Source organism: Stigmatopora argus, chromosome 1 (genome assembly GCF_051989625.1).
Source record: "Stigmatopora argus isolate UIUO_Sarg chromosome 1, RoL_Sarg_1.0, whole genome shotgun sequence".
In the NCBI taxonomy this organism is placed as follows: Eukaryota; Metazoa; Chordata; class Actinopteri; order Syngnathiformes; family Syngnathidae; genus Stigmatopora; species Stigmatopora argus.
In genome coordinates, this window is record NC_135387.1 from 15,345,940 (window position 1) to 15,634,297 (window position 288,358).

General features: G+C 39.1%; 15 protein-coding genes and 1 long non-coding RNA gene across 30 annotated transcripts; 10 read left to right on the forward strand and 6 right to left on the reverse strand.

The window, feature by feature from the left end:
- The first annotated feature begins 613 nt into the window (after window positions 1-613).
- On the forward strand, window positions 614-134,710 carry klhdc8b (kelch domain containing 8B). 7 transcript variants are annotated; one of them, XR_013300444.1, is made up of 10 exons: window positions 614-760; window positions 13,643-14,093; window positions 14,567-15,000; window positions 35,911-36,075; window positions 37,787-38,011; window positions 48,667-48,768; window positions 51,654-52,735; window positions 111,767-112,649; window positions 112,724-112,808; window positions 132,529-134,710. XR_013300444.1 is itself a non-coding variant. In XM_077601776.1 (7 exons), exons 3-7 carry the CDS (start codon window positions 14,610-14,612, stop codon window positions 51,848-51,850), a joined length of 1,080 nt encoding a protein of 359 aa, XP_077457902.1. In that variant the 5' UTR covers window positions 614-760; window positions 13,643-14,093; window positions 14,567-14,609; the 3' UTR covers window positions 51,851-53,035. The 7 variants fall into 7 exon arrangements, 1 of the variants encoding a protein (XP_077457902.1); XR_013300443.1 differs by lacking the exon at window positions 132,529-134,710 and having other exon boundaries at window positions 112,724-113,971; XR_013300445.1 differs by lacking the exons at window positions 111,767-112,649; window positions 112,724-112,808 and having other exon boundaries at window positions 132,529-134,709.
- Window positions 68,612-70,613, reverse strand: LOC144075032 (serine/threonine-protein kinase SBK1). The gene is made up of 3 exons (XM_077601811.1): window positions 70,436-70,613; window positions 70,035-70,237; window positions 68,612-69,909 (listed from the first exon to the last, which is right to left on the reverse strand). The coding sequence occupies exons 1-3, from the start codon at window positions 70,596-70,598 to the stop codon at window positions 69,298-69,300; spliced, it is 978 nt and encodes a 325-aa protein (XP_077457937.1). The 5' UTR covers window positions 70,599-70,613; the 3' UTR covers window positions 68,612-69,297.
- A 2,429-nt stretch (window positions 134,711-137,139) lies between the features above and the next one.
- pim1 (Pim-1 proto-oncogene, serine/threonine kinase) lies at window positions 137,140-141,124 on the forward strand. The gene is made up of 6 exons (XM_077601824.1): window positions 137,140-137,545; window positions 137,736-137,836; window positions 138,396-138,446; window positions 138,541-138,907; window positions 139,526-139,702; window positions 139,792-141,124. The coding sequence occupies exons 1-6, from the start codon at window positions 137,473-137,475 to the stop codon at window positions 140,004-140,006; spliced, it is 984 nt and encodes a 327-aa protein (XP_077457950.1). The 5' UTR covers window positions 137,140-137,472; the 3' UTR covers window positions 140,007-141,124.
- A 434-nt stretch (window positions 141,125-141,558) lies between these two features.
- On the reverse strand, window positions 141,559-145,042 carry LOC144075043 (uncharacterized). Of its 2 annotated transcripts, none has more exons than XR_013300461.1 (2): window positions 144,615-145,042; window positions 141,559-142,241 (listed from the first exon to the last, which is right to left on the reverse strand). It is a non-coding gene; the product is annotated as an uncharacterized LOC144075043 (long non-coding RNA). The 2 variants fall into 2 exon arrangements; XR_013300456.1 differs by having other exon boundaries at window positions 141,559-142,326.
- Window positions 145,043-155,627: 10,585 nt separating this feature from the next.
- On the reverse strand, window positions 155,628-162,239 carry gss (glutathione synthetase). Its single transcript, XM_077602166.1, has 13 exons — window positions 162,014-162,239; window positions 161,601-161,733; window positions 160,589-160,734; window positions 160,327-160,402; window positions 159,003-159,142; window positions 158,453-158,569; window positions 158,166-158,246; window positions 157,956-158,033; window positions 157,819-157,888; window positions 157,248-157,442; window positions 156,712-156,793; window positions 156,156-156,345; window positions 155,628-156,080 (listed from the first exon to the last, which is right to left on the reverse strand). The coding sequence occupies exons 2-13, from the start codon at window positions 161,730-161,732 to the stop codon at window positions 155,957-155,959; spliced, it is 1,431 nt and encodes a 476-aa protein (XP_077458292.1). The 5' UTR covers window position 161,733; window positions 162,014-162,239; the 3' UTR covers window positions 155,628-155,956.
- Window positions 162,240-162,261: 22 nt separating this feature from the next.
- On the forward strand, window positions 162,262-165,642 carry LOC144075275 (U8 snoRNA-decapping enzyme). Its single transcript, XM_077602157.1, has 5 exons — window positions 162,262-163,266; window positions 164,064-164,195; window positions 164,367-164,407; window positions 164,658-164,895; window positions 164,997-165,642. The coding sequence occupies exons 2-5, from the start codon at window positions 164,064-164,066 to the stop codon at window positions 165,240-165,242; spliced, it is 657 nt and encodes a 218-aa protein (XP_077458283.1). The 5' UTR covers window positions 162,262-163,266; the 3' UTR covers window positions 165,243-165,642.
- A 1,071-nt stretch (window positions 165,643-166,713) lies between these two features.
- On the forward strand, window positions 166,714-190,430 carry arhgap4b (Rho GTPase activating protein 4b). Of its 2 annotated transcripts, none has more exons than XM_077601843.1 (24): window positions 166,714-166,879; window positions 173,903-174,212; window positions 176,032-176,203; window positions 176,483-176,645; window positions 177,419-177,481; window positions 177,599-177,772; window positions 178,314-178,442; window positions 178,926-179,147; window positions 179,218-179,319; window positions 179,593-179,778; window positions 179,862-179,946; window positions 180,436-180,463; window positions 180,713-180,809; window positions 182,473-182,533; window positions 182,769-182,846; window positions 183,756-183,884; window positions 184,012-184,117; window positions 184,842-185,069; window positions 186,008-186,063; window positions 186,236-186,407; window positions 187,145-187,246; window positions 187,480-187,587; window positions 187,885-187,987; window positions 188,504-190,430. In XM_077601843.1, exons 2-24 carry the CDS (start codon window positions 174,143-174,145, stop codon window positions 188,726-188,728), a joined length of 2,859 nt encoding a protein of 952 aa, XP_077457969.1. In that variant the 5' UTR covers window positions 166,714-166,879; window positions 173,903-174,142; the 3' UTR covers window positions 188,729-190,430. The 2 variants fall into 2 exon arrangements, with proteins under 2 accessions (XP_077457969.1, XP_077457970.1); XM_077601844.1 differs by lacking the exon at window positions 180,713-180,809 and adding an exon at window positions 181,165-181,192.
- A 411-nt stretch (window positions 190,431-190,841) lies between these two features.
- On the forward strand, window positions 190,842-192,977 carry cav4b (caveolin 4b). The gene is made up of 4 exons (XM_077594935.1): window positions 190,842-191,042; window positions 191,513-191,718; window positions 192,219-192,403; window positions 192,794-192,977. The coding sequence occupies exons 2-4, from the start codon at window positions 191,521-191,523 to the stop codon at window positions 192,975-192,977; spliced, it is 567 nt and encodes a 188-aa protein (XP_077451061.1). The 5' UTR covers window positions 190,842-191,042; window positions 191,513-191,520.
- Window positions 192,978-193,245: 268 nt separating this feature from the next.
- On the forward strand, window positions 193,246-198,076 carry fam50a (family with sequence similarity 50 member A). The gene is made up of 13 exons (XM_077601856.1): window positions 193,246-193,542; window positions 193,857-193,941; window positions 194,049-194,148; window positions 194,240-194,409; window positions 195,068-195,144; window positions 195,674-195,740; window positions 195,842-195,903; window positions 195,997-196,073; window positions 196,284-196,338; window positions 196,528-196,576; window positions 197,018-197,088; window positions 197,157-197,267; window positions 197,889-198,076. The coding sequence occupies exons 1-13, from the start codon at window positions 193,432-193,434 to the stop codon at window positions 197,895-197,897; spliced, it is 1,044 nt and encodes a 347-aa protein (XP_077457982.1). The 5' UTR covers window positions 193,246-193,431; the 3' UTR covers window positions 197,898-198,076.
- A 42-nt stretch (window positions 198,077-198,118) lies between these two features.
- LOC144075077 (interleukin-17 receptor D) lies at window positions 198,119-204,837 on the forward strand. 2 transcript variants are annotated; one of them, XM_077601847.1, is made up of 13 exons: window positions 198,189-198,402; window positions 198,884-198,968; window positions 199,472-199,630; window positions 200,309-200,427; window positions 200,855-200,978; window positions 201,252-201,290; window positions 201,480-201,625; window positions 202,220-202,294; window positions 202,364-202,424; window positions 202,587-202,618; window positions 202,703-202,721; window positions 202,826-202,998; window positions 203,809-204,837. In XM_077601847.1, exons 1-13 carry the CDS (start codon window positions 198,292-198,294, stop codon window positions 204,322-204,324), a joined length of 1,659 nt encoding a protein of 552 aa, XP_077457973.1. In that variant the 5' UTR covers window positions 198,189-198,291; the 3' UTR covers window positions 204,325-204,837. The 2 variants fall into 2 exon arrangements, with proteins under 2 accessions (XP_077457971.1, XP_077457973.1); XM_077601845.1 differs by having other exon boundaries at window positions 198,119-198,402; window positions 202,587-202,721.
- Window positions 204,838-205,284: 447 nt separating this feature from the next.
- Window positions 205,285-211,948, forward strand: sars1 (seryl-tRNA synthetase 1). 2 transcript variants are annotated; one of them, XM_077601874.1, is made up of 11 exons: window positions 205,285-205,902; window positions 207,158-207,228; window positions 207,316-207,396; window positions 207,694-207,852; window positions 208,204-208,347; window positions 208,427-208,582; window positions 209,199-209,420; window positions 209,498-209,627; window positions 210,120-210,277; window positions 210,604-210,733; window positions 211,215-211,948. In XM_077601874.1, the coding sequence occupies exons 2-11, from the start codon at window positions 207,223-207,225 to the stop codon at window positions 211,355-211,357; spliced, it is 1,329 nt and encodes a 442-aa protein (XP_077458000.1). In that variant the 5' UTR covers window positions 205,285-205,902; window positions 207,158-207,222; the 3' UTR covers window positions 211,358-211,948. The 2 variants fall into 2 exon arrangements, with proteins under 2 accessions (XP_077458000.1, XP_077457990.1); XM_077601864.1 differs by lacking the exon at window positions 205,285-205,902 and adding an exon at window positions 206,088-206,299.
- Window positions 211,949-212,088: 140 nt separating this feature from the next.
- On the forward strand, window positions 212,089-214,027 carry LOC144086005 (PTB domain-containing engulfment adapter protein 1). Its single transcript, XM_077615740.1, has 7 exons — window positions 212,089-212,237; window positions 212,345-212,416; window positions 213,038-213,136; window positions 213,211-213,348; window positions 213,428-213,532; window positions 213,644-213,745; window positions 213,919-214,027. Exons 1-6 carry the CDS (start codon window positions 212,193-212,195, stop codon window positions 213,710-213,712), a joined length of 528 nt encoding a protein of 175 aa, XP_077471866.1. The 5' UTR covers window positions 212,089-212,192; the 3' UTR covers window positions 213,713-213,745; window positions 213,919-214,027.
- Window positions 214,028-215,858: 1,831 nt separating this feature from the next.
- Window positions 215,859-255,853, forward strand: LOC144075212 (tensin-2-like). Of its 4 annotated transcripts, XM_077602055.1 has the most exons (28): window positions 215,859-216,419; window positions 231,343-231,448; window positions 231,640-231,677; window positions 241,406-241,444; window positions 241,892-241,933; window positions 242,625-242,674; window positions 242,958-243,141; window positions 243,376-243,426; window positions 243,518-243,640; window positions 244,438-244,502; window positions 245,316-245,399; window positions 245,606-245,718; window positions 246,254-246,314; window positions 247,037-247,112; window positions 247,626-247,755; window positions 248,035-248,100; window positions 248,460-248,576; window positions 248,823-250,349; window positions 250,445-250,610; window positions 250,795-251,942; window positions 252,083-252,214; window positions 252,478-252,573; window positions 252,661-252,738; window positions 252,806-252,883; window positions 252,959-253,127; window positions 253,337-253,405; window positions 253,629-253,658; window positions 254,534-255,853. In XM_077602055.1, exons 1-28 carry the CDS (start codon window positions 216,291-216,293, stop codon window positions 254,670-254,672), a joined length of 5,106 nt encoding a protein of 1,701 aa, XP_077458181.1. In that variant the 5' UTR covers window positions 215,859-216,290; the 3' UTR covers window positions 254,673-255,853. The 4 variants fall into 4 exon arrangements, with proteins under 4 accessions (XP_077458181.1, XP_077458168.1, XP_077458175.1 ...); XM_077602042.1 differs by having other exon boundaries at window positions 252,806-253,127; XM_077602061.1 differs by lacking the exon at window positions 215,859-216,419 and adding an exon at window positions 223,778-224,077 and having other exon boundaries at window positions 252,806-253,127.
- A 409-nt stretch (window positions 255,854-256,262) lies between these two features.
- tmem106c (transmembrane protein 106C) lies at window positions 256,263-264,534 on the reverse strand. Of its 2 annotated transcripts, none has more exons than XM_077602107.1 (8): window positions 264,401-264,534; window positions 260,059-260,321; window positions 258,912-258,975; window positions 258,666-258,825; window positions 258,113-258,253; window positions 257,968-258,017; window positions 257,318-257,371; window positions 256,263-257,148 (listed from the first exon to the last, which is right to left on the reverse strand). In XM_077602107.1, the coding sequence occupies exons 2-8, from the start codon at window positions 260,285-260,287 to the stop codon at window positions 257,019-257,021; spliced, it is 828 nt and encodes a 275-aa protein (XP_077458233.1). In that variant the 5' UTR covers window positions 260,288-260,321; window positions 264,401-264,534; the 3' UTR covers window positions 256,263-257,018. The 2 variants fall into 2 exon arrangements, with proteins under 2 accessions (XP_077458233.1, XP_077458226.1); XM_077602100.1 differs by lacking the exon at window positions 264,401-264,534 and adding an exon at window positions 260,541-260,738.
- Window positions 264,535-273,043: 8,509 nt separating this feature from the next.
- LOC144075236 (keratin, type I cytoskeletal 18-like) lies at window positions 273,044-275,343 on the reverse strand. Its single transcript, XM_077602087.1, has 7 exons — window positions 274,915-275,343; window positions 274,430-274,512; window positions 274,188-274,344; window positions 273,866-274,030; window positions 273,665-273,790; window positions 273,355-273,578; window positions 273,044-273,243 (listed from the first exon to the last, which is right to left on the reverse strand). The coding sequence occupies exons 1-7, from the start codon at window positions 275,287-275,289 to the stop codon at window positions 273,120-273,122; spliced, it is 1,254 nt and encodes a 417-aa protein (XP_077458213.1). The 5' UTR covers window positions 275,290-275,343; the 3' UTR covers window positions 273,044-273,119.
- Window positions 275,344-276,372: 1,029 nt separating this feature from the next.
- Window positions 276,373-281,194, reverse strand: krt18a.1 (keratin 18a, tandem duplicate 1). Its single transcript, XM_077602074.1, has 7 exons — window positions 280,703-281,194; window positions 278,788-278,870; window positions 278,316-278,472; window positions 277,682-277,846; window positions 277,476-277,601; window positions 277,044-277,264; window positions 276,373-276,963 (listed from the first exon to the last, which is right to left on the reverse strand). Exons 1-7 carry the CDS (start codon window positions 281,108-281,110, stop codon window positions 276,849-276,851), a joined length of 1,275 nt encoding a protein of 424 aa, XP_077458200.1. The 5' UTR covers window positions 281,111-281,194; the 3' UTR covers window positions 276,373-276,848.
- Between the last annotated feature and the right edge of the window lie 7,164 nt (window positions 281,195-288,358).

Below are 288,358 nucleotides of genomic sequence, written 5' to 3' on the forward strand. Positions count from 1 at the left end.
TTTAGCTGATAAACTGAGTTTTGTTACTTGGATTAATGCCCAATATGTGTTTATTTAGCAGAGAACAAAAAAACATTACCAGACTTCTACAACAATCTGTAATTAAATGTTTTTTTTACTACCCTGGGTTTTGGATTCTAGCAGGTTTTGGTACATAATTGTATAAAATTACAGTTTCTTTTCTTATATAACATTTACAACGATTTAATGCTAATGCTGTTTCATTATGCTGCTGTTGTTGGCACAAAAGTAGTCCAATTTGTTTTGTTTTAAATCTTTTTTTTGCATGGAGGTAATGATGTGCCCGTGTAATAATGCCTGTAAGGTCTACTTTGTCCGCATGAGGGCAGCAGCGTCACTCACTATGTTCCTCATTTCTCAGGTGACTTACCTGGTTTTATTGGAGCTTAAAGAAATAGAAGTGAAGTCTATCTTCCCAAATTGGGGATTTTATGTTCACACGTGTTTCACGGTGATAAGATTGCTTCTTGGGGATGGCGGATGCTGCAGTCCGCGCAATGACGCGCCTCAGAGGGGATGCGAGATAGAGAGAGAGAGAAAGCAAGAAAGCGAGAAAGCGAGAGAGGCTGAGAGAGAGAGAAGTGGGGAGGGTATCGGAGGGTACCTGCCACCTTTTGAAGCAAGCTAGAAACTGTTGGATGTCGGCGCTTTACATGAGGCAAAAATGGTCAGATGGATTGGGATCTCGTTGCAAATCATTTCGAGGCACCATCGCTGCATCTCTGCCCTGATTGAAAAGGTACTCTCTCTTTATACAACTTTATTTGTCCTTGTTTATCATAGGAAACGTTATGTTTTGACGGGGACTATAGTTCGCACATGTAGAGGCAAACGAGTGTTTGTGATGCGTCCAAATTTAGCCGTGGTGCGTACTTTCCTACCCGAAGAGCTTTTTTTTTAAAATATTTTGAGTTATTTCAACATAACTTTCTCTAGGAATTTGTGTAGGTGCTTATTTTTCCCCGATCCATTATAATTTGTTATGGAGAATATGGTGAAAGGTGGTGGAATTTTCAACTTCACTTCCTTCAATTAGTACCTCCATCTCAAATGCATTGTGGACACTTTTATTTTATTTTTTTGCACAATTCCTTTCTTCCCCCATGAAATATTCTCAGTTTGCAAAAGAGGCTTTGATTAGCTTACTTACAAAAGAATCATCCAATATTTATTTTAAGAAGTGAAAATGACATCTGCTGACCACAAGTGTTAAATTTTGCTTTATGAAGTTCCCTCTTATGGTTTAATCTGAACCTATAATGTATATATTATGCAGAGGTTAATTTGGGCCAGATCCTGACAAACACGATCCAGTACTTTGTTATTTTTTTTCCCCCTTACTGTGTTGCCGGACTTATTTGTGATATTCCACCACTTTATTGGCCAACTCTGTTGTAATCGATAAGTCGAGTTGGCCACAGTTGTGGAATATCACCATGCAACACAAATTGTTATTGGCTGTGACCACTGGGCTTGATGCTATTGTATTATGGCACATTATATTCAGTAAATCTGTAAACATATGCCTTTTTAAGTGATTGGAAACGATGAGGGTATGACGAGTGGTATGGATACATTACATCAGTAAATAAAAGGATACAATTTTTGGTTAAGTTTTCAATTGATTGACATTGTCGCCCTTTGATTGACTAGTGAGCAGTTGAAGGTGTGGTTTCCCTTTTGCCTGAACTCAGCTGGGATAAGCACAAGAGGTTAAATTCTGACTATGATCAGTGAGTGGTATACAAAATTGATTAGTGAGTCATCAGCTGTCTTTAGTTAACATTTTAATTTCCCTAATGACTGAAAGTGACCAGAAAAAAACTATTTGCACTACCTACAGTATTTTTCCAGTGTCTCAAAATTTCAGATCCAAGGCCGACAAATTCCTCTTGTAGAAATGTTCATGATATCTGATCTGTTTTTTTTAAACACATAGAAGCAAAGTTATTACATTATTATTGTGTTATCTCCACATCACCCTGTCACCATGGTTACATATTGAAACCTTTTATTTATTTTTTTAAAGAAGCGTCGGGTAATAGTAAAGGATTTAGGAGCCTATAGTGCTTATTGTTTGTTGCTCCATGATGGAACAGATTTCAGGATTAGTGTAAAGCTTGGAGGGCAAATAATTGCATCTGTTAGTTATTTCTTTTTTCCTTTCTCATTTTTAACTAGACAAGAGAGCACCCACCACCTGCTGCTCTTTTCCATATCTGGATCCCTAGTTGAAAGAAATCTTCAATCTCACACAATAACGTGCTTGTCAGAATTTACAGTATGACCCCCTCCCCTCTTTTTCCACTGAGTCCTAACACATGGGTTGATTACCGGAATGAGGATCACAGCAAACATGTGACGTCTGGGCCTGTCTTGTCGGCTTCCAGGCAGGATTGTGTTGTGTGTTGGTGGCCCTCATTGTGCCAGTGAAATGCCACCTTTAATCAGGGATCACTGTGGGAGGATGTAGCCAGAAGGACACTGACTTATAAGATGACATTGAGTTATGCGTGACTTAGGTCAGAAGTGTCAAACTTGTTTTCATCGCAGATCTTATCATATTGCCACCCTTAAGGGTGCTGTTAATTATGTATAACTGATAGAAATGCCATGGTATGCCAAAAAGAGTGCCTTTGGAAATAGCAAGTTAGCAGAAGGCAAAAACAAACTCATGTAAATACGCAGAAATTTGATGATGTTTTCAAGTCCTACTTTCGCCTTTGGGTGTATTTGTGTGTGTGTGTGTGTGTGTGTGGGGGGGGGGGGGGGGGGGCATTAGTAAAGTATTTGCAATTCCTTTTAATCTAGATAAAGATCCTTCGAGAGTATTATTTTTCATATTGGAATTCAGTCTTCCCTCACCATTTCGCGGTTCGGCCTTCACTGTAGGTGCCAGCCTGCAAAACGTTCACAGCCGTTTTTTATATATTCTTCTGCAAAGTAGGTATATATATATATATATATATATATATATATATATATATATATATATATATATATATATATATATATATATATATATACTTTGCAGAAATTCACTTAATATGGATGGAATGGATTACCCACGAAAATCGAGGGAATACTGTATTGAAATTGATGTGACACGTTCATTTTTGGATAAAACGTGTCTCTCAACCATAAGATTAAGTGAACTAAGCTTAAGAACTAGGGATGTGGTTAGAGTGCACAGCAGTAAAACTTTATCGCTTATTGAAAATGTGGGAGCACAAATCATATTTTAATTATTGCCCAAATTTGATTATCATCATTGTGTGCATAGGTTTTCAATAGAAGTAAAGGAAAAAATATCCCAGGCTCCATAAAACAAGCCCTGGATCTGATAAGTTTGACACCTGGAATTCAGGGAGTCACACTATATGTATTGTGGATTACAAGTCCATGGATTGCCAGTTTTGCCGTGTCTACTGCTTAATCTGTCTTGATTTGTGTCTGAATGATGGATTGACTCAATGGGATTAACACACTATTGAAAAATGAAGAGGACATTTGTATTAGTGTCTAAAAATGTGATTCTTTCAGTCATTTTACATACCGTGCACGCACATGGATACACAAGCCTGCATTGCAGACATGAACCTCGTTGGATGAATGTGTAATGGAGCCAATTTTCCCATCAGATGATTAAGTAGGATGCTTGCAGAGGATAGTGTGGATGTTCCAAGCTGTCAACATTGACTTTTACATCAGTGTGAGCTGTCTGAACAAGGAAAGCATATGCAATGGAGCTAACATGGTATTATATTCTATTATGATCTCAGTTGTATCTGATGCAGGAGAATCAGTTTTCATAGATGCAACTATTTTATATAGTACTTTTCCTTATTAGGAGCGTGGATGTGTTGATGCCTATACACTAGTTCACTTTGGGCGAGAGGCTTGGTACACATTGGACTGGTTCCTAGACAATTGCTGTGCACATAGTTAAAAAAAAGAAGAAGAAGTCATGACACAAAATTCAACCTTTTGGATTTTCTTTTTTGCTAGACAACAAATAAGTTTATACTCCCAGTCCCCTGTTACCAAATTTGCACCGGCTTCTAGAATACAACAGTAGGGTACAGTAGAATATTATACAGTTTCATGATGTTGACATATTTGTACTGTATAATGTGCAGTTATTTTCCATCTCCAAATACAATAAAATGTTGTTTCATTGCGCCTTACAAATAGATATGTGCCACCAATAGCAACACAGACACTTAAAATATATATTTTCAACAATGTACTTCACAAGTAACCTTTCACAGCGCCAAAATTGTGATGTTGGTATACCTTGTCATAAGTATACCTTTTTCTTTGTCGCTGCCAAGATCAATAACTTGAATTGTTCACTTTGTTGCTCTAACGTTGCAATTTTTACTTCAATGGGAGGATTCTAAGATTCACACAATAACCTGCCTCTTTACATATTCTAAAACACAGAAGTATTCACGGAAAATAGGTTGCGACATATTTGCTTCATTAAAATCAGGTTTTCACGAGTGGCTCGAAATTCAAACCTCTACATTCAGACACAATATGTATAGATAGCAAATCACTTTTATCCTAACTTTCAACCAGACTGTTAGAATTATTATGGAATATTCTATATGTGTTGTAAGCATTTTTTAATAAGTAGTAAGGCTATAAAGGCTATATTATTCCAACACAGACAATAGAAAGTGATGCGTAACGGCATGTAAGACTCACTCACACGAGACTTTGAATAATTAGAATGTGAACAACATTAAGGCAGCAGTGGCAAGCAATGTCCACTGATTCGACTCCAGCTTTCAGGTGATCCAAAGTAAAAAGCCGAGGAAAATGGGAATCATTGGTGCCGAGTTTCTGCTCCCCAATTTTCCCCATGAGGACTGGAAAAAAATGTTAACCACAAGCAGTACATGTGGGACATACAAGAGCAGCTGGGTCCCGTACTCGCGTGCAAAATGCTTCCATAGTCTCATTACAAATCATTGCCAACATTTAATTTCAATTATTGCAGCCCTGGGTGGCACAACCCATTATTAGGTCAAGGGGGCAATTACTTTTCCACATCACAGCCAAGTACGTTAGGATTTTTTTTCCACTTTGAATCTTCTTTCAGGAAATGTCTTTTAGTGTTTTTGAATTGTCTTTGTGAGACACTAAAATTGTCTAATGTGTCTGCGTGCTAATCTCTGGCCCTTGAGAATGTAGATTGAAACATATTGCAGGAATTGAAATGTGTATTTTAAAAGCTTCAATTTTCCATGTGTAACAAAGAATTTATTGCTGCCACAAACTGCTGAAATTCAAAGTGTAAAAAATTGCAGTTGGAATTAAGCAAAAATAGAAATTCCTTCGTCAGGTGAATTTCAGTTTTTGCACCACTTTTATTTTGCAAATGGCTAGCAATTTAGAGCTGGGGAATATTTTAGGAAAGAATAAACAGCTTGGAATGCAGAACCAACTACGCAGCTCTACTGCAAATGGCTCTTGGATTATTTTTGCAAGATTGCTTCCTCATATGTGCCTCTGCGTGTGAGAGGTTGGCTGTGTGACACCTGCTTCTTGGAATTGTGGGGTTTATCACGACTTTGCCAGAGGCACAGTGATACATCAGTTCATGGTAACCGTGTGCTCTTTGAAGGCTTCGTGAGAGCACTGTTGCCACAAAATACACAATTTCAGATTAGGGCAAAATGACACGCACGATTTATAGAGCTGCCAAAAACATTACTGACAGTGTTGACTTTCTGCATGTAAAATAAAGTCATAAGGTTGCTGTAGGTGGCATTCTATCAGATTACTTGATTCTCTACCTTGCCTCCTAACTTTAGGAGAGAGGAAGATGTCATTCCAAACAGCACGATGACAATTATGTTCCCAGTTCAGTTTATTTCGATATCTGCAGTGAAGACAACGCTTCGTGGCATTATGAAAGATTTGCCATTTTTCGTAATCAGTACTTGCCTGTTCTATTATAAAATAACCCTGCATGTGTTTTCCTTCATTTAACAACACAGATAGACACACAATTGATTTTGAAAAAGTGAAAAAAGTAGGATCATTCCGTGGCTCAAATCGAATGCTGCCAGTTGCCTCGTAACCGTCACATGCTGAGACTGTGGAAGGAAAGGGAGAATGCAGTTTGGACTAGCTTAGATGATCTTTGTCAAATGGGCAGTGGATCTGCTGAACGTCATCATAAATGTTAGGCTTTGGCGAGTGCAATCCTAAACTTAGAAAAATCCCAGAGCACACACTCTGGACCAGGAGTGCCAAAATTAAATAAATAAATCCACCAATGAATAATTAGATGTGACGTGTTAACATTACAATCGTTTAGTGATTTTTGCACATATTTAGTTCAATATTTATTTATTTCTATGTAGGCATTTGGGGGAAATGGTTTGCACGCAATGTGTTTCATAAACTGTCGCGCAATGTCTCGAGCGGATGTTATTTTACGCTTCCTAGTCAAATGGATTGGGTCATTTCTATACAAGTACCTAAGTCCTTTTTCCACTGTGTCCTGTTTAAAATTCTCTGAAGAGTTTGGTTAATTACCTAATTCCTATTTGTCATTTTTCAAATAACAATTTGTACTAACTGCCATTTTGACCCAGGTTGCCTCATACCCCCGAGACCTTGTTTGTTTATTTCTCTTTCATCATCTATGCTCCCAAGTGTTGTTTCCTCTTTTTAATTTGATTTTGGCTTCTATCTATTTAAGCAACATCATTGCACAGAAGCAGCTGAGGTCGAATGTAGCTGAAAATCCCCACATGACCTTTTTTTTTTTTAGCTCATAGATGCAGTGATAGGTAGGATAAGGTGAGATGTGACACGGGCTGAGCGCCGGCAAGAATAAGGAGTATCAAAAATGAGGTGAAGCATAAACTGGAGTACAATATGTTTTCATTTCATTTCTATCATGAATCATGACCACAATTTATTGTAGAAATCTTATGAAACAAGTAGAGGAGTATAGTACTTTTTTTACAGTTCACATAAATAGAGAGTGGATATTCTCCCAGGTCCTGCGTGGGTTGTCTCCGGGTACTCTGGTAGGCTGATTGACCACTCCAAATTGTCCATAGGCATGAGTGTGAGCGCGAATGGTTGTCCGCCTCCATGTGTGCCCTCCGATTGGCTGGCAACCAATTCAGGGTGTCCCTGCCTCCTGCCCATAGTTGGCCATAATATTAAGAAAAGTTTTCTGTAAAATATACGGTTTTGTTGTGGTTGTCATTGACTGAAGATACACTGACTCCTTCATCTTGCTGAAAAGGTTGACCACTGGGTCCGAGCTTCCCTGATCAGTTTTCTATATTTAATGCTTAGTCAACCATTCTTTTCTGAGTCAAGTGTGGCACTTTAAGCCACATGGCCCGAGTAACTTATTCAGGAGTTGCGATACTTTCACAATTCATCTTGTGATCTTGAGTACCCATATTTTCTTCATGACTTCAAACCTTTAATGCTTCAATGTGACCTACTTCAATGCTTTCTCTTATTGTTAAGCATCTTTTCATTGTTTTCTTTATTTCACAGTTGCACTGTTTGAGAACTGTGAGCTCTCCTCTTTCTTTTTGTCTTTCTCTCTCCATTCCCGCAGCATTGATAGACAAGTGAAAGAGCAAATGTGGCCAGTGGCTAAGTAGGCCATGTGTGTGACCCTGAATCTGCTTTGGCTTAAAACTGATTTGTGGTATTACTATATCAACAGATGGAGGCAGGACACTGCAGTTTGCCATGTACAGTGCATCTGTGTAAATGCTTGCTTCGACAAGCGCGTGCTCTAGATGTGAAGCGGCATCTGCCCACACGCATTCTCTTTAGCCCTGAGTAATAAATCCAGCACTGTTGATCTGATTGTAGCATTTACCTTATATATAGTCATATCCATTGATTTGATCAGCGAGGCCAACCACGCAAAAATATTTTTAAAAAATATTTACTGTATTTCTGTAAAAGCACGTGACGGACACATGCGGAGTGTTTTAAATCATGAAAGTAATGCTGAATATTTTTATTTTTTCCTTCACCAAATCATGAGAAATTTCTCAAATGCACAAGTCTTTCACAAATGATGATTTTTTTTCTTTTAATGTATTTATTACATCCATTTAGGAGAGGGGTCGCAAACCTGTGGCTTAGGAGTCAATTGCGGTCCGCGGGACAATCTATGACTTCCAATTTTAGTATTTGTCTTGCTCCCACATATTTAGTGGGGCAGTTAAAAAGAAAGTATAACTAACTTTTAATAACATTGATGAATTGATGAAGGATCAATTTTAGAAAAAAAGTTGACGCAATAATAAATAGTAAAGATTCAAAATTAAATACGGTTGCGAGGGTGCTTTAGCCTATCCCGGTCAACTTTGAGCAGTGGGCGCGGACACCCTGAATTGCTTGCAAGCCAAAACCATGATTATTAAAAAATGGCTGCCATTTTTCGTGATAAATCTCATCTCGGATATTTAAGTTTGCAGTTTGCATTTTCTGGTGGTATCCAACCATTTAAAAAGAAAATGTGTAAATTTGTTAAAGACCAAATTTTATATTGTTAAAGATGATAATATTCCTTTTAGGCTTTTTTTTTCAGATTTACTTCTGCAAATAGTCTTCATACAAAGGAAATGTATTAATGCCAGTAGGGGAGGTTACTCTGTTATTTTGATATATGGTTTGGCAGCCTTGATGGCAATGAATGATACACGTGGTCATCAGATTCCACACACTGCCGCCTGGTTTTAGGTCAGGATGTTGATGCATGATGGGTACATGATGGATGATGTAATAGTTGTTGCCATCTTATTTCTCTTTTTGGATTGGACATTTTTTACAGCGCCTCACTGATTGAAAGAAAATTCAGATGAATTCATTTTGAATAGAGTCAAGCTCTCTGTCTAGTTGATAACGTCCATCAGTGGTTACAGGGACAAGCAGGATGCAAAAGATTACGAAGATTAAATGCTACGCAGTGGTTTGAATTGAGCAGTCGTGGGTTTCTGAAAATATTAGAGAAGCATGACTTGGTGAGTTGGTGTCAGTGACGACAGTGGGGCCGTCTCCGTGGCGACAGGTGTAGTGGAGAAACTGATTAGATGCTCAATCTTGGGGGTGCTGTGTTGCTTCTTTGTGGTGCCAATGGGAAATGTTATCCGAATAGAAAACATTTCATCTACCTTAGTATGACCACGTGAAAAAACTAAGAGATGTCATAATATTTTGCAGATGTGCACCTGGTGAAAAGCAACAACAACAATTAACTGGACCTGTACATTTCACACACGTTCATTTTTTTTGTTTTCATACAGTAAGTCTTTCCCTTGGGTATTTATTTCCTGTAGTGAACAATTATTCGAATTCCCCAAACTACTTCTGTGGGTGATCAGAGCGCAATGCATTCAAACATTTACAGCGAAGTGTAGCCTTTGTCTACAAACTGGTTGTATGCTCTTATATACACACATTTTACCTTTATTCTATTACCCTCAGGATTTGTGTGAATTTTTAATTTTTGTGGTTGTGTTTTTAGATAGTAGACTATGAAAAGCATTACCATCTGCATGGCGAGTCTTTTGTCCTTTCTTCTGTTTTAGTGTTCTACATCAAAGTTATGCTGCCTGCAGGGAGCTAACTTCCTTGCCATTTTCTAATTCGATCAAGTAGCCAATAACAATAGGTTGTTGCTTTTATACTTTTAATATTATTGTTTAGACCAGTTTGACTAATGAGGCATATGCTACCGAGCAATAACAAAGTTTTACCTTTGACAATGCGACTAGATCAGCAGTGCCATTGAAAAATAATGAAGAAATTCAATTATCAGTGGTCAACAAACATTATGTACTTCTGCGTGCCTTTATTTCAGGCTTCTTCTCATGCTTTCGTTTAATTTCCCCAATTTTACTACTTAGCTGAAACTGTTTTTTTCCAGCTTTGAAGCCTGTTACTGTAAATATACCATAATACAGTGAACTTGTGGAACCTGCGATTCACAGTCCAGTGTTGCTTATACACATATGTAAAAGTATTATTTTGTAAAATTTGATGTGTGTGGCTTATAGCCAGTAGTGTGTCAGGACTCCACAAGTTTCAGTAAGTAAAAATAATAATACTACATAAGTCCATGTAAAATCTGACCACTTGCGATAAATCCAGTGGACATCTATACAAAAGTTCGTATAGGAGAATATAAGTAGGAGCGTATTTTACAGCGTGCCTTGCCAAGGGCCACGACAAATCAATGTGACATTTACTAGTGGCTTATTCGTTATGGTGCACTAGTTTTATTAGAATGTATGTATGTACCAGGAGTTTATAAAGGGCATTGTTTTTTCAAGGTAGGGTAAGTCAGGGTTTTACTTATATCTCTTGACTGAGAGTGATAACGGAGAAGTAAACTGTTACAATTATACTTGATGTATGACTGGCTTTATTTTTACTCTCACTTTTCACTTTACAAGGTGGCAAATTATTATTTCAATACTTAAGTTTGGTTGTAAAATTAGCCATGCATCTTTCCCCTTTTATTTTATTGGTTCCCTTGGCATCAGTCAACCTTTGGCAGAAAGTTGGAAAATGTTCAGTCATAAAGCAGACGGCATATGTCTTGCATCCTTCTCTACCATTTGTGCCCACCATCGGGCTCACCCTGACAGCAATGAAGACTGAGTTGGCAAGATTCCTTCCTCTGCCTTCAAATACCTTCTAGGATTATATGACAGCATTTGTAGCCGGTGGTATGCAGCCGCTTGCAGCCGTCCTTTACAGCTTCATTCATGGCCATATCTGAAATATAGGAAACAAATCTCCCAGAGCTCAGAAGAGTGATCATGCTCAGATATGTCAGATTTTATAATGCACATAAACCAAGCCAACCCTCCCCTAACCCACATACTGAACGTGATGAAAAGACCCGATAAATAAGTGTCTTGGTATGAAATTAGTGTCAGTGGTGATCCTGTTATAATAGGAAGGGACTGACAAAAATTGTGCTTTGGCAGACACTAACAGTGAGACATTTTCTCCACGTGACCACATCATTTTGGTGCTCCTGTTCTCCGCAGAGATTTTGTGTCATGTGATACTAACACTAACAAAAACAAATCCTTTTGGGATTACTAATTTAAAAAAATCATTTGACTTCATTTGTTCATAAGTAATGATCAGAGATGTTTGGTATCAATGCCTCTGTCATAGGCTGTACATTATAATCAGATTTAATTAATGATATGCCTGTTGTTGCGAGCTTTCCAGTTGGTCGAATGTCGCTGCACTTAAAGCTAGTGTGTAATTTTCTATTTTAATCCTTGTACTGTTTTGGGGAGAAAAAACAGTGTCTATAGTCATTGAAATATAGGCGCTTCATGCTGCTAAGTGTGAAGTAGTAAAATAATCAATTTCCAATCTTTCTTTCATTCTTTCACTTCCTGTTGTGCAGCTATTCAGCTGAAAGCTTACATGCTTGCTGTTAAATTTAGACCCGGAAAAGTTCATGAACAACTTAAAATAGCTCAAACTCCTTCCTAACACTCTAAGCTTCCTTTTGTGTATATCCCGGGGTTTCTTGCTTCCGATTCCCAAAGACCGCTTTCATATAATCCTAATGATCCTTGCGAATACCTGCGCAGAAGCCTGAGAAGAGACTAAAAGTAGGGGGAGAAAGCACTCTTAAAGTTCACTTTGACAGTTGCATTACAGTGGTACCTCGTCATACGACCGTTCGTCATACGAAATGCTCGTCTTACGGGGGAAATTTCGATCGAATAATTCGCCCGTGATGCGGTCAAAATTTCATGATGCGACCAAGCCAGGTCGCCATGGCATTTTTTTGTTTTTGCATCTCTTTCGTGTAAAAAATATGTCTACGAGCACTGGTGGGCGGACTTTGCATTTCCACACCCGTTTTCCCCCCACTTGGTCTACATTTACATACCAGGTAAACAATACGTATTACAATGGATCGGCAAAGTTTTGCTAAGAAAAGGCGACCTTTGACAATGGACATGAAACGCGAAATAATTGAAAAACATGAGCGTGGGGTACGTGTTGGCCAGCTTCCGCTGAAAGTGACGTTGGAACAGCAGCCCCTGCTGCACATGATGAACTCGTGGATGATATCATGTCGCTTGGAAATTCCTTGGGGCTGGAGGTTGATGAGGCAGATGTGAATGACCTAATCGCCGAGGACCACGAAGAACTCATGACACAGGATTTAATCGACCTACAGGAGCGTGAATATTTGTTGCCGGAACTTAGTAGCGAGGAGGCGGTGGAAGAGGTGGCTACAAAAGATATCAAAAACATGCTCGCGAAGTGGCAAGAGGTTTCGGATTTTATTGAAAAGACTCACCCTGACAAACTGGCAAGTGGTCGCGCATCATCGTATTATGATGACATTTGTATTCGACATTATCGAAATATTTTGAAGGGTAGACAAAAACAAACAACGCTTGATGCGTTTGTTTTGAAGACTTCGGCGGAGCGGCCAGGTGGTGTCAACCCGTAGAACTAAGTAAGGTAAAAAAGATTACAACTAATTTAGAATTTAGTTTTGTTTGAAGTTACATTAAAGGTTGAGTGTCTGTTTTTTTAGTTATCCAAGTTAATTTAAATTTGTTTGTTCGTTTAAGAGTGCAATGTTGCCGTGGAGAAAGTCACCCCGAACAGTCCCCCCCCCCCGCCTCCGTGTGTGTTGTTCTCTCCCCTCCGCGAAATGTGTCTAATTTTACTCTTATTAAACACATTATTACTATCGAACCACTCGTTATTTATTACTTTGTTAATAGATGGTGAATTATAAGAAATAAAACATGTTTTCCAATCCAATATCCTGTTTTTGGTGTTTTCTTCAGATAGTTGGAACGAATTAATTTGTTTCCCATTCATTTCAATGGGAAACGTTCGTTCGAGTTACGAGAACCTCGTCATACGAGCTCAGTTCCGGAACGGATTAAGCTCGTATCTCGAGGTACCACTGTATTTGACTTTTTTCTACCAAATTAATTTAATAAGGTGTCATAGGGCCCTTGAAAACAAAGCTTTGTTACAGTGAATATGTTGTATACACTTAGGGATTGCTGTACACAAATATACTATGTTATGTTTACAAAAATAGATGAATCTATGATTATAATAGTCATAATTTAACAGGAAAAAAAGTCATACACCACATATATCGTAGTTGTATCACATTTTGGACTGTTGGATTTTTCTTGGCCAGATTCATTCATTTTCCGAACCACTTATCCTCACAAGGGTGTTCTGGGGGACCCTGAATTGATGGCCAGCAATCGCAAATGCTGAAGTATATTTTCCAGTGGGGAAACGTGCTACTGAATCTGGTTTGAAACACCACCACCAAATATTGTAAATATCCAAATATCCCAAGTGAAAAAAAGATATTAGCAAACCAACAATGGTTATTGTCGTTGCCTTAGCAACCACATTCACAGGGGTATAATCACCAGTGTAGCATGTCTAGAGGTAATTTGAATTTAGAATTTGGGATTCATTTTCAAAAACGCCTACCATTCTTTGTATTCACATTTGGCTTCACTTGAGATTAGACAATATTTTGTATTGTGACTCAAAACCATTTTTTTTTCCTGTGCTCTTGCAGGTTCGGCCGCACTGAGGGCACCTTCTCCAAAGCTCTTGTGAGCCTGTGCTCGTATGACTCACCGAATATTCCTCCAGGATATTGAGATTGTTCCCTAATTGCGGCAGAAAAAAAACTTTTTGGGATGCCAAGAGAGCTCATTTATTTGATCTTGTGAAGGTTTTATTTTAGAAATTGGATCATTCACCCTCCTTGTCCCCCCCTTTTTAAGATTCATTGTTACTTGAGGTTTTTATGGCGTTAGGTGGAAGACATCAAGACAGCCTTCGTTCTATGGAAAGCATACAAGTCCAAATACCATTCTAGCAGGACAAAGTGAGGGAAGGACACAGACATAGAAGTTTGGGAAAACTAACACGTGAAGAAGGACAGATGACTGATATTTTCCGACAAACAGACGAATGAATAATAATCCATTTATATAAGGGGAGTCGTGACATCTGGAAAAGGGGTGAGTTTCACACCAAATATATAGTTTTTTTTAGCTCCTCAACTCCATCCTTTTCATCCTTCTGTCTTATACTGCTTTTCTGGAACACAATTGTGCATTTTCCTATTACTGTCTGCCAAACTAAAATTGTTTTCCCTCAATTATACTATAGTATTGATATTAGGTATTTTTATTTGTGTTTTAGTCATTCCCAACTACAGTTGTAGTTTCATGTTACATTCTTAAAAAGTGTAATCCAATTCTGTAGTTATTCAAAAGGATACTAGTCAAATTCAAAGCACATTTAGGGGGAAATTCAAAAAACATGCATGACATGTTTATAGAAAACTCAGCATGGTCCTTAGGTGTGAGTATTAGTGTTATTTCCCTGCCATCGGCTGGCCTATGGTCCCACACCCGCAACCCTTGTTTCCTGTTGTGCTTCCATCTTCTTATCATCATCTTTTAACTCTCTCTTGACCCTTCTTCTCCAGCTGGAAGTGTGATGGTGTCTGCCCTCCCCGCAGTCCTGGAGACATGCCTGTGCAGGAGATGGCGGTGAGTCCTGTCAAGTCCCTGTACTGGGAGCAGTTCCCACCCATGTCCCAGTGTCGAGTATACTGCACCCCCATCTACCACGAAGGCCTGCTTTACGTGCTGGGGGGCTGCAGTGAGACCGGTATGCCCCTGGACAGCGTGGAGGTCTTGGATGTAGAGAGCCAGACATGGAGCCAACTGCCACCTCTGCCCACGGCGAGAGCGGGCGCTGCGGCCCTGGCGGTGGAGGGGCAGGTCATGGTACTTGGAGGCATGAATCAGCAACAGACCCCATTGGCTTCAGTTGAAGTGTATCACCCAGACGAAGGCAAGTGGGAGCCGAAGGCCAGTCTGGGGCAGCCATCCATGGGCATCACCACTGCGCAGAAAGGTACAGTGGCTGGTACATTGTGGAGTGAATCAATATTAGGGTGAATAGTTTTCCATTACAATGATCATTATTTGGAGTAAAGGAAAAATGTAGTCTTGAGACTGATGGCGTTGCACGGTGTATGACTGGTTAGCACAGCTTTCTCATGTTTCTGAGATCGAGGTTCAAACCGGGGTTCCTATGTGGAGTGTGCGTTTCAGTTGGTAAAATGATGGGATAGATGGATGCAGACTTGGCATGACTAAATGAAAGAAAAAGAAACAGACTACAGACTAAAAGACTTCACTTTGAAGTTTTGGACTTGTTTTGTGAGGAGGCAAGATGCACTATTGATGGACTCAGAGTTCCTGGAGTGGAGCCTGCTCGCCCGTAATTACACCTGAGTGGTGGTGAGATCAATGCCCACTCACGCAAGTCAAGAGGGTGCTGCTTAACCAAGGTGCAGGCACAATCCAAATTACATGGGATCCATCCAACATTTCTCATTATGAATACATTTGCCATATTGAATGTAAGACAAGTAAAAAGAGGACATTAGAATGCGTGGATGCGCCCACGTGTATTGGTTTTTGCAGCAACACCATGTCAAATTGCAAGTGCCACAGTCAGTAACAGAAGAATTAATGTGAAGTTTCAGTTCTTTGTGTGTTTGTGTCTCTTGGTGTATGCATGACAGTTGAGTGGGAGGAAGGAAAGAAGAAGCTGTTCAGATACTGTCAGAAGGTAGTACATTTTGAATCTGGACATTTTAATTGGAGTACAACTAATAGTATTTCTAATCCCTCATTAAGTCTTTTGAGGTAAAGAAAATAATAAATTTAAATACTAAAAGGCTACATTTTAACAAATGGAGGGATCATTATGGTACTTTTCATTACTGTGGAAGATGTTTGACCAGAAAGACTTGAGAAGTAGCAGGAAGTTAGTGGAGATCTTTGGATTACAAATAAAGATGTGGTGTTTACATGGTGTTTACACTGATGATCTAACACACGCCCACTCTTGGAATAGTAGAGCCTCCAGTGATTACATTCTCCTACTGGCCCTGCCAAGCTGTAAGCAAGTTTATGTTTGTATGAAGGGATTGTGTTGGTGGGATCTGTTGCCATTCATCTGGTGTTTTGCAAAATAAACGTGAAGATGATATTCAGGGAAAATGAATAACAAGCCTGTTCAACTATGCCTAACCAGTCCGGTCTCAGCAGTAGTATATTAGCTGCAGTGTTTATTGTTTAATTTCCTTTGCTGCATGCAATTTTCTAGATATACACGTATAATAAAATACAAGTTAGATGAGATGCAAATGTGCTTGACTATTGCAGTGGGTGTCTATTCGGTATCCCTGCTAATTATCACCTTCGCAGAAGTTAGAAAATCATAACGGCAAGGCAGTTCACATATTTGCTCATGCTGTTCTAATCTTGCTAAGAATGAGGTTGCCTTTTCACATTGTGTTACATTTCAACATGAGCGCTTCTAAATTGTAGGGGGAGATTTGCAGTCACAAAATGAAGCTTGAACGCAGACAGTCGCACAGCAGGGGGAAGGTAAAAAGAGCTATGCGACAGACTAATACGTCGATCAAGACCACCATACACACTCAAAGCACACTATAGCTTAACATTTTGCCTTCTTCTTTTGTGATGTTTCCACGATCTTTTCATGTCGGTGCCATACTCCAAACAGTTTTTTTAAGCACCCACAGGGAGATGTAAGATTTAAAAGTTTGGGCTCAAACTTCTGTATGCCACTGTATATTCTATACGACTCAGTTTATGTGATGTGGTCTATCTTAAACCTTTTTGGCACGTTCCTTCATCCTGCTATGTTTGCGACTATCTTGAATTTTCAGATGATCAGACGAGTGTGGATGTTGCTTGGCAACGATTGTGTCAGTCTGAGATTTTTATGCTTTATCCGAATTCCTGTAATTTGCATTTATTGCTGCTTTCTAGCAATCACAGGGGATGTCTGTTAATTTGGATTTAATGAAAGTTTATTGTGCACTATATGTGGATTTTCTGATAGCACGTACACAGAGACATGGAATACATTAAAAAATGACACAAACAGTATGCAATTTGATTACTTGAATCTCAGTTATGTAGACATGCAAGAAGACACTTTTCTTAATTGCTGCTCCAAACTGGCTTCAAAAATACTGTTTTGCCTTTGTGTTATGTAGTTCTCAGTCACTTGCTTTTTAGAGGTCTATGTAATATATTTATATTGAAGAGTTTTTACATGATGATCAATTTTCTAGTGTTCCTCTAAATTTAATTTAAGATCCTGGTCAATCACCAATTTCTACCAATTTTTAAACTGTCTTTTCCATCGAAAATAATGCAAATATGACATTCTTCACAGGCTCAGACTGTTATTGTCATAGATTTGATTTTGTTGCGGCATGTTCCCTGTAAAACTGTCACTACAATCGCATTACTTGGTATAATATTAAACTCATCTTATATGGCCCTTTACCGTAAATGGCTGTGGACGATTTGATTTTGGGAAAAAGAAAATCAACTCAAATGTGCCTATGGATTTACATGCGACAGAGAATCTATCATAACTTTTCCCCTTAACACGCCTAGCAGAACTCTATGACACCAGATTGGCCATCTTAATCCTCGAGGCTAGTTCATCCCAATGATGTGTGCTCTTACTGTATTGTCAACCCCCCATTAGGAGGATGTGTCTTTCCAATTTGGGACAGGGGATGGGTTTGTGTTTGTAGTGGAACTGGTTGAAATCATAATTATCTTGACAGACTGTGGCCTGCCTGTTAGAAATTTATGGAACCGGACACAGAGGGTTTCGTTCTGCCTGACTTTTGCGGTTTAAGGAGTCTGTAGTCTCTGACAAGTGGTATTACTGATGTAGGCTTCTCATCCTATGTTGAGTCACTCTTCATGTTTTAGCATTCTTTATCTGTATTTATTATAGCATTTTCTGTTTTGCCTGCCTGCAATTTAAACACCACCTTGTCACTATTTTGACATTAGGTGTCAAAAAGCTTAAACCTTGAGAGTAGAGAATGGGGAAAAAAGAGCAGAATTGGTAAGTATACCAGTTCAAACTACGCAATAATCCAAATACCCCACTATATTACTATCACTATATTCTGCCATGCACTTACCAGCATGTAGCCTCATCAGTGCCTCTGTAGTATGTTGATCTGGTGTGGTTATTTGGCTTTTTCCTCGTTTACACAGAGAAGATCACAAATAATCTCAGTGCCTCTTAAAAAGAAATCAGTGTGTTAAAATATTGTTTGGAGTTACTCTTATTACTACACTATTGATCTTGTTTTAATGAAGTTAAAGCCAACAGTAAAAGGCTAACAACCAGGCATCGACCAGGGTTACATAAAATATAATTGTTAAGGTTCGTGTGCGGTCAATTTCTTAACTGATTTCACTTTCTTACTGGTATTATCCTTCATGACTTCTTGTCATTTATGGCTGCCTCTGGCTGCCACTTTATCTTTTTCTCCACTACCATAATAATAGTCCAGAAGTGAGATTATAGAGTATCAGTGCTGTCCGGATGGCACGGCCTGAATATAGAAAGAGAAACCATTATCTCTTGGGGCAGGTTGACAGGAAGGATGTTCATTAAAGTGCACAATGATGAATACAATAAAATGTAATTAATTTCATCCAACCTCATTTAAAGTCTATTAACTACTTTGAGTCAGGACAATAAAGGGTACCACATTTGAACCTGTATCTACCTTTCATAGTCTCTTTCCTTTGGCTGTGCTTTACCTAAGTAAATGGGAGCAAAAACTATTCTCAAATTGGTCTCTCATCATGTTCATGCGTGGAATATAACTCAATATAATTTAGAAATTTAGGTTCTCTCGCTGCTGCTGTCACTCTCATCCCAGTTGTGCTTGTCCTGTAGACTTGGTTACACATATATTATTGTGTACTTAAAGCTGCTTCCAAAGTCACCTCATCCCAAGAGCACCAAGATATGTACCTAAAATACCTCAAAAACGCACAAACATTGAGGTTAAGAAACTGTATTTGTATCCTGCTTTCTTAGAATTTTTGTATTTCCATTTAATTTGCTCACTATGGCTCTGCTAAAGGGAGAAAAGCATTCACAAAAAGTCAAATATCTGGGTTCTACCTGTGTTGCACCACATGAAAATGTCTCAGTTCTACTGTCGACTGGACTGAAATTGGCACAAGCAATATGTGGTTGGATTGGGAACCATACTTTGCCAGGCACTGCAAGGGTGGAAAGGCTTACAGCTGTTGGACAACAGCAGGAGACATGACAGACAACAGATGGCTAGAAGTTAAGATTGCTGATTTTATGTTTTTTTTGCCTTCTTTACCTTTCATGGAAAGGAATTTATGTAGGCAATGCAAATGCTTTATTGTTTTTTTTTAGCGGTTAGGCTATAAAAAACAGCATTTTTTGTTATTCTATGCATATTGATATGCAGATGAAATGGGTCCAATTTATTCACCGTCTAAGTCCTTCACAAACATAATATTTTATATAGATAAAGCACTTAGTTTTACTGGAGTTGCGATGTGCATCTTCCTGCTTTTCTGAGAACTGAACATGCATTAAGATCACACATATATTTTACTAATTGCTGCATTATGCAAACCTAGGAGTGGAAGGTTTACCGCTATCTGACATTATTTTTCTGCCATACTTAGAATCTTTGCTCAATTCAATATAAGTTTGATTTTTTTTTTCGAGGAGGGGGAAATTTGACTGAAGGAGCGAAAAAAAAATCCATGTCGGAGCCAGTGGTCCTGGAATGAGACCTTTACATCCAGACTATACTTTTTATAATTTGCTTCTGAAGTTTCACCGTCCTCTCATATTTAGATGGTCCACACTCTTTCTTACATTCTTTCTCGCGTTGCATTCACCCACTATGATTTATGTCTCAATATTATCTCATCCCTGTATTATTCACCCGGGGACTAAATCTTTTTATTTCCCTGGGGCAATAACTGCAATGTCAGTGTGTGAATGCAATAGTGCATTCAGATGGACCAATACTTGAAGTCTGTCTGCTGTGGATCATCTTTAACTTCATTATATTATCAAATCAGAAAGTGCGATAGAACAGAAGGTTGCACCCTCTGCTGATGGGGTTCAGTGTTACAGTACAGCCTCACCTTGGATTTTGGGCCTTTGCGGGCCTTCTGGGAGACCTGTTCTGGGTCGGCCTCGCGGCCCCCTCTTAGTAGGACATGCCCGGAACACCTCACCAGGTAGGCGTCCAGGAGACATCCTAATCAGATGCCCGAAGCACCTCATCTGGCTTCTCTCGATAAGGAGGGAAGCAAGTCGATTCTAAGCCCCTCCTGGATGCTTTCGGGATCTTGTTCTTTGAGTTTCGACATTTCCCATAGTAGTAGTAGTTCAACTCATCATGAGTTTTGGTTTGCGCTGTCGTTTTTTCTGTCTGTTCCTCTTGAATGTTTTGGTCCATTTTTCTTTACTCCACACAGTTGTTTCCATGAAGATGTTCTGTGGAACATCCCAGGCACTGTTTTGCATACTTCAAACCTGCAGCAATGTTTTTGTCATTGTTGCTGTTTTTTTTCTTCCCAGCAGCAGGCTCCTTTATGATGTCCTTGAAAGACATCCATTTTTGTTTGTTTTTTGACTTATTGTATATTGTTGACATTATTTCCTAAAAGTCTTAAGGTCTCTATAATTATTCTTCACTGCATTAAGCCTTCTGCACTCTACTATACCAGACATTTTTACTGGCCAGCCACATCATAGCTAATGTAGTGTCTGTGCTGACCTTCTTTTTTCCTTCTTAGCTTGGATTAACCAGCACCAATTGTTTTGGCTTTTAGATGTGTTGCATTCCAGCTACAGACAAGTGAAGTAGTCTCAATGCTAGGAAATCCAAGAGCTTTTTCGTTCAAGGCTTAGCAAGACATTTAATGCTACTTCAGAACAGAATTCAAAGAGAAGTTACTTTCCGTTATTTATAGCAACCAACACTTCGATTCTGTTCACATCGACTGGACACTGATTAGCTCTTAGAGAATTCTTTAGCCTGGAGTTGAATATTTCATAGACTTTTTCTTACAGCTGTATACCTGTAGAGAGATTATACTGAGACAGCACCCAAATAGAAAAAAACCTCTTGTAGCATAGTCTGAACTGTGGTTTGATCACAGTACCATTTTATTGCAAGGGCGATGCATTTAAAACTGGTGCCATGGTGCCATATCGCATATATTAATGTATAAATACCTCATGTCATCAAGTGTAAAGTGGCAAATCATCCAATGTCCTTAATATGGACCAAAAAATATAGTCATATACAAATAACAATATTTTAGCTTTTTGTTAATCTACCTCTGTCAATGAAGAAGATAGTAAGACTCAAAATGAAATGCTCTTCCGTGAGAATAAATTGAACCTATGTGTCCACATGTTGTGACATTTTTGTTAAATGTACGTGCTTTGGCCCAATAAAAGTTGAGAACCACTGTGTCATACTGCCACAAACTTAAAAGGTTGACTGCAGGAGAATTCATGTTTATCGAACTAGTCGGGTGAAAGAAAATCAGAAATCGTTACCACCCACAGTAGCAAACATGTTTAACTGGGCTAAGGAGATCAATATAGCTGCCAAAATTTTCACAAATGAATGATAAGAGTCAATCACGTACAGTATATAATTTTGTCTCCATGCATTAAACTCGGAGAAGCTAATAAAATGAATAATGAAGGAGCCCCAGTGGATCAGTGTGTTTGAACGATTAAACGCTCTTCTAGCTGCTACTTTCTTGCTGCAGTGAGGTCATGCATATGCATGATAGCGCTGCACATGCTTCTGTATGTGCAGAAACAAGAACAGTATATGCAGCAAAAAAAAAACATCTGGAATATTGCCTGCTCGTGTATGACATTTTCTTATCCTTAACTGCCATAGGCCATGTCATAGCGACACTATATTCCTCTGTTTATTGCAAACTGTGCTTAAGTTCAGTCACATAACATTTAGAAAATATGCATAGAATAAAACAGAATCACGGATGTCTTCCTTATGTTGCACATGCTACATATTTAATTGGCGGATCCTAGTAGAGCAACATGGGATGCAATTAAACAGCATAAGAGATTCAAATCTTGTCGAGTCTTTAAATATAAATAAATTGCTGTGGAAAAACACGAAGCCTGAGGTGTGTAGACAGATGGTAGGCATGAAATAAGACATGCATAAAGATTCTAAATGTGTGGTTAATCATCAATGTTATTTTTTTTAGATTTGCCCCAGATGAAATTTATCGGTGTTGGTTCTTCCCTGGAATTGAAATGATTAATAGAAATGATAATCCTATTAGGATAATGAGTTTTATGTCGTTCTAGGAATGGTAAAGGCTCTCTACAGTCTTTTTGATGTTTTGTTTCTAAATATATGAACTATGTTCGAATGTCCGAGGTGGGTACGACCTTCACCTGTGGAGTTTATAGCCCTCATTGTAATCTGTCTTTCACCCGTACTCAGGTTGGAGACATAGTGTTCACTACAATCCAGCACAGGACTGAATAATTACAATTTAATCAGATTGGCAGTATTATTGGAAATTGATGTTCTCTTGATTTTTTTCCTAAAGATAAATCAAGTGATAGAAACAGTGTTTACTTTTGTTTTTTGGTATTGTTAGCATGTCATTTTGCAAGAATTCTACGTATACTTAAATAAAATGATTGATTGTAAAAGCACCATATTTTCATCCTCCATAAAAAACATTTATTACAATTGAATATGCGTGAGTTACATCTCATAACCCCATGGCCTTTAATGTCTAACATCAGTATGGGTTTTGTAAGATGTATAGAAAAAGGCTGAGTCCTTAAGTCATCCCTTATGATCATTGTAAAGGAGACATGAGCAAAAAGCTGTCTACAAAACTAGAAAATGTCACGAGGAGCGTCCATTTAAATCTGACACTTTCATCCACGACACATTTGACTCACTATTCATAGGACACAATGTTGCAGTGGGCCATATTCTGCTGCAACAGCTTCTGAATTCAAATGTCCCTCGGAGTTTTCATCCGGAAAGTCACCTGACACTCCCTGCAGTGTGTCTCCATGTTTGTGTATATGTGAGAGTAAGAGAGAGAGATAGCAAGAGAGATGACAGTGGTGCTATCTTCCTTAGGGAGTTGTATTGAGGTTTTTACCTCTTTCTGACACATTGGAGGAGGTGAGAATCACAGCGACTTAGGGCGATGAATTGTGTAAAGAGATGAGCGCGGTAACAAAAGCAGTGTGTGGCAGCAGGGGGTGGCTGCATGCAGCATAAGGGAGGGGGTAAATGATGTGGACAGATAGTCAGTCGCATTGTATAATATTTAGCTGCATTGTGCCATTTTATCTCTCTCCACACTTTCACAACGCCCATGTAATTACATTGGTTGTATATTTTAAAATAGTGTTTAACACAGTACTGTCTTCATCATCGATTCATTTGGTTTATTAAGAGCTTTGAAAGTAGCATTGCATTCTGCTGTTAAAAAAACCCCAAAATAATAGACAGTGACTCATGAAATCGCTAAGAAAAAAAATGCCCATGGATCAAAGTTTACATTTTTCATGCTGATGTCAAGATGCTCTGCTAGTTCTGACCCGCTAAAGCAGCTCACGTTTAAGATTTAGTAAGTGACTCATAGCAGTAGCGCAGTGTAGGTTGTCGGCTCCTCGGGCGAGGCATGGATTATTTGCTCTTTCCAACTGGTAGACCTTCAGAATACCCCATATAAATCCTTTTGGGCAGCTAAAGTGCTTGCTTGTGCAATTTGTCCTAAGTTTTTTCTCCCAATGTACATCGCATTCTTTTTTTCTATTGGGTACACTTTGTTGGCAGGACATTGGATGAACGATCTGGGATTTGAGTCTGACCACTGGCTGTTCTGTTTTAGGTTTTATTTACCCCCATGCCTGTGTGGCCTTTCTCAAAGTGTTTGGGGTTCCTCTGTCATTCCAAAATCTTAGGTTTTAGTTTCATTCATGCCTGTCCAGTATCCAAAATCATGTGAATTGTATGAATGATATATATATCCTTTGCGACAGATGGTGACCATTTCAGGGCGTACCAGTGAGCTCGAAAATATCTACAGTTGGTGTAGGCTATGGCTAAAGAAAACTTTGCAGACTCAGAAATGTTATTGATTGTATCGGATCACTGGTTAAGGTCATTATTGTCCCTGGTGCCAATATTAAAACAATACAAAAACTCTACACAGGACTGTAGCTACCATCCAGACATCTTTTAAAAATCTCATAGGCCACCTTTGACATTTGTTGGTGCACTTCCGCACGACCAAACATCAAGTTTCGGTACAGTGGCCTGAAGTGTAAAAATCCAAATACTGGGCTGTTGAAGTCTTTGCAGGATCTGTGATGGAGTAGACCATGAGAAAAATCCCCTCTTGGGCAATGATTTGTTGTCATTGCCCATTGCGTATGGATATTAGTCCCTCAAAAACCCTTCACAACTCGTGAATGTGATTGGTTGGAAAGTTTCTCTTTCATCAGCATATCATCCCGTGTCTCATGTGTTTCTTTGTCAAGTACAAGTATTTCAGGCTTCTTTCTTCTCATCTTTTCCCTTACCTCTACACATGTCATATTTGATCACACAGCTCACTGCTTTACCTTTTGGCTGCTCTGCTGCGGCCACTGAGAACTCAACGGACCTCCACTCAACCCATAAAAATCCCCTAGACACCAATAAAATGGCTGAGGGTTTCCCTGATGACCCCTTCCCTTTTTTGCACATTGTTTGACAAAGCTTGTCTATGTAGTCATGCGCCACTAACACTTGTAGCTCTGTTGTCTTTCGCCTTCTATTATCTCATTCCGACATAATGTACTCCACACAAGGTTTTGCATTGTAATTCTGTTAAACACAAGCTCACTTTGTTTGAGCACTTGGTATCATTACAGCGTTTGTTTAGGACCGCAGGAGCTTAGCGTATGAAGATAAACAGCTGCGATGTTCTGGCTGCCTCACTTAAGGATGCATGGTTAATTTCACACATTCAGTTGGCAGAGGGAAATGAAATTCCACAGTACTAAGTAGCCAGGATGCATAACCAAAACATAATTTTGGCACAGAATTAACACAGTTCAAGTCTTGAATGCTTAAAGGAAAGTTCACCTCAAATAATGTTTTTCAAAGAAAGTAATGTGCATGATAATGAAAGATGTTAGTTTTTGCAGAACATGCAGTATTATTCTGTAAGTCACGATTAGCATATGACCTGCTTTAATTTTGGTATAATGTGCTTTTTCAATTGATGAGATATACTACTTTGAAAGTCAAGCCTTCAATTGCACAGATTTGAGTCCACTAGCGTTGCAATGTAACATCATTGCCTTATTATTCAAGTACCTGCCCACTCATCTCAGGAGAGCTAAGTGACCGAGTGAGTGAGTGAGCGAGTGACAAATTGCTCATGTGTCATGTAAAAAAACCCTTTGCATTACCTGTCAAACTCGGACTAGTTGAAAAAGAAATGACTTTCTTTTCATTATGGAGAAATTACTAAGCATTTAAGAACCAAAATTGGTCAGTTTTTCCAAGTACAAGTACATTTTATGGTGGGTGACTTGCAAATATGAATTTGCATACACTTCTGAAGTGTATTGAATTGTGAATTGTTATTTGTTGCTCCAGTTGTTTGGAGCCACGACTGATGTGGAAAAAAAATGAAAAGGACATAGTTGACATAAAGAAAGATGTATTATTTGGTGAGGGTCGCAATTACTGGGTTTTTCGCGTGTATGTGGATGTGAGACAGTAACAACCACCTCTGTGTGTCTGAATCGGTTGATGCCCCTTTATTTCCCACCTCCTCATCCTTCCATCTCCCCAGACCAGAGTTGAGCTTTATAACAAAGTTCCATTCCCTAGTGCTTGTGCAATAATGAGCCCTCCTCTATGCAGGGATATAGATAGAAAGACACATGTGGCTTACAGAAATAATGAAAGCTCCAAACTGTGGTCCCTGGTGACTCCACCACTCAAATGCCTACGTCTCTCCTGAATGGAAGTCAGAAATGGACATGAAAACATAACTTACTGTGGCTGTGTGATCACATAATTACTGAATTTTGTCTTTAGCTACCCATTTTGCTTTAATATCACCTGTTCAACGCAGGCATAAATTATTCACTAAACCTCAGTGTGACATTGCAAGATCACCGGTTTGCATTTATTATAAATGGCGTTATTAGGAAGGAAATGTAGGCTAGCATATACTGTAATATATAATGTCATACCATTCCCTCCCCACCATCTTTACCTTTTCTTGTTTGCTAGATATCGTCAGCATGGGAATGATAAATTCACGAGGGCGTGTAGGGTAATGATAGCATACCATTCTATTCATTTTGAAATGAGATGCTACACAAAAGATAAAAAACTCAAGCCATGAGAATCAAATGCATCCTGCAACATGTGGCCAAGTAGGCAAAAACAGCCTGTTCATAATTTGTGATGTAGCTCAGATGTGCTAAGGAAGAATGGAACTCATTGACAGTGACATTGCTTTTTTTCCCCCCAAATCCCAACCGCGCATTAGATTCACTTTAAAAAAAGATTTACGTACACAGATAGTGGAGCACTTGATGGCAGCTGAGCTCTGCTACAGCTTGATTCATTATTGATTGCATCCTATTCTTAGACTTGTGCTGCAACATTGGTCGAGCTTTATGTCTAAATAGGTAACCTACAGGTGACAAGTCTAAAAGATGATGGATTTCGCCAATTTTCTTTACTACGGAGAGTGGGAACGTTTTTTTGGGGTGATTGTTTCTTTAAATTGATTATATGCGACCCATTTATGAAGAAACTGATACTATTACAACTACCTTATTAGTTGCAAAAGCAATTATGGGCATATTTATGTCTGAATTTCAGCATTTAACATCATTGTTGTTTTCTTGAGCTTGCGGGTGATTTGCGGGTTCAACTATATCATTTTCTTTCTTATATTTTCATTTTAATAGCATTACTGTTACTTGTTTCAAACTGGAGCCTTTAAACACTACACAAGATGCATGATAAAATTTAAATGTGCAAATCTGATTTACAAAAAAAAATACAAATGTGTGGCAGTTTTGTTGAGTAAAGAAATTATTTTTTAGTCCCACTCAACAGGTGGCTGAACACATTGATTTGGGAATTGCTTACAAATTATTTATTCAGACAGTGATATGCACATTTACAAGATCTCCCCCATCTTATCCAGTTCTTTACAGTTCGCATGTCATTTGGGGCCTTCTGCTTAATTAGTGCCATAGTGGATGCAGAATAAGTGACAGCAGACATAATAATTTAACAATCTCCTGCAGCTACCAATATATTTTCAATGTTAATCTCAAACTAAGTTAAAACTGTGTTCTTCCGTTTTAACACTTGCTATTGGGCTTTAACAGAGTTTAAAGCATCATGGGCAATTTGCAGTATCGGTTTACAGGCCAACAGATTGATTATATCCCAGTGGTTTCAGAGTTTATGATGGGTTGTGAGGGCATCATGGGTAAGTTGGGTTGGGAGGACTTGAAGAATAGGGAGGCAGATCCCAGGGGCAAAGGGGCACCAAGGCTCAGGTAGTGATGGTATTTGTTTCAGTGCTGTTTGCTATCCCAGTGTCCCTCAAGTCCCTTTTGAAATTCAGTTATTCCGCTTAAAGGTCCCCAGGTCAAGAGATAGTGCATGATTGTTGCTGTCAGGATAAAAGAGAAGGTAGTCACCTTTTTATTTATCGTTTTCATGAAAGACATTTCGTCAAAACAACACGCATTTACTGTTTGTTATTGTTATTCCATCTACGCTATCACCTAATATTGCCTGTGTCTTGTTCCAATTGTAACTCTAACATAAACATAACAACCCCATTTTTGCATGAATAAAAGAAACCGAAAGCTAGAGTCCTTATAAACATCTTATCCTAATGGCCCATTGTCAAGCTGTCCATCTCTGTCATGGAGAACTATTTATTTATTGTCCAATTTGAACTGCACCAGTTAGGGCATAGCAGCAAATGTGAAATGGATTTTATTTCATTTATCGTCTGCCATGGATTTTGTAATTTAGTGCATACATTGTCACTTTCACATCAATATGTGACGTGATTTTGTCATAATGGCTAAACCAACAACAACAGACCGGCATTTCTGCATACTCCAGAATGAATTAAGATGTGAAGCAATCGAACTGAAGTATCTCATTAAATGATTATAGATATTTGCCTTGTCAGCCCATTGAATCTGCATACATTAAAAGCTTGGATCTCTGTAGCCTCATTTTAGCCACTGTCTCCTTGATGTTTATTCAACCGAGGCCATTTTTCTCCCCGTCATCCAAAATCCCAGTGGCAGCTTTTTCCTCAATGATTTAATGCGGACAACTCTCCAATAGTTCCCCTCGAAAGCTGAATTCATGGTCCAAGGGCTCTATCATGTAGGGAGTTTGGTGGATAAAATATGTCACACTAATTGATTTTTATGTGAATAAGAGAAAGTTCCTGTTTAGATTCTGCTTAATTTGTGATTGTTCAGAGTCTTGAGCCTTTATAAATGCAAATACGTGAGCCTACTGTTCTTTAAAAAAAGAATGGGGAGTTGGGGGAACACTTTCAGAGCCTTTGGGTTTTGTGAGATGATACACTATCCTTGTTAAAATACTTGAAGAAAATGCGCACAAATCTGAGACACAATATTGTTGTTTAACCACATGGTAAATTGTTACTGGGGGCACCAAATATGATGGGAAAACATTCCCCTCCCTATAACATATCTGTCAAAGGCTCCAATAATGTCAGCAAACAGTATGTGTCCCAGTCAATGGCAATTTGCATGTTGTAATGTATTCTTCGGGCTGATGTAGCATTGTTACTTTTCTCGGCAAACCGGTAGGGTTGATCGGTAAATAATAATTTCTTTTCTGCACATTGCACTTATTATTAATAATAATGAATACATATTTTTGTTGCAATACAAGCGTTTGACTTTCTTTCCATCCGATGGTTTCAAATATTTTGATTAAGCATGCAAGAAAACAGAACTGCTGTGATTCTGAATGTGAATCTTATCACAAATATTTTTAATATAATGTGTTGGATATCGTGGGCAGAATGGTGACGTGAGTGGTTAGCGTGTCCGTCGCCTTCACAGCTCTCGGGTCCTGGGTTCAAATCCAGGTCATGTCCATCTGTGAGGAGTTTGCATCTTCTCCCCGGGCTTGCGTGGGTTTCCTCTGGGTACTCTGGTTTCCTCCCACATTCCAAAAAAACATGCATGGAAGGCTGATTGGATACTCTAAATTACCCCTAGGTGTGAGTGTGCATGGTTGTCCGTCTCCTTGTGCCCTGCGATCGGCTGGCCACCGATTCAGGGTGTCCCCCGTCCCTGGCCCGGAGTCAGCCTACTCCAGCACCCCCCACAATCCTAATGAGAATAAAAGCAGGTTCAGAAAATGAGATGAGATGTGTTGGATATCTTTCTCCATCCAATTCATTATCTTTTTCATTCCATTAATGCCCTGTCATCAGATGCTGTCATTCCTGCACAATATAACATGTCAGACAAATGAAATGACTGGTCTTTCTTCAAGGGTAGGGAAAAAAGCGGGTCTGTGCATTTGTTTTTGTGTGTATTGCTGTCAAAACTGTTGAAGTTTACAAGATACACTTCATGCGACAAATTCCAGGCAGGTCTGCACAGCATCAAAGCTGTTGTCGCCGTACCTCATCATCATCAACATCATCCCACTCTCATTTTGCATTGTCAAGAAACCTGTTATTGTGTTACTTAGACCACAGGCAGATTTAATTATCCTTTGATTATACAGAGCTCATGAATTAAAACAGCAGATAAAAAACCTGTCGCATATTCAACCAGTTATTTCACCATCCTGTCAGACTCGATTTAGCAGCTTTGGTTTGAAATTAGTCATGTGTCAAATTGGCAATGACATGAAAATGAATTTGAACATATTCACTAATGCCACTGAAACAGTCTGTTGATGCTGTAGCCACGGTTACAACTCATGAAAAATGTTTAGACTTTTTGAGTATTGCATTTGTAAGTAGTATATGTACCTCTGTGTGTACTGTACTGTCAAATGTAATTATTTTCCGGTCATTATGGTCCAGACCAACAATACCTTGAATTTAGTTGTTCTTAGTACTAGTTATTGTTCATTGTTTTAAAACACAATGTTCATTTACATTTTCCCTGCAATGTTACTGTGCTGAAATGCTCTTTACTGGTTGTTAGAATATTAAAAACATGGTTAAATGTTAGCACTGAATTACATGGCAATACCTGATAATACAATGTAAAAACAGAAGCTAAGTCAAGTGTAGACTCACAAGATTTTTGATGTTACCGCTAATTCAAACAGTTCCTTCTGAAACTATCAATTTGTTTGTTAAGATTAGTTCGGATTGTATCAAACCACCAAGTGTAATATTCTCCCTCAACAAGTCTTTAAAAATAGCCCACATATAAGCAATTACATATCTGTTTGCCTTTTCAAATTCAAAACATTGTGTTTGCTTTTATTTTTTAGTCATATGCTTGGCGGTGTGCGAATGTCGTCAAATTTGTGAGAGACATGCTCAGTGTGTGAGTTGAGAACCCTGTGGAGCACTAATTAAAGACTCCCTCAAAGAGACATCGAAATAGGAAAATATTTTAAAATGAGTTCCCGTCAGACCCATTGTATTGATTTGAATTCTATCTTCCAATATATAGAGGGTGTCGAGCTGCCTATTATATCTGGAATGTAGTTTAACAGGAAAGGAGCCTAATAGCAAAAGTGTTGCCTTCCAAACTAATTTGGGGATTCTTGTTAGCAAAAATAAATCTCATTTCGCAGAGCAGCAAGCCCTCGACATGCCACTTCCACAATAAATGCTTTGTTGGTGGAGAGAAAACTATGTATACAGTAGATAGGCAGATAGATAGAGTGTGGTTAGCATGTCCCCCTCACAGTTCTAAGATCGAGCGTTAAATCGCAGATTCAGACCTTCCGTGTGGCCTTTGCATGTTCTCCCCGGTATTTTAATTTCTCTCCACATTCCAAAAAAACATGGAGGGTAGGCTGGTTGAACACTCTAAATTGCATCTAGGTATGAGTTTGAGCGTGAATGGTTGTACATCTCCTTGTGCCCTGCGATTGGCTGGCCACCAATTCAGGGTTTCCCCTGGCCGGCCTGCTGCCCGTAGTTAGCTGGGATAGTCTCTAGACTAGAGCCCCCTGCTTCCTTTGTGAAGATAAGCGGTACAGGAAACAGGAAATGAATGAAGGTAGATAGATAAGGATGTTTTGGACACATTGTAATGTCTGTTCAATGATGCATCAAGATGCTAATGCGAAATTGTGTGTGTTAAAGCTGTGGACAATTAGTGGAAAAACAAAGTGTTGTGAAAGAAGGCTCCTGTTATAAGAACCCACTTTTGAGTTTGTGTTTGTTTTCACCTGTCCAGCCTAATTTGTGAAGTCCTCCTCATGCTTCAAGTTCGGCTTATTGCAAAAGTGCTGTTTTTTTAGATGTGTGCTGTGCCATCAAGATACTTTGAGACAAAATGGCCTTTGTGAGTCTGTAGGTTTCAAACAAGCACTGTCTTTTGAAATTTAATACAAATTTATGCACTTTTGAACCACTGTATGGGTGGATCATTAAAAACCTTCAACAATTAAGATCACATACTGCAAAACCACTTGGCACCCTCTCATTTTCCAAGCACAAAAAGAGCAGCCTTTAAATGATATAGGAAGTGTATTGTAGGCCAATTGTGAGAGTATTATTCTTAAGAAGAGAATAATTGATCAGCATGTCATGAATTTGTAATGCAAAGTTTGAAATGGTACTTGGGACTGGCAATGCTTGTAGGATATTTCAAGGATGTCAAACTCAGTTCGGGGTGCATGTTACCCACCCGTAAGATTTAGTTCAAATATAAATTGAATCTATCTTGGTGCAGTCAATTATTTTTTAGTTTTTAATTATTTGTATTTAGAAAAAATAATTTGCATTGCACTGGGCTTTAAAATTAAATTCCAACATGGGAATTATTTTGCAAATGCAAACCATTTTAAATCTATTATAACATGATTATATACATGAACACAACAACCCCCTCCCCATAAAAAAATAAAAGAAAAATAACTGCATTCAAAATGGTTGCAATACTAACTAAAATGAATAACAATTCATCATCTGGCTGGTCAAGTTTTAACTCCCTATATAGCAGCTATTCTCAATTTCTCTCTTTTCTTGCAAAACACCGCTGCAATAATGAGAGGCCATACAATTGAAGACTTTAGTTTTTCTTTTTTTTCTTTACTCCTTAAGATAAACGTTAGATGAAATAAGAAATAAAACCCGCTAAAAGGAGGTTGTGAAAAGGACAAACGGGGGCGTCCATTAGGAAAATAGTGGGAAAAGTGCATCAAAGTGGAGATATAAATAACCTAAAGGGGATGATCCAGAGTGTGACAGGAAGACGTAGACACGAGTGGGATGCCACTAATAAAAAATGCTGAGGGATCATCAAAGTATTTGATTGAAATTTCTCGTCTACTGCTATAAAGGAGAGGAAACATCATACAAAGAAAGAAAGCCGCACATTTACACTTTGCTGTGACTCACTGGTCTGCCTCTCGGTGATAACGGATTTGGTCGCCAGGCGCCCTGCTGTCAAACCGCCACACCATAATAAGTCTGTAGGTTACGCTGTTGTTGCCATGGTGACTCCCTTGGTGATATGCAAAGAATAGAACCTTCATTCTTTAATTAGAGGAGAATGCACGATTAGACCAAGGATGGGCCAAAACATGAGCATTTTGCACATACGTGCACATAGAAAACTTGTGGATGATTCTTCAAAAGTTTGGTCTTCCGATTTTATTAGTGTACCTATAAAAATATTTTAGAACTGCTAAGGTCAGACCACAAAAGCTTTATATATATATATATATATATATATATATATATATATATATATATATGAGTTCTTTCATGAATTTTAATAAGGTACTGAACATGTTCTACATTCGGAAGGTTAATGACGTCCTGAGGGACCAATGTATATGGTTCCCCTATTATCTGTGTGTGGTTTTTGGGAAGTTTTATGCATTCTTGGTTAAGTGCTTATTACATGGAATGTTTTGAATTTTGTTCCCGTGTTTGGGCTTTAGCTGCAGGTCTTTCTGGCTGGTGAGCACAAAATATAGTATGTGTTCTGAATAACAAATAACATATGTATTCTTTTAAGGTAAGTCTTACATTCCTGTAAGATGTATTCATCTTAGTCAGCTAATGGAAATGCAGAAATCATACAAATAGATGTACAGTACTCTGTGGGTTAGACTTTTTTATGCCTATTATAGCTCATCACCTTAAGTGCGTCTCTTTGCAATTATGTTCCTCTCAGGCCACTCAACTCCCTCGCGAGAGATTAACAAGCAAAAGCTTTTCTGAGTTGAGGAAAGGCATTTTCTTCAATTCCCATCCAACTCCCAGTCTGAAGACATTAGAACGAATGTGCTGTTCATCTATTATTATGGAAAATACAGTAGGCTAGGGTATTTTCACTAGTAAATGAAAACGTTTGCAGTGATTACATATTGAGCGACATATTTATTAGTGCTGAATTCTTCACAGTTTGAGCAACAGCTTGCTGGCCGAACCATCCGTCTGCATGACTGAGCAATCTTCCTCGCTGTCCCACAGTGGCTCACTTTTTCACATTTCAACACTCACAACTCCCTGAGTGCTAATGGGCTGCTAATCTGCAACACGATTTAGGATTCACTCCCCTCCTTATTTTCCATCCACTTCTTCGATTTTCTGACCTTGCATTTCCTTAACAGGCTTGCAAGATTGCAGCATTGAGTTAGCCCTATTTTTATATCCTTTTTCATTACTGACACTGCAGTACTGGAGATGTTTTCTTATTTTCCTTATTATCTACAATAGAGTATCATGATTAGTGCATGATATAATTTGATTAACAAAGTTTTTAAAATGATAACTGTTGGAGTAATCCTTATTATAAATGTGTTTGCAATGCTTATTTAGGAATATAAAGCCTTATAATATACATGCTTACTATATTAATCAATATATTTGCTTATTAGGAATAGTAATGCTCATCCTAAATGTGTAACTATATATATATATATATATATATATATATATATATATATATATATATATATATATATATTGTTGATCGCTTTTATGTTAGAGTTAGAATTAATGTGTTTTCAACGAAGACAAACGCTTACTCCAAGGTCACTCTCCAGGACAGCTAGAGACTTAACAATTCACTGAGTCCTTGCTCCGAGGACTGATTACTGGAAGATACGCCTCAACCCTTTCCCCAGATACAAGTTCCAGGATCTACAAGGACTCTTAAACTACTTTGTTTACCTTATAATGAAAATATTATGCAATTCCTCACGCCATTGTTTGGGTGCCTTGTTCAACTTTTATGCTCACTTCGGCAATTCTCGCACTGTTGTTTTTCTAGATTACATAAACATGTTTTTCGAGTGTCGCGATTAAATACAATGATTCAGTTACTGCAATTCAGAATGCCTTGTGGACTGAGACGACGTCACAAGGCAACTCCTTGCAAGTTGTAAGCAGATATGTTGAAAGATGTTTTTCCTTTTTTAATTAAATATTACTAATAATGATTTAAAAGGTTTGAATCATTATTCCAACAATAACAGAGTGGATGGAGGAGAGTGACGGGTGACTTGATACCAATGTTGGGATTAGTTACTCTGAAAACTAATATTACACAATATTCTCAGAAATTGTAATGCCTTACATTAATTTATTACTGGCTCAAGAAAGTAATTGGTTACATCACTTTTTGTTTAGTTTTTTATCTCTAAGTTTCCAAGATCAATCAATCATTTTATATATTTTAAATGCGGTCAACCATTTTATACATTTTAACTGCGGTCAACCTAACCTTCCGCTATTTACTTTATTACGTTATTACGTCTGCAAGGATTGAAAAAAAATGCTGCATGCCCATTTTGAAGAATATGCACATATAGTAGTACTTGTTTCTAACTGCAGGGAGTAAAAAAGGTACCAGAGAAAAATACTTAGTTAATTAGATATACTTGAAATACCTTGGAAAACCGTGACCGGACGTTTGATCGCCGGACGTTTGGTCGCCTGGACCCAAACGTCCGCCGACCAAACGTCCGCCGACCAAACGTCCGGCGACCACACGTCCGGCGACCAAACGTCCGATTACCAAACAAGGTAAAACAACATGGTCTACGCATCAATCAAAGCCAACAATGGTCCTGAGCAGTTTCACTGAGCGGACGTGTGAGTGTATTAGAGTTTGTATGTACATGAGTTGTCCCCTTAGGAAGGGATGTCAGTCAGGGTCTTAACAAGTTCTCCAACAAAACACAATAAAAGTACGGGAAATTTGGAGCTTTTCTTTAGCCTAATAATTAATAGGGCATTAAGTATGACAAAATAATAATTCGCAGTTTGTATTTAGGGAATGTGAGCAACAATTTTAAATGGTAATTATCAATAACCTTCCGGGTGACCAAACGTCCGGCGACCAAACGTCCGGCGACCAAACGTCCAAGTACCTTGTAAAATACGAGAGCATCATGAACTTTCTAATTTCCCACACATTACAATTTTAATGATTCAGTGAATATTTGTCAGGTTCTGCTATCAGCTTTCTAGGCTTGCATACTATGCATACACTGTATATGAGAAAAACGTGGGAGTCAGGTCTTGCATTTTTCCGTGATGCACCACTTTCTCACTCTGAACGTTTCTTTGTTATTTTTTTAAACTACCCACATTGTCCATTTTACTGCAGATGGCAAGGTCTACGCAATGGGAGGCATGGGGGCGGACATCAAACCCCAGGCCCTGGTGAGAGTATATGAGCCAGAAAAAGACCAATGGCAGCCGTTGACCTCCATGCCTACACCGCGGTACGGAGCCACGCCCATCGTAAAAGGAAACAAAATCTACATTATGGGTAGGAAATTCTGTTTTGTTGATGAGTTGAAACTAAATTAAACATGCATGTGTTTATTATTTGAACCCACTCTTCAAATATCATTTAATTACGATCACACTTATTACTATTAATACTATTAATTACTATGGTTTCAATAATGGGAACAAGGCCAACAAGAAGACACTGCCCACCAACAATCACCTAGGAAACTAGACAGAAAAAGGGCAACAGCTTGTTTTTTTCTCTTCTCCGTCACAACCCACTGCTGTCGCCCATAAGTGAAAATGGAAACGCAGATCTAAGCTATATAGTGAGAGTTTCGCCTCAGGGATCAATCTACTATATATTCTCAATTCTTTGTTTGTGAGTTTTTGAGCACTGTTCTTCGAAGGATTTTCTCCATTAATCCCTATTTACATTTGTAGAATAGAAGGAGCAATTTAATCTCATGCATTGGTGTAAGTGGGTGTGGAGATTGATGGAACTGCGCTTATGTCAGCAATCACGCTTAAAATTGTCTACTGCCATGACAGACCTCTGAAGAGCTGAGCGAGCAGCCCCTGACACAGCGCAGCAATCTGAACGCTCTAGTGGAACAGCTTTGTCAGGATAGAATTTTTCAACCAAAACGATTTAGTGGAGTGGGAGAAAGATGATACAAAGGCCTTTTTTATTCACGTACAATATATCTCATCTCATCTCATTTTCTGAACCGCTTTATCCTCATTAGGGTCGCGGGGGTGCTGGAGCCTATCCCAGCTGACTCCGGGCCAGAGGCGGGGGCCACCCTGAATCGGTGGCCAGCCGATCGCAGGGCACGAGGAGATGGACAACCATGCACACTCACACCAAGGGGTAATTTAGAGGGTCCAATCAGCCTATCATGCATGTTTTTGGAATGTGGGAGGAAACCGGAGTACCTGGAGGAAACCCACGCAGGCCGGGCCTCCCCGTACAATATATAGTATCAAATCTGATGGGACTATTTCCAGTGCACTTGTAATTTTATGCTTTTACACCTTTGACTGTAATCCATCCGACTCACTTCAAAACTGTCTCATTATTTGAAATCTGTGTAGTATTTGGCACAGAAGATTAAGGACAGGAAATTCAATACCTTTGCATTTAAGGGAATAAATGATCAAATCTCCTTTCAAAAGTGCAGAGATGTGAGATAATCTATTCATAAAAGAACATAGTTTGCTTTGCTGTCTGTTTGTGTTGTCAAAAACAATCCCAAATACCTTTAGCCAATTTTTTTTCACATTTTCTCCCTCTTTGTAGGACTTCAGACATTGGCAACTATACCGGTACTTGCCTTTTCTGTATTATTGCTGTTTTTGCAATAATGAGTTTGGTTTTTGATGAACTAAATATGATTTTAGTAATAAATAATAAATATACAAATGATAAAATAAAAGCAATAAATACAACCTGTTGTCAGGCTGATACAAATGTTACCTCCATCAACCAGAATAAGATTGACAAATCACCCCCCAAAAAGTAAACACACCATTCTATTTAGATTAGATTAGATAACTTTATTCATCCCATACTCGGAAAATTCAATGAATAGGTTATAAATAAGTAAGGAAATAAATAATAAATAAAATAAATAAATACATAAATTGATCCTAAATCTTGACTCATCTCATTGCCCAGCAGGCTTTTGAACCATGTGTTTACGTATTGAAGGGAGCTAAATGTATTCATTCCTTGAGATTCCCAGGTGGTCGTCAAGGAAAGATGCCGGTGACGGCGCTGGAGGCATTCGACTTGGAAACCAAGAGTTGGACACGCTACCCCTGCATTCCCAGCCGGAGGGCTTTTTCCTGCTGCGCAGCTAATGAGCGGAGCCTCTTCAGCCTGGGGGGCCTCCAGCAACCGGGCCCGCACAACTTCTACTCCAGACCTCACTTTGTCAGCACCATGGAGGAGTACGATCTGGATCAAGGTAAATAGAGCACCTGCTCCTTCTTGTTAGAAAGAAGTAGAACAGATTTGCTTTCTGCTAGCTTTTCTTTGGTACCCCTGCAGGATAATACCTCTTTTTCCATTGTGTCATATCTCCCTCTGTAATTTTGACTTGTAATGATCACTTTGACTTCTTAACGCAAGAATTAAGCCACGCTAGCAGAGGTTTATCGTTCTTTACGAAGAGGCGATTTACTGCTGAAGACTGAATTAAAATCCAGGACCATTTCGCTGTGGTGACCTCTGAGGGGATAAGCCCAAATGTCAGTCACAGTTAGAAAACAGCCACATGATTTTTCTGCTCCTAATGACAAGCTGGTCAAACTACCTTAAAACTGTAGTGAAATTCAAATAATGGATCATTTGCAGTCATCAACAAAAGTTATTTAAAATTAGAGCGAGACAAATGAGTATTAGAGGGAATTTGTCTTTGCTTTTTAATGTAAGCTTTTTCTTCAATAATGATCATAGAATAGACAAACAAATGTGTGTGTAAAACTGGAAAGTCTTCAGCTTTGCTGCTTAGTGCAGTATGATTTGACAGCAATGAGAAATGAAAGGATTCAGTGTGAGAGTAGCACTGAATGATTGGTTTATTGGCACACTTAGCCAATCCAGGCTTACATATTATCTATAAATTGTCTATGCTCAGTGACTTTCTATGACTGAAAATTAGTCCTCTTGAACATTTTAGAAATGCAAATCAAAAATATCATCACCGAATTGTCGGCTTGACTTTTTCACATTTATATCAGTGTGAAGTAAAATGAAAAAAAGTCATGTCAAAAAAATGTACACACATAATATTGATCAGCTCAGCTTTATTGCTCATCATTTTCTATTCGTTTAGCCTCAGTGGGGCTATGACTATGCAAGCCAGCATTATGATTTCCATGGATTGGTCCCTAATCAGTCACTGAGGGACAGATATGAACAACTGCCGCACAAACTTTATTACCAATGCACAATTTAGAGTACTGAGTTCACTTGCTTACTTTTTTAAAAATGTCTGGAGCAAAGATATGATACATAACATCATAGCATAGCCCATTATACCTGGTCTCCCAATGCACTAAAAACAGAATAATTCAGCCACAGAAAACAGGATCACTAAGTGCTTTAGTAGTTTAAAAGTATGTTATATTTGAAGTCCATGTTTTAGAACATGTTATTTGTATTTTAATCCTAAATCAAAGAGTCAGAATTTACTAGTCTCTTGAAAAAGGCTGTTTCATATTGCTTTGGTATTTGTAATTAGGGATTGTACTATTTGTTGTGGTTCCGCTTATAATTCTACTGTTGTGAAGGGCAGATTTCTTGATGTTGGAGTAATATTCTTTTTGATATTGATAACAGGCTTTATTGAGTTTTGTTGGCAAATATTTTTAAAAATGCTCAAAATGTTATTTATTCCTGATAGTGGTCTACTTTAGAAACATGAGTAAAATGTTACATGCTGCGTTTCCCAGGGTGTTTTGTTTTCCACCAAACTTTTTTTATGATTACAAAATTTTCAGTGACGCATTAATGCCAAAGGAATCGTGACCAGTTCGCATATTTACATAATAAGAATGTGATCTGCCCAATGCTCATAATCCTTTCCAAATGAAGGCGGATTATGCATTTTTGAGTCAGAGTGCATCAAAGATGATGATAAAAAAATAAGTCCTTTTCAACATTTTATTTTAAAACTTTACTTGAGCATTTATGTCCTTTAACCGCCCTTTTGTATTACAAGAGAACAGCAGAATTGCAAAGTGTCTTCAAAGGAGATTCTTAAGTGATTGAGTTCCTTTCAGGGCCTCTGCACCTGCATCACTTTAGTATCTATTTGAGTGCCTGATGATGAGGTCGTTGGATTAGAGATTAGAATATTTATATGTGCCACCTCGTGGTGTAGAGGTTCACTCGCCTGATTTTGGTGCGGGCAGGCGTGGGCTCGATTCCCGCTGGTGGCCGTATGATTGGCAATGTGGATAGTCGTTTGTCTCTCTGTGTGCCCTACGACTCGCGACCAGTCTAGGGTGTAGTCTGCCTTTCGACTGAAGACAGCTGGGTTAGGCTCCAGCAACGCCCGCAACCCTTTCGAGGATGGGCGGTATGGAGGATGAATGAATGAATGAAAGAATATGTATGTGTACGACAAGCATTGAGGGACAACAAAATGTTTACACATAATAATAATATGTATATGTAAGTATTACTAAAAATAATAAATAACAAAACTTCCCCCAATTCCATCCATAAAACACTTTAATTAAACAAAAAACTATGATGTGAGCACATGAGCACATGAACAGATGAGGAGAAATGTTTGTGAATCTATTTTCCATAACATATCATCAAATATCCAGAGCACCTGGAAAAATCTTCATTTGAAAACAATATAATTCTCTAGAGTTTATCGCATATTATTGACTGCACAAGACTTTAGGAAACTATGTTTTTAGAGGGTTTGAGATAAATGTCATCCTAATGGAAATGTATAAATATAATATTAATGGGGAAGTGTTTTCATATTATTACTAATTGCTGGGTTTGAAAGGTTGCGGCAAGGTTTCATCATCAGTATTGTGGACACTGGAGACTCTCACTCTCAAGCAGCCACTTTTTGAGAGAATCCTCTTAGTTGTAATGCACACTGCTGAATTTTGGAAATTGGAGCTTAGCAAGGCGCCTCCTTTTATTGTAGAATTATTGCATTATATCATACCGGAATACACATATTTCCAACTACACTTTGTGTTGAACTCTTAGTTAGTGTTTTGGGAATATTCATTTCCAACGTGTCAGCGTTATAGTAAAATGTGTTTACTCACATGCTATCACAACTTCATCTGCCTTATGGTGGTTGCTCTCATTGGCTTTATCAATTTGTTATTTAATTCTTTTTCAGGTTGGATGTGCGCAACTAAAAATGAAAATGGCCTTTCATATTAGTCTGACTGAAGGGCCTTCTCAGTTAATCTTTGGCAGTAATTTTATCTCAAAGCAGTAGGAATAAATACAAAACTCTCTGTTTACATGTATTGGTTGAGCCATATGAACAGGGTATAAGTTCAACGATGATATTCTTTTCAAGTCAGGCATAGGAAAAGATTATATATATACTACCGTATCCTCCAATTCTGTATACCACAGGTGAAGCAAGGCTTTTTGTTGGGCTAATGAAGCCTTGTGGTTTGCAAAGAAACAAATCATTATATTAATTCACCGTGTGACAAGCAAACCACATTGGTGTATTCTTTCAGTTTTGCAGCAAACGGAAGAAAAAACACACACAAAAAACATTGTCTGCTCCATTGTCTGTGAATGTGCTTTTCATCTCTTAAAAAAATGGCCATTTATGTATCTTGTTCCACCCTTACACAAGCGTTTCTTACCCCACGATGTTATACAATTTGAAATACAAGGCTCACAATAATGATTTTCTCACAATATGGCGATACAGGAATTATGAATAAATTGAAATCATTCTACAATATTCTACAGTACAAGTATTAAACCGAAAAACAAGCTCTTTTCATCATTCCGCTGGGAATTTCAATTAGTTTATCACTACCCTCCTGTTGCGAGCAACCTGTTAGTTCCTTTCCTTTTAAACAGTGACACCATTTTAAAATGATATGTATATTGATTCTTGGCGAGAGCATTTCAATAACCATTTGGGAAACCATTTCGATGTATTTTCGCATCCCCAGTCTTCGGTTGCCAAAATAAACGCTTTTTCTCAAGGAATCAATACAGCATCAGGATGTGAGATCAAAGTGTCAGCAAAATGTAAGGAACTTGTAACCCCTGATAACAGCGCCCAAAATGACAGCACTTTCCAAGAGAACAATGCTTTTTCATTACTCAACCAGGGATCGTCTGTTCATTAGAGCAGCTGCAGTTCAGAGGCAAACTAAAGGTCAAAAAAGGAGGTTTCGTAGCAAAAGGTCCCTACTTTGATGCCTCGGATTATGGGGGACGTGAGTCAGCGCTCACAATTAAAAGTGCTCTGCAATAAGGCAGCAAAAAATTAAATTGTAGGCCTTTAGATTAGCATTGGCCCGGGTATTCCAATAACAAATGAAATAGAAACGGGCAGAAGGAATTAAAAAATAAGATAATTTAAATTAAAAAGTACCTTACATTAAAATTAGTTTAAAAAAAAGAAAGACTTTCTAGGTTAGTACAGTGAGCATTATGTGCCGCAGTTGAAGCATGATGATGATAAAATCGGTTATGTACCTCTTCCGTTTCTTCTCGCTGAGCAGATTCATTTTAGCACAGTCTGAAATGTAATCAATGTTATTTGCATTTAAATGTTATCGCCAATGGAGTTCAGTGCAACCAGCAGGCTTTATACTAGATACTCGAGTCTTTATACTGGTAGAAACTTCTTTATTCATCTATTTTACTCGATAACAAACTAACATGTTTTTCATGTTATTACTAGTTTATTAGTATTATTATCGTTTTATGGGGTGGGTGGCTCAGTGGTAGAGTAGTTGTGGAACAATAACTAAAATGTTGTAGGCTTGATTCCCCCACTGGTAAAGTCAATTAGTGGAAAAACACTCAGACATCATGTCATTATGTGTATTTTTTTGGAACGTTCTTGATTGGCGTTGTGTTTTTCTAACTTAAAATAGCTGCATTCTCTCCCAAAATAAAAAAAAAATCTCTGTCACATCAATAAAAATGTAAGCCTTACCCGGAAATATTTAATTATCATTTTATTTTTTTACCGTTTGAAACTGTTCAAATAATAATCAGAAATCTAAACTGCTAAACTGTTTTGTTTTATTGACAAGAATAACATGGACACATGCACACAAACCATTTGATTGGTTCTGTATGGTTTGAATAAGTTGTCTTTTACCTGAGGTCTCCCACCTTCTGCTAATTAATAGGCTGCCACTAGAACCAATCCATTTACAGCTCGCAGATGTCTTTCAATTCCTTTTATTGGTTTAAAAAGCTTCCATTTGAATTTGAGTGGCCTTGCCGTTTTTTTACAGAGGATTGTAATCCATCTTATTGAGTTGATTTTCTCACCAAAACTTTTGTAAACAACTGTGCCTTTGTTGAAATCCTATCACTCCAGAACAAGAAGAGAATGATAAGTAAGGACAGGCTTTACATGGTGTTGCACAAACCTATGAATAGGGACTGATAGTGATGATGAGGAAGGATGTTTTTGTGCTTGTGTGTGCGCTTTTGCGTATCTATACTATGTCACCAGGGTGATGGCAGTTGACGTATTTCCTTTGAGAGGATGCTAGAAAAAGACATAAATGTGGAAATAGAAAAATATGAGATGACTGTGGAGTACCACAAGCGTTATAGCAGGGAATTTATAGTTTCCAATATTTCTTTAAATCAAATCCTATACAAAGGAAAGCAAAATGAGCATTACTCAAAAGGATTGAAAGTTTTGCTTGTCTCTGTATAATGATGATACATATATATGAAGATAGCCTGAAACCTCCAATTGTAATTTTTGACATCTTTAAAACTATGACAGATTATTACACATCTTGGAGTTTGACATGAAAACTTCAACACCATTCTTGAACATTGTTAACAAAGCAAAATAAACGTTCTCAAGATGCAATAATTTGTCAATGTCATACCCCCCTAAAATCACCCAGTCAGCACCTTTATTTGGCTTTCATAAACGGATCGCAAAGACAGAGAGCCCGGCGTCAAGCTGCAAATTACATTCAAATATTCCCATGTAAGTCTGTAAGACATACTAATCGTACTGTGCCTTTGTTGAATGCAAATAGAATCCTGACCTTGAATAATTGGCTCTTTTCCATAAGTGTCAAAGAGGGGCACAGAGGTATAAATCACCTGTTTTAATACATCACAATCAACAGACCCTATTTATTGAAAACAACAAGAGGACGCATACTGAATCTCGACTGTCAAATGTCACATGAAAGAAAATGTTTAACAACAAAGTCTCTGCAGGTACGTATGCCAAGACTTTAGCACAAGGGCAATATTTGATGGGGGTTTGGAATTGGTGCACTCCTAGAAGCCCAGTAGTATTCCTTGTACATCCAAGAAGAATTGAACAAAACTACTGCAATGCTCAAAGAGTCTAAAAGTGGCTTTAAGATGCCAAACCAACAACATTTTTGCAATATTGGGCTTTTTCCCCCCTATCTTTATTTCAAAGCTATCCAAGGAAAAGCAACATTTATCTGTACTGTTTTTAAATTCACTAGAAAATGACTGGTATCACCCTGTAATCATCAAATATGTTCCTGCTTATTATATCTTTCACACCCTCCCTCCCAAACCTAAAGAAATACAAGTATTTCTAAGTCAGAGAGATAGAAATTTAGGGGTACATACTGGAAGGGGTGGTAACGCCCCTTAGCTGCATGACATCAATTCTGTTTGCTCTCTGGATTGACACTTTGCGCTCTCCCTTGGATGTCTTGTTTTTGTAAACACATTTCAGTTTTTTCTCGAGTGTCCGTCCCCCTACTGTGGCAGCACAGCGGGATAGAAGTTGGCATGTCTGCCTCGCAGTGGGATTCAGATTTCTATAAGTAAATCTCGATGTCGAACGTCTTGATGTTTTGTCCTAAACTCCAAGAGTTGAATTTGTCCTAAGATGTGAAATGTTGTTGTTGGTCTGACGTTAATTGGAACATAGAATCCAATACATTTCTATTTTTATGTCATTTTATTAAAAACTTGGTTGCAGCAGCTAAGTATCTCTTTCTTCATTTAACAATAAATGGCAAATTAGCTTTACCGCTCAGCTACCACTTGCCCTGCAGTCCATGTAAAGGATGCAGTGCAATCATTCTTCATTTATAAATCACTCCTGCATAGCCTGTGCCCTATGACAAATGAACAATGAACCAGATGTCGACTGAAAGAGTAATGCAAGCCAATTAGAGCAATAACGGGTTCTGAGTTCTTTTTTTTCAGATTGTTGTTCTTTAGTAAGTAATAGTGGACTCCTGATTAAATTAATCAAAAACTAGCTGCGAGTGTTGGTTCAGCCATGTTTATTTCCCCCGAAGAGAAATAACAGAAGAAATTCTCCAAAGAATTATTTGAGAAAAGGCAATGTTTTGAATGAGATTTTCCACTGCAAAATCTTTAGTATTTGAAGACTGTTAACTAAAATAAATTTTAAAAAAGGAAATTTACATGACATGTATACTGGCATTTCCAAATGGTTATTGAGGGATTTTACCACATTAACCAACCAAAAATGAATGAAAATAGGTATATACTACGGTAAAAGCAAATAATGATGATTCTATCTGTTCACAAATTGACTGTAAAATCTTGGTCTGTCGACTTTAATTTGTGTATTTTTACGGAATAAATTGTCATTCATTGAACATCTGGGGCCAATAATATCGTTTGACATTGTGGTTCAGGATCACTGGGATGTACCCACAAACACAAACCAATATAAGGCTAACGTTGCAACTTTTGAGGGCATGAATTATAGTTTTTTTGCGGTAGGCCCATGTGTTTGAATGGGGACTAGCTGAGAGACTGAGCCATTACATCAAAAAGAATACCATTCATTTGTCATTCAACTTAATGTGTTTTCCAGTTCAGTTATGATATGGTCATGACAGGAGGGCAGATTAATGGCAAGTTGTTCTTGTGAGGCTACCCTCAAGACAAATGTGTTGGGTTGTAAATGCAAGACTGAGTGGAACCATTAGTTGACCGGTGAACTGCTGTTCATGCGCCCCACTGTTCTTGAACATGTCCCACAGCCCCGCTGGCTATGATTGAGCTGCTGCAATCGCTATGTCAAGGATCGTGTGCTGTCTTTAGACAAATGCTCTCCTCAATGTGGTGCAGACCTTGCATTCAGCCACTTTGGTTAAAATACAAAGTGGCTGCCATCCAGGAATACTTCAAACATTCACTTAGTATTCAGATTTGTGGATTGATCACTAGTTGATCGATAGCAGAGATATATTATTTATGCCCGCATTGCAGCAGATGCCTCAAACTGTACATGAAAAAGAATGTGTGCATCCGAGTTACGCTCTGTTTTGAAGCCGAAATATATTTTTTTAAATATATGTATTTACTTGTAAGTGTCCCTGCCTACTGCCCATATGTAGCTGGGGTAGGCTTCAGCACCCCCGCGACCCTTGTGAGGATAAGTGGTATGGAAAATCTCATCTCATTTTCTGAACCGCTTTATCCTTACTAGGGTCGCGCGGGGTGCTGGAATCTATCCCAGCTGACTTCAGGCCAGAGGCGGGGGACACCCTGAATTGGTGGCCAGCTAATCGCAGGGCACAAGGAGACAAACAACCATTCACGCTCACACTCATACCTAGGGGCAATTTGGAATGTCCAATCAGCCTACCATGCATGTCTTTGGAATGTGGGAGGAAACCGGAGTACCTGGCGAAAACCCACGCAGGCCCGGGGAGAACATGCAAACTCCACACAGGTGGACCGACCTGGATTTGAACCTGGGTCCCCCACTGTGAGGCTGACGCGCTAACCACTCCGCCACTGGTATGCAAAACAAATGAATAATTTAATTATACTATCATGAAACGGCTTTGGGATCCTTCTGAAAGAGCTGGATGAAGTGGCTAGAGAGTGGGAATTCTGGAATTCCCTGCTGAAGTTGCTGCGTCAGAAAACAAATGAATGAATGAATGAATGAAAGAGGAAGTAAACTGGATTCTCAGAACATCAGGTCACATTTCTAGAAGTGCAGCCCTCTGAGAAGACTTGTGGGGCTTTGACCAACTGCAATTTGCACATTGCTCAATCAGGTGTCTTTATCCCGCATTTCCACATTTTTCTTGTTGTGACGTTTGGAAAATCTCTGTATGTACACCTTTGCTGTGGTATCCGAGTATTTAGCTTCTGCTGATCGGTGTATCCTTCTGTTCCGATGACATATGTCTTTTTGAGTGAGCGTCTTATTGAGCCTGGTGAAGTCTGCAGAGTGCTGCTGTCTGGAATGGCAAAATAGGAGAAGCAGTAGGATTGATTCAGAGCTTTAAATAAATGTGGTCTGCTCCTGCTGGGTCTTCCAGACACCTATCTGCCTCCCCACACACATCACATTTATTTTAAGAGCTGAGCGGATATGTGTGCATGTTATATTTGTTGCCATATATGCTTATTTTCAATTTGGATTGAGTCTTGGCTGTGGTGTGGCAATCAATAAATATGTTGTTCTTATCTTGGTAGAATGTTATTAGCACTAGTAGTAACTTACCAACGTTTTCTTAGCTAGTGCCTTGTGCTTATTTGGATGTATGTTAACTACCAAATAGCGTAGACGTTTTTAGATCTTGAACTATTCTGAAAATACACTTTGCTATGACTATTGTGTCATTGTGAACTGACACAATAATATTGTTTTCATGCCAAACATACCATTTGATATTTTGGCCAAAGTTCCGACTTTCACAAGTTTGTTCACGTCAGAAAACACAACGAAACATCGGTTTGGTAAAAATGCACACAGTTTATTAGTCGATTGAAGGATAAAGCCCTACAAAAAGCAATCCTACTTTTCATGGTTACTGTATTTCTCTTGAGTTCATCTTTAAATGGCATGGCACTCAGTAGAAATTGTTGTAAGCTTAAATACCCCCCTCAAAACATTACTGCAGCCTCCTCGACTCCTATATTGTGTTATCTGATTTAGCTATTAGTTATGGCAGAATTGTTTTTTCTTTTTTTTGTAATAAGCCAGCAAACTGCTTGAGGCGTCGCCCTTCCTCTGTCTGCAATTCTTCAGCAACATCCAGTTATCAGTTAACATTATCAGACAGACCTTCCTGTTCAGCAATTATCTTGGGTAGAGAGATAGACTACATTTTGGATAGCACTCTAAATGTAAACAGAGAATGATCAGTTATTTACGTGCATAGAACTTGAATGGAAGAAAAGCTCCTCATCCTGCTAAAATATTTCTCTCTGGTCTTTTTCTTTCTAATGCAGTAAAACTAATAAATTTGTGTTGTGTTCAAAACTGTTGAGCATTTCATGCAAAGTCACTATCCCTAGCCTGTAAACAAAGTGTATAAATCAACAAGCAGGATTCAGTGAGTGTCCGAGCTATCCAGAATCTTAATCCCTCTGAGAAACTGCCAGTAGAAAGTTGGAATGTGTGGTTAGTGTTTACTTTCTCACCCTTTGTTGTTGAATTCAAGCAAGACTTTCACAACACAACAGTGTATTACTTTTCCTTTCTTTTCAGCAAATGCAAGTGCCTTATATTTACAGGCGAGCATTAGCAAAAAAAGAAATGTTCTAAGATAGTAGAACGTAATAAGGTCCCACTAAGAAGGAATAAAAACACAATTGTAATATTCAAAAAGTAGTTTTCTGTCTTCAATTCTAATCAAGCTACTGCAATAACCAGTTAGGCAAAAGGCCAGGTCACAAATCATGAATTTGTAGCATTATCTATCTACATTCTTCATTTTGGTTATGTCGTAACTCCATTTCACATTTTTATGTGCCTATCCATCCTCTTAATTTCCGTCAAAATTTTTGCTCCATCCTGGTTCAGCAGAACTGGCTTATTATCAAATCATGGAAGCATTTTATGTTCATTGGGTTAAAGATGACTTACAACGCATATCTTTCTCCTCTCTGTCTCCTTAGGTATCTGGCTAAAACCAAGTCGAATGTCTAAGATGCGAGAAAAGAGGGCAGACTTTGTTACTGGATGTCTGGGTGGACGTGTCATTGCAGCTGGTGGGCTCGGTCAGTACAAGTTAATCTTATATTATGAATTAGTAATTCATGCTCTAATATATTTTAAATCGTGTGTCACGGTTTTTTGTGAGGGCGGATATTTTTGCCTGAATCAGGTTGTATCAATGCATTATTGATCAGTAATTACGGTATGTGAAGGTTACAAAGATTTGTTGTTGAAGTCCATTGATGACGTTTTGATTTCTACATAATTGTACATAATCAGACTATCACAATACAAGTGCACGTCACACATCACTGAATGTTTATATGCTTGAATGATAATAACGTAGGAAAAATAGTACATACAATGAAATGTACATAAGAGAACCATCAATCAGCATTTCCCTTACTGAATACTTAATGACAAATACTGAGAAAATATATCATCATATTCAAGTAATCAACACCCCCAAACACAGACGCTTTATGAATTAAGATTGATTCATCATCAACATTTCATTTTCTCCTTGACTGAACTAAATTTGTTTAAATACAGCATGAGCAATCGTTGAAATCAATCAAAGGTCAGATTTTTTCACCCTCAACGACATGCTTGTTAAGCAGATATTGACTCTCTGTTACAATATTACTCATGGAAACTGTTACGGATTGACTTGAATTTAAAATGTCATCTCACCTGCTTGTCTCCTAAAATGAAAACATACACCAATCACTTCTCTCCTTATGGTGATGTAAAAAAATACTGTGAAATGAATAATAATCTGAGCTCTCATAGTAGGCAACATTAATCATTGAGTAAACACCCTACCCCCACTCTTGTAAAATTTAGTTGGGATGTATAAAGTGCCATATAACTGAGTTGAAAAACACAATTTGAATCCACACACAAAACCCTAAAAATATAATAACGGACACAGAAAGTTCCCTTGTGAAAATATTTGCCTCAAAACAAATTGGATAGTAATGTTTCACACTTAAAACAACTTTAAATTGTCCATCTTAGGCAAGTAGAATCCCACCATGGACTTGTTAGGACACAAGCCAGGAAGCAAAGCCCAAGTCCTTAGTGGAAAGAACATTCTACAAAACAAAGGTGTACTTATATGGTGATATTTTTAGTGAACTGCCACTATGTAAATGATACATTTGTGATGAATCACAGGGAGCTGTGGGGGCGAATGTATTTAAACTAATAGATAAGAACGTAAGATCATTTTAGACAAGTGGCCTTGGAGAGTTTCAGAGAGGGGAAGAATAAAATTGAGAGTGGGACGGACTCAGATCAGAGAACAGTTAAGAGAAATAACTGCAGAAAAAAGATGAAGACGCGTGTGGTTTGAAAAAAGGCAGATCAAAAGCCATGGAAAGAAAAGAATAGTATAAAAGAAGAGATGAATGGAAGATGAACTTGAGAAAGAACAACAAAGAAAGGATCAGAGGAAGGATAGGATTAATGGAGGAAATAAAAAGGAGCAGCTGGAGAATCGACATGACATCTGTGGACCGACAAATCAAAGAAATGGTGGGAAGCCTTTGAGCAACAGGAACCCTTTGTGCATGCGTATCTGCGTGTGTTTTTAAAACAACGAGTGAATCCTAACCCAAGCTGGGCCATTCCATCATGAACACCAAATAAACCCCATCATGTGATGTGAATCTCCATGGTAACTGAAATGACGTGATTGCAGCGCGATGTATAATGACAGCTTTGCACCTGAGCCACGATTTGGCAAGAAATCAGTCTTATAGTCAGAATATCACAGCAAACTTCCATAACGTGGTAATTTGCCCTCTTTAAATTGGACCTCTTTCTTTCTGCTTTTTATCGAAGTGAATACCTCATGGAATTAACGTCGCAAATGTGCCATTAAATAATAAACATTGTATAACTATTGCTCTATGGTGCAAGTGTTGTACTGTAATGCATGCAGTACAACGTTGGCTAACTCTATTGCACTATTCCCAAATGTTTTCTTTTCTTTTTTTTCTTCTTTGTTGTTACTCTTATTATACTATATGAGGCCTTTGGGGCTGGTTACTGAGGCTGTTTGGTTTTGTATCACAGCAACAATAAAAGAGCAAAGTGAGCAGTCAGATTATATCTGGTGTAGTTAATTTTATCCAATTTCAACACCAAGTATCTATGACTGGGATGCGGGGTGCTGGTGCAAATCAAGCACCCCACGACCCAGTCAAGCATAAGCGGTGTAGAAAATAGGTGCAGAGTAATTTATAACCCTTTTCTGGGACGCATATGGAACCACACAGGCAGGACTTGAAATCAATCTTTTTGTGGACATAAATATAAATTCCCGAATTGGATTGAACTAAAAGAAATCTCATTTCCAAGGTCAATTTTTACCCTATTGTGAAGTTAATGTCAATTTTATTCATTAAAAAGTAATTATTAATTTGGCCTTAAAAAACAACAGAGCTTTAGAATAGAAAGAAAAATAGCCAACATTTAATGAACAAATCTTTATTGGGAGTGAGAGGAGAAAAAAAAACTGATTTATCAGTAACCGTGCATTCCCGGCATCGGCTAATATGTATGAAAAACTTTGCATTCACGTCTTAATTTTAGTTTACATTGATATAGAATTAGTAAAATGAGTATCAAATTAGGAAAAGTCAATCTTATCTTTGTCTTTTACTGATATAGGTTACTGCATAGTTAGGAAAACATTAAGGAGACTAGCAATTTAAAAAAAACTTCTGATATCTTGGTGGAGAAACAATGCCAAAAGGCAATTTTAATAACTTAATATTTAAAAGTAAAATATGTTTTTATGGAGCATTTAATGAGGAAATGTCATTTTCAAAAAGTCCATCCAGGTCTTTCATCTTAGACTTCTGAATCATTTTGCATATGTAATTGATGTGGCTTGTTTCTCATTTTAACTGAATAATGATGTCATTTAACTTTGCAGGTAATGAGCCATCACCGTTGGGCTCCGTTGAGAGCTACAACCCATTAAAGCGACGTTGGGAGTACGTGGCGCCCCTGCCGACCTCACGCTGCTCGTCTTCAGCGCTGCAGACAAGCAACATGATGTTCGTCATCGGTGGGGTGGCGCAGGGACCGAGCAATGTTGTGGAAGCGCTCTGCTTACAAGAAACAGTGTGACATGTGCAACCTGCACACCAAAGCTATTCATGCTTGTGTGGAAAAAAGCCAACATGTTTTGGATATAGAAGGTATCAAACGCTTGTACTTTTCCACCTTTACTGATGGAATACTCTTGGGAGTACACAAACTGTACTCCCAAACTCAGCAAGCATTTTTAAAAGAATAAGGCATTGGAGGACATTTGCTGACAAAGCTGGATGAGTAAATACAAGGACAGCCAAGATTGTTGTGAATGATAAGGACAGAAGACTTGCGGCTTGGCTGCCTTGTAAATATCAGGGGAGGATGAAAAAGAGCAAAAAAAAGTTCACATACACAGTATATTAGACTTCTTATGCCTTTGGTCTAACAAGCATTTTTCAGAATAAAAGCAGGGTACTTTTCTGGATAATAAAGGAACATAGGGCCATATCGCATCACACTCCCCTGCTGCTGTGTCAGCAATCTGACATTTTTCTATGATTTTTATTTTTTTTCTCTTTTCTTATACCGATGTGCTTGTGGCAAACTTTTTTTTTCTTGAGCTGTTTGAGCCAGTGTCCCTGGGGGTTTATCGTGATCAAGGACTTTAAAATAGTGGCAGTGACACAGTGCCCAGAGGCGGGGAAACATACCGTGGGCCCTTTACTCAAGCTTTTATGGCAGAGGTTTTCAAATTGGTCCTCAAGGGATGCCGTGGGTGCTGGTTTTTGTTCTAACCGATCCAGCGCAGGCACTTTAACCAATGACGTTTCTGCTAATCCAAACAGAACCTGGCTGCAATCAACTGAGTATACTTGTAAGACGCCACATTGGTGGAGTCGTCTTATTTGGTTGGAATGAAACCTTTCACCCACTTCCACTCCCTTTATGGAATAGCTTGGAGACCCCTGCTTGATGGAGGTGAGGAACAATATTTACTAAGTTAAGAATATGTATTCAAATGGACATAACATGGCTCACTAAACAAGTATTTCAAAAGGATTTCCCTTAGATGTCCATATTATAAATATGTAGATTACATAAATATCTGGAGATAAACCGTCTCACTTTGATTTGTATAGAGTAGATATTTTAATTGTGACTTAACTCAAATATGGCCTAATTTGTATGATGCATTTTCATTAAAAATGGGTGACAAGTTTGCCATAATTTAAAACTAACACCCTGTGTTTTCAGAAACCACTCCAAATCCAACATACTGTACGCCAGGGGTAGGGAACCTATGGCTCGAGAGCCACATGTGGCTCTTTTGATGGGTGCATCTGGCTCTTTGCTAACCTGTGAGCTAAAATATGGAAATCGCTGGTGACAGAACTGAGATATTACATCTAGAACTGCTTTAATCTTCTTTTTTTGCAGTAGACTCTTCTGGAATGCATCCTCTCATTGATTAGCAATAGCATAAGAATCTTTTAAAAAATATTCATTTTTTTTCCACTTTAAAAGTGGTGAAATTACAAAAAAAACTGAAAAGGCACTCATTTACATGTATGTATTTTGACTTTTAAATTGGTAGTATGGCTCACAAGGAATAACATTGGAAAATATGAATTGTTTGTGGCTCTCTTCGTCAAAAAGGTTCCCGACCCCTGCTGTACGCTGTTAATATGTTGGAAATACTACATATACACAAAATGGCTAATATTAAACTACAAATAAATCAGTTGCTCTAAAAGTTAGAACGAATGAAACAAGCATCAAATTACTCTCACATTGTCTTGGTGTTTATTTTTAGTATTTCTAAAGTTTCCCAGTCTTTTGTTGCCCCTGTCACATCTTATTTGGCATGGAATTTAAAAATTAGGGATAATTTACCCACAAAAATTGATATTAATGTTCATTGATTAGAACATTAAATACCTTTGTAGCTTATTCATTTAAATACAGGTTTAAAAATATTTGTAAACTGTTGGATTATGTTTTTAATTTGCATTTCACACAACGTCCTAGCTTTATTGAAATTGGGGTTTTTAATCTTTTTGCCTGATTTTTAGTTAATCTTTAGAAACATGACTCTAACTAAAATTGGGCATTTTTCTGCAGAAAAAAGGACAATGTAATTATAAAACAACATTATAACAATGTAATACAAACACCAATCCGAAAAAATGCCTGATTTTTTTTTTTTAAACACTGATATAAAAATATTTGGTAGTTATTTATGTGTTATTATCATTTTTGTTATTGAGCTCCTACCAAAACCTATACGCACTGAACATGAGTCTCTATTATTAGGACTATCTTAAATCACTGTATCCTCACCTGCCATTAGCCGCAATTACTGCACATTTTTCTCATCTGCAGCCATCAGCGGCAAAATAATTTGCCATCACTGTTAATATCCATTAGAGTGAAACACAGCTCGACTATTACGTTTCCCCCATCTACTGATGCCACCATCTCAGTTTAAATAATGATCACAATACAGTGCACATATTGCCTCAGTTTGACATCAAGCACATTTTGGATTCTACAGATAAATCACCTGAAGGTGATATAAGCTGGGCAACCTTTTGAAGCATGAAATTGAGTTTGAGGAATAGGACAAAGCACACATTGATATATCATTGTTGATTTATTGTTATTTTTTTATTTATTTTTTGCGGGCCAAACTGCTCTTAGTTTGCACCCGAAACCTTAAATCCAGTTTTGTTGCTACAAATAGTGGCTGCTGATTTTCAACCTTCTGCTGTTTTAATAAGGCTCTCCAAAAATGGTTAATGTGCCAAGTCCTTAAATGCCACACCACAAACACAGGGTGGGATCCAGTTGATACTTGTATACATAATTGCAACCACATTGGAGCAAAGTTAATAAATTTACACAAAATGGAAACCCCGGGCAAAATAATATGTAGAGCTGTGGCAAAGGAAGAAAAAAAAAAACACGCATGCATGCACACGCACACAGTTTTCTGTGCTGTTGTGGTGTAAAATATTTTTGGTCTGCTTCCAGCAGATCGCTTTCCTTTGTGGAAGCAACCGAGGCTGGTGCCAACAGCCAGTTGGTTATTTTTGGTATTCAAAATGAAATGGTGATAGGTCGTACAGTCGTACAGCACAATAAGTAAAAACAAATACTGGCTGTTCAAGACAGGGAAAATGCTTTTTCCACTCAGTTATAAAGACAATTCTATCTAGGAACAAATACGGAGGAAAAAAAGAACGAACAAATAGAGGCTTGTGAGCTGCAAAATATATTGTTTTTTTGTGCCGCACTTTTTATAATACCTACAACTGTCGTGTCTTGCTGCCAAAGTTATGAAATTAATGCATACTCATTTAATTGATTTGATATATGGCAGAGTATAAGGCAACATCAATTTTCTGCAATTGCAAAGGAAGTGGGTGGTTGGTTCTCAGACATATCCATTGTGGCATTTTGAAAGCACACTGGCGCTTGTGCACATTAGTGCAAAGCTCCGTGTTTATTATTAGGCAAGCCATCTGGTAGTTGTACTGTCATCTTGCAATTTCATCTTGCATTTTTCTCTGTTCCTTCTCAGAATCCCCCAAAGTGTATTTCCAAGGCTGTCCCATTTTCTCTTATTGAGCCACATTGGCTCGTGGATCTGTTGTGCTATAAATGCCAGGTTAGTTTGTCATCAGATTAGAATTTCACTTGTAGCATCTCTCACGGCCTATTGAGGAGGAATCAGAGCAGGTTGATTTAGAGAAGGTAGATGCCAATTACATGCTGTACGGTCTCAGCAGGGATGATGAAACCCCCCCCCCCCCCCCCCCCTGCATGATTGTGGATGTAAATCGATTCATGTCAAAAGCTCAAATATTTTTGCCAACTGGCTTCCCATGGTGGTCTGTACTTGAGCTTTGTTTTTGGTTACTTCTCCTAGATACATTAGTTAAGGGGGGAAATCAACACAAAGTATAAGGGAATAGTATTGTAGCTAGTATTACATATTGGGGCAGAATTATTAATAACTTTATACACCCCGCCTAACCCATCTAATCCCTCCATTAAAAAACATGGTTTTATGTCACGTATATAGTCTTGTACTTGCTAGATATTAGCATAGTAAATCCTTTTTAAATAAAACTTGCAGTTTTTTTTCTTTAGCTGTACTGCCACCTACAGGCATAATGTGGGATTATTGATTTATGTACTTATGAAGGCATTCTAATATTATTTGTAATAATTACATTAGCAATTTGATAGTTATGCTTAGTATAATTTATTTAAAAAATATATATGATATATATATTTGAAAGGAGGTTTCAAATTGTGAAAATTTAAGTTGTTTTGAGATGCGAGTTATTAATCAGTGATATTTTTGTTTCAAACTATGAGCGGAAATTTTGAAGACAAGCACTCTACGGTGGCTGGTGACTAAACTCATTTCACAACAAGCAGAGAGTAAACAAAACTTCCCGCTATTTATTACCACTTAGCTAAACGTTGCTGTCAAACTAAACATAAAACAAAAGGAATTCCATTTTTAATTATTTAAAACAACAACTGTGCATAACACATACTGGCTTAATACTAACAGACAATAGGAAATACCATTGACACATTAGCCTCTATTTATTCATGTTGTTATCCTTTAAGCAGTATATAATCAAAAATCATGGCGCAACATATGTCCAACACACATGAGTGCTTACGGCCATATTTTGTTTATCCTCTGCGATTAACACTTAACAGACAGAAGCAGAGAAAAGAGCACCCACTTGGCACACCAGAATGAGCAGCACAATGAAGCACAAAGTGTGACATGTGCTTTGTGAAAGTGATGGTAGCGTAACGACTTTAAACCATTTTCACAAAAATTACATTTGGTGGCATACTGTGGATCATCAAATAAACTCCCAGTCTGACTTGCACGTATTAATGTGACTGCCTACCCATCAAATTCTGAAATTGATTATCATTCAAGTTGCAATTTTTAATTTGTTCATGTTGTTAATTTGACAATGTTTTTAAAACCCTCAACCAGCATTCTTACGTGCATAGTTATATAGAATAAGTTTAAACTCTAATCTTTCCTTCATCCATTTTCTATATCTGAAGACGAGATTTACTAATCCCTGAAATTAAGCACTGCAAAGAGGATATGAGGCTAATCACTACAGCACTGCTGCCACTACCTAACAGGCAAAATAATGCAGCGGAATAATTAATGCATGAAAATGAGAGATCCATTGCACCAAAGGGTTGCTCAGCATATTATTGGTACATGGAATATTCAACATTCAAAATACCGAGACACTGTCTGGTGCTTGTTTTCATACCCCATGTTTGTCCACTTTTAACCTGGCCATTTGGATGAAACAAAGCCAGCTGACTAATGGGAGCAGAAGCTGCTTTGTCAGCCTTCCACATCCGTAGTTTTGTTTATCGATTTATCAAATGGAGAGAATTATGTTGTGACATCATTATTAAACTATGTGTTTGGAGATGGTCCTGTCAAAAAACAAAAACATTTCCCACGCTTTCAATAGAGTTGAGATGGTTTGTATTGTTTTACTTATATAATTTATGTTGTGCGTTGAAGTCGTGAAGTGATAGCAAACCTTTATTCTGTTCTCTTTCCTGAATGAGGTACATTTGGAATGGACAAAGGTTGAAGAAAAAAAATCAGCACCAAAGATTGTTTACCCTTAAAATGAATGATGATTAAATCAGTGATTTTTGCACTAAAAATCTCATCATTCGAGTTAGTGTAAATGAATTCCTTTCACTCTGGATCGGCTTCTCATGTTACTACTGCTGATTCGATGATTACGTTGAAGCTAACTTGAGCACTCGTCTTTGGGAAGCAAGGGGGCAGAATTCTGCTCGTGTTGTGATCGCTCTCACTCTCCCTCTTGCCTCACTGTATTGTTTGACTCGTGATTAATATGATGGAAATGTGTCTGTTTGTGTGTAGGGGCGGGATTCTTCCTGATATTTGGTGAACTGTTGATATGTGTATGTAAAAGTGATCAAAACATGATGAGTTGTCTGGCAGGTGTGATCGTTACAATGTTATATTGATGATTGTGTATGTCATAATGCTTTACTTCCCACGTACTTTGTCATCGTAATGATTATGTAGACTATATCTTAATTTTGAAGGTTGCAAGTGCTGTCAGCAAAATCATTTCTTGCACTGACAACTAGAATGATATTCTATTGACAATTGAATAGAAAACTGCAATGTCATCAGCAAGAAAGAAGCTGTAGTTTAGACATGCAATCTCTTCTAATTGTTGTAAACAACTGAGAACACAAAATGGCCCATTGTGTGTTGTTATAGTAATTGTACATTGGTGATTTGGATGTACAACCTTATAACAACAATGATTAACACGACGTGATAATTCCTAGATAACTACATAGCAGGAGATTTTTTTTTGTTATCCAAGGGCTGTCTGTCTGAGATTCCATTTTGTTCTAATAATGATGAATATACAATTTATTGCCATTACAGATAAATGTTTGATCTTCAAGATGTTAAAGTTCATTCAAGTTGGATGTTTTTAAAAGTGCATTACTAATCCGCTTGTTTGATGATGGTATCCTTGAACTAATGGAAGGCCTCCCTACAAACCTGACACACCCCATTAATGTGCGTTCTCAACGCACTTTTAAACCATGGGGAGTAAAATTAAGTTTTACTAATGAACCACTACACAAACAGTATGGCATCAGGTCTTTTTCATTACCTGATCATTCAACCCACACTGCACCACTGATTAGATTGTGAACACAATCGTAAATTCAATCGAGTTTGTCACTCAGGTTAATTTGAATATCTGTGGCAGGTGGTGGTTCTCACAGCAGTGCAGTAGTTCAGTGCCTATAATAAATGTGAGGTTGTGCCTCAAATATGAATCATGTTCTACAATAAACTATTTTGTCTAGCTGTCTAAAAGCCTGTTGTGGAACAATCTGTCCAATTTTCTCTTTTTTTACATCTCCCTGGTACTTTTAAAGATAAAACAAATAAATCGTAGTAAAACATGGAAAAAATACACGTATTGGGACATACCATAGACATCACAATTAGAATTTGCTTTCCAACTTGATCACCAGACCCACCAAAACGCTTCCCAAGTATTTCCAAATATCCTTGAGCAAGATACAGAGTAACCCCATGTTATTCCTCCACTGTTTGATATAGGCAAATGAGGAGATATTTATCAAAGTGCTTTGAGTGCCTTGAAGGTGGAAAGGAACTCTACAAAACTAAGTTCATCTAAGTTTTCCAACTTCTGCAATATCACATTTTTAGAAAATGCAACTAGTAGACAAAATCTGCCCCTTAGGCCTTGTGTTCAATACATGTGGAGTGTGGACTATATGAAGCACGGCTTGATTTTACAGGTGTGATAAAGGTCCAGTTATGGAGATTTTCCACAGGAGACAGCATGACATTATTAATAGTTGTCCCATGTGACAGCCAGCAGGCGTTTAAGTGTGTGTGTTCACAGCTGTGTGAGTGTTTAATTTTTGAGTGTAATGTTGTGTAATTTAGTGTAACGCTCGGTTGAACAGCTGAGTGAGCAGCGCCATGGCAACGTAGGGCAAATGAAGTGTGCACGTGTACTTTACAGGATTGTTGCACTGTCAATTCATCAGGAATGTCAGCTGACCAGGTCATTGAAAATACATGAAGGATAAATACAATCTTATTTTATATATATATATACAGACGCTCCCCTACTTACGAACATTCAACTTACGAACAGCGGTACATACGAACATGTCTGCAAATTGCGTTTAAGTCCAAAAATGTTCGCAAGTCCAATTTTGTATTTCGCGCCTTTTTCGGAGTAGTACTTCTTTCCGCCGCTAATACCGACGCCTGGCGCTGTGAGAGCTCAGCTCACCCAGCATCTACCTTCTTCTTCGTTGCAATGCAGAAGTGCGTGAATGTATCTCCAGTGTGCAAAGAACCTTTTTCATTTGTATCATTAAATATCTCATGCATCCAATATTGAATATGGTTGGTAAAAAGCTAAAGGCTTCTATTGAGGGAGTTGCAAGGAAGAGGCAAGCCATTTCATTTGAAACGAGTGGCAATAATAACGAAGCTTGATGCGCGTGAGAGTGGTGAGCGTTTCACGGGCATTGAATCGTTCGACCGTCAGTACCATTTATAAACAGAAAGATCGAGCAGCAGGACCCAAATATTGAACGTTGCACAAAGTTTGCAAATCAATTGAATGATGCCATACAGTGCTACCGCATCATTTATGATGAAAAAAAGAAGAAAACTGTGCAATCGTCATTAGGTCGCTTCTTTTGGCCAGTTTCTAATACATAAATCTCTCTCTCTCTCTACAGTACTGTACATATTCTCTCCATTTTATTAAATGTTCTTTTTTCAGTACAAACCAATGCGTGTTACTTATACAAGCCTTAAACATACAAATGCACTTATATAAACCTTCAATATACTTATATCGGCCTTAAACATAAATTATAATACAAAATATAGCACTGAATCAACTTACAAACAAATTCAACTTATGAACAATCGCTCGGAACCAATTGCGTTCGTAAGTAGGGGAGCGTCTGTATATGTTTTGACGAAAGTTTGGCGACACTCTTTTTCCTTGTCGACGATAATGTCAAATATTTATTCATCTTATTAGACGTGCTTCATAACTGAGCAAAGAATACCCCGAGATTTGGTACAAACGTAAAGCTGGCATGCAAAATGACTTGAATGGCTGGACATCGTAAGGCTTTTTCTTTAAAAAAAAGTGGTCTATGTAAAGTAAAGCTTTTATTTGTTTAAAAAATAAATACTATGTATATATAGTCAGGCTTTTTTCTTTAAAAATGACCATGTATATTAAGGGTTTTTATTAAAAAATGACCATGTATAGTAAGGCTTTTTTATTTAAACAAAACGACCATGTACAGTAAAGCGTTTTTCTTGAAAGACGACATAGTATAGTAAGGCTTATTTTCTTTAAAAACGACACAGTATAGTAAGGCTTTTTTGTCTTTGAAAACGACATAGTATAGTAAGGCTTTTTATTTACAAAAAAGACCATGTATAGTAAGGCTTTTTTCTTAAAAAATGACCATGTATAGTAAGGCTTTTTTGTTTAAAAAAGACCATGTATAGTAAGGCTTTTTTTCTTAAAAAAACGACATAGTATAGTAAGGCTTTTTTTCCTAAAAAAACGACATAGTATAGTATGGCTTTTTTCCCCTAAAAAAACGACATAGTATAGCGTGGCTTTTTTTCTTGAAAAACGACATAGTAGAGGAAGGCTTTTTCCCTAAAAAACGACATAGTATAGTATGGCTTTTCCCCCTAAAAAACGACATAGTATAGTATGGCTTTTTTCCTTTAAAAAACGACATAGTATTATATGGCTTTTTTTTTCTTAAAAAACGACATAGTATAGTAAGGCTTTTTTTCTTAAAAAACGACATAGTATAGTATGGCTTTTTTCCTTTAAAAAACGACATAGTATAGTAAGGCTTTTTTTCCTAAAAAACGACACAGTATAGCATGGCTTTTTTTCTTGAAAAACGACATAGTAGAGGAAGCCTTTTTTTCTTAAAAAACGATATTGTATAGTAAGGCTTCTTTTCTTAAAAAACGACATAGTATAGTAAGGCTTTTTTTCTTTAAAAACGATATTGTATAGTAAGGCTTCTTTTCTTAAAAAACGACATAGTATAGTAAGGCTTTTTTTCTTTAAAAAATGACATAGCAAGTAAGGCTAAGAGAGTCGGAGAATAAATCTGACTTCTGATTCTTCACCTTCTAGTTATTGCTGTGGTCCACTGGCAAAATCATTGGGTCAGAACATGAGGCGGGAATCAGGAATGAGTTCAATTCCACTCGTTGCAATTCTCAAATTGTTTATTCAGGTAATGAAAAGGATAAATACAACTTCCAACTTTACTGTGGTGCAGTGGCAAAGACAATGGGTCAGAATTTCAGGTGGACTCAAGTTCAAATCAGAAGTGAGTTTGATTCCACTCTTTGCAATTCTCAAATTGTTTATTGAGGTAATGAAAAGGATAAATATAACTTCCAATCACATCACATCACATCATTTCAGAAGACACTGTGGTCCAGTGGCAAGAACAATGGGTTGAAATTGAAGTTGGACACAAGTTCAAATCTGGAGTGAGTTCAAGTCCACTATTTGCAAATCTCAAATTGTTTATTGAGGTGATGAAAATGATAAATATAACTTCCAATCACCTCATTTCAGAAGTTACTGTGGTCCAGTGGCAAGAACAATGGGTTGAAATTGAAGTTGGACACAAGTTCAAATCTGGAGTGAGTTCAAGTCCACTCTTTGCAAATCTCAAATTGTTTATTGAGGTGATGAAAATGATAAATATAACTTCCAATCATCTCATTTCAGAAGTCACTGTGGTCCAGTGGCAAAGACAATGGGTCAGACAGACCTCAAGTTAGTGGATTTGACTGCCATGTGGGAGATGGGGTTCGAATCCCGCTCTCGTTTGACTAATCACTACACTAGTAGTTCAGTAAATGGGTAATCCTTTTTTCATTCAAATAAAGACTTAGTCATTTTTTTCAGCAAAACAATATTTCCGGTCAGCCTTCGGCTGACCGGAAGACAGTTGGGAGGGGGGGTTCCTGGTGGTGTTCGACAGTCGGCCTTCGGCCGACTGCCGACACCATACAGTCGTTGACTGGCGACACCGGGACGTGAACCCTCGACACCCACGTCGCAGGCAGGTGACTTACCTACTACACCACGAGGCGGCCCGCCTATACATGATTGGAAGTTATATTTATCCTTTTCATTACCTAAATAAACAATTTGAGAATTGCAAAGAGAGGAATTGAACTCATTCCTGATTTGAACTTGAGTCCACCTGAAGTTCTGACCCATTGTCTTTGCCACTGGACCACAGTGACTTCTGAAATGATGTGATTGGAAGTTATATCTATCCTTTTCATTACCTAAATAAACAATTTGAGAATTGCAAAGAGAGGAATTGAACTCACTCCTGATTTGAACTTGAGTCCACCTGAAGTTCTGACCCATTGTCTTTGCCACTGGACCACAGCGCCTTCTGAAATGATCTGATTGGAAGTTATATCTATCCTTTTCATTACCTAAATAAACAATTTGAGAATTGCAAAGAGAGGAATTGAACTCATTCCTGATTTGAACTTGATTCCACCTGAAGTTCTGACCCATTGTCTTTGCCACTGGACCACAGTGACTTCCAAAATGATGTGATTGGAAGTTATATCTATCCTTTTCATTACCTCAATAAACAATTTGAGAATTGCAAAGAGAGGAATTGAACTCATTCCTGATTTGAACTTGAGTCCACCTGAAGTTCTGACCCATTGTCTTTGCCACTGGACCACAGTGACTTCTGAAATGATGTGATTGGAAGTTATATCTATCCTTTTCATTACCTAAATAAACAATTTGAGAATTGCAAAGAGAGGAATTGAACTCATTCCTGATTTGAACTTGAGTCCACCTGAAGTTCTGACCCATTGTCTTTGCCACTGGACCACAGTGACTTCTGAAATGATGTGATTGGAAGTTATATCTATCCTTTTCATTACCTAAATAAACAATTTGAGAATTGCAAAGAGAGGAATTGAACTCACTCCTGATTTGAACTTGAGTCCACCTGAAGTTCTGACTCATTGTCTTTGCCACTGGACCACAGTGACTTCTGAAATGATGTGATTGGAAGTTATATCTATCCTTTTCATTACCTAAATAAACAATTTGAGAATTGCAAAGAGAGGAATTGAACTCATTCCTGATTTGAACTTGAGTCCACCTGAAGTTCTGACCCATTGTCTTTGCCACTGGACCACAGTGACTTCCAAAATGATGTGATTGGAAGTTATATCTATCCTTTTCATTACCTCAATAAACAATTTGAGAATTGCAAAGAGTGGAATTGAACTCATTCCTGATTTGAACTTGAGTCCACCTTAAGTTCTGACCCATTGTCTTTGCCACTGGACCACAGTGCCTTCTGAAATGATGTGATTGGAAGTTATATCTATCCTTTTCATTACCTAAATAAACAATTTGAGAATTGCAAAGAGAGGAATTGAACTCATTCCTGATTTGAACTTGAGTCCACATGGAGTTCTGACCCATTGTCTTTGCCACTGGACCACAGTGACTTCTGAAATGATGTGATTGGAAGTTATATCTATCCTTTTCATTACCTAAATAAACAATTTGAGAATTGCAAAGAGAGGAATTGAACTCATTCCTGATTTGAACTTGAGTCCACCTGAAGTTCTGACCCATTGTCTTTGCCACTGGACCACAGTGACTTCTGAAATGATGTGATTGGAAGTTATATCTATCCTTTTCATTACCTAAATAAACAATTTGAGAATTGCAAAGAGAGGAATTGAACTCACTCCTGATTTGAACTTGAGTCCACCTGAAGTTCTGACCCATTGTCTTTGCCACTGGACCACAGCGACTTCTGAAATGATGTGATTGGAAGTTATATCTATCCTTTTCATTACCTAAATAAACAATTTGAGAATTGCAAAGAGAGGAATTGAACTCATTCCTGATTTGAACTTGATTCCACCTGAAGTTCTGACCCATTGTCTTTGGCACTGGACCACAGTGACTTCCAAAATGATGTGATTGGAAGTTATATCTATCCTTTTCATTACCTCAATAAACAATTTGAGAATTGCAAAGAGAGGAATTGAACTCATTCCTGATTTGAACTTGAGTCCACCTGAAGTTCTGACCCATTGTCTTTGCCACTGGACCACAGTGACTTCTGAAATGATGTGATTGGAAGTTATATCTATCCTTTTCATTACCTAAATAAACAATTTGAGAATTGCAAAGAGAGGAATTGAACTCACTCCTGATTTGAACTTGAGTCCACCTGAAGTTCTGACCCATTGTCTTTGCCACTGGACCACAGTGACTTCTGAAATGATCTGATTGGAAGTTATATCTATCCTTTTCATTACCTCAATAAACAATTTGAGAATTGCAAAGAGAGGAATTGAACTCAGTCCTGATTTGAACTTGAGTCCACCTGAAGTTCTGACCCATTGTCTTTGCCACTGGACCACAGTGACTTCCAAAATGATGTGATTGGAAGTTATATCTATCCTTTTCATTACCTCAATAAACAATGTGAGAATTGCAAAGAGAGGAATTGAACTCCTTCCTGATTTGAACTTGAGTCCACCTGAAGTTCTGACCCATTGTCTTTGCCACTGGACCACAGTGACTTCTGAAATGATGTGATTGGAAGTTATATCTATCCTTTTCATTACCTAAATAAACAATTTGAGAATTGCAAAGAGAGGAATTGAACTCACTCCTGATTTGAACTTGAGTCCACCTGAAGTTCTGACCCATTGTTTTTGCCACTGGACCACAGTGACTTCTGAAATGATGTGATTGGAAGTTATATCTATCCTTTTCATTACCTAAATAAACAATTTGCGAATTGCAAAGAGAGGAATTGAACTCATTCCTGATTTGAACTTGAGTCCACCTGAAGTTCTGACCCATTGTCTTTGCCACTGGACCACAGTGACTTCCAAAATGATATGATTGGAAGTTATATCTATCCTTTTCATTACCTCAATAAACAATTTGAGAACTGCAAAGAGAGGAACTGAACTCACTCCTGATTTGAACTTGAGTCCACCTGAAGTTCTGACCGTTTGTCTTTGCAACTGGACCACAGTGACTTCTGAAATGAAGTGATTGGAAGTTATATTTATCCTTTTCATTACCTCAATAAACAATTTGTGAATTGCAAAGAGTGGAATCGAACTCACTCCTGATTTGAACTTGAGTCCACCAGAAGTTCTGACCATTTGTCTTTGCAACTGGACCACAGTGACTTCTGAAATGAAGTGATTGGAAGTTATATTTATCCTTTTCATTACCTCAATAAACAATTTGAGAATTGCAAAGAGTGGAATTGAACTCACTCCTGATTTGAACTTGAGTCCACCAGAAGTTCTGACCGTTTGTCTTTGCAACTGGACCACAGTGACTTCTGAAATGAAGTGATTGGAAGTTATATTTATCCTTTTCATTACCTCAATAAACAATTTGTGAATTGCAAAGAGTGGAATTGAACTCACTCCTGATTCCCACCTCATGTTCTGAACCAATATTTTTGCCACTGGACCACAGCAATAACTAGGAGAGGAATCAGAAGTCAGATTTATTCTCCGACTTTCTTAGCCTTACTATACTATGTCGATTTTTTAAAGAAAAAAGCCTTACTATATACAGACGCTCCCCTACTTACGAACATTCAACTTACGAACAACGGTACATACGAACATGTCTGCAAATTGCATTTAAGTCCAAAAATGTTCGCAAGTCCAATTTTGTATTTCGCGCCTTTTTCGGAGTAGTACTTCTTTCCGCCGCTAATACCGACGCCTGGCGCTGTGAGAGCTCAGCTCACCCAGCATCTACCTTCTTCTTCGTTGCAATGCGAAAGTGCGTGAATGTATCTCCAGTGTGCAAAGAACCTTTTTCATTTGTATCATTAAATATCTCATGCATCCTATATTGAATATGGTTGGTAAAAAGCTAAAGGCTTCTATTGAGGGAGTTGCAAGGAAGAGGCAAGCCATTTCATTTGAAACGAGTGGCAATAATAACGAAGCTTGATGCGCGTGAGAGTGGTGAGCGTTTCACGGGCATTGAATCGTTCGACCGTCAGTACCATTTATAAACAGAAAGATCGAGCAGCAGGACCCAAATATTGAACGTTGCACAAAGTTTGCAAATCAATTGAATGATGCCATACAGTGCTACCGCATCATTTATGATGAAAAAAAGAAGAAAACTGTGCAATTGTCATTAGGTCGCTTCTTTTGGCCAGTTTCTAATACATAAATCTCTCTCTCTCTCTACAGTACTGTACATATTCTCTCCATTTTATTAAATGGTTTTTTTTCAGTACAAACCAATGCGTGTTACAATTCTTAAACATACAAATGCACTTATATAAACCTTCAATATACTTATATCGGCCTTAAACATAAATTATAATACAAAATATAGCACTGAATCAACTTACAAACAAATTCAACTTATGAACAATCGCTCGGAACCAATTGCGTTCGTAAGTAGGGGCGCGTCTGTATATATATATATATATGTGTGTGTATATATATGTATATATACGTGTATATATATACATATATATATGTGTGTGTATTTATATATATATATATATATATATATAAATATATATATATATATGTATTTTTTTTTCCAGCATTATTAAAACATTGCTTATTCAAAAATGACTTTTTATTATTATTTAAAGGTTATATATATATGAATATATATATATATATGAATATATATATATATATATATATATGAATATATATATATATATATATATGAATATATATATATATATATATATGAATATATACATATATATATATATATATATATATATATATATATATATATATATGTTTCTGGAAATACTGCATATTCTTTATCTTGAAATACAGCTATCTTTTAATGACTATGCATCTTTTTCACTCAAATCACCCTAACTTGATCAACTGCGGTATTTTATGTATTGCGTAAATTTGAACGCATTTTTGCTTTACACAAAGTTTAAAGACTTTTAAAGTTAAAATAAAACAATAAAATGAACTTTATTAATGGGAAAAGCCTTTTCTCAAAATATTATGACTTCATTATTCTAATTAAAATTGCTATCGCAGAGTATTCTGAATTTTTGGAAATTAAATATTTATTTCAGGGACGAGGCTCCGTCCGGCACCATTGGTACGGAAAATAAATAAATTATAAATATCATTATTGTTGTTATTATTAGTCACTGAAGTTGTGTGGTTAATTTGTCCGATTTCAGCGCGGGTAGCATACGTTAAAATTTCTGTGAAAATGGTTGTCTGTCCCTCTGTGGGTATAGTTTGCCATACACCCAAGGTCATCTGTGATAGTTTTAGGCTTCTGCACCCTGTGACTCTGACGAGGTGAAAATGAATTATAATTATTTATATTGCAGTTTTTTTTCCGTTTTTTTTTTACTGTGACCCTTTCCTCCTTCGGACATTATATAGTTGGTAAGTCAAAGGCACGCACATGGATTTACATCAGCTTCATCCATGTTTGTTTGACAAGTCTGAATATGCAGTCGGGTCAAGTGTGGAGCTTAAGGCTAACTCGCATACTATGTTCTGGGCCCGAGTGAATTGACGCCCCGTGCCTCATGCTGGACATCCCTTCGCTGCAGGCCAGCCGAGGCCTTATGCCAGCCAATCATTCAATCGAAGGGGGTTTGGGAAATGAGATGGAGAGATTGCCACACTGAGGTTGTACTAAGGTCACAGTTCTATTCTATGGCTTCAAAGGGTTATCTGATCTCTGCCCAAGAGAGTGGATGGAGGAATGCTAATTGGAAGGATGGATTTGTATAAATATTTCTTTCCGTGCACCTGCTGCCACAGTGGAGCTGTTTACGGTATCTAATCTACAAAGCAATGCTATTCCATTGGTCATAAACATAATAGTTGTATCTGTTTTGCTCCATAAAAGAAATCCTCCTGGTAATGTTTTTTGCACATGAACTTGTCAAAAATCTGCTTCCAAAATGTGTTAGTTCGTAGTAAAAGTGAAAAATATGCAAAAGTTGTGCGTGTCAAAAATGCTGTTTAATCTGTTAATGGAAAAAGTATTAGAAATGTATTCTTTTGATACATTTATTTGTATCTGTAGTTTATAACAGTCTACATTATAGTCAATAAAAACACGAGAGTTATTTATAGTTTTAATATAGCTCAATTAAAGCAGTTTAAAGTATGTCATTGCTAAAACAGTCATTTATAAGATGCTTAACCCTGAATCAAACCCTTACATGGGAGTTTTTGATCTCTTCGTCAAATCATTACAAACACTCCTAATCCTACACAATTTGTGTAGAGCACGTGTTATGTACAAGTGATACACTTAAAAGATTTTCAGTCCTCAGGGTGACCTTGGGAAATCCACTTGGGCAATTGCAAGCCAAACATGCTTAGCCTTGCACATCCCAACCTGAGTGATGTAGCTTGCCAGACCGTAGTCAAGTAAACAAGAAAGCAAAGGAACGTGCACATAGTACATGGCTTTACCCTGCTTATTTATGACACTTGTGATACACATCTAGCACAGCTGCCCTTTTAAAAGTACACTGCTAGAGTATTAAACTGATGAAACAAAAACCTCACAGTTTTTCCTGGAACTGATTCATGTTAAATGAAAAATATACAAAATACACCCAATAACTGGAGAAAATTCAAGAGATTACAAGGCTGAATTTTAAATGCATCTTGACTGTATTATACTTCTGATAACAAGATTTCCTAAGGATAGATTGTTTTCCACACTTTGAAACCTCACTCAGTCAAGGGCTCAATCAAGTGCATTGATTCAACGCGACTGAAATGTGTCATATTACTCAAATTTTTATGTCTAACATTATACTTTATCTTGTTCGCCTGTCTGCTTTTGCTCCATTTCATATTCCTTCTTGAGCCAGGCCTCCCCTACATATTTTTTCACCACCCCTTCGGTGCACCTCTTCTCGGCATCCAGAGCCAGCAGCTTACTGAACAACTCCATAGCTTGTGGGGTGAACCTTTGCCACAACGGTGGATTCTCATTGGAAGCGTTCTCGCCGAATTTTAACCAATCTGCAAACTCCTGGTAGCAGTCATCGGTGTCCATGCAACGCTCCCAAGGAAAGTACCCCGTCAAGATGCAGAATATAAGCACCCCGAAGGCCCAAGTGTCAAGACTGGGCTCCACACTGAGTGGAGGAGCAGTGACTTCTTTTTGGCCCTCCAGGAGAGCAACGCTGCAAAGCTCAGGGGCCATGTAAGGCAAGGTCCCTGTGATGAAACTGATCATAGTACCCCTCTTTTGAGCAAGGCCAAAGTCTGCCAGCTTGACCTGACAGCAGTCATGATCCAGTAGGAGGATGTTCTCAGGCTTGATATCTCGATGAACTAGGCCCCGGCTGTGGATGAACTCCAATGCGCTGGCAATCTGCACCACGCAACGTTTAGCAGATGGCTCAGGGATTCCCACCTGAAACAAATGATTTACTGGTATTGAGACAAAGAATGGATTGTTACAGTATCACACAAGTCTTCTTACTAAAACTGCAGAAACACAATCAATCGGTCTTTTTCCTCATTGGTTCACGGGCGTACCTTGGGCTGAATGACAGCAAACAGATCTCTCCCAATTACAAGCTCCTGGGCAAAACAGTAGTGCTCACTTGACTGAAAGGCGATTCCAAACAGACCCACTATGCAGGGGTGGCTGGACAAATGCAAGGAGATGCAGTACTCTCGCAGGAAACCCTGCAGTTTAGTTGAGATTTTTGGCATCACTTTCAAAGCCATGGGAGTTCCTGTGTAGCATACGGATTTTAAAAACTTGGGTAAAGAGTACACTTTGAATTAGTGTTATGTTATCTTGACGGAAGCCCGCTTATATTTTAGCCTTGCAACTCTACACAACAGTAAGCATAGCAATTGAGAAGTGAATATGTTATGATCTGTATATTATAATATTCAAATATATTCTTTTAATCCCCAAAAATGAATACCTTTGAAGCGATGGGTGACTAGTAGCACTTTGCCATATTTTCCTCGGCCAATCTCCTTAATGACATTGAAGTGTTCTTGGATTTCCAGTTGCCCAATGCTCTGCGACGTTAACACCATCAACTCATCGATCAGGCTGCCGTCAGTGTGGCCCAAGTCAATCATCTCTAGCACACTCCTGATACTAAGAAAAAAAAACTAAAGATAAATGCACATTTAAGTTTTTCATAGAGACTTTACACTGTACTTGAAACAGGAACTTTTAAATCAGCATTATCAGCTAATCAGCCAAAACACAAATTATGCATGTTTTGGAGTATAAAGTTTTAAAGGAACATAATAAAAGAGCAACTTTAGCGGCGAGGGAAAATACCGAAAAATCACTACAGAATGACTGTTATTCCAGAATACCGCAGTAACCCAACCGGTACATATGATATCAATCTTAGTACAAACAGTATACATTCACATTTGAAATCTTACCGTAAGCAGAATGAACCAAACACCTTCTAGTTGAGAGTGGAGTTACCCAGATGGTGTCAAGACACTAAGTCGTTCACATCCACTGACTGTGCTTGGATGAACATACCGACAGGACTTGAGAGCTTTTCCCTGCCCAGTGCATAGCTCAACTCTCAATGGTTACGATGAGAGCGCTACACTTTGACAGCTGATTATAAACAGTATTTAAAGGGTGCTCACTCGCTCCCTTGTGGTCATACAACCAGACAGATACGCTAGTTCTGGACACAGGCACTCTTAAAAATACTGTGGCTTTTAACTTTATGTCCTAAATAGCTTCATGCATGCTTTGCTTGGATTTGGATTATAAATCTATGTTTCATCTGCATAAAATGCTAAAAATATGTCCACTAGGAGAATTCTATCCACTAAATATGCATAAAATACAATATGAATATTAACATTGAGAGAACTTTTGTTTTTAATTTAAGTAGAAATGTGACAAGAATTTTGTTTAATTCAAAATACAATGCATCAAAAAATATGTTGCTATTTTAAATTCATTTTGACGAATGTCGCCCCAAAAAGTTTTAAATAATAATGACGACGTAACTAGCATGTTGTATTAATTCATTTAACCTTGTATAGTCATTCATTCATTTTTTGAACCCCTTTATCCTCACTAGGGTCGCGAGGGGTCCTGGAGTTTATCCCAGTTGACTTTGGGCCAGAGGAGGGGGAAATCCTGAATCGGTGGCCAGTCGATCTCAGGTCACGAGGAGCCGAACGACCATTCACACTCACACGCATACCTAGGGGCAATTCAGTGTCCAATCACCCCTACCATGCATGCTTTTTAAAGGAAACCGGAGTACCCGGAGAAAACCCGCGCGAGCCCAGTGAGATCATACAAAGTTCACACAGGTGGATTTGAACCCGGGTCCTCAGAGATGTGAGGCCGACGTGCTAACCACTCGGGCCGCCCTAACTTTGTATATCCTTAAGAAAAAAACATCACATGTAAAACTCACATGACTAAAACTAGCTTTTTTTTCCTAGCTAGAGAGAGTAAGAGAAATAAATAATGAAATCATTCTTCCAATATTGTATGGCCAAAAAGTAGGTATGTGAAATAAATGACCATCATGATGCAGCTCTGCTTTTCAATGTTATTCACAACACAATAATGCAGCTTTATAGTAATGCAAACGTTACAAATTGATCTACGTTCATTTTGAGTAGTATTTAAAAAGTGTGGACCAGAGGGCATTCCAGCCCTCATATTGTGATAGCACTTCACAGAGCCCCCTGCGATGCTTCTTACCACTTGGGCATAGCCTAACAGGTTGTTCTCATCTAGTCTCATGTTTGAGATGCTTCTTACAACTCTGACACAGCCTAATAGACTGTTCTCATGTTTGTGTGTGTGTGTGTGTGTCACATTTTGAGTAAAGCCACACAGCGCTGAACTCGGGTTTCTATTCTTGGCACACGGGCATCAACATGTGCAGGAGTTGACGACACAAAGAAACAGATCCGTTGGTGTTTTTCCCCTCTCCGGCTCTGTGTGTGTCTGTGCCGTAGTTCAAGGCTGAGTTTGGCAAATGTCAAACTATTTATCATTATAAAGAATAGCTTACGACAATTAATGAAAATGATGTTTTGTGAGCAGCATTCTATTCTCTCTCAGTGATTGTCAATTTCACAAGGGCGAATGACATTTAAAGGGCTTGATCTTGAACATTATGTCATATCCAAAAGTGTCTTGCTTATCATACATCTCATCTGACAACTGCACCGACCACTATCCAGACCATGGGTGCTAAGATGTTGTGCTGTCTATCATTGCCAATTATCCTCAGATGAAGTTTGGACAGTTTTTTTCCTCATCCCCAGACAAGTTTGGTTATTAGTAAGTATTTGCGCCCCACTTCATGAAGGTGAAATTGTTGGCCGAATAAAATAAGGTCACGCTTGGAGCAACTCAGTGAAAGCACCTGCTGTGAAAATGAAACCCCATTCAGCACCAGCGATGATTCTCAGAATTGCACCCCATTGTGTACCGACCGTACTTTCCCCCATTCAAGCACAGATGAATGCATTGTTACATCAACTTTAAAGAACATCACATGGACACGTAGTTTATGCTATTATGTCATTTCAAGCCAATTTCGTCAAATCAGTTGACTCTGCTGCTAATATAAATGAAATTTCTCCTGGCTTGTCTGCCAATAATGCAGATCAAGATACCAATTAAAAAGCTGCTGTAATTACAAACCTCAGTTCCCCAAAATAGTTTTTTTGGGGGGGCTGAAATTTACTATTACATTATTGTGATTACACTGTGTAAAGGGAACACGCGTGCAGTGTTAATGTTATTGCACTAGCATTTGTTGTACACAATTAGAAACATAAACACATAGCTTTACAAGTGCTTAAAGTTGTCTTCGAAAGGTTGCATGTAAAGTAAAGCCCAAGAAAGAAAATAAAATGGCTTCACTTTGCCTTTTGTGCTCCAATTATACCCAACTCTGATATTGCAAGGTGAAAAAAGTGATCATTTCTACCCAGTATAGTTGCACACCCATTTTAAATCTTCATTGATTTCTGTTTGATGACAGTGATCCAAATCAGACGGGCCGACGGACATTACACAAAAGCATTTACTTGGTGTTAAAATCTTATTTACCATTTTTACTTATTCAAGTGTTTGGATGGACTGTTTCCCTGTGATGACCCCTGAGGCCCGAAAGTCAGTCAAAGTCAGTTTTCAAGCTTGTTTACTGTAAGTCATGGATCAAACAAGTGCACCAAATAGAAGAAGTGGGTTATTTTATGAGGCATGGTGGTTTTTAGACACTTCCAGGAAAGAAGAAGTTTGCTCAATTTGTGCTAGGTGACAGCTTTCACACTGTCTACTTCCTTTTTCTTCACAATGTGTTTATTTCTCTCTTTTTTTTGGTGAACTCGTATTTCGGGTTATGATAGAGGGACGTTTCACAAAATGAACCCCCTAACCCTGTACATACAGAACCGCTACATTTTCAAAGTTACAAATGGACGTATTATTACAAAAAATGTGTGGACAGTCTGAAATTTGTAAAAGTTGTACTGTGAATTTGGGTAAATTTGTTATTGAGCACATGTAGAGGTTGTGAAAATGATATTTCTTTAATTTTTCAAGTTAGTTTAGTTTGTTAGTTCGTAACAAGAAATCAATAATATACCGTTGGTGTCATCTACTTACAAATGGACGCTTTAGTAATTATAATTAATTGAGAGAGCAAGAGAGAAGGGGTTGGGGGATACACAGTTTGTGCTAAAGCAACCAGCAGGGGGCAGTAGAACACAAGTTTATTCGCGCTTTGCCATTTGCCACCCTTGAGAGTTTTATTTTTTACATTTTGGTGCCAAGTGTCCTTATATAAATATTTCTTTAAATTAACAAAATCTGTCACTAGCCTACCTGGAATTGAGAAGATAATAAAGAAATGCAAAGGGAAACACAGTGTCGCTTCTATCTAAAGGGGTTTCGCTCTCTGATCCTGTGACGTCGTACTTCCTATTTCTCGTAAACGAAATATTTTTTCTGTCTGCCTCACCGCAGAACACACACGCATTTCTCTTTCTCAGGAAAGTGAATGTATGCGTGTGAAAGGGGGTGGGGGGTGCTTCTGGGTGCTTGTGTAGTATATGTCTCATCTCATCTCGTTTTCTGGACAGCTTTATCCTCACTAGGGTCACGGGGGTGCTGGATCCTATCCCAGTTGACGGGCCAGAGGCGTAGGACACCCTGAATCGGTGCCCAGCCTATCGCAGGGCACGAGGAGACGGACAGCCATTAACGCTCACACCCATACCTCGGGGCAATTTGGAGTACCCGGAGGAAACCCACGCAGAACTTGCAAACTCCACACAAATACAAATGTATAATGTTAATAGTAATAGTGTTAATGTAAATTGCCAAAGAGTGTGAAAGAAAGAAAAACATTTATGATTTAAACAAAAAAAAAGAAGCTGAGTCTCACAATTGAAAAAAAAATCCCATTATTCAAGTTAATGCAAAGGAATGTGTTGTTTCATAGACTTTCTTTGACATTTTGCAGCTGCTCATTCCAAATTGACAAGGCTCTGATAACACTGGGTAGGTTTGCTCAGCTGGAATCTCCAGAATGGAACTTCTGGAGTATCTCAGGCTCCAACCACATTTTTTTTAGGGGAAATAGAGCAGTTCGGGCATGTATATGGTGAAATTTAATTTATATGTCATATTCAGTGGTGGACCATCAGGGCCTGCAAGGCCCTCTGTGCTGGAGTAAAAACTATCTGAATCCCAGACTGATGTTAATTATATTTTGTCCATGAATACTTATCAAATAATTCCAAATTGTCTGTCAGCTTCCTTTCATTGCTTTTCCCCTGGTTGCGCTGCTTCCAGATGTCTCACCTCATCTCATTTTCTGAACCGCTTTATCCTCATTAAGATTGTGGGCGGTGCTGGAGACAATCCCAGCTGTCTCCAAGCCAGAGGTGGGTGCAAAAGGAGACGGACAACCATGCACACTCACACCCATACCTAGGGGCAATCTGGAGGGTCCAATCAGCCTACCATGCATGTTTTTGAAATGTGAGCAGAAACCCACACAGGTGGCCGAGATCTGGATTTGAACCCAGAACCCCAGAGCTGTGAGGCCAATGCGCTAACCACTCGCCCCACCGGCCTGCCGCTTCCAGATGTGTGTTTTCATATGTAAGCATTTAACCAATCACATTTAAGCCATTATTTGTTGCCAGGGTTTGAAATCTACACGATGGTCCGTCTTTTTCCAATTCAGAGTGTACCCCGCCTACTGCTCACAGTCAGCTGGGATAGGCTCCAGTACCCCCTGCGAGTAACCCTTGTAAGGATAAGCGTTTCAGAAAATGAATGAATGAAAAAGCAGACTTGATTTTAATGGTCTTAAAAAAAAGAACATGTATATATTCTCATCTCATCTCACCGCTTTATCCTCATTAGGGTCGCGGGGGGTGCTGGAGCCTATCCCAGCTGAATCCGGGCCAGAGGTGGGGGACACCCTGAGTTGGTGGCCAGTCGATCGCAGGGCACAAGGAGACGGACAACCATGCACACACACCCATACCCATACTTTAGAGTGTCCAATCAGCCTACAATGCATGTTTTTTGGAAGGTGGGAGGAAACCGGAGTATCCAGAGGAAACCCACAGAGGCCCGGGGAGAACATGCAAACTCCATACAGTCGGACGTGACCTGGATTTGAACCCAGGACTCCAGAGCTGTGACGGCGACGTGCTAAACACTCGCGCCGCCAGTGTCACATTGCAGTTAGATTTTACCTCCTTCACTTTTCATTGATCAGTATTCAATCATCCTTTAATAGATCAGTACCTAAAATCATGGCTCGTTTTTTAAAAGAGCATTAATGGCTCAATTTATTGTGCTCAAGCCAAGAAACATTGGATGAAATACAGTATACTGCTTGTAAACGTCTTATGAACAATGTACATTGTGTTGGTTTGATGCACTGACACACTTGGACATTGACTTTGTGCCTTTAAAAATTTGATTTATTTCAGGGAGCCAAGTTCTCATAAATATTACACTCTTGGATTCTGGCTTGCGTATGTGTTTTCATGTGTGGAATTGGAGTGTGTAGGATCCCCCCAGTTAGAGGGAAGTGCCAAAAACAGTCAAAGTGTGTTTTTCCCCTTCAAAGGCAGGTTGCCTTGGTAACATGAAAGGAAGTCAACCATCCAAATTCCAGTCTCACAGTATAGAAAGCTAAATGAGCACCCGTCTCTCAAAACCACATATGAAGTAGATTGCATTACCTTTGACACAAAGAAGTCGAAAACGAAACATTGGTTGAACGGGCCTAAGGTAACCTAAAAAATGTCATGGCAATCTACTTTTCCCCAGTGGCTGTTATTTTCAGGGAGGAGGGTGTGGAAGAAGAAGAGAATAACATATGGGAAAGAGGTCAGAAATGGCCACACGCATATGCAACATGAGGCTCCAAGTTGTGATGTTGAGAAGCCCAAACACGTGCAGATGCAGTCGTCAGTATGTGTGTGCCTGCATGTTTTCAAAGTAGTTCAAGTTCAATTCAAAGTATACCTATATATATTCTTTTACAACTATCTCAAACCCTTTTACAATTTTGCTTCTTCACTTTCTAAAAGGAAAAGGAAGCTATCTGCATTTCACAGTTGAATTTGTTTATTAAACCATAATTCAGTTTCACTTTTATAAGGAATCTTTCAGCAATGGCATCAGTTTTTTATTTTATTTTATTTTTTTAAACGCTGTGGCTTTAAGTTTGTGATGCCACCAGAATTGACAGACAAATGTCTCAGCTCCATGAGACATTCAGTGAAGCAACGGCCTTCATCACATGTCTTTAAATTCACTTTGACCCCAATTTCATCATGCCCTTCCAGCTCTCTTTGGGAGTTCGACATCGGCTGTAATGGGATGTGACGGATGTTTGAGGGCAGTGCTGTGAGAAAACGTAACCCAGTGTATTCTAGCGTCTGGACACTCCATGGGAAGGAGAGTCTAGTCTGGCCTATGAGCCGCCCCTCTCCCTCTGAACTCTTACGGATCTTTGTATAGCTCTTCTTCTTACTACCTTCCCTTGTTTGACATACTTCTTCCCCAGTGTGTCCTCCCTCTCCCACTATGACCCGTAATCTCTCCATTTTATCCGTCCTCTTCCTTTATTCCCTGCCTTTTGTTTCTCGGATCTGCCTGAGTGTGAAGCATGGAATGCTGCTGGCAGCCCCCATGCTGCCTTCTCTTCTGGAATTCCCATGCTGGGTCATTGTGGGTGGGATCGAGTGATCAGAGGTCATAACCAAGGAAGTGAACTAGGAAGTTTTCCCAAGACCAAGACTTTTCCACACTGAGCTCAGATCAGATGGCGATTAATGAAAGACCCATTCTTGCAGGACACTAGTAATCATGAATCTAAGATTTTCCTCGTGCCTGCGTGGGGTTTCAGCAGGAATTCCATTTTCCTCCCACATCCCAAAAAAAGCATGCATGGTATGCTGGTGTCCGTGCCCTGCAATTAGCTGACTACCCATTCAGGTACAACTCCCAAATCATCGCCAGGGCAAATTGCTCCCTTTCCTGACAATCTGAAGGAGAAAGGCAGAATTCTTCTTATAAAATAACCCCTATTATTAAAAATGTATAAAATAATTCCATGAAAGGTTGGAAAAGTCAAAGCAATGGTAATAGGCAATTTCATGTGCAGTTACAGACAAGTCTGTGAAGTTGCATGTTTAATGAAACGCAAGTGCGAATAGGAATGTGTAGCTGCATGTCGCTGTAATAATGCATTGCCTACTGATAGATTTTAATACATAGTGTATTTAAATGGCAGGCCAACAAGTTCTTTGTAATATTTATAAAACTTGACATCTACGTAAGTGTCGTGAATTTGGCCCACAAACTGAAATGAGTTTCACACCGCTGTTAAAATGGATAGCAACAAGCTCATTAACGTTGCTTTGTTGTTGTTTTTGTTTTTGTCACGCTATCACAAAAGTTTGCTCCCTTAATTATGTGTCTTCAACAACTACCTTCCCAGATTCACAAACATTTTACAGGAAATGTAACAGTGGAAAACATGCCCTTGTCCCAGCTTGTATTTTCAATTTTTTTTACAATGTCTTTCATGCAAAATGGCAAGTTTTAACATTAAATCCTTGTCTTTGTGTATTCAACTAAAGATAGATTGAAAGGTATTTGCAAATCATTGTATTTCAAATGGCCTTTTGGGATTGCATTTATATAGTTTTGTGCCTGCCTTCCATAACAATGTCATTTTTCATTCTACTGGAGGTCACATTCCAGTTGTGAAAATGTGGAAAGAAAAAGGGATAGATGAATGAGGTGGGGGTGCTTGCAGACAACTAAATGCATATCACACACATTAGTGAGCATGGGGCTAGTGGCTCCAACGGTCAGCACCAGTGAAAAGATTTGTCTGTGGCGGTTGCCATTCTGGGGCCTTTCTTTCTGTAGCCTTTGTGTCTCTTCCAAGAAGAGCAAGTTCACTGAGGCACAAAGGGAGTGGCAAGAGGAGGGAAAGTGAGGCTGAACTCGCTTTTCTTTTAGGACTTCAAAGACGACACTTGCTACTTTGGATGCCAATCATCCGTTCGAGGCCAACAAAACGCCATGAACATTTTTTTTACAGGCTCACAGCGCATTATGAGAAAATAAGAGATGATGTCTGACTCAGGAACACTGAGTGACGTGACTCAACCCCAGTGAACTGCTACTAAGTGCGGGAAGTTCAGAGACAAGTTATAATTGCTGAGATTCAAGATTCAATGACATTCACTAGTCTCAGCAAAAGTCACTGATTTATAGCCAGCCTCTTATGTGGTTTCAGACAAATGCTTTCATCCTCCATGTGGTAGGTGTATTAGAAAATGCATGTAGGTGTGCAAGGAAAAAGGACAGACTTAACTAAAATTGTGTCCGTCGGTACAATTTTTTTTGCTCCCGCCCAATACCTGGCCATGTGTTTTTTTGATGTTGTTGTTTTTTTTACAGAAAATATGCAAAAAAAAAAATCTGTGTTTTCTGATACTAGTACTGGTATCGGTGCAACACTAGTTGAAAGTGAGCCTCGTTGTCCGAACTAGTGAAGCAAATTACAGTTACTACTACCCAATCATTAACTAAATTATCTTTTGTGGGCCCCAAGAGAGAAAGCAAAATACTAGTGCAGACTCTGTTCTCTATATTTTCCTCTTGGTATAACACATGGCTATTTGGCAGTACAGATAATCCCCCCAAAATGAAATTCAAGCAAAAAATAATAAACAATCATGTAAGTTTTATGTCGATAAGTAGCACAGCAGAGGTGAGTAGGCCACCAAAAAAAGGAAAGAGAATCACTGATCACTGAGGTGACCAATATATTTTGCAACAATGTGTGTGTGAACTGTTTGACCCAAATTCCCCCACTGCCCTCCACACACAGACACGCTCACATTTGGGAAGTAAAAAGAACAAAGAACAATCAGGCAGGGGCTTAGCTAGAGCGAAAAAGACAAGATCAGAAGAGCAAATGAGTGTGGAAAATGAGGTGAATCAAACAAGACTGACAGCTAGAGCTTGCATCTGTACATCAATTTGATGTGAACTAATGGAGACAAGAGAGCGGAAAGGAAAAACAAAGGATGAGAAGCGCAAAAGGTTAACCCCCATAAAAGTGTGGAGGCAGACACTGGACACTCAGTGGGTGGGGCAGAGGGGGCGTTGACCTCAAGAACTTCTTCGATTACGTACATGGGTGTTTCAAACAACAAATCTTGTCACATCCAAACAAAGAAAATGGGTATCGATATGACTTATATTGATTTATCAGTAACTTCACTTTGCCTTACAATGAGCTAAAGCATTTTAAGTCTGTCCTATAAATATTGGTTCACGTAGAATTTTGATGATTATCATGAATGATCCCATAAGATATAAAATCATATTTTTTCGTATCTTTGTATTTCTCTCTTTTTTACCAGAACATGCATTTTCTTAAACTAAGAGTGTGTTCTGGAAACAAACAAACAAAAAACCCTTCAGCTCTATTATCTGAGCAATTTCCGTGTTGTGGTGGGATGAAACCACATCTGATTAACATAACTACCCTTATTTTTCTTACTAGTGAAGTTAATGATCGTTTTATCATCTCATTCCGTTTAATTATTCAAACATACATTTCTAAGAAGCTGCCATACAGAGAATATTCACCACCCATGCGCCCAACTTTACAATAAATCCAATGATGTTATCTTAACTCATGTAAGATAACATGCTTGAAATTCAGCGAAAGATAATTTCTTGTTGCCTATCTCATTGATTATCTGTTTTTTAAACCATGCATTTATTTATGAGGTTGTAATTGTGTGGGATTCTGCTAAACGTTATTGGGTGTGCATGTGAAATGTAAATCTATAAGATTTAATAGAGGTGCTTGTGTTTGTTTTGCATGAGTGGCCTGCTAATGCTGGTGGTGGCGGCTCTCCATCTGATAGTCCCAAGTGGCCAAATACAGAAGGATTGACTAATGAAATCAATGATGGTCCCTCCCCCAAAATGGTATTCGTCTTTGAAGATTTCTGGATACAAAGTCAACATGGTATCACCCAAAATATTTTATACTTATAATTCTGAGTGTTTCAGTGTCGTAATTTGTGTATTATTTCCCACTGACTTGGCAAGATTTTACTGAATATTCTATAGTCCACACGGTGAACATGAAAGTACAGACCCAACCTTTGTTTTGGTGAATAAGACTCATTCACTTTAATATTGTTTTTGTAAACATTTTCTCAGCATCTTACAGGACTGTTGTCATTTTAAATGGTATGTTAGGTACAAATGAACTCACAAAGTACTGTATGTGGGGGTATAGCACTCTACAGTTGCACGCTCACCTTCATATGTACACAAGTCGTGTTAGCCTTAAGGTCTCACTAAGATGCCACTGTTCAAGTTGAACAAGTCATAGACACAAAGACCCCCACACACATACAAATCTAGCCTCCTGTGCTGCTCAAATAGACCCCCCGTTTCTCTCCTCGGTGGTGAACAATTCTCAGGCCACATGGTCCCCAAAGTGTTCACATCTATCCTCCAATGAAAACCCCCCACCCTTGTTCAAATGTCCTCATTGAACTCGTGAGTGTGCGTGCATGGCCCGCCTCAATGACTGCCACAATGTCTACGGATCACCCGAGGCTTTTAATGGTGGGTGGGGGTCTCTTTCTTTGCGTTTGTGTATGTGTGTGTATGGCCGAATGAATGCAAAACCCACACATAAATGCACCCACATACAAATGCACCCACATACAAATGCACCCACACACACAGATTAATTGTAAAACCAAGATAAATAATGTGGGAATAACGCATCATCGGTCATACTTTGTAAGCAAATTGGGACTTGAAAACGAACCCTGAAGGCGTCACTAAAGCAGTACAAATGCATACAACCCAACCAATGAAAATGAGAAATAATGTTGTTTGAATACTAATTAATTATTTTTATCATTGCATGATTGCATGGTTATAAATCATTAGAATATAATGCATTATTAATAATGAACAAATTGAAATTGACTCCAGAAGTAAAAACAGGTAGCTCAATTTGGTGAATTGGCATCAAACCATTCACTCTATTTCTGTAATTGCTCTGAAATAGTATACAATATAAATAGTATAGAAATAAATACCACAGGTAAAAGTATGTGAAAAAAAACAGCATTGGAATAGTGTTTCAAAATCATGAAGCAGAAATGCAATTGGAAGTGTCTGTTTTCACTACCCTTTATATTCATAATTGCATTTTAAACTCGGCAACATACTGTAATCTTGTGACCACAAATGTTATTTCTATTTCAGTTTTTGATGAGTCAAAGGTAAAAACAAAGTACTCCCTTCAAAAATCCTCAGTTTTGACCACATGCGATCGTGCCCTCAGAGCTAACTAACACTGTGACACTGTTTAGGAACATTTATTCAGTGTGAGTCATCATGTGGGGGCTGCAAAAGAAAATACAATTCTTATCATGTGCAAATACCTGGTAGAGGTTGCCTTCAGCCTTGGGCTTTTCAGATCCTTTCGATAAATGAGGTATTTAATGTAAATTGAAAGGGTACGCGCATCCAATGATCCAAATGTCATGATGTGTGCTCGTGTTGGCCCAGAAGGCAGGAAATTTGCTTAAATCATCATCCTCTTCGAACCTTGTGACAGCTAGCAAATCAACACTGTTTAATTCTTGCCTCTTACATTATTTCATTATATATTTTTGGATGCGGCTGTTGCCCGGGTTAGGCTCCAGCACCCTATGTGACCCTTGTGAGGATAAGCAGTTGAGAAAATGAATGAATCAAAATGAATATATTTTTTAATGCCAATGTGAGACATTTCACACAATTATAATATAATGCAGTGTGATAACATATACACAACTCTCTATGAAAAAAAAAAATTTTACATATGGATAAATTTTGATTCATTACCATCGTTGATTTTTTTTCTCTCTCATTTTGCACTCCTCCTTTGGAATTATAGGTAAAGCCTTATCCTAGCCCAGTGTACAATACGAGAACACACATAAACACTCACATTAGAAGCAAACAGCACACTGAAAGGTCAAAACAATAAACAAACATCTGAACTTATTTTTGTCTGTCACCCAATGCTAATGACATTAACTGTAAAAATGGAAGTGTTATAGATATATAAGAAATATACTATACCACGCTCGAATCTTGGTTTTGAAATTTCGATGGAGCATTTGCACGCTCTTGGTATTCTATTCTACCTTTCTACCACAATCCTAAAATATGCATGTTAGTTCATTTTAATCAAAGATTCTAAAATGCCTACAGGCAAGATTGTCATTATCATATATGCTTCCTCAGGCTATACAATAGAGTAATTATAAAATAAATTAGTTTAAAAAATAAAAAAATGGTAAATTGTAGCAGTGTATTTGAGAGTCAGCAGATTAAGAGAAAGAAATTGTATCTGTGAAGTCAGAGACAACTATTCGTTTATTCGTTAGCCATACCTCTTATACTCATGAGGGTCATGGGGGTGCTAGGAGCTATCCCAGCTGACTGTGGGTAGAAGGCAGGGAAATCACTGAACTGATTGCCAGCCAATTGTAGGGCACAAAACGACAAACAGCCAGTAACTTACACCTGCGGACATTTTGGCATATTCGGTGTTTGGGATGTGGGAGGAAACCAGATAGACCTGAGAAACCCCACACAGGCACAGGGAAAACAAGCAAACTCCACACAGGCAAGCCAGAGCGCGGGATTGTACCCTTGATCTCAGAATGGTTAGGACATACTAATCAGGCCTCTACTGTGTTGCCCAAACACAATTAACATTCAGCAAAGTTTACATGCGGCTTTAAATGATTGCACAAGAATGTTGGTATTCCAAGGGCATACAGTGTAGAACATATTATAGCAAATGTTCATTTACTGTAGATATGTAGGATATTTTATGCACAAATATACATGCACGCACACGCATTCATACACAAATGATGTATGTTCATTTGCAATTTCTTTTATGATCTGTTTGCATATGACAATTGGGGTAGGCTTGCATGAGAACGGATATAATTGCCTGACATAATCTTGCAAGCGACATGTTAATAGAATAATTGGGTAACCATGGAGACAGGGCACACTATACACGAACTCGTATGTGTGTAAATTTATACTTCTGAAATCCTTGCCACTATTCTCATCCATAAATAATAATACTGGGGTGCAAGGTGCTTTCAGACTGAACTTTTTCATTGCATATTTTTCCTCCATCATAAATACAAAGTAAAAAAGGTTGTGTATTAAAATCTGTGTATAAATGCTTAAGGGGTTGTTTGGTTTCAGTTATTCAGAGTCATTTGTGTATGCTGAAGCATAAATACCAGTTTGAGACCTTCACAAGATTAACCACGTCAAAAGAGTAAAAAAACTGCTCTTGGCATTCCTTGAAAGGAATTCTTTGATAAAAATGAAGGTCTTTATTGTTGATTAAAAATAAAGGACCGACTATACAACGGCATGAAATTCACATTCACTGACACGTTGCACGTGAAAATACTCGCACACACATTCAGAGATAAAGCAAATCAGCTGATCACTTCCCTAATTTCATTCCAAACTTTGCACTGTCACCAACATGATGGTTTGACATGCAGATGCACAGACTTCATTTTAATAATCTGAAGTCAAAACTCCCAGAGCTTCCAGAATAAAATGTCAAACATGACCTAATCAGGACTGACGCGATCCACGTGGGTCTCATGGCGGTGCTCGTCCTTCTCATTTTTCCTACTAGTGACATTTGTGGCTTGTGGCTGTTGTGGGCTTTCGACACGTAAAATTTATGGCGTCATGAAGATTAGAGCAATTTACCACCAAACTAACATGGTGGATGTCATATGACTGAGTTCATGACGCTGAGACCTTTACAAGTCATGCTGGCTTGCATGCATGCCGTGGGAAGTACAGGAGGGATGGTCACATTGAGGATTTTTTTTTTAAATGGAGGGTTGAGTCTGACATTGATGTCCTTTATGACCACTGCGCATGAGATAACTTTGTGTGACTTCACATCACATCCATATAAGGACGGCTCCTTCCATTCAAATGACTGTTCGTTTATTATTAGCAAGATTGCACAACAGCTGGCTCTCCAGTGCGGGAAATGCAAACGGCACAAATTCTCATCATTGCCTGATTTTGCAGATTACAAATAATAAACTGTGATTTAAAAAAAAAAAAGCCTTCTATTTATTGCAAAATGTTTATTGTATTGACTATGTATTAACAGGAACAACCCTGTCTATTTTCCTAATAGTGTTACTATTGTGGATATGACCAAAAACAGTAATAAAAGGTAGAAAGACACGAAAGAGAAAATCACAGTAGCAGAAAGTACTCACTGGTGCAAAGTTAAACGGAAGCAGAAATAAGCGAGCGCTAGCTAAAGCTGTGCCACTTTGAATCTTGATAGCCACAAACACTGCAAATGGCAAACGCAAGAGGTATGACACAGTTGCCTTGACCTACAAATACTGTCCAAATGGCCTTTGAGAATAAAGTCTAGAGTGGGAGGCATCGAACCAATGGAATTTAAGTTTTGTTTAATATTCTTTATAATGAATAAATTGAATGAATAAATATGAATATATATTTTTAATATTTTGTGTGGGTGGCGGTATCCTGTTTGTGCTTTCTCCACGTACTCCAGTTTTCTCCTGCATCTCAAAAACGTGCACGGTAGATTGATTGAAGACTGTTAATTCTCCTTTAGTGTGATAGAGTGAATGTGAATGTGATAGATTGTCTAATTATGTTATTAGTAGTAGTTCATGTGGCCTGTGATTGATTGGCAACGATTCCGCAACCCTTGTAAGAATATACAGTCAGTCGTAGGGCACATACAGACAGACTAAATATTGATTTTTATTTATTAGACTCAATATTTCTTTATCTATATTTGTATCAAGTTCAACAAAAGTCTTTGTTTTCTCTTTTCCAGTTTTTCTTGTGTTCTATATCACTGCCATTTCTAGAGGCTAGAATGCATCGCATTTCTAACAATGACTCATGACAGACAAAAATGCTTAATGTTTGAAAACAGTGAATAATGGAGAGAAAATTTTATGAAAATATTATTAAATTTGACCTTAACAAAGGTGGAAGTACTCTGAAAATAGATGCTGAAAAAGCATGCGAGTAAAAAAAAGCCTTTGAACGTGACCTTCAAATTTGTATGCACCCTTAAAATAAAAGAGTGTCAGCATGTCTTCTTTGCGACAATAAGATGAGTGACCTTTAACATCGTTATTTGATTAAATTATCGGGTACCTACATCACCTGCGCATTAGATTTATCCTAAATGACGTGAATTGGATGGAAAAGGAATGGATGTCATTCATTCTTCCTTATAACCTTCCGATGCATGGACACGAGCACACGCTTGCACGCACGCCTTACACCATATGATCACATGGGGATGCCTCCCTGATAAAGCTCCTCTTGATCCACTGGGGGCTCCCTCCAGCCACTTTTGGTACTATGACAACCACACGAATACCTCTTCTGTGGTGAAACCTGACCAATGTAAACTCGACAGCTGCGCAGCAGTGCGGCTCCTTTTACTCTATGAAAGCATCACTATGCGGAGCAAAACCTGAGCCCTGCCAATTAATACACACACTGCTTGGAATCCTTTCAGGCAGCAGCCAAAGGGAAAACATGCAACTTCAAAATGAGGTGAACAGCACAATTTCACTTCTTGACGTTCGATTCCCCTGTGTTCGTATTACACAGTGTTTTCAATACAGTCAAGCAAAAGGAGAAAGGCAGTGTCTAAATCTGTTGAAGAGTGAGTTAGTAGTGCTTAACAAGGAAAGACCACCCCCCCACACCTTGCTCTTTTTTTTTGCTCTGCCTCTGCAGTGAGCCTCACCCATCTGTGAGCCAATCAGCTTGCAGCTACATGAGAGGAGAAAAATGATGGGGGAAGCCATGGATAGTGATAGCCTGCAGGGATGGGCGTGGGCGTCCATGTGTGTGTTTTATTTAACAAGAATATTTCATATCCAGTTACATTGAATCTTTAGCTGTATTATTGTACCTGTAAATAATACTGTGGAAATATTACTCATTTTTTTATTTCTCTTCTGTGGCCAAGCTTCTAGTGCCATTTATTTAAATAATGTATCCAATTTCCCTCTTCAAATGAATTAAACTGACAGTAATTATTTGTAGAACCCTCAAAACTGTTGCAATGTTTTCAAGTGTTTTAATAAAGACAAATATCAGTGTGGTACAAAAGCAAAATTTGAAACATAATACGTATACATAGTAAATGCAAATAAATAGGTTTCACAAAGTCTAATTACTATACAATACAGAAACCTGACTTATGATTACAGCTGTGTTGTATGTGTGCCTTAAAGCAGAGAAACATAAGAAATGACACGAGGAACATGGAAAGTAACCTCTGGATGAAGATTTGGATGTCATTTTTTGTTCTAATGCAGCTGCTCCAAAGTGTTTTCAATTTGTGTTTGAATGTAATGTTCAATAAAGTGCACAAACCACAGTGGCTTTACTTACTTGCCTGACTTTCACTAATCAATGGTGAGAATCCAAAATTAACCAACCTTTCTTGGCATAGCACTAATAACCATTACCACATGCACCTGTGTGCAAGTCTATCAGTGTGGATTGCGTGGGTATAACCAATATGACCTTTCATTCATTCATTCATTTTCTGAACCGCTTATCTACACATGGGTCGTGGAGGGTGCTGGAGTATATCCCATCTGACCTCAAGCAGCAGGCAAATCATAGGGCACAAGGAGACAGACAAAATTCACTCTCACACTCAGACAATTTACAGTCTTCAATAAGCCTACTCTGCATGTTCTTGGAACGTGGGAGTTAACCAGAGAACCCGCAGAAAACCCACAAAAGCGAACAAGAGAACATGCAAACTATCGTCATGTTAGATGATCTTCGATAGGCAGGGCTATTTTGAATATGTTAGACAGAAAGTGTCTTAATGTTTTATTCTAAAAATATCATCATACCTTTCAAGTGCTTACTGATATAGTTTTCCTAATACTGTACTTAGTATTCCATTTTGTAAGAAAATTCTACATTTGTTTTCTGGTCATTCTCTTTACCTGGGAAAACTGAGCAATGGTGAATAAAAATAAAAACAAAAAACAAAGACTATGTACTTCATGCACGGAATCACAAAAGATATCCTTACCAAAACAATTCAACTGCCTCAATAGGATCCCATTTTGGCATTGCTTTTATGTGAAAAATAGAAATGTAGACGAGAACCTCGAACCTGGAACCCTCAGGGGAAATCTGGAGATAATCAGTGAATTCCAGAGCTGCTCTTCATGCTGGTCTCCGGGGATCAGGGCTTGTTGGTGTAGGTGTGTGTGTGCACGTGGGTGTGTTTGTGTCTCAATGTATGAGGAATGGGTCGTAAAGAAGGTCAGTGCATGATTACATCCTTATTATCTCCCTCCAACCCAAATTTAGAAAAGTGTCTTATGATGGAAGATACACATGCCGATGGGCAGTTAAGGACTGAGGTTTCAGGTCCAGGGTCCTAGCGGTGTTTCTCATAGACTGCCCATCAGCCATCTATGTTAGAAAATTCATAATGATATTCAACATGAAGTGAATGTTGCCCATTTTATTATGCACTGTAGTAAACCAGTGGTTTGCAGGGAACGCCTTTGCGGCTTTTTCTGCAGACGTAAACTCAATCACAAGAACTCTCCTAGATTTACAACCAATGGTACATTCAGATATGTATTTGATAAAAGTGAATTCATTCACTCCCAGCTTGATATTAAGCTTTCTTTAACAAGTGAGAGATGCTGAGATCCTCTGAATGAGGTGATAATTCGTATAAACCGTTAATTCATTAAACCATATCACAGGCAGGAAATTACATGGGCCAGTCTGATAACATCCACAAAGCAAGAAAGTTAAAAATTGGTCCTCTCCAAAAATGGAGTGAATTTAGCAAAATATACTTTAAAATTGAAGAATTAATAAAAAGGTTTATATTTGGCTGTGAGCTTTTTTTTCCAAATGAGATGTCTGCCATCAGAAAGGATGTCACTGTGTGATAAAAGCCTAATAATTACAGGCAGACCTTGTGCAGGAAAAATCATGAACCGTTTTTTAAGATGGCCTTTCTTCGGGAATTCCTGTTGCAATGAAGCCAACTAAAAACCAGGAAGTGTTTATCCTTTGATGAGGTTGCATGACGCTTTCTTCAATGACGCTATTTGTGTGGCAATTTAAAAGGAATTGGTAAATGTGTACAAGCTCTGTGATGCTGCAAGAAATATCTTCTGCATCGTAAATGAATGTGCATTTTCAAAGCTAAATGCGAACAATAATAATAATTGGAGGATTGTCAGTAGCTATAGATAATCTGATTGATAGTTTTTAGTCTTTTATCTAAGCCTTACATAATCAACAGGAGCAAAGCATGCATGTTATCGCCTTGGGTGTGTGGAAGTGGGTAAGCAGGCCTTTTAGTCCCTGAGCTCTTCCCCACCCTCATTCTTTGGCTCCCTCCTGTAAATGCCTGCGGTTGCGGTGATATTGTGGCATCAAGGAAGAGCAGGGCGGGGTCCTTACAGCGGGCCATATCTGCAGGGAGGAGCGGAGAAACTCAATGACCTCCGCTGGCTGGCACACACTGAAATGAATTATTAACGACGCTGTTAGTAGCTGTCACGAATCCAATATTAGAGAGGCATCATCAGTCTGTGTCAGTGAGTTGGGATAGCTTATTATCAGTGCTGGCTGGATCTTAGGGAGTTCAGAGTGAGTCGGACGAACAAACAATCAGAAATTCCCTCATTTAATCACCTCCATAAATATTGCTACCTGCTGTACGCTGACCTATTTTTTTACTCTTTTCAGAAGACAACGTTAATTCTTAGAGGCTCTTTGTCATATATTACAAGCAGAGCTTTGGATGTGAATGACAAGTCCACTCAGCAAGCATTATCAATTTTGCTGATGACGATACTTGGAGGGGATGTGAGGGCGACACAAGGGTTCAGCAGGACTCTGCGTCATTGCTGCCGGCTCACGTCTACACTTTTGTATCGCATCCCTTGTCCACGTCATCCCTTCTCGGACGTCTTTGCGGATGATTCACATTCCCGGAGACCGGCATCACGACTCACCAACAGGGAGAATGAATGGATGCGCTGAGGGAGGGACGGTTCTGCATCACAAACGTACTCTCTGACGTCAAATGTCACGTCCCTCATGCATGTCTTTCGAACAGATTTTTTCTCTGGTACACACACCCGCTCCCCTCCACAAACACATTTTTCCTCTGCCGGCAGCGCTGAACCAGCAGCAACATTGATCTGCTGACTGCGTGCGTAGCTTGCTTTTGTAACACTTGCTTGGACCACGTGGCAAGGGCAGGATGGATGTCCACAAGAATCTCAATGAGAAATAATGGTTTAATTCTCATTTCAGATTAGTTGGTAGCAAGTGATGTATTGCATTCCGAAATGATCATCCAGTAGTAGTTGTTCACACATCATTTCATCTTACATTTGCCTGCAACGAAGTATAAGCTTGGCCTTGCAATTTAAAGCTTCGCTCGCTTGTAGATATGCACAGATGATCATTTATTATACATACTTTTTCATGCTTGCTTGCAATGAAGTAGAAGCTTCACTCTTGAACGCCTTGTTTAGTCTAAACAAAGATATGCGCCGTGGTGAAGGGCTCGCGCTTATGTCAAGGCTGACCCAAGGACCTGCAGTGAGCAGTCCGCCTTCGTCATGGACGGTCGAAGAGGCTTTATTCCGCTTCAGTTCTCATTGCTGTTTTGACTTTTAATAATGAGATTATGAACCTGTTTTGACTTGCACCATTGGGGAATTGCGACAAGCAGTTCTCAACGACAGTTCTCCTTGCAAGTGAAAATCAAAAAGGGTGCATTTCCTCTTCATTTCTGCATGATTTTATGGATGTCTAAATGGCAAACCTGACACATCCTTTCTGTCCAATTATGTTTTGACTTGACGCATGTATTTGCTTGATCCCGCTCTTACTTTGTTTCATGGATTTGACACAGATAACCCGAGTACATGTGTTTATCTCTATAAGAGGGGGAAGTGTCAGATGATTACATGCCAAATGGACAATTTTCCAATCATAATGGTAATCAATGTCATGAGATGAATTAGGGTACTGATGATCACATCTTATGACGCCTTTCACATCTCACTTGTGCTGTGGGTTAAATATTGATTCGCGTGTTAAAAGAAAGCAACCTAGTGAGGAAATCACGTTTATGCACAGAGGATGCTCCCAATGTGTCCCTAGAAGCTGCAGAGGTCACAAAAGACTGTTCTCTGTCCTTATGGCCCTTTAAATAAATAATGAATAGTGTTAATATGACCTTCGTGGAGATGGCTAGAGTGATGTCTACGTCCATACCTTTTGTTGCTATGGTGAACCCCATGCCTGTCACCAAGGATCTGGTCACATTTTTCACATTATCTAAATTTTGTTCACAACTTTCCAAGGTCTGATGTATTTATGAGTTTGCAGGAGGAAGTCAGAAAAATACCAAAATAGAATCTAAGCACTTGACAAGGCATCTGTAGTTAAGATCCATCAGAATACTACAAAGTCAATTCTGGGTTGGAATGTCTAGTTACTATTGTTGTCAGTTTAGTAGGTTACCACCTAGCAGAAAACAGCGTAAATCAGAACAAATTATAAGCTTTTGTGCAAAATTTTGTCAAAAGTAGCACAAATTTAATCATACGGGCCAATTTTAACAAAAATGAATGAAATTTTAAAGAGTTTTATTGTGATGAACTTCAAACATGTCGGAATAAAAATATTTTATTTGTCATGCAAGTATGTTAGAAAGACCCATAAAAGTGTATTTGATGCCCAGGAAATGGACAGTCTAGATAATTTGGTCGGTCAATTCAATGTCTCTTGTTTGGAAGTGCCTTAAAAAAGTATTTTCAATGTTTAATAACAAGATAAAGTAAAATTAGTATCATATAATTGTCTAAATGTGGAATTGAAATAAATCTTGCAGCCATCTGTGATGGAACAGATAAGAAAAAAACCTGCAAAAAACAAGTATTTAAAAAATAGAAATCAAATTTAATAGCATCCTCCCCAGTTGTATATTGCTTTGCAAACTCATACTAACACATGCTTTGATTTCTAATGTTACGCTGGATATCAAAACACTTTAAATAATTTATACAGAACAAAGAAAGAAATTAAGAGCTCTATGGTGAAGCGAGATAATAGCCACATTTAAATATTATCACTCCACCCACTCAATAGTGTAGTGTCCAATATATCACCCTGAACATGAGCAGACTGAGCAAAGACTTTTATGACAGTAAAATTATTGTTGCCACAATTGTGCTGGAAAATGTAGTTTTCCTAGAATCATTAAAATAGATTTACAGTACAGAATTATGAAAAGTAGTAGTGGTTTTAAGAGTAAAATTACACTCATGTTCTCCCTGGCCTTGCGTGAGTTTTCCTCCCACATCCCCAAAAACATGCAAAGTCTCCTTGTGCCCTGTGATTGGCTGGCGAACAATTCAGGGTGTACCCCGCCTGGTGGGATATGCTCCAGCACCCCAAGTGACCCATGTGAGGATAAGCGGTTCAGAAAATGAATGAATGAATGAATGAATGAATGAATGTATTCATGCTGCTGGGGAAAATTGGCCTAAGAATAGTGGGACTAATAGAGACTATCAATATAAAATATAAGATAAAAACAACATTGATCCCTCATTTTAAATGCTAGTAGTGAATCCCAGAAGACTCCACCCAGGACCGGTCGCCAGTGAATCACAAGGCACTGAGTGGGAAATGATCAGATGTCAGCTGCACGAAAGTGAGCCAAAGCTGGATTTACACTAGCTGGATCAAGTGACACAATTAAGGTTTTAATTTTGTTCCCATGTTCCCCTATTTAGAAAGGGCATGGCAGTGTGAAGCTTTTGAATGTCCTCATAGTGGAATCAGACCTTCTAAAAATGCAGATAAAAAACCCGATATGAATATATACGTAGCAATGTGATGAAATATAAATGGAGAGATATACCCTGTTAGTGTGAGCCTGATGAATAACACATGTACCACTTTTAAAGTGGTTTTAGCCTGCAGCGTGTCAACTGCATTACATAATAAAGAGAGCTGTCCCTAACATTTTTGTGAGTTTGTTTACAGGAAATAGTTATACTTCTGCCATGGATGGCCATAGATGTCCAATTCATTTTAATCGGTTGGGGCTGATCAAAGTGGATTGGACGTTCGAACAACGTCAGTGGCACTTAGATAATTGTTTACTTCTAGGCTTCACAGACGAGGCAGAAAAATATTATAATTGAATATTAATTATAGGGAATACACAAGTATTTTCACTATCGTATAGTAGGTTTGATAGGAAAATAGTGGAAACAATGAGAAGTGAGAAAAACAAGTCAAGTTAAATTCATTTATAAAGCCTATAATCACAACATATTTTCAAAGAGCTCCATTGGCTCACAGCTGACTGAAAAACAATTATACCGTTCGACGTAAAGCGCTCAAGTAAGGCAAAACTCACGAAGACAAGGTGGAGGAATCACTTAGAAGGAACCACAGATCCCCTTGTTATATACGTGTTAATTATAATGAGCGTATTCTCAACTCATAGATAAACTTGATATATTTTGTTGTTGTTGTTGTCATGGAAAATGTACTGGTAAAAAAGGGTAAACCATTACAGCACCTTTACAATCAGTTATTTGGTTTTGGGAGCATCTTGGATTACAGTGTTGGAAAATGTAGGGATGAAAGAGATTATGGTTCACTTTCATTCTTGTCTTTGTTTATGAGGAATGAAAGGTTGACAGATAGAGTGACACGTGTGTGACAGACAGCAAAGGGATCAGTCCTGGCTGGTCGTCACGAGGGTGGATAAAGCCACAGGGCTTCGCCTCCATGTTTCGTTCATTTCATTTCCCTCATGTCTGAAAAACCAATTCCACTTCAGTGGCTTTAAGGTATCCTCTCTTTTGATCCAAGTCAAGCTCCTACACAAAGATTAAACTTCTTCATGTCGGAGATTATTGGGAATTGATGGCTAACAATAATACTATTTGTCATCTTGTATGCCATCGGCCATCAATGTCCCAGCCCACATTGAAAATTACACTTCCTTTATTGAAAAAAAAAATAATCAATTTAGCAGCTCAGCATCCTATTGATCTACTTGCCTGTTATTCCTCCTTTTTTTTACTGATATGTTGATATGATATCTAGCAGCAGCTCAGTCCCAGGGGGACTCTGTTGGATTTCACATGAGTGAAAAGTAGGCTTGTGAAAATAATAATGATAACAATAATAACACGTGGGTGGCACGGTACTTTACAGGCCACATAGTTCAGAGGTTGTGTGTTCAAATCCTGGCTTGGTCTACATGGAATTTCTCTGGGCATACTAGTAGTTTCAATTGTTCTTGTCCATTCAACCCGGCCATCAGCAAATGAAGGAACGTAGAATAAAAGGACATAGAAGACAATACTATGACCAATAGTAATAGTACTGTCACTACATTTTTTCTAAAATGTTAACGACAGCCTCTCATTGTTTTCATGTGCGCCACTTTCTGATCAAATCCCGGCATGTGTCTATTAGCCTGCATATATTCCTATATGTGTATTGATCTTGGAGGAAGCATTAGTTCTCTGCTTATTAATAGCCTGAGGAGGGAAGCCTAATGGGAGCTCTACTTCCTCTGGTTTATTCATAGCAGGATCATTACTACCATAATTGACCCCCTTCCTGCTCATCTGGTCGACTCTGAATCTCACTGTGTGAGTGTGTGTGTGTGTGCACAATTGCAAAGTGCCCCTGTTTTTCTTTCTTCCTGTCGTACTCTCTCTCTCTCTCTCTGACAAACACATGCCCACCCCTAGTCCACATAAAGGCAGACCCATTGAAACAAATGCATCGATGCTGAAGACAAAAAAAAAATCATGTTGCCCGAACATCTTTAGTGAAAAGAGAAAAAAAGCATTACACACATTATTTTTCTTCATAGCTGTAAATAATAACGAGTTTCAGACGTGCTCAGTGAAAATTGTTTCTCGAGGTTTTTTCTCTATGCGCCATTTGTGTTTTACAACACAGTGATCTCCCACCCTCGTCAAGCCCCTTGAGGCAACAAATTATTCATAAAAGGATTCCTTGCTTTTAAGATATGCTTTCAAAGAGCATTTCGTTGTTCACCTTTTGAGCAGCATTAAGAGGACCTGTACATCTCTCTCTCTCTCTCTCTCTCTCTCTCTCTCTCTCTCTCTCTCTCTCTCTCTCTCTCTCTCTCTCTCTCTCGCTCTCTCTCTCTGTCTCTCTCTCTCTCTCTCTGTCTCTCTCTCTCTCTCTCTCTCTCTCTCTCTCTATATATATATATATATATATATATATATATATATATATATATATATATATATATATATATATATATATATATATATAGATATATATAGATATATATATATGTACATACATTTATATATGTAATATGTAAACACTACAGACACTAATTAGCTATAATGAGCCATCTATCCTTCCATCTGTGCTTCTATCCATAGACATCTATTTGTCCGCCCATGTATCCATGAACCTACATATCTTCCAGATGTAATTTGATATTGCAAATGGTAATGCAACAAGTGCGATCATCTTCCACTCCCAGTGCTAAGAGCTAAACTGTGTATTGCAGGAAGTGTTTTTGTCATAATTCTTCTGTTTTAAATTCCAAATATTTTTCTGCACTTGGCTGTATACTGACACCAAATTAGAAACATATACAAGATGTGCTTACACATCTGTGGGACTAATGAGCAGGTGAGCATACGGCCACACAGAGAAACATGAAACACACATGCACAGATGTTCATTCTCAATTGAAATGTATGCAGACACACAATACATACGTCAGCCTGGCTTCCTTCCGACTAAGTCAACAACTTTGAGGGGATTTTTGTATTGAAAGAAAAAAAACACTTGGAAAATAGTCTTGTAATTTCCTCTGCAACTTCCACTCACACAGGATGTTACAGCTACGGAGTGCATCCTGTGGACGGGCAAAGACAATGTCAGCATGAGGAGCCATTAACCTCTAAGTCACATTCATGTAAAGGACACGAGCTCCACTTCCACAACATGTTTATCCAGGATTGCTTACAGGATGGATTTTCCTGCAAGCAATTTGTGCCCCTTCTCCTCTCTAAGTTGAATTTCATCATAGGAAATTGGTTGAGAACTTTTAACGTTTTAATTACCTGACAGATTCGGTGCGTATTTATCTGCCGGCGCCTCATGCACAAAACTGTTAGTCTACCTTGAGCCAGAATTTGGTCCCCCAATTCAACAGCGGGATGAAATTGGTTAAAGTGATAAGTGATACATAGCCTGCTTAAAAGGAAAACAAAGACTATTTGAACATGGTGGGCTTTTAAATCACACGTTGCCCCAAGTCACAGAAGACATTCCCTGCATATGTGGTGCAGCCGCCCACAACCTCTGCTCCCACCACCGTACTCTAGGCAAAAAGAAATATGGCTGGATGATAGTGTGCCCTCAGATGGCATCTCCTCAAGAGTTTTGTGGAGCACATTTGAACCAGTGTATCCAGTTCACGATCGCGCCAAAGACATTTCGGCTTAGACCTCCAGATACTTTATTTCTGGGCAGGTGCAGTCCTTGCCTAATGTAGCATGAAACTGATTTGAACATTTTGACTCCTGTCATACCTGCAAGGGTGCTTGGTTCAAGAGAGAGAATTGTGCTAAAATTTACAAGGAGTGTTAAGAGGCATGCATGGGTGAGGGTCTGCCCGCGTTGTGCATGAGAAAAGCATGTTTTATAGAAAGGGGCACCGTGTGAAAGCAGGGATCTATTTTTAACTGGAATAGGCAGCCTAATAGGGCACGTCTATATTTAGTCAGGTGAAGGCTGCATGGGTATCAACAGCGTGTGTGTTTGTGTGTTGCACCCTGACGCATACGTATGTGTGTGTGACACAGTCCAGTTGAAAGTAGGATACTGTTGGATGCCAAACACTCTTAACTAATGGTCATGCCAATGGTCACCACATGATCTGATTTAATCCCTCCACTCAACGCATTTACACAACAGTCTCATGTTGCCTTTACTCTTCCTCACAAGTCTAAGATGGCAATATTTATTAGGAAGTTCAAATATTGAAGGTCGTTTAATCTGGAAAAATGCCCAACTTTATGTTATGTTACACAGATGTAATTTTAAATCTTAATGAAAATGATAATTGTGCTTGAATCTCAGCTGTTGACAAACCAAAAGTGTATGGTAAAGTTCTTGTTGTTGCATTGTGGAGGTTTCTAAATCTTAAATAGGGAAATACTTTTTTAAAATTTCAATACAAAATAAACTATATTTGGCTTCCTTATATATATATATATATATATATATATATATATATATATATATATATATATATATATATGTATAAATATATATATATATATATATATATATATATCCCCTAATCACCTTATTTGTAACTTGTATACCACCAGTCACTTTCTTTCATTTATTGTCTTATGAAACAATAAAGATTGTGCCTAGATTATTGTTTTACTAGCCACTTGAACTACTCAATATGTTATGGTTAAAGAAGAAAATAAAATGTGTACACTATTTTATTCTTAAAATAATTCGCAAGTAGCCAGTCATTAATAAAACATTAGCTCCTGTTGCTGTAGTCCATTTCCTTTTGTACATATCCTGGTGTGTCACGCAACTCGAACTGGAGTACCGGTAAAAATACTTTGTTTGCGACTGCTGAGTAAACTGGTCCCTGACAAGTGTGTCTCCGCCCTGTTTCAGCGTATTTCCACAGAATGTCGTGTTATCGTGTTCCGTGGAGCTCTTTCGTTCGAGCTTCTCACTGAATTCAGAGAATTCCGGCGTAAAGCAGCAGCGGCAGCAGATTGCCACTGGCAGCCGGCAGTCTGCTCTTCCTTCTGCATTGTGTTGTGCATGTGATAGGGTGTTTTCCAGCCGAGTGGCCAAAGAGATAAGCCTCACTTGCACACATTCACGCACATGCACACATCCACCCGCATGTGTGGACATGCATGGGGATAGAAAAAGACGGAGGACTACATCTGTGCAAGGTAGATAAGGCCACTTCTGAACTTGAGCCACTTGCATTCACTCTGCCATCTCTTGCCTTCTTTTCCCTTTCAAACGCACACGCATTGACAAACACCATCTCTGAGCCTCGCCCCGCGAGCAAACACATCCATTCCCAATGGAATATCCACCTGCATCTATCTCGATGGCTCAAACACCTCTTATTGGTTCCCCCTCACGGAACATCTTTAAACATGAGAACTACTACAAGTCTCTGACAGTCAAGGCCGCTTCCTTCGCCTTTTAATTTGGTTGTCATTGGACATTGGGAGGGTTGTCGGGCATTCATTTGAATATACAAAATGTGTCATTGACTACTGAATTGCGTCTGAGAGCTCTCCTTTGAGGAAACTTCCTGTTGATGTGACCTTTTCTCCCTGTGAGTTTTTGAAAGCTCCACTATGACTCAAGACCTTCATGAAGAAAGTTCCACTTTTAGCCACCCATTTGTTTGGCATGGCACACGCCAACATAAGTAACCTCCCAAACGTAGCACATGAGCCCCCCGTGGAAATTCGCCCCTACCGCAAGTATTTGGGCAGTGTGGACATGGTCACGCATACCTATGCGTGCAATCTTTGGAATACGTACATGCAATGCTTGAGAGAAATTAGCACAAAATATAGTATGAATGATTTAACCACAGATCATTGATTAAAATGAGCTCCATTTTTTCAATAGGGCTCAACAAAGTTGAAAAAAGAATGTAGCATTACTTTTGGTTTAATAAAAAAAGACTAGGTCCTTATGTAATATTATAATATTATAAATATACAGATTTTTTTTTATAAACTGACTTTTCAAATGTATTGCTGTACCCCAAAAGGAAAAAGCAATTAAAAAACAAGACTTGAATTCTTCATAGATAAAAATATGTATACATGTATATATATATATTGTGATTGAATGTTATTACTTTCATCTCTTAGACAAGATTTTTCCAACTGGGATAGAAATGATAACTTTCCCTTTAAGAGTTCACAAAAACCATGTGACACAGTAGACTGGCTTTTTTTATTTTTAAGACCTGGTCTAATTAATGTAGTAATCTTATACAATACACATTTCAAAAGGTTTTAGAAACGTATCCGTGATTTTCAATATACTGACTTTTTAGGCACTGCCTAGGAGTACTTCACATGTTTGTGTTATATACAGAGTATTTTTCAATAGACTCTTATGAAAGGTAACAGATAGTCACAATGCATTTTGGTCCAGAAAAAAGAAAGCACACTGTGGACTTTCCTCTTGTGAACATGCTCTATATAAGTAGAATTGTCCCGCTTATGTTGAAGACAAAGTGTGATGCATTTACATGTCAGAATTTGTGTAATGAAAAAGGAAATACTATCAGGGTAGACTAGAGTGAGGAAATTGATTAAAGCAAGGGAAAATGCAAATTACTTACTGTGACTCCATGTCGTCTGGTTGTTTGTGCCCAAACAGGTGAAATCAATCACAGTAGAAATCAAGCTGATGTTAATGTAGAAAATCCTATTCCAGCATAAAAGAATTGCTTTTGTAAACCTACTGATTTATGACTACGTGGTGTAAAGGTTCTAGTGTGTTTGGATTGTTTTTATTTTGATAATGTAAATTCATAGGTGTTGCTGTTGAGGTTGTTTATTGGGAATATGTTGCTCTTATAGAGTCAAATACAGAAGCAAAAATGTTTATTGTCCTTTTTAAAAACGTTTCAGCCCTTGTGCTTATTTTAATAAACCTGAATATTTCCAGCGACAAACAGCCTTAGACTGCTTTATGTGACAGGGATGCATGCTCTTTTTCAAAGGCCCAGTAGCCTCTTCACATGTCACAATGCGTGTGATTTAAGTGTCACATAAGAGGGAATTATCACAGTGTCTCTATGTGTGCAGTTATTTAAATACTATACACAGTTTTAATTTGCGTGAGCATCTGTGTCAGTGAAAAACCCCTACGATTCATTTCCCGTAACATCACTGCTTGTGGTCTCTGGAGGCCAAAAGGGGGGGAAAACTAAAGTGCATCTTGAGGGAAAGCGATTAGGGGGAACCACCCAATATTTCTACATTGTTTCAGAAACTAGACCTCATAAAAGATTATACATCTGTCAAATTCATGTGGCAAATGGAGGAAGATCCCTGAGATATAAAGTTCAAGCATGTTGTCTCAGAATGTCAACAAACAGTATTCAGAGCACTTCCCCATTCCCCATTTTGGTTTAATAATGTTTGTATGACCTTGTGCTATGAAACTGAATGTAGGCTGCAAAAAATATACTTTTTCAACAAAAGAATGAGTCAACCAAATTGGAAATAACATTCTATAGTTTTGTGCCTGAGGTTGTCAGTCTTTACTTGCATTACCCAGCTAAACACCATGACCTATTTTACTGACCACAGAGTTAGTAACACGTTCAATAACACCAATCTTACCGTAGGAAAGATCTCTTAATGACTCAATTTATCACTATAACTTTGTCATTCATTACTCTTGACAAATGAAACAAAATAGCGCTCTCAATCATTCATTTATCTGGATTGGCAGACCATAGTGGGGATCCCCCTTATGAAGAAGGGGGACCAGAGGGTGTGTTCCAACTACAGAGGGATACTCTTCTGCCCTCCCTGGTAATGTCAGTTCAAGGTTACTGGAGATTTGGGTCCATGGGGAAGTTGAACCTCAAATTCAGGAGAAGTTTTTTTATTCTGTTCATAGCTTTTTCGCACATATCTTCGCAAATAGTATGAGGCATAGATATATTTAATAGGTTTGGTAACTTCAGTATTTCATCTCCTTTTAGCAGAGGATGGTGGCTTTATCGGGCCACAATCTTGGTTTGCAACTGAATGTGAAGCAGACGGGATGAGAATCATCACCTCAGAGCAGGCATCTGGTTAGGATGTAACCTCCACACCTGTTTTTGGTTAATCCTTAAACAAATTATTATCGCAAACAGTTGTTTAGGCACACAATCATATATTTTAAGATTATTCCTGTAGTGTTACAACTGTAGCATTTTTTCATCAACATTATGTCATACCTATCCATACTCTGTTGCATTCAAATTTTTCAGCAAAATAGAGTTTAGTACGTTTGTTCGAGGCTTTGTGATAAGGAATCTTCATTGCCGGAGGTCTACCGTGTTACCAAAGAAAAATCATTTTCTAAAAGTTTACTATATGTACAGCATATATTAAACATTTATAACAAAATACAAGAACAAACATTGCCCACCCTTAATAATTAATAACTGCAATCAGGTCTGATGTTAAATGTAAAATGGGAATTAGTGGAAAATACAGACATATCGTGAGAAACAACAAATAAAGCTAAAAAGATGAGCTGAGCAATGACAGGCGGAAAAGTTGGGGGAGTGTAAAAGACAATATGATGTAGGGTTTTGAAGGTGAAAGGTGGTAGAGAGAGAAAACGGAAAAGAGAAGAGACAAGCAACGACGGGGGAAGGGTGCAACTGGTAGAACAGCTGCTGCTTAGTTGTAATTGCCTCAATTAGCTGATATGGCTGCCATGGCAACAGTGTTTGAGTAGTTGCCATAGCACAGATGCAGCTTCTTCCCTGGTGGGAATTCATGGGTGGGGGAGCTTATGATGACGATGATGATGATAGCAATGGAAGGTTCAGTGTAAAAGAAGGGAGGGATTAAAGGGATGAGAATGACAAGAATGAAAACACTGGCTTCTTATGGCGGAAGAACAAGAGAACATGAAGCAAAATCAGCACATAGGCAAGATCAACCAAAGTCAAGTGCAGCTAACTGTAGTGACAAAATTGGCTTCTTTTTTTGCACATTAAGACATTTGTACAGAGACTTATGGCAGCCAAGATTCAAGGGGCACAATCATTTGTGATGCAAAATGGCAGACTGTAATGTTACAAGAGTAAAGCTATACTTCAAGAATTTGAAAGTTGATATAGAAATGACCGAAACCAAGATTTATTCACTTTACACTGTTGCGTAAAGTGACAACCGATGTTAGGCTTGCTGTATCTGCCCCGTCATGTTTCAGTTGGTTGCTTTTGTTGTGTTTCATCTCTTCCAGCTAACCTGTTCCTCATCAACTCGTTCCTACTTGAACCCTACAATACAAATAATAAATATTGTTGAAACGTATTTGAGTCCCTGCTTTCTGCATCTGTAAGCAAATGAATTTTTTTATAGCGTAGGTGGCAAGTTTGCGGAAAGTCTCTTTCGGAGGCAGAGAGATGATCAAATGTTTCAAATGTTTCTTCATGTCAAAGAAATGTGCAGCTCAAATAGGTACGGTGTTTATGATAAAAGGTGCAGAGAGAACATGTGTGGAAAGAGAAAGTGGTGATGTAGAAAAAAACTAAATGGATAGTGGGAGGTAGGCGCATGGATGCAAAAGCTGGATAATGCTAGAGCACTTTATTGTTCCAGTGTATCGCTTCCTTTTTCTTCTATGTGAAAGGCAGGCAGGAAGAATGGAAGTCATTTTGAATGATAAATTAGTTCGACATGTGTCTGTAATGCTTTCTAATGTTCTTTCCTTATAGTCCTATAGAGATATCCTGTAACAGTCGTCTTTCCCAATATGCCGTGGGTGATGTCGAATGAAATACATATATGAGTTGACACTCTGTGGCGTGTTGCCGTGTCAATTGTTGGAAATTTGAAATTATAATTACATTTATCCATGTGGCGGACCGGTGGAGCAAGTGGTTAGCGCGTCGGCCTCACAGCTGTGGGGTCCTGGGTTCAAGTCCAGGTCCGTCCACCAGTGTGGAGTTTGCAGGTTCTCGCCGGGCCTGCGTGAGTTTCCTCTGGGTACTCCAGTTTCCTCCCACATTCCAAAAACATGCATGGTAGGCTGATTGGACACTCTAAATTGCCCCTAGGTATGGGTGTGAGTGTGGATGGTTGTCCGTCTCCTTGTGCCCTGTGATCGGCTGGCCACTGATGGCCCAGAGTCAGCTGGGATAGGCTCCAACACCCGCCCCCCCCCCCCCCCCCCCCACGACCCTAATGAGGATGAAGTGCTTCAGAAGATGAGATGAGATGAGTTTTATCCATGTATATGTCTATGAATTCATCCATCCATCCTTTTTCTCGGGTTAGGTACCGGTTATTCCAGCACTTCTGGGGTATTCCTGACGCATTCCTAGGCCAAGTGACATGGTCACATAGGACTCCATTTTCATTCCTAGTCTGTAACTGGTGGCCCAGTGTTTTAGACCAGGCGTTTGTAATTTCATAGAGGAGAGCCAAGGCAACGTTATCAAAGGAAGGCAGATTTCCACAAGGTTGTGAATTCAAGTTGCTGCCAAACATTGTTAGGTGATCTTTCAAATAAAATCAGCAGGAGGGTGAAGGTTGCAGGTTATATGTGAGTGGCAGTCTTGATCCTTCGGTTATGCGGCTCCTCTACAGCTGTGATTGGTCAGCTTGTGAATATAGGACCAGCAGCCCAAAGTGCAATGTGTCGCAGTGTCTAATCTGCCAGAAGATGGATGATGGTGACTGGACGGAAGCTGGAGTGTGAGTTTTGTAGCAGAGTGGGCGTACACTTTTTTTTCCATACAGGCCTGCACGTCCTACCTAATAAATGTGTGAATGAATGGTTGAGGGTGGGTGTGCAATCTTCAACGCTCTCAAGTACACCACAACACCTTTCGAAAGAAAATGAAACATTTACTTTATTTCATGAACGCTTCGACCATCTTGATTTTTTTAACTAAGCTAGCTAAACAATTGCTAAGTTTTTCCCAAAAGAAAAAAAATCCTATTATTTTGTTTTTTTAACACCGTGGGAACATTGGATACATCCTTTGTTGTTTCCAAACAACCTCGTTTTGTAAGACATTTAATTCAGTAGTTTGGGATTGTAGGAGTACTTAAAATGATGAATGACACTTTAAAGTACAAATGCAAGTTAAGATGCCAAAACTCTTACCTTTATGAAGAATGATGGCAGTATATTGCAATAGTGATTTGCATAGGAAAGCCGCTTCACCCATTCTCCACCTTTCTTAAATGTCACACAAGTGTAAAGGTAATAGTATCCATAAAATATTTTAAAAAAAAACACTTATCCACTCTACAGAACGTTTTATTATGGGTTTAATCCATGAAAGACTCTTTTTTCCCCTCCTGCTCTCTGTTTACCAGAAGTTTTAAACCAAATTTAAAAAAGGAAAAAAAAATATTCACTGTCATAACCCCATCATTATCAACATTATATCAGACTATCATCTTAACACAAGATATCAGGAACTCATTTTTCTCTTTCTCAAGGTAAACATTGAAACAATAGAAAGGGGATGCCAAGTGCAATCATATATCATTGGCAAGCCACCTGTCAAATGTGGCTGGTTAATAACATACTTGAAGTGTGGGGAACCACACAGACTTAAAACAAACATCACTTCCTCATTTTTGCTTGGTATCCATGTACCATTAAATTCTAACCAGCTTTAGCAGCCAAACATAATATATTGTGGTGTTTCAGGCATAAGAACAAAATATTATTGGTCAACATGTAATTATACCTTTATTCAGCACAGAACCAATACGTTTTATGATCAGATCAGATATGTAGGAAAATATTCCATGAAAAATAACTACTACACCATAATCCTACTATGATTTTTCTTCTAATTCAACATCATTTTAAATTGATGATTTATTCTAGAAGAGTTACAATGTTTTGTAGTACACATATACATATAAAATGTTACTATTATAGATGGCCTTTAAATATTTCAATTAATAATCATGGGGCATGCATTTTCTATGCCAAATAGTCATTCCAGTGCTTAGGTAGCACACATTTTTCATGGTTATTAATGCAAGGCCATCTTACTCTTGCCAGGGGATTTTTCACTCTGTTAGTTGTGTGATGTATCAGAAAGCCACACATTCAGACTTTACACGAGGATAGGAGTGAACCTAGAGCGACAATATAGTCGGGTGTCCTCTGATGAGCTGCTCAGACCTGATGTGTGTGTGTGTGTGTGTGTGTGTGTGTGTGTGTGTGTGTGTGTGTGTGTGTGTGTGTGTGTGTGTGTGTGTGTGTGTGTGTGTGTGTGTGTGTGTGTGTGTGTGTGTGTGTGTGTGTGTGTGTGTGTGTGTGTGTGTGTGTGTGATGTGCATGCGTGTGCGTGCATGTGTGTTTAGATGGCAGTGTTATTATCACAGACACACCTTCATAGACACATTCAATTCTTAAAGTCACCAGTGACAGCTCCACAAACAGTGTTCCTTTCAGCCATACAGTAATCTTCCTCTGTAACGACACTAAAAAAATGCCATTTGATTTCCTGGGAAGGAAATTACAACATCAATCTCATCATCATGCAACCTCGTTACGCTACTTGACTGGAAGCATTCATTCATTCATCTTCCATACCGCCCATCTCAATCGTACCGCCACCTGCGGGAATCGAGCCCACATCTGCCCGCAATGAACTCAGGCGAGTGAACCTCTACACCAGGAAGCAGCTGACTGGAAGCAAAACATGTAAATTTCTGAAGATATTTGGTGCCGTCTTTGCAATATCAAACCTATCTGTAGCAGTGGTTCTCTAACTATTTTTTTATCCTCATTTGAACCTCACACAATTAAAAGAATTTCATGTACCACCATTAAACAGTTCTACAATATTTAATAGGATTTGTAGCTTACTTAAAGTTTAACACAAAAGAGCAGTACGTAAATAGATGGATAGTGTGATCACCCAGGGGCCAAATATATAGAAGAAACCTATGTCTGTGCTGGATCCGTTTGAAGAAAAAACAGGAACCACAGCGGTTGTTGAGGAATGGTTTGGAGACCCCTGTATACTCTGTACCAATCAGGAAATAATGGCATCTTTTCCACTAAGAAGACTTTTTTCCTCACACATTCTCCTAGATGTTTTTGTTTACGGAAAGAATGTGAACAGACTGGTTGCTATTCTGGTTTATTATGTGGTTGTAAACAAATAAACCTATTCAGGCTCGTCAACTCATTTTGATGCCACCACTTATTGTCAGCACTTGACTAAATTTAGCTTCTATTTTCCTGAAGTGTCATACTTGCATCACCCTTTCCAAACTAGCCAACATACCTTTATAGGAAATTGAATAACATGACGTTGGCCATGGGACAGTGGGTCCGCCCTTCTTGGAATAACTTCCAAAGGATTTCCTTTTCACTGGAAGTGCAAAAGAGCCTGATTCACAAGGAAAACCTATTTCCTTCTTAACAGCCATGCCATAATGTTGTAGTTAAAAATAAAAGGGTAATCCTCAATTTCTTATGTATATGACTACCACAGGTAACAGTCTTTCTTTGCAGGGAAGTGGAAAACATTTGCATGTCAGTGGCCGGGTGTGTGTGAGTCATTGACTGTAATTCATTGCAATTATCAGTTTCAGTCACATTCATCTGCATCGTTGGGTGTTTGCTGCGTACAACAGTGTCGTGGTGCAGTCAAAAGCCGTTGAAATGTCAGACCATATAACTCTGGCCGATACTAGCCCAATAATTTAAACCCCTAAAGGTCCTAGGACTTTGTCAATATCTGCAAAAATTATGTCTCATTCAAATGAGATAATATCTGTGAAATGTCATGCGAGGAGTCAAAGCAACAAAGGGTTATCCAAAATATTGTTCTGAAGAGATAGACTTTAATTCACTGTATTCCGTATTTTCAAAGCAGATTTAAAACCAATCTAGAAGAATACGATAACAACAGCAATCGTACAGAATTTTTTTTTTACATGCCTGTCAGGCATTTTCTTTTATATAACCATGTTAGTAATGATCTGCTGTTAAACTAATATAGTATGTGCAATTTCTTAGTAGCATTATTATTCATTGATCTATTCATCATCTATACCACTGATCGACACAAGGGTCGCAGGGTGTGCTGGAGGTTATCCCAGCCAACCACGGGCAGCAGGCGGAGGACACCCTGAATTGGTTGCCAGCCAATCGCAGGGCACACAATGAAATGGACAACCACTCATGCTCACAAACACACCGTCATGGAGTGGGAATCGAACCCAGTCTGCCCGCACCAAAGTCAGGCTGAAGAACCACTGCATCATCAGGTGGCCCAGCATTATGATTAGTAGTCTATAAATATTATTCCCACAATGTACAGTATTTTCAACAAGTTAGACTGCTGCTATTATTTGTTTAGGATTGAATGCAAAACATTGAAGCATGAATCCCCTCCTTTTTCCATTAAATCAGTAATTGCCATTAATGCCTGTTGTCCCATTTAACGCCAACACAGAACAACTGAACATTTCATTTCTACTTACTGATCAACCCCACCTCCTCATTTACACGAGAGCCATCCTCCACAGCACATCCATCAGGTGATTTTACACACATGTATCTATGGACTTCCTGCGTGGAACCCCCACCCTTTTCGGCACCCACATCAATACCTTCTTCATTGACCCTCCCCCTTCAATTGGCCATCATCAGTCGCAGTCTTATTACCCTCGCCCGTTCATTGCTACAGTACATCTCCACCCCCACTTCTTTTCATCCCTTCATCATAACCCAATCTGACAACTGTAGCAGGATTTCTAGTGCACTGTCCAACATTATGAGTAGAAGCATGACAATCATCCAGAAATGCTGACTGAAAAGATCATCAAAAGGCTGACCGTTTTCAAAGTTCTTCCTATCGATGGGTTGTGAGAATGGGTGCCACATAAAAAAATAAAAAATACACAAAAAGCCGGACCAAACTAAGTTTTTGTGCTTGGCCTTTCCTTGGTTGAAACATTTCATCAAGTGTGTTGTTGTAAAGGGGGACAAAGGGGGGCTGATGTCAGCAAACTGCAAATGCGTCCATGCCGACACATGATGGATGAAAACAGTGGTTGCTTCCATCTTGACAATTTTGCAATTTTGCCAAAAGTACAATAAAATATATACGTGTGTGATTTAAAATACAGCACATTACCTTAAATGTAATGTTAATACATGCTCTGAAATTTAAAATATGGAGATAAAAAAAAACAATTGATGTTTTCAATAATGTACATGCTGCTTTAGTATAAATAATGCAAAATAATAATAACAAGGCCAATTGATCCTTGCAATAAATAAGCCGTTTTGGTGCACCATTCGCGTTCGGTACTACGCCTCATATGCAGTGGTATTTTTAAATAGATGAATAAAAAGAATAGCACATTATGCATTGTGACAACAAGGCAAGTGGCGTGCCACCCACACAAATGACCATACATTACAAATCCTTAGCACAGTGTAACCTGTATAGAAGCGTGACAGTGGCCAAGTGCGTGAAGAATTACCAGGTGGCTTCTTCCTCGAGGAGCTGACACACAGAAAAAAAGCATGTGCTCTTTGCCCGCCAGGGACCGTGCATGTCAGTGTGTCCACATCCCTCTCATCTTCCACTCGCCCAATCTGTTTTACCCCTCGGTATTTACCCTCTGACCATCACCTGCACCTATCAGCAGAAAAACACCACATGTACATGAGTTTGCATGCACGCTCTCCAAAGCATACACCAGGAATGATACTACATGCCCATCCTTAGTCCGTGCAGTTCTTAGCGCCTCAAGCCTACAGATAGTGAGAAAAAAGCGTATAAACCTTTTTTTGAGCTCGTCAATGCAGCTGCAAAAGGTTTGCCCTGAAGGAGTTCTTTGTAAGTCCAATCACATTCTCCTTCACTGCCAAATTAAAGCATGTGTTGATATATGAATGTTATATGCGCACATACATGCCCTATAGATTAAAGCTCTCGGTGAGGACATCCTATGGACATGTGTAACAGGAACGTGAACATGTTTCTGATTAGCACCATTTATACCTCCCCTTCATTAATGTGCTGCACAGGTCAAATAGCACACTAAAGGAGGTCACGCAATGAGCAGGGATGATGTCAGAAAGAGATCAGAGCAATTTTCTACAAGATAGCTGTGAATTTATATTAAGCATATATACATAAAGACAAGTCACTATGTTCCACATACAATAAATAACATAGTGAGGAAAAGAAAAGGCACTCATACATGCCAGTCTGGAGCATCTCGCCTGGTACGGCAGCATGGGGCACACTGGTCTTGACTTGTCCTCAGGCAAAATGGCATTGTTACAGTTGGGTTTAATATGCGTAATTTGTGAACTGAGATCCATCGTGCTAACCCGTAAATGGTCAACAATGGAAACAGAATTGCTAAATTGGTATTAATTCCCATCTACACCGGCATTGCATCAGGCACAAATGTTTTTTCCTCTCTCAACTTTATTCCAAGACACATGTATAGCGACTTAAAAGGGATTGGCACAAATAGAAATGATGTACGTATTAAGGGATGAGCATGTTCCCCCGCAAACCCCACCCGCTCCCCCTTTTTCACGAGTCACACCACCCCCTCTTGATGAATCTCATGTGTTGGACCAAAAGATCTAGGCAAATAACCCTGCAGTGAGTAAACTGATTTACATACACTTGATGCCAGAGGGATGTGTCTCCCTCAAGCTGCTGCTATCTTTTTTATTTTCTTCTTTGCCCACTAACCCACCCTACCGCCTGATCATTTTCGTTATTCCTTCCTCCCTATGGTTAGGGGATTTGTATGCCTCATAGGGAGTAAGTTAAGTGCACCGATAACTAGAGGGAAGAGGTTTTCCACAGTTTCAGTCCAAATTTTCCCTATCTTCATCAATTATGCACATTTGTACTTCATTTGCCATCCGAGAATCGTCCATCCATTCTTTTTCTACTATCTATTTGTCCTCATTAGGGTTCGAGCTGACTTTGGAAAGATCGGTGCATACCCTAAACTGGATGTGCATATTTTAAAAAAGAACTCATATAAGGAAAAATTAGAATCAGTAGGCAAGTCTGTCGGAAATGTGTTTTTTTAATTTATTTTTTTAAAAAGTGGTTCTTGGCTTGACTGTTTTGTGTCCTTGCGGACTTTAACAATCACGCGAATGAAAGGGTCCTGAGGCACATGTAGGTATGTCATTTGAAGTAAAGTTCTTATACCTAATAGAGGTGCACAAAAAAGATCAGTCACAAGACATCCTTGTATTGGTTAATGGTTATTACCACCGTATGTTACAAAGCATAAACATCATCAAAAATGTCAATAGTTGTAATTTTGGAAGGATGTCATTGCATAGCAAGAAAATACAGGTCTTGAATTGCATTTTTTTAAACTCAATTTTAAGTTAAAATGTTAGAAGCAAATTTGTACAATGCTAAATTAATAACAACCAAGAAATTTAGGGGAATAAAGTCTGTTTTGTTTTGTCTTGAAAATAAATGAATGAAAAAGAGTTCCGTTATAACTCTTCACAAACACGGAGGACGAAAAATAACATTGGTTTCAGGAGTATGTTAGTGCAAAAGAACTTCATAATCTATTAAATGCACAAGTGTATGACTTTTCAAATAAGTCTACTAGATTCTTACAAGCTCGTAAGTGACTCAACCAGTTATTCACAATATTTATTTCATAGATAAGAAAGGAACTTCTGATATGTTGGCCACAGATTTGAGTTGGATGAAAAGATGAGATTGCACAGATTACAAAGCAGCTCTTTGAATAAGTCTCCAAAGAAAATATAAAATATTTCAAGTGAATCCTACGAGCAGCTTTGAAGATCGTCACAGAGCATGGAAATAAACAAAACCCTGCCAACAAATATCTGAATGGATAATTCTCAGCATTCATGGTGGAAAATTATCATTACAGTCCTTACGTCGTTGAATCCCACAAGTGGATTTTTGCTTCACAAAGGACAGTATTTGCCAGGGCTCGTACGAAGCCCTCGATTTATAGTTGTTTGGTGCGGTTTTGTATTGGTTTCGACTTGTGCATTTGACAGAATTTTTTCTTTAATAATTTGTGCAAACTGAACTGTAGTTAAGGGGAAGCATGATAAGTACAGGGGCGTGGCTAAGAGGGATGTTAGTATGCAAGAGTGTGAGTGCATACCCTGCAGTGGGATTCCTGTCTATCAACACTTATAAAAGTCTTTAATATAAAGAAGAAAACACTGCTGTGCAGATTTCATTATGGATGTAGAAAATATGGTTTCAACATATTTTATGCTCATTGTGGGTGTAGTCTTTGTGTCCGCCCATGTGTTTTCGTGTGTGATGGGGGAAGTGCCACCATGTGAAATGAGTCGTTCAGTTGTGATTTCACAGTATTTGCTGCTGCACTTTGCTGCTGCGGCCAACCACACCCAGAAATTCGGATCGTCATGGATCTATCGATGAAATCATGAAGTCTTCACTACCTTAGACTATGCAATGTATTTCTTTGCATAGTATAGTCTAAGGTAGTGAAGACTTCATGATTTTTTTCCCCTCTAATTTAAATAGATATCAATTTCACTATTGAAACTCATAGTTAGAGTTCATCTCCCTGGGATTATTGAGGTTTTAGAGTAAAAGTCAGGAGTCTCAATAGTGGAACTACACCAAGCAATCCCTAATGAACTTTTAATGTGGAACACTTGTGCCATTTCTTACTACAAGCTCTTGCTGGTTACGTGTGTGCCTGCAAAGAAGAAAAACTGAACCCAAAAGGCTTGTCAGCGCCTTGAGAAAGAGCAGGTAATCAATGTGGTCACTTACATTTTCTCCAATATACATTAAACGTGACATAGGTTAACCTTGCATTCACGTATTCAGAAATCGCATTAGCACAATCAGAATGAAAAAACAGAGTCCATTAATCAGGATTTGAGGAGAAAGCGACTCGTGATGAATGGAGAGCTGTAAAGTGTCCCCTCCTAGGCTTTATCCCCTCCCCTGAGAACCTTGTCCTGTCCTCCTCCATATATGTGTATTTTGTTACCTCCTCCAAAGCAAAGACCTTTGTGTTCAGTTCATTGAAGACTCTAAATTGGTTGATGGTATCAATACATGAGTGAATCTTTGTGTATAGGCATACTGTGCATACCCTGCGATTGGCTAGTCAGCTGAGCTAGACTCCAGTTTACCAAAAACCCCAATGAGGAAAAGCCTAGTAGTAAATAAATGGGTGGAGGTTGCCAACCGATCTTCTTCAATCGCATAAACAGGCAGAAGGAATAACAGCTTGCACAGCTGTTTGGAGCCACTCCTACTTTGACATATTTCTCAACTACATTCATCGTGAGTTTGTGTCATGCCATTGTCGGTGATTTTTTTTGTGGTTTCCAGGCCAGTCACAACACATTTTTTCTTTCACTACTTGTTTTTTAAACCCTTCCGGAAAACCACGTCTGGCCTAGTGTGTCACATCATTCTGACCCACATCTCCTGTTCCTTTTTCCCCTCAATCTTCTCGCCTGGGAGAGTTTTCACCCACGGAATGATTTCATCCCCGAACCACGAGACTATACGTCACCCTTCCTCTGAATCACAGGCTGCAGAGGTCTGGAAAATATCTCTATCTGCCTTAGTCAAAACACAAAAACACATGTTTTTGTTGCCTGCTGTCTGTTACAGGTAGAAACGAGTACACATGTTTGGCTGGTCCAGATGATCTGACTGATGGCAGGCTGAACATTTGGCAGACCAAAATCGATTTCAGGTGATGAGTTCAAAAGCTAAAGGTTGTCAACTTTACTTTCCAGCCGATACAACAGAAATTGATGTGTGGCTGTATTATGGGATTTAAACATATATGTGAATTAATATTAATTTCAACATAAATTATTTATGCCATATCCCCATTTAGATATACAGTAACTCCCCAAATGACTGTCTTAACAGACCCTACAAAACTAACAGCAACTCTCATACGTAGCTAATAATGGCATTATGGTTATTATGTGAGCTCATAATATACAATGTCACAGATCCATTGCAAAAATAGAATACTGGAGAATGGTTATGCAATGGTTAGGCAATATGATTTATATGATTGCGTTGTCAAGTGACCTGATAGTCTTGTTGTTGGTGTTGTATAGCAAATTACAGATTTTAATTTTACTGTTATGTTTTCAATTAAAAATGCTTTGCTTAGTGAAAAAAAATGTTTTTTTTCCTCTTAAGCATGGGTGAGTGTTTGGATGTACTTTACAACTCATATGGCAACATTGGCAGCATTACATTAATAATAATTGATGACTAACTATTGTGTAACGCTTCATTAACTAATCTTCTGAAATTGAGTTGTCAGCTATTTTGAATGATTTTCATTTTTGCTTGGAAAATTTCAAACATCACAATAAAAAATGGATTTTCTATGATGACACGTTTGTATAACTGAAAACTAAAAAATGTCTTGGCTTTTTAGAATTGTTTGGGTTGACAATTTCAAACATCACTAATCGATAATTACCTTGCAATAAATGTAGTAATGATTTTGACAGATTTGTCGTTCCAGTAAAGAGATCACATTATATGGCCAAGGCAATGGTTTCATGCTCTCCTGCATAAATTTTGGGAACAGCTCACATAAAGTTAAAAGCCCATTTATTTCCCAAAGGGACAGGGCATTGCAGCAAGTGCTCCCCAAACAAGAGGAAATGATAAAGTGTAAGGATGGGAGAGTGGAGCGGGTGTGGGAGGATGAGAAGAGAAAGACAAATGACAGGCTTAAGAAATGTGAGCATACTGAGTATTGGCTATTACTCCGTTAGGAGTGATAATGTTCTTAAGACAGCCATGAGGCTCCGTGTGGATGTACGAGAAGGATATTTGAATGCCTGTGCTATAATATTGACTGACACTAAACACAAAGAAAATGGATCTGTGACCCACTGGTTAAATAAGTATAGTCATAACTCTAATTTGGCTCTTGAGTTATATATATATATATATATATATATATATATATATATATATATATATATATATATATATATATATATATATATATATATATATATACACACACCAATTTAGGGTGTTTCCAGCTTACTGCCTATAGTTGGCTTGGATAGGTTCTAACACCCACAACACTTATGAGGATAAGCAGTTTAGAAAATGAATGTATGAATGAATGAACAAACAAACGAATAAAATTTTATCCGTTTACAATGTGAATCATGTCATTTTATTTTAAACATTTATGGTAAAATTAATAAATATGGCTTTATTTACTGCCACCAATGTTCTTCATAAATTGAAAATAATGGACTCCTCAGAAAAGTCTGGGTAACATGTAGCCAATATATCCATATTTTCACAAATCACTGTCTGATAATAAAACAAATTACGTTTGATGTGGAGGGGACCCTCCTGACCAAGTATGGGTGGCATTGAATTACCAAATGTTAACATCTTCCAGGCCTCTCTGAAGTCAAGCTCTGCACTGGTGTCAATTCACGAGTATTTACTTCTCATACTTAGGCGCGAGCCAAGTTCTCTTTTTTACTGTATTCCTGGCATCAAGAAGAGAGCTAAATCTGTCCAGGGAATCTGTTGCAGAGATTCTGGATTCCAAGCTGTCAATCCTCGTCAATTCATTTTGTTGTTGTTGTTGTTTGCTATCACATTCCATATTTGTGTGACTTTACCTGTTTTGTTTATTTGTTTGTTTGTTGGTCAGGGTACAAGAGGGGAAAACATGTTTGTGCACAAACATTGTGAATGTGCAATGGTATAGTTGGACATACCACAATTACAGAATTACAGGGCCTCTAAGCACAAAGCTCATTTGACAAGTCAGATTGCATTACATGACAAATAATAATAAATACGAGCGCCTTTCCTGGTCTGCTGTACTTATTTAAAATGCATGTGCATACAGTCAGTCGCACTGCTTCGATGCATGGATGCCTGAGTTCCTGTGGGGTTTCACAATGATTCTCACACAAACATCTTCACGCGTGCTTTGCTTCAGTCAACCAGAATGGCTCGCAGTAAAGCACAGTGAACCCTAAGGTTAAACAATACCAATTTGAATCAGCAGCAAAAAGCAGATTCTCATCCCTGAAATATGACAGATCTCTCATAACTCCTAGTTGTAGAGAAATTAAACAGCTTTATCTTAACAGTACATTCTTTTTGTTCCATAACTCCATGGTGTGTACACTTTACGTGTACATACTACGTTTGTAGAGATAGCTCTCCCTAAGATTCACATTTGCTTCTCATTCGATGAACTGTCAATCAAACACGCTTGTGGTACCTGTGAGGTGTTCAAGTCAAAACAGGGGCTGCTAAAGAAACAAATGGGAACAGTAGGCCAACGCATAGTCTTACAACAGTACGACGACTCCTGACAATAGACAGCGTTGGGTTGGCAAGAAATGAAGAGAACTACTCGCTCTAAATACCGCAGGAGAACAGATGGCGATGGCTGAAGAAGAGAAAAAGGTGGCTGCCAGACATTGTAGCAGATGGTATCGGAGGAAAATGGTGTCATTTGGGGACAGCACTACGCAGCAGAATGAGTCAAGCAGGCTTGGAGAGTACGAATGAACTAAAAAACACTCAGAAGCTTTAGGCTTCCAAAGAAAAGTAGACCACAAAAAATCTCTGCGTTTGAGCTAAGGTAATGAAAGGCGGAAGCCACTACAATAAAAAATATGACAACAAACACTGGTTCTGTGAAAAAAATAATACTACGTCACTATTATACATATGATATACTAAGTGGTATAAAGAAAGCGAAAAGCTTCTAGGTTTAGTTCAAGTTTTCCCAAAGTATGAACCACTGTAGTTATGTAACTACCCTTCCCTGAACTTCAGGTATAACAATATGACCAGGCAGCCAATCGCAGGGCACAAGGAAACGAACAATCATTCACACTCACAGTCATATCTCTGTAATATTCAGGCAAGAATTGTTGGAAAATTAGGCCACAACCTAATACACTTACAAAATATTTGTTTTGTCTTTTAATCAGATTTTTAATTTATGCTTCAGACTTAACGGTAATGCAAGGTGAATGAATGTTCTGCAAGTTACTGAGTACTTTTTAAAGGGGAGACCGATAGGCAGGCGTGTCTCACACTCAAGATCAGTTGCAGAAATTTCAAGAAGACGTCAGAGTGAAAGTAAGAGCTGATTAATTTCAGTTCCAAAGATTCACTTTCATCATGACTATTAGGATCAAGAGCAAAAAGCCTCTGATGGGAAATTCAGCTGCCTTTATCAAAAATGAACTCTTCTCAGCTTAGTTGTGATGCCAAATGATTCCAGTATTTGATGAAGCCTTGTTATTAATCAATCCCAGAATAGTCATAAATTATTCCTGAATCACCCCTCATTCTCTCCTATGATGACATCAAAATTGAATTTTAACATTCCCATGGAATTGCAAGAAACCCAGCCTGGGATTAATTCCAACTGTGATTCAAAGGGAGTTCTGGTAAATCCTCACCAAAATCCCCAATGCAGCTGCTCCTCACCTAGTGGATTTCGTGGAAAAGACGAGGGGAAGCTGCAGCCAGAGGTCGGCAAGTTGTGTTTCTGCATCTCAGACAAAATATCAGCTGTGTTTATACAATGAAAACAGGGGTCAAAGCGTTTGCGAGAGGGGAAAAGACAAATCTGAACGCATCCTTTTGAGTGTTCAAATCAGCTGTGTTTGGACTAAGTGGGGCCAAAGCAAGGGTGGAACTTGAAGCAGATGAGGCCGTGGAACAGACCCACTGCTTTGGGATTCTGTGCCTTTCTGGAAAGAATGTGACCTGCAGAAACATGCCTTGAAAAAGACCATTCAGTAACACCTCCCCTTCCAGTATACACAAGCTTTAACTTTGTTTAAGAGAGATAATTTAATGGAAAACTGTGCCATTACGTTAGTGTTAGTCATTACGAACTACATTATTAATATTGAGATTTCCATCATTGTTATTCAACTTCTTTAGTTGTATAATGAATACAACTTGTACCCCATACTTGGCATATTATTGGCATTTTTTACAGCAACTTAAAGAAAACTATTCACATGAAACCTGCACCAGTTTTGCCTTTAGGAGATTCTTGGTGTAATATTTTACTAACTTGATGTCAAATCATCTTCAATTTGAGCATGATTCAATACATGAGTGCAGTAATTTTTGAGAACCCTGCGGACACAAATGTAGGTATTCTAGAAGACGGTGGAAAATATACTAGGTTAGTATTAAATAAACTAAGGTTTTTAAGAAAATCAAGTAGGGTTCAAATCAACAAAGAGAGAGGTCAGAGTTGAACCTGGTAAGAGAGCAGGAACCACTAAAAAAGAAGCCTCTTAAAGTCTGAAAATAACAATTTATTTTTACACTTCATTGATGTAGCTCAATCTTTTTTTCATGCTTATTGTTCTACTGGTAATGTTATGTAAACACTCAACATGAATAGTTGCTGCTCTTGTGTCCTGCAAAGGTGCAAGCCTTTGAAAACCACAAAATCTGTTATAAATAATTAAATGCTACTTTGTGCACAGGTTTGCAATAAAAACTCTTTGTATTATTCTCAAGATAAACCATGTCGGTAAAAACATCTGAAATTGCTTTTAGAGTGAGTTTTCAGACCAAAGGAGGGGGAAAAAGTCCTTTAAGGCTCGTCGGTGCTGCCTGGAGAATGTCTCTGAGGGCTGTGGAATGCAATGACATCATAGTTTAAAAAGCTTAAAGGTTGGAAGTAGTTCAGTGTGAAATGCTGACTGAATCGTCTTAGTGTCCTCTCTGCTCTTGATTATAGCACTTTTCTTTTTGTTTTTTTGTTTTTTGTTTTTCATTTTAATACCCTGTCTGGTTGACATAGTGTATTCAAGACACCCCAACCTAAAAGAACTGGAAAATTGGCTTGATTTGAAAACCTCTCTTTTCATTTTGGCTAGTCTTAAATCTTTCTAGTCAACATTTGGCATTATATCTTACAAAGATTTCATAGTCTTTTACGTTAAGCAAATATCCTAATATTTTTTTAACCCAGTTGTTTGTCGGCTACATGTTTGCATATAAAGTTTATTCATTCATTTTCAACATCACTTGTCCTGGTCAGGGTCACAAGTGCTTGACTTTAGGTGAAAGGCGGACTTAACTCTAGACTGGTTGCCAGAGAGTTGTAAGGGAAACACATAGACAGACAACCATTTGCACTCAGTCAGATCACAATCGAATAGGAATCGACAACATGCTGCACACACTGAAGTCAGGCAAAAGAACCAATTCATTGCACAGGCTTATATCCTGTTAAACACTAAGTTATTTTTTTACAGGCTGAAAGCAGCCTGCCAAGACGCTACTCGAATAGTAGCTTTGAAGTCTTATTACCTAGGTCTACAATGTCTTGTGTGTCTTGTCTCTGTGTTGCTACTGCAACCAACGAGTACGGGATGAAATAAAGTTCTAATGTAATCTAATTTGATCTAATTCCTGTTATTTGAGCACCGATGGTCTTGAATGGGCCAGTCTATTGATCCTCAGAGACATTTCTGCATCTGGGCTAATTCATTAATTGTAGACTTATGTTTGCCTGTAGACTACAAGTTTGCTGGTGGAAAGTTCTTCGTAACAGTCTTTAGCATGCAATGATGCCTTAACACAATCGTGCTTGTTTCATCTTAATGCATTATCATAGGCATGCAAAAGGAGATGCTGTGGAGTCTTGGGCACCTGCCCCTTTTCCGATTAATGCCCAAAGTGCCCATTGGTGTTTTAGCTGTAGAGCCTTAGTCGTTTTTTGCTGTGATGCAATTAAATAAAAGATATTAGCTGTTTAAATAGAACTTAAAACATGTTTACCATATCTAATGAAAAATACATTTGAGTTCTAAATTATGCCGTAAAACAGCCATTTTCCTTTTAACGGGACAGACTAAGTAATTGATTTTTCGAGTAAATTGTCTCACAAATTGGACCTTACTTGTGTATTATACTTGTATTCATTTCAGCACAAGCGCCTGTGCCCATGCATCACACGGCCACTTTAAAAGCAACTGTGTGCACCAGTGCAGAGTGATTACAAAACGAATAAGACAAGAGGACTAAAATCAACGGCCTGTGTGACCCCTACCGATGACAAAATGTACTTTATCAGAGCATTCTCACGTGCACGTTTGGGGTGGGGGTGGCTAAACACATGCATATCACATATATCTCATGTGGCAAGGAACATTGTTTCTAGTGAACTGGGTTAGATAAGACCAAGGGACTTCCAGAGAAGTGGGAGGTGGCAACTTGACAGAAAGGCAGCGGTTGGGGGTGGGGGGTTGAAAACCACTTGGCTCATCGAGACTTTCAGTATTTTATCTGCACCACATCCCATCCAAATGAGTAGTGTTTAAACTTTGGTCCCTTTTCTCTTATATTCTGTTTCAGTATTGGTGATTACCATGCTAATCAAATCATGCAACAAGTTTATTCACTTTACATAACTAAATTGATGGAAATTTCGTTTTGGAATCACAGTTCAAATATAGCTTCGGACACTATAAAAGATGTTTTTAAAAAACGAACATGAAACTCTTGCAATGTCTTAATATTTGTTAATATTAATGTTTCACTGTTTAATATTGATTTATACTGTCATGAAAACCATTCAAATAATGCTACCTAACATTTTAGTGGTGTGTGATTTTTATTGAAGTTATTTAACTTTTAAACATTTTTAAATTGCATGCAATCATACATAATAATCATACAATATAAGTTGTGAATTATTTGTTTGAATTGTCCCTTTGATATAAATTAACTACAAAACCTTGGTCATTCTTCACTCATAATAACTTGCTAGTTGTATTTTAGTTTGCCATTATTTTATATAGTGATTTAGGAAGGCCCTTGATGTTCTGCCTTAGGATATCTGACATGCCTCGCTTCATTCATGTGGCGTGCCCAGTGTGTAAACTGCAAAAGTGCAGTATTCACTTCATCACGCTTGCACACATTTTACACATGAACGGCACCAATTCAAATCCACCTAACTTGTGTATCAATAGTAACGATAAGAGGCCTACTGCGAGACAGTAGTATGGGAAAGAGGTCTACACCATCCCTGCTGACTTAAGGCTTATATCGAATAATAATGTACCACAACATCACAAGGTAGACTTAATGTGAATCAGAATCTACCTCAATGGTGGCTTTCACACATACAGATATTTTCCCGGCTGGGCCACATTAAGACTACACCAGTACACACTCCTTGAATAAACACAGAAACCATCAACAAATGTCTCTCTGTTGCTCTCTCTGTCGCTCTGTTGCTCTCTCTCTTCTCTCTCTCTCTCTGTCCCTCTTGCTCTCTCTATTTTCCTCTAGTTATGGTTACCCTCACTCACATGCAGACAGTCAAACATTTTTTGTCATTAAACTTTTTTAACATAGTTTGAATGGAGCACTGTTGCTTGTAAACAAAATGAGGGAGAGCAGTGTGTAGCGGGTGGTGTGTTCACAGTGGCAGCTGTAAATGAGTCACATCCTATTCGCTTCATTAACTTCAAGTGGATACTTCAGTGTTGGATGGAGTGGATGTGTGCACTACACATTAATGGGAAAAACTAAATACTGAACCCCTCATAAAAGGACCACTTTTCTCATTTCTCTCTAAATACTGATAAGCAAAAACATTCATTTGATATCTGTCATCACTGTTCACCATTCTCAATCTACACAAAAATACACCTCCACCCACCTGCAAACACAAACATACTTTACATACACACGGATGCACATGCAGTTTGTGTGTCCTTCCACTGCTTACATATTTTAACCAGTTACTTTGAATTATTCCATTGTGTTCATTGAAAAAGCTGAACCAGATCATATCCAGGGGAGTAATAGGATTCAAACAAAATATATTACAACAGTCCAAGCTTGGACAAGTGCCGTAAAATATATATTTTTAACCTTAACCACAAATTACCCTCTTCAAGGTACACCAAAATATAACTCATTAGCTCCCATTAACAGTAATAGATTTTTTCCAGGGGGGAGAAAAGGGTGGCCGTGATCATTCACTCAGTTGTCCTCTTTCCCAAGTACCAAAGAGTTCCTGTTCTACAGTATTTTTGACCCCAACCAACTATAAAAATACAGAAAATTAGTTAATTAGTTAGTTTCTTGCTGTTCTCGTCATTAACTAAACTCAAATATGTATAGCCAGGAAAAATAATGGTGACCATGACTGTCCCGTCCTGTTTTTCATTTCATTTGTCCCCTTACTTCTCTAATTATGTACACTAATAAGATTACAAAACTTTGCAGAAAAACCAACACATGTGCATTGCATAACGCAAACAGCTTATCTGCCTGTGTCTCAGCAGCACAATGTGAAACCTGACGAACATCGGCAGTGGTATTACAGCTGACAATAACACCCACTTCCATGGAATAAAGCTTGTCATTCTATTGTTGAAAAAATGGAAACAGGGTTGAAAAAAATCCCCATTGACAAATACTCAACAGTTCCTTTGTTGACAATCAAGGCCGACTTCCTTAATCTGAGCCCAGTGAAAAGCCTGTGGTCCATTAAAATGAGATGCCAATAATTACTGTAAACCAAGAAACCAAAACATTTTTCCAAACAGTCTTCAGGTCAACGAAGTAGAGGGTAGCAACCTGGGCAACTCTCCTCTGGTGGTGCCGCATGATGACATTTCTCATTCAAGTGATTGTTTGGGAAACAATAATAATTCATGAGTTTCACAAGGGAAGATTTTCAAGTAGTTAGAGTAAAGCAGTGGCATGGACTCTTCTGCACAGATCAGCATGAAGTCATTGTGGTGCTAACTGTTTCTAATGCCCCATTGTTTCACAGTGATGGCTGTAACAATGGATCAAATTCCAGGCCTGATGGGCCCTGCAGAACTGCTGTATATGCACAAGTAGATGACAGGCACTTGTTTTTATTTTTATTTTTTATCTGTACGTAGTTGCAGCATGTGTGTGTGTGTGTGTGTGTGTGTGTGTGTGTGTGTGTGTGTGTGTGTGTGTGCGTGTGTGTGTGTGTGTTTTCAACATGCCTTCTGACCACTCTTCCACTATAGGAGCTTGACCTGAATAACACTGTTCTGGCAATATGCTGGGTGGGCCATTCATGTGACACCATGCACGATATTCTCCATTGGCATGGAACTAGAGAGTGTGGTGTCGGATGAGATGAGGAAAAAAATACCTGCAAGGTGGTATCAGGAAATACAAATATATTACATTCATTCATTTTCCGTACCACTGGTCAAATGTTGTGTGGGTGCTCGAACCTACCCTAGTCTACTGTGAGCAGTAGGCAGGGAACATCCTGAATTTGTTGCCAGCCAATCACAGGGCACAAGGAGACAAACAACCATTCACACTCAAACCTAGGGACAATTTAAAGCAGGGTGAAGCTGTTTTTCTTTCAAGTATTTTGCTAATAAATGCTCGTCATGTTGTGGAAGGAGCTGGTATGAAGAATATCTTTAGTACAACCTTTACAATCAAAAGCACAAGTCTACTATTCTCCTTCTGTGGCACCCATGCTCATTAGCACATTACCATAAGGGGTTCCAGCACTATTAGGACCAAAACCTATTTAGCGTTTTGACCCACAGGGTGCATCTAATATACTGTAAATTTCCCCTGGGAAATGCTTCTTTTCCATATATGAAACTATCTTTAGTCTCATTTACTTTTCGGGACTACAATTGATCTCTGAACAGAAGCTGTTGTGACTCTCCATCAGGCAGGAGTTTTAGAGGCCAGTGATAGTCACAGATGCACTCTCAATTTTTTAAAAAAATCTAATAAATAAAAATCTTGGGTACAAATTGAGGGGCACTGTGGCTGTTAACTTCTGCCCTGCCTTGAAGCTGGCAGTTTGAAACAATAATAAATAGGTGAAAGGCAATGCTGCTAGTAGCATTTCCACACCTGCAATGATAAAATATCCTTTGGGTGATAGGGAGGACTCAGACTAATATAATCACCACTCAAACTCAAAATGTAACAAGAGCATGTACTGTAACGATAGAACGCTAAAAATTAGTAAGGTCCAACACTGGTCGTAGAGTTTTGCATGCAAGCATCTGATACATATGTATATATACTAACTGAAAATAAAATGTGAAAAGTTGATGTTTGGTCTATTTTATATCTTCCAAATGGATTTAATCTGATAATGCTCATTGAATTGAAGTTTTATGGCATTTCATCCATGGCAGCATTTAAAACCATGTCTTTTGTGTGCATATTTTTCAAATGATAAACTATACAACATTCGGGAGCATTCAAATTTTATAGGGTAACTGTATAAAAGTTGTATGTGTTCATTCAAATAGAGGTAGTGAACTGCACAATACATTAACCTTTGACAACAGTTAACTTGTTAACAAGTCTGCTGTCAGCCAAAATTCTTTCTCTGCCCTCTACGTGTGACAATCAATATTTTAACATTGAGCTTTTTCCACAGTCTGTCAGTGACAGTCATGTGTGAGCAGGTTTTTTTAGATCACATGATGAATCATTCATGAAATATCATCTGCTTAACCTGCTGACAGTGACGTTCACCTCACGGAAACAGCTGCTTATGTCCAATTTAAGATGCACAACCCAATTAGCCAGTGAGAAATGAGACATGCATGTTTTCACCAGAATTCTTTAGAATTTTCACCAATATGTTTTATGAGCTTTAACTTTAATGATTTTCTTCAACTATAGTAGCAAAGGAGCAGCCCGGTCACCACGTTAGCCCCATAGTTCAGAGATTGAGGGTTCCATCCCAGGTCTGGACCTTCCTGTGGGAAGCTTGCATGTTCTCCCTGGGCTTGTGTGGGTTTTCTCCGGGTACTGCGGTTTCCTCCCACATTCCAAAAGGGAAATGTAAAGTAATTTTAAATATGAAAAAAGCTTACTGTTAAAATATTTTTTTTCATGAGGCCATTTATGGATTAAACTAAATAAATTGAACGATTTGTTTATTTTTAATAGTATTAGTACCATGAAAATATTCTCTGTAGCAGTATATTTTCTCATACAGTATTTTTGACCTATTCAGTCTCCAAATCTTGTTCCTAAAGAAAATCTAGTGACAGAGTGGAAGCTTGGAGTTTTCAAATGTATTTGGAGATGATCTGCAGAGGGGAGTGGGCTAAAATGTACTCCTGTTGTGTGTACCAACCTAGTAAGCAACTAAAACAAATGTTTAAATACTCATCTTTCCAAGGATTTTGGAAACCAAGTATAAAATCAGGTATAGGTTGGTTGTCAAATACGTACCTATCTTCCTCAATGAAATGGAAATACATTTTCCTTTTCACATGTGTAATGTTCTTTTGGAGGGCTTGGGGTTATTTCCTCTATTCTTTCTATTACAAGTAATAGATATGTATGTTGTTAAAATAAAGCTGCCATAGAAATCTGAGCCTTTTCATTGATTTCCTAGAACAAAACTTTCAAAGTCATGGGGGATAAAATACTTATTCCCCTACTGTGTGTTTAAAAATTAAACCATTTATTCCACCAAATATAAATCAACCAGACAAGCACATATGCCACCATGGATTATGTTTCCCCCAGTGGCATTAATTTATCCACAGTGGCCTGTTGGGTCTAAGGTTTCACAGTTTCTTATGCAATCCTAAGACTTCCTCTCCAGCTATCCAAATGTCACATCTGGTAAAGCGAAAGTGGTGCTATCATATCACTTAACTGAACTGTGAGTTGTGTTATAAAGGGCAGCACAGTCTTATCTTATCTGTACCGGATGTAGGCACAATATTCTTTCACTGATTAGATTAAGTTATAAAAACATGTCGAATATATTTGATATTATATACCCTTGTAATCATATGCTGTAATACTTGGGCAGAATTTGCATTTCATATATAATGCTGTCCATTCTCTTTAAAAGTGTATAAATTAAATTATAGACTCAATACAATAATAGACTACACCCTCAGTTGATCACCAGTCAGTCCCTGGGCACTAAAGGGACTGACAACCATTTGCTCCTACATTCACAGAGTGGGAACTGAACCCACATTGCACGCTACAAAGTTAGACTTTACTTGTTGTTGAAAGATGGCATCCCTACACCAAGAGTCACCATGTGTTAATATTTACAGATCAAACATGTAAGGGCATGGAAGATTTTGATTGAGGCCATTTAGATTTGTGTGTTGGTTTTGTTTGCTTGTTGTTTTTTTTGTCTAACAACTTGACCTGGATAAGGGTGTGAATTCTAATCACATTTTACTGCATCGTAGACAAATGCATGGCAAAATACATGGGGGAATCAAAAAAATACATTAGCATATTTTTTGGTCTATAAGTCACACCAAAAAAAGAATACACAATGAAGAAGAAATATATTTATATCACACTGGAGTATAAGTTGCATTTTTTTAAAGAAGCCAAGAACAACCATATGTTAAAGCAACAATGGTAAAATGGAGAACAACAGCCTAAATAGGCATCTGTTATAAAAAAAAAATCAGATAGCTATAGCTTAAAAAAACAATGTAACAAACTGGCTTTCAGTGCTCTTCTTCTCCAAATTGTAAATTGGTAACGCTAACAACCCAACCGTCATCTCAATGAAAACTAACATACAATAGGAAGTTTCATTCTTTTTTAATCTTGTTGGTTCTATTTTGTGGCAGGGTGATTGTTGCATTTTAAACATCCTTGATGTGACTACTGCCAAGAAACCTGTGTCAAAAGGAAAACGCGGAAGCCTTTCTCTAATGGGGTTTTCTATTCCCACATTACATAATTGGCCGGAAGGTCTGTTTGTGTGAAAAGCAGGAAAAACCTGATTGTCGTTGCTACAACAGTTGAGTCACCACTTCACACCTCCCAGCACTTGACATTTGGCTGCCAAACATAAAAGCACATTGAAAAATTCCTTAGCATGAGAGAATGAGATGAAATGTATGAAAAGCACAGCATCAATACTGTGCAGTGTATTTTTTGTGTGATAACATCATCTTTCAGTTTGGACTTGTAAAAAGTAGGATCTCCCCTTGTCGCCGTGTATGGTCGCTGTCTTACGATGTGATGACTCTGATAGTCTCTTTTTGGAGAAATATTATTGAAAGCCTACTGTTAAACCTTTCATACATTTTAATGTATTACTGGAAAATTTCGTACCAGTAATAATACCAGTAAGTCAGCACCAAAGACTGTAATGGATGGTAATAGCCAAGTTTGGTGTTTTAAGAGGGACGTCTTACCATGTGTGTTATTGACGTCTGCCGCAGTGTCAGATTTCAAGCTTTACTTGGCCGGTTGAGTATTGGAGAGTGTTGTTCTGCTCACTAATTTCTATTTGTTTAGTATGCCACACAGGACATTCTATCTCAGCTGCTCTTTCTGTATCAAGGATACTGTGAGAATTTTATTTTTCTTTTGTACTTGGAGTGCGTTTAATACTTTTGTTATGAATGCAATAAAATTGGCATTTATTATTGCGGCGGTTGGGTTATGACTCATTATAATGCAAAAGATTCAAATTGGTTTTATCTTTATATACAACACTTGAGTGTGATGATATCACTATTATATACTAACATGAGGGAATTTATCATTTTGCATTGCATCTATTCTGGTGAAATTGTGCCAAAAAGAACAATGTTTTTTTCTTTTGTGTTATTTTTGGAAAACAATTATATATAATTGCACAGACCATTCATATTGCACTCTGATTGGGAAACAGGGAAAATCCAATTTTATGAAATAATTTTGATGACAAGTTTTCTCATCAGACCAAATTTAGCATTTACTCTATTGTCTCTTTTTTTTTATTGTATTCCTTAATGTCACCAGTGCAACAGGCCCGCCCTTTCCCAGTACTTTGCCATGACAGGTTTAATTGTTTGTTGAAACGTAATTCATCACTTCCAGAGAATCCTATTATCCACCCCAAGAACATAATTTTGTGATCATTATTGTTTCATTGTTTGCCTAATTCCACTGGTTCACTTGAAAGTAAACAAGACACATTTACAGTCACTGTTGATCCACCAAGCCCTGTGCTCGGTGCTGACGTCAGGCCAGGAGAATGTCAACAAAGCCGGGACTCCAGACCAGCCTCTCCCACGTACCCTCCTCATACTCACATCAATGGCCCATGTTTATAATAGGCTTCCCTGCACACAAGTGAGTGGGGAGCATGGAAGGAAAGTTACACATCCGTGTGGGATGGAACGACTGTGGCATGAGAGAGCTGCTTCATTATGCTTTTGTACTGCCTTGTTTGAACTCTCCACATTCTGAAGCACTGTGCAAGGCTTGTCAGGCAATCATCTGTGGGAGAGGAGAAAAGTAAACAGCTGACTTTGACGTAAAACTACACGTCAGTCGGCTTTGCAAAAGAAAATATGGTTTGTATAATGGTGGACGCCTTATGTACAGTAGGTGCGGAAGTGGGGCCCAATCAGTTGATTGGACATTTCATCGCCACATTGTATCTGGAAATCATTCAAGGATTTGTTTTATTGTATGAAGTTAATCATTTTATACTGATCTAGGGTTGAACACACAATCTATCTTTTCTGTATGAATGGAGCAATGCTAAGTTTATATTTACACTACAATAAGTTTATTGCTAGGGTTGTAGTTAACAGTGGTGCTTTGTGATAGGAGCAGCCTATCATTACTTTTATGCACAAGTAACTTTTTTTGTTCATTTTGTGATCTGTGTACAATAATTATTTATGATAGCAACGAACATTATTCAAAGGCATTTTGGTAGTGTATTAACATTTAGGAAAACACACGTATTTTTATCAGAATACTTCCTGCAAAGATTGTTTGAAGCAGACAGGATGTTTTGAATTCCACACATCCGTCCATCTACTTCCGTCATTCATTTCGAAATTGACGCAAATGTTTACTTAGTACCATGACGGCAGAGAGTGGGTGGTATTTCTCATTCATTTTAATCACAGAGGGAAAATGATCTGTAATGATATGGGGACAGGATGTCACCAAAGGGGAATAAAGGGGACGCAGCAATGGCAAAAGGGAGTGAAGGCATTTTTTGCATTCCTACTCAGGGGACAACATGGAGAGATGACGCGTCATGCTTTCTTCTCCCTGGCTACCAAACATACACGTTCAGATAGCCAGGCAGCTCTCACATGGGGCCTCTGGCATGGAGGAATGTGGATGTTGATGTTGTCCTGAGTGTCTGTTCAAACCATTCAAAGGTTAATCTGCTTGTCAGTCAACGTAGGTTGACATTTCAGAACATTGACAACATCTCGTGACACATCTACAGTAATAAAATACATTGTGAATTCTCATGATGAATACATCTGTCATTTCTTACTTTAATTATGCATATATGTTAATCCATTTTAGTGCCCGACTATTGAATTGCTTCTCTGCAGGTTTGTCCGTGCTTACTGTATTCATTAGAGAACATACATTTTTAAATACACTGTTTTCTTTGCCCTGGATATTATTGCAGACCAACTCAAGAAATAATACTATGTATAATTAATAAACAACAAATCTATTCCCAGAAAAATGCATCATGCAATTCTGAAATCTGGCCACTTTATTTCTCATGAAGACCAAAATATTGGCAGCACACGTTTAAATCACTACAACAATGATACAATAAAAATATACATTAATGTAATATAAATACTTTAACATTCATAGCTTGTCAGTGAAATTCAGCAAGAACATAGCATTCTGACAAAAACAAAAAGTACAAATAAAAGCTGAGCTGAGCGCTTGAACTTCATTTGTTTCAAGGTTAACAAGTTCATGGTAACAATTTCAGCAGCAACATATGGGAAGCCAATCACAAGCCTTCGTCTTTTTTTAAAGATACTCTGTCATAACAATAAAGTAGAAGGGCAAATAATCTGGACTTCCTGATATGGGGTTTCCCAGGGAAGTTGCATTCAGTCATTTCTGGGTCATGACATCAGTGGCAGCAACACACAAGTGTTTTGATTCAAGTGAAGGAGATGAAGCTGGTGGGAAAAAAAGAGAAAAAAAACTGCCATCACGGCAACAACAATAACTCCCTATCCTGGGTGCCAATGCAAATCAGCTGTAAACAGTGTCAGGGGTCAAGTGCGGGCATAGAATAATGAATAGATGGGGCAAGGGGTGGTTAGGAGGGGGGTAGCAATAGAACCAATAGAAAGAGCTTTAATTTGAAAACAAACACAATAAGGAAGTACATTCATGGGAATTTTTGATGCTATTAAAAGGCACTGTAACCTTTTTTCCTAGTGTTAAGAGGATGTCATTCATCTCCTCAAAATAGCCTAGAGAATGTCAGTCAAGAGAATAAACATTCCATTAACAAACATAGGTGTGCATTCCCATATAGGAATTTAACATTTAACTGCCAGCCTGTTTTGGGGTAAGTTTGTCACGAGTTGTTTCAGTAATGACTTTTAAATATATCAGCATTTTCGATTTCCCACGAGGAAAAATGTGTACAGAACCCACTATCTAACCCCCACCCCCCACCTAAACCACCATGGGAAGGTGACACGAGAAGCCTTCTTCCTGTTTCAGCACATTCCTAGTCATCTCTACTAGGGTTTCGAAAAGACACGTGCTTCCCCAATCTGAGTAGGCTCTTGTTTCATGAAATGTCAAGCACAAAAAAATGTGTCCCCTATATTTTTTTTAGCTTTTAAATAACATTTGTTCTACTTTAAAAGTTGATCCAAATAACCCCAATGAGTGTATACATCCTCAAGAATAACTGACACAACATTTTGGAACAAAATGTTATTAAAAAAACCTCATCTTCTCTAATCCCCTGTTTCCAACAGAAAGGTTTTTGGTGAAAACATTAGAATGGTAGAGTGTGCTAATCAGGAAAAAAATGAAAAAGGACTTTGCCACTCAGATAAATGTTAACTCTTTGAAGAATTGATCATGACAAATTATTGACTAGCCTATTCATAGGATACTTTGAAATCCCCTCTGTCAACGCTGTCATTACGAGCAGGAATCAGGGGGATAAACCCAGAGGTCTTATTTCCTGTCATCTCAACTGCCCTAAGGAGAGGGCTGGATCTGACAGCACGGAGAGCCTTGAATGCATCATTCCCTTTTTACACACAGATTACAACCACCCCTAAAAAGAAAAACAAAAGTCATAAACAAACCATTCACGGCCCTTCGGTAGCCGAGCCTTTAATTGAGACAAGTGGGGATAATTTCCTGGAAGAGCAGTATGAATGGCATTGGACAGGTATGTTGATCACCTTTGACCCCAAAGCCGGCCTTTGCTGACATGAAAGTTGACCTGTGGTGACCCTTGGGGTCCTCGACAAGCCTTTCAATGAATGCTTAGCCACACAGGCCACACTTTGATGTCCACAAGAGTGCTTTTCCCATGGCCTCGTTAGTCAAGATCCCTCAGTACTGGGGGAGGGGGTGTAGTGGAGGCTACCTGCAGAGAGGTCAGCCCACACCGGAGGTTCATCACCACACAGATATTTCATTTTCCTTTATAACGCCTCTAAAAATAACTAACCCAGCAACCTCACCCGTCCCTTGCAACAGACACGTGCAAACTTTAACGCATGCTTACACTTTCCTTATTTGGGAGGAGATAAAACGACTTGGCAGTTAATTCTGAACTTTGGCGGATAATGTTTCAAGGTTTGTGTGTTTATTTGCGTATGTATAAGTGCGTCAGAGCGGCCCGCGTCAGCTTCATAGCTTCTATGGCACTCTGCATCCGAGTGGGCAGCTGCCAACCATAACTCTCTCCTCAGGCATCCCTGTGTAGTGAGATCAGTGCTGCGAGAGGATGAGGCATCAATCAGGGACATGTTTAACTCAAGACCACACAGAGCCAAAATACTCAGTACGTTTACATGAGAAGTTTACTACTGCAGCATTCACATGATCAGGGAAAAGGCAAGTAAGGTGAGATCAATTTATTGGTCGAAGTATGTGCTCTCTTGGAAAATAATAAAGGCTGATACTTAAAAGCTGCTCTAAAATCTGTGTGATGCTTCTCTTGGTACCAAATATTCGGTAAAAGACGACAACCCCAATGGCCTCGTTGTCTGTCCATCCAATCAGCATAAGTGACATAGGCAGTCTTTATTTGTGAGAGAGGTGTGAGGCTGCTCCTCCTGCTGAGCTACAAGGCATGATTTTGACCCTCCTCTAATTATGGGGTAATCTTTGTCAATCATTGTCATGGCTCTCACAACACTAGGAGACACCTGCCAATGGTCCATTTCTGCATCCCCTTCCTATCAATAACATTGCCAGGGTGACTAGCTGTCAGAGGAGAGTGTAACATGAATTCAAGGGCACTTTAAACAATTTAACTGGAGCACTTCAGGCCATTATTCCCTGATGGCTACATTTATGTATCTTGTATGAGAAGGATTTTCCCCATTATAGCTTTAGTATAATGTGGGTGGCCCTTTTCCGTGATCATTCCCACTTAAAATTCATACATAAGTAAATATATCTGTGTTATGCGTGTAATTACGGCCACAAAATGGGGCAAAACCATTTTCATGTCATCAGGGGAGGGGTTTTATTGATACAGCAATATTAGGACACAGGACCAGTGATAGAAATATGTTACGAGGGCATACACAATTTAAAACAATGAACAAAAAATAGGATGCAATGTAACTGAACTAAAGATTGTTTCAGGGAAAGTGTTGGGTAGTTTTAAATTGTGTAATAAGACAGCTTCACAGCCCGTAAGAATAAAATTTGAAAGTGTTGAATGTGTTAGGACAAGGGTGTCAGATTCGGATTGGTTCGCAGGCCGCGTTAAAGTCAACTCGATTTCATGTGGGCCGGACCATTTTAGATATAATATTTAGATTTTTTTAAATAAATGGATTAAAAGAACTGGATTAAAATCCCTGAATACGTATTCCGTTTTTATAGATCTAAAACAATGTTTATTTTAGCTTTTTTATATATTTTTCGATTTTACAAAATGATTTTTGAACTAAAAACACAGAAAAAATGATTAAAAAATTACAATTATTGATTTAAAAGGGGGAAAATCAGGAAATTGAATATACATCTATACTCTTCATTTTAATTTGATCCTAAAACAGAAAGTCGGCACTCATGATTTACTTTTCCGGGCCACACAAACTTGATTTGGCCCCCCGGGCCGCAACTTTGACACGTGTGTTAGGGGAAATTATGGAAGCTTTTCTGGTCAATTTAGGTCGACTATTAAAAGAATCATTACTCTGAAAAACAGTCCCACGTAAGATTTAGAAGTGATTACAATCTTCACTTAACACACTTTGGAAGTTTCACTGTGGTCCAAGTAAAGGGAGATATTAAATGATGTCTAATTTTGCATATGCTGGTATCCCCAGAGTTGATGTTTTATTTGCTGTTTGTGATAACTTGGAGGCCAGCGCTGACTTTGTTTCTGTTTTTGTTTTGTTTTTTTCAACATACAGTGCAGCACCAGGTGCAAAATGACACTGGACAACTGGAGAAGTGGCAAGCTGGTTACCATGAATTATGACCAAACAAGTGGTTGAGGTGGAAACATATGTCAGAGACATTTTTGACCACATTACCTAGAAATAAATAAAGATTTGACAGTAAATGTGAACTAAGCTAATATGTTGTGTGGCAAGTGTAACATAGGTTCGACATGAAGGACTAGAGATGTGTATCAGGCCAAGTTTGGACTGGAAGATCAAGATGAGAAGTGTCTATGGAAATACCATCTTGAATATAATACGAAGCTAAAATTGTGCATACTAAATAGAAAAATTGGGTTTGGCTGTTCTTCACATGCTTTGAGTGGGCTTTCTCTGTATACTCTGGTTTCTCTCTCGTTTTAAAACAATGGCGACTTGGAATACTATTGGGTCATGAGGTTATTTTCGTCATGGACCACATGTTATTTTTTGTGAAAGAAACTAATTTCTTTATTCGGAAATGTGCTTTGATTGCTTTTTTAGTCACAGAAATCAGGTCCCCAAGTGACAGCTGAGATCTAAATTCTCCCTATGTATAAATGTGAACATTATTGTTCATTAGTCTGTTGTATAGTATGTGAACTGTGCTTTTCTTGCAACTAGTCCTAGGTATACAATGAGGACAATCTGATCTCCAATGGTTGTCAAAACTGAAACACATGCTTCCCCTTTAGACTACACCAACACTTACACCAAACTTAAAATTAGGGTAGAAATAATAGCTATTTTGCTCTGCTCATTCATTCCACAAGAAGAGTAGGCCTTAAAGAGCCGTAATACCACAAAACGAGTGAACGACTGATTGGTATGCAGAATGTGGTTTCACTATACATTCCAAGCAACAACAACAAACACACCCACCAATGAATGAATTTGAAGATACAAAACAGTGCATGTTGTTTTTCCCCAGTTAAAATCTCATGCCTGTTCAGGAATTTGATGGGAGTAATTGTTTACTAGGAATCAAAATCTTAGACCCTTTTTGGGCAGAGTAGTAAAAGATTGCCTTTCATGAAATTGATACTTGCACCAGGCGTTTTGAACAAGGACACACCCTCCAGTGGCCTGTACAAAACTGAGCGAGGACACACCCTCGCTGCCCCGTTGTGCCTGTATTGGTGGTTTTCTTGGGAACTTCCAGTGTATCTATCTGTATTTTGAAAATCTGAAATCCACACAACTTTTCAGTACTATATGCCAAGCATGATTAGTCAACAATTACATCTCTAAATTTACAAGCGCTTTGAGCGACATTTATTGTGTGGAAAGGAATACAGATATGCTAATCTGAGAGAACACAGAGTTTAATCCCTTTAATGCCTGCAGCAATTTCTGTTGTCTTATATAGTCCTTTTTGGTTAGAATTTCGAGGAAAAAAAATCACTAAAGGGCAGGGTCTGATTGTTCTACCTTAAGAAGCTGTTTATCAACATTGTCTGGAAACCTCGTGCAGATCTGAGAAACCAACTTGCCCCAAAGCGAGAAATTCAGCTAATAATGCCACCCATGACATATGAGCTCTGCTGACCACGCAGGCAGGCATAGCTCCTGCCCCGGGGACACGCACTCACCACTGGCATTTCAAAGGCCCACCACTGTCACAGCGCTTGACTGGAACCTCTCTATTTTCAACCCCCTCTCCAATGGCTCTGAATGAGCACGAGCTCAGAGTTTGTAAACCACCCCACTCCGACCTTTCAGGACTTGGGGCGCTGGGGGGGACATGTCTTCAAAATGCAACAAAAAAGATAATAGATTTTATTGGTTAACAGTTTTGACACCCCTGTGTTAGATTATCCGTTATATATTTAGCTCTATTTCCATCATTTTAATGATACGGAAAATTATCTGGTCCATTTCTATATGATTGGCCTATTGTCTTGCAACATTTCATTGGTATTAGGAAAATGTGCTCCAGGCATCCCAAAAGCAAGTATGGACATTCCAATGTTCTCGTTGTCATTCCAGTAAACAGGGAGGGGCAGCCCTCCCCTCACCCCAGGCTAACAGAATCCCTTCTTTCAAAAAAATTTGAAAATACTTGCAAGAGATATATTTGACTCTTATATTATCAAACGTACATTTTTAAAGCATAAATTTAGCTTTCTTATTTTTGATGTCATCTAAGGCAATGTGAGAGAAAAGAAGCATGAATTTGCAACATGTAAAAAAAAATCATATTTCCAACAAAACTAAAACAAAACAAAGTAAACTGAATAGACAGGCACTACTCATGGCTGACGCTTATCATTGCTTTTCATCATTATAATTTCTTGTCATTTGCAAACAATATGGAAATGATGTATTATTCATAACAGACTTAAAGGTCTGTAAAGCATTTTTATTCTTCTCTCTTAGCAACCATAATCTTTGCGTATGTCAGTACGCTTTGAACTAGTTACTACGAGACGATAAAAAGAAAACAAGAACTAAAATTTAAAATAAAGAAAACAAAGATAAAACTGAATAATTGTTCGGTTGTGTTCAGTCTTTTGACGTATACCTCCGACTGATTGCTGTTTTGTTGTTGTTGTTTTTTTTCTTATAATGTTCGCACTTGCGCGTGTGTCCTTTTAGCACTTGGCTTTCAAGAAAAAAACAAAGCTCACACCCTGATTGGGTTGTGCAGCCATGAAGAGGAGTTCAGGGCGACGTTCATGCTTTTCAAACAATAACTTTGCGCGGGAAAAGAGAAACTCAGTAATGGGAGGAGCAAAGAAAAGAGTGGGTGGTGAAGGAAAGCTTTTTATCTCCAGTTTCCCACATCCTGTGAACGGCTCCAAAATGCGGCCACCCAATTAGAAAGAATGAGTGGAATGCGTCCATTCACTCCCCCCTCAGCCAACACTACCCCCTGGCTCTTTGATGCTATAGCCAGTTACGAGGCATTGTCAGGCAACTCAAAGACTGCAGTCCTGGACTTCACTTTACACAATAAACCTCTGAGTTTAATTCAGAAACAATCAGGTTAATGGCATGGAGTGTGAATAGCTGGAATGTAATTGATGGACTTCTCCAACAGTTTATGCTATGCATTACTCTTAAAGGCAGACACGATCTATGTGATACCTTAGTTGAATATTTCTTACTGAGATCTATTTACTGTTTGGAAATGGATTTTAAAGTATTGGTGAAAAGGTGAAAAGTAAAGCGTATTCATTTAAATATGCAACTAGAGGCCCCACTGACATTATTTGTCACATTAATTTAACAATTACATCCTGTGGGAAAGGATGTTCAAGAAGCAATTTTAAAGAACCACAGATCCATAACTATTGAAGTTTTCAGTTTTTCCAGTGGTTCATGATGTGACATTAAGTATTGATTCCAAGACAAAATGTTTAAAGGAAATATGGTGGCTAATGAGTTTTTTTTCTTTTCTCTGGGTGGGGTGAAAATGACAAACAAGACTCAATGATGTTTATGGTGCAAAACGTCAGAAAATGAAGTTGTTAGTGGGTCTGCAAAGGAAGTCTAGAAGAAGATGCTTTTGGAGTAATTTTACCAGTCAACCATCAGATTAAGGGGGCGAAAATGAGTCTGATTCTTGAATGAATTAAAAACAAAACAAAACTGATTGCAACATGGGGAAGCAAAACAAGAATATGCTGGTTTGAAGACTTCTTCAATGTGTGTCACTTTCGGTTAATGAAGCATCGATGGCTAATAGCAGAAGATTAAAATTGGAAGTAAAATTGAGGTAGACGTTTCTTTGGTTTATTGTTAAATCCAATGGTCTGCAGATTGTTCCTCACTGAAGTTCAATCAATTTGATTCAGTAAAATGGGACTTTAAAAACACACATTCTATGTGATTGCATACATATTCAGCACCAGCATCTATTACAATTTGATATCATTGAAGTCATTGACCGCCAATGACATGATAGATGTCAAATCCATTTGAAGGGGATTGGCTGGCATTGAATCGTCTTGTTGATGTGACACAAATTGCGATAGAATTTTACTGGGATGGTGGCAACGATCGAAGCCCGTCTTCCCAGTCTAAATGTTTTGGACATTATTCGTTTAACATAAGAATAAATGTTTCAGTGCTGGTGACGGGCATAAACGTCTAATCCATGTTGACCTGGAGGGGCAGGCATCAATGGATTGATAGCAGCCCTCCATGTCAAAATGAACGGGATGTCGACCACCTCAATAGCAGTCAATGAGTTCAATATGTCAGCGGCATTGCAGCAATGCGCACGTGAGTTTCTGTTTTTTGTCTGCTGGATTTCTCTTCATAATGTCGTCAGTTTCCCGCGAAGAGCATCTTAAAGGTAGGGTGGTGCTGTGGGGGGTCGGCTTTTAGTGTCCCACGTCCCCTCCTCCTTGTCCAACGTGAGTTCATAGCACCTAAATCAATGGCTCCCCCCACCCCGAATTTTGGCGCGTTTCGATTCCCGCCACGTCTGTGTCTGGCGGGCTGGGTTACAGAGTTCACTCCATTTCCAGTCAGTGATTGACGTGAGTTCAGAGCGAATCCTCGCTCTCCATTGGTGGCTAGAGCGAAAAGGGGCGGGCACGGGGTGCGGTTGGTTACGCCCCATTACTACTGATTTAAAAAGGGCCACCCCCCCGCCTCTTGTTACCAAAGCCGGTGTCTGAGAACCTCAGTCGCGGAGCCCCGTCTGTTTATGTCGTCGTTTTGTACTCATTTGTTTACAAAACAGCGCGGAAAGGCTGCGAGCCTGCGTTTCGTTTAAACGCCAACGCCGCCTCTCACAGGGCGACATTTTCCCTCCACTTTCCCAAGAAATCGGGCTTTCCTCCACCCGGATGAAAGGATCTTTATTGCATTTTTCTTCTCACGACGCGGGCACGAGACTCGGGACAACCGCGCCAACCGGATTATAACTCCAGCCCGTAATAATCCATTTGAATTAATTTGCGAGAATCTGAACGAAAAGGAATGCTGCTGTCCAAGCTCAACTCTCTGGCACACATTTCCAGCGACATGCCGGTGAAGCTGCACGTTCATCCAGGTTAGACGCCCTTCTGTGTTTTTTTTGTGCGTCGTCATGGAGGACGAGGCGCAGTAATGGCAGCCTTCTCTCAAGGGCGCTACCCCAAACCAATGCTTGCTCTAGTCTAGTTTAGCCTAGAAGCATTTTGTGACGCTTTTGCTGAGATTCTTTGGCTGGTTGTAACCGTGAACGTGTTTTTCATGCGCAGCCAAGGAGCCCTTCGAGAAGCTCTACCAGGTCGGGGCGGTGTTGGGCAGCGGGGGCTTTGGCACCGTGTATTCCGGCACAAGGACATCAGACGGCACACCGGTTAGTAATGCTATTTAACCCCCCCCGTTAAGGGCAAGTGGCTATAAATAATCGGTAATTACAACATTTTATCATATTATTTTTCTTTTCTCAATATAACTGTATTTAATATTGTTTTATATATTTTGGGATTCATAAATACACAAATTCAATATCAATAAAAGCTAAAAAAAGGAGATTTTCATTTTTCCCCCTTGTTTTGGTATTCAGCATTTTTTGTAAATAAAATCATACAAAGAGGGAGATTATAGACTGTTTTTCCCTTTTTACTTTTAATGACAAAAAGGAAATAAATAGTAAAAATACTACAAAATCAAATGACAGCGCAGTCTTAATCCATTACGTTAACGTCATGTTAAAAACAATTAAAAAGAGAGATAGACTGTGGTTATGGGCAGCAATGACACACTAAGTCAAAATGGATGGGCAGTTAGCACCGTAAATGGCAGCCAATGGGTTAAGTCACTTGCCCTATAAAGGGTTCATATACAGTGCGCATACACCCCTACCTTTGGGGTGAACGGTGCTTTGTTATTTATGTTGACTCTGCTTGGCTCAGGTGGCTGTCAAACATGTCGCCAAGGACCGGATCTCCGAGTGGGGGGAACTGGTGAGTGATGCATAGGATGCACTTTGGTGTATCTGCCTTATTTACTATTTTTTGGGGCAGTGTGTGAATTAACACGCATCCTCTTCCTTCCCAGGCAAATGGCTCCCGGGTCCCGATGGAGATCGTGCTGTTAAAGAAGGTCGGGACAGGCTTCAGGGGCGTGATAAAGATGTTGGACTGGTTCGAGCGAGCGGACAGCTTCATTATCGTTATGGAGAGGCCCGAAAACGTCAAGGACTTGTTTGACTTCATCACGGAGAAAGGCGCGTTGCCGGAGGAGCTGGCGCGCAGCTTTTTCCGCCAGGTGCTTGAGGCTGTGCGTCACTGTCACAGCTGTGGCGTTGTGCACCGGGATATCAAGGACGAAAACATCCTCATCGACCTCCGGACCGGAGAGATCAAACTCATCGACTTTGGCTCCGGAGCCCTGCTGAAGGACAGCATTTATACCGACTTTGATGGTGAGTTGTCAGCATCGATTGTTTTTGCTCTTTTTTTAATCCCCTGTTTTGTTCATTAACCCCGTGGTTGCATTTGTTCCATTTTTAAGTCGGCCGTTAAATGATTTTAGCAGAATCTTCATCGTGCGGCAGCGAACTAACGACGAATACAGAAATTATACTAGCATTTTAGCGCCCCGCACTGGTCGTAAATAGTATTTTTACAACTCCAAGTTTGTAAACAAAGTCACATGGCTGCTCCCCCGCCCACACTACGCTCTCTCACATACACACTCACATGCTTGCTTCGTCACGCTCCTTGGCACCTGAGGCCAGATAACACGTGCAGGAGATTAACCTAATGGACACTGAATTTTATGAGTTGTTTATAAGACTATTAGGAAAGAACACCTAGCAAAAAAACAATAGAATAGAATATGAATTTATGAAATAAGGTTATTTTAATCAGAATTATGCTTAAGTGCACATTTGCTCCACCCAGTTTTAGTTTCGGATAAAGCGTCAGTCTTCAAATTCAATTTCTACATTGAAGATCTCCCAAAAGTTCTGAACCAGCTGTATTTTAAAAAGGTATCATCATTCCAGTTTATTCATGTTTTTTTTCTTTCTTTTTTTAAGGCACACGAGTTTATAGTCCACCAGAATGGATCAAATACCACCGCTATCAAGGGCGCTCGGCCACAGTGTGGTCGCTGGGTGTGTTGCTGTACGACATGGTGTGTGGAGACATCCCCTTTGAACACGACGAGGAGATCCTACGAGGACAGGTCCTCTTCAGGAGGAGAATATCTGCTGGTAAGAGCCACAAACAGCAATGAAGATTTTAATCATTTTCCCAGATCACACGAAAGTAACTCACCCAACGCTCACCCTCCCTCCTGTAGAGTGCCAGCAGCTGATCAAGTGGTGCCTGTCTTTGCGGCAAGCAGATCGGCCGTCCTTCGAGGACATCATCAACCACTCGTGGATGCAAAGCGCGTCCTCCTCGGCACTCCTGCCTCTGCCTCAAACGGACAAATCGAGCACAGAGATCGAATTGCGCAGTATCAGCCACGAGCCCTCGGCCTTCACGCCCACCTCTTTGGTCGTGGCGACTTGATGCTGGAGAAAGGCACCACATTCAGAACCTCGCTCTCCTTGTGCCTCAATTTGATTTACTCCCTGTGACCACATGAAACCACCATCTATCTCCACTGAACTCTGATATGTGATTGTTATTCTGTAGCAGGGCGTGCTCTGCTTGCAGAACAGCACATGTTGCCAGGAGAGTGTGAGTTATGTAACCACTCTGCTGCAGATTTCTTCCTAAAAGTGCCTTATGAGACTGTGGGGTGAGGGTGGGGGGCCTGGAAATACTTGATTTTGGAATGCAAAAAAAGGCTAATGTTTTTGATAGTCTTTCGGTTCTTACTATGCTCAATGCTTTATCTTATTTTCCACTCGTGGGCCTAGATCAGTGAAGCCTATGCCGTTAAACCATAACCACTACTAGCACTACTACAACTCAATCTAATGCCAAGAGTAACCTGACAAACCTCTTCGCTCTGGCGTTCAGTTCAAACAGCAAAACTGGACTTACCTCGCCCGCTTGCTTAAAACAGCCTCGGCCTTTCTTCCTTCTTCATATCGACACACCAAACCACACCTCCACGCAATGGCAACCATAACTACACCTCCCTTGGCTTTCATTAACATTTCGAAAAGAACGTTTTAAAACAGTGCCTCACACAGGTCTTGAACATTTGGTGGGGGCATAAATTGTAAAATTATGGTATTTATTTTTTCTGTGAAAAGATTATTGTCTAGATTTTTATTTATTTTATTTATGAGACAAATTCTGGCTGTTCGTATATTTCATTCCACAGTCACTGAAGGGCCCACCATTATTTAAGTGACAAAAGCAAGATTATTTTTTGACCATATTTATTATGGCTTGAATTTTTTTTCTTTTTTAAAAGAGCAGACACACGTGTGTCTATGTCTGTTCTGTAAATAATTTGTAAATAGTTTCCAAAGCACTTCCATGTTAGTGTATTTGAACACTGAAAGTCTACTGATGATAACTTGGATGCAGTGTGTTTGTGTGTACGATTGCGAAAAAAATCATTTGGATGCAGCTTTGATTGTCTCTTTTGTTCAGCCATTCAGGTTAGAGTTGTAAATTATGTTAGAAATTATTTTTTATACAAGTTCAATAAATATTTTTGTTACAATGTGGATGCTGGTGTCTTGACTAAAACATACTGTGCACTTAGAGTTGGGTGGATTATAGATATATAAATTTCAACATGGGCGGCCTGGTGGATGGGTGGTTAGAGTGTCGGCCTCACAGTGGGAGACCATGGTTCAAATCCAGGTCAGTCCACCTCTGTGGACTTTGCATCTTCTCTCTGGGGGCCTGCGTGGGTTTTCTATGGGTACGTTGGTTTCCTCCCACATTCCAAAGACATGCATGGTAGGCTGATTGGACACTATAAATTGCCCCTAGGTATGAGTGTGAGCGTGAATGGTTGTTTGTCTCCTTGAGCTCTGCGATTCGCTGGCCACCAATTCAGGGTGTCCCCAGCCTCTGGCCCGAAGTCAGCTGGGATAGGCTCCAGCACCCCCCGTGACCCTAGTGAGGATATACCGGTTCAGAAAATGAGAGATGAGAAATTTCAACATTTATCAGGAGAAAAAAATGTATTACAATAAGTACTTGACTATGGTTAAAAATGAGTTCAAGTGTACCATATGCATTTCATGAATAAGTATTTGGGTACTGTGGCATTAACAAGTATCTCATTTACGCCATTGTCTTGATTAGGAGGTGTGAAGTAACAGGGGGTGACATGTCCCTGTGTGTTTAATGCCACTAACAAGATCAAGATGTTTCTCCTACTCAATTGAAGTGATGAGAGCAGTGCATTTCATCAGTCCCCATGTTTGCTCCTTCAAACATCACTGCCGAGACCCCTTGCCCCCCCGTTGAGAGGAAGATTTACTCAAAAACAAATCACATGGACTTTGACAGGACTGCTGTTCTTGATGTTGCATGTGCTGGGAACAGAAATAAAAGAGTCAACAAGATACAATTTTCTGCTCTTTGAGGTTCTGGACTCAAATTCTGGTATCTCCTTTTTGTTGCTTTAGATATAAGCAAATTAGTAGTTTATTCATTTTCATGACTTAGGTGGGGAAAATTAAACTAATATGCAAGGAAAACAAGAACCTAAACAGAAACATGTTAGTGTCCTTCTCTTGCTCTTTAGTACCTGCAGAAACTTCAGCGTACCTCAACGGCTTTCGTCGAATGACTCCGCAGCTTATTTCCTCTGTCATTCGCAGAAACCATCTGTTAGATCACACATGCTTTACAGTAAACCGATGAGAAGGTGTTTGTCCGCTTATCACAACATGCACGCCTTCAATGCTTAAACCTAGGATGGAGATGTGTCACCATGAAAACAAGACACAGATAGTTTTGAGAAAGAAATGCACTTGACCTTGATTCGAATGATAAATAATGTGGTGCTAGCCGTTATCTTATTACCCACTGAGGTATTTTCCTCCTTGCATTTTTAATCAATGAGACAGTGTTGACATCCAGCTGGTCTTTTTCCCGTAAGTCATGTAGTAAGTGTTCTCTCCTCAGTTGCATAATCAACTATTACTCATGTCCTGACAGTTATATTGGGTAAGACTGACGGAAATATCGCTCACCACTCCAAGCTTCTTATCGCTCCATCTCACTCTTTTTGTCTCTATCGCTCACCTCATCCAGTTTGCAGGGTGACTATTCTTTGAAAGGCAGGAAACCACATGTGCAATTGGGTCAGTGTATGATTTATGCTTGGAAACATCTAAACTTACTTCAGTATCCATTTTTAAACAGTGTTTGTGTGGACAAAGACTACAAACTAAAACTGGCAGTAATAACATTTTGTAATGGCAGTTTTCCAGTAAGTATTGCATCTCACAATGAGATGGCTTGGGTAAAGATTAACCCGTGGGTCACAGATTCTGAACATAATCTGGCCTAACTAGCATTTAAATGGTTGTAATGGAACATGTTATAGTATAACATTATTTCAGTGATTTCCTGCACATTCATAAGTGAATCCAATCACATGGAACTAAAAAGATAAATAAAATAATGCACATTATCCTTACAAGGGCCACAGAGGTGCTGGAGCCTATCCCAGATAACTGTGAGCAGTAGGCAGGGGACATTTTACTGATAAACTATGAGTCGCATCATGCAGGAAATGTTTTTATGACAATATCAGCATCTGGTCTTTTTGCATGCATTGTGCATTGAACCCTCTCAATCATTGTTAAAATCAATTCATATGATATATTTTGTGCCCAGTAGATCTGCTAATCGCACTTCCCCATACCAAGTGTGCATCAACCTTCTGATGAAATCAATTTCTTGGAGGAGCGGCAAAGAGGAATGCATCACGGTTAAAAGGAATACAAAGAGGCATGGTAATTACCGTGGAAAAAAATGGTGGCGATCACACCAATTAGCATTGCACTCTGTTTCCACGTTGTTTTTTCTTTAGGTATACTCCCAAAATATTACAAATGATTGAACACTATGCACAAAAATCTCATTTGTTACTTTTAAATCTAGCATATCAAGAATGAATATACAAGAAACAGGCTGGATAGACAAACATGACATCCACAATAATGCAACGAGAACTAAATCAGAAGAAGGGATCTTAAATATTCCAATGATAAGAAGAGACACACCTGGATGAGCACGAAAGGCAGAGTGGAGCCAATTGGTCTCAGAACACACACACACACACACACACACACACACACACACACACACACACACACACACACACACACACAAACACACACACACACACACACACACACGCACACACATACACACACACACACACACACACACACAAACACAGACATGGAGTATGCACAACAGGTGACATGAATTAGTAATTGCAAGGAGAAGACACACTGATGCACAAACCAGAATGAAACCAAACACAAAACATGAGAACACAACCAAGAAGGGATCTAAACCAAAACATAAAAGAAACACAAACTGTAAGCAAGATACCGTATAATTATCAATTATGACACATCCATCATGCTGAGAGGTTGATGAGATGTTTCATTAGTTTGGAATGATGCACAATACTGTACTTAGTGCACAACGGAATAAAAATGAAAACACCCCAGCAAGCTTTGTTCTCATGAGAACATTTTGCTACATCGTTTTTTAAAGCAACTCACATTTTTTATTTACTCTTAGAGACTTGAACCAATGACTTTTAGACTGTAATTTAAAAAGATTGGTGACCGTGAACATTTAGATTTGTTTTAAATAGGAAACACTATATTTGCTTCACAGCCAGTGGGTCTAGTGATGGTAGTAAATTCAAGTTATAAAAATATCTGTTGGCACAAGAAATATGGAGATATAAATATCAGATTTTCAGTGTTCAAGTCTCAGCTATTCATTATTTGAATTTATTTTCCAATCATGTGCAATCTTAAAATTCTTTAGGGTTCTTTGCTAAACGGGCAGATTGTATTTTCAAGTGTAAATTCAAAGTAAAGTCAAGAAAAGCGAAGTGAGATTTTAATCAAAGCAAGCATGGCATAGCACAACTCATCAGTTGATGAGACCGTGATGCTATTATTCATTGCCTCATTAGGTAGGAATGCGTAAACATCTCCCGCTTACTTCATCTGCATGAGAAGACAGCCGGCAGTCATCGTCCTCCACTTGTATTCACATGAACATAACCCTCCACGTGGAATTTGTTTTCACACGCAGGCCGTGGGCGACTCAATCATAGGGAGTCAGCCCTGCCGCAACACTGTGACGCCTGCCCCCATGGGACACGGCCTTACCTGGCACCTCCATGTCCGACATGTCTGGGCAAGGAAGATGCAAGAATCACTGTGAGACCAAGGTGTCAGGAGGGTTGGTCCATGCACGGAGGTTTGGAAAAAAACAAACTGATCCTGTTTCAATCCAGTGAGAATTCCCACACAATTCGGTCCATGACGTTCTTCCCAGGATAACCATTGGATACTCCCACTTGATGACATGGGAACCAAAGGATATATATCTTGTTGAGAATTTTCCATTCAGCAATAATCTGTTGTGTTGATACTATCTATTAGTATTTTTCAGCAATGCTAATTTATAATAATAATATTAAACTGACAGTTTTTCGACTACTTATGCAGTAGAATTCTATTGCCTCGTGATTGGTTGCAACCAGATAAGGGTGTCCCGCGCCACTTGCTTATGATTAGCTAGAATAGATGGATACAATACTTAATACATTTTTGTCTCTCTTGATGTCTTTCATTAGGAAAGAAAAATAAAACTCGTTAATAGTAAATGTAGGGAGAATTATGTCTGTCAACAACTGTTACTCATTAAGTTTTCTTCTGTCATAGTTTGAGAGGTCCCTGATGAGCAAAAGCTGATGAGCACTTGCATATCGACAGCAAAATTACTGAATCTCTGGAAATGGACAAAAGGGTGATGCCGTATTGCATGAAGTGAAGGAGAACGCTCATATGAGTTGTGTAACATATCTATAATCTGGTTGCCATCGAGTCAGTGTAAAGAAACCCCATCTCATCTCATTTTCTGAACCGCTTTATCCTCATTAGGGTTGCGGAGGGGTGCTGGAGCCAATCCCATCTTTCTCCAGGCCACAGGCGGGGGAACACCCTGAATCGGTGGCCAGCCGATCGCAGGGCACAAGGAGACAAAGGACAACCATGCACACTCACACCCATACCCATACCTAGGGGCAATTTAGAGTGTCCAATCAGCCTACCATGCATGTTTTTGGAATGTGGGAGGAAACCGGAGTACCCGGAGGAAACCCACGCAGGCCTGGGGAGAACATGAAAACTCCACGCAGGTGGACGTGACCTGGATTTGAACCCAGGACCCGAGAGCTGTGAGGCCGACGCACTAACTACTTGCTCCACCGGGCCGCCCTGTAAAGAAACCTTTTGTTAAAAATACAACTTGAGTGTTATTTTTAGCAGTGTGGTAACACCTTATGTAATTCATTTGATCATTTTTAACAAAGAGATCTTTTATCATATGCTGGTAAACTGTAGATAATGTTTTACAATCGTGCATACTTTGCAGTGGCGAAAGGTCGACCCAAATGCAGGTAAGCACGGAGGCAAATCACGGTAGCAGGTGTGAAGATAAAAACTAAATGCTAAAAAAAAAAATCCAACAATCGACCATTAAACTGGGGACAATTTATTGGGGAAAGCACAAAGAGATTATAATAATATCAATTAACTAAAAGGTATTTTTTTCTACAAAGCAGTTTTCGATGCTATTTGTGATCCATTTTTATTATCAAGGTGGGTAAATCTTCTTGTAATGTGAAGGGAAGCTGGAAGAGCCAATTTAATGGGATACTGACCTTTTTTTACTTACAAGTTCAAAACACGTATTTAAATATACGTGTGGTGTAATTTTGATTCAACACAATTCAATCAATCTTATTCAAATCCTGCTGAGTTTTGCAAGGAAGCGAGGCTAAAAGGAGCAAGTTCTCAAGGTTGGACCTCTCTTTTATTGGACTTGGTTGTGAGCAGCTTTCCCAGGTCTGGCAAGCTTCTTTGGGAGCCCAGAAAGTGAGTGCACTAGTTCAGTGTGTCTCCATGTTTGTCTCTAGAATGCCTGTGGAGTTTCCAAGGTAGTCGGGATGCGTTGTCTGGGCCAGGGATGACCCTGACTCTCTTTTCGGTCAGTTCCCTGAGCAGCTGATAGGCTGCGGAATAGGGAGGCAACACTTAATGGAAAGTGAAAGGTTATGGGAATTTGAGGTTGAACACACCAGGTCGAATAGATTAGTGCATAATGATGAAAAAAAAGTTCAATAAGCCCTTCAGTAGACTTTACCTTTTTCTCTGTGTACTGTCACTGATAAAAAAATAAAATAAAATACATGTTTTGTCAGAAAAAGACTTTCAATAAAACATGCTTCTCTCCTGGCGCTTTGACAAGACCCAACAGGAAGCAAAATGATGAACTTTTTGGGGTGATATCTAATGCTTAAACAAGCTGGGTATAATTAGTATGATGCCCAAGTCATGTTTTCCTTGTTTGGCAGTGGTTCACAGTTAAACAAGCGGAACCAGATGTGCTTGGATGACATTTCCCACAAAATGAAAAACAAACAACAGGGGGTTCTTTGTGTTAGCGTTGATCTTGAAGTGTGAATATATGCTAATGCTAAATAAATTGAATAGACATTTACGTGAGTAGACGCTTTATACTTTGCTACAAATCATGATGTCTAATGTAAAAATTACGTTATTGGAACATTGGATCATATTCATATTAACATCAAAATGAGGAAATGAAAAATAGAGGAAAATCTAAATACGAGGTTACTACAATTTTTGTCTCAATTGTCTTTTTCGCTCCTTTCATTGTAAATGCTACAAGAAAATGGCAATATGCTAAAAACATAGCTATTTACATTCTTTTTTTGCTTTCAATTAAATGACTTCCTACCGTTTTCGACAAACTTTTAAATAAATGACATGAATGGTTCTTTGAAAGAAAGAACAAAGACATTTTCGTAAATTTGTATCATATTTATAATATACATTTTTTGCAGGGAAAAAGTATTCCCAAAATGTATGCATCAAATGTATGTTTGATATTGTATATGAGCTATGTAATGAATGGAATTACAACTTAAAAAGAAAACGGAAGATGAATGATGTGGCTGTATTAACTGTATGTAGAATATGAAATGTTCCTCCAGTGACACCACGTATCACTTAATAATAACAACCAAATGAATAAAGCGGGAACAGTTTCTGTTCCTGTATAGTACTTGGCCTTCTTTACAGTAAAAGAGAACACCAAGATAAACAAGCAGGCTTTGCAACCCAGTCAACCAGGTCGACCTGTTTCAGGTTGCTCGTCCACTTGGAAGAATCTGGGTAGGACTTTTTTCCTGTGTACTGTGTTACACCTCAAATATTTATGCTAAAGGTTGCTGAGGCCACAAGCAAGAATACATGCAAGATACAAGAAATAGCCTGTAATGGCTGAAAGCAGGGAGGAAACAGTATTCATTGCCTGGGGGTCTGGAGCTGCAATTATTCCCCACAAAAAAATAACGACAAACCTGCAGACACGAAAAGAGTAAATAGGACATCTGCAGCTGTAGAGATTCAGATGAGAACAACTGGTACTAGTAGAACTCGTGACAACTCATGTGGTATTCGAAGAGATGTTGGGACAGTACCGCATTCCATTTGGCTGACTCAGCAGCGCCTAACACGTGGTCCCGGCGGCCGCCATATCCTTGAAGGGAAAAGGTCAGCATCCCCTCCTTCCCCATGTGGTGGGTGTACAAGTCACAGTTAGTGCTAAGCAAAGAGTGAAGGCCTTTGTTGGGCTATTAAGAACACTCACAAACAAAAAGCAATACAATCGTGTGCTTTTTAATCCAAACTGTGACTCAGCTGGCAGTTCTCTTTGCTCTGCTAGTAGGCACTCTTGTTTGCTTCCGTAGTCACAAGGAAATAATGGAAATGTTGTCAAAATCCTGGGCCACTTGCAAAAATTGCAATGCAAAAAGAAACCACATCAAAAGAGTTCGGACCAAAATACATTTGGCAAAGAAAGCGAACTTTTTTACTTTCCTGGTTTGAATACGCCATCACTTTCACCAGCGACAATGATGCCCTTATTGAATAACCCCCAAGAGTGGCTCACAAGACACCAACTATGACATGTCTTTTCCTTTGCAATAACCACAAGTGCTGGCCTTAAAGCATGCATCTTAGTCATCCATGAATGTGTGATTGCTTGTGGAAGAATACGATAAAAGAGTTCTACCTTTGCACTTTGCCTCTCATTTTAATCCCCTCTTCCTGTCTGTTATGGCAAATATTTGTCATACCCTCCCCACACACGCTTTCCCATTAAGCCACGCCCATTCTCCCCTTCTCTTTCTACACACACACACACACACACACACACACACACACACACACACACACAAGCACAGGCTTCCCGTAAAGATGCTGCTTCAAACACTTCCCCATTCCTCAGAGACCAATAAAGAACTGTGATGTGGCAACAATTCAGCTTCTGCTTACTTGTGCTGATGGTGTGTATGCGCATGTATGTGTCAGGGTTTAGGGCGGGGATGGGCAAAGGCGTTGGACAGCAACTGCGTGCTTGGAAATACAATGCTGGGTAGAGATGTTGGTAAACCATGCCGTGACTCATTGTCACAAACAGAAGTAATAGGAAGTAAAGGCTTATGTTGATTCTTTTTAAATGTTTCTACGTGTAAAAAGTGCAGAAAAAACAAACATGTTTTCAGAACACTTTGCTACAATTCTCAAACTATAAACCGCTACTTTTTTCCTCTGCTCCCTGGAGTTTAGATTCTAGTGCAATTTCTTTATGTATATCTGACAGGGGATAAGGTCTTTGCCCAAGTGGAGGAATTTAAGTATTTTAAAGTCTTGTCCAAGAGTGAGGGAGAATGGGAGCAGAAGATCGCCAGGCGGGTTGGTGTTGCCTTTTACAGTGATCCGGACTATGCCTCGGTCCATCCTGATAAAGAAGGACCTGGACTGAAAGACGAAGCTGAAGTTAACATAGGGTTTCTTTTTTTGCCCGTTTGCCAGCCTTCATTGTTTCACCATTTTCCCCTTTTGTAGTTCAGGTTTATTTGACACTTTGATTTTTGACTTAGAACTAAAACCATTCCACTCCTGCATGTTCAACTCCTGCTTTCCAACCACTTAAAAAACCTAGACAATCTGTGTTTCGTTTCTTCCCTGACACTTGTATATACAGCCTACTCAACAATTCCAGGTTTTCCCTAATAAATGGTGGAATGATACCGTCCGATCCATTAAAATTGTTGCAGACTGATTTACCTTTATATTTATTTCTTAAATGAGCTCTCAAGCTTATTTATGCAAAGACTCAATGAGTACTTGAACAAAGCAATGCACCTTTTAAGAAAGCTGCTATATCCAGAGGTGCATGGCCAGTTTGGATTAAAATAAATACTTCTCCACTATCAGATTATTTATAGTTCCCCAGAGTTCTTTTTTTAGCCTTCCTTTGAGCTATTTCTTGCAGTTTTGTTTGCAGTACTTGTACAACTCACAATAAAAGGAACATTTAGTGGCATCTATTGATGAAATAATATGAAAGCATTACTTAGAAATGTATCTTTTTAATATTAAGTCAAGCTAAAGCTTTTCTGGCTGAGTTAGCAGGTAGTAACTAATGATTAGTAAGGATGGGTCAGTAGTTTGCGACCTTGGCTGCCTTTTCTCTGTATTTTCCATCCGGCTGTTTGGTAATAGGCCATTAATAGCAATGGAATGTCTTTTTTTGCAGTCAGTAGTATTCAGGAACCTGGAAAGGTTCAAAAACAGGATCTGACCTTTACTCTTTCCTCTGCGCGTGTTGTCGCTGGAATGCATAATTGGTAGTCAAGGGAGTTTCAGTGTGTTGAAATGACCAGACCCAAAGATGTGGGTTGTGATACTGCCTACAATGACAAATTTAAAATCAACAATACGAGTTATATAATGTATAAATTTGCTGAGTTGTATCTTACATAAGAGACATCCATACTGATAAAGCTCTGACAAAACATCTAAAAACCTCAGCTACCAGGATTATTCTGTTCACGCTTGTATTTATTTTTATCTGGTCATATGACAATAATTATATTTGGAAAAGAAGCAGACATTCAGATTTCACCGTCAGGAACCTCACGGGACCTGTTTGCCTTTATTTGAATGTGATAACCTTGGAAATGTAGACCTCGGGCACTAAAGCAACAGTCTTTTGTCATGTGTTAGGTGATTTAGGATAATAAGAAAATAAAAAGACTAACGACGAGGTTTGCTTCTTTCAAAGCAGGTTATCAAGTGTACTGTAATTAAACCGTTTTGCTCAATGATCAATGGATCCTTTGGACACCATTGTTCATTAATGGTCCCCTGTAGTATACTAGTATGTTACTGAAATTGATAGATTGGACTCCACTGTGTCAAAACACATGCCTTTTCATTCATTCATTCATTTTCTGAACTGCTTTATCCCAATTAGCCAACCATGCATGTATTTTTTTAGAATGTGGGAGGTAACCAGAGTACCCGGAGAAAACCCATGCAGGCCTAGAGAGAACATACAAACTCCACACAGGTGGGCTGTAGTAAAATATATCCTGCTGGCTAGCTGCCTTAGTCAATGGCATAGGAACCAAACAACACATCTTTAGCGGGTGTTGTTTCCCTGTCTAGCATCAAGCACCAATTTAAAAAAATCCTGATTTTAATTTCAGATGATAATGTATTAGATTTTCTTTTTTTCTTCTTTTTTTGGTAGACTTGGGGGTGGTAATTTCATATTTCATGTGCAATGAGTATCCTCATCTGCATACTTTTCAAAGTACTCCATAATCGGCCCTTGGAACAGCACACCTACTTTTATCTATTATTTCATCTGCATGAGAGCATAACTTGGTCCGAATCGGAACATGGGTATGCCATTTGAAGATGGGTCCTCTCAGGTGAACTTGTTACAGGGACGCTCTCGGGGAAGTCAGAAAAAATAGTTTAAGGACCACTTTTAAACTGGGCTTAAAAAAACAGCCATCCCAAGTTTTATTGTTTTTGTTCAAACTGCCACTTACAAATGCATAGCATTCTTGTTAACAAGATGGAGTGGATGTTAAAAAGAAAGAGACATACAGTGCAATGCAAAAGCATCACCACACACAACTCAAAATACACAAAACCACTTCTTGGATGTAGGTACATCCCACTTACGTGGGTGATTAAAACTTGCTGAGGTCCCTGCTACTTACCTGAGAAAAGAGGCAAAAAGGAGAGCAGGGTGACTCTGACCCACTTTCATCCTTTCATGGATCACATCCTGTCTTTCTCCTCGTGCTGCTGTGACACACATGCGCACAAATGCATGCGCTCACGCGAACACATACACACACAAACACACAAACACTTGACTCACACTTAAGGGAGAGAGGTCACTGGCTAACTGGGCCAGAACACTTGTGTAACAGGATTATTGCAGCACGCTTGTTGGATGTGAGGCAAGCTTGGAGCTGTGGATGGAGAGTTTAGGGAGATCAAGAACGTAACAGCGAGATGGCGTCCGTACTATGGACCTGTCATCAGTCAATTGTAAGATTCCAGCATGCCTCTTCTTGTCTCATCACTCATAGGCAATTAAAAAGGACATGAGATGTAGGCTGGGAGCTAAATTAAGACCAGCAGTTGAGCTTTACAACTATCATATGACACACGGGATCAGGGGTGTCCAAACTATTTCACAAAGGGCAACGGTGGGTGCAGGTTTTTTTTTTTATTCCGCCCGATAAAAAGGACACCTTTTCACCACCATGCTGTCTTACAAGCAGTGTTCGTGTTTGGTGCTTCTTGAGTAATATATTACACATTTGTCTAAGAAATTGTAATGCCTTATGGTATGAACCCAAAAAGGGACTAAGGTTATCACTACTTATATTTGTAGTTACTTTAAAATAAATGCTCAAATTGTTCCCCCTTTGAACAGGAAAATTTGTGTTAAAAAAGCCAAAGACAATTTTCAGGTTGAAAATGAAATAGTAGCAGCAGCGCTTCCAAATCCTACCACAATATTTGTTATATATAAATACTATTGTATGTTCATGTTCTATTAATACAACTATGTACGTATATGTAAATAATAGTCATAATACTAAATACACACAGTATTGGGGGATTCGAAAATTAATTTACTACACATTATACACTCTTTCGCATCTTAACTTTGAGATGGAAAATGTATTAGAAAGCAAAGGTAATATATCATATCTAGGTGTATGGCTGCTGTGGCACTGCTGTGATGGCCTGGTCTTGAAATCTGCAGCGTCAGTATGCTATGATGGACCCCGCGCGGCTGCAAGTGGGTCGCCGCACCCTCGCAACGGCTGGTCGCTGACTGCCAGTACAGGAAATTAGCACAGCAGTAACAGCAGCCATGCGTAGGATCCACCATCAAATATACATATATTAGGTTCAAATGCCGCGCAAAAATGCCTTGCTTATGCCATGACTGTCACCCTAAGATGTTTTGTGTTCACACAGACCTTACGTTGCTAATAGTCAAAGTCCGCAAAACAAAACAATTTTCAGTTCAAATAAGGTCAAAATGAATATATAATGCAATAAATCGGGATGTCATGTATGCTTCTGATTGCGTATCTCACTTGAACGAGACAATGAAGGGTCGGCAAGTTGGCAGGGGCGCGAAGGCTGTTCTATTTTGGTTTTGTTGGGGTTGGCTAGGGCCTAAAGTAACCATGTTCTGTGCTCTTGGTCGCAAATAAGACACGAAATCAGCGTTATTCTTGTAGGGGCTACAGTAATACAACATTTTAATGTAGTAATATTAAAATTGTTCACCTAATATTTCAATCCTATTCTATGCCATAAGCATTCATTCCTAAACAAAAATATAAAAAGTAGTTACTGATACTAAACAAAAAAATGATATTAAAATTGAGACCAGATACTAATCACATATCCAGTGATCACATTTTGCATTAAATAGGCGACATTTGTATATAAAATCTTGACATTGTGGCCAACATGGCAAAAATGTAACGTCCACGTATGTGTATGCCAGGTCTTTATGAGTTTAAATTATGAATTGTAAATAAAAACTCCCAACTAGCCTGGATAATATTCAGAAGCCCCATGGACAAGCAGCATAAAAGATGTCTTTGCTTTTACTGCCATCGAGTGGACAATTATCATAGGTGAAGCATTAAAATGTTAGGATCGTACTGCAAAAGACCGCCAAATATTTCAGAATAAAAATGTATCTCTAGTACAAGGTATGTCTCTAGAAACTCATTCATTCATCTTCCATACCGCCCTTCCTCGGAAGGGTTGCTGGAGCCTAACCCAGCTGTCTTTGGGCGAAAGGCAGGCTACACCCTAGACTGGTCGCCAGTCAGTCGTAGGACACAGAGACAAACAACCATTCAACCCCTAATCATACTGCCACCAGCGGGAATTGAACCCGCACCTGCCCGCACTGAAGACAGGCGAGTGAATTATGTTTTAGGTCATTTTCTTCATTTAAAATTCACTAATAATTTTGTATGTTGCTGCTAATTGAGTTGGCAAACACAACTGTTCAAGTCATATAGTAATCTAAAATGACCACCAAACAAATGTTTTAATTACTTTTATTTTCATCAAATAATATCCTTATTTCCTCCATTTCGCCTTGATTTGAAGCATAAAATGGCAGTCGCTTAAATGGTAACAGCCTTTCATTAGGCCTTGAAGATTTGATGATTACACTATTCACCATCATGGATGCATATCACTTAAAAATCTACTTTTATTGGGCCACTCACAAATAGATTTCTCTTGCTCCCTTTTAAAATCAGAACCTATTTTAGGTCACAATTGGCCAGATTATCAGTATGTGTGCATCCCCCCTAAAACAATGCAGTACCATTACTTTTTTCCAAGGCATAATTATTGTAAAGTGCTTGTGTAAATGGTTACAAATTTTGAAACAAGTTGTTACAATAAAATATCAAAATTGTTCCAAAATGAAGGCCATTCCGTCATTTTCAACATCACTTATCTGTGTCTAGTAAGTAAATGATATAAATTATACTTTGGCTTTCTGAAAGTACAGTACCAGAGTGAGTACATACTGTAATTGCCTAACCTGACACATCCATGGTGGTTTCTTCTCCTATGTTAAAATATATATTTTTGATTTTTTTTTTTTTTGATGTGATAGGGGAAACTTGATTATTTCTGAATGGAAAAATAAAATAAAACATGTTGACAAATCTAAGCACCCCCACTGCTAAACATATAAAAAGAATGTACAATGTACCCAACTAAATCTAATCACCCCCAACACACACAACCCACAATATAGGTAGTATTGGTTGAACATTTTTGAATCTCATTGGAATTCTAGGTACCAAGAAAAACGTGCATAATTACTGGCTGCTACATTCATATTGGCCACACCATACATCACCCAGGTCAATAAGACAGTAACTCACTGGATTACAATACTATACCTCAGTCCGAAAAATAAATGCTGGATTTTTGAAAGTTTTAGTGTAATTTAGATTATACTAGACATTACCATTACCAATAAAAAATTCTAATAGTATATAGAGGAAAGATTTTGTTTCAGAATTGGGAATGACATCAAAACAAATGTCATTAGTGTATATATTTCTGATTTCCTATGGCCTTGCAATTACAACAACACACATACATTACCCCAGGAATAACAAAAAATAAAGAGAGATAAACTTCTCAATAATTTGATGATTAAAATGCATAAACATGGATTGTTGCCAATCAGCCTTCAGAGATGACTGCTATGAGGTATGCTGAAGGATATTTATCCATTATCAGGGGTGGCCAAACCGGTCCTCGAGGGCCGCTGTGGGTGCAGGTTTTTGTTCCAACCGATCCAGCCCAGGCACTTTGACCAATGAGATTTCTGCAGAAAACAAGAAGCACCTGACTGCAATCCACTGAATGCACTTGTAGGACACCAGATTGGTGAAAAGGTGTCCTCTTGATGGGTTGGAATGAAAACCCGCACCCACTGCGGCCCTTTGTGGAATAGTTTGGACAACCCTGATCTAGACAATTTCATCTGAACTGGCTGCCAGGCAATCACAAGGAAAGAATAATTAACTCTCTCACCACAACCTCCATGCGGACATATTAGTGTTCAAATAATGGAGACTGTATGTTTTTGGAAAGTGGAATGAAACCAGATTTTCCGATAAATTCCAGACGGAAGGTTGAAAACCCTGGTTTCAAAAATTGGAAATTGAGATCACTGCCCAAACAAGCTCTTGACTTGATTAGTTTCCAATATAGTAGTAGTAATAATATATTTACTTATTTATGTAAAAAGGTGGTGCATTTGGGCTTCTATTGAAGTCAAGGCAGAGGTGCACCTTCTCAGAAAAGTAGTGGATTGTCCAAGACCGCCACTCCTGCAGCTACACCACCATCCAAGTGTTCCGAATTCTTGGTCCTTAGAAGATGGCCCACGCAATCATTAATCAGCATGTCATTACCCTGCCTGCATAGGAATCAAGTGATGATTATGATTATATTTTCCAACTTCTCAGTAGAAACAGGCATCCTGGATGGTTACCTGACATAAGCTCCAAAACAGCCTAGTTCACTGAGACAGGTGCTGAGTTTCAGGGGCATTTCTCTCCTCAGTAGGTAGTTCTGTGATGGCACAGGCCGAATCTTATCCATTAGAATATAGGCCATTCTTTCATCACTGTTTTTCACTTTATTCAAAACCTCGCAGAGCTCGTGTCCATAAATGTTGTTTCCTTAAATCAGAAAAATGTAGTATTTATCCTTAGCAAAGCAAGAACAAAAGTAGGGTAATTTTTAAGTTTCTATTGTATCACAAGCAGAACCGGTGCGCTCCGACTAGATCAAATCCGCAAGCATTATAACAAACGTGCATAACATTTAAATTGTTCGTTGTGTGCCTTTGTTATGGAGCGCATGCTTCAGCAGCATTCTAGAGTGAGATTATATTTAAATGCAAATTTTCAATAAATGACCTATCTGCTAATAGCCAGTTAAAATATCACGTAGGTCAGAATGTGAGCGCCAGCACCTGCAGCCGGAGCATAACAGTTCTGCAACCAATGAAAAACCTTAGTGAAAGTCCACCCTTAACGCTGTACCTCCTCCCTCTCGCTGAGGCTTCAAGACAAACCGATCTGGTGTCTCCAAAGCCATTGTGACATTTTTGTCACCTTCAGCTCCCTTCAGGACAAAAAAGTGAAAGCATGATGGGAGGGTCATTATTAGGCAAAAATGACTTGTACAATGTCGGTAAAAGACTAATGCGTCAACAAACCTGAAGTAAATATGCCTAAATAGCCATGTTTGTACCCAAATATAACAATCTAAAAACATTTAAGTTAAAAAAAACAGTGAAAATTGGAACATGGAACCTATTAAACACTGCCTAAAAAATATTGAAATGTCAAAAACTGAGAGCAAATGTTGACGCATCAAACCGAACAACAAAAATAATTCAAAAGATTATGACATGCATACCAAACGGGTATGCCAATCAACGTGGCTAAACCATTTTGCTTTAGAACATTATGTTCTATAGATGCTTATGCCATACTGCACAAGAAAGAGTGCAGCAACATGAAGTAACAAACGAGCTTTTGTGGAAGTAAATAAACAAAACTGTGGTATTGCTCACCATGTCCAGAGTGTAGAGGCCTACAAAGGTGGTCCTGAGTTGTTCAACTACTTGTGGTTCGTTAGGGAAGAACCGTTCCAGAACACCAGGCTGAGCAAGCACCTGTTGGACTTTTTTAGTTCCAGCCAGATGTGTGTTGATATCTGGACACTTCACAGCCAAAGAGCACTCCATCATTAGGCGACTTTCCCAGGCCTATACAAGAGAAAATGGGGGTGGTAGACTTTTAGTCAAACTTTTCTCAACTTGTCTGCCTTTTTTATTTTTATTTTAAAAAGATAAAAACAAGTTAATAGACTATGTCAGGGCTGGGCTACTACTAAACAGTATACAGTATGAATTTGGCCAAAGACGACCAGTCTAGGTTGTATTCTGCCTTTCGCCCAAGGTCAGCAGGTTTAGGCTCCTGCAACCCTTTCGAGGATGCGCGGTATGGAAGATGAATGAATAGTGCAGATGTTTCCATTTTTCTAGAAAAAGGATCTCAAGATGTTAGCAGATCGTGAATAAACGTGTTTTACTTTTAACAGAGAGGCTCGGATCATGTGTACAGTTTTCTCATACTGTATACCTGCTCAGAGTTGTAGTTCTGAGGCATGTAGCCATTCCTGAAGTAGACCACAGCAACTTCCTGACAATCACTAACACAAGCAAAAGGAAGTCTCAATCATTGCTTATATTTTCTTTTCATGGGCTAAAGACACATACACAAACAGACGCTTCTTCTCATCAAGTTTTCCAGATTTAGACACATCCTCAAATTTTTTCCGTATGGTGGCAATATTCCTGAAACAAATGGTGACAAGTGAGATTACCATTAGAAAAAAAAGTGTTCTGTGAACAACGACTATTTTCAACAAAGCCGTTTCATTTTAGATATCAAGGTTATTGAAGACATTGTAAGTAATCACACCTTACCTTTTCCACAGCTCATTTTCAATATATCGTTGATCCAGGATGTTCCTCTGTTGGTCCTCCACCAAGAACATAATGACCGCCCTTTAATGAGAGCATGAACTACATTTTAACAGTGTGATAGATGCAGTTTAGTGGAGATCAGAATGCTTTACTAATCACAAATTACTATGGAGCATCTAATTGTCAGCTTTCGTCGGCCCCATTTCAATCTGTACATATCACATGAAAAAGCTATTATTGGGCAAAGCAGTGTTACTTTTCAATTTATAGGTTTTCAGTGGATGTACCGCTTTGATCCATAGAGCTCCCAGGCTTTGGCCACTGCTTTGGCCAAGCCCACCGCAGGGTCGTTGTCGGGGATGCACTTCAACACCTTCAGCTGGCCAGCCACCTTAAGGATATGTCTGTTGTTGCCACACAAATAACATTTGTGTCAATATTAATACAGGAAGAAAGATCAATAGAACATTATGAAGAAATTCAGTGCCACCTCCATTATGCTCATGCATAGTTTTGATTTTAAAACTGCATTGATAAGAAAGAATGAAAATATAAATATTTTCCAAACAGTTGGTCAAATAGTCCATTTTACCATTCTTAAAAGCAATTGTATTAGGTTTAATGCTACAAAAATATCAAAAAAAATGACTATTGCTCATAATATTTCCTTTGTGTAATGACATGCAAGACAACAGCATTCATGCAGCTCTTTGTGCCACTGAGGGCAATTTTGAAAATAGGATTTCATCCACTTGTTCAGTTGTTCTGTGATAGATTCAATCAAATGTGGATTTGTAAATAAATTATTCTTGAGTTAAATGCTGAAAACTATGTTACCGGTGGACATCAGGGATACGTGAGGAGAGGCCTCCAAAACTCGCAGCGAAGGTGTTGATCTCGATCTGTTTCAGAGATATAGGTTCGCCTTCCTTTTGGTCCAGCATGTAGTCGGATCGATTCAGACCTAATACAATAGACTGGGAAGAGGGCAAGAAAACTGAATTATAAAATTAAACTTTGATGACCGAGTTTGCTTTTGTGACATCTAAAACAGTTAAAAGTTTTGTCAATGTAAAGATACACTTTTAAGGGAAAACCAAAACAATTATTTCTAAATGTTCAAACCAGATTTTTTTTTCTGCCAGAATGCAATTGATCAAACACATTATACAGTGGTACCTCGACATACGAGCTTAATCCGTTCCGGGACTGAGCTCGTATGACAAGATTCTCGTAACTCGAGCGGAAGTTTCCCATTGAAATGAATGGGAAACAAATTAATTCGTTCCAACTCTCTGAAAAAAACACCAAAAACAGGATATTGGATTGAAAAAAAATGTTTTACTTCTTATAATTCGCCATATATTGACAAAGTAATAAATAACGAGTGGTTGAATAGAAATAAAGTGTTTAATCTAACTAAAATTGGGCGGATTTCGCCGAGGGGAGAGGGGCACAAAAGGGGCGGGGGGCTCGTTTTTTTTTCCACACAACGCACTCGTAAATGGAACAAACACTCCACCGTCACGTTCGCTATCGATGGGCTGTTTGCTGTCGTACTATTCCCTTCAAAATATTCCGAAAATGATGCACACAAATGTTCTCACAATCGGATAACGCACGACCACTTGCCAACGAGCAGCAGTCTTTTATCAGCGATCGCGCCGCTGCTCATGGGAGCTTCGGGGGCGCTGGCTAGCGGCTCCTTTTAGCTTGTAGCATCTGTGTTCGCATCCCCTCGAACGGCGCCTATGATAGAGTTGCTACCGGGGATGCTGTTGCGAGCCAGTGCCGCTGATGTTCTTAAGAGCAGCCAACGAGAAGTAATATAATACTCCTCGTATTAGATAAAAACAACAGGAAATGCAGCAGCTGAGCTGTGCACGAGTATACTTCATTACCCAGAAAGCCCTCTTTTCCCCGCGCATGCGCTGTGCGTTTCCTGGTCTGAATAACTCATCCGGTGCTCGTAAATATTGTTATACACGAAAGATATGAAAAAAAAATGCCATGGCCACCTGGCTTGGTCGCATCACGAAATTTTGACCGCATCACGGGCGAATTATTCGATCGAAATTTCCCCCGTAAGACGAGCATTTTGTATGATGAGCGGTCGTATGACGAGGTACCACTGTCTGTCCTTTCAAGCGGGATCTCATACCTGCGACCGTCCTTCTTTGAGGACATGCTGGTGGATCCTGTACAACCTTGCAGTGAAGTCATCCACAGAAATGGTGCTAGGAACCAAAAATAGTCAGTCATTCAAAGCCTATTAAATAATTATAATTTTTTGGAGCTTTGTCTTATTTACTCATATTTTAGATATTTTCTTTAAATTGCTTAAAACTGCTATTTTAAAATGGCCCAAACACTTTTTTTTTTTTGATGATTAGTACATACCCAAAATGAGGCTAACATCCCACCTGGCAAGAGCTTCATGAAGGAAGTCAGGATCCTGGCTGATCTTATCCATCAATGTGTTGTAATGAGTTTGAACTGCAATAGCTTGGAGAAAACAAGCTTTCGGAACAGGCGTGGGGAATAGGGTGAATGGAGCAAATGTCACCACCTAAGTATAAAGTGAAGAATAGGATAAGATTTCTGTCTACTAGATTCTAGATCTGCGGTGAAAGAGAATCTCTATGTTGTCTGAAGTGATCGAAGCACAAAGTAGCCATTAGAATGTTTAAATGTCTGATTCATTTCTCTTCATGTGTGTGGTCTATTTGTCTGGATTTTGTTGTCCTCTGCTGTCAGAATTGTATTATAGAACCACTAGAATTCTCAAAAACTGCCTTTATTTCTGTTCACTCACTTTATTTCAAATCTCATGCAAAGAAATGATAAACCACAGTATTTATTATTACATGTACACTCCCACACTCGCATTTTTTCCTCTTTGGTCACATTGAGTGCCATGAAGGTGGAAAGGCGCTATACTACAAGAAAAAGTCCATTTGGAAGCGATGGCGGGCTATCTGAAATATTCGTATTTGCTTAGCTAAAAACACTCTTCTAGGATCTAAAAATGGCTGCTCCATAATGCACAATATAAAGAATATTTGTAAAGTTGATGTGATGTACACATCCTTTAGGTTAGGTGAACAAGTTTGAGTTTGATTTATCTAATAAGGGACAGCACATGAACATAATGAACAGTGTTGATCATCATGTCTTTGTAGTGCTCATGATCTGAATTGATATTTTGCATCAGTAACGTTGTATTTTCTTAAGCTTTTAATATACTGTTGTCATCGATGCCAGAGGAATAGCTTTTACTTGGGTAGTGTAATGGTGATACTTTTTGGTTTCTGGGTTTGTTGAATATTAAATGATAAAACTTGGTTTAATGTAGTTCATTCCAGATCCCCCTTGTACAAATACAAGACATCAACATTCAAGGAGGTGACACAATAAAAGGGGGGAAATTCTTACCTCTGATGAATTGGGGGATTCTTTAATTCTCATAAGGACACCCTGTAAAAGTGCTGCATCTTTTGCCACCGCTGCTAGATCATTTATTAGGGTGTTGTTCATCAGTAGTTCACTTGGTATCTCCTGAGCCATTCTGATTGATATTTGAGATTTAAAAACTACAGTCCACGAACTTCTGGTAATATAATAATTTATTGTTACAAAATCCCACCCGGAAATGGCCGCAAAACGCACACAGTATAAATGAGAAATGTTTGTAGCCTTCTATCAACCTTAGACAAATAGTCAAGCAGGATTAGTATTACCCTTACATTAACTGGATTTTAATCAAGTAGCAAATGAAGTGTCGTCCGAAATGTATACTATTATAGTATATCTTTAGAGTGGGTGTCAAATTACAAAATCCCAATTACCTTTCCGAAGCACGCCTGGCTTTACTTTTTAATTACGAGAAATTTTTGACACTGACTCAGATGGAACTCATTGACTGCATGAAAAAAAATCTCAGTTAAAAATTCTTATGTCCAAAGCATGACCACACATGAACAATTCTCCACGTGACCACTATTGGTTAAGGGAGACATGTGAGTACATACAACCAATCTGCGAGTTGAAGATATAATTTATATAAAGCTAGATACCCGGTGATCACTGTGAGCCAAGGGAGACGGGAGTCGTCGCTCACCATCCAGTTTGCGTCGCTGCCACGCAAAACAGGCCATTATATATATAGTAAACGGAGCGTGAAGTTTAAAATAGGTTTAGATTGCGCAATTCTCAGCCAATGTTCAAACATCATACGTGCAGTCATTTTAATGAGTAATATTTCTATCATTTATTTCAAAATCCTGCTTGAATCATAGCTGTGTTTATTCGGCTTGTTATAAACTAATGCATTTGTTTAAAAAAAGTTTAAGGTATTTTAGTGGTGAATATCAATCACCTTAGGTTCACTGTAGTTGAGTCCCCGAGAGACGAACTCCGACTTAAGATGGCTGCCGCCTTGATACAAAATCTATGAAATGGTTCGCCGTGGATTCATCTCGTGTCTCGGTCCAAATTTCCTTGTTCCTCAAAACATTGAAAGGCGACCCGGAATTTTTCTTTCTCAAGTCGTCAAATAAAGAAGCGCCTTATGCAGGGAGTGAAGATAGAGTAACTTTCTCGGGCTAGTTTATTTAAAATCGATGATGTGTCCACCAGAAGTTTTATGAAACAGTTCCGCGTTGGTGGTGCCAACCAATCACGATCGTTGAGAATTTAAAAGCTCTTATTTGTCCTGAATTTAACAGCATTTTTATATAAAGCATGACATTTCGTGCTTGTGAATCGAGTTTATGTTTTCAACTTTTACACAATGTCGCGCTAGTTTACTAACCTCAACTAACGAACTATTTGTGCAAGCGCCCAAACCGTTTTAGAAGCACACTTCTTTTTTTGCAAGAGCGCAAATTGTGTTTATGAAAACAAGCTATTCTTACTATTATTATTAATTTAAATTTATAAACTTTTCTGAATTAACTTGAGCGTCAGCGTGAACAGCTCCCAGTGCTTAATCGGTCTACTGGTTCGCTATTGGCTTTTATATAATGTCACCTGACTTTTGCAACCAATCATCAACTTCGAAACTACCAAAACGTCCAAATCGAGGAAGTTGGTGAGCAAGGTGAGGATTTGAGTGGGGCTTTTCCTATTTAGCTTTTATTTATTTATTTATTTAATTAAAAACCCATTCTAATCCGACCCTAAGTGTTGCACACGCCGATATATTAGTCTTTTCCCACCAGTATTATTGGCGTTATATTTGTTTGTGTTTCTAGGTTTGAAACGCAATCTCATAATTGTCTAATAACTATTTAAATGATCATTCAATCATTCGAAAATATTTAATTGTTATAAATTAAATCGTTATTAGATATATAGTTTCCAAACTATATTGACTTGTGTTCCTAAACGTATCGAGGCGCAGCTTTACAATGTACTTCTGGGAAATATATGATTTATAATATCATAAATCATGATATCAATATTTTTATTTCTTTTTTCTCCTTCCAAATGATAATTTTGTACAACAAATAGGTCTGATTCCAAATGATTTGATTTTTTATTACACCCTAAAATTTAATGAATAAAGTACACTGTTTATTCTATGGGAAACGGTCCTTCACTGTTATGGACTGGTATGGAAGTCTCTTAAATTAGGGGGGAGATTAAGGATTGTAGTATCTACCTTTTTTGCGTGCATCCCCGACTCCTGCACAAATTGAGACAAGTTAATTTTCCACATGCCTGTATAAATGCTTGAGTATGACAGATGGAGAGCAATATATGGACTTGAATGATGTCTTGGTGACACTGCATAGCAAAAGGGTGGTAAAAGGATATGAGAGAATATTAACCTTTGCCAAATTGCCAGGTGGGTCATAATGTATAACAGCAAACTGTTTGTTTGTGTACTCGTAGATGGCAAAAGGACAGCTCTCAAGAGCTGAGGCATTGGCCTGCTCAGATTGCAGACACGCATGTCATGTGATGCTCTATTCTGACACGAAAAGTCAGCTTTTTGGTAGAACTCCCATCAAATATATCATCCTGGTAAGAGATAATATGTTGGCATATACATGGCATTTTGAATGATTTAGCCGTGCCCTGTATTTGAATTTCTATATTATTTAAAGAGCTATTTGGTGAAAATTTTCTTCACCTGTATGTGCATGTTTCTGGGAGCATTGTTTAGTGTGTAACATTCTGTGCTCTGTCACACAGATGCAGATGCGCTTTGACGGTCTGCTAGGTTTTCCTGGGGGGTGAGTCTTTCCTAGATTTTTTGTAACTTTTAATTTTAATTATAACTTTAATTTTAACTTTAATTTTATTTTTTAATTACACTTTAACTACACTTAACGCTTTAACTACACTACAGTTTTTTGTCAATTTGTATACATCTTACAGTTAGAATGCGCCGATATTTTTTAAATTTAATTTATTGCTAAAATTGTTGTTGGGCATCCATGTTTGATTTTTAATTCTCGGGCACTTCTCCTTCCACTCCCTCAGGTTTGTCAACAAAGCACAGGAGAGCCTGGAGGAAGGACTTTTTAGGGAATTACAGGAAGAGTTGGGTTTGTCTATTTCTATATCTGAAGACGATCACGTGGACGCTTGTCATGCCCCTGGAACCTCCCCTTCATCTCCCCGTCTCATCACTCACTTCTATGTGAAGAAACTGACGGAGGAGGAGATTAGGGAGGTGGAGCGAGTGTCTGCATCCACAGCAAAGGATCATGGCCAGGAGGTAGTTTGTATTTACAGTATGCTGTTATCTCAACTACTGTATGACAGATTACAGCCATTTTCCAATCTCTGATCATCTTTTCACCCGTTTCTGATGTCAAGGTTCTGGGGATGGTCCGAGTCCCGCTCTACACCACAAAAGGTGGGGGTGGCCTCTCATCGTTCCTCTCACACGCATTCATAGGAAACGCTCGGACCCAGCTGGTCAACACTCTGCTGCGGCTCAACCTACTTTCCCCCAAAGACCTAAAGAAAGCCCTTGAGCACTCACTGAAGACTCATGCAAACACTGCAGCGGACCTGAAAGCAGTACTTGCGTTGACTGAGGCTGAGCAGGATCAGTATTGATTTACAGTTAGACCAGCATCCACATGCATTCAAAAAATTGATAAGCACTATTAAAGGTTCAACCCCACCGAACTCCTGCAATCATGATGGCTTACGACCCTTTTATTTTTGTACTTATTGGAGATGGCCGTTCAAAACCCAAGTTGGTCAATTGCTCTTGGTAGTAAGCATGTTGTCATGTGCATGTGCAAATGGTTAAACACAAATACCAACTTTTATTATTGCGGCTCTGCTTATTTATTTTTATGTTACAGCAATATCATGTATAGAGAAAGGCATGCTTAGACATCATAAAGTAAAGAAAGTACTCCACGCTCTTCTTACAAACACAATTTTGGAAATGGACAACTCTAGAGACCTACTATATTCATGTAAGAAATTAAATGGTCTTTTAACATAATTTGTCAATGTTGTAGTTAATCAGCCACACAAAGGCAACACATCACAATGTAAAATACAAAGAGATCACATAAGAGATCTTGGCCTGCAATTATGTGGTCATATTTAAAGTAATATAGCCGATTACTCAGCTAAAACCAGCCCAGCCCTTTTCCTAGATTCGACTATTTTGATTTGGATTGGGTTTGGGAAGTGTCGTTTACAGCGTTACGGTGCGTTGCCAGGCAACCCACGGATTAATTACGTGCGTGACATGCTATATAGCCTGAAGCGGAAGATTTGATTCTGTTTAAGTGTACCCTCGGTGCACATGAAGATCCTGCACCAGATGTTGGTACCCTCCTTCCCAGAAAACGCTGCAGAGCTATGTTCCCCGTCATAATTGTAGACAATGCGTGCTGTCAAGTGTACTACCCATGGAGTGCATGTAAAATGCAACATTTTTTATTACAGTGCATTCAGTTCGGGGACACCCTTGAATTACTATAAATATGTCACTCACTCGGTCTCATAAATTTTTCATTTGCAAATGCTGACAATCACAATAGACTCTTTGGAGTACGAGTAATGCAAATAAAGAAAGCAGTGGACTGTTTCAAGTCCTTAATGAGGGTAAGCTGCTCGTGACGCAGACAGCAAACACATCTATGCACGTTGGCGGCTTGCTGCATCCATCACTGTGTTTGTGCGTGTATGCAAGTCATGTGAGGGTGAATAATACAAGGTCATCAGAATAACATTTGTGAGAGTGAGAGAAATGAAGGGGTGGGGGTGTTTGCAGTGCAAACGACGGATGGATGGACGCATGCAGGGAGGGGGGTAGAGCAAGAACGAGGGATGCTGAGCGAGAAAGATGGTGTATTCATAGCAGCAGAGGTATTTATAGCCGCCCGGAGGAGAGGAGAGTGTGAGGGCGTGGCTTGGGTAGCTTCATGAGGCAGAGAGGGAGGGAATGGGTGGAGTATAGCATCTCTCGTATGAGAGGGTGGCTATTTAGATTATTTGGCAGGAGAGGGGAAGAAAGGAAGGAGGAAAGAAGGGAGGGAGGGATGTTTTTGAGTCTGCGATGCGAGTGAGAGAGAGATGAGGGAGGGGGGGTTGGAGAGTACTGAGCTCAGAGGGATCTGTCAAATTCAAATACACACAGCTCTCGCTGTCTGTGCAATGAAGGGAATGAGGGATGGTAGAAAAGATCTGAGGAAAAGATAAAAAGAGACAGCAGAGGAACACAAAGTGAGGTATGCAACGCTGACAACCTGTTCTGTGTTTGCCTATGTGCGTGTTTTTGGTGACACTCTTCGTGTCTGGGAGTGTAAGTGCTTGTGAGCATGTAAAGTGACTGACTTTGTATGTATGCAAGATCTAAGTGTTTTAAGCGTTTGTAGGTGACACGTGCTGACTCCATTATGTAATATGTGAACATCATTTGCTGTGTGTGTGGAATTCCGCTTCGGTGTTTGTGGCTATTGTGTGGAGCAGAGCCACCGTGTCACAGGAGGTGATTTATGGCAAATGTAAATAGAAGTGAACACACCACATCAGCTTGCACCTAAAGCTGCTGGCCCTGTTTAGCATCTGTGCTATTTTCCCTAGAGAGAAAAGAAAACAAGCAGACATTGCTTCAGAGTGCTATTTATGTTGGTTTCATGTTTTGCTTGGCATTATGAAACTTATAGTCTTGTATGGTAAAAAATGAATCACAAGATTTGTTATTGGGGACAATATGCAGTAACTTGAATCCACAAGTAAGTCAAACAACGCTAAATTATTGAAAGAGTACCGATTCTTTTGTGCTGCAAACAGATTGCTGTTGGAACGCCTGCTAAAGGACATTTGGAAAGTGCCCAGGATATGTACTCCAAAAAAGCACTCATTTTCTATGTTTGTTTACAGTGGATTCCAAATTCAAGGTCCTCCAGACCAACCAAACCCTTACAAAATTAACCATTGCCACTCTGATTGAGGTGGGTGCTGCCGTATCACAAACAGCACCTGGCTTGCTCAAGGGCACCTTGACGGGATTTGGGGAGTAAACTGGTCTCGAGCGCCCACTCCATATTTTAGTTTTTACAATGAGCCTTCTATCCAAAGCACTGGTCAACTGAATGAACACAGTGAAGTTGGTCAACGATGCAACCAAGAGCAATTGTGCTACTGATGCCTTGCTTAAGGCACTTTGACTGTACAAGATATAAGTGAGCGGGACACTCTTATCTCAATCTCATCATGAATTTATGACTGGACTTGTTCACAAAACTTGTGTATCTAGGAATATCATTGTGCATTCAGCCATCTATAGAAGAGCCTCTCATTCTTTTGTATTTTACTATAGTTTGTTGGTATAATCTGAAGAAAAATTGTATTGTAATTTATAATCTTTTGTGGACAAACTAAGTGAAATCGGATTATGTCCGGTGGCACTCCTGATTATCATAGCACAGAGCAGGAATGCAACAGCACCAATGTTGGGAATCACTGACCTGGATGATGTCATTTCATTTCAAACCCTGCTAAGTTGAGTTTAATTGCTCAATACCACTTGGCGAAAACAAAGCTGAAGACTATATTAGGTTTGGCGGTGAGAATTGGTCAGACATTTGAATTGTATCTGTATTTTTTCACCCTCAGAAAAAAACTAACTCAGAGGGAAAAAGAGCCTGACACAATAATTTGCTCATAGACTAAAATGTACATAAAGAAAAGGAAGGCTAATTAGGTATTTCCTGATTGAAATTTATTGCACATCGCTGCTTTTAACAGTGAATTAAGACTAATCAAATATAACCCCTACTTGGACAAATCTCTCTTTTTCTGCATTCATTCATGCATTTCAACCACCTAGCCTTCCACTATGTATTCTACATGCAAACTGTGTAAACGATGCGCACCAACAACAAAAAGGAAGATAAAAATGATATTCATGTGCAAAAATCGCTTTAATTCTGTTTCCCTTAGGTGCCTTTGCAAAGCTAAAAGGCACTTTCTAAAGGAGAAAATAATATCTGCTGTTGCTATATTCTACCGTTTGATTAAAAATGGTCAACCTAGTGCTTTATGCAAGAGGTCATTCAGTCAATGGTTTATGGTAGTTTTGCAGTGCAACCTTGAAAATGTCGTCTCTGCTGTGTTTTTATGTATCTGATAAAAGTGAATGTGGCTGCAAACCTTCTGAAGGACCCTACTATGAATAAATAACATCTGACTGTGCAGATTTTGTCTGACAGAGAAATAATTTGTCACTCATATATTCTAGTATGTATTTGGATTTTGGTTCTGTGCGTAGTAAATTTTGCAGAGTATGAAGATGTTCTACAATGCTTGGTGGAACACTTTTCGAGCTGAAGCTGTTATGATGAAATAGTAGTTTTCTTTGGCTGGTAGGTGCTGGTAATCTTGGTTGCATTTTTACTCTTGAAACTACATTTAAAATGCAATATCCAAGGTTCAACCACATCCATTTTGAGATGGTATTCATTGGATTTGTATGAATTTGGAGCAATTTACCCCATAACAAATTAAGTACTAATCAGGACTGTAATTGTAAATGCATTGTTATATGTAATATTGTACCATTTGAGTTGTCATTTTAGGGTAAAACAAATCTTAGAATTGTTAATATCAAAATGGAAAAAAATAAGTATTGGATCATTAAGTCGGTTGAGTTAGACTCCTTTTGTTGACAAGAAAATTAAGCAAACTGAGGTGTGAGATACAGACACTTCAAATGACTTGTCCAAGATTTTTATGACTTAAGGGTTTCCCATTTATTGCTAATATTTTAGCACAATGCCATAAAAACACTAAAACAATGTTGGGAAACACATAGCAGTCCTATCCTTAAAAGTTAAACACTTTTGACTTGCCTCCTTTACTTCCAGCATTGTAATGAAATTAAGACTAATAAGCCAATTCATTTCAATTTCCTTGTGGTGGTTTCCATGAGCTGGCATTTAACTAAAATCGATGCTTCCAACCAAAATTAATTCCTGCTCATTTTTTGACACCCTGCCCAATATCCAGGGGGCAATAAAGGTTTAGTTTTTTAATCCTGTTTAGTTTTATATATATATTTTGACACTGAATTGGTCCATTTTGGTCACATTTAGTCCCTTTGGTTTTGTCAAAAGAATAATCTTTATAATGCAAAAAATAGACATATTTTTTTAAAGATGTAAAATGAGCAGCAAAACATTGTTCTGTTATATCGTATCGATATATGCTAAGTGAGATACTTGATGAGCTGTTGTGGCAATTGATGGCTAAAAGGCAGCATCAAGAAAGCATTGAAGTTTATTGAACCTCCCCCCTGAGAATTCATCATCAGTGAGCCAAACGCATTGAGGGTTCCACCTCAATGAATCTACTGTATAGCAGCATTAATCTTTGTAACAATATAATGCTTGCATGCAAAAATCAAGAGAGGGGGATTAAATCAAATATTAACACAGCAACCACCAACTGATTAACTGATAGTGAAGTGGATAAACCACTTGACTCATAAATCTGTGTGGTAACTGACTGGCGAACTGTTCATTGTACACCTTTTGCTTAATGTCTGTTGAGATGCGTTTTTGGTCCACACAAGCCTGAACTGGAGAAGTATTACAAAAAAAATGGAAGGATGAACAATTTATTTATGACTTCATTTTTTTCCTCCCGGGAGTGGGCAGCTGTTAAAGACAATGCAGCTGTAGGAAAGTTTCAAAGTCATATTCCCAAGAGAATTGGGTATTAAATTACCGTACATTCAAACTGGACAATTAACCCCATGCTTGTACAAACATCTGCAGTGGTACTCAAATACAATGCCGTAACTTTTGTTTTTATGATGTGTGGCGTGAGATCAGAGGCTGAGTCAACAGCTGCGAATTTCATCATGACAACTCTGTAAATGTGATTCAGTTTGGCTTTTGGTCAAATGTTTGAGTGCCCACATGTAAAAGGGCATTAGACAATGTTTATAAGTTTAGGCAACATGTATTTTGGTAGAGCAAAAATATTAGGATTAAGCTATTTTATGTATATTTTTTCATTACAGTTAAAATGTTTATATGTTGCTTCTGTATAAAAAGTAAAAATTACTACTACTCGTGAACTTTTTAGTTTCAATAAATCTATGTTCCAGAGGTATTTACATTTCTATCATTAATACGACAAGAAAGTAGGTTACACTCTTAATTCATTTCTGAAGTAGTATAAATGCGCAGTTTCCTTGTCATTCAGTGTGTGTTGTTTCAGGAAATACACACACACACAATATTTACCTCATGCTGCTTCCATTTTACAACATATCCTGTGTTACATATGATGAGGCATCCCTTTTTTCTTTAGTAATATGTAGCTATAAATCCCATTTATATCAGTATAAGAAACACTTGTTTCTTTTCTTGTCTATCATCTGCTTTAGTGTCAATTTTCTGCCCTGCTTTACCTTAGTAATCATGACTGCCTAGGAAAAAAAACCTTAATATATTAGCTTTAAAAGTCAAAATGTTCATTCCCGGTTGTGACATGCTTGCTTGCTTTGGAGTTGTCCGACCTTTCTTAATGATGTCCAGCTTTTTTTTCTTGAAAAGTCTGTCTTGAAAATGGCTTTAAATCAACACAACAATATATTTGCTTTTGCAGCTCGCTCCAGATACAGTTTGGTAGCTCTGGCTAGTCCACTCTATCACTAGCCAATCATAGTTGGTCAAAGCGATGACGTATCCCTACGCCTGCAAGAAGGCAATGACGTATCCCTACGCCTGCGAGAAGGCAATGACGTATCCCTACGCCTGCGAGAAGGCATTGTGGTGTTGCCAACTCGAAATCTGATTGGTTAAAGCAACAGTCTTTTCAACGCTTGTTTAATGCAGCAGAGCCTGCAGAACTGATTGCGAAGGCCTTGAGGCAGATTTCTGACCCTGGCAACAAATAATGGCTGAAATGTGATTGGTTAAATGCTTCAATATGAACACACATCTAGAAGCAGTGCAACCAGGGGGAAAAGCAATGAAAGGAAGCTAATAGACAATTTGGAATCATTTAATAAGTATTCATGGACAAAATATAATTAATATCAGTCAGTGATTCAGATATTTCTTAGGCCAGCAGAGAAGGCCTTGAAGGCCCTGACAGCACACCACTGATATACATAGCATACTAGTAATAAAATGATGTGAGGTATGTCTGCTATCTGGAATATGTAAACTAAATTCACTGTGAAAATCGGTCATCATACCTCCTTACCTTTCATTTTAACAATAAAAATGAGTCAGCATCCAAATGCAATTTGCTGAATTCTTTTTTTGTGACACCTGCCTTTATGGACATCCCTGCCCTTCAGGCACAGAATGTTCTTCGAATTTATTTGAAGTAGATCTGACCTTGACGAACGTTAGTGTATTTATGAACAAGTTTATATTCAACTAAGTCTAGGGTGGCATGGCGAAGAAGTGGTTAGCATGTTCATCTCACAGTTACGTGATCAAGGGTTCACTCCCAGCTCTGGTCTTCCTGTGTGGAGTTTGCATGTTTTCCCTGTTCCTACGTAGGTTTTCCCCGGATACTCCGGTTTCCTCCCACATGCCCAAAACATGCAACTGTAGGCACTCCAAATTGTCCCTAGGTGTAAGCGTACGCATAATTGTTTGGTTGTCTTTATGTGCCCAAATATTACAGGGTATAGCCTGCCTCATGCCAGTTGTTAGTTAAGATAGGCTCTAGCACCCCCGCGACCCTTACGAGGATGACACGATTTAAAGGGTGAATGAATGAACACAATGAGTCTGACACAACGTTAAGCCTATGTTTATGTATGTTATTGTTTTACTTTATTAGTGTATTGCATTGCTTTAGGTACACAGTCCTTCTGAAATCCTCAAAAGGAAGTTTTTTCTTTTGCCTGTTGTGTCTCAAAATACATTTTTAGATTTTTCAAATCCCTCCCTGGCAGAGCTATAACGTTCACTTTGTTCGGTGCAGATTAAGGTCGCATGCTGATGAAGCCCTGCGAGTTTCCTCCAAGGTCTAAGTGTCCTCGTAATTCTCAGCAATGGGAAATTACTCAATTTGTTCCCTGTAATTCTCCATTAACTTTCAATTTATTTCCATAGCTTGGTTTTGCCTGAGAATTTGAAATGTAGCTTTTTAATCATAATACTAATGCTGCTACTTTGCAAGATTTAAACTTTCAAGTCCAGATAGAGCGCTTGTAAAACACACAGAGCAGATTGTGCTAGTTTAGCCATTGGTGTGGGCTAGCTGGTCAGAACAATCCAGTCAAACTGTCAGACTTTGCCATCCATTGCAGAGTGAGGAACCTGTTGAGACACAGGATGTGGTGTTTTTTTCTGTGGTTGTCAGTGCCTACATCCTGTGCAAAATATTGTGTTCCGAAGTACTCAAACAGAACCACTGCGGTATGTGTCTTCTCTACTTCAATGTGCAGAATTACAATATCCAGGAATGGCAGTGTAGACAGAAGACAGGTGTTCAGTTCTTGGTTAGTGACTACAAATACCTGGCCCACTGCTTCCACAGACTGGATAAAAATGCGTGGTTTCTTCAAGAAGGGCATCTGGAGTGAAATCAAACCATTTGGTCTTTTGACACTGTAAATGTATCATTTGGGTGCCAAAAGCATGATGTTTGATCATGCAAAGAAGCTGAACTAACAGGGGAGATCCTGAAAGTTGCAAAACTCCCTTCATTTGCAGCTTCTGCCATAGTGAAACATCAACAGCAAGGTAATGAAAAAAAAGCATTGCAAACTGCTGGGATTGCCTTTATTCACTGACTGCTTAACAGTTTAAGACTTGTGTATATACATAGCATACTAGTAATAAAATGATGTGAGGTATGTCTCCTATCTGGGATATGTAAACTAAATTCACTGTGAAAATCTGTCATCATACCTCCTTACCTTTCATTTTAACGAGTAAAAATGAGTCAGCATCCAAATGCAATTTTCTGAATTCTTTTTTGTGTGACACCTGCCTTTATGGACATCCCTGCCCTCCAGGCACAGAATGTTCTTCGTTTCTGCTGTTACTCATCAACTCTCATCCTTCCATCCCCCTCCCTCCCTTCCACCTTGGTTATCACACTCCTCATCACAGTGTGCTGGCACTGACCATTCTGTGATGTGAAACCCCCCACCACCATTAGACTGTCTCTCCTGCTAAATCTCTCTTCTCTGGTGTCACTATTCCTTTTGCTCTCTCCCTGGGCTGATTTGTACGGTCACTCATTTTCTCTTCTCTCTATCCCATTTTCAGACCAACCCACCCATGAATCGGCATTCCATGGACACAACGGACTTCCCTGACGTCCTTGGCGAGTGCAGCCTATCGACTCTGATGCCACTGAGCTGCATGAAGCAGTAGGTCAATCCTGAGGTGGGAAGTACAAGGTCACAGGCTGCAGACACCGAGACTTGAAGGTTAAAGGAGTGGAAACGGAGACATTAAAAGAACACACCAAACTTGGGAGGAAAGGGAGAGAAGACACCAGCAAAGATGATGACATCACATGTAAAACTGAGGAGGGAGAAGGGGAGTCTGGCCGAGTATGAATCTCAGATGAAAGGTGAGTTTGGGGAATGTTCATTTTCTACACAAGCTAGTTCAAAGTGTCATACAAATGCAGCAGAAACTTGCTGGATTTGTTGTGCTTTGGCATGGGTCTTGCTAATACAGAAACCAGCATACTGCTGGATTTCTTTGCAGGGTACAACTAGTATAACCGAGCCAATTTTTAAGGCGGCCTTTTAAGGTCTACCCATATGTTTTGTGATTCTTGTGGTCATTGTGCATTTGGAAGATCAATTTAGACCCCAAACTTCCTGGACAGGTTTTACCTCAATTTTTCCAAATAATGTCTTATCGCATAATGACATAGATTTAGTAAAGCGCACTAGTCCTCCCTTTAGCATATCAAAATTTTTCTCAATCAGTTATTAATTCAGAAATATGTCAATAGAAAAAAAGTAGAAAAAAACAGGCTGTCAATTGAGCCTGTACTGCACATTGGGTCCTAGTCTTTGTTCCAACCGATCCAGTGCCGACATTTTAACCAATCAGGTGTCTTCTAAAATAAGTAGCACCTGACTTTAATTAACTGGTTACACTTGCCAAAGGTATCCTCCTGTTGAGTTGGAATGAAAACCTGCACCCGCTGCGGCCCTTTGAGGACCGGTTTGACACCCCTGCCGTACTGTACTTTGGACATCTCTAAGCCAGAGCAATTCCATTGACTTGGCACTAATTGAAGTATTATTAAGATTGACTTTTCTTAGATTGACTTTTTGATTTGTCCTTTAGTCTGCCTATTTCGATGTGTAGACATAGTGTAGCATAGGAATGTTTACCTTTGACAGAGCTCTCTTATGAGCGTGAGAGGTTTCATATGAATAACCTCTCAGCCTTGTAAAATGTCTTTTAATGAAAGCCCAACCATGAATCAACATCGCACATATGGAAGCAAATAGGAGTGTGTGGGTGGGAGTGTGTGTGTGCGTGCTTGCATTGATTTACACAACGTGGCTCACCAGCTCTGTACTGTACTACAATGGTATATTTATAGTCAGTATTAGAACTGCTGTCTCCTCACATAGAGTCAGCCGTGGGCTGTGCGCCCAAAATGTAGAGATAAGAAAATGGGGGTAGAGGATGAAAAAACTGAGAACGGGTATATGAGGGAGAGATAAGGGGTGAAGCACAGACACTTTTGATATGAGACAATGATGACTTTATTGGCTGTTTCAGAGCTAATCTGCAGCTTCAGACCATGCTGAGTCTACACATCAGCGTGCCTGTGTTAGAATTTTATTTGGAGTCATAATGGTTCACCCGAGTGGATGTAATTACTCCATGAAACTGAGTAAGATACAAATTATTATGTATTTCCTCAAGAAAAGTCTATTGGTTCTTCTCCTCAGGGAATTAGTAAAATATTCAAGTTCATGTCATGTACGATGGTTTTTATGTTAATTGATGACAGTTCGAAAATATGCTGTTTGCACATTTTATTAAGTCAGCGCCAATGGGAATTATTTGTGGTTTAATTAACAGGCTGATATATTATAGCGGCCCGAGCGGTTAGCGTGTCAGCCTCACAGTTCTGGGGTCGAGGGTTCGATCCCAGGTCATTCTTCACTATGAGGATTTTACATGTTATATACTATTCAATTGTGCTATACAAATACATTTCTGATTTCTCAACATTTGGCTAAAAATGCAGTTGAAGAAACTACCTTTATCTGAAAAATAATCAGTCAGTTTTGTTTAAACTATTGTATGAAAAACTTGATCAGATGCCTGATCAACCAGGTTTTGCAATTCGACATTTTGGCATGCCAAAATGCTATTTAATTTTTACAATGTAGTTTCTGCTTCCTCTGCCTCAGACTTGCGAGCTCAACTGGCTGACCAGATTAAGATTTTGGACTCCCAGGTAGAGGTAAAACAGCAGCAGCTCTCGGATCTCTCTGAGTTTCTCCGCCGGCGTGGTGACATTGAGGCTGAATACGCGCGGGCCCTTGATAAACTCACTGAGAGGTTTACGCACAAAACCAAAAAGTGAGTAACCATTATCCCATTTCACATAAATCATCATCATACTATCCCCAGAATCGGTATGTCTGCCTGGCTGACTGGCTTTATTTGTACTATGGATCTCAAAGCCATCAAACTTGGCACGGGGATGCCTTTCGGCCAGAGGGGGAACAAGTTTATTTGCTAAGCAATTGGTCAACAAATTGTCTCAAAGCCTGAGAAAGAAATATGGAGGAATGACAGCAAATTAGGTTCTATGTAATGAGCTTTTTGGTGTCAGTCAGGATGTCTTCTCCTCTGCAGGAAGGAGCAGTGGGGTCAGTCAGTGTGTCAAGTCTGGTCTGTCTTGCTGACTCAGACCCGTTTAGAAAGTCGTGAGCACTCAACATTGGGCGACACCTGCTGCAATGCACTAACACAGCGGTTGGTCCACAGTACAGAGGACACTAACCGGCTACACAAACGGGTGAGTCACACAAGAGTGTTTATATCACTTCTCTGTTCAATTTGAGCCGATACCTAAAAATTACATCAATAACCATTGCGGAGTTAAGACAACAGCATTCCACAAAATGTTCAATCACTGGTTTGATGCTAAAAAACATGAACATTTTCTTTCCATTTATAAATCAAAATTACAGTAGTTGTATATGACGCTGAAACTTCTCTTACAAAATTCCATGCTTGTAAACAAATCCTTTAACTTCCTTGTTCAAAGAAGCCTTCCAGTGATCAAGCGTAGTCAAACAATTTACCTAAATGTGTATAATTTTGTTATTCTCTAAAAAGGGAAATCTCCAGGAATCCTATATAGGCGAAAACAACAGATGGTTTTTTTCTAAAGAACAGAAAAATAGGGGGAGTTCATATTTTCTCAAACATTTGTTTTCAATATGCCTTTACCACAAAAAATCTAAAAATTTAGAGTGGCGTAAAATACACTACTAAGCAAAATAAGGCGCTTTAAGAGGGAACTGGGCTTGTTTTCTGCCGGGTTTATACAATTTTCAACCCCCCCTAAAGTCTTAACACATCACATTAATTCATTCATTTGCTCACTATCTGAGCCGCTCATCCTCCCAAGGGTTGCACATTGATTTTCGACTATAGAGTTAAATGTGTCTCCTGTTTGATTCCAGCTGAGTCTATGTAAGCACCCCTGAATCACAGAATAAGCTCACAATTTACAATATTCGTATATATAGACTGGAATACATACAGTACTCTTTCAACCCACAGAGCAAAGAGGTTGGGATTCAGATGCAGGATGAATTGCATAAGGTGACGACTGAGCTGCAGACGGTAAGCATTTTAATATTGTTCTTGAGTGCATTAACAATGTAAAACAAAGGTAATTATGCAAAAAAATGGAGAGAATGATCATGTATACTGTGTGTTACATGACAAATGATGATGAAGGCTTTGAAGACATACAACCAGTACCACACTGACTGTCTGATAGCAGAAGGCAAACTGAAGGAGGCTGAGCGGTTGGAAGAGCGACACACTGGCAAATCTGCTGAGCTTGGCCTCAGCCAATCAGGAGGACAGAGGCGGAGCTCTGTCAAGAAGATGGAGAGATTAATGGAGAAGGTAAATCAAATACAACACGTTAACATCATGCCATGAAATTATGTGTTCAAGTGAGAGGACAGACAGACAGTTTAATTTTGGAGTTTACGTAAATTAGGGGTCATAAAAGCGGTCCTCAAGGGCCACCGTGGGTTCTGGTTTCTGTTCCAACCAATTCAAGAAAGTCAATTTAAGCAATGAGGTTTCTGCTATGAAAAAAAGCAGCATATCACAGCAATCAACTATATTTACACTTAGAAGACCCCTGATTAGTGAAAAGATGTTGTCTTGTTTGGTTAGAATGAAATCATTCACTCACTGCAGCACTTTGTGGAATATTTTGGAGACCCCGGTTGTGAATGGACTGCAAGATGATGAGACGTGCATTGTGTGTCTATGTGACTCTTTAGAAAGATGACATTATGTATGTAAGTTAATGCTTAAATATTTGTTTAAAAGTATGTGAACGGAGATGTAGACTTTGCCAGTGTAACTGACTCATTTTTACATTTTACAGTATGTGTATATGTGAATAGACAGTGCGTGTTGTGTGTGTTTGCAGAGGCATGGCCGAGTCCAGGAGACCCAACTCAAATGTACTAAGGCCCGAAATGACTACTTGCTCAATCTTGCTGCAGCTAATGCAGCGATGAACAAGTACTACCTGCAGGATGTCAGCACTCTCATCGATGTAAGAAAGAGAGTAGCAAGACATATCTATCTATTACTCTGTCTGTTTATTTATCTAAATAGTAAAAACAAGAGTGATAAAGGAAACAATGTATTTGTAATTGTTGAAACCTTAAAGCATGCCATCTAAAAACAATTATGGATTTTTTTTAAAAAATACATCCTAAAATTGCATCTTCAATGAACAATGCATTCTTCAAATCTGCTCTTGATCACTGATAAAACCTGTAATTTTTGTCCTTGAGGAAGTAAACACTGCCATTTTAGTAACCATGGTGAATTCAACATGAAGTTCACACTATGCCAGCTGAGATGTTGAAACAGCCAATGAAGAACATGACCAGTTTAGATTCAGTTTAGATGGGATTCACTAAATAAAGGCAGCTAGAAAGCGGACAGTGATCAGATTCAGTAAATAAAGTGATCTTGACGTTTATTTGTTCTTCCCTTTTCCATCGTATATCACTCCTCATCCTTTGGGCAGTGTTGCGACCTGGGTTTCCATCCATCTCTAGAGAGAGTAATGAAGTGCTACCTGGCTAGTAGGTGGCGCATCCAGAAGACCGAGGAGGCTGGGCTGAAGCAGCTGGAGGCCGCTGTAACGTCGCTAGACCAGAGTGGAGACAGAGATGCACTGCTTCAGCAACATGACTCTGCCTTTTGCCTTCCGTTTAGATTCAACTACCACCCGCATGAGGGTGACCAGGTAGAATATGTTACTAATAATAAGATTAAACCTGAATGTTGCTCTATTTTGTTATTGGTTTGAATTGCAGGTCTGTGAGGTGAGCGCGGAGAGTCAGGTGAGATACGAGATGGAGACCAGATTCCAACAGCTTCAGTCTCGACTAGCTGCCGTCACACTGGAAACAGAGGAGGTACGATGACCTTCAATATACAGTGAAGCCTCGCTATTGACAAGGGCAATGGACGATAACTATATTGTACAGTACTGTACATCCATCTCTCCATTCTCTGAAATGCCCAACCAACCCAACTTGCGTAAAGCAAGATGATGGCTTGAAATGCTTCAGAAACACACTGAATGTGTGAGAGTTGAGAACCCGGACTATAGTTTATATGTTTTCTTTAGTGAATGGTAAAACGGTTAAAAATAATGTCCCGATAATCCATGTCTTTCCCTATTACAGGTCAGCAAAACGCTTAATGCGACACTCACAGCCCTGCTGGAGTCTATGTGCGACAGCGACTGCAACACCACCACTGATGTTCCCAGTAGCCTATTACATGAGCTCGCTGGAGGAAGCTCCGCCCCAAAACTTACCCTCGCCAAGCGTCGAGCCAATCAGCAGGAAACAGAGACCTACTATTTTGCAGTCAGTTCTGTGCATTTTGTGTACTACTGTGTGTCTAAAAGGGAATGTGAATAAGAATGCTCTTCTTTTTTTTACTGTCATAGAAAGTAAAGGAGTTTCTCACCAGTAGCGCTCTGACATTCAAACTTCAAGCCAAACATGATCTACTACAAGAGGCCATACAGAAAGGTAGACTCATATACAGGGGACCATCCAAATATTGACATTAAATTTGCAGAGTGATGCTGCAACCAATGGATGCACATAATGGATGGCTTAAAAAAACTTGGGCTGGAATGTCAAGAAAACATTTACAACAACATCAGTGTGTTCTTATTAACAATTGAACTAAGTAGCTAGATGCTTTTTAGCTTTTTTTGTGTCCAAGTGAGTTCTTCCCATTTGTTTTATGCTTATCATTACACTGTTTCACCAATTCATTGCTACTACTCCTCTTCTGCCTTTACATAACAAATAAGAACAAAACAGTGTCAAAAATCTAAAGAAGTTTTTCTTACAGTTACAAATGTAAAAATGAAGAAATTGCATACAGTTCAGACTGTCCATCGTCTGTGGCAAACCACTTGGGAGGTTCCATTTGAGTATAACAGACGCTTCTCAAACACTGTAAAGAGCCATTCTAATAATGTTTCTTTGCTTTTGTGCTTTTTTCTTCAGCTGAGGCTGTCAACACAGACCCCTCCAGGTATGTGAGAAAAGTAGCATGACTAAATGTGGTATGGAGAAGAAATTGAGAGAGGAGTGCAGTAAGGACAGAGACTTGCTTTTAAAACCCCATTTTAAGCCAGTCTTTATTATATAAGAGGTCAATTTTTGTGGGGAACGAGAACTGTTGAACTGAAGTGTGACTAATAGATGCAGTTTAGAGGCTTCATTACATCTTATTAGAATACCCACAAATAAAATGCCATAATGCAATTTATCTACTTCCCAGAGTTCAGTGTTCTCGCTCGGTGCGAGTTTGGAAGTCGACACCCGTTTCCCAATTTTGTCACACACTGTTCAGCACAGATGTTCTGTCCTACATACAGGTAAAGATTGTACAATCTTCAAACCTAGAATGAATTTTCATACTATGATTTAATTTGGACATTTTCTTTCTGAGACATGTGGAAGATTTTGGGCGACTGTGTGGACTGTTTGGTCATGCTTATGGCTTATTCATGGCTCTCTGTCCTTTCAATCCATTTCCCACTTATATCCGTTCCGCTTTCTAAAAGGGATTAAAACACACTCTTCATTGCCTCCTCTCTCAACTTCTCAAGTTAAGGCTTACTTATGTGCACTTTCTATCAATACTCCTAAATCGCTCTTGCTCTTATTTTTATGCACATATTTTTCTTACCTTGCTTTTTCCTTACCGCTGCTATGCTTTTCTTGGTGTAGAAGAAGAAGAAGAATGTCTCGTACACAGGTACCCAATTTTGTCTTTTGTTGCTCATAAGCACCTGAAGTTGTGAGTTTTTGCCATAAAACGTAAGGGGAGTTATTTAGAAAATGTTACAATGAAAAGGATTCATATAACAGGCTAATGAGGATGAGACTAGATCGGCGTACTAGGTGTGTGGGTTGGAAAATGTGTCCTTGTCAGAATGTCAGTTTGAAAGTTAAAACTGCTCAGACCAAGTCGTAAAATTGGCACAGCTGATCCAACGAGATTTTGGTCGATTTGGCACGTGCTGATTCCGAGCATCACGGATATGTAAAGTGGTGCATGTCAGATGATTTACATACATTTGTCAATGGCGGGCATAATCGTCCACTGCAAACTAACGGAAGCTATACTTATGTGATGGATGAAACTGACAAGCGCATTGAAAGGGATTTAAGTAGTCACTTTGAGTGGCAATGATTGAAGTCTGTTGTGTTCACTCACACAGTTGAGAAAACCTCCCCCTTATAGACACGATGGCTTGTGCTTGTCTTCTAAATCACCAAGATCTTATCTGCCTCTGTGTGGATTTCACACTGTAAATGAAAATAGAGCCCTGGTACTGGATCATATTTCGGTTTGTTAAATATAGACCCAATATGCACCTCATGGCAAGCTATCTTAGGTGCGCTTTGCTCATCTCAACATTAAAACCGCGAAGATATTTCCCAACAGACCTTCTCAATTAGGTTTGGCAATAAGTTAATGGCATCAAAAATAGATAGATTTTATCTACTAATGCATTCTAAAGCTTTACCGAAAGAGAAAAACAAGTTCAATATTGATTTCTCTCTCAGACTTGAGACTTACATTTTTCACCTTTGACACTGTTTATGTAAATACATTTATAAGCATATGAGCATCATGAAATGTATTCATTAGCTATGTGTGTTTTTGATAATTTATCATAATCCTCTAGAAATGTAAAGGCTGTTCCTTGAATAAGCATAGTTTATTATACAGCTACCATACTTTATATGACAGAACTAACAGAGGAAATACTTAACCACAACATTTCTCATCTTTGCTACAGCCCTGGCAGCAATATTTATGCATGTTGTTCCCTTATCAACCAAAAGAAAAAGCTGTCTTCATTTTATGATTTACTGTGCTTTTTGTAGCTTTTCAACCTTCACATCCTGTTTATTCGTTTTTAAGTCACATCATGTATTTATTTGCCTTTTTCCTCTCTCTGAAAGATGGTTATTATAATGTCCTTTTTAAGTCCTTTTTTTCTGACTCAAATCCTCTTTCCACTGCAGAGCTCTGGCCAGCAGATCCCTGTGGTGGTTGAAAGCTGCATCCGCTTCATAAACCTTCACGGTGAGGCAATTTGCATGACCAGCCATAAAGTATGCTGGGAGAGCTTCTGGGGACTTGAAAATGTGTGGAGGTAGTCATCATGATGTCAGCCTACTATGACTTCTATTGTTCCCAATATTGGGAGTTTTTGACTCTCAATTGAATCACACTTTCCTGTAAACAATAACTGTTATTGTGAACATTCATGCACAAATACAAAAAGGCAAAAATGCTTATCGGTGTGTGTTTATTTCAGGTCTACACCACGAAGGAATTTTCCGAGTTCCTGGGTCACAAAGAGAAGTTAATCTGATCAGGGATTCATTTGAAAGAGGTGAATCTAGAAATGAATTGTGTTATCAATGTACAATGTCCTCATTAAGGATTGACTTCAGCTAATGTTTACACGTGTAAATGATGTGCATGTGTCCTGTTTTTTAAAATGCAAAATATTACGATAATAAAAGGTGAATAGGAAACGGTTTATTTCATTAAATACTCGTACATATTACTATTACCTAAACTGTACTTCAGGATTGTTCATCAATTCTATAGCCCAGCATTCAGTTCCTACTAAATTAATAGTTCCTCTAAGAAAGATATTTTGGACAATTGCATGGTTCTTACTTAGCTTTAATTTGAAAAATACTTTTGTAGACGATTCTCTGTTCCTTGTGAACAAAAACTGTACTAGTGAGTGAATTCTTTGGGCACACCCAAAGTAATTTTAATACTATACATATGCAATGCTTTAGTTTTGCACCTCATCTTATTTTCTGAACCGCTTTATCCTCACTAGGGTCGCGGGGGGTGCTGGAGCCTATCCCAGCTGACTTCGGGCCGGAGGTGCGGGATACCCTGAATTGGTGGCCAGCCAATCGCAGGGCACAAGGAGACAAACAACCATTCATGTTCACACTCATACCTAGTGGGAACTCAGTGTCCAATCAGCCTACCATACATGTCTTTGGAATGTGGGAGGAAACCGGATGACCCTGAGAAAACCCACCCAGGCCCAGGGAGAACATGAAAACTCTACACAGGTGGACCAACCTGGATTTGAACCCAGGTCCCCCACTGTGAGGCCGACGCGCTAACAGCTCGCGCCGCCGGGCCGTGCTAAAGCTTTATTATTGATTATTATTGATAGCAATATTTGCACCATAATTATTAATTTTTCCATGTACAGTACTCATTTTTGGTGCACACTGTATAACATACACACCTCTAATTCCCCTTATAGGAGAAGACCCTCTGTCGGATAGTGAGTGTGACCTGGACTCGGTGGCCGGGGTGTTGAAGCTTTACTTCAGGGGCCTTGAGCCACCCCTCTTCCCCTATGATAGCTACTCACAGCTGCTGGAGTGTGTCCGTAAGACATCTCTTCTTTGACTTGTTGACAACTATAAAGAATAAACTGAATCAGTTTCCATCAAGCAATCAATCATCTTTACAATATATCCTTTCACTTTCTCTCTCTCTCCTCTCTATGCGTCCAGAAATTGAAGGCATGGCAGAGAAAGCATTGCAGATTAAAGGAATTGTCTCTTCCTTCCCACGACCTCTTGTCATTGTAATGCGATACCTGTTCGCATTTCTCAATCAGTGAGTTAACATATCGGTGAATCGATAAGAGATGTTGTATTCGTTTTATCTAGGGTCACTGTAAAGGCATGCCAAATTAAGGGTGACATGACCGATTGCAACTGGTTAGAATATTTAAAAAAAAAAAAAACATCAGCTCAAACTTGCACGCCAGTCGTTTAGCCCTTGACTGAAACTCTAAGAAATGGAAAAAATTAGCAAAAGTTTTTTCGGGGGACAATTTGCTATTTGGGATCGCAGTACCGAACCATTATCGAATGGTAGGTGCCATATTGAATTTGTAACTCAATCTAAATTGTCGTGAGACTGCTCAAGCTTTATTATTGATAGCAATAAGACTGCTAAGATTGGTGGGAGATGTCTCAAAGTTGGCTTTGTTTGTTGCTATGATTAACAACAGGAACATGATTTTATTGATGAAAAAAAAACTAGCCCCAAGCGAGACTGCGTCCACAAAATGGCTAACTAACATTACTCCCACACACAGTACACACCACTCAACACTATTCATTTTGATGGAGAAAAAAAAGTTCATTTTCAAAAATCACTTTTCCACTCTTACTGGAATGGAAATTCGAGTCACCACCGATTCATAAACAGCTCTAATTTGATGCTCTTCACTATTTTTACCCTTCTATTTAGAAGAACAGATTGGCATATTTGATTCTCTCTACTGCCCGCTGCGGTCGTACAGATAGTGTTTATTGTGTGCGTGATTTCACAGTGTGACTCAGTACAGTGACGAGAACATGATGCAGCCCTACAACCTGGCCGTCTGCTTCGGCCCAAGCTTGCTGAGGGGGCTGGATTCGGATGACGCCGTTGCTCAGCAGCCACAGGTCAATGACCTTGTCAAAACCATGATTCTCCAGCATGATGTCATATTCCCCAGTCAATCAGAATTCCCAGGCCCTATCTATGAGAAGCACATGACTCTTGAGCAGGAATATTGGTAAGTAATTTAATAGAAATGCCATTTGAACATGATTTAAAAATTTGTTATCTGCTTTTTATTGCCATCTTCTGTGTATCATGTGGTTAGTGTGAAAAACAGAATTAAACATTCATTTTGAAGCGGATCAAAGTCTGTAAAGCTGCTTCTTTTTTGGTTTATCCTCTGGCTTAAACAAATTTGATGCCACATCAAAGGCTTTTCTGTGCAACTCCATGAAACCACTGTTCAATTTGTGTGATTGCCGACAGCAACTCAGTCATTTACAATGATAACATTATTGTATTTCCACGTATGCTAATTATTGTACTGCTGCTTTTCGTCATCACCATTTAACATTAGAGCCACACTCAAAGCTTAAACCTCATTATACTTGTATAATGACAATACAATCATTCAACTCAATTCAATTCAAAGACCAAAATGTGAGTTGAGTTTAGTGCCAAACGCTTTTCAATTGCAACTCACCACACTAGGTTTGAGGATAAAATAGGCAGGCAGGATTGCATCATCAGCTGTGAAAATATTAAGAGATAATATTGAGATGGCCTATAATTTGTATTGAATTAAAGAAAATAAAAACTGTTGACTGCCCTTCGGTTGGTGGGTCACGTCTGGTGCCCATAGTTAGATGCGACATCCCAGCATCGCCGCAACCCTTGTGAGGTTAAGCGGTTTGGAAAATGAATGAATGAAAAACTGTCTACTGCGTTGTGCTGATAACAACAGCAAACAACATATTTTTTTAAGACCACGGTTACTTTTAGGCCATTTGCATTGTCAAATGGAAAACTGACGACAATTCTTATTCCCCCAATCAACAGCAGCATTAAATTTAAGATTACTGCTTTGGAATGAAGTAATACACTGATATAGTTAGCTGGATAATGTAGCCAGGAAAGAAAACACCACAAACTTACACTTTGCTTTTTCTGCAGCGAACCAATCACAGAGGAGGGAGACGGAGAGCCTGAACATCTACCCAGTGAGGATGGTGAGAAGAATACGTACAAGTACACACAATGAAGAAACACATTACTACTTCCACTCCAGTTACATTTACAGATATGGCAATAATTGTATCATCCCTTTTCTCATTTTTGATTCTGTTTCACAATATGATTTCAAGTCATAAAGATTCTTTGTGCATTTTCATGTACGCATAGAGTGGGAAGCTGTGGCAATGTTTGACTACACTGCGAGGTCTCCAGCAGAGCTGTCTTTCAAGCAGGGAGAGCTTCTTATTCTTCACAGTAAGGCCTCTTCGGATTGGTGGAGGGGTGAAGCAGGAGGTGTCAAAGGTCTCATTCCACACAAGTACATCAGTTTCATGGAAGGGTGAGTGCCCTTATACGATCATGAGGAGGGAGGTCTCAAAACCACACCTGCTTTGTTTGTTGTTCTTCTTTTTGAGAGGAAAATAACTAAAATTGGTACTCGTTGTTGATGGATCAGCATGAAATTTGGTGGGTATGTTCCAGGGATGTATAGGCATAGATCATTGGAGACAGATTTTTTTCTCGAGGATGATTAATTAGATTAGTGAATTTTGCACTTTATGTTGTTATGCAAGTAGAGGACACGGTCTCTGTAAAACTGGCCATTTGTCTCACCTAGATATAGCCCAAACAATAATATACACATGGAAGGGATGGAAGGGAAAATCTTGGTTGAAAAAAAATAAACAAAGAAAGCTTGATGACAAAATAAATGAGGGAGCTGCAATTTTGCTGGGCCGGGAGTTTTTATATAGTTGTAGGGGCTGGTCAGAGAGCAGACGTTCTAGGTGACATCAACTGATGTTTTAGGCTCGCCCAAAAAACACTGGCATCAATTTTGCTCAGTTTGTGCACGTTTTCAGCACTTATATTCAAGCATAGTTCATGTATTTAATAACAAATTATCCATCTTACTGAAGTGTCAATTCACCTTTTAACCATTAACATTTTTCTTTCAGTTGACATGAAGTAAAAATATAATTTTCCATTGAATTAATTAAACCTCAACTCATACTTAAATTTAATATTAATAATACTTCAAATTACTAAAGCAACATTGATTTTCTTCTCCTGCAGGATAGATAGAGGGAAACGGGATGAAGGAGGAGGAGGTGGAGGAGGAGGAGGCAGCACTGGAAATCTGACAGCAGATGATTCTCACACAGAAAACACTGTTCGGTATAAAAATACACATGCTCATCCTTCAAAACTTGAAGATAATTAAAGATCATTTAAACTTAAACCATTGCTGCTAATTTTAAGTCTATTAGACAAATTGCAGTGGGCGAACATGACTCATTTATGTACTGTACTGTTTATGTAAATCTAATACCTTGGGTACAAATGTTTAGTCCCTCACAGAATTACACTAGTCAAGAGGTTTTTATGTTCCTCTCTGTGTTTTATAACAGAATGCGAGTGAACAGTGATGGTGCGTCGTTGCCTGGGCGACAACGAGGGAGTGATGGCAGCCCTGGTCGAAAGCCACCATCCTCCCCGGCGGCACGCCACTTGCCAGTGTAAGACAAACACAATAAAGAACTCGTTTGATGCCATTGATGTCAAAATTCTTTTTAACTGGGATATCTGGAAATGCATTATGTTTCAGTTTCAGTGATGACAATGGGAGATCTAACAGTTGATCATTCAGAGGCAGCCAATGAGTTAAATATATTGACTAATAAATCATGTAACACTTGAATCATCGAGTAGTTCTGCTGCTACAAAATACAGAAGAAGAAAAAACCAGCAGTGTTATGATACGAAAATTCAAAAAAATCCAACTGTTGAAGAAGGAAACTGCATTTGGGTTTCAGGTCTCAGGAGCGAAGACACACGCTGGACACTGTGAGACAGGCAGGGTTTAAACCTGCAGACAAACCTGCATTTGTTCAGGGAGAAAAGACAACGGTTGACAAGGTTGGTAGATTTTTTGTTTACTTATTTGGCTCATTCTATTTGGTATTGCCTTCAGGGACAGTCTGAACTCATAACTTGAGATTTGAGACTATGTACTACTAGAAGTAGTAATCACTGACTTGGAGTATCTTGCTAGAATAACTAATCAGCACCTATATTTTGTAGTAGGGAAATTCTCCGATCGCGAGTTGTATTTTCTACAAATATACAGAGGTACCTCTACTTACAAATTAATCCGTTCCAGTAGTGGTTTCGTAAATTGGATTTTTTATTAGTAGAATACTTACCAAACCGCACCACAGTCCCCCGAGACCACTTCTCTCTTGAACCGGCTGTTTGGTCTGTACCAGAGTTCAATTCGATGCACCAATTTTACTCTTATACTATGTATACTTTGGTGTTCTGTCCATGCAGGTGTTCTTCTTCACGCTGTCGTTAGTCAAAGAGAAAAGTTTTTGTTGTTTTAATTGTAATCCTGTCTATGTCTCATTTGGGCTTTGGTTCCCTGCCACTCAGGACGTTATCAGTCGCCAGATGAACTCAGTGTTCAAGGAACTCCTGTCTCGACAGCCCTCCATGCAACCGCCAACCCTTGCAGCTGCAGTCCCTCCAGCTCCTTCTTCTTCCTCTTCTTCCCCGTCCACCACCTCCTCTTCCTCTCCCCTCCCTCAAGTTGCCCCTGCTGCCAAAAAAGTGGGCTTTGGAATTCGAGGACGGGCCCTTTTCCGGCCAGTGGACTGACATACCTTAACCTCGGTAAAGAATTAAAAGTTTAGATATAAAACTTGAGGATGCCTATGCTGTCAAGCATTCTGAGGAAAATCTTGATTTATTTTTAGGATATATATATACTATATGTATATATATATGTGTGTGTGTGTTTGTATGTATTTACTTCTGTGCCATCTCATGGTGCCACATGGTGCTGTATTGCAGTATGTCTTGCGTGTTATTCGGTCTTGTTTGGTCTTTTTGCCCCCAAATATCTACTTTTGGGCTGCTGTTTTGGAGAATCAGGGAAGTGTTCTGTCTAAAATGAAGGAGTATTAGGGCCAGGCATGAAAAATGCTAATATTACAACATTAAGCTGGAAAAGTAACATGTTTCAAGTAATGTCTGTTTACACATATATTACTATGCAGAACTGTACTTTGCTTGTAATATTACAAAAATGAAAACCTAATTTACTTTGGAATTTCAACTCTTTTTAGATTTACACTTTATTCCCAACTAGTTCCTATAATACAATCTATTTTTATGAATAAATAATCAACTTTAGAAATATTGTGTCTTTCTTAAATTAACTGTATTCTTTTAGGTATATGACCTTAATCACAGAGCACTCATTTCCCCCAAACTTTTAAATATGGCCCTGATACTTCTTTATAGTGGTGGCGTGGGACCGAGAACTCCTTTTGTCAATATTTGGTAAATTTAAAATTTTGACATGAATGCTATTTGGCAGTTCCTACATATAGGTTTGCTATTTATTTGATTTGATCATCTTTGTTTGACAAAGTACAAATTTATTTATTTTTTATTTTTTGACAATGGCATTGAATGCAGTTTGAAAGCCTCAACAAGCATGTTTATTTTTGCACTGATTATTTTGAAGATGCAGTGTAAGGATTCCTCAGAATCCAAGCAACAATTAAGCGATATGACAAATACGTTTACTTGCTTAATGTTTAGCTAAAGACTGTTCTCTAGTGGCCGGTTTTAGAAAGAAAGAAAAAAAGAAACGTTAATGTTGAAGGAGGAAAAAGACAGCCAATCTGAGGCTAATGTCAAACAGTGCCTCGTAATATTTTTGTGCTCTCATTTTGTTTTCTTCATTTCAATTTCTCATAAGAGCTAGTGAGATGAAAAGATGTTTGCATTGACATTACTGTGTGCAGCTGTGTCAAAATATGAATTCGCATGCAGTCATTTGACAAACTTGTGATGAAAAAAAAAACATTCCCTTTCATATGTGATACATGGCCGACAAGGCAAAACTCAGGGCTTTGCAGAGTTAAAATGGGCCGGCTCAGGTTTGCCTTTGAAAGTTTGAAGTGGCTTTTTACTTCCCTCAAGAGCCAAAAAATGCCCTCAAGCTAGAAGAGAACTCACAATTTCTTCTGTCTTTAACTGTGACTATGACAACAAAGTTTGGGAAACTCATGCCTACTCAACTACCCTCACACACTAAAAACATAATAATTGAGAACACAATGAACGGTGTTGTATGCTGTTTTCTATCTCGAGATGGTTTGACATGTATCGCTTCCCTCACCTGTTGAATTTGCAATCATAAATGTAATACAGTTTACTTGTTTTGCAAAATGGATGCAACGTTTTATCCAAACTCACCGTTTGATCATGTCATTAGATTTTAAGTGTAAAATTACAGTATATGTGTGGGGAAAATATTGACAATAAAAGACAGAGTGATGAATTTTAAGCTGTTTTCTGTGTATTTACACCTATACTTATGCTAACACAATAGACAATCTGCATTCTGTTGATGTTTTTACCAGATTCCAATAATCTTTTTAAAGAAAGGACGGATGGAACAAAACAAAAGGATTCCATGTTGGCATTTGCACCCTTAAATATTTCTGAAAGCATAATTAAAATTAAAACACATGATTAAAACACATTCTGATTCTTAAATTTATTAATATGTGGAGACCAATACAACCAATCCCCAATCAGGGATGAGCGAATCAGTGCTACACTTCTGGAAGCCCCTCCTTGTGCTACGTACATATTAAACTATTTCTGCAAATGTTAGTGCTTTGTTTTTTTCCCAGATGAACGCCTCCTCACCCAACACCAAACCCCCCTTGGGCTGCAATTCAATCTGGGGGACTCAAATTTATATCCTCCTAAAATAAGCTCTGCCCACAAACACCCAAGAGCATACCAAGTGGAGGAGGAAAAATGGGCATTTTTCCCACAATAGCCCTTTAGCCACTATGTTTTAATCTCTCCAGGAGAAGGCTTCTTCCACAGGTTAAACTTGTCCTGAGGAATTTTGCATGAGCGCTGGCATCACTCATAAAGGATTAAGGTATTTTGGACACCATACAACATTTTCTGCTGAGGCTGTTGCGTATGAACCACTCTCTTCTTAACAAGCCTGTTGATTACATTTGCGTTGCATGGGTGCAAAATTGCACATTGCATGTGATTATAGTTCTTTCAGAAAGTAATTGCAAATCAGTCACTTGAGAATCACTTTAATGAATATTTGAAGGCAGTGTAAAGCATCGAACCACTTTGATTGTGATCAATTCCTTGCCAAAAGATGAAATTAGATGTGTTATTTCAAAACAAGCCTAGGCTATTTACAGGTTTTTGGCGGGGCTTCCTTTTAAAGAACTTAAAAACAGGTGCCAGAGCCATTTCCACAGACCACCATGCCTATATGGAAGGATGGGAGGTGTGTCCCCTATGTGTTAGCATGCATGTGGAGAAGATCAGGTATCATCCACAATCTGTGGTCACATTGATCATTCTTCCTGCTATTCTCCCTTACAGTGAGGACAATGATGGTGAGCAAAGCCTGTATGGTGGAGTGTGCTGTCAGTGACAGTAATGAAGATGATGAAGCAGAAGAAGAGATAACCACTCCCCCTCCTCCTCCGGAGTTTGCTTCCAAAGCTGCAACTCCCTTACCCAGCGCACTTCCAGATACAAATTCAAACATCAACAGAGACCCCCTTGGCATCAACCAGCACCTAAAGGTCCAACATAGATACATGCCACACTATACCTGTTCACGTGTCTTTTTATGGCTCTGTTAAATGTAAAATTCCATTTTAAGAAATGCATTGTTCTTCTTTCAATTGTACTCTATCAAAATACATTTGTAATGTTGTGGGTGCCAGGCGGCCCGGCGGCACAAGTGGTTAGTACGTCGGCCTCACAGCTCTGGGATCCTGGGTTCAAATCCAGGTCGGTCCACCTGTGTGTCTAGTTTCAATGTGCATGTTCTCCGTCGGCCAGTGTGGGTTTTCTCCGGGTCTCCGAAAATGAATGAATGTTGTTGGTGCCTCTTGTCTAATGTAGTTAATCAACCTAACTCACCCACAGCCCATTATAATTTGTATTCTATTCATTTTGACAATCATAATCATAACAAGTCCAATTGAAAGGCATAACACTAATTATCTAATTTAGTACATAATTATTGATTTAAAAAAATGATTCCATTCATAGATTTGCTTTTTATTTTATTTTTTAGGTGGAGGTCAGTGATATTCTAGGAGTGCCAACACCTCATCACATTGGCCAAGTGTGGCTTTTCAGTGCAGTTGTCTTTGAGAAGACTCGCGTGTGGACATATTACTTTTTGTCCTTGTTTTTGGCTGTACCCTTCGCTTGCCTCTGTGGCACCTTCTTAGCCATTCTCACATGTCTACACTTCTGGTATGATCGTGGAAATATATATTTATTTATTGTATGTGACACTGTCCTCATCATTGTCTGTAGATGGAAAGGTGAAAGGCTAAACGGATAAATACATTGACACATAGAGTAGGGAGGCACGGTGAAAGTTATAGTTCTTTTCATTTCAATCGAACAGGATATGAGTCACATAGACTCACAAATTCATTCATTCATTTTCTGTACTGCTTATCCGGTCCACCAAGACATGTAGTCATGTTTAGAAATTATTGATTTTCATCTCACTTTATATCAAAAATTGGAAGTGACTAGATAGAGGGAAGATAGAAGATAATATAGAAACTGCACTGTACATACAGCAGCTACATTAAATTCAACAAATTCTCTCTTTGTCTCTTTTTCTCTCTCAAGGTTGGTGGTTCCAGTCATACAAATGAGTTACACCTTTCGTCCCTGCCTGAGGTCCTTGTCCTTTTGTGCTGTGAACATCTTCATTGCACCCATTTGTATGTTTATTGCTCTGTGCTGTAGTCATATTGCATTTTTAGTGTCAAGCAGGGGTTGGCATCAAATGAGAGATAAACACATTGTATGACTGACTGACTGACTGACTGACTGAGGGAGCCAGTGAGTTTACATTTACAATTTAAAATGTGCTATGATCTAACTTCTAGCTTTACTGAACCTGCCAATAAAACAAATATGTCAAATTTTGTGCGTGATTTTAACATATTATAATATTGTAAGTCGTTTAGTATGACACAAAATATCTTGATTTATATACTATTTATGTTTATGCAAAATTGTTGGAGCGATAAACATTAGGAATTACGAGCTCCGATGCTGGACGTGAAGGCAACATCTTCCGTACCCAAAATGCATTTCGCCATCGCCATTTTTATTGTTGTGTTAAGTTCACTAGTAAATCGAGCCTGAAATTCGGGGAGAATCTTTCATTAAAACCTTTTTTTTAAATAATTATCTTTGTTTCTACTATTTAAAATATTTGCCCTTGTAGGTGGGGGAATTATTAGAAAGAACAAAACAACATGGCTCAATACAAAGGAGCCGCCAGCGAAGCTGGAAGAGCCATGCAACTGATGAAAAAACGAGAAAAGGAGAGAGAACAACTTGAACAATTGAAACTGAGAATTGCAGAGGTTTGTAACCCTTAAAATTGAACACCTGCCTGTCACTCATTGACCGCGATCGTTCGCTTCTAGCCTCTCCCAATCAAATTGGACAGGACGTCTAACGCCGTCAATGGCACCAAAAGATGAGCATTCAGAGCCAGTCCTCCCAGTTTAAACGAATTGGACGCCGTCGCCTATCTTTGACATATGCACTCAATGTGTTAAATGTTATGATTGAATCTATGAGGCGGTTGTAAGAACTTGTGTTGCCAATTTGGATATGCAATTTCAATATTTGCAGCTATAGTATGTTTGCCATTGTTTTTGTATCATTTTTGCAGGACAACATGGTGAAATCCAACATCGACAAGAAGTTTTCCGCTCACTATGATGCTGTGGAGGCAGAGTTAAAGTCCAGCACAGTTGGTTTGTACATTTTCTCCCAATTTGTCTCATGCGTTATACTTTAAAGACTAAAATAAGCACTGGTTTGATTGTTTGTTGTTGACCTGTTTCTCTCACCTCTTTATTAGGTCTGGTGACACTGAATGATATGAAAGCTAAACAGGAGGCCCTTGTGAAGGAACGCGAGAAGCAGTTGGCAAAGAAGGAGCAATCCAAGGAACTCCAGCTGTGAGTCAAACGTCATTTCTTGTAAAGTAAAGATGCTGCCATGTGGAGTCATTATCAAGTCGTTCATTACATTCTCCTCACCATTTTGCAGCAAGCTCGAGAAGCAGAAGGAGAAGAAGAGGAAAGAAGAACAGAAAAGAAAAATTGCCAGTTTGTCATTCAATCCCGAAGATGATGGTGACGACGATGATGAAGATGAGGAGGATGAAAAGGAAGAGGAAGACGACGAAGAAGAAGTAGAAGAAGAAGAAGAGCAGGAATGTGAGTCTGAACTTAAGGGTTGTTAAAACACCCATTCTGTGGACCAACCCCTGCCCTTTGGTTTTTATGCTATGTTACAATCATTATGAAGTATTTCTTTGAATCCGGTCCAGGACGTCATTGAACAAACTGTTGCTTATCAGACGTTTAGCCTCATTCAGACAATGTCATGCTTGTCATTCAACAGAGTATACATTCAAAAGGTTAGCGTCACTGAAGCACCTGTATTTCAAATTAATATAATGTTAACTTCATTAAAAAAAATCATTGTGTTTCTCTAAGTATAATCAAGATGTTTTTCCTCAAATTACAAAAAATATACTACCATGACAATTGTGCTCAGACTGGCTGGCACTCAGAGTGACCCCACACCCCATTTTTTTGCGGCAGTTAAAAAGCAGCATCAATCGCATATTTTTATTATTGACTCTTGCGTGGTCTCTATCCCCAGCAGATAGCGATCATCCATTGTAGTTTTATTTGAGATTCAAATGTATTGATGCAAAAGTTGATCATGTATAATATATGAATGATTAATGACTGGTTGAATACTCAATTCTAAAAATGTTGGTTTGCTATAGCCATTGCGAAGGCCCATTTTTTTTTCATTGAAGTAGAGAAAAAAATCTTTGATACATAACTTATCTTTCTCTTATAGATCTCCCTGTAAAGAAGAAAAAGCTTGGAAAAAATCCAGATGTGGATACAAGTTTTCTTCCCGATCGTGACCGAGAGGTGTGATTAAATAATTCCATAATCATTGGCTCACCTGTAAAACTTTTCTTTTATCCTGTTTGGGCACATTGTTTGGAAACAGTTCCTCAAAGTGTGGCTCCGCTTGGGTAGATGGAAATAATTACTGGTTCCCACATCCATGCGAATTACAAATCGTCACAACAAATCGCCTCAACTTAGGGGCCTTCTTTTTTTCCAAGAAGAAATGTGTCCGTACCAAAGGTACAAAGTGCAATGTGGCATTCAAAGGATGATAAAATTAGCCCTAGAATAAGTGAGAGATTAATTTGCATTAAAGCTGCCACCATCATTAAGTTATTGTTGGGAATTTTTCTGATAAATTGTACTTCTTTTTTTACCTTTTAAATGAGCTGTGACTAGCTCCATTATAACCCTGATCAGGACTAAAGCTAAAATAGCTCCCTGCTAATGGAAATATTTAGTGGGTAAAACAATATGGCATAAAAGAAACATTGTGCAAATTAACGCTATGATCTTTCCTTTTTTTCGCCTAAATTCTGTTGGTCAGGAGGAGGAAAATCGTCTGCGAGAAGAGCTTAGGCAGGAATGGGAACTCAAACAAGAAAAGATCAAGAGTGAGTGTCAAAATGTGCCAGATAACAGCATATTTTTGGTCTTAGATTTTCAGTTTGATCCCATTCAGACCAAAAATCATGGTTTTAACCTTTGCTTTCAGGCGAGGAGATTGAGATTACCTTCAGCTACTGGGATGGATCCGGCCATCGCAAGACTGTCAAAGTAGAGCACAGCCCACATAGAATAAAAGAACAACTTTGGCAAAAAAAATCCTCTCCTCAAAACCGTAATGGTTTCTTTGTGTTTCTACTTCAGATGAAAAAGGGCAACACGATGCAGAACTTTCTACAAAGGGCCCTGGAAGTCCTAAGAAAAGATTTCAGTGAACTCAGGTCAGAGAAAAGTATTGCAAGCACTAGAATTTTGTACAATTATTTATAGTAATGCTTTATTAAAACTTTATTAAACTTGACACGAAATCTAAACCACGTTGTTTTCTTGTTGACATTTGTTTTAGCTATCTTGACCTTTGCAGACCTGTTCAGTGATATCTGGAAATTGTCAAAAGTGTTAGTAAATATAAAGTATTGTTTGCTGTGCAGGTCTGCTGGAGTTGAACAACTTATGTATATTAAAGAAGATCTGATCATCCCACATGTGAGTAATTTGATTTTTAAACACATTAACCCATCCACTGCCATTGCCGGTTCTGCGCGTCCTATCTATTTGAACTGGGAGGCCTGAAAGTGGTCAATGGGGATTAGACGTCTAGCACCGTCAATGACAGAGAATGAGGTAAATACCTGAAATTTGAGTTGTAATTATCCCTCTTTTCTCTGATTTTAGCACCACAGCTTTTATGACTTTATCGTGACCAAAGCCAGGGGAAAATCCGGTAGGTTAACAATTAGAATTCTTCCACACTTATTTTGAAACATGCTTTCTGGCAGTGCAAGCCCAAGTAAAAAAAAATGGATGTCATCTGATCCATACAAAGCAAGGGTGTTTATCTAATTTTTGTCACGTTGTAGTTATGCCCCCCCTTGTTACAGCGACAGATATGTAGAAATATATGATCACATTATTGCGCCCACAGCAAATTTAATTTAACTTGGTTTTAAAATTAGAAGCCATTAAAATCCACAACAATATTATGTAAGGAAAACTATTACAAGAATGTCTGTAGTCCCTGAAAAGACTGTTTATGCCAGATTACTTGCTCTCTTTTCAATGTTTGCTTTTGTGCTGTCCACTTGCATGTATTCTTTCAGGTGGTCACTAAACACAATCACTGTTGTGTTACTTTTCATTGAAGATTTGTTTTTTTCCTCAAAAGGTCCTCTCTTCAGCTTTGACGTCCATGATGACATCCGTCTGGTCAATGATGCCACTGTAGAGAAAGATGAGGTGAAGCCTTTTATTAGTAGCATTTGTTTTTATTTTATCTTAATACACTTGTTTTTGCTCTTCTTAAGTCTCACGCAGGTAAAGTCGTGTTGAGGAGCTGGTATGAAAAAAACAAGCACATCTTCCCTGCCAGTCGCTGGGAACCATACGACCCTGAGAAGAAATGGGACAAATACACGGTAGGGTTTGTTTTCTTTCGCAGGTTTTTGATTTCGAGTATGCACCAACTGTACTGTCTCAAAGAACTTTCTTGCCGTATGGCAATACAAATGGCAGAGTAAGCAAAGTAACCCCTTAACTCTGGTCAATGCCCGCATGCCACTACATACGTACATTGATTTCAAATAACCAGTTCTGCAGTAATTTAAAAATCTACAAGTCCAACTTTAAACTGAGTTCTTAGGAGATATGTTGTAAATGTTTGACAATTTGTGGTCAGATTCTAAATTGTACAACTTCAGGGGTATTAATTTTACTTCTCCAATTCAAGTACAAAAGTACAGCATTCTGCTAAAGATTAAGAAAATGGCAATGGCATTAAATTATTTTGTTCTGTTCAAAAGAAAGTTATTCTCCTTGTGTCGCAATTGAGCTGTGTAGACGTAATTGTTTTCGGAGTTGTTTTCGGTTTGGTCTTTCCATGTCTTTCATACACAAGAAATGTTCCCCTGTGAGTTTCCTTTGTGTTCAACTCTGACCCAAAGCCACATATTAAACACCAGTCTAGTTACAATTTTGACTGTTGCAAATTTCCTGTTAGGTTCATTTGATATAACAATGCTTTCCTTTTTTCCCCCCAGATCCGATAAAGCTGCAGTAAACCTCTCCTGTAATATAGCATATTCTCTCCTGCACCCTTTCCCAATTGGATTCTATCTAGATTTTGATGCTAATCCCCCAAATGTACTTAAAATTTTAATGGTCTCTATTGTGTGAACAGCCTGCTAAACATGTATATATTACTGAATAAACTGAACCTGTAACAACACGTGTGTTACCGGTCTTTATTGACTATAATGTCTCACAATCTAGAGCCTGTAGCTCCATTTTAACACGCCCTTACAATCACACCAGGCACGTTTCCACACCTCGTGCTTAAAACACCACGCCCACCCAGTTGCTATTCCCGTTTGCGTCCATTCTCACTCAAAACATTCGCTCACTCCGGGTGACCCCTGAAAGTCTGGATGTTGTTCGCTTAATATGTGGGAAAAGGTATTCCTCCTCTGCCAAGTGTTGTTACCTGGTCAGTGTGTCCAAACTTTGACAACGGCCATCATGCCTAAAGATTGCAGTCTGGCATGTATTCGCCAGGTAAGAACTCGTGCTTTGTTCATTGCATCCTTTGATGTATTACTCCTCTATGTTCAATGCCTTCCTCGCAGTGTATGTGTTTGAGTCAGTTTGAATGAATCCGCTATCCAACTGGTCGGAAGATTTAACAATCACTGAACGTACAGTATACAGCTCTAATACTTTGATCTCATTAGAACCTTCAAAAACATCCCAGTACTTGACAGTCCAGTTTTTTCTGAGCTATGCAAACAAGAATGATGTGATTGAACAGCCACGTGTCTTATTTGCCAGTTTTGGAGGCATTAACAAATTTAATAGGGTAATTAACTGTTCCATGGCGTGGGCTTTAATGGCAGCCAACAGACCTGCATTCCTTGAATTTATCATGTGGCGGCTGAGAAACAGTATGAAAAAGTGAGAATAGCGGGGGAAAGTCTCAGACAGATCATGGCTGTATCAATGATTATGTATGATTGATTGCAAAACTTGCCAAATCCAGGGAGGACCAGGGTGTGACTACTGCAGAGTGAGCATTGACGACATTAATACCAATTTCGGCCTCAAGTCCCCAAAACTATTTGGAGGTAAGTGAAATTATTTTTGTGCACATTTCCTCAATCGTTTGACTTTCATGTCCATCTCCACCTGACATCAATGTGATATCTATGAATCGAAATGCTCTATTATAATTTGAAAGTATTAACATTATATACAGTAAAGTTATTACATGAATGTGATTACCTAATGAAGTACTTTATAATGCATCTAAAATCCAGTGATTTTCCCAAAATTGGACAATTTGAAAGAAAAGTTTAGATTTGCTAGCAATAGGTGTAAATTGAACATATTTCTATTATATTCCTTACTACTTGAGAGAAGGTGGGTGAAGGTCGAAATGGGCTATACTACAAGTCTCGTTATCATTTATATACAGTGTACATACCGCACAGAATAGTTTTATATAGGCACCTGTACACATATAGCAGAGGCCCTTTTAATTTAGCAAAAAAAGAAATGTTTGTAGCTTTATGGTCAATTAGTACTATTATTTATGTTTTTTTGGGTTTTTTTGTTTACCTTCTCTCAGGTTGTATCCCCTGGCCATGTTTTAAACTTTTAGGTGAAGAGGACCCCAGCATCTGTCAGCACTATGTTGAAGCACCTACCGATGTGAATATTGATTTTCTTCCGGATCCTAACCCTAATTCTGACTCGGTAGTGGTCTCCTGGAGTCCAAGCTTATATGGTATGTTGACCTAAAATTGAAGAAATTGTGAATTAATTTTCAATAAATATATATAAATACATGCACAGGGTATTAAGTACTTTGTATATTAAGCTTTATTCGTTCATTCATTCATTTTCTGAAACGCGTATTCGCCCAAGGGTCACAGGGGGTGCTGGAGCCCATTCCAGCCAACTATGAGCACCCTAAATCGGTGGCCAACCAATCTATTTAGCTTTAATATTCATTAATTTAATGTAATATTATTTATTTCTCGGCGGCCGGGTGGTATGAGTGGTTGACTTGTCGGTCCCGCAGTTGAGGGGTTGAGGGTTCAATCCCAGGTGGGTGCACTGTGTGGAGTTTGCATGTTCTCCCTGGGCTTGGGTAGGTTTTCTCCAGGTACTCGGGCTTCCTCCCACATCCTCAAAACATGCCTGAAAATTCAGTTGTCCCCCATCTGGTGGCCATCCATCACCACCCCTCCCTCCCGCAAACCTTGTGAGGATAAGCGGTTGGGAAAATAAATGACTGAATTATTTATTTCTGTAGACATTACTTACTCATAAATCTGTCTGCTTTAAAGCAAATACATCTGGTCAAATCCCTACAAGCATCTGAAACCTAGTCTAGTTTCATGTGTATAATAAAATTCTTTCCAAGCATGTTTTATTTAAATTATTTTCTCCGTTGCTGCAGGGATTAGCTTCTTGCGTGGCTTTCAGGTGATTCTGCAGCCCTTGGGAGGTTCCGTTGCTGCCTGTCAGCTATTTGTTTTTCAGAAAAATCTCACACTCTACGCTTCACATGCTCAAAGGGTATTTATCACTCATGTCACGTCAACAAAGCACAGATTTTTTTTTTGTCCCTCTGGCATTTTGGTGTCTAACAAAAGACGCTTCACACCACCAGAATAATTATAGACACATTCATTGAAAATTATGTTCTTGCGTTCTTCTTAAGAAATGTTTATTTGTTGCCTGTTCTCTTTCAATTCAAGATAATTTTCTAAATGAAATGACAAGGCAAGGCAAACACTTCTAATGGTAATGACAAAAAATATTAAAATACAGCAATCAATTAAATCATTTATTATTTATTCTTTTTTTTTTTTTTACAAAATAATCCTGTTTATAATAAATGTATTACCGAATGAGAAATCTCTTTTGGACACGTGATGAACGACAATGCAAACCTATGATCATTTTTGTTCACATAAACTCATTGCAGTTTTTCCCCTTGCAGGTGTACAAATCAGACCCCATTCATGGCCTCCCCCTTGGATCTCAATTTTCCCTCACAGTTATGGCTTTGCCAGTGCCTGAGAAGTGGGAGCACTTCTATCGTGGCAAGATCTTCTCCACACGCTGTAAGTCACACATATGTACACTTGCACACACCAAAAAAATGAAGATTGCGCTTATCATTCACAGTATGTAACATTTGGATTTCGGTTATTCAATAAATAGCCCTTATATTTCAATAACACTAAAGAAACTCTTTTGGGGGAAATACCATACTTCTAACATGGTTCACAATGGTTAAACCAATTTTTTTTCGGTCAGTTGGAGTGTGTATTTATGCTACATGTTAACTACTGCACAGAGCAGTCCAGTTAGTAACGGTTCTGGTCATTTTGCAGCATGTGCAGAAAAAAATGGTTTACATCTTTGCAAAGCAGGTAAGTCAAAATATCATCTTCAGTTTGTCTCATTTTATAAGGACATGGCATTACATAACACACTGACACTTTACATTGAATTTTCATCATCTCATCATCAGTTACTATGTTCAACGTCAGCTTTAACATTTTACATTGCCGTACTCATAATTCTTTCTAATTATTTGAAAATGTTGACTTGGGTTCCAGACTGGTATCCACAACATGTTGATGTTCATCAGAGAGGAACTGTGACGACAATCACCTTCAACCTGGCACCTCCTAACTTGGCCATCAAAAGTTACTTTTCCGTTTGTGTAGCAAATGGCAAGACCACATACACAGAAATAGAACCTGTAAGTGATTTTGCTCAATAGACATTTGATAGCCAATTCATTAGGTACACATGCACCATCTAACATAAAAAGCTCAATTGCTTTCCCTTTCCAATGTAATAGTTTTCAGTTTTAATGTACTGCTCCATTGAGGTCTGATTATAGCATATTAATATTTGCCACAGTTAAGTAACGAAAACCGACCTTTTTTAATTGCATTAGATTCCATCAGATTTTGTAGCGCATAGCATTTTTGTGTGTAAAAATACGTAATATTATTTTTGAATGGGTGTATACGTCTATATGCCGGTGCTGCGCATTCACATCTAACTTTTCTTTAAAATTTGTTTGTTTCTTGTATATTTTGTATATTCAAATACATAAAACATATTGCAGATACATTGTGATAAAATAAATTTCAGATGGTAAATTCCTGTATTATTTCTATATGACAAATAATATGATTTAATCTTATATTATATTCCAATGTTTTGATACAGTTAATTTTGTCCCTTATAATTGTTATTATTGAACTGCCTCCCTAATCGGATGCATTATTTTTTGCATTTCAATTGAATTACTAACCGCATTTGACTCCATTTCTTATTTCTTTAGAATTATTCAAAAAATCAAACACACCACAGCTTCGAGCTCAGAGACCTGACAGAAGGAGCCAATTACACATGTGAGGTAAAACTGCTCTGGAATGTTATTTTCACAATGTCTATCATCATTACCAATCAATAAGACATGTTACAGATAGCTGCAAACCAAATGGATGCCATGAGGAAATTATTCTCCTTTCAAGTCGAGCGTCAAGGTATGCGTTTGATCTAAATTGGTTTGCGCTCTTGCATGCTTCATTAACAAGGGCCATAACCTCAAATAATCTTGGCAACACATGAAAACAATATATTAACTAAGTATTAAAGCTTGAATGTGGATGTCAGCGTGTCTAAATATATACCTGTCACACCTTCAGAGCCTGTTTCTACATCACCCTCCTGGACTCTGGTAATTCCCTTGAGTTTTGCTGCAGTGGCCATTCTTGTCGTGCTATGGGTTGTTCTAAAGATGAAACACTGCGTACAAATGAAGAAGCCTTCCTTCCAGTCAGGTGCAAAAACAGTTCAAACACTTGAAATAACATAAGTGCACATTTCTCATTTTGTTATCGAGTGTTGAGTAGTGTGTAAACGCAGTATTTCCCCTCGTCCTCAGGTTTAACCAGTAGCCTGGAAGAAGTGAAAGCCCAGGAGGAAGTGATGATACCGCCTGAAAACCGGAAGAACCCTCCACGTCTTCTAATTTGTTATAGCAGTAATGATGGCCCAGCTCACGTCAATGCGGTCATGAAGCTGGGCGCCTTTGTTCAGCAACAGATGGCCACTCAGGTTGTTGACTTTTTTTGTGATGAGCACGACACAGGAATGTAGGCCTATGATTGTTGAAATTTGAAAGATACATAAGACCTGGACTGGGGTCAATTTTGTAACAATGTTGCTGCACCAACCAGTTAGGCAGGCCTACATAACCAGAATAATGTTCAAAATCTTTTGATCTTTCCGCAGCATACACAAAACTTTCCATCATATAATAGTCCTTTTATGACTTATAATTAAAACTTAAAAACAACATTTATCGTTAGTACAGATTTTACACGTGTTTTTTCCAGGTTGGGCAATATTGTGTGATTGCATTGAATACACAGTAGATTGAGGAAATTACATTAGGCTCCCTCACAACTCTCAAAAGACCATTTTTAACCAATTACAATCAACTTGAGCTAAATTAGCTCAAGTAAGGCAAGGCCAATATATTTTTATAGCACAGTTCAACAAAAGACCATTCAAAGTGTTCCAAATCTCATGACAATCAGCAAGACAAAATTGAGAAATAAAGACAGAAAAAAGTTCCATAAAAAGTCATGTTATATCAGTAAAACACTTTAAAACACAAACAGGAAATGGAAAACAGAAGTAAAGACTAATAAACGGATAACACGCAAATGTCATACAACTGGGTATCTGAAAAATAGGGCAGTTACACTCAAGTAAACAATAGCGTTTTGAGTCCTGATTTAAAGAAGCTAACCATTTGAGCATAGTTCAGATTACTTAAGTAACAAAAAACATGAAAAATAATATGAAACGTCCCGGGAAGTACTCAGTAAGCCACCCTAATTGTTATCCGTTCCACTCTAGGTGACTCTGGACCTTTGGGATTCTCTGGGACTGGCCGAGGAGGGACACGTGGCCTGGTTTTGCCGTCAGATCCGGGAGAGCGATTTTGTCTTGGTAATTTGTTCCCGTGGTCTCTGCCACAAAAGCGAGCATTCAGCAGAGAGCATCCTTGGTTCTGAGGGGATGGTAGGCCTCATCGGAGCGGAAGTGGGTCGAGCCAAGTCTGAAGGAAAGGACCTATCCAAGTATATGGCTGCCATTTTCAACTATTCTGAAGACACCGATATCCCCACAGAATTAGGGCTAGTTTTCCGTTATAGGCTGACAGCCGATTTGCCTAAACTTTTCTCACAGCTCCACCAAGTCCGGCTTCACGCGCCAGGACGTTATTTAAAGATCAAGAACATCTCAGAGGAAGATTTTATTCGGTCACCTGCCGGACAGGCTTTGCAACAAGCGATCAATGAAACGGCGAAGGCAATGAAAGAAAACAGAGAGAGATTTGGCAGTGAGGAGAAAAGCAATGACAGAAGTTAAAACGCTTGTGAATGACTAGCAAAATAATATTTGTTTCATATTTTCTTTTCTAATATCATACAATCTATCGTGGATTATCAGTGGCAATAGTTTTATTATGTATTACAGTTACAAAAGGCTTCTAAACATAAATTTGCCACTGTAATCATTGACAGACTGAAGCACAGATGAAGCATTTGCACAGACACAATATACACAAACAAACAAAAAAACAACTTTATTTGTTGGTGTAATGTTTCTAAAGGAGGGCTCTGAGTGTGGGAAAATATATAACAATTCTGGCCTATATGTTTTTCCTGGGAGCTGTTCGAAATTTCTCAATTCCCTCAGAGGTCTCTGCTCCTCACATAAGTTAATGACAGCCACAAACTTCTAAGTGGAATGAGACAAGGATGTGGGAAGCCAAACTACAGCTGATGTGTCACATGATCAACATACCACTTCTGCCCTTAGCAGTGCACTTTGACCTCAGAAATGAATTAAAAAAACACTATGAATAGTAGGTATGTGCAAATAAGATAACAGACACAAAAAAAAAAGAGTTGTACTATTTCTATTTATTTTTTTAAGAGTGTCCAAATACTCATGCTGATGTGATTACTGACTTTTATTAATAAGTTATCAGTGTCTTAAGATGGAAAATATTTATCATATTAAAATATTGCATATTGCATGTTTTCGAGAATATATAGAGCAGGGGTGGCCAAGTCCGGTCCTCGAGAGTCCCTATCCCATCTGTTTTCCATGTCTCCCTTACCGTTAGGGTGTCTTTACCGCGCTGGGTTAGGGTTAGGTGTAGGGTTCATGTTTGGGTTAGATTAGGGTAAGAGTTAGTCTTAGAGTTAGGCTTAGAGTTAGGCTTAGAGTTAGGGTTAGAGTTAGGGTTAGGGTTAGAGTTAGGGTTAGTGTTTGGGTTAGAGTTAGGGTTACAGGGTTAGAGTTAGAGTTAGGGTTGGGCGTAGGGTTGGCCAAGTCCGGTCCTCGAGAGCCCCTATCCCTTCTTTTTTTCATGTCTCCCTAACCGTTATGGTGTCTTTACCGTGCTGGGTTAGGGATAGGGATATGTTTAGGGTTAGGTTTAGATTTAGGTCTAGGGCTAGGGTTTGTGTTAGGGTTAGAGTTAGGCGCAGGGGTGGCCAAGTCCGGTCCATGAGATGATTGATCATTTGATACAGGTGTGGTAGAGGAGGGAGATATGGAAAACAGACTGGATAGGGGAACCACCCCTGATATAGAGCATACTATCTTGGGTGATTTTTCACAGATATTGAGGAGAGAATATTAGTGTTTTGCGTAAGTGTCTTTATTGTATTGTGTTCTATTTATTGCTTTTCTATCCTATCTAACATGCAATAAAGAGTTTATCAAGTTCTCACCATTCTAGTTTCCTTAAAATTTGTGGGACTAGCAGACAACTGTGAATTGGGTATGAAAAGGCAGGGGGGTCAGTGGTGGGGTCGTTGCTCCCCGACTAAGTGGCTGTGGGCTCAATTCTCCCGCCCTGGTGACCTTCTCCAAGCATCCTTGAGCAAGATACTGGGGAATACCATGTTGCTCCTGAAGCTGTTTCATTAGTAGGTAAGGTCATTTACTCTATGTCTAGTCCTTTAATATCTGAAAGAATTGTTAACGTTGATGATGCCACCCCTTCATCTTAAATGAATAAATAGTCAGTGCGTTTTGTGATACTGCGTGTTGCCAGAATGGGAGCATAAACCAGATTGAGCTAATGAATGCTACTTGAATGTGAGATTGTTCATTTGACGCGCTCGAGTACCGCAATCTGGCAACTAGAGGCGCCGGGGAGCCCATTCCGGCTTTCTCAGACAGCGTGCAAAGATGGTGCTCGATTTGGACCTCTTTCGAACCGACAAAGGCGGCGATCCAGATCTCATTCGTGAGGTTCAAAGGAAGCGATTTAAAGATGTGACACTCGTTGACAAGTTGGTTGCTGCGGATACAGAATGGAGAAAGTGTAAGGCGTGAAATATCCCTTCTTCTCGTTTAGTTGCTAAAGCTAATGCTATCATCTAATGCTAATGCCAGCAGTACCGGTGTGACTAGTCCTTTAAAGATTTAAGTATAATTGCAGTATTTCCCATACTATTCGTTGTTTTAAAAAACAAAAAAATACATCAGGATTAAATTAAGAGCTGATCACTGTTCAGCGTCACATCGCAATTGGAAACTAAAAAAAATGTTGTTAAATCAATTTTAATGTAGTTTTCCACCCAACATCTGCAGTGTTTTACGCCAGGCTGCAGTGACAGCCGCAAAAAGTCATTCATCTCACAATGAGAATTATTCTATGTTTTCATTCATTGCGGAATTCCTGTCATATATGTATTTCAAGTGTTCGCCATTCTAAGTTTTTCCAGAAATGTTTAATATAACCTCTCAAGTTGCGTATGCTATCTCGCTGTGATGCTAATTTTAGCCTCGATCACCCAGAAAACAGGCAAACGCACGGGTTACCTATGTAAATATCTGAAACGTAAAATCCAAAATCGCATCAATACGATCTGTAGTTTTCTATTAAACGCATCGCTTTGTGGAAGAGTGGCGTTGCTTTAGCTTCGCCGGCTAGGACCATGCAGTCTGATGCAATCTTGGGGAGTAGTTTGACAACCTCGCCCAGCAGCTGGCTGACTTCTCCACGCGTGTCACTGTGACCCACACTGCAAACAAGCGATATTAGTCGCATTAATTGTTTGTCCACTCTTCTTTACATGATGATTGTGCGTGATAACCCCTCAACAATGTGTCATGAGTGCTGAATACGAGATATGTATTTTTATCATGCATCACTCACTGTCTCCCACATTTCAAACAGGCCGCTTCACTGCAGACAACCTCAACAAAGCAAAGAACCTGTGCAGCAAGAGTATCGGAGAGAAAATGAAGGTGTGGGCTGGGCCTGTAAAAAATAGGTGTAATTGTTATTAAAATGGATTTTTGTTCATAAACTAATAACTCGCTGTTTTGGTTAAGAGGAAGGAACCGATCGGGGAGGATGAGTCTATCCCCGAAGCAGCGCAGAATCTGGAAACGCTTACGGCAGACGTACTCTCGGTATGTTGTAGTTAGTGTGTTTACACTTGTTTGCACTTGTACTTGATGGATATGTGATCTTTTTTTAATGTAATTTTAAAACAATGTTCTGATGTGAGTGAATTTCTCAGTCATTTGTTGGGCAAAATGAGAGAAAAATGAAGCAAAAAAGTAAAAACTCAGTGTGAAAATGGTTAGCAATGTAACACTCCCTCTTATGTCAAAATCTGGAAAATTGAACTGTACATTTTCAGATAGATGCAGACGTTTAATTCCACGTTTTTCCTCTTTTTTGCTTCATTCTTCCTCTCTGCATAGGCCCTCACAGTGACACAGATCAAGAAAGTGCGTGTGCTGGTGGATGAGGCCATGGTGAAAACTGACAGTGAGCGGTTGAAGCTAGAGGCAGAACGCTTCTCATACCAGAGGGAGATTGGCAACATTCTCCACCCGTCTGTTCCCATCAGCAACGATGAGGTGGGTGTTAGTGAAAAGTTACACCGTGGGAATATTTGTCAAACACACATGCGTTTAAATTTTCCAGACGTGTATTGCAGTCGTTTGTAGGCTTGATTGATTACAGCAATAGAATTTGCCTGTAGCCGTGTCAAAGTACTTCAAAGTAAAGACCCAGTTGCTTCAATGACTGTACACAATAATTGCTGTCTTACTAGTTTTCTTGCAAAAGTGTAAAAAGTGCCCTGAAGTTGGAGTTAACATTTTAAAGTAAGTGGGTGAATGCAATATAAATTGGAAAAAAACAGAGGCTTTTTTGCAGTTGTTGACTTCTAAAAGTGGTGAATGAATTTGTTGCTTTTTATTTTGCAGGATGCTGATAACAAGGTGGAACGTACATGGGGTGACTGCAGTGTCCAGAAGAAGTATTCTCATGTTGACCTGGTGGTCATGATTGACGGCTTTGAGGGGGAGAAGGGAGCCGTTGTGGCTGGCAGTAGAGGCTACTTTTTGAAAGTAAACTAACTATGAGTGCAGTAAAATGCTCAAAGATATTCCTTCTTTCCTCACCATTTTGCTCTCCTAATCTGTTAAGGGACCGTTGGTGTTCCTGGAACAGGCTCTAATCAATTATGCTATGAGGATCCTGTACAGCAAGAACTACACAATGTTATACACACCTTTTTTCATGAGAAAAGAAGTCATGCAAGAAGTCGCACAACTCAGCCAATTTGATGACGAGCTCTACAAGGTGAAATATAAAAGATGTAAAACTTGTTTTTCCCTGCAAAATGTTAACGGATGCACATTTTAAGTTCTTTTTACACTGTATTTTGTTTTACTTGGTTTGCGCCTCAATGTGGTAGTGTAAAGACACTTTCGTGCCAGCTGTAATTAGTTGTGAACGTTAACTAGTACAGAAACTGACAAGCAGCACTCAATCTAAAAATTGCTTCAATTTTAATAATCTCACCCACTCCTCCTTTATTATTTGTTTTTTCTTAATTTAAAAAAAAAACTCGGATGGATAGGGCCCCAGAATCTGCTGCTACGGCCACTTGCATGTCTTGTTGTGACATGGTACGGTGTTCTATTAACAAGCCCTTGGGGCACAGACAGAATGAGTGGGTTTTGTCAACGGTGTGCTATGTATTGGTAGTTACAATGTAAAAAAATCAAAAGAGAAAAAAAACTCAGCTCAAACTTTATGTATTCTAACTTTTATTGTTCAAAATTAACCCTAGAGAGAACGTAGCTAACTCAGCCAGTTACTTTAATCATTTTGTTTCAACTGTGTGTGATCAATGCAAAAAATGTAATTTTTTTATTTAGTTTTATTCGTTCATATCCTGCGATCTTCTGCCTAGGTCATCGGTAAGAGCAGCGAGCGAGCAGACGACAACTCTGTTGACGAGAAGTACCTAATCGCCACTTCTGAGCAGCCCATTGCAGCTTTTCTGAGGGAAGAGTGGCTCAAGCCCGAGGACCTGCCCAAACGCTTCGGTGGTTTCTCCACCTGCTTCAGACAGGAAGTGGGCTCTCATGGCCGAGACACACGGGGCATCTTCAGGGTGCACCAGTTTGAAAAGGTTGGTCCAGTTGGACCAAATCTCTTGTGACCTTGTACAAATTAGCAAGGAGATATCAAATGTTTTCTTCCACTAAGATTGAGCAGTTTGTCTACGCATCGCCACACGACGGCAAATCTTGGGAGATGTTCGACGAAATGATCGGGACCGCAGAAGAATTTTACCAGTCTCTTGGTATTCCTTATCGCATTGTCAATATCGTGTCTGGTATGTCTAACCTCTTTCCACCTCAGATTTTTTTTGTCAGAACAGAACATGTTCTGTTTCAACAGTTAATTGATTAGACACTTAAGGCCATCTATCAAGTTTATTTTCGGATTCCTGTCAAGTCGTTTTAAATTTGAGTTTACAAAATAAATAATAAGATTGAACCCATCTAATTTAATGAGTAATATGTTTTAAATTTAATTCAAGTGTAACTGTTAATTTGGAGCTGCCTATACTTTAGATACTGTAGTTGATTTTTATTGCCTTTTAATACAAGAAAGCACCCACAGAGTGGATGTAAGATTCTCTATTCAAGCTTATTTATATAGCACATTGAGCAACTGTACCTGTACAACAATGCAACCTCAAAAAAGGATAATGTAACAATCTTAAATTTAAACAGTATTATGAAATCTTAACGATAACAATAATAATGATGATCTTAAGGATGTCCATTTGAATTCATGTTAACCAGCTCCTGTTCATGATCAGGTGCACTCAATCATGCTGCCAGTAAGAAACTGGATTTGGAGGCCTGGTTCCCAGGCTCTGGTGCGTTCAGAGAGCTGGTCTCCTGCTCCAACTGCACAGACTACCAAGCTAGACGCTTGCGTATCCGCTATGGGCAGACCAAGAAGATGATGGACAAGGTGAGAATTCAGCAACCCAGACATTTTTTTGTTGTTGTTGCTAGGAGTGTGGAATTAGGTGGCTCTAACATTACCCTTTAGTGAGATAATGTTTAAGACATCAAGACTAATTGGGAGCAAACTTTTTTTTAACCTCTACTGTTTCTAATTCTGTGTGACTATTCTTAACCAGAAAAAAATGATCAATATCAGGGTTCATGGCAGTTAAGTATAACAATATTCCTGCAGTCTCACATTGTAATCAATATTTTTGAACGGATAAATGGGGGCAGCCTTTTCTGTGGATGTTCACTTAAGACATTTCCTCTCTTTCTCTGTGTTTCTAGGCAGAGTTTGTTCACATGCTTAATGCTACCATGTGTGCCACCACACGTGTGATGTGCGCCATCTTGGAGAATTCCCAAACAGAAGAGGGCATCATAATTCCAGAGAAGCTCAGAGAATTCATGCCTCCGGGTATGCAAACTAACCAACCTAGAGTTTTTTTTCCCCATTAATATGAGAAATCCTATATTACCATCCATTTTGATTCTTATTATTTGAAATTCCATGATGTTGGCAGGGAACAAATTAAATTTATTGGCTCTTTTACAAAATAGTGAGTGCACCTAACAGAAAGAGGATGACCAAAACCCTTTATATCAGAGGTCTCCAAACCAGTCCTGGAGGGCCGCTGTGGGTGCAGGTTTTTGTTCCAACCGATCCAACACAAACAGTTTAACCAATGAGGTTTCTGCTGAAAAAAGAAGCACCTGACTGCAATCCACTGATTGCACTTCTAGGATACCAGATTGGTGGAAAGGTTTCCTCTTACCGGTTGGAACGAAAACCTGCACACACTGCGGCCCTTTATGGAATAGTTTGGGGACCACTGCTTTATATGCTCTAGGTTTGTAATACCAGATTTTTCCACTTGTCTCCACTGTTTATCATCCAGGCCTGACTGAGATGATCAAGTTTGTTAAGCCAGCACCCATTGACCAGGAGATATCAAAAAAGGCAAAGAAACAGAAGAATAAACAAGCAGGAGATCAGAACCTCAACAACACCATGGAGGCGATGTCTGTCAGTGATTCCTAGAAAAAAAAAATGGAATGAATAGATGCTGAAATTGAACTTTTTGTTGCAACACCAGATTCCTTCACAGAGAGAAGAAAACAAATCTAGTTGGTACCTATTGATGTTTGTTTTCCACAATGCTTTTGTTGGCTCCATTAAGTGATTTTTTTACCATCATTAGCAAATGGAACAGCATTGTATATTTTCAGCTATCACATACATTTATAAAGGACTCGCTCACATTCCGAGCCTAAAACAAACAAAATCACTGTCATCTCTGGCTTTCTTAATTTTTTCGCGGGCGCTGTGTAGCACAAGCGAATACTGTACTTCAGAGCTAAATATGTGCTTGCAAGAGTTCAGCGGGTCATTTTAAACAAAGAATGCAATTAAATAAAAATCCTACCAAGGCTTATGTCAGTGCTGAAACACTCACACCCATCCAAAGTTTTATCATGTGAATTTCAGGTGTCTGTATTTTACTTTCGGCTCTGAGTTCCTCATGTTGCCTTTTTCTGGTTATGTCTCATTATGTAACTGTTGAATATACAGTATGTATTAATGAGAAACACTAAGTGGCTCTTACTGTAAGCATAATAAAGACGGGGCATAGTTTTCTTTTGTGTTGCTTTATTTTTGTTAGTGTATACCACTCCTCCTGATACATACGAGGAAATGGTAAGGTTGATTGATATTATTCATTAACTACAGTGGACTTTACACCTATCTACAATAGGAAGTCCCATACATATTCTCTATTGTACTTCCAAAAGGTAAAGTTAAGTTATGTTTCTTTTTCCTTCATTAATTGAGTTTTCTGTGTATATATAAAAAGTTAAACCAACGCCACAGAAAGATGAGTGACACAGAAGAGGACAATGAGATCTCTTTTACAGTAAAGGTATGTGTAGATGATTATTAATTGGGACTAATCAATGTATTGTTTAGTTAAATGTCATATTACAAGTCAGTCCAATAATGTAAATTTTCCTATCTGGTTTAATGTAGTTTATGGGGCGAGTGGAGGTGGCCAGCCCCAAAGGACTAAATATCCTGGAAGAAGCAGCTCAGAGCCTCAAGGTATCAAGTTTTAAAAAAAAAACCTGCACCCTTAATTTGTTGCCAGTTGAAGGTACATCTGAAAAAGCTAAAGAAATTCAATACGTATTTACGCAAGATGATTAGTACTGATGCCATCAGACGCGTGTAGCTGTTGATTAGTGTTTAGGTGTCAGTGGTGCAAACCATTTGAATGAAAAATAATTTTCAGGTGAATAGCTTACAAAAATGGTACAAATATTCTCAAATGCCAGGTTTGCATTTATATTTAAACACGGTGAACGAATGGGTAGAACATCCGTCTCAAAGTTCCCAGATTAGGTGCTCAATTTCTGGTGGCTTCTGACGTTCTTGTTCTCCCGTTTTCCTCCCACATCCCAAAAACATTCATGGCAGTTTGGTCCAAAACTCTAACTTCTCCCTAAATTGTATGACTGTGAGCATGAATGCCTGTCTGCCCTCTCGTGCCCTGCGATGGTTTGGCAATTAATTCTCCCTCGCCTGCTCAGTTGGCTGGGATTGACTCCAGCACACTTTGAGACTCTCGTCAGGATAAACATTACAGAAAATGAATCCCATCATATTGTGAACGTGAAAAATATTGTCGTGATTACAAGGCTCTCCACATTCATTCGCATGCAGTCTCCTGACCCACATGCCTCGGAAAAGGCTGCAAAGAAGAGCAAAGTCCATATCTTTGTTTCACTGAGTGGGATTGACATTTTGGAAAACAAAACCAAGGTGAGCAACCACCCCAAAACCAACGTAGAACTCAAAGCATCCCAGCATGTGACTTGAGTTCCTCCTCCTGTCAGTTTCTGCTGTACACCTGCCCTTTACCCACAATATCCTTCTGCGCTGTCATGCCCTCTTCGCCCAAAGTGTTTGGGTTCGTGGCCAAGCACCCTGCTGTGGACGTGTACCACTGCTACCTGTTCAAGACCGAGACTTTGGTGAGTGAGTTCACTTACACACATGAGCCGTAGATGGCCTATTGGAGGATGGACCTCACCTTCCAATGCTGTTTCCAAGGCACACGTACTAGTCTCCACAATAGGCGATGTTTTCCGAGCTACCAAAAAAGAAGATAACTACAGAGGAAGTCGAGACCTGATAGTTGAAGCCCTCAGACACAAGGTGGACAACCCCCTGCACTACATTTTGTTACTATGTAGGCTATAGTACAGCGTCACAATACATCTCAATAATACCATTACCGATCTGTGTTTTCACTGTTGCCCCTTTCAGAATAAAATGCTGCAAAAGGAGAATTCTGAGCTCAAGAGAAGGCTTGTGGAAAAAATCAACCAACAATAAGCACATCAGCTTGTAGTCTTTCTGAAACTATAGGTAATTTATATACATATGCTCAAAAGGAATCAAATGGGATTTGTTTTTATGATCGTAACACTTATTCTAAACCCCACAATTGACCAAAATTTAACGTATATTTATCAACATATATGTTTTGGCAGGCTGATTTACAATGAACAAGGTTTCAACTTGGCTTTTTCTCTCTGCAGAATCATGACTTTGTTCTAGGCACTGACTTTTAATATGAACTTCCTTCCATCCTTTCCACGATGACTGATCAGAGTGACCCTGCTACTCAGTTTCCGTCTTTTGTACTCAAAACATTAATTTTGCTCTTAAATAAAATAATGAAATGATTGTGTAATGATTATGTAATTGATTTGAGCAAAAAATTACAATAGTTTTGTCTGGGCTATTTTTCTAATTACTAGTCTCATTGCTAATGTGATTGTAGGTAGTATTTTCTTTGTTCCCTGTTTTATAAATTTGCAATGGTAATATTAAAAAGATTTTGGTGTTTATAAATCCATAAAGCCAATGGCTGTAGAAAAATGCAATATATTCCAGTGTTTTATATAATTTAAAAAGAGCCACCTGATTTTTATTTTGCCTGACTTTGGTGCAGGAAGTGTAGGGTCGATTCCCACTAGGCAGTATGATTGTGACTGCGAATGGTTGCGTCTCTCATCAGTCTAGATGAGAAATTAATACAATACCTTCCACACAATAGCACAAGTACATTTTCTCTTCGTTTCTAAAGAGGATGGAATATATATATACTATGTGTGTGTGTTTGTTTGTATTTTTTTGAGTTTTCATAACTGTTTTTTTCATCATTATTTCTTAATTTAATAACAATGAGTTGTGTTAACTTTAATGATCAAGTTTTGTTTTAAATTAAGTTCCCAAGTTCCAGCAAGAAGTCTTTCTCAAACTATGTATTGGATGTAAGAGTGGGTAAGGGGTGCAACAACAACAGTTTAAAATTCAGAGTTTGATTTGAAACTTGACTACCAGTACTGCTTTATGATGCCTCACACTATCACACACACTTTTTTTGTCAGTTTGGCAGCAGAACAAACATGCTATGAAGTCAAGTCATCATGACAGTCACCCAATGCCAAACCGGTCAAAACAGGACACCTTCATTTCCCTTACAGGAAGAATAAACTGTTCTGTTTGCCCTGGCAACTAATTTCTTACTTGTTTTGCCATATTTGGATTCATTTTGTGTTATCTCTGACCTAGTGTTGTTTCATTTTATTTATTTAATTTCACCATCTTCCAGAAATGAGCTGTTAATCTTTGTTCATCCAGACTACACACTGAGTATAGAGTGTTTATGCCAAGTTTGCTCGTTGCTGCAGCTGAAAACCCCTGCACTTTGCCCAAAGTAACACACACACACACCTACACAAAACGTTTTCCCCCATTATTTTACTGGTGCACAATCAACATTCCACTAGGTACAAGTGTGGAAATAACATAGTTTCTTAACAGGGGTTCATTTGACAGCAAATAAAACCAGGAGGATGGATCATTTTAAAGACTGAACACTTCATGAAAAGTGAGGAGAAGATTGTAAAAGGCTGGTCTTTTGATGGATTTATTGTCTCTTTCAGGTGGATTCGGGTTTAAGAAAAGCCTGCAATAACAACCGAGATATTGGGTAGGGTGGGGGCTTCTGGAAGTGTAGGGAGAATTTGCCTTTTAAGGGGATCCGCTCGCTCTTGTGCGAACCTTGTGAGTTCATGCACAACTATCACAACACTGAACAGAGTAGTTTAAAAATAAACAAGCAGGGATAAGAAGTGGGGTGTATTTTTCACAGTTTTCATTCAAAATATCACTCCTTTTTTAGGGTTACATTCAAATACCCAAATATATTTTGTTTGCATACTTAGCAACAGCGGACAAGAGGCTGAGGGTGGGTGAGTCAGTGGAGTGACGTGCATCCTAGCAGCCGCTGTCACTGCTGTGGTTTTCTCGCTTGTTTTCCAGACAATACCAACTATGTGCTTTTGGACTGGGTTGGCTGAGGGGAGGCCGTCTGCATCTGGGGGAAGGAAGCCCAAGGAGATGAGATGAGGGGAGGGCAGGGGAGGGGGGGAGAACAGAGAGGTAATTGTATATATACGAGTGAGGGAACTGAGCAGAGCGGCAGAGGCAGGCAGGAGAAGGAAAGGGAGATGTGTTCTTGGGATGGGAAGGTGTGACAGATGTTTGAAAAGAGAGAAGATGTGTGTAGTAAATTTGAAAGATTCGGTCAAGTAGGGAGGGAGTCTAAGAGTGAAGCAGAATAATGGGTCCACACGTGCCAGCATGGAGTTGAGTAAGAGGTGTTTTCAAAGTATACTTGGAAAGGAAAGGGGGGGTGAGCATATCCTCCCTTTTCTTGCTTCAAGCCACTTGAGCGAGGTTGTACTCGAGCCAGCAAAAGGGGAAGGGCCTCCATGTCCTGGCTGACAAAAAGTGCTACCCAGGAGCCTGATTTCCAAGTTTTGCGGAGGAACGGGAAGACGAGGACCGGAGTTGAACAGGAGAGGGGAGACATCCCTGAGGTCAGGATACGTCTACCCACATGGGTTGCATCCTGAGTTCGGATTGGTGTGGGGAAGACCTGGTGCAAGCGGTGCCGGTGGTCAGAAGCTCGTATGTAAAGAGTCAGAGCCTGGAGAGGAGTGATACTGGCAGGATGAGGCTTATGAAGGTCAGTGTGGGAACGCTGCATTGCTCTATCCACTACATTGTTTAGAATTAGGAGCTGATATATAGGCTTGCATGCACTGTCTTAAGTGTTTATTTTGGGATGACAAGTTACGAAACCAAACTTTGTGCTTACATACCGATGACAATACAATTTCTTCACAATTTACTTCAGCACTTTGAATAAGTTTGGTGGCGCGAGTGGTTAGTGTGTCGGCCCCACAGCTCTGGGGTCCTGGGTTCAAATCCAGGTCATGTCTATCTGTGTGGAGTTTGCATGTTCTCCCAGGGCCTGCGTGGGTTTCCTCCGGGTACCCCAGTTTCCTCCCACATTCCAAAAAAATGCATGGTAGGCTGATTGGACACTCTAAACTACCCCTAGGTATGGGTGTGAGAGTGCATGGTTGTCTGTCTCCTTGTGTCCTGCGATCGGCTGGCCGCCGATTCAGGGTGTCCCCCGCCTCTGGCCTGGAGACAGCTGGGATCGGCTCCAGCACTCCCCACCACCCCAATAAGGATAAAGCGGTTCAGAAAATGAGATGAGACTTTGAGTAAATTGGTTTTCTCTAATGACAACAATGTGGTGAAATTGTAGACTTTGTTTTATTACATTTTCTTCACTTCTTCATGTGATTTAATTTTAATTTAATTTAAAAGAACACCCAACAAAATGGTCTTGATTAAAAAAATAATTGAAAAATATACATTACCTAATGTCTCCAATGATGAGAAAACGTTGTACTGCTATAAATGTAATTTAAAATGTTTTTTTTACTAAATAAATGTCAGTGATTACAACACTATGCATATTAATGTCAATCTTCAATTAAATGTTTAATTTAATTTAAAGTCAATATTTCCCAAACTGTTTGAGACAGAATTGTCTTCAATATTTGTAAACATTAGTTTAGCCTCTTTTTTAATGTTGAGTGAAGTATTTTCAGTGATGACCAAATCACATTGCTGAGGTCATTGAATGCTTTAATTTATTTTATTCTTTGTAACAACTTTGATGACAGTTTTACTAGAAAACACTGTAGCAGTGCACACCTTTAGCAACTAGTCCAAAGTAATAATACCCTTTTGACTCTATTTCATGTGATATGATGATGATGACATTGGTATCCCATCACCACATCTGTGATGACACAAGTGCAGTGATGCATTGTGTGACGGTACCAGCGCTGTAATGCAATGACACATTCATTATCTACAATCAGCTCGTCTGGCTGGTGAATGAATAATGTCAAGTAGCTAATAGCTAGTGCCGCTCTTCTCAATGGAAAAGTGACATGATAAAACATAAAATTATGACTTTTTATGGTGTAAGTTTGCTCTGTTACATTCTGTACAGTCACAAATAATAGTTCCTGTTACTGTCTCAAGAAATGCTCGCGCCTTCTGCCTTCTGGTCTCCATTTTTAAATATGTACGTATGCTCGGTCAAACCACATGTCCCTACGGGGCCTAAATCACATGGCGAGCACTGTGGGAACGTGGCGCCCTCTGGACCACGTCAACTGGCGGTGACTGACCCTCGCGAGAGTAAATGTCTGTGGGAAGCAGCTCGATCCCACCAAGAAATGTTGTCTCTTCTATTTATGGGCTGTTATTGTTTTTAAAGTACTTGTTTTTCTCAAGGTTTTCGGTGTATGAAGAGGTTCACATACTGTGGCCTCCTGTAATTATTTGGTTAAAAAAATATGTATCAAGCTCTTCTATTCTTATATCTTTTGTAGAGATGACTAGAAGAGACTATGGAGCCTTGATCAGAAATGTCAAACGAAAAAACTTTTACTCCGACAATTGTGCATCTTGGTAGTTAGATAAATTTGGAAAATAAATGATTCTTGTAAATTTTATGACATTTTTGACGAGAGACTCGGAAGAACGGTTCAATTATTACTTGCGTATCGTTTTGGTCGTGTGCGGTCGTTTGGTCGCCGGTCTTTTGGTCGCCCGAACTTTTGGTCGCCGGTCTTTTGGTCACGGTTTGGTTGCCCAAATGATCGGCTGCTCCCATCTACTGTCAATTTATTAAAAAGAAGACAAAGCAAATTCACAGATGGTGTTTTTATTGAAGCAGTAAAACTTACAAATTCTAGCAAACGTCATTCTCTCTGAGAGAAATAAGAGCATTCATTTAACACATCGGCTGCTGCCATCGACTGTCATAGGCGTCTAATGAACCTTCATTCTCTCTGGGAGAACTTGCAATGTTGAAATACTTTAGATGGTCATTTTTATCAAACAAATAAAAGTCTTAGTCAATGTTCCCTCTAATTTTTCGTTGGTCTGAGCAGAAAGTCAACCTCCCTGAGCGCACTGAGTACCAGTGTGAGCGACATCATCGGTACTCGGATGATTCGCCTAAAGACGTTTCGCCGACGGACGTTTGACAGACGGGCAGGTCGCCGAATGGACGTTCCGCCGAACGTTCATTCGGCCGAACGGAGGTTTCGCCGAAACGGGATTCGCGCGCTCGCCCCGCCCCCGGATCGTGTGTGTACAAGTTTTTCAACCTCGGCCCGCGGGCCATATACGGCCCGTTAGGATTTTTAATCCGGCCCGCCGCCGGTGTTGTCCAAATTATAGTAAAAATCAATGTTAGTCTACCATCAATGGCAGCCCGGGAATAAGCACTCTTGGGCGGGCAGATGTAGCAGAACCGAGCCGTAAAATGACAGCAATCGGGTCAAATCCATCCTAAAACAGCATTTAATGATTAAATACAAATACTGGAGCTCTTTGGACATTAGAACCGAGCCCAGGGAAGTGAATTCCTTGGTAAAATGTCGTGATGATATCGCGATGGAGGCAAAAAAACGTCTATATACGTCCATTCGCCAAACGGCTCAAAATGCTCTCAAATTCGGTCAAATCCAGCCGAAAACAGCGTTTAATTATTAAATACAAATACTGGAGCTCTTTGGACATTAGAACCGAGCCCATCATGAAGAAAGGGGTAAAAAAAAAAAAAAAAAAAAAAAAAAAAAAAAAAAAAAAAAAAAAAAAAAAAAAAAAAAATCTGTTTTTTTTTTTTTTACTGCGCGCCATAGGATTTCTGCTGCGCAGAGAAGACGAGAGTAGTGCGCAATTGCGCACGCGCGCAGCTTAGAGGGAACAGTGGTCTTAGTATACTTTTAGCCCGGAACTTTGACATTAAAATAAAAGGCAATAAGTAAAATTAATTTATTAAAAAGAAGACAAAGCAAATTCACAGATGGCGTTTTTGTTGAAGCAGTAAAACATACAAATTCTAGCAGTAAAACTTACAAATTCTGTACAAAAATTACAAATACAAACTTACAAATTATGTACAAAGGGAATTCACAGATGGGAGTTTTTATTACAAATTGTATGCAATGGCTTGCAGGTACTCTACATTGTTCGCGAATTGATCTGGTTTTCCATGGTCCTCCGAATTCATTGGACGCCTATGACAGTCGATGGCAGCAGCCGATGTGTTAAATGATTGCTCTTATTCCTCCCAGAAAGAATGAAGGTTGCTAGAATTTGTAAGTTTTACTGCTTCAATAAAAACACCATCTGTGAATTTGCTTTGGCTTCTTTTTAATAAATTGACAGTAGATGGCAGCAGCCGATCATATGTGCGACCAAACCGCGACCAAAAGACCGGCGACCAAAAGTCCGGGCGACCAAACGTCCGGTCGACCAAAACACCGCCAATCAAAAGACCGGCGACCAATCGACCGTATACCCGTTTTGGTTACCTCAAAATTGCGGATTCCCTGCCTCGGCTGTTGGTTCTGTTTTGATCACCATATTTCTCATTTTTGCCATCATTCAACGTTGACTGAGACTTAATAATAGCCAAATGTTTTTTGTCACCAAGGAGCAGACTGTAATCAAAGCAAAAATGTAATCGACAGTGAGACTCAGAAGTTATGTAAGTGCTTCTTGTTAGTGTCCATGTGGTTCTGTTCAACACAAAGAGCTTTGCTAAATGACAAGACTGAGGGACAGAGCAAGCACAACAAATGTCATGAAGCTCTTGCCACTTTGTAACAAGTGGCGACATTCATCATTGTCACATAAAGGATTAGATGTTAGTGGTAAACATGTAGTAAATCTGGATATTAAGAAGATGGAGACTGTATTTAAGTGTTATTTTGCATGCAACTGCCTCCAAAAAAAGAGCAAAGCCTTCACCACACTCTTTCAAGATGTTGGTGACTCCAGTTTCAAATATCCAGACGTTTATATTTTTGTCTGTGCATTAATTCATTCATTTAGCACGATAAGGCTCATTTGTGTGTGTGGTCAAAAGTAAGATGATTTGATATGACTTTTTTAGTCAGAAGTGGTTTTCATATCAGAATCTACTCATGCATGATTTACCTTATTTCTCATCTTTTCTTATTATTCATTTGGATGATGGCCTTTTATATTACATTTGACCAAACTATATGATTTGAACAGAGCTGAGGGTCAGCAGGCCCAGTTATAGTGAATAAAAATGAAGGCAGATTTTCTGAAAAATGTGATTAGACAAGATTCATTCATGATTTAACAAAGGGACAATTACTTTTTTCAAAAGAAAAAGCATTTAGCATTTGATAGTTAAATTTCGTAAACAGTGGAGAAACTATGAAAAAAACAAACACAAAATGGGAAGCGGGAAATACTTTTGTTTTTTACTGCACAAAAACTTTCTCATGGTTTACCACATATTCCAGTAGAAAGTTAGTCACCACTGACAACATGAATAGAAACCACTTTTGCTTTTTATCATCAGAAAAACAAATTAGACCTGACATTGTGATGTTTTGAGACATTTGTCCATCTGCCTCTGTAATTTTCGTGTGAACAATGTTTATATTGACCTAGACTGTGGCTCGGAGCCACAGACATTCGCAATAAACACACCAGCGACAGGAAGGAGAACTGAGGGAATAGCTATTGGTAAATATAGCACCACCCCAGAAGAGAACACAATCCAATCCAATCCAACACAACTCAGCCATGGTAGTGAAAAAAGAAGGGAAAAAAAACAATTGTGTGATTGCTTTCCAGTCAGTTTTGTGGCTTCCAAACTCATACCTGTCAACCTCTGCCGATAACTGCCCTTATAAATGATTATGATTCCCCTTACAAACCCCCAAAAAACCTTACAAACACCGTACGAGTCGTTGAGGTTGACAGGTATGTAAATCTGGACAGAACTCAGTGCTATATTTAGAAGTTGTCTTTTTTTGTTACAAAAGAAATGCAGGGCAAACATAGAGAAGTACATTTTTTTTCTGTAAGATGTCTCCAAACTTTGCAAAAAAATATACTAGTATTATATTCACTAAACCAAGACACACATTGTTGTCTGCATCAATAGTCCCCAAACTTTTTCTCACCGCAAACCGGTAAATCTTTTTCTATTTTCTCACGAACCGGCCAATGGGGAGTGTGACAACTTAAGACAAAATTGTGCGGTGTGCACGAACGACGTCCACGACGGCAAAACAAACAAAACAAAAAAACAAGTCCCAAACATAATAGCAATTATTTATTATTATTATAACAACTTTTCTCATTTCAGGTAGGAGGGCGAGATTGAAAGCATTAATATTTATTTCTCTGACGGACCAGCACCAGGTGACTCATGGACCAGCACCGGTCCGTGGACCGGTGGTTGGGGACCACTAGTCTACATGAAAGAAACCTCACACGGCAATGAACATTTTTCATATGCTCAACGCAGTAACAAATCTGGCCTCGTTTTAGTTTCTCGGTGAACTGTTGTTCATTTGTCCTGTATTTATTTGACTAATGAGCGGCGCAGGGTTGTCATTTGAAATGCATACACAACAGTTAAATCAATGTTTCTGCTGAAATAGGAAGCACCTGACTGCAATCCACTGATTGCACTTCTAAAAAAACAGATTGAAGGGTGGGAACCTAAACCTGCACCCACCACAGCTCTTTGCAGAATAGTTTGCATCGTCACCTGGTGATACTTTTAATTTTGAGGCATATTTGGTAGTTGAACAATTGGTTGCATTTAGTTTGGGGGTTCTCACCATACACAATGAATATTTTGCAAAGTTTAGCTAGAGAAATCAGTGAGATTAACAGCAACACGTGAGCCAGTCGTCACTTTTGTTTTCTTGGTCTTAAACAGCTGCACCTTATCAGCACTTTGGCTTATTGCCTTCCAGCCCAGCTTCTCTAGCCACCTCCTCTTCCTTCTCCCCTCATTTCCTGTTGCCCCCCCACACCATCTCTTTTGTCATTTAGTCTTGTCCACCACTATTCTATTTGGTTCATTTGTACAGAGCAGATGAGCACACCCTAAAGGGTGAAGACATTATTGTCATCTGAAGTCATTCTACATTTCCTCCATCCATAACTCCATCTTCCTTCCATGTGAGAACGTCCCACTCTTTAGTGACCGACTCGCGGCCTCATTCCGACCCCAAGCATTGGTTTCCTGTCTCTCGCTCCTTATTATTTTCCCAAGTTGCACCCCGCCCATTACCTTTATTTCACAATTACTTTTCACCATGCATTGCAAATGCCCGATACCACCCTTTCATATTCCCTAAAAAATTCCAAACTTCCAAGGGGAAGAAAAGAAATCCAGGCATTCCTCACAAATGAGCAAGAGGCATGGACTGCATTAGCACTTGCTTTATGTTCAGAAGGGGAGTCACGTTCTGCTCTGATTAGAAGGGATACAGTTACCCAACATCAGACATGTGCATGCCTACAACACATGGAAGTTCAGGCTGCAGAAAAATATATGCCTGAAGGTCAGTAAGACATGCAGTGTCACAATTTCACCACTAGATGGGAGTCCTAGTAAGCTTTATACCCATAATTGAAGCAGAAACTGCAGGCTTTCAACACTGCTTTATGATCACTTGTTTGTTACCAAAATAAAAAGGGCCAATAATAATAAACAATATTATGCATATTCTGTATCATAAACAATATTCACAATAGTAGGTGGGCGGCCCAGCGGCGTGAGTGGTTAGCACGTCGCCCTCACACCTCTGGGGTCCTAGGTTCAAATCCAGGTTGGTCCACCTGTGTGGAGTTTGCATGTTCTCCCCGGGCCTGCGTGGGTTTTCTCAAGGTACTCTGGGTTCCTCCCACATTCCAAAGACATCGATGGTAGGCGAAATTGCCCCTAGGTATGAGTGTGAGCGTGAATGGTTGTTTGTCTCCTTGTGCCCTGCGATTGGCTGGCCACCAATTCAGGGTGTCCCCTGCCTCTGGCCCGAAGTCAGCTGGGATAGGCTCCTGCACCCCCCGCGACCCTAGTGAGGATAACGTGGTTCAGAAATGAGATAAGATGAGATGAGATGAGACAATAGTAGTTTACAGTAGCACTATTCACTCTACCTGTGACTTCTTCCAAGGGTTGGCTCTGTGTTTTAGACGGGTTGCCTTCTGCCCTCCCCAAATAGACCAATGGCGTGGCGAGTAGCGGTAGTACCACGCCCCTCCATTCTTGTGGCCCCGCCCTATCGCTTCAGCCCACTACCAACACAAACTCGGAGGGTGGACTAGAGTGAGCAAACAAGTGATCTCATAGCAGTGAGAGCAAAAGAGTAGCCGTGTTCGTGGAGGTTCTGATCGTCATGTGAGGCCCACTTTGAAAGTTCAAACACTGGAAGCATGTTTAGCAGCAAATCCAACAAGGTAAGAGCAACGAGTGTCCACTTTGGTGAGTTGACTTCTGCAAGTGTGTATTGGATGGGTGATGCGCACTTGGGATTTTGTGTGTGGCATGTATTTTTTCGCGTTAATTTGCTGTCACTTTTTTTGTTCGAGTTAAGAGAGTTTATGGATTGACGTAAAAGGAGGAGGGAGGGGTGCGGGGGTCATATGATGCATTAACCAGTCCGCCCCCACGCCACCGCTTTCATTCCCTGGGGGTTACGGCGTCAAAGTTAGTCATTTGTTGTTAATGTTACACACTTAACCCTTTATAGGGCAAGTGACTCAAGAAATCCACACAAATATGATGATTTATTATGTAAGTGTGGCGTACATAAGATAAAACATGAATATATGGGATATATTCATTCATTTTCTGAACTGCTTATCCTCACAAGGGTCGCAGGGAGTGCTTGAGCCTATCCCAGCTAATTACATGCCCCAGGTGAGGGACACCTTGAATCGGTGGCCAGCCAATCGCAGGGCACAAGGAGACGGACAATCATAGACACTCACATTCACACCTAGGGGTAATTTAGAGTTTGTCCAACCAGCTTAGGCTGCAGGTTTTTGGGATGTGGGAGGAAACCAGAGTACTTGGAAAAAACCCACGCAAACCCATGGAGAACATGGAAACAATGATGACAGACTTGGTATCAAACCCTCAACCCCAGAACTGTGAGACTGACGTGCTAACCACTCATTTTTAATATATTTTGGTATGAATAAAATTAGGCATGAATAATATGTGAATTGAAAAAATGAATATACATTTCAAATGAATGAAACCCATGTGTTTTTGGCCCCCAACAATGCTCGTAAGTTGATTGATGGACTGATTTTCTAATATCATGATATCCCTGGAATTGAAAACGATACATTTTTAATTCATTTACATTGGGAGGACTGGGTCATGGTTTAGTACCAGTGATGTGGCTAGACATCCAATCCATTTTGATTGGGTGGACGCTGCAAATCGCATCAAGTCAGAATGGATTGGAGGTCTATTGCTTAAGACTTTTAGTATAATGGTATTAAATAGTCTTAAAATTAACTTGCATTTAGCTGTTGGAATCATGTCATGTGTTAGAATTGACTTTTGACATTTAGATCTTGAGTGGTTGACTTGAGTCTCATTTTATAATTGAAGACAGACACATATTTGCAACTTGTGGAATATGGGAATAATCACTCCAGAATGTTGTTCCATTGGTGCATGAATGAACGGGGACAGGAGGCCATGGTGTACCGCACCCATCTGTTGAATCAGATCTTCCTTCCCATAAGGTCTCATCTCATCAAAGTTTTGTCAGTTGTTCAGTAATGTCTGTCTGTCTGGCTGCCACAGTTCCGGTTCTTGTTCTTCAGATGTATTTTAGATTTGATACAATACATTAAATAACAACAATTATGCATGTAATTAAATGACTCATAACTTGTTTGCTATTTGAGTCATTCCCTTGTCTGTCTGCCTTTCTGTTCCTCTTCCCAAATGTTCTTTATACATTATAATGATTTGATTCACATGTGAAAAAGAATTTGTTTAAACAGAGATCTCTTGTACTGGAGTGAATGGTTCTTTACAGTAATTTCCGGAGTAAATATCAGTGGGAGTAAAAGTCAAAAGTGGCCATGCAAATGTCTGTCCCACCAGTTTTGATCGTGGGGGTGCTGGAGCCTATCCCAGCCAACTATGGGCAACAGGCAGGGGATAGATTCGTGGCCTGTCAATCCCAGTCCCATTCATTTTTTATATGGTTTATATTCAGACCTCAGTACTTGATGCAGTCTCCGCTGACTTTGGGCAAGAGTTTAAGTGCACTCAGGAATGGTCGCCGGTACGGCACGTCACAGTCACACCCACAGACCATTATAAGCCTTCAATTTAACACAGAAGCTTGCTTTGAAAGGTAAATGGAAGCAAACACGGTATAGCCTGAAAAAACAAAGCAAATTCCGTAAAGTCTTGATTTGAAAATTGAGCCTCGTACCTCAGAGCTGTCAGACAGATGTGCAAACCACTAGGGTACTGTGCTACCCCGTAAATAAAATTTCAAATCAAACTCTCTTTTGACAAAGCCCACATGATCACGTAAGGTGAAAATGTTACTTAAGAAATACCAGTGTGCAAAAGATGTATATTTACCCATGATGCAGCTGTCATCTTCCTTAAGCGTGGGACTCCTCTTGATATCCTGAAGGTGTTTGTCTGTGTGTGTTTGTGTGTGTGTTATGCCAGGATGATTAATGATAGCTGTTTTTGTTGGCTTTACATCATGATGGCTTGTCAGGATTGGCATCCTGCTTTCAAATGCAAAGAACAACCTGCAACCCGATAACATTGTCTGCAGTGTCGCCAAACTTTCTAAAACCTAATCTGATGTATGAAACTGGGAAAAGGGTTTTTTTTCTTCTTTTTAAAAGAATTTCTGGTTAAAGTGGGAGTAAATGAAAAAATAATGATGTGTTTCTGAGATACTTTTCATTCGAAGGTGTAACTAGATGATGGAAGAAATTCCTTCCAGGTTTCCAACCTCACCCTCTATTAATCCAGCAGTTATTAAAATAAAAGAAGCTCCTTTTCCCTCCGTTTCTGGCTGTTACAGTTAAAACACCATCCTTCTGCTGAGGTAATACTCAAGACTGTTTCTTGTTTGATTGCTTGAGCAAGTAATCTGTGCGTTATTCAGTCCCCAAGGGGTAGAGTAGCTGCCAGTTTCAAAAAGGTTGGTGATCGTCACTCACTCTTGTACCGATTTGCTCGCAATTGCATCACTAAATGATTCTGCAGTGCCACTGGGCTTTTCTTACCAAGATGACAACAGAGCTGACCATAGCTTGGTGGTTATGACAATAGTGACTCTGTTTTTAAACAGCCTAGATTGAGAAGAGCAAGAAAAGAAATAGGAAGTATTTTAAATTAATGTGGCAGTATTACTAAATTGTAAAATGACACCTTATGGTGCAGCCACTCCAACTATTTCTGTCAAAAGGTTAAAAGTGTAAATAATGTCCCCTTTTTGATCGCTTGGGATGCAAATGATGCCCAGCCCTTATCCTTGAATATCAACAATTATTTCAACTGATGTCTGCATGATGCCATCATCTCACTAGGACCACTTCAATTGAACATGTTTAGCATTTTTAAAGCAGAACAGATGTTGGGTTTTTTTGCTGGTAAATTTGTATGAACAAATACAGCTGGGCTGTTAGAGTTGGTCCTTTGAGGACCATTTTTTGCTGTTTTTCTGTGCATGCTCGAATGTTTTCTGTGTATTAACAGCATGAATCTTGAGGAACGGAAGTGCACCGTGACCTCACCTCAGGAACAAGCACTCTGTGTTCCCTTCCCTGCCTGTCCCACCCTGTGGACACACACACATGAATTAACACACATGTAATAACTGGAGTGGATGCCAGTAAATGATGCTGGCATCCTGATAGCAGACCATGTGATAGTATCTCAATAGAGGGTGGAACTTACTAAAACATGATATAACAAACAAATGAATGAGTACTGTCAGATTTTTTGACATGAATGCATTTAATTTAGTTTGCCCACAGACCATTAAAATTACATCAACTCTTTAATTTTATAATGTGACTGTTGAATTCCAATTTCATGTCAATATACTACTACTAATCACCGCTGACTATAAAATAATTATTTTTTTATCATGCAGTGTACTCTATTCTCTGAAAATACCACCTTAGCAGCTTTCCTACAATAATGTTCGTCTATTTCTTTAAGGGTCCCTAAAATGATTGCTTTTAAAAAAAAATGATGTGATTGACTGACAACATTTTCTTCTTTTCACCCAAATTCAGCTCCATGTTACCATACATCACAGAATTACATAAAATATATGGATGTGATACATAATAAAAGCATTAAGGGAGTCAAATTTAGCACATTTTCCAGACTCCTCATTCATTAAACTCTCAGGTTAATATCTCCCTGCACATGAAGCCTTTTAATTGTAGCACTTACTGCATCATAACACATGGAGTTGAAAGCAACGGTGGGAGTGACAACCGTGTGATCAAGCCTAATCTTTGAATTGTGATACGTTTCACACAGGTCTTAGTTGAATATAATTGAGGACACATTCTTTTGTCAGAATGGTTTGACGATCCCCAATCTTTTTACCCGTGAGTAACCAAACGCAAACCTGCTATTGAATGTCAAACCATACGAAAGTTGTCATCTGGTGTCAAATCCGAGGTCACCGTAACCAGTCACCCAGTCAGTGTTGCACCCCTCCCACACAAGACCACCCTTGTTCTACTGGAGGACTATTTTTAGAAAGGAAAAAAGAAGGAAGAAGTGAGGAAGCTCTCAGCGATGGAGCACACCAATGGCCATCTTTGTGTGGATGTGTTTGTTTATGAATGTGTGTGCACCTTACCTTCTGTGTGCCTCATTTGTAAATGTGTGCAGCCCCTCCTTCGCTGAATCCTGCAACTGTTCCGCGACGGCTAGCGAGCTAAGGGAGGGGTTTCGGGTCAGACAGCATCTCTTTGACGTAAAAATCTGCTTCTTCTCGCTGCCAAAGGGAGTGCAAAGTCATGGGGAATAAGAGCCTCTTGTGTATGTGCAGCATGAGTTTTTGCAGGGTGTGCTTCAACCTGGTATACGGAGTGTAGCGGAGACGGGGATAGAGATCATTTCCACGGACACTGGCTCCGTTATTTTATGGTGTCATGCATTTTTGGTTAAAAAAACCCCAACTTATTTTAGTTATTTATCTTTTAATTCACTGGCATACCCTATAATACTGAAACAGACAAAACCTCGTTGCACTGGATTGTGTTTCTTTGGCATCGGAGGTAATTAAGAACAAGTGTGAACAGAAGTTTGCATTGAAAGGTCTGGGTGCTTGCGCATGTTTGTTAACATCTCTAGAGACATACGCCGTCAAGTTTATTATGGTTGTGTATGCATATTATTGATAAATAACTTGATGTGATTTTGAATGGATTTTTTCTACTAGCAGCAAAATTCCAACCAGAATAAGTCCTAGGTATTATTTTAGAGTGAGAAAAGTGTTTTTAAACTATTCCAATAATGACAATAATTACTATCCAGGGACCAGCTGTTTCCTCTTTCCTCAGCTGTAACCCTCTCTCGAAGCTGTTAAACTACGCAAACGTTTGGATTGTAGCTGCTTCTTGTATTGAAAGAAAAAAATCTTTTAGCCTTGGCAGGCATCTTTGATCTTCCAAATGCTTTTCCCCCCTCAATAACAATAACTTGAACATGAAACATTTATTTTCCCCCGAAACTTTCCTGAAACCTAACCTCAACTTGCTCATAAAAGCATACACAAGGCTCACCATAACTTTAGGCTCACACGCTGTTGCTGTTAGTTAAACCACAATGGTGAAACTAACATATAAAAGGGCATTCTTCCTGTTTCAGTTGCATAAAAAGCATAAAATAAAGCCAACCACTGACATGCATGGTCAAACAATTCTCCAGAACATAGCATCATATATGTAGCTATGTGTCATAAAATCTTGTTAAGAGAAGACGTTATTTATATGAACTCATTTTACGTAAATAATGATGCAATTGGGCTGCCCGGCGGTTAAGTGGTTAGCGCGTCGGCCACACAGCTCTGGAGTCCTGGGTTGAAATCCAGGTTGGTCCACCTGTGTGGAGTTTGCATGTTCTCCCTGGGTGTGTGGGTTTCCTCTGGGTACTCCGGTTAGGCTGATTGGACACTCTAAATTGCCCCTAGGTATGAGTGTGAGTGTGTATGGTTGTCCGTCTTCTTGTGCCCTGCGATCGGCTGGCCACAGATTCAGCTGGGATAAGCTCCAGCACCCCCGTGACCCTAATGAGGATAAAGCGGTTCAGAAAATGAATGGATGAATGAATGAATGAATAATGATGCAATTGTAGAATTCCAACATTTCTGCATGCATCTGTATATAATGAGTGCAATTAATGGTTTGAAATGCTGTATATTAACATTCTTTAAAATTATTTTTTATCCATGTGGAACTAAGCAGAAAAGATGTGTGAATGGTTGAGTGTGCAGAACCCATTTCAACTGGGACAGACTGAAAACGAGTTCATTGATCAACAGTATTTGAATGACATTTTTTTTTTTACACATAGTTGTTTGAATAAACATTTGTTAAAAAGTGAATTACATCACATTCTTGACTGATGTCATACATTCAAACTACATACGTAGAGAAGGAGCCTTAAATCATATCATTCATGGCCTTTGCCCTGTTTTTGTTGTTGATTAGTTGCTCTGCATTCTTTGTTTACTAGTGGTGCAATCAGAGAAAGCTAAGGCTTTGGATGCGCAAAGTAATTGAAATATCCTGTTGACTGCTCAACTTATTGTGTCATGGTTCAAGCGGAGAAAATATCCCATTAGAAATCCTTCAGTAAGCCTGAAGAGCAGATAATGGTCACTTATCCCATCACAGCATGTTAAATAACCAATCTGACCAACCAATCCGCTTATTCTGAGTCCACTTGTACTGTACCAAGAGCCACTGAACACAGCTGTTAGAGGGTGATGCCAACAAGCAGGCAGCTGTCCAAACAGTGACCAGCCTCGGGAGCTGAGCCGGAGCGTCAGGATCATGGAAAAAGTGCGCAAATAACTGAGTGTCTTTGTTACCAAGGAGTTACCTCAGAGAAAACAAAAACTCTCTTGTGCAGTAACCGACGAGTTTAAAAACTGTTTAATGTAAAGAGAGCTTATGCTCCTTCATTTCTCGATACTTGCGCTCCTTCCCAGCAAAACTACTCTTCTTCAGAAATGCTCCTTGTGTTTTGCACACATTAGGATCAGATTGAATAGGATCGTTCAGACTGGTAAGCAAAATTCTGAGATTCAGGGTTTGAATCCTGCCTCTGTGTGGATCTCCTTATATTTGTGTTCCTCAGATCTTTTCCTGAATTCCAAAAATATGCATGTTAGATTCACAAAAAAAGTATTTTGTCTATTAATTAATTGTCATGTGATTGGTTGTTTAAACTTGCCATCCATTGGCAGTCAGTCCACGGTGTACCCCAAATCACACCTAACCTTACGCATACACATGCACGCACGGAGACACACGCATTTAGGATTAGATTGCAGTATGAGCGAGAACCATGAGGATTATTACTTTAAGACTGTTACATAACTAAAAGTAATGAATTAGTGGTAATGAGGTGCATATGACAAAATGCACTAAAAGTCTTTGCTGAGTCTCCTTTCTTTGTGTATTACCAGTCAGGGAAAGGAGAGCTTCATGTCTTCAAGGAGAAGACCTTCAAGAAGAGGCGGCAATGTAGCGTGTGTCACCAGAACGTGGACAACGTGGGCTCCTTCTGCCGGGGTAATGTAATGAAACTGCAGATTGGCCACACTTGAGCCCTTGACAGACTGATGTGGGCTGAAATTAGTGGAATTTGACGAAATGGGATAAGTGTTCTGTCCTAGCTCGTCAATCATTAGACCACAATTGACTTATCGTGAAAGGTCATTATTAGCCAAAATGTGACTTATTTTGTCTTTCCCTCTATTTAGCATGCAAGACAGCTACTCACAGGAAATGCGAAAGCAAGGTAAGACTCAGACTTAGTCACTGTTCAAATAGGATCGATTTGCACTCAGTGGGGATGTGATTATGAGTACAAATGGTTGTCTATGACTGACTGGGGACCAGTTTAGTCACCCTTTACGTCGTCATCTGGGATAGGGTCCAGTAGTCTACGACTGACAAGGATAAGTGGAGTTGAAAATGGATGGATGTGTTTTCTAATACCATCATAATTTTCTCAAATTGTACAGCACTCATATAAATGATCATATTTTATATAAGAGATATAAAAAGGGGTTTGCCACCGCTGAGAGAAAATCCTCACTGATTGTGAGGAATTTACAGTAATTGATGTAAACTATTGATGTCAAACTTGTTTTATCCCTGTGATTGCTCTCAGTGCGTTGGTATCAATGGAACATTTACAATCCCCTGGCGTTTAGCGGTGCGCCAAAAATTATGGTTCAATATATACCCAGTATCTTGGGACATGGCTCAGATTTCATTGGGTAGTGTGGTGGAAAAAAGCAAAACAAGCTGCTTTTGTTTTATGTAACCGGTGACATATTTAATGGCATATAAAATTAAGCCTCAACAGTTTAAATATTTTTTTGAAGGAAATTGGAACATCAGTCTCTTTCTATTTGGAAAATGGAGGATAAATACAGTCTCAGTTTGAATTGGGTAACTTTGTATGATATAGAAATTCCTTTAACTCTTTTTTATTGGTTTAGATTCATCAGAAGAAAAGAGAGAGGCTGTCATGGCTCGAGTTAAACTACCCTTGATGTGTCCTGTGATAATAATTGACTGCTACCCAGTACTGAATCATGGCTAACTAGTTGGAACAAACGTCAAGGAAAAAATAGTGAAAGATTTCTGTTGGCTCTAGGAAGTGGAGTATAACATTTGACCTGTGGGTTTTGACTTTGACACGATGGAAACTTTTAAGAGCATATATGTAATATCAGTGAGCACAGTAGTTGCATTATTTGCTCACTGAAGTGTTAAAATATCGCGGAATGGGGGCAGAAGTTTCGAGACGTGCGTTAATACGGTAGCCGCCCTGTCGCATTCCTCTGAAAGAGCCACATGCTCGTTCCAATGCTGCCCTGCTGCCTCTGTGAAAGGCTCATTGATGGAGGGATGTTTTAATGAATAGACAGAGTTGAGTTGGGAGGATGCCAACCATGCTTGGTGTGGGTGATAGTGTGTAGGTAGAAGGCTGCTAGCTGACAAAGTTTAAAACCTCCAAGACCCAGCATTCTCTCAGTATGGTCCCAATGGATGACATTGACTGAGGAACAAACGGTTATTACGACCCCAGTACAGCAACTTTTCCAGTAATAAACTGCATTCTAATCGTTATACGCATGCTGGTTACTGGGTGATGTCAATAGTAGCTAAAAGCCCAGGAAAGGAGTGGTCGGACCTCCCACTTTGAAAGAGGATTAAACAAGTTATATTCAGATTAATTTATTTAAGATGTAGATTGATATTTACATTGGTCCAGTTGGGGGCAGTGTGCCAATGTATTTTCATTAAACAATAAATAAATAAAATCAAATTTCTTCTGCCCGGTTTTTAAACAATGTGAACCAAAAATCAATAGACAATTGTTGCCCTTTATGTGTTTCAGTCTCAACCCCTCTAAAAATTGTCGAATAATTTGGGTTGGTCATAAGCATTTACATTATATCTCTTGTATTTCAGTCATATTCTCTCAATCTTTATCTAGCTCTTTGACCACCAACTTGGTTGTGTGCAGTTGGCTCATCTTATTTTGTATTCTTTTAAAACAAATGAGTCACAAAAAGGCCATTAACTAACTCTATTTTAGTCATTTTTCTCCTATGAGAACAGTCTGTCCTTATCTTGATCCCGAGTAGAAAATTGGCATCCAGCAGGCCTGCTCTATGAGGCCCAAGGGGCAAAGATGTGGAGAGAAGTTTGGAACAAGACAATGAGAGAAACAGGGAGGAGGGGGAAGAGTGGAACAGTGGGAGAAGGAAGGATTAAGTTTTGTGAAACGCAACCTTTGACAGGTTGACTGGCCCGTCTGCATAATTGGGAAAAAGTGGGAATTTCCGCTGGCCAAATAAAAACTTGATCAAAGTCCCGATTTTCACTACCTGTAAAAAGAAAGAATTTTTGTGCCCTTTTTCTTTCATCTGTGACTATTCTGTATAAATAACACTGACATAAATTGAGAATTTTCTGCCCTTGGAAGTAGTATCTGAGTTTAAGTTAGGTTATTTAGCAGTGCCAGCATGGGAATGTTGCTATTAAGATGTGGCACTCCAACCTCTCAACCATTTCTGTTGAAAGCCCACAAGAATCATTACACCAGATGTAGACGAAAACGTCGCCAATGTTGCCAATCCTGTTTCCCATTTGAAAGCAGACTCATCAGTGTCAAAATTGCATGGTTTTCTGCATGAAGCACTCCATGTGCAGACATAATGCTATGGCTTTGGTGTGACAATGGAGGAATTAACTGAAAATGAGAAATAGAAATCTTCCAAAGAAACTAGTGCATCACTACAATAGGGTTTCTAGATCAATAAAGTCATTGATTACTGCACTACATCTAATTTTTTTTAATCAAGTGGTCAACATCATCGGAAGCATATATCCAGTGTTTGTCTTCTTTGGTTTATTCTCCAATTAGAATCGTGTTCATTCTTTTAAAAGTATTTTTCTTCGTCAAATGAATACAAGACTTGCCACAGGTGTCACTACTTTTTGGCATGCCAATATAACTGCCCAATAAGCCTATTAAAATATTACAAGTCAATTTCACTAGTTTCAGTGGGTATTCAGACACATGCTCAAAAATGACATAATGGACATAGTAATAACAAAGCTCACTGTGAGGATCAGTGATACAGATTTATGCACACATCAACTGAATCATTGCAAAGTATTAAATAGAAAAATAAACACTGGAAGGAAAGAAAACATGTACCAACTGCTCTTGTGTAATCCACACAGCTGAATTGTGGTATAACAATTGGTAAAAGCTTCAGCTGTGTATAGAAGAGCAACATACTAATCTTTATGCTGTATGACTATATGATTAGGGTGCTTGTGGTTACAGTTGTCTTCCCTAATCCAAAAATCAAACACTTTAACTAGGAGACAGGAAACAGAGCCCTGACCCATGCCTAAAACATAGAGGCAGTGAGGAAGCTATGAAACCATGGGAGTATAGAAAACCTACTCCGTGCATAGGTTTGAGTTTTTCCCACCGGACTTCCTTTACTGGTCAAATTGTACCTCTGGTGCGATGTAATCTCTGTTTAAAAATGACGCACATTTAAATATTTTGTCCATTTTACGGCTAACAATTAACTTTCTGATTCTCTTATTTAATTCTTAAGCAAGAAAACTTCGGAGTTCAATTTTGGCAACACTTTTGCGAAATCAACTCATTAGTTTAGTTTTGGCCACACTGCGAAATCCCTAGTTTACTTTATCTGGCCTTGAGTGCAGCCACCGTCCAACTGGCCCTTTACCCAGCACTATGCACACCCGTAGTTATGTGAGTGAGTCATTTGGGACAACGCCTGTCAAATGTATCGTAGCAGAGACAGCATGTCTCTCTCAGCTGACGATCAACCAAATATACCACTTCTGGTAAGAGCTGAGATAGGCTCTCGTTTTGGGTATGCGTGTGTAGTGGTGATTAGGATGGCCTTTGAAAAGGGAGACACTGTGAGCTCTGAATTGCCAAGGTCTGTTTCAATCCACTGTGTATGTATGAGAGTGTGAAGCTGTTAGTAAGCAAAATACCTTCTGTCACTAGAATATTGTATATGATTGTGCCTTCTAAGATTCTCTTTTAAGTTACAGAAAAGAATATTTTGTTAATTCCAAAATGGTAGTTTAAAACAATATAAAATGCAGCATAGACAGTACACGTCAGTACAGTTTCTGTGTACACCAACAATTATATCAACGCATCTTTCGTCCATCCATCAATCATTTTATAATATACAACCCCAAAATGTAATAAGTATCCCACTCACATACTGTATAACAGTCAGGAGTTCGCATTATTATTCACACTATCCCTGTGGGAACTTAACTTCCTGTAAGAAATTATGTTCAACACCTTAACAGAGTATTTATCCATCTACTGATGTATTTCATTATGCTTTAGATACAGTGAGCGAATGCATATTTTTTTAAAGCTACTGAAAACCAATGATGCAGCTGTGGAGATGGTGAGGGGTTAATGTGGTGCCTTCTCTAAGTATGTGAGCCTAAATGTTCTTATCAAGACTAGGATCAGTTACACAGATGTCATGGACAGTGGCTGCAGCAGAGAGGGAGGAAAGCAGTGAAAAAGCCGTTTACTCCATAGAGTGTGTTTACATTGTTGATCTTGACTCTTGTCTTCCTGTTTTGTTTTATTTACCGCTGCTTATTTATGTTCCGGCTTTCCAGCTTTGAGTCTTTATTTGCCTTTGTAAGGCCAACTATATGGGAACGATGGTGTTTTCAGTACTTAGAGCATTGTGTGTGTGGCCTTGCACATGCAGTAGCGAACGTGTATGTGCAAGCAGAAACATGTGTGCATTCTTTTTTTTGGACCTCCATCTGCATGCTCGCTTTGGACATAATCTGTTTATGTGTGCAATGACCCCCAGCTCCATAACATGGAATTGAATTCCACTTGGCCGTTAAAGCTCAACCTCAGGGACCTGTTGTGACCTATGATTTGCTCGGCCTTCTTCTCAGCTTGGAAGCTGAATGAAGCGCGCATGGGCTAATTTCTTTCCTTTCGGCGCCCTTAGGAGAGTGTGGGAACAAGAGCTGAGGTAGATGGAACATGTGCAGAACAGTGCGAACAACACTGTCAGCTGGCTTCACATGTGGGTTCCTTCAAACCAAGGTATTTTGTAGGATGGTTGGTGGAGGAAAATTTTATTATTTATTTTAAATATTCAGTTTCACCTAATTTCCCTGAAATTAGTATTTAATTACCAATGTATCGCTGTTTGGAAAGCTTTACCTGTGACCTATAGTGACAAGCAGGAGAATGAGATACTCTTCCATTACATGACAGAAGGTTTTAATTTCACCTTGTAAAATGAGATTCTTTGAATTAATTGAGATGAGATCATCATTTTTATTTCAGTATTCATATTCTTTTGGGCACTTTTTTTCTAGTGTTCTGAGCAATCTTTGTAATGCAGAATGGATACCTTGCTCAATGAATATTAATAAACTCAGCCCTAAATCCAGGTTACACGTTTTTCATCCGTAAGTGTTGGTTTTACTTAGCCACAGCCTTGAAGTCCTGTTGTGTTGTTCCGGTTGCCCTTTTCTCAGGCACCCCACCTTGACATGCTTATTATGAGGTACGCTTTGAAGGCTGGGCAAGGTAATTCTTACTACTCCCATAAAATGTGTTGTGCAGGTTTGTGGAAAAGTGACACAAATTATTTCCATTTCCCTTTGCTGTGTTCATCCAAATTTAATCACACTACTTTGAGTCGTTAACTCTAATCTAGAAAACTCAAAAATAAGGGCCATCGTCCCATGTAAGGATTTAGAGCATGTTCTTGTTGATAAAAAATAAATACTATTCTCCTAAAATGTAGCAAATAAATAAATGTATAGCTTGATGTACTAAAATAATAATCGGCTTCAGCACTGCCGCGACCCTTGTGAGAATAAGTGGTTCAGGAAATGAATGAATAAACGAATGAATACAGAGCTTTGTGCTTGTTAAACACAATGATTAGCTCGATTTACAATGTACCGTATATTCTGATTAGAGTTCCAATGTTTTCACTTGCCAAATGGTGGAGAGCCTACTTTGTTGTTTTGCTAGTTCATTATCTCAATAATTACTGGTATTTTTAGTCTATTACATCAGCCTTGTCTGTCTTCTTTTATAACGTATGTCACATCTGTTCTGCCAACGCTGTCCTCTCAATCATGTCAACAATTGCTGGCCGGATCTTATTCCACAGCATGCCTTTCTTTGGTTTATGTACATCAAAATTCCCCCTCTGGTGATGGCAATGATGAAAGCCCACAAGGTTCACAGCCAGCTCTGACTCTCATTGCTGATTTGTTGCAGCTTTCATCAGTGTGCTGTGATTGGCCTTCCCAAAGGAGTTGAAGGAATGGCAAGGCTATTAGGCCTAAAGCAAGCTGTCAAAAGCAAGTTCTGGCTTCTTATGACAGGGACTCATTAGGTACCAGTAAAATTACAAAAGCAAGCTAGTTTCAAAGAACATAATTTTGTTGTTACAAAATGCAGCTTTTAGTTTCTTTCAATTGCAAAAGTATTTGAACTCTGTGAAAAGTGAAACACTTTAAAAGGAGGAACAACCCAAGCATACTAAATCCTTAAATACCTAATACAAAATTTACAAAATAGATAACTAATTCCATTTTGGAGGATGCTGATAATTTACATCCATCTAAAATTAATTAAAAAAACAACATTTGACAAAAAATTGACTGGAAGAAATAGAAACCTGTAAAATCAATACATCATTTGCAACACGTTTTCATTGTAAACCAAAAGATGTCGCTCAGAACTATAAAAATGCTTTTCCCATCTTGAAGGATATGTCATTACACTATTAGTGACATCAATAACACAAGGCCCTGGCCCCTACCTGACGCCCAAAATATCCTGTTTGAAAGAGGCATGGAGAAGACAAACTGGTGCAGTATCCATTAGCTACGCTCCATCTGGATTAGTCGCATCAAAGAGCTTGTAAAGAGAAGGGGGAAAAAGAAAAAAATAAGTGGAGAGACAGGAAGCGGAAAGAGGACATTAGAGAGGCTAATGCAAATCAAAATTTGAAGTGTCACCTGATGGGGCCACCTGAGTTACGGGAATGTGCAAGAGGAAATGTCCTTTCATTCTCTGGGCTACTCATCCTCACTCAGTTCGCATGCATTCTGGTACAAATTCTGCTCTAATCTATGGGCTGGATAAACTCATGGACCCACCAATTACTAGGAAACAATTATGCAATCACATTGTAAAACTTAATTCAGGAATCTAACAGCTACATTAGTTTTGATCTGTTTTTTGTCTATCGGTCTGATTAATCGTGCTGTTCTAATGAGATTCATTAAGAACAACTACCTGGAGAAAAGGTGTAAAATTCCACAGTAATTCATGATATGCAGATACATGTCCAGAAAAAGCATTCTTAATTGATCGTTGCCGTACCTTGTCATAGGGCAAAAATTGTGAAAACACATCTAAGGTCAGTGTCATGGCCTGAAAATAATCTGGACATAGCATTCAAATTCAGTAGGAAAAGTTGATGTAATATATGAGTACATTTAGTTGGAACCTTGGTCATCAGGACAACAACGTAATCTGTTTGGGTCAAAGTCTTGAAGGGCACAGTACTGTAGGGGAATTGTTTTTTTGCAGTAGGCAGGTTGAAGAAGTAGGAAGAAAGTATTTGACAGAGAGAGGCTAATTGGGAGGTGCTGTGAAAAGAGGAAAAGTCAAGGGAGGGTAAGATGCCGGGAAAAGGTTGGGCACATAAAGAGGAAGGATAGAGTGATAAGACATTAGAAATTCAAAGAAAGTATGACCTCAAATGGAGAGACATAAAGGAATACAAAGAGGAGGGGATGGGTGGAGGTCTATTGGCAGGAAGTTTCTCCGTAAGCACTGGCTTGAGCAGATTGAATCTGGTGTGGTGTTTTTGTTGTGGTTTAGCAGGCACTCTCTGCCTGCGCCTTTCACATGGCACCCGCTGAGAAAAACATTAGCTTTCTGGCTCTTTAGAGGAAAAAAAGGCAGTACAAAAGGTGAATCAAGGGTGACACGGGTAAATCCCGACCCAAGTATAGCCCGATTCATGCTGCGGGGTACACACTGGATATCTGTAGTCATAACAACTAGAAATTTGAAACACCTTGAACTGTATCCATGTGGCCTCCTTCCAGGTTTGGGAGAGGGAGGGGAAATGTTTTCTTCTTGTAAGAATCAGCTTGGATTGCCGTAGTTCCCAACTATTCCATCAATTTTATGACTGGAATGACTGTGGCTATTTTATTTTTACCACTAATAAACGTTTTTCATATACATAAAACATAACATTAAAAATATATATACATGAACCAGTAACTCCTGAACACAAAAAAATGCAGGCTTCCAATGAATAAAGATATTATTGTCACCTTGGCAAGCCTGGGTCATTTAGATGGTCTTGTTTATTTGCACATTTCTTTCAAAATAAAAACACTAGTTTGAAAAAAAAGGGTTGTCATGATTTTTGAAATGTTTACAGTTCCTCACATGGGAAATATTGAATCACCAATATACCATGATGAAACTTTAAGTCTGCTAACCCACCCAAAAAATCTATTGACAATTAAGAAGATTTCAGAGTAAGATGCAAGATGCTGTAGCATGCCACATTTTAGTACAGAAAAAAGCTTTCATATGCTGCATAAATCAATTTCAAGGCTTTTGGACCATTCAGATGCCTGTAAAAGAAATAGATTTGATGCAGTGAGAAAGGCAAAAGAGACTTACTATGTGCCAAACCTAAAGTTAAATGGCCAAATTTGGGCTCAGGCAGGGAATGAGAAATACAACAAGGATCCACATCATGGAACAAGAACAGAGAAGGATCTCTCTGGAGAGATAGTAAGCCATCAATCCTCAGATTGAGTCATTTTGTATCACGCCCAGATCTGCTTCTGGATTTAGCTCGTTATCTGCTCCTCTGTCTTCCTGTTGATTCCAGTCATTACTGTACAGGCAACAAGTGAGATGGCTTTATCCTTGCTTGTGTGGTCACCTCCCCGCCCCCCAGGTTCAGGGCCTGTGCGACTTCCTTTGTGTGCAGAGGTCGATATACACAACCTTTTCCTGTGTTCCAATAAACACTCTAAAAAAAGTGGCATGATGACGGTGCAGCCTCGTGTTCATGCTTTTCCCCCTTGTCGCTGCATTTCTATTATGTAAGTATGAAAGCACCGCTACTTCTTCATGAGGACAGTTGTCCAATGTTCTGGCTTCCTTTAGTCACATTTCATTAATGTGAAGCACAATAACACACCAAAGAATCATGTGCCACAGTCTCATTGCTTCTCTTTCTGATAGGTTGAAACAAAACGAAAAAAAATGCTCATTAATGTCACTTGGGAGATGCTAGCAATCTATCAATTATTCTCAATGTAAAATGTCTCAATTTCCCAACTACCCTTGCTCTTTTCTAGAACGATAGTTTTCCCTTGTACTACTTGTCCCTTCAACAAAACATTTGTCTTTTGATGGGCAGTACAATGCAACACCTGCTTGTCACTGGGTTGCTTTTAATTTCCTTTGGATTTTTTTCCTCACCTATTTTTAGAAAAAGAAATAACCAAACAACTTGCTCTTTTTGCGCAATTTATCAGATCTCAAACCCTGGGTGTAATGGAGTTTCAAATATATATATTTGCCAGTGGCTTTTCCCAAGTGTCTTCTATTTCTAAGGATAATGTTAAAAGAAGGGTTTCAAATGATATTAAATTGTTTTGAAATGATAGTTTGACATATATAACCATTTCAAATGAAAAGCATCAATTACTGCTGGTTTCAGCTACTGTATATAGTGCAGCTGGATTTTATCTTTTGTAACGTATTTAGTTGATCATTTCTGATATCATTATTTGTTGACCGTGGAATCGACTTATCATAATCAGGGTATTCATAAACCAATTGCACAAGTTTGTTATTTACATGTGGCTTTCCCTGTGTTTTAGGTTACCACAGCATGTGTCATAGCGCCTGCCAATGATTTGGTAAGTCCCTCTGATACTGTAGTTTCCCTAAACGTGTTGTGTATATAGAATGCCTTGAAATCTCTTTGGAGCTCCTCCGTCGTTACGTACTTGCTACAACACAGCTTGGTTTTTGAAAACCACAGTTATTTTTCTCCCCCCAAATTCTTCTTCTGGAAAGTCGCTTCCGCATCTTGTGCAGTTTGAGGTCTGTTCATTTCTCGTGCGCCACAGGATTTCTTTCATGAAAGAAAAAATATTGATGTTGGTGGAGGAAATAGTAATGTTCATCCATTAGGGAGTCTGTTTGTTTAATTAACCTTTTCCTTTCTCTGCACCCCTTTCTTTTGGCTTCCTTGCTCACCCTTCTCTTTCTTAGCCTTTTTTAATCATCCACAGAAGGCTGTCCTTTCATTGAAATCATTCTTCTTCTTTATATTTTATTCATTTTTCCTTATTTGCTTACAGCAGCGCAGAGGAACAGCTCCATCTCGAAATGCCCAACACCTGGTGAGCACCTTCATCTTGTATACATCCTCCAGACAGGAGCCACGGGGCAAGAATAGTTCAAGTGTTACTCAAATCCCAGTCGGCCAATAATTGTGTCAATGAATGGATGAGGCTATATCGTAAAATATTTTTAAGTGCGTTGAATGGAAAAACATTTACCTTTTCACTTTGCCCTTTTCTCTGTTTTCCCTATTTTCTTTAATGTTCCATCTGCCTTGGAAATGACATCCCTTTTGATGCACACAATGATATACAAAAGAGTATGTGCTATTCTGAGTGAGGAACAACAAATGTAGCGTTTTACATTATTCTTACTAATCAACTAATCAAAAAACGTATACTCTTGTATAAAAATACATTGTGAAGTGTAGCATTTGCACTCATAAATAGTATGGGTAAAATCCACCTTTACTCTTTTTAAATTGAGAATTGACATAAACATGTTAGTCTAAAAACTTTCTTAAGAAAATTGGAAAAAAATGTCACATTTCACCAATTTTATCTTTTATCTGACTTAATTTCCCAAAATGCCATTTTTGCAATGTCATTGCAATTATAGACATTGTCATACACAATTAATTTCTTACATTTGAGCGTGACTAGAGAACCAATTGGAATTTATCTGCCATTTGTTAGGAAACAAGAGCTCATTTTTCCCACTATTGTATGTTTAATCATATTTTCTCTTCAGGGCTCCACCAAGTCTTTAACTTACACCAAGCAGAGAAACACCCTGCCAAGGTAAAGGTCATATCGTTCTCTCATTTACGACCGAGCAATAGTTTTTTTTTTTTCTCCTAGAAAGAGAGGATCCTTTGTCTAGGCTTTCTTTTGGTTGTATCTTGCACTTTACTTTAATTGCTGCTCACTTTTTTCTTTCACAAAAGAGCAGCTTTCTTTCTTCACAGATACATTGATTTAGGCCTTTTGCTGTTCTTAATTAGTACACCTGGTTATTACTATACAAAAAGACATGTCTTTGCTAATTTGCCAATCATGACCTTCTGTCATGATGTGCTCTTAGGAGCTTCAGTGTGGACCGGGTCATGGAGCGAGTGATGGAGCGCCACTACGACTTTGATCTGACCTACATTACAGAGAGGATCATCTCTGTCTTCTTCCCACCAAAGCTTGAAGAGCAGCGGTACCGCCTCAACCTAAAGGAGGTTGCCACCATGCTCAAGTCAAAGCATCAAGACAAGTTTTTGGTGCGCAAACTAGAGCAGAAAATGATAACTGTTATTTTCTTTTAGCATACACCTTATCATATGCACACAAGCAAAAACAATATGTATTCCCACTATACTAGGAGATCCTCTATAGAGTAAGAGATGTATCAAACATCCTGAGTGTTGTTAATAGTGATGTGGAATTGCTCAGCATGATAGTATATCTTAATCTTTTAGTCAGCATATCAATCAAGATATTTTTTGATGTTTCAGCTCCTCAATCTTTCGGAAAGGCGCCATGATATGAGCCGACTGAATCCAAAGGTTACAACTTTTTCTCCATTACTCATTTTCTGAATTCTTCAAACAAATCCCAAATCACATGATCCTTTCACCCGCCCACGCCCAACTAAAGGTCCACGAATTTGGCTGGCCCGACCGCCACGCCCCGCCACTTGACAAAATCTGCGCCATATGTAAGGCCATGGAGACGTGGCTGACATCTGACCCGCAGCACGTGGTGGTCCTGCATTGCAAGGTCAGAGATCATGGGACCGCTGACTTTTCTTTTTCAAACAGATGTTTTAGGTATTTCCCAGGGTTAGAAACGCTCAGATGTGCAGGTATGCGATTGAGAAAAATCAGTGGAGGAGCAAAACCTTTTTAATGATTTAATAGGATCATCCTTCTGCATGGTATATAGTTATAACTTAATTATGAAAATCAGTAGAAAGAAGAGTGACCAAAAACAGGAATGACCAAATACCACTTAATAATTTTTAATGTTGAAGCAATTAAGTAAATTTCATTGGAGAAATGTTACGTTTCTCACTGTTGCCCTGACACGAACAGGCAACAAGGGTGACAAAGCACTAAGCGGCTTGACTAGATGTTGATGACTTTGGTCAGAGAGAATTTAAATCCCAAAACCACATCATGTCTGTGGTGTGCAGACGTTTCACAGCCACATGTAATTGTGTCTGAGCTGTAACTCACGCTAAAGAATAGAGAAAAAACAAATTCTTTGGGCAATGAAGAGTCCTCCACAGAGAAATGTGTTCAGCCTAACAAGCTTTAATTTGTGAGAGCAGCACTGAGGCAGCCTGTTTCCTGCTATCTGGAGGGCTCACATTAGGAATTTGAGGCTGGAATGTTCTTGGAATGCTGAAGGATGTTTGGAAGAAAACAGCATGGGGATAGCGTGATCATTTGAGCTCAGTCATTTGTTTCTGTATGAGTGTGTAAAATTTGTAAACATTGTAAAATATTTTTCACAATCTATCGTTAAATATGCTTTAAACATGTTTTTGATTGCTGTTGCATTTCTTCATGCAGGGTAACAAAGGCAAAACAGGAGTGATCATTGCAGCCTACATGCACTACAGCAAGATCTCAGCTGGGTGAGTGTGTCTGAAATGTCAAGCACCAGCTTTGCTACCATCAAAGCAAGCAGATACTTTAAAAATATCTTTTGCTGGCGGTGGACACGAGATGGCCATTAAGATGAGTGCTTGAGTTTTGAGGTTCAATCTTGAACTTCTGGTATGGAGTTTGCCTTCCTTGCATGGTATTTTTTTCTCTGACTTAACTAGAATCCTCCAGAAACCCAAAACATGTACGATGGGTCGAGCAATCTAAATTGTTCGTGAGTGTGAGCATGGATGCTGGCACCTTTCTCTTTGTATTTGAAATCTTTGCACCCTTTGAATGGCTGACAATCAGTTCAAGACCCATAGTCAGCTGGCGCAGTCTCCAGCACCCCTGCAGCCCTCCTGAAAATAAGCATTACAGATAAGGAGTGAATGAATTAATCAAATTTAGCAGCGAAGCGCCTAACTGGCTAATCAAAAGGAAAAGCATGTTGCGCTCTTCAACATTTGGATCGTGGTTGTACTACCATTTTCAGCCACCAGTTTTACATATTGATTCTTTAACTTTTAGAACTAACCATTAAGATATAACTTGTGGGTAGTTTGTCCCATGGTCTTAATTGTTTCCTTACTTTTCAGAAACATATATTTTTCGTTGTGACTTTCCTGAAAAGTATTATGAACTAAACCCTGTGGATTTAGCACAGGAACATTGGAATCCTGTGGACAATGCCAGCTGTATCCTTTCCATGTCCTTTCTGGCATGGAGAGAGTCTGGTTTGAGACCCATTATGGAAACTTTCTGCTGAAAGCGTGTGTATGCGCACTTTTATTTCTTCGCAGGGCAGACCAGGCTCTCAGCACTCTGGCCATGAGGAAGTTCTGTGAAGACAAGGTGTCCACTTCCCTGCAGCCATCCCAAAACAGGTATGCTATGGAGAATAGAGAAAATATGTTTTTTCTTGAGAGGGTCACTATTTGAGTCAACACTATTCTACTTGATTCAGAGGCTCACCGAGCAAGGCTAATTTATTATATATTTATCAAGCTTTGGAAAATTATTATGACCTTCAATCTTGCAATTTCTTTGCAGTCTATTTTTTTGTTCATCCACTGTTCAACACCTCCCTTAGGTATATCTATTACTTTGGTGGTCTCCTATCAGGAGCAATCAAGATGAACAGCAGCCCACTCTTCCTCCACCAAGTTCTCATCCCGTCACTCCCCAACTTCCAAGGAGATGGAGGTTTGTGTTTGTTTTCTTGCATGTGTTAATTATACTGCCATCATTATGCCTATTGCCAATGGAGTTTGTGAGCCAGAGTATCTCTCAGGTTGAACATCAATCAGTCAGTCATAACATCGGGTTATGGATGTTTTGTGATGAAATCTTTTTGGTCTTGTGTCTCAGTACCTTTGCCAACATAGCTCATATGTAGCAGTCCCAAATTTAGCAAACTAAACAATTTAAAAAAACAAGTCTGTTAACATTGCTCATCACTTTTTTGTATGTAATTTTGATCTTTGCAGTCTAACAAAATGCACAATTGTAGAACTAACATATTGTCGACTGATGCTTGACAGCTCTCCCTGCTGAATCCCAGCAATGTTAACTATAATTATGTCATTGTTGGTCAAATTAAGCCCTCCACCCTCACAAACAGCAATGTGTTGACTTTAATCCGAAGATAGACTCTATCAAGATGGAAGTACGGAAATCGGCACATTCCTCTGATTTCATGATGACTATAAGCATGCCTTCTATTTGAATGTCTCTGCAGGCTACTACCCCTTCCTGAAGATCTACCAGTCAATGCAGTTGGTCTACACATCAGGCATTTAGTGAGTTTCTCAGCCAAACCAAATGTGTATAACTGGATTTGTCTTATAATGGACTAATTATGCCAGCTGTATCTTTTCCATACAACCTGCAATTTCTGTGATTCCAAAAGTGGAAGACCTTCTCAAATGTCCCTACTACCTTTCATTTCATGTTTTAAAGAGGATAACAATGATGCTCATAATCATCAGGCGATCTACTACGTACTAAAATAAAATATTGGCAAAAAAATCCATCTGTATGACACACTTGACTATAAGCCATAGGTAAGCATGTCTTAAAATGGGATATTTCCACAGAAATATTTGAAGAATTAAAAATAATATAAACATGAACATACTGATTTTTTTTCAAATATGTCTAATTATACATAGTTAGGAAAGGTAAATCTGTTTGTAAAGCCCAATTCAACTCAAGATAATTTAAAGTGCTTGGACTTAAGACTTAAATGGCTCTTCTGTAGTGGCAGCAATGTCTTCTGTTCATACCAAGTCAACACTTGGAGCCCACAATGATAAAATAATACCATAAAAAACAAACATGACAAGAAAAAAAGAACAATTTTTCACCATTAGTGTGTTGGAGAACACATTATTTGACCTGCAATTTCCCCAGTTGTCTGTCACCAAGTCAGAAACCAATCATTTTCTTAGTCTTTGGTCACAAAGTCTATTTTAGATATTTAGCCATATCTTTGGTATGTATATGTTTGTTTGTTTGACAGTGATCTTCATGGAAGTGGAGGAAGGCGACTGTGTGTGACCATCGAACCAGCACTCCTGCTTAAAGGTGACATCATGGTGAGTTACCAGTTAGAGGAAATGACAAAGAGGTCCCGATGAGATGGTTGATATTCTGACATTATCCAAAATAAACATTTTCTGAAGTGAGTACTCTGTGGACCACAGTCGCTATAAAAGAGTACTTGTAATCTAAACAGACCTTTTCGCACTTTAATTGGTTCTTCCTCTCGTCATGGAACACAGTACACCCACCTGAAAGGTTTTTTGTTAGTTCCTTTTGCAGCATCGGTAAATAATTAACTAATTGTATTACACAAATTCTATTTTAAGCAATAAACACAAATTTAGTCAAGTTGTCTATTTATTACATGTTACCAAATTTCTGTCACTTTTTGTCAAATGTTATGGAAATCAAATTATCCCCCAAAATGGTTAATCCAAGTTTACTAGAGTATATTTTCAAGACCTGTGTTCAGTGTTCATTTTGAAAATTTATAGCAATAGATTTTAAGCCATGTACTACAGTACACAGTACTACTTCATGTTCTATAACTCTGCTGCTCCCTGCAGGTCAAATGTTACCACAGACGAGCACAGAGCACGGACAGGGATAACGTGTTCAGACTCCAGTTCCACACTTGCACCATCCACGGAGCACAGTTGTGGTTTGGCAAAGGAGAACTGGATGAAGCGTGTACAGGTATGTGTAAAATTGATTAGAAGTCGGCAAACTATCTATAGTGAAATTGGATACGCCAATGTGTCCTTTTTATTTTTATTAACGTAAGTGAGAAGACGTCTTTGAAAGATATAGCTGAGTACTAGGGATAACAATTGCATTATCAATGAATAATCTTTGGAGATTCACTTTACTGTTTAGTGCTCATTTAATGTTAAATATCTGAAAAGCTAATATTCATGGTAGGTATCGTCCTTAGAATTTATGCAAATGTATTTTACTTTCCTTTTATTTTCCAAGATGAACGTTTTCCATTGGATGCCACGGTGGAGTTTGTCTTTTCCACTGGACCCGAGAAAATAAAAGGTTGGTGCATAATCTTCGGTTTGTCTTTGACAAGACAGTATATTTTCAAAATCCAGCAGGAGCCCATATTAGAAATGTTCTCATTTCTATCAAACTTGCTACTCAAGTATGTCTGACAATTGAAAAAAGATGCCTGTCCCACTTCCCTAAGAAAATGCACCACTTTTGGAATCCATCAGTACTTGAAATATGGAAACTAGGGAAGGACTTTTGACATGATCGGACTCCTAATCCTGCTTTTTGTTTTTACTTTTCACTCTCCTTATCCGCCAGTCTACAATGATTACTGACTGTGGACATGGCAAAATGTAGATTTGGTTAAAATGAATTTGAAACCCTTGTGTTACATCTCTCCACAGGCCGCGAGTACCACAAAAATGACCCAGCTGTCACGGTTGATTACAACACTGCTGATCCTGTAGTTCGCTGGGATTCCTACGAAAACTTCAACCAGCAATACCAAGACAGTCTTGAAGGTAAGATATTATTATGTTCTAGTACTAAGTTAAAGTCCTACTACTATTGAATGCAATTGACCGCAAACTGAATGAATTGATGTCAATTCCAGAAACACAGTACCCTTTAGTATTAGATGTGTAATAGATAATAGTAATACATAAAAGGGTAGAGAATAAATTGGATTGAATGCTTTTATTGTCATTATTCAAGTACAATGTGACCTAACGCCTCACCATAAAACAAGAACTGTGTTTTTGTCATAGATATTGCCCACACAAAAGGTCCTCTCGATGGCAGTCTCTATGCACAGATAAAGAAGCGTCGGGGAGGAAATTCTGGTTCTCTTTCTTCCACCAATGGCAGCAGCCCCGGAGCAGAGGATAGACCTGATCAATTCCTCCCTCACCGCTCTGACTCAGCCCTTTCGGCACATTCTAGCCCTTTTAAGCAATCGCCGATCCATCCCGATCACCCTGAGGAGCCATTCCGTCCACCACCTCCAACCAGGCAAGAGCGAGAGGAGCTTGAACGTCTTCTTGGGGGCATAGAGGGATGTAGAAATGCAGAGCGAGAGACAGCTATCTTGGATGATGGTGATTCCTCACCTTCGGAACGGACCGAGACGCTGAGGCTCAGTCGCTCATGTTCCTGCCGTGATGGATATCGGTCACATCGCTGTGCGGAACCTGGATGTGACCGGACCCTCTTAATGCCAAATGGTTACTGCCTTGATCGAGCGCCTGGCACCAACGGGCACCACGGGGCGACTCCTTCTCAGATCCCCAACTCTGCTGCTCCTCCCTCGCACATGGACCTGTGCCAGCACTATAGTCCCCACACACACCAATCTCTCCCACCACCAGACCTGGTGTGGGATCGTCAGAGCAACCAGCAACACTTCCTGCACCGCCCTTGCTCCGATGCTACCTCGTCACGTCATCTCTGCTCCTACCCTTCACTTGAGCCCCATAATCATGCTCACTATCCGCTGTCTGCACCAGGTCGTCTCTGCTGCAGAGAGGATGATTACGGTCCCTATCACCATCCTCCTCCGCCCCACAGCCACCACCATCCCCACCTTCACCATCCCAAGTCCTCCACCAGCCCACCCTACCATGACGTAATGCTCATGGATGCTCCGCCACCCACAGGATGTTCTTGCAGGGACTGCGGCATCAGGAGAGAAGAAGCAGCAGCGGCCTATCACAGCCTGAGGCTCGAGCGAGGCAACGGCTTTCACTGGGACAGTGGGGAGGCAGGGCTACGAAGAACCAGGGAAGCAGAGCTAACCCGAGGCGGCTCGGAGAGCCACTGGGATAGACGCGGTCGAGAGTTTTCTCTCTCCTGGGAGCGAGACAGAGAGGCGGAGCTCCAGTGGGAGAGGGAAAGAGAGGCGGAATATTGGCACAAGAGGGACACCATCGTCTCCTATGGACCGCAAGGTCACAATCTCCCCGCATTCACCTTTGACCCCTTGCCGTCATGTCACGCTGCTTATCCGGAGGCATCGCGGTCCCACGCTCATTCTCACCTTGACCTCAAGTACAGCAGCAGCAGCAGTGGCTACCAAACACCTCGGCAGATGTGCCCATGCTCGCCTTACCAGCCGTCGCCGTCTGAAAGCAGGGGCTACGCCTCAGGCTATCAGTCTGAGTCCACGTCGCCGTTGCCACCCACATCCTCAATTGTGGGGCCCTGCAGCCATAGCAATGGCTCAGCTGAGCAAAGTCACATTCACCACCGTCACCATCCAGACACACAACAGTCATGCTGCTCTGACTCACACAATGGTAAGACTGAAAGCTCTTCATTGATTTTCATCTTTTATCGCTGTTCTATTTATTGCTTTTGGTGAATTTCATGGAATATTAACGTAATCTTGCAGACGGCCTTCGTCACTCGAGTGAAAGTGTAGGCTGGAGGGAGCACATGCCCAATGGTTCCTTTAAAAGAGCTAACAGAGAAGGCCACGGTGCATGCTCTACTCCATCAGACATGTCTGGACCATCCACTCCAGTCCATACTAGCAGTCCACTACGTGCACATGAAAGGTATTGTACTGATTTACTATGGTTTCTGTGACATGATGATAAAAGCTACTCTTAGATTACAGAAAACTATCATCAATTTATCCAATTATATTTTGATTATCACCATCTTAAACATGACATCACAATTCTTTTACGTCATTGCTTCCTAGTAGGTGAAAACATTCATTCATTCATTCTCTTTTAGTCCCAGTCCAGTGAAAAGACAAATCAGCTGTGACAACGAGGCATCACAATCCCAGAATGAGCACTACTCTTCTGGTAACGTCATCCAGGAAAACACGGAAAATCCAATAACTAGCACGGATCCATCAGGGGCACCCCAAAAAAGCCAGCCATCAGACAAAAACTCTCTCACTCAAACAGACTCCCATCACTGCACTACACTAAATGTCCCACCCCAAAAAATTAACATCCAACAGGAGCACTGCAACAATGAGGCCACATCATCAACACGTAATACGTGTTTGGACTCTGAGACAACGATGTCATCAAGCCAAGGATGTCTTCTACGCTCCCCTTCATCAGTTCACCAACCCCAACATCACACTCCGGAGACGCCCCACCCATCAGAGGCTGCTGCAGTGCCGTCCTCTTCCTCGACTCAGGCTGTGTGTCACCCTCCAAGCCAGACACAGGTCACCAGTTTGGAGGCATGTCCTTCGCCTAAGGTCAATGGTTGTTTTTCCCCAACCAAGGGTTCCTTCGCCGAAGCCTCCAAATCTACCAACAGCACAAATTCTACCAGCTCCCTCACAACCCCCACCCCTGCATCATCTTACAACCAAGTACCATCCAGCTGCATGGAGGGATCCCCTGTTGCAGATACTCCTGTTCCAGGGTTTGCCACTCTGGGAAGGAAGTTGATGATTGGTGGCTCAGACATTCAACATCCCAATCACATTCCTGTTCATCACGGACCCCCTCACCACACTTACTCGGCGATGGAGAACAATTCAGCTGTAGACATCAATAAGAGGCACTGCTACTCTGGTCACCCCCCACAGCTTCATCAAATATCTGTCTCGAACTACTCAACTATCTCAATCCCACTTCCTCACCCACAGCCACCTCTGCCGGAGAAGCGTCACACTCAACTGGGCTCACCCAGTGATGAAAGAGAAGTTGTGAAACCACCCGTGAGCCACTCTAACAACTCTCAGCATCAGCACCATGTCACCTTCTCGCCTACTGTGGGTGAAATTGCACCCGGTGACCACCGCCAAAGTGTCACTGTGGCATCTGAGGATATTGAGGATGGAAACAGAGTCAGTGTGAAGTTTGTACAGGATAGTTCGAGGTTCTGGTACAAGCCAGGCATCTCCAGGGAGCAAGGTAAGTTTGAAAAGATGTTCTATTTTCTACATTAGACCTCTCGAGCTTCAATATGTTTTAATTACATACATATTCCACTTTCTTTGAATCGCTGATTATGCCACTATCTAAACTAACGTTTTGCTTCATTTGGATCATAGCAATCATTGCTTTGAAGCAAAGAGAGCCTGGCACGTTCTTGATCAGAGATAGTAATTCCTTCCAAGGTGCTTACGGCCTGGCACTGAAGGTGGCCACACCTCCTCTTAATGTAAACCAGCTCAGCAACAAAGGTAAGTAAATAAATAAATATGTATGTATATCTATATCTATATGTATATATATACACTATATATATACTATATACTATATATATATATATATATATATATATATATATATATATATATATATATATATATGATGAAATATCTCAGCTCATCTCATCACAGAATTTTCTTTTGAAATTGGAAAGTGTCCTTTATAAGGTCACACTCTGTCACACACTGCTGTTGCTAGTAACTGCATTGTAATGATAATTTTTCCGGTGCGGCAGGAGGCGATCCTCTGGAACATTTGGTGAGACACTTCCTCATAGAAACAGGCCCTCGAGGAGTCAAGATTAAAGGCTGTCAGAATGAGCCCTACTTTGGTAGGCCTTTTACTAGGTCTCTCAAGAAAACATATACTATGATTATTTGACAAGTTGACTTACTCCTATTTTTATGTTCATCCGTAGGGAGTCTGACTGCATTAGTCTATCAGCACGCCATCACACCCATCTCGTTGCCCTGTGCGCTGAATATTCTTGAAAAAGGTCAGCATTCCTGACAAATTTAGCTTGAGTTCATTTGTGTTGAGTATTGTGTTCTCCTTATTTTCAGATTTAATAGGAGACATCACAGAGGTTCCGCCAGTGAGTAACATCAGTACCGCTGCAGACCTTCTCAAACAAGGAGCAGGTGAGTTCACTAACACACCCATCCTAATGTGTTTTATTTGCTCTCTTTTTTATAATGTTGCGCCTTCTCTCCCAGCCTGTAACGTCCTCTACTTAAACTCTGTGGAAACGGAGTCTCTGACTGGCCCTCAGGCCATCGCCAAAGCAACAGATGCCACACTGAGTCGTAGCCCCCGCCCCGCCGCCACTGTAGTCCAGTTCAAAGTAACGTCGCAAGGCATCACATTGACCGACAGCCAACGCAGGTACTAAACATAACAACATCCATAGAAAATATTTTAATGTTCACTGGGATTGTATTATACCCTGTGATCAAGTCACTCACAACTGTAATTAGTAAAAATCCAATAAAATATTGACGAATAACATAATTTAAATTACAGTGACTTGCATGCTGTACAGTGCACTAAACAATGTTGCCTTTCGTTTTCTTCTGTGTTGTGTCTTCTTCCAGGGTTTTCTTCCGCAGACATTATGCAGTGAACAGCGTAACCTTTAGCAGCCTTGACCCCAAGGATAGAAGGTGGGGCATCCAAAGATTCCTGTTGCGTAGCTGCAGTTGCAACTGACACTAACGAAAAACCTACAGATTGCACCCTGGATCACCGGGCAGCATTTGTTTGTTGTGATTCCTCGCATGGTTGTGTGCGCAATGTCAAATTTGTTAGCGCTTTTATGCATGTGTGCGTTGGGAGCATGCTTGCTGCAACTGCCTGAGCCTGCTCTCTTTCTTTCTGTTTGAATAGGTGGACTAACACAGACACCACCACTGTTAAGTAAGTGCTCTGTTGTTTGGGGACTTTTGTGACAATGCATGTTGGCTCCATCTTCAAAAGAAAGACTTGAAAAGTGTAGTATTTTGGACTTTAGTATTGTGGCCATTTTGATTCACGTGCTTCATGACGCGAGTATTTATAATCGAATGTGAAAAAAAAAATCACCAATTCAATCAGCTATTTCCCGTTACTTATTTCCAAGGTAACATCTGTTGAGCAACATACCATAAAATCACAGTTTATATGCCTTTTGTTCAAGGTATTCCCCATTTAGAAAAATATACATGTTCCTTATGAAATTTAAGAAAAAATAATGTAGTAAAGTGTATACAGTAATACCTCGAATATCGCGGTTATTGTGGACCAGACATGGCCGCGATAATCACAAAACAGCGAAGTAGGGTGGCCCCCATTAAAATAGATAAAGACAGTTTTTTTTTCTTCAGTGCTGAGTCCTAGTGGCAAGAGTGGCTCCTGGTTACAATTTTCAGCGTGGATGTTCACATTTTTATGAACTTAAAAAAATAAAAATAAATGGATAAAAATTCCCCAGACAAAATCTGCAATGTAGTGAAGCCGCGAAATGGCCAGGTATTACTGTATTCAAAATGATCACCATGTTGGCCAATAACGGGGTCTCAATATTTTTGTCTAGATAGTGTAAAAGAGAAGCACCTGCATGGCAACGACTGTATGCCTGGCAAATGTACGAATTCTAACACGCTTTGTTAATAAAATTGTTTCATCTGAGTGTTAATCACATTTGGGCCGTGAGATGAAAAATTCAGGAAAGGTGCTGTTATGAATGAGACAAGGTGATCATGTTTTTACCGAGCCACCTCTGATATAATGTCACCATTTTGCTCTTCCCACAGAGTTTTTGGATTCATAGCCAAGAAGCCAGGCAGTTTGGCAGAGAATGTTTGCCACTTGTTTGCCGAGCTGGACCCCGAGCAACCCGCGACGGCCATCGTTAACTTCATCAACAAGGTCATGTTGTCACAACGCCGGTAGATGGAAGCTGTATTTCTTTGATTGGCCACTGGTTCGGATTACAATGCGAAACGTCTATCCAATCTCCATATAACACTAATATACCGCTTGCTGTGGTGCGAGTGGTTTCAAAGAATGACTTTGAAATTTGTCAATCCAAAATTCTTCTTATGAAGTAGGTCAAAATATTTGATCGATGTTTTGATACCCAAACCTAGCTTTCAAAAACCTTTTCAGCATTCGACCATACTTTTTGGCTATGGAAGGACATTTGTCTCCCCATGTACAGTACATATATTTTATTTAGCATAAATAGCAATGGTAAATGACAGAATTACTCCTTGTAATTTAGTCAATGCTGCATAAGGATTTTGACTCAATAGACACGTTCATAAGTATAGCTCTGATATATATTTGTTGTGTTTTTCTGTTGATTTTTTTGTTTGTCTCGAAATTGAAGTTGAAAAACAAGTGAACCACGTATGTGGCTCCAGACCAGATGCAGCAGTGAACAGGATGATTTGTAATGTCACAACTTATTTAAATCCATAACAGACACCTGAAATCAAAATAGACCAAAGACCTGTTTAGTGTCATGTATTTGCATTCATTAATGACAATCCTGTTGGATTCACTCCGCTCACACAATGTAAATGAGAACGAGTGTGAGACTCCTGAGGGAAAATAGGAATGTTAACTTTAGAACTGTGCGTGTTAGAGTCATTTGGAAAGTATTTAGGTGACCGAGCGATGTTATGCCAGATATTAACTGAAGTAACGCAAGTCAAAAATGAAACTGAGAAGCGAAGGATTTATTGTTATTGTACCATTATTGTATTACGCTACATTATCACATGGCGCCCAGAAATGTACTTAACCAAAGATGAAGCACTCTTATATGAATTAATAAGCTTTTTATCTAGCTATATTTTTGTATGTAATTGCTCCTTGTAGCTTTGCTATGCATTTATTTTAGTGTGTGGCCTTTTGTGGGAACCCCCCAAAACACTACACTTATTACAGCAATAATATATTGTTTTGTATTTTTTTCCCCATGTGGATCTCTATATTATGTAGTAATATATTTTCACATGCAGCTATAGGACCACGTTTGAGACGTAACAAAAGGAATGTTTGGTATATCTATATTGCTATTTTGTACTCAGAAGCTCGAATAAAGTGATGATGATGTGGTACATAAATCACTTTTTTAACTTGGTTATTTAGTGTTGTGTTGGTGAAAGGAAGAAATAATGTTTACATTGTTTTAACAGGGTGGCGGCCTCACAGCTCTGGGGTCCTAGGTTCAAATCCAGGTCACGTCCACCTGTGTGGAGTTTGCATGTTCTCCTCAGGTCTGTGTGGGTTTCCTCTAGGTACTCCGGTTTCCTCTCACATTCCAAAAACATGCATGGTAAGCTGATTGGACACATCTACATTGCCCCTAGGTATGGGTGTGAGTGTGGATGGTTGTCTGTCTGCCTGTGCCCTGCGATTGGCTGGCAACCGATTCAGGGTGTCCCCTGCCTCTGGCCCGGAGCCAGCTGGGATAGGCTCCAGCACACCCCGCGACCCTAATGAGGATAAAGCTGTTCAGAAAATGAGATGAGATTGTTTTAACAGCATTTATTCCAATTTCTTTTTATTTTACTTTAGAACACACACATTTGAAAACATTTTTTATATCAGTCAGAGAAAACATTATTTTACAAATAGCATTTTCTTTTAAAACATGCTTAGGAATCTTTCTTGATCCTGATGTCACAAGATTCAAGTACAAGAACTCAAAGGATTAGCCAAAACATCGTAAATGGCACAAGTAGATTCTCCAATGTGATTGGCTTTGGCTTACAACATTTTTATTACTTATAACACAGCTTTCAATGCAGTAGAATAATTGCTTAAATGCACTTTGAGGTAGGAAAGTAGCTTCACTTGATCCTAATTGAAAAAGTGCACAAGTTTCATCAAGTTACAATCAAATGTTTTTGGCTTCATGTTCTTGGTGTAGCATGACACTGACTTAACATGCTGTGTTTATAAAGAACCCCATTTTTTTAATGAGGTATGCTCTCAAAACTAGGCCTAGTAATCTTTTTCCTTATATTTTTTCTCAATGAAAGCCTCTTAGTTGACTGTACCTTATAAACATCATTTCAAATGTGCATTTTAAGGAAATACACATGAACACGGTCCATTACAGAACTTATCTATGGCAAAGAGTAAGTACTCTACAACTGCAATTTACTGCCAGAGAGGTTTGAGAAAGGTTTTTGTACCTGTTAAAGAAAACATATATAGCAAGCTTCTCAGTTCGGAGACAGTCTGTTCAAAGATTCAAATGTGTCTTCCTCATTGCTTTCAAAACTAGGGATGGCTACGGGTCGAGAAGGAGTGCCAGTGTCGGTATGTGGTGTTAGAGCCACAGTCGACATAGTGGTACGCTTCCAGACTGTTCTGGGATGTTCGTACCATCTGCGAGGTTTTCACTGAGGTTCTGAAAAGACAAAAAGGCAACAGTTGCTGACACTGCGGAATACCCCCAAAACAACTGTATTGAGAGTTCACAGCTTTTAATGTTTGCTACGGTATATTGGGATAATAAGTAACGTTGACAGCACATCAGAACTATTACTAAGCATGAAAGTAAGTAGTAGTGTACATACTGCATAAAAACAAGGATGTTGTGGACCTTGATGCTACGCATGGTGCAATAGGCACTGAAAAGACAAAAACAACACAATTCAAAGAGACAAACTAAAAATTGTAAACTTTGGATTACATGTGGGCATGCGTATAGAAACCCAACTACTGTAAGTGATTCAACTTGAATGTTTATTTAAAACAAGTCATTGTGAAGCATTTTTTTTAAATCAGAATTTTAAAATACAATTGCTATATTGTGGCAGTTAACTAAAATAACCTGACTACAAAACAAGCAGCAATTTGGTAAGGAATAAAAAAATTATCAAAAAGATGGCTCATGCTGTTTACTGCCATGTCCATCTTGAGGTTACAGTTAAGATAAAACCAACGAGAATTACTGATTGTTTAAAAACACCAGTTTTTTGTTGGTATTTCCATTATTTCAATAGGATAGGTTGCTTTAACATTGGAGTATTACTACTTGTGAATTTGGTCATGCAACAAAAGTATCTGATGGCGACACTATCTTTATAGAATTAATGAAAAAGTAAGATGTCAGCCTCTAGGTCTTGAACACAGTTTAGAACATGTTCCAAATTTTACGTGTTTTTTTGTTCAAACAAAGATTAGACAATACAGTACTCATATTTGCCCTGTACATAACACTTACTAGACGTATGGTGCACTACTACCAATTTCCACGCTGACTGTATAGTTCACCTGTACAATAAAGGAGAAAAAAATGGCAGAGTTACATCGAGTATTTTCAAATCACGGTTCAGGATGATGTGACGATGCCTCTGAAGACCAGTTACCTGACGTTCGCTAAGTGGTAGAATGGTGGTGACATTATTAAGCAGATGCGTGCCAATCACGTTTTTCATGTATAGCACCTGGCAGCTGACACTTTCCACCAGCACTGAGAAAAAGTTTGGGTTGCTGAAGTTCAGTGTGCTCTAAAGGGAAGATGCAAAATATTCGTTTTACTGCATGCATATACTGTAAATCTCGGGGTCTCTATCAAACTTAGTCATTTAGATTCTGCAGTAAGTCGTGTATTTTGACTTGTATAATCTTCAGTGAGGTGGCTCGTCATCCGAGTGAGTGGTTAGAATGTTAGCCTCACTGTTCTTGGGTCCAGGGTTCGATCCCAGGTCGGTCCTCACTGCGTAGAGTTTACATGTTCTCCCTGGGCTTGTGTGGCTTTTCTCCGGGTACTCCGGATTCCTCCCACATCCCGAAAACATGCAGGGTAGGCTCGTTGAACACTCTAAATTGCCCCTAGGTATGAGTGTGAGCGTGAATGTTTGTCTGTCTCCTTGTGCCCTGCGATTGGGTGTACATAATGCAGGTTGAGTGTACGCCCACCGTCAAATTCATCTGGATGTTGAATCTGGCGGGGTCGAAGTGCACCGTCACCACGCGGATCCCGTCATCCACCACGATAACCGAACGGGGGAAGAGGAAGAAAGCCACCAGTATGGAGGCAAGGAAACACAGCACAATGGACAGAACCACGTAGAGCTTGCTGGGACAGAGAGGATAAGGGTTTTTATGTGAGGTTATTGTATACATGTGATACGCTCTATTGTAGTGTGCGTATTGATGACTTACGTTCTTTGAGGCTGCAACCTTTGATCGCTATATGGGATCAATGCAACCAGCTCATTGACCTGACCTGATGGAGAGAGGGATAGTGATCGAGCAACATGCTGACTTAGTGTTTGACTGCGAACAACAATTCAATTGTTTTTACATTTGTTCACCCTTCATAGGGCACTCACGTAATACAATGTCCCCGAAAAGAAAAGTGCATCGACAGCCAGTCCTCCCAGCTTCAATGAAGGAAATGGCTGTCATTGTCAATGAGTTAAATACTACAAAAAACTACTACTAATTGTTATTAGGGTCCATAACCGGAGTGTAATTCAATTTTTATTTTCAACTTTTAGCACATCGGCCCCACAGATCTGAGATAGAGGGTTCAATCCCAAATATTGTCCTCACTGTGGAGTTTGCATGTTCTCCCTGGGCTCATGTGGGTTTTATCCGGGTACTCTGGTTTCCTTCCACATCCCCAAAACATGTGGGATAGGCTTGTTGAACAGTAAATTGCCTCTAGGCATGAGTGTGAATGGTTGTCCGTCTCCTTGTGCCCTGCGATTGGCTCACCACCAATTCAGGATGTCACCCCCACCTGGTGCCCGTAGTTAGCTGGGATTGCTCCAGCACCCCCGCGACCCTTGTTAGAATAAGCAGTATGGAAAACGAGTCAATGATTTATATATATATATATATATATATATAAAAACTGCTAACATTATAATATTAATATTTACAATTTTTAAACGAAAAAAAAATGGTCACTTGGCCTAAAATTGTTTAACTTAAGTGTCAAAAGGGAAAAAAACACTTGCTCTATATGGTTAAAGGTCTTAAGTGTGAACTTTTGAATAGCTGTCCACTGTTGTGACAACTTTGAAACGATGAAATTTTAACTCAAGAATCCGAGATCAACAGATAATTCATTCTCAAGCAACATTCTTGCCTTGCATACTTGAGATTTGTTTACATTTCATACATAAGGCTAGCCATCACGTGTTTATTTTTCCCCCTTTATGCGTTTGCATGTAACAGCGAGAAGATGTATATATTCCAGCAGAATTTGACGAGGCTATGCACTCAGAGAACAACAACAAAACAAATGCTATTTTATACACGCTATTCTCCGATCTGATCGGCGTTCCACCTGTTCCCTGACCTGATGGGATACGTCCGCTTCCCTGACACGCCGGACACGTAATGCTGTCTCTGCCGGTGAACTCGACGTACGGGAACTGGGCAATGTCTTCCCTCCTGACGAGTCCATCCAAGGAGTCGTCGTCGGAATTTGGCGGCGTTTCGTCACTTCGCCGCCCGTAGCTGCCGCTTGGCCTCTGGCCCCAACTCGACGGTCTGCTGCCATAACGGCGAGAAAATGAACTCCCCATGTGACACTCGGATCACCGCTTCTCGTCTCCCCGTCTGCAAATTGGTGAGAATAAACGAGCTATTTAACATCATAATGATCGCCAGAACGACTACTTAGTTTTGACACTGTCATAGCCAAACTAGCCGACATGCTACCTGTCAACCAGGAACTAATGAGCTGTTCATAATATTAGACAGAACAAGTCCAAATTAGCCATCTTGAATATTTGATCGATAAATCGGTAAGGCCACTTAAAAAATAAACGCGTCTACCTTCTCAGTTTGTTTCCATCACAAAGATCCGTCTGTCTGTCTCGGACAACTTCGTATTGTCTTGTTGTGGTCACGTGATCGGCGTGCCTTGGCATGCGTCTATTATTTAGCCTGGTGACGGGACCGCTCAGTATGAAGTTTTTAAGCAAGTATCATGTCGATCTGGATTTAGAAATACGTCTAAACGAAATGTATTTAGTCGTTGTTCATCTTTGTTTATTTAATTGTATTACGAATCAATGCAAGGATCGGCTCTTCATCATTTCCACGATCATTACGTCATCACAACATCTATATATTAGGGGTGGGCAAAGTTTGCATGTGGCTTGCTTTTTTAAGGGATATAAAAGATCTTAACCATGCATCCTTGTCAAGATGACATGTGTATGTTTTTACCACCCATTTACCCTCGCGGGGGCGCTGAAGGCTACCAGTAGGCAGGGGACACCCTGAATTGGTTATCCGACTGACATAATTCCCATTTTTTAAATACGTATCAGGTTTGTAGATTGTTTTTTTTACCCCAAAATGTAGACTTTCACCAGTGTTTGACAAAAAAACTAATTTATTTCCTATAATCGATCTTCAGTAAATGACCGAGAATTGCCCTACAATCGACGGGAAATTACACAATACATAAGTAGTAACCCAGGAATCATACATGATCAATTTCAGGTGTACAGTAGACCACCAAATGTTTTTTTTTTATTATTCATATTTTTTTACTAGGATCAGATTTGGTACATTTGGACTGATTTCCACATTATCCTCGATACATACTTCAATAGCTAATTTGTGCATTTTGCAACTTGAATTAGAATTTTGTCAGGCACAAAATTATATTCGAAAATAATAATAATATCCATAGTATTAGTGTGTGTAGGGCTGTAGGCCCTAGACACCTAAGCAAGAATACATTTCACAAAAAGACGCAATGTTAATCTCTCAGGTGAAATTTAATGGTGGACCTAAAAAAAGAGAGAGTCAAAAAAAGTTCAATTAAGTTCACCTCTAAAGGTCATAGAACAAGTTAGTCATGAATTTTCATCTGAGAACCATCCCCAAAATGGTGGTTTTCACATAGGGGAGGACCCTCTATGTCAGGGGTCTCAAACTTGCGGCCCGCGGGCCAACTGCGGCCCTCGGGACGATAATTTGCGGCCCCCGTCTTAATATGAAAGATTAATGTTCGTGCGGCCCGCAATTTTTTTTTTTTTTTTTTTTTTTTTTTTTTTTTTTTTTTTTTTTTTTTTTTTTTTTTACCCCTTTCCCCATGATGGCGCCGTTTAAGTGGCAGCCAGTGGCAGTAGCTCTGTCCACTCATGTTTTTCGTGTTTTACAGCATGTTTTACATGAAAAATTAGAGGGAACATTGACATGCACCTGCTTGTGGCAGGTGTGATACTGGTGTACCCATAGCGAGCAATGATGATGTCGTGACCGGATGATTCGCCTAAAGACGTTTCGCCGACGGACGTTTGACAGACGGACAGGTCGTACTAGTATTTGTTAGTTTAATGATTAAATACAAATACTAGTATTTGTATTTAATCATTAAACGCTGTTTTCAGCTGGATTTGACCGAATTTGAGAGCATTTTGAGCCGTTTGGCGAATGGACGTCTATAGACGTTTTTTTGCCTCCATCGCGATATCATCCAGTATTTATATTTAATCATTAAATGCTGTTTTAGGATGGATTTGACCCGATTGCTGTCATTTTACGGCTCGGTTCTGCTACATCTGCCTGCCCAAGAGTGCTTATTCCCGGACTGCCATGCCCGCCCAAGAGTGCTTATTCCCGGGCTGCCATTGATGGTAGACGAACATTGATTTTTACTATAATTTGGACAACACCGGCGGCGGGCCGGATTAAAAATCCTAACGGGCCGTAAATGGCCCGCGGGCCGAGGTTGAAAAACTTGTACACACACGATCCGGCGGGGCGAGCGTTCGAATCCCGTTTCGGCGAAACATCCGTTCGGCCGAATGAACGTTCGGTGGAACGTCCATTCGGCGACCTGCCCATCTGTCAAACGTCCGTCGGCGAAACGTCCGTCGGCGAAACGTCTTTAGGCGAATCATCCGAGTACCGATGATGTCGCTCACACTGGTACTCAGTGCGCTCAGGGAGGTTGTCTTTCTGCTCAGACCAACAAAAAATTAGAGGGAACTTTGGTTCGGAGCTGAATGAACCAATCACGGTGAGGTATACGGCTATGGAGGGCGGGACATCGGCCGGGCTGTCCAGTGCCTCGCTCACTCACTCATTCATTCCTCCAATCAGCTGGGCGGAGGAGAAGCCGTGAGGCCGATCACTCCGCTCGGCGCGCACACTCCTCCGCTGCTCTCAGCATAGAACTGAATGTTTTATCAGTGCTTTTCTTGTGGAAATCCTGATGCGGCCCAGTCTCACCCAGACTCGGCCTCTAGCGGCCCCCAGGTAAATTGAGTTTGAGACCCCTGCTCTATGTTAAAGCTCAGAAGAGGACAGACAACGCTCACAAGAGGGCAGTGTCTGCAAAGAGATTCTGCAGGAGCAACTCATACCACCCTGTTTTCTTTCTTTCCATACATATTTGCAACCCATTTAAACTATTTCAATTGTGTGATGCAATTCTTTCCCATTTGTGTGCAAGGTTTAACTTCAGTTGCTCAAGGGGCTTCCTCAGCAAAGTTTAACTAAACAATACAGCCCACATTTTCAATAGCAGAATTGCAGTCCTTAAAAAAGCCATGTGTGCCATTGTAACACAAATAGGGAACTATTTCAGTATTCTTTGATAACAGGCTCTTCACTTTTTATAATGTAGTGATTACTTTTATCTCATTTATTTCAAACAATAAATGCTTATATCCAACTTCTTGCTAACTTGCTGTTCAAATTGTTAAGCTTTGGTCAGAATGAGCAGTGACATACACAGCCATTTACATGTATTTCTAGAGAGAGAGCGAGAGATAGAGAGAATAAAGCCTGTTGGAAAAGAGCAAATACAAATGTGTTTTACAGCTCTTGACAAACACAATTTACAGCAGCGTTTTTTATTGCCGTGAAAGGGCAAGGTTGTCAGGCTTGTCTGACCATGGGTCTACTTGCCGTTTAGAGCAGCAACGTTGAAGGCCTTTTTATAGTTTGGAGTGAAAACTATTAGTTCAATAAAACTGCACCATTCCCAACTGTGCCATGGGACAAATTTACAACTGTTACATCACCTTTTAAATGCACATAATAAGCTTTGGGGTACTGATGACACTAACTGGTGTTTTTTTTGTATCTTCCCCCCCCCATTGGGATTCTTTCCCATACAGTTGCTACAAGGCTGTATTTTGTACTTCAAAATACGGCACATATTTTCAGTGGTAGGGTGGCAATCATTTACTACAAAGTCATGCTATTGTAACACGTACATAATGTGGATTTGTGTTGTCTTATTGAAATAAGATGGGACAGCCTTGAAAAACGATGTTAATTTCAGCATTTGTTGATCCAAAAACTCTGTGTACCCTTCAGAATTATTTAAGGTTTTCTCCAGCACCATGCAAAAAACTCACAAGAGTTAATTTGTGTGTCTGTAACACATGGAGCTTGGGTATACATACATGGCCTATACAGTAGGCCTATATCAACATAAATCACTATGTATTTTGGCAACCGTCTTTGTGTGTGTGTGTGTGTGTGTGTGTGTGTGTGTGTGTGTGTGTGTGTGTGTGTGTTGCCTTTTCTACTGTGGTTTTCACTCTCTCATTTTCCACTGAGAGCAGTGTTGACATTTTGCATGTTGCCTAAATTTAACACAAATGCTCTCACAAAAGTAAGGCAGATTAAAATGTTGTGGTGACAAAGCTGCCATCATCACTTACCAATGAAATCCTTTTCAAGTTGATATTTCCTGGTTGATTTGGATTTTTTTTAAAAATAAGTACAAAGAAGATCTCACAAAAACATAATGGCTTTGAATGATGTGTCAGCACCGCCACTGACTGCATGAAAGAACATCATGTCACTGTTCGGTAAATATATTTAAGCCTGTGCTTTCTCTCTGCAGTTTCCTGGAAGCTTTTCAGATATTTGGATTCACCAAACTGCACTCAGTCAGCAGAGAAAGAACCTTTTTGTCCTGTCTGTCAGCAAACATTCAGAACAAATGATTCACTGAATTAGTTGTTCTACAACTTTAATGAATAATTTGGTAAAACCATGGTAAAAAAAAAAGTGATCACAGAAAAAAATAGTTCAACTCATAACATTTAAAACAAACAACATATTAAAAAAAGTAAACAATTTATTTGCTGAATCAGCTTTTATCACAGCACTCTTCTCTAATTTTGACTAGCATTTTTGCCTTTAACTTTTTTTTTTAATTTCTTTTTTATTCATGTTTGTTTTTTTTCTCCGAGGCAAATTGCTTCCATGAGGCAAATCATCTGAAGGAAATGCCAATTTGGTTTAAGTAATGATCCAAATAACAGAAAAGAGATTGGGTAGAATTTAAAAAACCATTATTTTTCCAATGATTTGATGTATGCAACAATTACCATTGTATTTTTTTAAAAATATAATCTCTGCGTGAAAAGAAAAGCTAAATTTGGCTAGAAATCCGCAGTAAAATCGTCTGCTTATTTGGTTATTACTTTACCTAAATATGTAGACACACAAAAGGGCTCATTCCGTGCTGTCAGGATGAAGGGGCAAGGATGAATAACAATAATTTGGGAACTGTTCCCACACATTCCTGTTTTAGTCAGTCACTGGTATTGTTATTCTAGTGACAGATGTTTGTAATCCAATCTGATTTTTTTAAATTTATCATCAGATATACGTTTACTTCTGCTTTGTCGAGAGTTGACCGACAATGATGTCAGGCTGTAGGCTGGCCCAGTGGGATATAGTTCTGATGTGGATTGGCCCCTTGAATTTGGGTATTACTTTCTCTATGTTAGCATTGGACAAATGTTTATTTTACCACTCATGCAAAGAAGGAAAAGCTGCAGGTGTCAGCTTGGGATTTAAATGTTTTCTATATAGGAGTGGCTCATTTATGTTTACGGTTCATCATCATGTGCAGTTAGTAAAGCCCAGCGTGACATCATGGTAATGCCTGGAGGGACTACGAGATACTCAAAACATAAGACACATCACAATCATTACATTTTATTGTGAACAGTTCTTAAGCAATATGTTATTCCTTTAAAGGGAGCTCGACAGTTGATAGTTTGACAAAAACGTAGTGCAAACATTTACTTTGGCCACAAAAAAGTTGTGCACTAATTGCAAAATACATTTTTTTGGTGTGTGTGTGTTAGTTTTACTGGTGAAAATACATTTTATAATGAAGAAATAAAATACCGTCTAACATTTAAAAGGAAGTATTTTTCACCAGTCAACTCTACAACACTACCACAACACTCTAGGAATGTATTTATTTATTAATAATGCGACTGGTTACAATAGTAGACACTTGAGTGAAAACAAAGTCAAGCTTCACCACTTCCATTCTTTATTTTGCATTCTTATCTGACTAAAAGTAGATTTGACATTGTGCAGATCTAGCTACCAGATAGTTCAACTGTCCCGTCTGATATTTTGCACAAGAAGCAAAGTAATAAGAAGTTATTGCCTAGATGACGCACCGTCGCTTGGAGCTATCCTCTGTGCTCATATAAGGAAGATGTGACTGTTACTCAAATGAGATCAGTTCAGAAAATAGGAGCGAAGTGGTGGACAATTCCCAAGAGAGAAGACAGATAAGGTGTAGAAGTCAGGAGCAAACTGTGCACGGTGGAAAGAAATATAAACAAAACAAAAGATGTATTCATACTAAGCTAATAGGGAGTCTCCCTTATACATAGACTCAGCCCTTTTTCTCCTGAGAGCTTGACCCTAAACACCAAAGAAGGACCAATGTGCTTATTAGCATGCTTATGTAAGACCTCAGGGTCTTGGCTCGGAGTAAAAGTATTCCCTGGAACAACCACTTCCTTTTACCCTCTTTGACTTCATCGCACTCTTCCTGAAGCTGCTCCCCATCATATGAAGTACTTGTTCATTGAGTCGGCTTAGCGAGGACTTGGACATAATCAAAGTATGTTTGCGGAATTCCACATCATTTGTATCTTCTGATAATCTAATGTCAAGGTTTGTAAATGTTTGCAAGCACTGATAAAACTACACATGTTACAGTACTTCCCGCTTTGCTGTGAGAGAAGGTGAAATCAGTTAATCATCAATCAAGCAGGAGATCTCCTTTTTCTGCTCTTTCAAAGGTGCACTTTGTTGAGGCTCACCTTATCCTTCTCTTTATTACCTCACAGTGCTTTTACAACAACAAGTAGTTAACCGTTAGAGGGATTGTGCGTCAATTTAACAGAATGGCGATAAGAAATAAAAAGCAGGCCTCCCAGGAGCAGCATGTGGCTTAACGGCCTTTTTTGGTCATGTCACTACGATCAGAAGCCAAACAATCAGGCTTGAAGCTACATTGCTGGAGCCTCACTGACCACTGGTAACTTTCTATTAGCACGCATACCAAGGAAGTACATTCTGATCCTGGTGGGTGAAATTAAATTCCTTAGCAGTGGATTCATCTTTGATCCGATGACGAGACTTCCCCCCCAGTGAATGGCGTTGTATGTAGCCCTAGTAGGTCTGGAACACTAGAGGGAGTGAAGTGCTAATTACTGGCCCTTGAATGCAAACTGACATTGTTTGGGTTGGCCATGGTCACCTCAGTACACGGTCGATTGGTCGCCGGTCTTTTGGTCGCCGGTCTTTTGGTCGCCGGTCTTTTGGTCGCCGGTCTTTTGGTCGCCCGGAAGGTTATTGATAATTACCATTTAAATCGTTGCTCAAATTCCCTAAATACAAACTGCGAATTACTATTTAGTCATACTTAATGCCCTAGTAATTATTAGGCTAAAGAAAAGCTCCAAATTTCCCGGACTTTTATTGTTTTTTGTTGGAGAACTTGTTAAGACCCCGACTGACGTAGCTTCTTAAAGGGACAACGCATGTACAGACACTCCTCAACTTACGAACGCAATTGGTTCCGAGCGATTGTTCATAAGTTGAATTTGTTTGTAAGTTGATTTAGTGCTATATTTTGTATTATAATTTATGTTTAAGGCCTATATAAGTATATTGAAGGTTTATATAAGTGCATTTGTATGTTTAAGGCTTGTATAAGTAACACGCATTGGTTTGTACTGAAAAAAAAACATTTAATAAAATGGAGAGAATATGTACAGTACTGTAGAGAGAGAGATAGATTTATGTATTAGAAACTGGCCAAAAGAAGCGACCTACTGACGATTGCACAGTTTTCTTCTTTTTTTCATCATAAATGATGCAGTAGCACTGTATGGCATCATTCAATTGATTTGCAAACTTTGTGCAACGTTCAATATTTGGGTCCTGCTGCTCGATCTTTCTGTTTATAAATGGTACTGAATGTGCAACGCTCACCACTCTCATGCGCATCAAGCTTCGTTATTATTGCCACTCGTTTCAAATGAAATGGCTTGCCTCTTCCTTGCAACTCCCTCAATAGAAGCCTTTAGCTTTTTACCAACCATATTCAATATTGGATGCATGAGATATTTAATGATACAAATGAAAAAGGTTCTTTGCACACTGGAGATACATTCACGCACTTCCGCATTGCAACGAAGAAGGTAGATGCTGGGTGAGCTGAGCTCTCACAGCGCCAGGCGTCGGTATTAGCGGCGGAAAGAAGTACTACTCCGAAAAAGACGCGAAATACAAAATTGGACTTGCGAACATTTTTGGACTTAAACGCAATTTGCAGACATGTTCGTATGTACCGTTGTTCGTAAGTTGAATGTTCGTAAGTAGGGGAGCGTCTGTACATACAAACTCATACGCTCACACGTCGGCTCAGTGAAACTGCTCATGGCCATTGTTGGCTTTTATTGATGCGTAGACCGTGTTGTTTTACCTTGTTTTGTCGCCGGGCTTTTGGTCGCCGGTCTTTTGGTCGCCCGTTGTCGCGGTCCGGGCGACCAAAAGACCGCGACCAAAACACCGGCTACCAAAAGACCGGCGACCAAGCGACCGCACACGGGTCACCTCACCTTCTTGGCAGCTCCAGCGCTTACAAGTTTCAGTGCAAATTTTGACATTTTTGTGAACATTTTTTGATTTTTGATACTGGAAAACTGCGATGCAGTCAATCCGTGAACTTTGGACTGCGACCTGGGGAGGGATGACTACATTTTTTGTCAATCATGAATTGAACATTCCCCTACCCATATGTGGTCCAGCTGCTGACGATACCAGTGTTTCTGAGCATGACAAACCCAACACTCATTATTTACTTCAGTGTTTATTATACAATTTGGCACGTCCTTCCTGCCACCGTGTAACTATGGCAACAAAGTAAACACTCTTTAACAGTTTCCCAGAAGGACATTTCACCTTTAAATGGACAATTGCAATTAGGCCCCTCTCTTTCCACCCCTGAGCAAAACATCCCAAAACTGTCCAAAACACTTCTAGTAAGGCTGAAACTACACAAAGTGAACCCCTTACAGACATAGACAATGACTTGCTACTCTATAAATGCAAGATCTGAAGTGTGCAAGTTTGAAATTCCAAAGTTCTCTAGTTTTTCTCCACCACTGACTGCCAAGCCTCATCAAGTTCAGGCCTCCTGTGCGTTGACAAGTTGAGTGGTCGTGTGAACACCATACCCATGTGCACACCAGGTGCAAAATTACAAAAATTGCAAAATGACTGAGCATGTAGAAGTTACTTAAATGTTGTATTGACCCTTTTCCAGTGATGTTCATATGGTCCAACTTCTCACTGTGTAACCCAGAACCGACAACCATATGAACTGACCTACTGGTATCTCTCCCAATAGAACCAGTGAGCGAACTAAACTAAACATTAACGCCTTGAAGCATAACCTTTCACCCTAACTTTTCTTTTGTTTGGTAGAGGTAATCAGACTTTGAAGTTAGAAGCTGCACACAAATGAGCACATAATGAATTCAGTGTTTGACACATTTCTCAAGTTTACATTGTCATCACCTAGGAAGCAAGCTGGGATCTCTCAGCAGTTTCTCTACCCGTTTTTTTTTTGGCCATAATTTAGAAATGCACCAGGAGTTCAGTTACCACGGTCCGATCATATTTTTCACTCTCTCTGATGTTCATTCAAAAAATATCAAGATTGGGTTACAGAACCTTTTTTTTCTTCATCATACAGTACAGGGCATGTGAGTGTGCGTTTTGCCTTCGAGCTGTGTGTTTATGAGTCACTTTCCTGGAACAGTTGTTGTTTTGACAGGGGGTCAAGCTAAAATTTGATGCAATTTAACAGCAGACTCTCCCTTCCTGTGATGGAATTCCTCTTGTCAAAAAGTACATTTCCCAATCACGGGCTACAATATTTAGAGTTTCATGGAAAACAGCTTTGCAAGTTATGATAACATTTTTTTGATAAGTATCCAGTTTGTTTTATACACTTTACATGCACAGTGTAACTAAAACATGAATCTTCTTGAATTTAGGATTGGGGGATTTTTTTTACAATGATATACTTTGGGTATATAATATAAATATGAAAATAATAAAAAATTAAGAAGAAATAAGCACATACAATAAAAATGACCAATGGCCACAGCACTCCACATATATTTACATATTTAGGTTTTATATTGAGAGACTTTATTACTCACGAGTGCTACTACACACTTCATGGAAAAACCATTTGAAAAATTATATTTTAATAATTTTAAATATTTAATTTTTTTGCTGTTTTCATTTTTTTCATTCATTACCAGTTCCATGTTGATGTATAATACATTTAAGTCTACTCTTTTTTTTTTCAATGATAAAAAAGAGGAATTAATAACAAGTGCATCTTTTCATGACTTTAACATACTGGTCAGGCACTCATTGGAATTTCCTCAAAGCAAAGAAAGCCCGTAAATTTGTTTCAAAAAGATGTTTGGTGGGCTCAGATGCTTAACAACAACATTCCATTGTAGAAGCCAAATATCCTGTCCTATTGTTTAGTCATGACATGCAGAGACAAAAGTCTCCCTTTGAAATTAAACTAACTAACACACATTTTTAAAACTCGTATTGCAGCAAAAGAAATATAAGTTAAATTCATAGCTTTACACAGGTTTAAGATTTAATAAGTTACTCATCTAGTCTGGTATTGCAAGTTTGTCATTTATTCAATCAGTTTCACAGTTAATGGATGAAAAGGCATTCAACTCGCCCTTTTGCACCCCAGCATCAGTATATCTGATTTTCCTTGAAGTAGTAGTCACTAAATTTCTTGCTGAAGAGGGAATGTGATCTTTTCACTCCTTAAGGCTTGCTACTTTTTGGCCACGTTTTGGGGGAGCTTTGTTTCCACAGAAACCAGACATGAGTCACCCATGTCAAGTTTAGCCGATTCAGCGCTTCAGGCGAGGATTTGGATTCCTATCTCTCTTCCACCCCACACAACATTACCAGAAAATGAAAATGAAGGGGTTGGGGTGGTGGCGAGTTGCCGAGTTCTGCTCTTACTTAAGCTGCCCTTTGCCTCATCTACGTCACTGCCCTCACGCGCCGCTGGTCTGCACTCTCCTGCTCTTACAATAATAGTCTTTAGAATTCATCTAGTTTCTGTCCATCATTTGATCTCCCTTACAAATTGTTTGTGTTTCCACTGCCCCCACACTATTTTAACTCGCGTGACACATCTAGCGGCAATTTATTGTGAAGGCACTAATTACACTGGTTATAAAGTGTAAAGAATTTGTATTCTTTTGTGATGGCCCTTGAAGTATTGAAGTTAAATGTTGCGCTTCTTTAGTTGGTGAAAATACGCATAACTTAATTTGTCACTGGAAAGAAATCTTGTTTCATTGTGGAAGTCCCTCTGTATATTTTTAATTTTGATTGTGTCATATGTACGTCCACTATCTGATTTACCCAATAAGTTAATGATCTTAATATTGTAGACAATGACGTAATTGTTTGGTTTCTGGTTGCGAAACACTTCCTGTTTGTCTTTTGGTCTATAATGAGACAGCTCATCAACAAGGCAATACAGTATCCTCGTATATTTTCCAATGTGTTCCTTCACTTCAGTTTGTCGTTCTGCCGTCCTGTCATTGTGACCTCTCTCACAGCCTCCATCTGTAGAGTCGCCCATTTCCTCCTCCTTCTCACTGGGAGGAGGCCCAACTAGTCGGATGACTGATTCTATAACCCACGCCCAGCAGATGTGCAGACAGAGGGAATGACCATGTGTCTTGGTTAGTGGCAGTGAGAGTAGGGAGGGATGATTCATGGTGTGAGTCAAGATAAGCCCGTTTTTACTGCGGAAAAACGAGGCTGAGATGAAACAGCCGAACTTTACAAAGTGCGGCAATGGCCTTTCAGGTATTTCTGAGTAGAGAAAAACTCAGGTCCAATTTAAGATGTTTATTTTAGTACTTAGAGCCACTTATGAAGCTGATTTTAATAGCCACATTAACGTTTCTCAAATGAGGATAAACTATAAAGAGTAATTTATGCTCGGCTCACACCTAAAGAGTAGATGTAGGAGTAGAGTAAAGCTGGAATTTAAGAGGAAGTCTTGTAGAGAAATGGACCCATTGCTTTTTTTCTTCTTCTATATTATCTAGAAAGAGAATCTGAAACATCCTACATCCTGTAGTGTGCTATGCTTCCAGAGTTCAATGCCCAGATTTTGTAAGGCCTCCTTAAGGCAACATACAAGTTGACCCTGCTGAGAATGTCTACCGTTTCCTCTTGGTTTCAAATGATAAATCCTTTGAGTTTCCGCTTTATTGGGAGACTGTGCTATTTTTCCAAACCAATCTCTAAGGAGACTGCTGAGGAATTGCTGGCATGTAGGAATTTCCCCCCACTGCTTTTAGTTCGCCCCTTATCTGTGTATCCACCTCCTGAATACTCCCTGGAATTCCTTCTCTCCATCTATTTGTCTTCCAAGCTACTTTTAGTTAATTCATAATTTTAGCTTATTGACTGGGGCTCTACACATTTAGCAGAAATCAACAAATTTTCTTAAACATTAAAAAATAAAAGTGATTAGATTTAGTTCTGACTGTTAAACTCTGAAGATGATTTTCACTCTGCAGCAAGCTACTGTACCAAAGTCTATTACTATAAACCTACATGACATTCCATAAGAGGTCAGTGTACTTGTCAAACAGAAGCCAGGGTAATAAGAATAGTGATAAATATGGGTTGCTTGGACAAGGCATGGGAATATGGCGTTCTGCCCACAATCGGACATGTCTAAAATGCTGCGGGTCAGAGTGTTCATTTATCAGAAGCAGAAAGAATTTCCTCCTCCCAATTCTCTCATTTTATTATTCTGCCAGCCGGTGTCTTGAAGACAGCAAAAAAATCTCTGTGGCTGTGTTTTTTTGTTTTGTTTCATATGGATTAATGCATATTGCATGACATATTTAAACATCGACAATGTGAGGACCCACAAATGTAATATTAATACGTGTTGGTCAGATTTGCCATAAATTTATTTGCAAATATTTAGTTTCGTAAAACCACACCCAAGTTCGTTTTTTAGGGCTCCACTACTACATCGGATTTCACATCCTTGCTCTCTGACACCACTTTGCCATCCACTAGAGTTTGAATGACTGTCACCACCTTGGTCTCAACCGTCTTTTTGAGGGCATCTTCAAGCCTGCAGAAATGGGTGAAATCTATTTTAGTTTTCATTGAGGAAAAAACACATCTTGGCAAAGCTTTTTTTCATGCATTGTAATGATGTTTTGCCGTTTTTGCTCCAACTTACTTGACGGGATTCTCTCCTTCAAGCAGCCGCCGGTATTCTGCAATCTCAGCCTCTAGTTTGACTTTGATATTCAAGAGGTGTTCATAATCTCTCGTGTGTTCCTGGATTTCAGTGCGGATTTGCCTGAGCTCTTCCGTCAGGCTCAGAATGATCCCATTGTACTTAGTTATCTCTATGTTGTAGCGCATTTCAATCTCCCGGAGTGATGCCTTCAGTGTCTCAATCTAGTTATGAGAGGTCTGGTTATCTGATTCATATATTTCTGCCGTTCATATGCTTTATCATCAGAATAAGTGAAACAAAACATTACCAGGCACAGTGCCGCGTGCCGATCAATTTCCAATGTCTTATAATTCCTGTTTATTTCAGCCAGATGGTTTGTAGATTCCTTCAGTGCTGTGCTCTGCTCAGTTACCTGGACCTGCACCTTTGTGATCTGCACACAGTATCGCCAATAGGCAGTTCATAATAATGGGGGCACCGACTGTCTCTCACTAATCACTTGGAGTACCTTGGACTCATGCCATATTTTGACCTCCTCAGCATTCTTCTGTATGATCTTTTCATACTTAGCCCTCATGCCCTCCATGATCCCAGCTAAATCCTGGCCCTTGGGGGCATCAACATCCACATGAACGCCAACCTGAGTGGTTTTGGCACGCAATTCAGCAACGTCCTGTTGAAGAGGAAATAAACAGGGAGTGATTTCCTGAGCAAAGCCTATCCTGTGCTATTAGTCAAACAAACACAAATAACAGTAAATTTATTGTCCTTTTTTTGATAAGTGAAATGTGTAGGGACTTTGTAATGTGATGCTGCTGATGCTCAATCACAATTTTGTGGTTCTTCTTAAGGCTTATCAACTCTTCCTTCAGGGATTCAACATCGCTCTCCAAGTGCAGACGGAATAGATTAGTGTCATCCAGATGTTTTCGTAGTTGTTCAACATCGACCTCCACTGTCTGACGCATGGCTATCTCATACGCCATTCTTTTGAGAAACAGAGACACAAAGAGAGATCATTTTTGCATCTTCAAATACGGAAGCCTGTGGTTTGCAATGTTCAATCACTCACTTGATTCTAAAGTCATCCGAGGCCAATTGGGCATTGTCAAGAGTGAGAGCAAATTGCATGTTACCCTTAATCCCATCAGTAATCTGTAAAACAAAGGCAGATTTTTCAACCACTTCAAAGAGATGAAACTACAGAGTTCTTCTAATACTTGAGAGATTACAACGCTAATTTTGATAAATTGATCAGGGTTGGTGCCTGCGATCGATTGACCACCGATTCAGGCTGTCCCCCGCCTCTGGCCTGGAGTCAGCTGGGATAGGCTCCAGCACCCCCCACGACCCTAATGAGATTTAAAGCGGTTCAGAAAATGAGATGAGATGAGACGATCAGGGTTGGTTTAATATGGAATAACTAATGAAAAGACAAAGCAGATTAATTTGTTCAAAGGTATCCATTGTTATGCGGCATACAAAACGTATTGTGCACTGAAGGCAATATGCAGTGCAGTTTGCTGCAGTTTCAGCTAAAATGTTAAATTGGCTCACCTTTGCTTTGAGATCTGCAATGATAGCATGATATTTACTGTAGTCCCGTCCCTCCTCTAGTTGGCCTCTTTTCCCAATGGCTTCCCTGATTTTGATTTCCAGCTGGCTGTTGGCCTTTTCCAGACTCTTCACAGTTTCCATGTAATTGGCTAAGCGGTCATTCAACTGCTTCAGGGCAAACTTCTCATCCTTAATGGCCAGCGTCCCGCAAATAGAAGCTGAGGACTGGTAGTGATGCCCGTCGTCATTGTATCTTGAGGCAACACGTGAGACGGAGCTGGACGTAGAGATCTGGACTCCACGACCCCCTGCCCCACCGTACACTGTGGGGGTGTACATAAGTTTAGCGTTACGTTTCATAATCAGGGGCTCCATGTTCTTGACTGTGCAAATGCGTGCAGCGCAGAGATGTTTGCCCGGTGAGAGTCAACCCGCTAGATAATGTTGGTGTCTTTTATATGATTGTGGAGGCCCATATACCTTCTTACCACTCCCTTCTTATCTCTATTGCATTTTCACCTATGTAGGACAGACTTTGTCCGAGCAACGCCTTTGATGATGCAGATTGAAGACATACGAGTGTGCCGAAACCTTGATACTTGTGTGTCCGTAAGTGAGTGTGTCTAAGAGACATTTATTATTACATTGGGCACCCCAATGGCTCTTTGAGGATTGTAGTTATTTATACAAAAGCTTTTCTATCCCTGCACAATCTAATTTAATGATAGCAAGCATAGGCACCGTTCATTAAAGTTAAACAATGCTTATGATTTGCTGTTGACTCATTTTATAATTACGTCATAAGTAATTTCTACAATCGACTGTCTACAATTACTTCTCACATTTCTTCAATGGGGGACAGCACCTATTGAAGATTAACAGTTCAATGCAAAATGCACGGAATATTATAATGAAAGCAAAGTACACAAGAGTTTATGACATGTGCCTCACAAAGATAAGAAGTAATAATCGTACTACAGTGTTAATTTGTAATCCAATGGGGATAAGAATTTTCTGATGTTTTTTTTATTTATAGTTTAAATATTAGTGTCTGTAATTTTCATTTGTCATTTATATTATATTTATGAACCATGTAAAGTTACTCTGACATTACATTATGTATTTAAATATAATTTCTCAAAACCTGTACATACTAAGAACTGTGTACTCTGTATTTTTTCTTATTTGAATACAGTTTGTATTTTCACATCATTAGTATTTGTATTGGCAGGCCGGTAGATGGTTTAGCCATTAGCTGTGGGCATAAGAATTATGTGCCTTACCAAGAGTACATGTTACACAAGGATATAGCCATCTAGTATTGATGTATCTATATATGAATGTCCATTTTTCCGACGATGGGATGCAAATGTTTTTTTTCTTATTTACCATGTGAATAAGTGGCTACCATCCACGTTGGAGTTTCACATTCCTGAATAAAGAAAGTTGACAGAGCGATCCCTGGAATAAATTTTATTGATATGTCTTAACCTCACAGTACAACAGACAGACAGACAGACGCGCTAAACTGGACTTGGAGAAAAAACAAGGATGTCAGAAAAGTGATATGTATTTTCACCATTGATGTCCTTAGTTTTGGCTTTTTTTTTAAAGAAAAACATCCCTCCGCTCGTCTCATAACATGAGAAGACATCTGCAGGCCAGCATACAAACACATAAATAGCAGAATGTCTGTGATGAAATAAATAACAGATGATTTTGTTTTCTTCTGGTCCAGTTTTTGATTCAGTCAGCCTGTGAGGGGTTGTTCTAAAGAAGTCAAGATAATCACAGCAGTGTTTTCAAATTTAAGGGTTAGTTACTCTTTAACTAAGAAGCTTCCAGCCAATTGGAGTAAAACATCAGATATGGCCCAATTGAATTTATTGTTGTTATTATTATTGCTGCGAATGTTTAATGGCTGCCTTAGGTTCTCAAAGGTTCTTGGTTTCTGTGCTGGAGGACACGACCTTGCCATCCACCAGGGTCTGTGTCACTGTCATGACCTTGGTCTTTACTGATTTCTGCTCTTCCAGAGCGTCCTGAAGCCTGAAGAGAAAAACAGAAATACATCAAGTCCAACAGTTCAATTCCCCAAATTATTTTTCTGTGGGGGATAATCTACACACTTGAAATCTCCCCCATCCAGCAGCCTTCTATATGTAGCAATCTCAGCCTCTAGCTTCATCTTCATGTTGAGCAGTGTTTCGTAGTCTTGGGTCTGCAACTGGATGCTGTTACGTAGCTGTGTGAGTTCAGCCTCCAAGCCTAAAAGGACGCTGTTGAGGGACTCGATCTCCATGTTGTAGCGCATCTCTGTGTCTCTCAGTGTGCCTTCCAGGGATCCTTTCTACAAAAGAGGAAGGGTAACAACGTGAAGAGGTTAACACGTGAAATCAGAAAAGCCAGCTGACTGATGACAACACCATAAGCAACAGGTCAGCCGTGTGTAAAGCTTATACCAACAAAGTCAATGTGTACATGCTGAGTTGGGCATTTCAGGGAGCTGAGATAAGCGTTGTGTTAAAATCAGCGAAGTGTGAAGTGTATTTGCTTCTCACCAAGCTCCTCTGGGACTCCAGCTCGATCTCCAAGGTTTGAAGCTGTCTGCGTAGATCATTCAACTCTGTCTGGGAACTCTTCAGGGCCTCTGTGTTCACTGTGACCTGGGTCTGTACTTCTGTCATCTGATATCAAGATTTGACCGTAAGATGCCGTGGGGAAAAGGGGGAACGGTCCAGTCGTAATTTATTGTCTAATAAATTACCTGAGATTCATGCCATGCTTTGAGTTCATCTTGGTTCTTCTGGGCCATCTTCTCATACTTAGCTCTTATCTCTGCCATGATTTGAGCGAGGTCTTGCCCTTTAGGAGCATCAACATCAACGTGGACTCCGGACTGGGCGATCTGGCTACGGAGCAACATTACTTCCTGAAGAAATAAGTAGAAATTCACTTGTAAAAATGGATTCAGAACATTGTCTCTCTCAAAGAAGTTCATGTCTTATCTAAGAGAAGATATAAAAGATGTATCTGTAGTAATACTAGCCCAGGTTTGGATTCTATAATTGTGTTTGCTTTAACAAAATACACCCCACATACCAGATCAGATTCAGATTTCTTTCACAATACATTTACATTTAAAGTTTCTGAGTATTCTATTCCAAAGCACACTGGAATCTGTTTATTATGTTACATGTGTTTTTTTTGTGCAAGGCATGTGTTTGGATTTTTGGTGTGACATAGTGTTGGTGAAAATACATACTACCATTATATTAATCAAAAGCCAGAAGTCATTCTTAAGGAGTCATTCTTTTAATTTGCAAAACAGATGGTGTTTCTGAAAATGTCTGCTTATTTAGACCAGTCTGAAAAAAAATAATGTTTAAAGATCAACTCACATTATCGTGGTTCTTCTTAAGGTGGATGAGTTCCTCCTTCAGGGTTTCGATCTCGCTCTCAAGGTTCATGCGGCTCATGTTGGTGTCATCAATCACTTTCCTCAGTCCAACAATATCAGCCTCCACAGATTGGCGGATTGCCAGTTCAGACTCGAATCTAATCATAGACACTTGGTTATTTGAGAAAGATTATAATAAAATGGGTCAAATTCAGAAATTGAGCCCATTTTGCCTAACTGAAAACAATTGTGCCTTATTTTCATTGCTGATAAGTCTGTATCAAAAACATTTCGTATTGAAATAACAATTGCAATCTGTCTGTAATATCACAATGTGACAATGATGTAGAAATGATGAATAATCTTTACATAACAATAGAGATGTATTAATTCTTAAAGCCATTTAGCAGTTAGGGCGTGTCTGCAGCTGTTTGGTTTCAGGTTGCCATTTTCAGCAAACAATCGTGACTTACTTCACTCTGAAGTCGTCGGCTGCCAGGCGAGCATTGTCAATGTTGAGGACCAGGCGGGCATTGTCCATGGTGGCATCAAACACCTGCGACAGGATTACAAAAGAGGAACGCTATTTAATAAGTTGAAAACCGATAATAGGGAGAGGAACAAAAGAGCTATCCCTTGACATTCACGCTAAAAGGCTTTTAAAGACAATATGGGTGGGGAACTTTTTAACCATTCATTTACATTTTGGGCATTGAATTTTATTAATTTAGTTCTTGTTTTGCTTACTCTCATAACAAGTAACTAATAATCTTTCGATGCTAAACGAAAGTAGGTTGGATGGTAGCTTTCACATCCTTGTTAACTTATTAAAAAATGTAATTTATTTCCCAAAACAAGATAAACTACTGTAGATATTAACGTTTTGTTCATCAAGAATTATGATGATGAAAAAAAAAGTTATTTGAGCTTTACTGAACTGGTCTTTATAATAATTCCTATTATTTTAAAGGCTACGCTACGAAATATAATAATGGTTTAAAGTGCTTTAATAGCTTTCTAGGATTTTCTAACATGTCTGTTTTGGGATAAGCAAAAGAAATACTTTTAAATACAAAGAGAAAGTAGATGAAAATCTAGAGTTACTAAATGTATATTTAATCAGATATAGTTCGCACTGTTTACCTTTGCCTCTGTACATTAGATAAATGTGGGAAACGTGAAAAGCCCAATAGCCAATGAGAGACTGCCACCGAGTCAACTTCTCCCAGTCCTGCTGCAAACATATTTAGGCCAATTGGGTGATAGCATGAGATTTGCATAAGGAAGGTAGTAATGGAGGTCAGGGTTCTGTGTGTTTATGTGTAAATGCTGGTGTGTGTTTGCAATTGGCCGGTGTCTTTAGTGCCTTGTGGTTTTTGCTGACGTGAGAGTCTGTTTATACAGATGGGGGTGGAAAAACCGTTGAAATAGTTTTTTCTTCCCACCAACAGGACTCCTGTGACAAGTACCTTAGGGACAATAATTTTTCATCTACATTGTGATGCCCTGTTTGACAATGTAAATCTATTGAGAAGGTATGATAAATTGAATTTAATACATGTACGTACATAAATGTGTTGCTGCCCCCCATTTTCGGTGTTAGGCTGCTATCCCATTATTTTCCGTGCCACTGTGAGGCTTTTTCTCACTGGATTGAGTTTAAAAATTAACTAGAATGTTGGGCCCTGCGATTGGCTGTTAAGTAATCAAGGGCGTACCCCGCCTACTCTCCATAATTAGCAGGGATAAACTCCAGCATCACCACAACCCTCGTCATGATAATGTTGAAGCAATTTAAATCCAGTTTTCCATATTTTTAATAGTTTTTTCAATGTTCTTAATAATGAGATGCATTTTCATCATCACATGTCCTAATTTCCTTTTGTATTGTACATATTATTTCTAAGACGGTACGAAACGTTTATCGAATAAAAGCACAAAATCAGTTAAAATATAAAACTGGTATAAAATTGTTAAAATAAAATTGTTAAAAAGGGGACATTTGAAAACATGGCCAAAGCTTTTTGTCCCTAGAAACTATCCTTATGTTTTTCTTTGTATTCCGCCCTACGTGACCTTTCATAAGCTTTCGCCGTATTTCCGGTTGAGGCCCTTATTTCTGGCCCACAGAGGAACAGGAGGTGTAGGGGTGGGGGCCTGGCCAGAGACGCTTAGGAGGCCAGAGAACTCTGTCTACTAGGTATTTACTGTCGATGATTTAACACCGACTGCTGATGAATGTTTGGCTAAATCCCACTCACTATTTTTCTCTGGTCATATATGACTCTGTGTTTCATTCATTCATTTCACCCACCTAGCAGCCCCATCCAACCCACCACATAGTTTTCTGACATAGACATCAAGCACATTGCCGAAAGCCATCCTCACCTTTCTCCTGAGATCATCCAGGATGGCCTGGTACTTGCTGTAGTCTCTGAAGTCTGGTCCACTCTTGGCCATGGCCTCCTTGATCTTAATCTCCAGATTCTGGTTGGCCTGCTCCAGGTTCCGGACCGTCTCCAGGTAGTTGGCCAAGCGGTCGTTGAGGTTCTGCATGGCGAACTTCTCATTTCCTGTGATGTTGCTTCCGCTGCCGCTCACCTGGATGCTGCTGGAGAAGCCCCCTGTTCCTCCCTGGGCCATACCTGCTCCCAGCCCACTACGCACACTGGATGAGATGCTGACACGGCTCCCCCCGGCCCCACCGTGGATAGTTGGGGCCCTGTATACAGAACCTTTGCCACTTGACTGCTGGGTGCGCACTGAATAGGTAGTTTGCTTGGAGGTCTGCATCATTGCTGGATAAGCTCACACAGGGAGACAGAGAGGCACAGGCTGGACTGGCTGATGTGAGAACTCACAGACACAAGGCAGAAAGAGAGGGGAAGCCGCTAAACTATATAAACCTTTTGGGCCCTCGGGTCCACCCCTCAAACCACTCCCCTCTCCCTCCGTTACCTCCTACTTTTCCACCAACTTCAACCACAGCATTGCTTTTTGCCTGCCTTTTGCCCCTTTCTATTTCTCACATTGTACAAACTTTAGAGGAAATTATATTCACAATATAGATTCATTCATTACTTGATTACACTTAAATTTCAATATGAATTAAAAAGAACACCCAACACTTTTTTTATTACTTATTTTTCACTTTTCAGATAAACTGCTTAAAAGGGCATGCATACAGTAATTCAAACTGGAAAGTTTAGTCCTGAAAATACTTGTTTTAAAATTCTGCCTCCAAAATTGTATGTTTTCACTGCAACTTTCTTGTAGCGATTGTTTTTTTCTTAAAATACTTATTTTTTTGTGTGTTTATGCATTTCATTTTCTTCACTATAGCTTTCCCAGACATCCAGTGACATGATATTCTTCACACTTACTGGATTAAGGAAGATTTCTTAATTACTCGCGTCATTTAGCGAGGTGACATACTGTAAGTTCATGCATGACCCACCCTTTAAAAAGGAAGACTTGTCATTCAGTTACAATTCTGTGAGGAAATGAAGAGGTGTGTCATCTAGAACTCCTGCTTATCGACGACTTTTTTTCTCAATACATTGATTCTCTGAGAAAAAAAAGTAAACTTGGTGTCATAGGTTGTAAATGTTAGACGTTGAAATACAATCAGGAACATTTGTAAAATAAGAACTAGCGGTAACCATTTATGTTCATAGTACTGATAATGCTATCGCATACACTCCCATAAAAATTATACAAATCAACTTGTTGAAGTTATTTATATATAAACTACAAAGAGGTTTAAAGATTCATATCGACCAGTTGCATATAATGTGTTTTTTGTAATTACACATTACTGTGCTTTGTGAAGAGGGTCCATAAATGATATTTGATTTCAAGTCGTTTCTATTTTTGAATGTGCTGCTTGGGAAATGAGGGGAGGAAGGAGGGGAAAAGCTTGGCAACAGTAGGATTTTCAAACATTTTTTCCACCCGTTTTTGGAAAGACAGTTGGAAGAGAACACGAGATTTCCCTCCTTCTATGACTTTTTAATAGCTAGGGTGGGCTTTTATAGTAATGTAATGGAAAAGAAATATACTAATAAAATCTACTTTACCTTTACTTTACAATCTCAACTGCCACTAACTTGCCAGCTATCTGGCCTCCCAATATTAACTGACCAACTTGACAACAAACATTAACTTGATGAAATATTCCAATTCTCCTCGGTGAGGCTCTTGTGGGTTTGAGACCAGAAAGTAATGTGGTAAACTTATCATTTGTTCTTTGTACATTTTTTTTAATCAAATCAATCCTTGATCCTCTTGTTGTTTGAGGAATATTAATCAGTGTCTTTGCTTGATATGGTTTAGAACTCATGTTGTTGGGAGGGTATCTCCTGTGAAGTTCTTTGAATTAATTTGTTTTCTAAACCGCTTGAGCACATCCCAACAGACATTAAGGCCTTATTATTTCCTATTTTAGTTAGGTGTATGCTTCCTTTTGTGATCAGAGCTAAAATACACTCCAGCTCACCTGCAACTCTAGAGAGGGCAAACCCTATAGAAAATGGAGATACTGTTTGTGGCCACTTTTGGTTGAAAAAAATTCAAAGAAAATAAAAGTCCTACAAGAGCAAGCAAATTAAAAGCAGACAAACCATTATTAGAACGTTTGATTTTTTTTGTTATGAACCTAAGGTACATATGAAAATTTCATATTATTAACCATAACATGATATCTATCTTGATCACTTTTGCGGAAAATGTTGTTTCCTCTGAGCAGGATGTAGGTCGTAATTGTCCCTCTACCCAAAAGGATATGGTCAAACAAAGGAACAATTGCACAGTCTCCTTAGTAGACACATCAAAACAATAACTCTGAACTTGGGTAAAACATTCCAGACCCCCCTGCAAGTTTTGAACATAAGCACATTCCATTCAGAAGACCACTAGAGCTAAAATATATTTTTGTTGCCTTTTTTCCCCTTTTGAATTATATTAAAAGTAAATAAAAAACATTCTTGGCATTAAGAATCAAAGGTCAGGATTTTACAGTTTAAAAAAAAGTCGTAATCCATTTTATTTGGAAACCACAGTCAATAACTACTCAGATGTTGACAAACTGTCTAGCCTCGAGGCAGCTGGAGGCATGTTGATGAATCTCACCATACTGTTTTGGGTTAATTTCCTAGTAAACCATAGTATTTGCATGATTGATGGATAAAGAAAATATGTGAGAATAGCTCTTAGAATGAAACAAATAGCTAGAGTTTTCAAAGTTTGCAAATGTCAGTACAGTATAGCCCAAGAGACAAGTTTAGACAAAGATTATAATCAAGGTGGCGCCTCACTAAAAGACAAATATCAAATTACAGGATGGTCTGACAAATTTTTCACAATTTAAGCTTATGTATGCGAATTGAAATTAATTTTATTTTTTATCATTCAATTTTTTAGCAATTAGTAATTTGCTAACTTTACATTGTCAAAGTTGGCAGCCCGTTTGTGTAGCAAAGTAACTGGAGAGAATTTTCACATTGGAAAATATTGTACTTTACATTGCTTATAATTTCTGAAAACTGCCACCGATCATGACCCAAAATTATAAAGGAAATTAGAACATGAATAAATATGGAGGTGGCCACCGGCAGCCATGTCAGCATGTGGCATCCAAATGCTGCTTACATGACTTCTATGGTCTTGAATCCTTTGAACAATCATCGCCATAATTTAAGTGTATTTCACCACATAGGTCCATTTTGTTATCCTTCGCAACACATTTGTGAGGCACATTTACTTGAACCTTCCTAATTTGTTTGAAAATAAAACCACATTTGTTGAAGAGCAACAAATTATAAATTCTGAGATAATCTCTGTAGTGACGTAATCAGGCAGATGTGTCAAAATGCGGGCATACCTGTGGGTGGACACCGATAACGTCTGATTACGTTATCTAGTTTTCCAACTCAAAGAAGCCCATGTTTAAGGTAGACAATAATATGCTTATACGGGAAATAAATACATTCAATTCAAATACTTTCAGAGAACAAAAGCAACCTTTTGTCCCGCTCTTAAAATTAATTTGATATTCTAATTAATTTGATATTCTGATTCAATTATAGTACCCCAGGTCCGGGTTTAATTGCACCAGTTCACAATCAGACTTTGCTTCTCACAGCATAATTCATTGATTCCAAGATTAGAAAAAATAATATGATTCGTAATTTCACAACTTTTAAATACAGAGAAAAGATCCATCCATCTATCATCTTCCGCTTTTCCAAGAGAAAAAGATGAATCATGAAGTGTTTACAAATTTAATTTGAAATTTTGTTTATCTGCATTTATGAGCACAGCCATGAACTATAAACAAACAGTACGCCTTGGTTTTCTACCTTAAACTCAAGTGTAGTTGAATGAACCACCTCGTCTTTTGATTCGAGTCGAACATATTGACTGAAAACATTAAAGCTTGATCAATGGTTCCCACCCTACGCTTACAATATTTGACGGCAAATCGTTATTTTGTTCTATACTAAGATATTTTTTTAAAATAAACTTTGATTATATCTAGCTCAAATGTTGAATGCATGACTTGATTCTGTAGTCTGTCAGGGTACAATGCCAGTAAAGACTTACCTGGCGTCATGCCAGGAATTTTAGTTCGTTATTAGCCAGATAGTTAACTCCACACTATGAAGTTGTCCACCTACTCACTAATCCCTTTATAATGAGGAGTACAGAGAATTAAGTTCCTCTCTACAATTTATGAAAACAATAAAATAAATCTTAGAAGGAAAAAGATAATGAAATGACGGTCATTGTTTAGAATATTAAACACTTAGTGACTCATTTTGGATGAGGTATTTTTGATAGAAAATTAATGGAAATCCTGTATTGACATTTTTTTCTGTAAAATTAAGTTGATTATGTTAAGTAGCCTTTTCACACAAAACCCACAACCACTTGAACACACTTACATGACTCAGCAAGGCAACTAGTTATTTCTCCAAAGGTTGATATACATCAGCAGACAGCAAATCAGCAGTCCCAACTAATATAATGATATTGATGGTGTAACATCTACAACTCTACATGATGCACACATCAGTTTTGGAGTTTTCAATTCTTAGAAAGCACTTCATATTCCACATGGATGAGAATCTTGCCTCACACACACACAAAATAACCTTATTACTATATCAAATACAGTGGTACCTCGAGATACGAGCTTAATCCGTTCCGGGACTGAGCTCGTATGACAAGATTCTCGTAACTCGAGCGGAAGTTTCCCATTGAAATGAATTCGTTCCAACTCTCTGAAAAAAACACCAAAAACAGGATATTGGATTGAAAAAAATGTTTTATTTCTTATAATTCGCCATATATTGACAAAGTAATAAATAACGAGTGGTTCGATAGTAATAATGTGTTTAATAGGAGTAAAATTAGACACATTTCGCGGAGGGTAGACAGCGGCATACACGGAGGTGGGGGGGGGGCTGTTCGGGGGGGCTTTATCCACGGCAACAATGCACTCGTAAACGAACAAACAAATTTAAATTAACTTGGATAACTATATACAGACACTCAACGTTTAATGTAACTTCAAACAAAACTAAATTCTAAATTTGTTGTAATCTTTTTTACCTTACGTAGTGCTACGGGTTGACACCACCTGGCCGCTCCGCCGAAGTCTTCAAAACGAACGCATCAAGAGTTGTTTGTTTCTGTCTACCCTTCAAAATATTTCGATAATGTCGCATACAAATGTCATCACAATAGGATAACGCACGACCACTTGCCAACGAGAAATAGTCTTTAAAGAACGATCGCGGGACCTTCTTTCCTTAGAAAGAATAACAGGAAATACAATAGTTGAGCTTACCCACGTATTGATTGTGGGTAATGAAGTTTTATTCTGAGAAAGGTTGCCATTGCCTATGGGTGTTGTGTGCACGAGTATACTTCATTAATCCAGAAAGGTTTTTTTGCCCGCGCGTTGTGCGTTTCCCGGTCGTATGAGAAACTCGTCTGAATTAATCGTCCCGTGCTCGTAGATATTGTTATACACGAAAGATATGCAAAAAAGTCCTGGCTTGGTCGCATCACGAAATTTTGATCGCATGACGGGCAAATTATTCGATCGAAATTTCCCTCGTAAGACGAGAATTTTGTATGACGAGCGGTCGTATGACGAGGTACCACTGTACTAAGAAATATTGACTTGATTAAATTCGAAAAGTTCACATAATATCTATTAAAACACTAATATTACTAAGTCTTTGTTCAAACCCCAATAGTATATAAATAAATAAAGGTCATTACAATCCTAACACGTCGGCTAGTCTAACAGAAATCGTTCGCAGATGCTAACTTCTATGTTGACAAACCAATGATAACTAAAAGGCACAAAATGGAATAACTCAACAACAACAACAAATGTGAGTTTTTTTATGATTTAGGTCAAGCCTGATTACTATTAACAAGTAACAACAATTTATGTAGAAATGTAAGGGAATCTGAGGGGTACTTTTTCTTTAAATCCATGTGTATCTCTGGGTATCTACATTTGAGCATGGGTATTTGTCTAATCAACACAACTTTTTTTTCAGATTTAATTCAGAACAACGGCAGACCGCCTTCTTGGAAAAGGAGAATGAGAGGAAAACAATAACAATACCACTGGATGGGTGTAATGTAAATCCAGTTTCACCATGGACCCTGTCACTTTACTATAGGTACAGCTTCATTCATTTTACCACATTTAAATATAAAAAGTGGCCAATTTAATATACTTAATGGCTAATATTCATCTACAATGTGACTTAAATAGTTTTTTAAATATATATTTTACTGTGATGTTTTCATTATTCAATCTTTTAGGTTACAACAGTTGACTAAAAAAATACTATAACGTGTAGTATATGGGACTTGACATGGCAGCAAAGATGCTCATTACATGACAGATGCTGAGTCAGGGAGTCAAAAAGCAATTGCACTAGAAGTCTGAATGTAGCACCCTCCCTTTAAGTACTAGTATTTGTGTTGATGAAGATGGTTCAAGCATGCACAGACACACAGTACGGTATTTATACTCTCTGTGTGAAAAACACCCTTTGCAACATCCTTGTCATCAGCACTGAGATAATCCACTATTGCTCTTCTGCAGCACTGTTCTAGTAATTTTTCTCTCCAATGCTTGGAAAATATGAAATCAGTGTCTTGGCTGACTTGGACAAGACAGACTGTGGTGTTGTTGTAATGGGGTCTGTCCTTCTCTGCTGTAACCTTGGGGCCAGAACACCCACGGAAAGCATTAAATCACAGCAAGTCTTGAAAGCTTGACAGTGGGAGACTACTGTGAATTTTCATGCGCAGGCTAATTGAAAAGATTGTCCGGTATTTGGACAAGGGTCAGCTGTTAATCCAGCCCTTGGCTGCTCATAACTTGACACGTAAATTACACGGTGGACAAGCCACAATAGAAGATTTCAGTAAAACTCATTGAACATCCTACATGAGGCCTTCACTCACAGTTTCACCACTGTTGCAGCTTTTTTTTCTTCTGGTGATGGCAAATATGTCAGCCCCTGACTTTGTAACTATGTGTCATGGCTGACAGAGTGTGAGAAAAATACAGCTGAGGAAGGATAGCAGAGGGCCATATCACGATGCTACACAGAGTTGTGGGATAAGAGGGAAAACAACTCAACTCATTAAAAAAAAATACAATTGTTGAGTTTTTTCTTTAGGATCCTGAATTCAAAAGCTGAATGAAATGGCTGGGAAGAGGAAAGTCTGGGCTTCCCATCTTAAACTGGGTAAAAAATGGATGGATGGATGGAATTTGTTTCTCTCATGATTATCGTCAGTCAAAACTATTATTTTTGGGCTATTTGTTGTTGCTGGTAGTTCTTCATTCCGAATGTAGTGCTTGTTCAAACCAATTGAGCAAACTTAATTTTGTTCATCAGACTAGACGCAATGTGACAGATGGAAAATGCAAACGAGGACAAAAAATCCACAACAACAGTCCGATTCAGACACACTTCCTGGTGGTCAGAGGTTACACGCCTT

Excerpts from the sequence above, each read along its gene's own strand:
- klhdc8b (XM_077601776.1), top strand. The coding sequence starts at position 14,610 with ATGCCTGTGCAGGAGATGGCGGTGAGTCCTGTCAAGTCCCTGTACTGG. Across the intron at positions 36,076-37,786 it reads AAACAAAATCTACATTATGG|GTGGTCGTCAAGGAAAGATG; the intron begins GTAGGAAATTCT and ends TGAGATTCCCAG. Across the intron at positions 48,769-51,653 it reads CATTGCAGCTGGTGGGCTCG|GTAATGAGCCATCACCGTTG; the intron begins GTCAGTACAAGT and ends TTAACTTTGCAG.
- LOC144075032 (XM_077601811.1), bottom strand. The coding sequence starts at position 70,598 with ATGATTGACTTGGGCCACACTGACGGCAGCCTGATCGATGAGTTGATG. Across the intron at positions 70,238-70,435 it reads AGTCACCCATCGCTTCAAAG|GAACTCCCATGGCTTTGAAA; the intron begins GTATTCATTTTT and ends TATGCTACACAG. Across the intron at positions 69,910-70,034 it reads TTGCTGTCATTCAGCCCAAG|GTGGGAATCCCTGAGCCATC; the intron begins GTACGCCCGTGA and ends CATTTGTTTCAG.
- pim1 (XM_077601824.1), top strand. The coding sequence starts at position 137,473 with ATGCTGCTGTCCAAGCTCAACTCTCTGGCACACATTTCCAGCGACATG. Across the intron at positions 137,837-138,395 it reads GGACATCAGACGGCACACCG|GTGGCTGTCAAACATGTCGC; the intron begins GTTAGTAATGCT and ends TGCTTGGCTCAG. Across the intron at positions 139,703-139,791 it reads CAGGAGGAGAATATCTGCTG|AGTGCCAGCAGCTGATCAAG; the intron begins GTAAGAGCCACA and ends TCCCTCCTGTAG.
- gss (XM_077602166.1), bottom strand. The coding sequence starts at position 161,732 with ATGGCTCAGGAGATACCAAGTGAACTACTGATGAACAACACCCTAATA. Across the intron at positions 159,143-160,326 it reads TCAAAGAAGGACGGTCGCAG|TCTATTGTATTAGGTCTGAA; the intron begins GTATGAGATCCC and ends CCCTCTTCCCAG. Across the intron at positions 156,794-157,247 it reads GCCTCTACACTCTGGACATG|GGAGCTGAAGGTGACAAAAA; the intron begins GTGAGCAATACC and ends TTTGTCCTGAAG.
- LOC144075275 (XM_077602157.1), top strand. The coding sequence starts at position 164,064 with ATGGCAAAAGGACAGCTCTCAAGAGCTGAGGCATTGGCCTGCTCAGAT. Across the intron at positions 164,196-164,366 it reads CCATCAAATATATCATCCTG|ATGCAGATGCGCTTTGACGG; the intron begins GTAAGAGATAAT and ends TCTGTCACACAG. Across the intron at positions 164,408-164,657 it reads CTGCTAGGTTTTCCTGGGGG|GTTTGTCAACAAAGCACAGG; the intron begins GTGAGTCTTTCC and ends CCACTCCCTCAG.
- arhgap4b (XM_077601843.1), top strand. The coding sequence starts at position 174,143 with ATGATGACATCACATGTAAAACTGAGGAGGGAGAAGGGGAGTCTGGCC. Across the intron at positions 177,773-178,313 it reads TGGAGAGATTAATGGAGAAG|AGGCATGGCCGAGTCCAGGA; the intron begins GTAAATCAAATA and ends GTGTGTTTGCAG. Across the intron at positions 178,443-178,925 it reads ATGTCAGCACTCTCATCGAT|TGTTGCGACCTGGGTTTCCA; the intron begins GTAAGAAAGAGA and ends TCCTTTGGGCAG.
- cav4b (XM_077594935.1), top strand. The coding sequence starts at position 191,521 with ATGATGGTGAGCAAAGCCTGTATGGTGGAGTGTGCTGTCAGTGACAGT. Across the intron at positions 191,719-192,218 it reads GCATCAACCAGCACCTAAAG|GTGGAGGTCAGTGATATTCT; the intron begins GTCCAACATAGA and ends TTTATTTTTTAG. Across the intron at positions 192,404-192,793 it reads CTCACATGTCTACACTTCTG|GTTGGTGGTTCCAGTCATAC; the intron begins GTATGATCGTGG and ends TTCTCTCTCAAG.
- fam50a (XM_077601856.1), top strand. The coding sequence starts at position 193,432 with ATGGCTCAATACAAAGGAGCCGCCAGCGAAGCTGGAAGAGCCATGCAA. Across the intron at positions 193,942-194,048 it reads GTTAAAGTCCAGCACAGTTG|GTCTGGTGACACTGAATGAT; the intron begins GTTTGTACATTT and ends CCTCTTTATTAG. Across the intron at positions 196,577-197,017 it reads CAAAGCCAGGGGAAAATCCG|GTCCTCTCTTCAGCTTTGAC; the intron begins GTAGGTTAACAA and ends TTTCCTCAAAAG.
- LOC144075077 (XM_077601845.1), top strand. The coding sequence starts at position 198,292 with ATGTGGGAAAAGGTATTCCTCCTCTGCCAAGTGTTGTTACCTGGTCAG. Across the intron at positions 200,979-201,251 it reads CAAGATCTTCTCCACACGCT|CATGTGCAGAAAAAAATGGT; the intron begins GTAAGTCACACA and ends GTCATTTTGCAG. Across the intron at positions 201,291-201,479 it reads TTTACATCTTTGCAAAGCAG|ACTGGTATCCACAACATGTT; the intron begins GTAAGTCAAAAT and ends CTTGGGTTCCAG.
- sars1 (XM_077601864.1), top strand. The coding sequence starts at position 206,164 with ATGGTGCTCGATTTGGACCTCTTTCGAACCGACAAAGGCGGCGATCCA. Across the intron at positions 207,397-207,693 it reads TTACGGCAGACGTACTCTCG|GCCCTCACAGTGACACAGAT; the intron begins GTATGTTGTAGT and ends CTCTCTGCATAG. Across the intron at positions 209,421-209,497 it reads GGGTGCACCAGTTTGAAAAG|ATTGAGCAGTTTGTCTACGC; the intron begins GTTGGTCCAGTT and ends TCTTCCACTAAG.
- LOC144086005 (XM_077615740.1), top strand. The coding sequence starts at position 212,193 with ATGAGTGACACAGAAGAGGACAATGAGATCTCTTTTACAGTAAAG. Across the intron at positions 212,417-213,037 it reads AAGCAGCTCAGAGCCTCAAG|TCTCCTGACCCACATGCCTC; the intron begins GTATCAAGTTTT and ends ATTCGCATGCAG. Across the intron at positions 213,137-213,210 it reads TTTTGGAAAACAAAACCAAG|TTTCTGCTGTACACCTGCCC; the intron begins GTGAGCAACCAC and ends TCCTCCTGTCAG.
- LOC144075212 (XM_077602042.1), top strand. The coding sequence starts at position 216,291 with ATGGGTTGCATCCTGAGTTCGGATTGGTGTGGGGAAGACCTGGTGCAA. Across the intron at positions 246,315-247,036 it reads GTCTACACATCAGGCATTTA|TGATCTTCATGGAAGTGGAG; the intron begins GTGAGTTTCTCA and ends TTTGTTTGACAG. Across the intron at positions 253,128-253,336 it reads TTGACCGACAGCCAACGCAG|GGTTTTCTTCCGCAGACATT; the intron begins GTACTAAACATA and ends GTCTTCTTCCAG.
- tmem106c (XM_077602107.1), bottom strand. The coding sequence starts at position 260,287 with ATGGGGAGTTCATTTTCTCGCCGTTATGGCAGCAGACCGTCGAGTTGG. Across the intron at positions 258,976-260,058 it reads AAGCGGACGTATCCCATCAG|GTCAGGTCAATGAGCTGGTT; the intron begins GTCAGGGAACAG and ends TCTCTCCATCAG. Across the intron at positions 258,826-258,911 it reads AGGTTGCAGCCTCAAAGAAC|CAAGCTCTACGTGGTTCTGT; the intron begins GTAAGTCATCAA and ends TCTCTGTCCCAG.
- LOC144075236 (XM_077602087.1), bottom strand. The coding sequence starts at position 275,289 with ATGGAGCCCCTGATTATGAAACGTAACGCTAAACTTATGTACACCCCC. Across the intron at positions 274,513-274,914 it reads TTGCAGATCTCAAAGCAAAG|ATTACTGATGGGATTAAGGG; the intron begins GTGAGCCAATTT and ends TTTGTTTTACAG. Across the intron at positions 273,579-273,664 it reads GGCACGCGGCACTGTGCCTG|ATTGAGACACTGAAGGCATC; the intron begins GTAATGTTTTGT and ends TCTCATAACTAG.
- krt18a.1 (XM_077602074.1), bottom strand. The coding sequence starts at position 281,110 with ATGATGCAGACCTCCAAGCAAACTACCTATTCAGTGCGCACCCAGCAG. Across the intron at positions 277,847-278,315 it reads TTAAGAAGAACCACGATAAT|GAAGTAATGTTGCTCCGTAG; the intron begins GTGAGTTGATCT and ends TTATTTCTTCAG. Across the intron at positions 276,964-277,043 it reads CTGGATGGGGGAGATTTCAA|GCTTCAGGACGCTCTGGAAG; the intron begins GTGTGTAGATTA and ends TTTTCTCTTCAG.